The sequence below is a fragment of the Geotrypetes seraphini genome, chromosome 13 (assembly GCF_902459505.1).
Source record: "Geotrypetes seraphini chromosome 13, aGeoSer1.1, whole genome shotgun sequence".
Classification (NCBI taxonomy): domain Eukaryota; kingdom Metazoa; phylum Chordata; class Amphibia; order Gymnophiona; family Dermophiidae; genus Geotrypetes; species Geotrypetes seraphini.
In genome coordinates this window covers 20,766,214-21,002,929 of record NC_047096.1, presented here as the reverse complement: position 1 = coordinate 21,002,929, position 236,716 = coordinate 20,766,214, and the positions used below count along the sequence as shown (strand labels likewise).

General features: G+C 44.2%; 3 protein-coding genes across 12 annotated transcripts; all 3 read right to left on the bottom strand.

Moving 5' to 3' along the window:
- Nucleotides 1-6,627: 6,627 nt before the first annotated feature.
- Nucleotides 6,628-34,630, bottom strand: PDZD3 (PDZ domain containing 3). 6 transcript variants are annotated; one of them, XM_033918868.1, is made up of 11 exons: nucleotides 34,245-34,630; nucleotides 32,534-32,561; nucleotides 29,574-29,638; nucleotides 26,985-27,196; nucleotides 22,965-23,178; nucleotides 20,465-20,601; nucleotides 20,156-20,360; nucleotides 16,358-16,554; nucleotides 11,159-11,350; nucleotides 10,095-10,278; nucleotides 6,628-7,913 (listed from the first exon to the last, which is right to left on the bottom strand). In XM_033918868.1, the coding sequence occupies exons 1-11, from the start codon at nucleotides 34,276-34,278 to the stop codon at nucleotides 7,825-7,827; spliced, it is 1,557 nt and encodes a 518-aa protein (XP_033774759.1). In that variant the 5' UTR covers nucleotides 34,279-34,630; the 3' UTR covers nucleotides 6,628-7,824. The 6 variants fall into 6 exon arrangements, with proteins under 6 accessions (XP_033774759.1, XP_033774760.1, XP_033774761.1 ...); XM_033918869.1 differs by having other exon boundaries at nucleotides 34,263-34,300; XM_033918870.1 differs by lacking the exons at nucleotides 29,574-29,638; nucleotides 32,534-32,561 and having other exon boundaries at nucleotides 34,245-34,628.
- Nucleotides 34,631-36,433: 1,803 nt separating this feature from the next.
- NLRX1 (NLR family member X1) lies at nucleotides 36,434-61,523 on the bottom strand. Of its 4 annotated transcripts, none has more exons than XM_033919243.1 (9): nucleotides 61,270-61,523; nucleotides 56,252-56,386; nucleotides 53,491-53,551; nucleotides 50,942-51,036; nucleotides 49,720-50,339; nucleotides 45,395-46,782; nucleotides 41,755-41,841; nucleotides 40,897-41,148; nucleotides 36,434-36,990 (listed from the first exon to the last, which is right to left on the bottom strand). In XM_033919243.1, exons 2-9 carry the CDS (start codon nucleotides 56,364-56,366, stop codon nucleotides 36,672-36,674), a joined length of 2,937 nt encoding a protein of 978 aa, XP_033775134.1. In that variant the 5' UTR covers nucleotides 56,367-56,386; nucleotides 61,270-61,523; the 3' UTR covers nucleotides 36,434-36,671. The 4 variants fall into 4 exon arrangements, with proteins under 4 accessions (XP_033775134.1, XP_033775133.1, XP_033775136.1 ...); XM_033919242.1 differs by having other exon boundaries at nucleotides 56,252-56,379; XM_033919245.1 differs by lacking the exon at nucleotides 50,942-51,036 and having other exon boundaries at nucleotides 61,270-61,522.
- An 11,416-nt stretch (nucleotides 61,524-72,939) lies between these two features.
- Nucleotides 72,940-204,409, bottom strand: ABCG4 (ATP binding cassette subfamily G member 4). 2 transcript variants are annotated; one of them, XM_033918125.1, is made up of 16 exons: nucleotides 204,016-204,409; nucleotides 193,407-193,624; nucleotides 163,443-163,523; nucleotides 145,351-145,468; nucleotides 135,724-135,856; nucleotides 104,054-104,104; nucleotides 101,211-101,356; nucleotides 100,432-100,555; nucleotides 100,156-100,270; nucleotides 98,975-99,102; nucleotides 96,656-96,754; nucleotides 86,427-86,595; nucleotides 84,789-84,889; nucleotides 84,444-84,602; nucleotides 78,672-78,790; nucleotides 72,940-76,848 (listed from the first exon to the last, which is right to left on the bottom strand). In XM_033918125.1, exons 2-16 carry the CDS (start codon nucleotides 193,615-193,617, stop codon nucleotides 76,623-76,625), a joined length of 1,980 nt encoding a protein of 659 aa, XP_033774016.1. In that variant the 5' UTR covers nucleotides 193,618-193,624; nucleotides 204,016-204,409; the 3' UTR covers nucleotides 72,940-76,622. The 2 variants fall into 2 exon arrangements, with proteins under 2 accessions (XP_033774016.1, XP_033774017.1); XM_033918126.1 differs by lacking the exon at nucleotides 163,443-163,523 and having other exon boundaries at nucleotides 76,623-76,848.
- Nucleotides 204,410-236,716: the final 32,307 nt, after the last annotated feature.

The window sequence follows — 236,716 nt, the reverse complement described above, 5'->3', positions numbered from 1 at the left end:
AAATGATCAGAACTGAGCATGCATTTGGCAAGAAGCCATTCTATGCACCCTCAACTCCTCTTTGCGCATTAACAACTCTTTACACACAGAAGCTCCTCTGCTTGCTTTTCTTTGGATCCCTCCTCACACGTTGGAGCTCAGCTCTGGTGTTTTTCCAGAGCCCTCTCCTTTGGTCTATGTGGAATAATTACTACTGTAGAATATAACAGTATCATGTGAGAACTTTATTACATTTTTTTTATTAATTAGATTTCAAATAGATAAAGACTTATAAAGTGCAGCTTACAAATGTAAAGATAAAATAAATTTGTGTGGTGCAAAATGCAGATAATTAAGATCCATGTTTGTAAAGAGAGTATCTCTCTGCTCGTTATAGATTTTTACCAGACAGAACTCATGTCAAAAAAATCTGATCAAATGCTTTGCCTGGTAACCAGACCATTATGTTTATTAAGGCACTTACACATTTTCAAGTGATGTATAGGAATTAACTGATGTAACACTGTTCACTTGGTGTAAGATGAAAAAATGAAAAGAATTTGAAAAAAAAAAAAAAAGGTACTTACACATACGGCCCTTTGCAATACTATCAATGCTGTTTCTACATTCTGCTACTCTTAAAATATTTTCCCTCTCTGTCCCACTGGGCTCACAGTCTACCTACAGTACTTGTGGCAACGAAGGATTAAGTGACTTGGCCAGAGTCACAGTGAGCAACACAAGGATTGAACTTGAAACCTCAGGGTGCTGAGGCCACGCCTCCTACAGGTGTTGGAACGTTCTTGGATTTTAGCAAAACGTTTGATATTGTTACACTTAAGAGGCTCGGCAATAAAGCAAGTAGTTGGGAAGAGGGAGCTGGTTTACTGAAAAGGGGACATATCAGAGGGGAGTAATAAATCGTGTTTGCTCCACCGAACGAAGGACTGCTGATGTTCACCTAGAGCAGACATGGGCAACTCCGGTCCTCAAGGGCTGGAATCCAATTGGGTTTTCATAATTTCCCCAATGAATATGCATTGAAAGCAGTGTATGCAAATAGATCTCATGCATATTCATTAAGGAAATCCTGAAAACCCAATTGGATTGCGGCCCTCGATCAGAGTTGCCCATGTCTGACCTAGAGCCTGGGTCAATATATTTGTGAGTGATAGTGTAGAGCAGGGGTGTCCAATGTCAGTCCTCGAGGGCCGCAGTCCAGTCGGGTTTTCAGGATTTCCCCAGTGAATATGCATGAGATCTATTAGCATACAATGAAAGCAGTGCATGCAAATAGACCTCATGTATCACTTAGTAGCTGGATTTCACTGCAGAAGAGTGCAGAAGCTGAAGTATATAACACAGTGGAGAGGAGAGAAGGGAAGCAGGAAGCAGAGGAGACAGGCAGCGTTGGTGCCGGGCACCGAAGCAAGCAGGAGGAGGAAGACAGTAGGCTCGGGGTAGCGGCGAGAGTTCGCTCCGCCCCCCCCAAGCGTCACAGGCAGCGCCGGACTCCCTTGCAAGGGACGAGCGCTACTCTCAAGAACACCAGAGGAGAACAGACCGGTAAGGAACCGACAACCACAGAAGGTAAGGAAGAGACAGACACAAAAGAAACCAACCCGCACATACAATCAAGGTGAGGTAGAGCAGAGACAGCACACACGAGAGAGACAACAAGGCAAGCAACACAAGGAAGCAGCAGGCAAGGGATACAAGCACACAAAGGCACAGGCACTGTAACACAAACAGACTCACTCAAATAGGAAGCTTGCAGTCAGGAAGTCAGAAGGTAAGGGGGAGGTAGGATCAGTAGGAAAAAGAGCAGCAGTAGGTCACAACAAATCACTCAGACAACCCACGAGTGAAGCACGAAATGGAAGCCCAAGGAAGTCAGAAGATGAGCTTTCCTGTCTTCTGCATCGACTGCAATATGTATGACTACCTCCCTTCGGGGATCCAGGCATACATTTGCGATCGATGCATGGAGATGGATAGCTTGAAATGTCAGGTAAGACTATTGGAGGGAACAGTGATGGAACTCGAAGACAGAATCCGAGCACAAGGGAAGATTCTAGTGGAGTACAGCCCAAACGACGAGGTCAAGGATCTAGAAACGTTCATAGAGGAAGCCCATCAGCACCACGTAGAGTTCCCAGGGCTGGAAAACTGTACTCAGGAAACACATGTGAGGAGAGAAGACATCCATGCAAACACAGAAGAAAACGAAGACGAGATAGGAGACAACCGCACAACAGGAGGAATAGTGAGAGCACAGGAAGATGTCCCCCCACCCAAAGAACAGGAAACAATTTCAAGAGTATCATTGGAGGAAGATGACTGGCCCTACTCCAAGGACGTGGACCTACGCCCCCCAAGGAACTCCCGAATAAAGAAGATGGGGATCATCGTAGGCGACTCCATTATACGACACGTGGACAGCCACACCGCAGGAGGAAGAGAGGACAGAGTCGTCACCTGTCTGCCTGGTGCAAGAGTAAAGGATGTGACCAGCAGGATCTCCAGGATCATAGATGGCGCACGGGGAGTGGACACCGCTGTGCTTATCCACGTGGGAACAAATGATGTGAGCGGGCGGAAGTATGACAGGGAAGAGATGAAGGGCCAGCTCCGCTCACTCGGAAGACAATTGAAGATCAGGGAGGTGAAGGTGGCCTTCTCTGAAATCCTCCCTGTACCAAGAGCAGATGGAAAGAGACAAGGGGAATTGCAAGTGATCAACGCCTGGATGAGACGATGGTGCGAAGACGAAGGCTTCGACTTCGTGCGCAACTGGACGGCGTTCTGGGGAAAAAGCAAGTACTACAGAAGGGATGGACTACACCTCAACAAGGAAGGAGCAAGAGTTTTGGCAGGCAACATGAAGAAAGCAATAGAGAAGGCTTTAAACTGAAGGACAGGGGAAAGCCGACAGTCGACAACCGGTCGATGGCACGGACAACAGGATGCCCCGACGTAGGAACAAAGGACCACTACTCATACACAAGAGAGGTCGACCTCACAGCCAACAAAGGAGAACAAGCAGGAAAGGACAACTCAGACACAGGAGGGGATGACCACACAGCAAACATGGGAGATAACACAGGAGCAGTAAAGGATACCGTAAATGAAACTGTAAGGACAGCCAAGAGTAGAAGGTCCAAAAAGGTAACACGAAGGGAACTTAGATGTATGTATACAAATGCTAGAAGTCTAGGAAACAAAATGGGAGAACTAGAGACGATAGCAAGACATGAGAACATGGATATCATTGGCATAACAGAAACATGGTGGAATGAAGAAAACAAATGGGACACAGTACTACAGGGATACAAACTATATAGAAGAGATCGAGAAGGGCAGAAAGGTGGAGGTATTGCCCTATATGTTAAGGAAGAAATAGATTCTGTTGGAATGAGTACAACAGACAGGAAAGAGAAGCTGGAGTCCCTCTGGATCAAAATTCCTGGTCGCAATGGCGCAGATATAAAAATTGGCCTTTACTATCGTCCCCCAGGACAGGCGGAAGTCACTGACTCAGAAATGATGGAGGAAATCAAACAAGTATGCAAGACAGGCAATGTAGTTATATTGGGAGACTTCAATTTCCCAGGAATAGACTGGAAACTAGGAGCCTCCAACTGCGGCAAGGAGGCCAAGTTCCTGGAGGTGCTAGGGGATTGCTTCCTGGAGCAAATGGTAAAAGAGCCGACAAGAGGCGACGCCACCTTGGACTTGGTCCTAAATGGTCTCACTGGACCGATAACAGAAGTAGAAGTCATGGTTCCACTGGGAACGAGTGATCACAATGTAATCAACTTTAAACTTGACATCGGGAAAGGGAAACATGTCAAAACCTTAACCACCACCTTAAACTTTAAAAAGGGTAAATACGATTGCATGAGAGCCATGGTAACAAAACGACTCGAGAAGATGGTGGACAAACTTGAAACAGTAGATCAGGCATGGTGCCTATTGAAAAATACTATTGCAGAAGCACAAGATCTCTACATTCCGAGGATTTCCAAAGATCGGAGAACTAAAGGCAAAAGAGAACCGGCATGGCTTACCATACAGGTGAAGGAAGCCATAAAGGTAAAGAAGGACTCTTTCAAAAAATGGAAATGCACGAAGACAACCGAAGCCTGGAACAAACATAAAGATGAACAGAAGAAATGTCACAAGGCGGTGAGGGAAGCAAAACAGGACTATGAGGAAAAAATAGCCCGGGAGGCCAAAAACTTCAAGCCCTTCTTTAGATACGTGAAAGGGAAAAAACCTGCAAAAGAGGCAGTGGGACCCCTGGACGACAAGGGAAGAAAAGGGTACATCAAGGAAGATAAACAAATCGCAGACAAACTAAATTCCTTCTTTGCGTCCGTTTTTACGAAGGAGGACACCTCAACAATACCTGAAGCGGAGAAAGTGTTTGCAGGAGAAATAGAAGACAGCCTCACCACAGTTGAAGTGGACTTAGCCCAGATATACTATCAGATCGACAAACTTAAAAGTGACAAATCACCTGGACCGGATGAAATTCACCCGAGAGTCTTGAAGGAATTGAAGATTGAAATTGGAGAGTTATTGCAAAAACTTGCAAACCTGTCAATCAGAACTGGTCAGATACCAGACGACTGGAGGAAAGCGAACGTCACGCCAATTTTCAAAAAAGGATCGAGAGGAGAACCGGGCAACTATAGACCTGTGAGTCTTACGTCTGTCCCCGGCAAGATGATTGAATCACTGATCAAGGATAGCATAGTTCAGCACTTGGACACACACGACTTGATGAAACCCAGTCAACATGGATTCAGGAAAGGGAAATCGTGTCTGACGAATTTACTCCAATTCTTTGAGACCGTGAACGAGCAAATTGATAGTGGAAAGCCGGTGGACATAATATACTTGGACTTCCAGAAAGCATTTGACAAAGTTCCACACGAAAGACTTCTCAGGAAGCTACAAAGCCATGGCATAGAGGGAGATATACAAAGATGGATAGGCAAATGGCTGGAAAACCGAAAGCAGAGAGTGGGCATAAATGGGAAGTTCTCCGACTGGGAGAGAGTGACTAGTGGTGTGCCCCAGGGCTCGGTACTTGGGCCGATCCTTTTTAATATTTATATCAATGACCTGGAAAACGGAACATCCAGTGAGATCATCAAGTTTGCAGACGACACAAAACTCTGCCGGGCAATCAGATCGCAGGAGGACAGTGAGGAACTCCAGAGCGATTTGTGTCGGTTAGAAAAATGGGCGGAGAAATGGCAGATGAAGTTCAACGTGGAGAAATGCAAGGTAATGCATTTAGGCAGTAAAAATAAGGAATACGAGTACAGAATGTCAGGTGCAACTCTGGGGAAAAGTGAACAAGAAAGAGATCTGGGTGTACTGATAGATAGGACCCTGAAGCCGTCGGCACAATGCGTGGCAGCGGCAAATAAGGCAAATAGAATGTTGGGCATGATAAAGAAAGGAATCTCGAGTAGATCGGAGAAAGTTATAATGCCGCTTTATAGGGCAATGGTCAGACCCCACTTGGAATACTGCGTCCAACATTGGTCTCCCTACCTAAAGAAGGATATAAAACTGCTGGAGAGGGTGCAGAGACGAGCAACTAAACTAGTGAAGGGTATGGAGAAACTGGAATATGAGGATCGACTTAAAACACTGGGATTGTTCTCCCTTGAGAAAAGGAGACTGCGTGGGGATATGATCGAGACCTTCAAAATACTGAAAGGAATTGACAAAATAGAGCAGAGAAGATTATTTACAATGTCCAATTTGACACGGACAAGAGGACATGAAATGAAGCTAAGGGGGGGCAAGTTCAGGACTAATGTCAGGAAGTTCTGCTTCACACAGAGAGTGGTTGACATCTGGAATACTCTCCCAGGGGAGATTATTGCGGAATCGACAGTCCTAGGTTTCAAAAGCAAACTAGATGCATATCTCCTTGAGATAGGCATATAAAGATATGGTTGGCTATAAAATAAGCCAGGTGAATACCTAGCAGGGCCTCCGCGTGTGCGGATCGCCGGACTTGATGGACCGAAGGTCTGATCCGGAGATGGCGCTTCTTATGTTCTTATGTTCTTATGTTCTTATGTTCTTATGTTCAGTGCACTCAGGACAGAGTGAATGTGCATAAAGATAGCGATCCCAGCCAGAGGAATTAAAACTAGTAGAAAAAAAAGGAAGTTGATAAATCTCATAAAGATTCTTAGGTAGATGTCGTTTGGAATATTGTGTTCCAAAAGGCTAAAGTGGAGAGGATCCCAAACTTGTGCAGGTTCTGCACCAAAAATCTTATCAGAAAAGACTTAAGGCCCTATTTATGTATTCCCTAAAGCAGGGGTAGGGAACTCCGGTCCTCGAGAGCCGTATTCCAGTCAGGTTTTCAGGATTTCCCCAGTGAATATGCATGAGATCTATTTGCATGCACTGCTTTCAATGCATATTCATTGGGGAAATCCTGAAAACCCGACTGGATTGCGGCCCTCGAGGACCGACATTGGACAACCCTGCGATAGAGACATTCAGCTGCAAAGGGTACATCTAGATCAGGGCTGCCCAAGTCCGGTCCTTGAGATCTACTGGCAGGCCAGGTTTTCAGGATATCCACAATGAATATACAGGCGAGAAAGATTTGCATACCAAGAAGGCAGTAGTGCAGGCAAATCTCTCATGCATATTCATTGTGGATATCCTGAAAACCTGGCCTGCCAGAAGATCTCGAGGACCGGAATTAGGCAGCCCTGATCTAGATTCACAAGCAGCTCGAAGGCCTTTGTGGTCCATTTTATGTTCCTGAGAATGTATTTACATGTAGTCAGTTACATGTAGTCAATTCCTCGAATCATACCAACCAAAAAATATCCAGATCGCTAAATAAGCATCTACCACATGTATCCAATAAACTTATCCCTTCAATGTTAGGTTATCCTCCTCAGCAACCCAAATATATTGCTATTCTCCACTGTTTCCTGTAAGTACTTGAATCTTTACTATGTAATTCTATCGGATAAATACAGATATCCTCTAATTTGTAACTATCAACTGTATCATGTAATGTACATGAATCTTTGTTATACAATTCTCTCGGTAATGTCCAGATATCTTCTAATTTGTAATCCGCTTAGAACCGCAAGGCACAAGCGGAATAGAAATCACTAATGTAATGTATAATGCAGGAAGGTTGTTAGAGAGGAAGCATGTGCTCATATAGGGGTAAATTCAGCAAAGAGCACCTAAAGTTAGGCACTGGCATCCAAGACAGTACATCCAAATTCTATAAGTGCTGAACGGCTGCTGTAGAATACTAGCTCAAGGCTGAATTTATGGTTAGCCAAAAACGAGTAAATGTGCGTGCCTAACCACTAGAAGTCAGGAGCGTACTCTGTAAAACCATGCCTAAATGCTGGGTCCCTGATCCACCCTCGGCTGCCCCCCTTTTTGAGTTGCACACCAGAGGAATTAGGCACGCTGTTTATACAATAGGAGATGTGGATAACTACTAATTAATGCCAATTATTGATGCATTACATTATACAGAGCTTATAGGCCGCAGATACCAGTGAAGGTCATGCGGGTTATATAACCTTCGATAACTGAACCATTTAGTCACATAAACTTTACAAAAATGATATGATCAGCAAAACAATCAATGACAACTCATTTTCCACTCAGCTAATTAGCTTCTGTTCGTAAATGACCCTGTTTTGTCTTTGGGCACAATTTATAGAACGGGGCGATAGGGCAAAAGTGAGCAGGGATCCATGACAAAATGATGTTCTTCAATGATGCAGCAGTCTGTAAATATGTCCAAGTATGTATGAAAGTTGATCAGACCTTGACTCCTGAAGCATTTCCCTTGGGATATGCTAGTCCAATGTCGGGCTCAGAATAAAGGCCAGTCCTTCCTGCCTCTCCTCCTACATGCAAAACAGAGAAAAGTATGAAATAAAATCTACATACTTACATTACATACCTTGATCTTATATTCTGCCTTTACCGCAGCAGTTCAAGGTGGATCACATAATCAAGAAACCAGACCATAATGTCCAGGAGTTATAAAGAAGATTAAAGCTAAACATGAGCAAAGCTCTTTCAGGACTATGGCCTGTGTCTCTAGAGCCTCCTATGGCTCCCCCTTCAATCACTCCCATCGATAAGCACATAAGGGAAACAATCTAAATGAATGTGCACTGCACATCAATGTCCTGGAACTCAGGTTCAAGTCTCAATGTCATGATATCTTCAAAACTTATTTATTATTTCAATTTTCTATACTGTTCTCCCAGGAGAGCTCAGACCGGTTTATATGAGTTTATTCAGGTATTCAAGCATTTTTCCCTGTCTGTCCCGGCAGGCTCACAATCTATCTAATGTACCTGGGGCATTGAAGAGATTAAGTGACTTGCTCAGGGTCACAAGGTGCAGCATGAGTTTGAACCCACAATCCTAGGGTGCTGAGGCTGTAGATTTAACCACTGTGCTCTACTCTATTCAGCAAGATTTTACAGACCTGGCCAGAAAACTAGGTACCCATGTTTGGCATCAACAAGCAAGGTGATTTGGGATCTTTCGCTGTGGGACTCCGTGAATAAATATATTTGCATCTTCAGAAATGCAAAATTGTCCTGCTCTATTTGTTCAAGTCTATGCAGGCTCCTCCACGATACCTTTCCTTTTTCAGGGAACTATTTAATCCCAAGGGAATGACAGAAAACTTGCAAGAAGAAAACACAAGTCGTCTTCATCACCTCACAGTGGTCAAGGAGCATATGATTTCCTTGACTGCTTTCCCTATCAATGACTCAACTGATAGCCCTTGCATATAATCCATCACTTTTACTGTATCACCACAACTACCTACAGTATGAGGGGCCAAAGTTCTCAGACCACCCAACAAAGTTACTACTACTATTATTTCTATAGCGCTTAAAGGCATATGCAGCGTTGTACATTTTAACATACAAGAATAGACAGTCCCTGCTGTCTATTGTGGCAGTCTCCATCGAGGGCTACAGTTAGTCCAGTGATTTTCCACTTTTTTCTTTCTGTATTTTTCTGACAGAATGAAAAAAGTGGAAAATCACTGAAGTAAGTGTATAGCTCTCAATGCCCCGACTTTGTTGGTTGGGCTGAGAACTTTTCAGTGGCCCCTCATATTCCACCTTGCAAAGTGTATCACAAATAACTCACCTCCCAGTTCCAGAAGAAGTCATTCTTATAGGAGGTCTCCTAAAAGCTAGAAAGCCAAACCAGTTCAAATGGATCCAATTCACCTAATGGGCTGTCTCAAAATCACAATCCCTTTTTATGTCAAATATCACACCCTCAAACTATCAGAATCATGCTTAAAGATGTCCTCAGTTTGCCTCCATCTTTCAGCTATTGCAGTGTGCCATTATCAAATAGTATCTACATACCCACTGATCTCAAAATTCGCGACAGGCCTCATGAGCCCACCAACCAACGTTCCAACAAGGCTCTGGATTCACCATGAAGTGTACCTAAATCCCCGTGCTTGTCTACATAGAAACTAAAGTTACTTATCATAAAGGGAGGTTTCAATAGGCAGCAGGAGAATACAGCCACATGTAATCCTCTCTTCCTCTCATAATTCAAAACAAGACTTTAATAAAATTAATACAAAAACATGATAAGTGAAGAAAATCACAACTATCCAGATGCAGTGGCACTAGCCAGGGAACTCAAAGTCCCTCCTTGAGGGCCGCAATCCAGTCGGGTTTTCCCCAATGAATATGCATTGAAAGCAGTGCATGCACATAGATTTCATGCATATTCATGGGGGAAATCCTGAAAAACCCAACTGGATTGCGACCCTCAAGGAGGGACTTTGAGACCTCTGCACTAGACTGATCAGGGGGAGAGACTACTGGTATCATGGGAATCCCTAGAACTCCAGTACACTGGGTCTATCATGATGTCACCATGAAGTGTTGATCATTCCCATGTTGTCTACACAGAAACTCTGACAGGTAAGCAACGTTGATTTCTTTGTTGATGTATCTTCTGTCCCAGCTTTAATGGAGCTTCACTTTCTGCAGAGATGAAAAAGCGATCAATCTACTGGTGGCTTCACCTACCTTGGTGAGGTTCTGAAGAATCTACCTTCTCACGCTCCACCAGAAGCCTCATATCATCCCCAGCTTCCTGCATATAGAGTACCACCTTCTCATAACTTTCCTTCTTCACCATTCTCCCATTTACTTCAAGCAGCAAATCGCCCTCCTTCAGACCCCCCAGGTCTCCAGGTCCACCTGGGACAACCTAGAAAATATCAATTAAAAAAAAAAACCATTTAAGGCTTCTACTAGTAATCATTTCTTTAGTACTACTAGACATATGCAGCACAATAGTCTATACAGGTACTTTCTCTGTCCCTCGTGGGCTCACAATCTAAGTTTTTGTACATGGGGCAATGAAGGGTTAAGTGATTTGCCCAGGGTCACAATGAGCTGTAGTGGGAATTGAACCCAGTTTCCCAGGATATCAATCCACTGTTTTACACTTGGGAACAAGAAGTAACAGGAGATGATGTAACTTGTCCAAAGTTATGGCAAGCGCCACTGAGCCCAGCAGAATTTGTACCCTGGACTCCTTGTTCCAAATCCATTACTCTAATCGCTAGACTGTCCTCCTCTTTGTACAGAATGCAAAACTCATTTACCCTACAGTCCAGACTGACACACCTATTGCACTAGAAAATTAAGTTAGGCACCTAGATTGGCTAGGTGTGTTGATCTAAGCATCTAGCTTCAGGTGCTGTTCATAGAGTCAGGACCTAAGTGTAACATTTTTTTAAAAATTAGAAGGATAATCACTTTTGTTTAAAGCAGAAAAGATTCTGTCTGCCATTATATTTTGTTTCTGGGGATGAAAGGGAGAGTGTGATGCAGTGGTTAAAGCTATAGCATCAGCACCCTGCTGCTGCTTGTGACCCTGGGCAAGTCTCTTAAATTCCCCCCCCCCCCCCATTGCCCCAGGTACATTAGATAGATTGTGAGCTCACCGGGACAGACAGGGAAAAATGCTTGAGTACCTGAATAAATTCATGTAAACCATTCTGAGCTTCCCTGGGAGAACGGTCTAGAAAATTGAATAAATAAATAAATGGAATAGGAACTTAGATGCAGAAAGGTTAAGTGACCTGTGTGATATAAATCTCCTCTTCATCCTTGACATTTGAGAGCTGAAACCCAAACCCTAGGGGTCCTCGAGTGAGGTGACAGAGATGTGGTGCTGTGGGACTATGCTCCTGCATCTCAGACACGTTAGGAGCAGCTCCAGGCTGAGATTCTGCTGCTTCCTCTTCAAAGAAGGTCAATGGAGACAGCGCCATCTGTGGATACAGGAGAGACTTTCAGAGCTCGATGCAGCCCACGTCAACACTTTCACGTGGATATATTTCTGGAACCCATTGCTCTGGGGCTGTTCCTGAAATGATTAGCATATTTCATGAAATAGAATACATTTGATTTTTTTTTCCGTTTGTCTGTCTGTCCATCTGTCACACTGATGTCATAGACAGGAATTTGCAGGAACATAAGTGTGATGTTAGAGTGGTAGGACTGGCCGAGATCCTCACATTCTTCCAGCTGGTGACAGAGAGACACTGGCAGAAGCCCTATGCATTCATTAGAATGCATTTGGTTCATTAGCTATATATAAAAAAAGGTGCACTCAAAAGCAATTTAATGTACATTAGTAGGGTTACCATATTTTTCTTCAGGAAACCCCCGACACATGACCCCGCCCCATTCCACCTCCAGCTCTGCCCTGTTCCCACCCCAAACCCTGCCTCCTCAAAGTCTCCTATCTTCTTCCGAATGAGCTCCAGCTGCGTCTGGAGGGCCTGGAACATGCGCAGAAGTGCGTGACGTCATCTGTGCATGCTCAGAGGCCCTCAAGATGTGGCCAGATCTTGTTGAAGCTTACCAAAACCCGGACAAATGCCGTGTTTTGGAAAGTCCATCCTGGAGCCCATACAATCCTCTAAAAAGAGGACATATCAGGGTTTTCCTGGACATCTGGTAACCCTACACATTATGAATTAATGCATGTCAATTTCTGTGACTTAAAAGGTCTAATGATGTTAAACATTTATAGAAAACAGAGGTGTGTGACAACGTGAAACTCCTAAAATTGACCAAAAAGCACATTATTTTTTTTTCTATGCCCATTGCTAGTTGGCAGTCATGTTCAAGCTATCCTTTTTTGTTGCTACCACAGCTCCTAAATGCCACCTCCTCTGGTATCCATTATGCTCCAGCCTACTCTGCACTGCCAAGTGCCACACAAGACACTTGGGGGGAGGGGTAGAACAAGTGTGTGTGGACGAAGTATGCTGCAGGCAGAACATGAGGGAATGGGAGAACTAATGGGAGAGGGCTGGGTAATAATGTATTACATTACATTAGTTCAAGGCGGATTCAAGGCAGTTCAAGGCGGATTACAAAAGAGCTAACTGGACATTTCCAGTGAAGTTACAACAGTTTTGGGGTTTTGGGGGGGGGGGGGGTTTGTTACAAGGGAGGAGAGATAGCTGAATTAATTCCGGAAGAACTTGCAAATTGGATATTAAATTGACTGTACGTTACTGTGTGATATACCAAATAGATTACAGTTAGAGTACAAATAAGATTACGTTACATTTCAGGGATCTGAATACTTGGTTGGTGTTTTGGGGAGGAAGAGATTATTTAAGTGGAGGTTTTGGGAGAGAATTTATCTAGGAGGAAGGGGAAGGGTTGGGTTAAGATATCTGGATAAATTTTTGAAAAGTAGGGTTTTGATTTCTTTTCGAAAAGTTTTGAAGTCGCCCGTTGCCGTCAACAGGTTGGAGATGGAGTGGTTAAGTTTTGCTGCTTGCGTCGCCAGAAGGTCATCAAACATCTTTTTGCGCTGAGTGCCCTTGAGTGGAGGGAAGGCAAAAGGGTTCGGAGTTCTTCTTTGTCTTGAGGTGAGGATCTGGTTTAGGCGGTTGTTTAGATAGGGGGGGAGGCAAAGCCGTTTAATGCTTTGAATAATAGACAGTAGAATTTGAATTGAATTCGTGCTTGCATAAGTAGCCAGTGAGAGTCTAGGAAGGCAGTTGTAATATGATCATATTTTCTCAGGGAGTAGATCAGTCTGAGGGCAGTGTTTTGTATAGTCTGAAGTTGTTTTATCATGTTGGCAGGACAAGGTAGATAGAGGGAATTGCAATAGTCCAGTAGACCTAAGACTAGGGATTGGACAATTATCCTGAATTGTGCTGGGTTGAAGAATTTTCTTATTTTACGTAGATTTCTCATAATTAAAAAAGCTTTCTGGGATGTTTCAATGATTTGGGGCTGCATTGTGCAGCATCTGTCTATCGTTACTCCTAGGAGTTTGAGTTCGGGCTGTATTGGGTATTTGGTGTTTTTAATTTTCAGTTCTGTAATGGTGGGAGTTTTGGCCTTTTCGAGCAGAAGGAATTTTGTTTTATCTGAGTTTAGTTTCAGTTTGTGGTCTACCATCCATTTTTCGATTGCATCTAGGGTTATTTCCAGTTTTGCTGTAGTGGTGGGCTCTGATGGGTCGAAGGGGAGGAGTATGGTGATGTCGTCTGCGTAGCTGAAGGATGTATTGTAGTTATTAATTACTGTCTAATCTAATCTAATCTAAATCTTGGGTTTATATACCGCATCATCTCCACAGGTGGAGCTCGACACGGTTTACATGGATAGGAAGCAACGGAACTCCAGTGGGTTTATAAAAGTAAGTAAGAGAGAGGTTAGGTGTGATAATAATAGGGAGGGGACGGGTTACGTTTTGGAGAAGAGCCAAGTCTTCAGAAGCTTACGGAATGGTAGAAGGGGGCTCAAGTTACGGAGAGGGGAAGGGAGACTATTCTGAAGTGGAGGGAGGACCCGAGTTTACCGATGAGGGAGATACCCTTTGAGGAGGGGAAGGATAGTTTTAATTTTTGCGTGGGTCTGGTGGAGAATGGATTTAAGGAATTCCAGGATAGAGGAATAAGAGGTGGAAGGATGCCGTGGAGCATCTTGAAGGTTAGGCAGGCACATTTAAAATGGACCCTGGAGATGACAGGAAGCCAGTGTAGCTTGGACAGGAGTGGGGAGGCATGGTCAAATTTGCTTTTTGAGAAGATGAGTTTGGCCGCGGTGTTCTGGATTAGTTGGAGTCTGTGGAGGCTTTTCTTTGTTAAGCTGAGGTAGATGGAATTGCAATAGTCCAATCTGGAGAGGATGATGGACTGTACGAGTACGGCAAAGTGTTTTTGGTGGAAGCAGGACCTCACTTTCCTCAGCATGTGAAGGCTGTGAAAGCATGTTTTTATCAGGGAGTTGAGGTGGTCGTTGAAGGATAGCGAGGAATCTATGGTGATGCCCAGAACTTTGCTAGAGAACTCTAGTTGTAGAGAGGTGCCTGTGGGCAGTGGGATGGAGGTGGGTAAATGATCAAGTTTGGGGCCAAGCCAAAGTAGTTTGGTTTTGGATTCATTTAGTTTCATTTGTACAGCAAGAGCCCAGGATTGAAGTTTGGTTATGCATGAAGAGATGTTTGCTGCGAGATTGGAGAGGTTTGCGTCGGTCTCGAGGAGGATCAGGATATCGTCAGCGTAAGTGTAGAGTAATTCTAGGGGGGAGAGGTGGAGGAGGTTCAGGGAGGACATGTAAATGTTGAAGAGGATAGGGGATAGGGGGGAGCCTTGTGGAACTCCACATGTCGGTTTCCACGGGGAGGATGAGGTACCATTCTTGGTGACGGTGTAAGAACGAGAACGTAAGAAATTTGAGAACCAGTCAAGGACCGTGGAGCTGATGCCTATCTCGGAGAGTAGGAGGATTAGAATGTCATGATGGACAACGTCGAAGGCTGCAGAGAGGTCGAATTGGAGTAGAACGGCAAATTTTTTGTGAGAGTGGAGTTGTTGGATCTTCGAGGTTAGGGAGGCCAGGAGGGTTTCAGTACTGAAGTTGGGTCTGAAGCCGTATTGATACGGTAGGAGGATAGAGAATCTTTCCAAGTAGGCTGAGAGTTGGGAGGAGACAATGGACTCAAGCAATTTGGTTAGGAGAGGGATGTTTGCTATAGGGCGATAGTTGGATGGGATGGAGGGGTCTAGGTCAGTCTTCTTCAGTAGGGGGGTCAATGCAATGCGTCCCATTTCCGGTGAGAAGAGGCCTGAGAGTAGGGCAGAATTTATGAGTTTGGTGAGAGATGAGATGGCCTGTGCGGGTATTTTCTCAAATAGATAGGATGGAAATGGATCCAATGTGCAGTTACAGGATTTCAATTTCAGGCAGAGCTTGAGGACCTGCGATTCGGATACTTGCTCAAAGGCAGTCCAGGATCTATTGACTGGGACAGGGGTGATGAGATTTGCAGTGGGATTAGGGGTGGCGAGTACTAGGGAGTTGTAGGAAACTGCGGGAGGGAAGGAGCCTAAGGACCCTCAGACTGCAGCTCCTGGACTGAGTGCTGTAATAGAAACGGTTGTCCTGGAGTAAGAGAATGCAAAAAAGGAAAAAGAAGGTACCAGGCCTCGGGGTAATACAGGGCAGCAAAAGAAGAGGCACAGGAAATGTCAAAACCAACCTTCAGTTACATATACTTTATTGGTGGTATATACAAAATTCAAAAAACAAGTCCTTGACATACAATGTAAATATAGTCCTGATTAGGATCAAGTTTTGGCAACTGTGTCGCCTTCCTTAGGGGACTATAGGGAACTTGTAATGCTTGCAAATATCGTGTAGAAATGCTTATGTCTGAATTTTGTATATACCACCAATAAAGTATATGTAACTGAAGGTTGGTTTTGACATCTACTACTACTACTATTAATTATTTCTATAGCGCTACCAGACGCACACAGCGCTGCACAGAGTCACAAAGATTAAGAAAACAGTCCCTGCTCGAAAGAGCTTACAATCTAAACAGGCAAGACAAACAAACAGGGTGTCATGGGGAACAGTTAATCAGCTGGCTGGGTTGGAGGGCAGAGGGGAGTACAGAACAATGAAGCCATTGTGACATCACTGATGAGGCTGGCTCTTATTGGTGGAATGAGGCATTATGACATCACAATCACAGCTCAGCTTCCCAAAGTCTGAAACAGGATGTCATGAATACAGTTAAGGAGAGCAGTTAATCAGCGGGCTGGGTTGGAGGGCAGAGGAGTAGGGTTAAGGATTGAGGCCTATATCAAAAAGGTGGGTTTTCAGTTTGCTTTTAAACAAGGGAAGGGGCTTGACATACAAACTCGGGTAAATTATTCCAGGCATAGGGGGCAGCCTCTTTTCTTGCTGCCCTGGAGTAAGAGAACCAGGTTTTGCGCCTTCTCACCAGTGCTCACCGAGCTGTAGAAGCGGTCTCCATCAGCACCGATGACCAGAAATGTGACCTGGCTCCCACTGGAGCGGATTAGGTTCACAACCTCATTGTGTTCCAGCTCTTCAATGTTCTTTCCATTCACAGCCAACAGCCGATCTCCTTCTTTCATCCCGGCTTTCTCAGCTGGGAGCCCTGACTCCACTTCCCTGAGGAACTGACCTGTCAGAGAGGAAAGATGCAAGCAAAAACCAAAAAAATGACCCCAAAATATCCACAGAGAATAAAATCCAGAAGAAATTAAAAGAAACTCTATGGAATGACGATGTTCCTTAATGGACTTTATTTGAAAATGTCAAAGTTCCAAAGGTACACTAAAATCATCCACATAAAAGTAAAGTAATCCACATAAAAGCCTTAAAGGACCTAGTCCGCTAGGGATGCAGGACCCAACACGGTCCGCGTTTCGACAAAAAGTCTTCTTCAGGGGTCCCTGGGGTCCTATCATGGTGAATACATGGGAAAGCTAAAATGTGGTGATCCAGAAGTGAGATACTGCTTCTTTAGTCCACATATTTTGCAAGTGCAAAAGTACATGGGGGTGAAGCGTGTGTGTGTGATTTTAAACCCTGCATATGGCTAAGGTTACCATATTTAAGGATGAGAAAATCCAGATGCATGCCCCGCCCTGTTCCCCCCTACAGCCCCGCCCCATTCTGCCTCCAGCCCCGCTCTCAAAAAACCTTGTTTCTTTTTTGCTGACCTCCAGGCCACGTCTGTAGGGCCTCCAGCATACGTAGATGCGTGTGACATCATCTGAGCATGCATGTTGAAAGCCCTCTACATGCGGCCGGAGCTTGGGGCTTTCCATAACCCGGACAAACTGCTGGGTTTTGGAAAGTCTGTCTGGAAATCCAGACAGTTCTCTAAAAAGAGGACATGTCCGAGTTTTCTCGGACATATGATAACCCTACATATGGGGAAGGTGGCAATAGTTTTTCCCATACGTACACACCTTTATGTAAGCAAAAACTGAATATCGCCTCTTTGTCTCACAACTCAAAAAACGTAAGCTTTCCATAAGCGGCATATTTTAATATTTTTAAATTTTAACATTTTTAATATTATAGTATTTTGATATTTTAAAAAAAAACTTTGAAAATTTAAAACTTTAAAATTTCAAAATTTAAAATATAAAGTAAATTGTTAATTTTTACCCTAGCCTATCGTATTTTCCTTTCATGTTGCACCTTTTCTATAAAAATTGTAGTTCTTCCCCACTCTCCTATTGTTTGCAGTAGGTCCGTACGTCTTGTGCTTTTAATACTCGAATTGTCTTCCAGTATCCCCTGTTTTTATTTGTTTTTATAACAATATATGTCTTTATGTAACACTGCATTGTAAACCGCTTAGATATTTGATTAAGTGGTTTAAAAATTATTTTAATAAACTTGAAACTTGATAAGCCGCTGTCATATGCCATGGATTACGAAGCTATATATACAATACCCCCCAATTCTATAAATAATAATAATAATTTATTTCTTATATACCGCTATACCATAAGTTCAAAGAAATGTCACCTGAAGTTATCCGCATACACTGACTACATGCACCAATGTACCCGCACATCTTAATCCTAATTGGCACCGATAACTGGCAATAAACACCTCAAAATTGACATTAATTGGAAATTATGCATGCAGCATGCAAGTGTACAGAATATGCGCCGATTTTCGCATTAAGCACAGGAATTTCGGTCTAGTTTCAGCTGGCCTACATGGCTGTGCCTACTGTAAGTTATGCATTGCACAGTGTCGCATAGTGCTATTCACTAAATGGCACGTGTACCTTGTAGAATTACACTAGTTGGGGCTGACTTTTTAGGCTACAGTGGAAGAGAGCAGAACAAGCCTGGTCTTCTAAACCCACTTTAATGGCAACCAATAGTGCAGTACATATCCAACGACCGATCAATCACAAAAACATCTGGCTGGTCCTGGACTCGACACACAACATGTTTCGGCTAAACTGCCTGCATCATAATAGCAAACCAAATATACAAGCCAATTTGTAAGGACAAGAATGCAGAAGGAACGACAAACACCGTGATCCTTCTAGAAGGCTTGTTCTGCTCTCTTCCATTGTATCCTGCTGTTTCCGAGCAGAGGTGTTGGTCTCCATTGTTGTTGCCGTGGCTGACTTTTTAGGCATTAATGTAGTGGGTTGCTAAGAAAGCATTCATATCAGTACATCAAGAGAACGTAGCAACAGGAGTTCAGATCTTGACCTCAGAGTTTAAAATACTGAACTCCCGTTGCTACGTTCTCTTGATGTACTGATATGAATGCTTTCTTAGCAACCCACTACATTAATGTTTATATTGATGTTTAAAACTGAATGAAGATACTCTATACTCGAATTATACAAAGAGGATGACTTTTTAGGCGACAGAGAGAGAAAAAAAACAAAACAAAAACCAATACAACCCTGAATTCAAACAAGATGTCACAGATTACTGGATCCGGCTTCCCTCAACACTCTCATTCGTTCCTTAGTCATTTCTTGTTTTAGACTATCCCTTTTTAAGGGATCACCAAGAAAGAGATTAGACGTCAGCAAATTATCCAAAACACAGCTGTTAAAATTATTTACAACGCTAAAACATTCGATCATGTTACTCCCCTTTTGATTAGAGCTCACTGGCTTCCGATCGAACACCGCATTTCTTACAAAATCATGTTGTTGACGTTCAAAACTAGACAATCAAGGCTCGCAGAATTTATTAATAGATATGTTATATCCTACTCCATTAGCCGCACTCTAAGATCAACCAATCAAAACTTACTCGCAATCCCATCTTTAAGTCATGGCAACTTCATGAGAAATAACATCTTCTCGGTGACCGCCCCATCGCTTTGGAATTCAGCCACAAATTTTTTACGTGATATTACTACCTTAGATAACTTTAAATCTAGTTTGAAAACTATGCTATTCAAAGATGCATTTGCAATGTAATCGTCCTTTTAAGGATATTTCAATTTTTTAAAATCTTTTCAGTACCCAGTATCCTTTACCGGGTTTTAATTTTAATTTACTGTTTCCCCACCCTCTCGTATTCCCCTATTTTTGTTCCTTCCTATCAACGATTGTAGCTCTTTCCTTTCCTCATGTGCCCATTTCTTTAATTAGGGTTAGTCACATTAGTCTGGAAAGTTTGACTCTTGATGTTTCTATGATGTAATGTATCTGATGTTTATTTGTTCCCTGCACCCTACAGATTTTATTATGTAAAGCCGCTTTGATTACAGAAAAGGCGGGATAACAAATTTTAATAAACTTGAAACCTGATGTGTAACATCCTTAGAGCACCCCTTCCCTTTCCCTGCACCTCTTTAATTTTCCCGGCGTGAGCAGCATCGCAAACTTGCTGCCCGCATCAGTGTCAACTCTCTCTCTTTGATGTCACTTCCTAGTTGTGGGACCTGGAAGGGGAAGTCAGAAAGGAGCAGGGGGAGGGGGTTAGAGAAGAGGAGGGGTGATGGCGCCCCCCACCGAGAAGGCACCTGGGACAGACCACCCCCTCCTTACTATGCCACTCATACCAGCTACTGTCCTGAGCGAAAGCTTCCTGTGCTCCCTTGCAGGCCTCAGAATTATGATTTATTGAACCATTTTCTATGCCACTTAATTTGGAAAACCAAGTCAAAGAAGGGAAAGAACTACAATTAAAATCAACAAGAAAGTCACACTCAAGCAAGGTCTCAGACAGAAAAACCTAATGGTTACATTTTTGCAGAGTTATCACACATGGTCTTCTTACCCTCCAACTGCATGTCATTTTTCTCTTGACGCAGCAGAAATCCATAGCCATACAGCCCCTTCACCAGATGCATCTTCCTGGCCTGGTACGGTAGCATTCGGGGCTCAGCCATAGCAGCAGTGATTGGTATTCTCCTTTCCTCATAAAATGCCTCCGATTCGGGGTCCACCACGAGCATAGTCACCTTGTCGCCACTTCCCTGCAGCTAATACAAAACCCAGGAAAGTAAGAGCCCTGCGGGGCTTACGGAAGCCCTGAATCACGGTCTCCGCTGGAGCTCGGGCCCGACCCAACACACGGTATCGGTACCTTTCTCATTAGCTGAGGCATGCTGTATTTCCGCACGCTGGCACCATTCACCTCCAGAAGTCGGGCTCCTGAAGGCACCCCCACATTGTCCGCTGGGCCCTCGTTGATTAAAGAGAGATAAAAAGCACCCGTCCTACCTAGGAGAGAGAAAGAGGGGAACACGTGTGAGTGCCCAAAAATTCAGAAGGTGTGCCAGAAGAGAGGATTGGAGGCTGCGGAAAAGTTAGGAGAAAACAGGCGAGGCTAGCTGGAGCGGATGGAGGCAGAGCGATCCAGATATTGGGCAAATCCCAGTAGACGATGCTGTGAATAAGTACAGAGGGCCTGATTCTATAAATAGCACCTGAAACATAGGTGCTGAGGAATGCAGTGCATAGCACATGGCAATCTTCAGGGACGCCATTTATAGAATCGCGCCTAGCGGTATCTAAAGTAGATTTAGTTTAGTTATTCAATTTTCTATACTGTGCTCCCCAGGGAGATCAGAACGGTTTACATGAATTTATTCAAAATGTAGTAAAAGTGAGCCAAGTATAGGACAATCAAACCATTGTGACATCACTGCTGAGGTTGGCTCTTAGGCATTGGTGGAATGAGGCATTATGATGTCACAATGCCAGCTCTGGTTATCAGAAGCTGAACCTTTTCACACTATTTATTCATTCAATATTCTATACCATTGTCCCAGTGGGCTCACAATCTATCTAATGTACCTGAGGCAATGGGGGGGAGGGGGATTAAGTGACTTGCCCAAGGTCACAAGGAGAAGCATGGGTTTGAACCCACAAACTCAGGGTGCTGAGGCTGTAGCTTTAACCACTGTGCCACACACTCCCCAGTACCAGCTACCAGTTGGCACCTTAACCTTAGGTGAACCTTGTTTATGTCAAGGTTTTTTTGACCTAAATACTAGCATATAAGTCCACTTTAGGCACCTACATGCAAAACACCCCCACAATCCACGCCTACTTTGTAGTAGGCACCTTGGATTAGGTGCCTACCTGAAAGTGGAAGGCACCCACCAAGTTAGATACCTACCACCCAATTCATTTTAATTTAAGTCAGTTATGAGGTGCTAATCGCTTGTTATAGGCACCGATTAAGCTTTATACTCTGCATATGTTAATTTAGGATGAGCAATCTGTATTATATGTACATCAACTATATATTAAATTATTGTATTATATCTTGATCTTATATTGTGCCATTACCGCAGCAGTTCAAGATGGATCACATAATCAAGAAGCCAGACCATAACGTCCAGGAGTTATAAAAAAGATTAAAGCTAAACATGAGCAAAGCTCTTTCAGGACTATGGCCTGTGTCTCTAGAGCCTCCTATGGCTCCCCCTTCAATCACTCCCATTGATAAGCACATAAGGGAAACAGAATCTAAATGAATGTGCACCGCACATTATAAGTGCATCAACTTGTAACCCACCTTTACTATTTTTATGCAGTGGCGTAGTGAGGGTGAGAGGTGCCCCTTTCCCCCGCCCTCGTCTCTGCCCCCTCTCCTTCCCTAATCCCCTCCCCCGCTGCGCATGCGCTCCCTCCCCTTCCTTGCCACGAGTAACAACTTCAAGGTACTCCTCACAACCCCGGTGACTCTCCCTCCGACGCCACTTCCTATGCGCAGCAACCGGAAGCGACATCAACGGGAGAGCCGACGTGGTCGCGAGGAGCACGTTGAAGTTGTTGCTCGCCGCAGTGAACAACTAGAGGTCGGGGGAAGGGAAGAGGGGCGGCATGCGCATGGTGAGGGGAGGAGCGGGAAGGGGCAGAGAGGAGGAGGGATGCCAGCTCCCCCACCAACATGGTGCCCAGTGCAGAGAGCCCCCTCGTCCCCCCCCTACTATGCCACTCTTTTTATGCATGTTAACCTGTAACCCTTTCTGGGTTTGTTTGGGAGAACGGGATATGTTAGGGCTCTAGAGTGGCTTGGCACACCGACCTAGGTGCCAAACTTTAAGTGTCTTTTATAGAATCGGGTTCAGTCAGTGGTGTAATATGGTGGGTGGGGAGGGCATTCTGCCCCGGGCGCCATCTTGGTGAGGGTGCAGACACCCATCTGCCTCCCCCCCCCGCACCACTTCCCTTCCCCCGTACCTCTGTAACGTTCCTGGCGTGAGCAGCAACCCCCAAACTGCTGTCGCGCCAGCACTGGCTCGTCCTCTGATGTCACTTCCTGGACCCGAGCCTAGGAAATGATGGCAGAGGAAGAGCCGATGCTTGCGCGACGACAGGTTTGGGGTTGCCGATTGCGCTAGGAACGTTACAGAGGTACGGGGGAAGGGAAGCGGGGCATGTACGGCAGGAGGGGGCGGGGAAGGAGCATACGGACCATGCCACTGGTCAGAGTCTTTGAGTCTTGACTGGCAAACAGGGTATAGCTGTGTGAGGAAATTCACAGTGTAAAAGTCCTGGGTGGTAGGGCACTGCCATGAGGAAATTCATATTGTTGGGAAATAATAATTATTATTTTTTTAATCTTTACCAACCTTCAGGGGCGAAGACACTGAAGCCAAAGCCGAGTGCTGGGTGGAGCTTGTCCTTTTGGATGTGACAGAGTCTTGGCTTGGCAACAGGTGCACACCGCTGAGATGGCAGCAGCTCTGCTACGTTCTTGTTCAGGGCTGTAACACTCTCATAGGTAGCCTCATCTAGCACTGTAACCAAAACGCGATTCCCGCTCTCCTGAATCTTTTGCACCACCTATGGGGAAATGGCAGCAGGCAGGAGAAGTGGGGAATGAGCCAGTATCAAGGAAGGGGCAGTGGGCAATCACACGTATGGGAGGCAATTGCATCTGGAAAGGGAAGGTGAAGGCATAATGATCTGTCTCAAGAAGTTTGAATTTATTAATTAGCGCAACAGAGAGAAAAAAACCCAGCAATCCTAGACTTACAAAGAGCGTTCCGTAATTTATCTACCTGAGTAGGAAAGAAAATTTTTTTTAAAAAATATATATGGTTTTATTTTCCACTATAGTCCCCTGATAGCTCCATACACGTCATCCGCTTTTCTTGCAATGATTTTAACCCCTTTGAAAATAATTATTCTATTTGACCTTCAAACCAGGACATCACTGCTTCCTTGATGTCTTCATCGCTTGAAAACTGCTGTCGAAAAGGAGGAGGAGTCAAGATGGCGGACGGCTCTTGACGGCATTCTGAATGCTCTCAATACTTCTTCGGTGCCGGCTTACCTTTTTTATATTGGAATTACCAGATTATTAACTGTTTCACTGATGCCAAATTCCAAGAGGAAGGGAATGGTGAGAGCTGCGATGTCTCCGGCTCTTTTATCTTCCCCAATTCAATATATGCTTCTGCAGATCTTTGAGCGGCAGATGGCCATCAACCCTCGGCCGGAAAATCGGGGGCCAGATTCTGCTATAGTCGAGCTTGACTCTATGGAGCAGAACATCTCACTGTAGACTCTCTGGAGCAGAACATCTCACTGTCACTCCCAATGATCTCAGTGTCTCCTTGTCCAGCTGAGGTGTGGAGTTTTGAGACAAACTCTGGGAGAGAGGCGGAGGAGACCCTGGAGTTTGACCTAGGTAGAGCTTCACTCGTGAAAGCACTGCATGGCCAGAAGAACACTGAAGGGGCTAGAGAGCCGACAGCAGCACTTGCAGTTACTCCGGAGACACTTTTTGGGGGCCATAATGAAGCTAGATTTGATGGTGGGGAAAATAGCTCAGGACATGGTAGCCAAAGTTGATGCGACAAGACTGTATGGAAAAGATTCAATTAGAAATTAGTACTCTGACAGACTCAATTTCAGAAGTTATTAAAGACCAGAACTTTATCTCACGAAAGCTCGAGCAAATAGAGAACTTTAATAGATGATTAAATCTCAGTGTTAAATTGTCCAAAAATGAGGGCTATGTCTCCAGTTGAAGTTTTAAAGAAATTTCTACTAGAAAATTTGAATTTTCCTCAGGAAAGTATTCCACCTATAAATAAAGCCTATTATTTATCGGTTGCTAAAGATAAAAATTTAGGGACAGGGGATATACCTTTAACTGAAAATGGAACTATTGAGGAAAATTTAAAGGATCTTACAGCAATTCCTGAAGATTCCCTTTCTTAAGTTAAGGAGCGAGCTACTTTGATAGTGAATTTTGTATTTGAACAAGACCTCACTTCGGTTATGAGAATTTACTTCAAAAAGGGTGTAACTCCTTTTTGTGGACAGAATATGGATATATCCGGATGTGACAAAATGAACTCAGGAGAGACGGAGAGAAACTAAACTAAAGCTTAACTTTGTATACCGAGTCATCATTCTGAGAAGGCTCGACTCGGTTTACAGCAATTAAATAAACAGGGAATGATTTACAAATGATAAATAGAAGATAACAGCAAAATTTCAAAATAATTAATTTTCAAAATGTTTGGCAAATAGAGTAGTTTTTAAAGATTTATGGAAAAATTGAAACGAACTGGAACTCCTAAAAAAAAAAAAAGGGAGAGATCATTCCAGAGTTGAGAGAATTTAAAGACCAAAGATTGACTGAAGATCTTGACTCCTTTAATCCCTTTTTTAGAAGGGTTCAAATTATTGGATACTTCTTGCAAAGGAGAATCAGTAAGCGTTCCAAAATAAAGAGAATTTGTTATAATGAAAGAGGAAACAAGAAAATTAGGAGCCACCTTTTTGCTTGTGTATCCTTGTAAATGCGTAGTAAGATATTTGGGTTTGAGATATGTGTTTTTTCTCCCTGATCATCTAAGATCTTTTTTGGACCTTAAGAAGTTAACCAGTGGAGTGAGATGAAGCAAAAAATACTGAAGGCTGAGGTTTAGCCATTTTTTGAATTGTATAATGTGAAAAGTCTCCCTATAATTTCTATCTCCTTCCTCCTATTCAATATAGTGGTCTATGGAAGACACCAAATCCAATATTTTATTTGCTGAATTTTATATTTTCTGTTTTGAATTTTTCAAGTTTGGTATTGCCTCTGTATTTCTAGAATGAGTGTTGTAACTTGTAATGATTTGATAAATGAATTTTAAAAAAACAACAAAAAACTGCTGTCCAAGGAGAGAGTTCTTCAAAACTCAGAACAGGAAATAATCCAAGGGAGCCAGGTTGGGACTGTAGGGTGGATGGTTCAGTTGCTGAAACCCACCTTCTTGGATAGCAGCCTGTGATTGACATGACATGTGCACATTGTTGTGAGGAAGCAGTACGCCTGCTGTCAGTTTTCACCTTGATTAACTCCTGCAAAACAATCATTGTGTTGATGTGACTCTCCCCAGTTATGCTTGTCTTGTGTGGCATGAACTCCAGAAGCAAAAGTCCTTCAACATCTCAGAAAACAGGGGCAGTCTTTCTCACTAAGTTTTCATTAAGTTTATTTTGGATTTTTTTTTTTTTTTTTTTTTTATAGAGATTCACAATCCAAAATTTTACTCCTCCTCCTTCACTCCTTGACTTTAACAGATCCAATTAGTCTGAAAAAGGAAGTGGCAGGATGGGTAGGGTCAATGGAAAAGAGAATGGAGATGGGATAGTTGGTGGAAAGATAAGGAGAGGACCTAGAGCAGAGGAATACGCCATGACTTTGCCTGCAGATTTTTCTGTCTTGAACCTTTCGGGGGAGGGGGATAACTTGTGCTTCCACTGCATTGACTCCATTTTGGACTCAGGATTTCCATTTTGGATCAAGTCTCATTTCCAGTTACCAAACATTGAAAAAAATTCACTTTGTCTTCATGGAGTATCTCCAAGTTCTCCTGACAGCAGTGGAGCATCGTGGCCCTCTGACACGGCATGACATGTTCATTAATTATTTTCCAAACTCTACCTGCCCAAGATGCCCATTTCTTCAGCTATTCAGGAAACCTTACTTCATCTGTCTGACAAAATTAAATCCTCGACTTTCATGCACATTTCTGTGGAAGTTGCTTCCCTAGGCTGTCCAATGTGAGGGTCATCTTCAATAGACTCTCCACCCCAATTAAACTGTTTTCTCCAAAATTTTACTTTGTAGGATGATGGGGCAAACTTATCATAAACTGCAGTCACATGTTCATGGATCTCCTTTGGTTTTTTTCCCTTCTCTTGTGAGAAATTTTATCACTGAACGGTGCTCCAAATCTAGCAATATCTTACTTGATTCACAAAAGGACTCTCCTGACATCCTGTTTCTTGGAATGTTAGACTCACACTGAACTTCAGCTGTGCATGAGTAGTGTGACCCTATGGCTCCAGAAAAAAAGGGGACGGATTGAGACATCCGGGTTTTACTTCCATTGAACGCAATGGAAGTAAGGAGAACAGATTGAGACATCTTGGTTGCGGTCAATGGAAGTAAAACCCGGATGTCTCAATCCGTCCCCTTTTTTCTGGAGCCATAGGGTCACACTCCATGAGTAACCTTGAGATGTCATAACATGCACAGACTTGTTTCAACACACTTGCTACTTTCTTTCATACTCAGGTAAATTATGGAAAGCCCCTCTTAGCTCCGGTCCTGCACTTCCCCAGCTACATTCTGTGCTTACCCGGATATATTCCATGCTCTCCACACATTCCCCATTCACTTCCAACAGGCGGTCGCCATTCTTCAGCCTGCTCTGCTCAGCTGGGCTACCAATCTCCAAACGACGCAGAATGAGTCCCTTCTTTCCCAGTTCCTGCTGCAGTGTGAAACCAAATGTCCCACCGCCATTCTTTGTCAGCAAGCAGAAGCGGGCATTCAGCAGACTGCCCAGGTCTAGGAAGGAGAAAGGCAGTGTTGTCAGGATGGCCATAGCAGGGGAAGGGATATAGCGTGACCGTGTGCACTCATACTGGGTTATCAAACATAAGAACATAAGAATTGCCACTGCTGAGTCAGACCAGTGGTCCATCATGCCCAGCAGTCAGCTCACGCAGCAGCCCTCTGGTCTAAGACCAGCCCTACCAGCGCACGTTCTTATTCAGCAGAAACTTGTCTAACTTTGTCATGAATCCTTGGAGGGTGTTTTCCCTTATAACAGCCTCTGGAAGAGCGTTCCAGCTTTCTACCACTCTCTGGGTGAAGAAGAACTTCCTTACGTTTGTACGGAATCTATCCCCTTTCAACTTTAGAGAGTGCCCTCTTGTTCTCCCTACCTTGGAGAGGGTGAACAACCTGTCCTTATCTACTAAGTCTATCCCCTTCAGTACCTTGAATGTTTCGATCATGTCCCCTCTCAATCTCCTCTGTTCGAGAGAGAAGAGGCCCAGTTTCTCTAATCTTTCGCTGTACGGCAGCTCCTCCAGCCCCTTAACCATCTTAGTCGCTCTTCGCTGGACCCTTTCGAGTAGTACTATGTCCTTCTTCATGTACGGCGACCAGTGCTGGACGCAGTACTCCAGGTGAGGGCGTACCATGGCCCAGTACAGTGGCATGATAACCTTCTCTGATCTGTTCGTGATCCCCTTCTTTATCATTCCTAGCATTCTGTTTGCCATTTTTGTTGCTGCCGCTGCCGCACATTATGTGGACGGCTTCATCGACTTGTGGTGATGCAGAGGTTTTTGTACACCAAAATCCAATTCCAAAAGTAGTTATAGCTTCAAAACTCTTGCTCCCTGCTATTGCCCTATTGCACAAATACCGTACTCATCAGGCCTTCACACTTATATAAGGGAAAAGAGAAGGAAGGGAATGGGCTTTGCTATACTTAGGGTTACCAGACGTCTGGGGAAACCCAGAGAAGTCCTTTTTTTCCAAGTTTATTTAAAACTTGTTGATCCGCTTATCAGACTTCTAAGCAGAGTACATAAATTTAAAATTGTGGGATTATATAAAATCTTCTAACAAACATACTAAGACAAAAAAAAAAAATCAAACAAACATACGGAAGCAATTGTGGAGAAAGGGGAAGAACTACATGTGTTATAGAACAGCAAGACAATGAGGGTTAGCACCCTCCAGGGATTCAAGACCAAGCTCGACAAGTTCCTGCTGAACCGGAATGTACGCAGGTAGGGCTAGTCTCATGGCGCTGGTCTTTGACCAGAGGGCCGCCGTGTGAGCGGACCACTGGTCTGACCCAGCAGCGGCAATTCTTATGTTATGTTATGTTAAGAAAGGATTTCCCATCTGCAAAAAGGACTTTGAAAAGAAGAGATTTTTGATCAAAGGCGTCCTTGAGCAGGATGATTATAAATCAGAGGACTATCCGGGCTCCTGGACGGACTTTCCAAAACCCAGCAGTTTGTCTGGGTTTTGGAGGGCATCTGAGCCTGCGTGCCTGACTTCACACACATCTGCACATGCCCCAGGCCCTCCAGATGTGGATGGAGCTTCTCGGGGAAGAATAGAGGAGGTTTTGGGGGGCAGGGCTGGTGCAGAACGGGACAGATCCAAAGGTGAAACTGGGTGGGGGGTGAGGCAGAATGGGGTGGGCCAGAAGTAGAACCGGGCGGGGCCAGGTGTCCGGGTTTTTGTGGCCCAAAAAATGGTAACCCTAGCTATACTGCATTTCTGTGGTTACAATCAAAGCGATTTACATATTATATACTGGTATTTATTTTGTACCTTGGCAATGGAGGATTACTTGACTTGCCCAGAGTCACAAGGAGAAACAGTAGGAACTGAGTACGGTTCCCCTGGATCTCAGGCCTGCACTAGCCATTAGGCTACACCTTCCCTCCGCTCACATGACATAAGCTTGAACTGGCACAAATTTAACTCATGGGCAGTAGAAATGATGGACAAGTACAGTATTCACCTCCAAACATTTCTATCTGTTCAGGCTCCCCTCCTACCACTGTAACCTTGTCCTGTGGTTTCTTAACTCCTTCCTCCCCCTTTAAGCTCAGCTCTCAATCTATCCTTAAAGAGATTGGCCACTGGGCTAAGGTTAACCTAACTGGATGGGTCAATTAATCTTAACTGCTTTCATCTACTGTTATATTAATATGGCCCCTGTCCCCTTCCTTCCCTCTCTCCTCTGCCCACATCCTTTTGTCATGCTTCCCTCATCCTTGTGTGCGTTATCCTTCTGCTCATTCCTCTCATTTTCGTGACACCCCCTCCCCCACATGCCCCACTCTGTGACCCTTCAACTCCTTTCCACGTTCGTAAGAGTTACATGCATCACCACAGCAAGAAAGGCTACCGGCATCATCAGTCAGGGACAGTGCAGGGTTGTCAATTCCTTGCTTTGGATCAAACTCAAATTTCCTGAAACAAAGAGAGTTTAGTCTTAAGAATTACAGCATATAATCAGGCCCAGTACAAAAGCGACTCCCAATTCTGCTCCCTGGCCAGTGTAACATGCAGGACCAGAGAGTTTGCAAGTGGTACTTGAGTAACATACGTAATCCAGGCTATCAGATAAAGACAGTAGTTATTTTCTGCCTGCCAGTTTGAAAACCTAGAACCTTGCAGAACCCGCTTCCGTTTTCCCATTCCAGCTGCAGTAGTAGGTGAACTCCTCCTCCCATTAAAAAAAAATATATATATATATATATATAAAATTAGCACTGGATAAGGACCAATGCTTTCTCTTCTCCAAGGTTCCTGCTGGCATTAGATTAGCTCAGTTTATTACCCTTGTCTTCTCTCTATGAAAATCTTTCCTATTCTATGACCCAGAAGGAACTATGGCCAATTATTTTGTTAATTGCAGAAGAAGAGGGTTTGTGCTCCTATGGCTCTGCTATAGAGGGCTCAAAACTGCTGTTTATCCACATGGAATGTCCCTTTCTTTGCCTCCAATTGAAAAGCTGCTGCAGCTTCAAGGACACTGAATCCTATTCTGCTAAGTAGTAGGGTTGCCAGATTTTCAAATCAGAAAATCCGGACCCCTAGACAAGCCCCCAGGCCCGCCCAGTTCTGCCCATCCCCACTCTGTAATCTCCTAATCCCACCCCCATTCCCGCCCCTCCTCCCCCTGCTCCTGTCAGGTAAAAGAAGTCCGCGCACGCCCGCCTTCCTCCCTGCCTGACGTGATTTGAGGAGGCTTTTCAAAACTCAGACAAAATGCCGGGTTTTGAAAAGCTGTCCAGACCCCCCGGAAATGTCCTCAAATGTCCAGGGAAATCCAGACGTCTGGTAACCCCACTAAGTAGTCAATGCCATGAAGGGGGGAGGGTGTGGAAACAGCAACCTGTTCTCCTTTCCCTGGCTCCAGCAAGAGCTGCCACCACTGGGGTTGGGTCAAGGTGTATCTTGCACCTACCTTGCTAGGGGTACCAGATTTTGCCTAAAAAAAAAAAAAAAGAGGGTGGGTGGCCCCGCCTCATTCCACCTCCCAACTCCAGCCCCACAGAAACCTCGTCTTTTTGGGTCCACATCTGGAGGGCATCTGCGCAACCCTACATTCAATTCAGGTAAATCAGTATCACAGTTAGGTCATAGTTACAAATACATTGCTACAAGTTTAAATAGGTCATCGTTAGCTCATCATTATGTCCCAGGAGTTGCATTAGTTTAGAAATGGACTTTTTTACAATTACCATTTCAGTTATGTGCTGCCTTTAGTGAGAATAGGGGCTATAGGATCATTGAGAACAAGCTTGTCAGAATCCCTAAGCAAAATGGTGCCCTAGGCCCAGGGTTTTGGAAAGCCTCAGCTTGGGGCCATGTCTGGGAGGGGGGGGGGGGGCGCCTCCAAGCATGTGCGGATGTGATGCGATGACGTTGCATGCATACACCAACCTTATTGTGTTGCATCTGCGCATGCTCAGAGGCCCTCCAGACGCAGCCCTGAGCTCAGGGAAGACGATGAAGGTTTGTGTGAGAACGGGGTGACTGGTGGCGGGCCACCCATCTTTTTTTAACTAACCCTACCTAGTCCCACCTTCCCTTTCTAGGCTTAAAAACCGACTTAATTGTGTAATAGGTCACTCTTTGGCTCAATGCGGTCCCACATCTTGCTTACCTCAATCACCTCAATCTGTGTTATCAATATTCTAAAGCAGGCTAGTCCAACCTTTTTATATCAGGGACCATTTTGTAACATTTTGAAGAACGGGTGTTGAGCAATTTCATTGGGTAAATTGTATGATATATTGATGAAATTTACACATGTGTGTTTTATGGCCGTTTGTAATGCTTACTGTGAATGTGGTATTTTAACCCTCCTAGTAAAAGGGGGCATATAACTAAATAAACCAGGGATAAGGAACTCCGGTCCTCGAGAGCCGTATTCCAGTCGGGTTTTCAGGATTTCCCAAATGAATATGCATGAGATCTGTTTGTTTGCATATTCATTGGGGAAATCCTGAAAACCTGGCTGGAATATGGCTCTCGAGGACCGGAGTTCCCTACCCCTGAAATAAACCATCCGGAGGGCAAAGCAAGCACTATTGTATTTTGCTGCCTGTTTTGTCAAATAGTGATTAAAAAAACCAAAGGTATGTTGTCCCCTCCTCAGTTAGAACCCCCCAAGCCCCCCCACAACACCGGCGCGATCTGTATTCAGTAAAATGGGGGGGGTTCCCCCCCACACCCCCTGTCGGAGCCCCTTAAAACACTGTTTTTCTTCGGCGTGGGCTTTGGGCGCGCCTTTGTCGGCGCGCACTTTTGACATGTCACCCTCTATCACTGTTGATGGATTATTTGAAAACAGCCCCCCCCCCTTCCTGCAGGTGAATAGGTGTTAATGGTTCTTTGATTTTACATGCCTGTCAGCATCTGTTGCTTCACCCGAGGTGACAATTTGTTTGCCTAATGGTTAAGGTGTCCCTTATAGCAGTCCATCAGCCCAAGGCCCCCTTTCTTAAAGAACTGACCCCCCCCCTCCCCAAGACATTAAAACCATCCATAGTAGATGAATGGTTAAAGAAGCAGTTTGCAAATCAGGGAAGCAAAGGTTCAAATCCTCATGTCTCCCACTAACACTCTTTGTAACCTTTTGGTAAGTTACTTTATTCAGCATCACCTTGGTACTTTGGCAGGAAAATAACCTGTGTCTGTACTATGCTTTCAGCTCAGATTTGGAAAAGGCAGATAGTACATATGAAATCCAAATTCAAAGGCAGTGGAGCTCTTTCTGACTCCTCCCTTGAGACATTAAAGCTGCCTTTGATTTAAGAATTTCCTCAAGATTACCGTCAGCAGCCCTGGACTTACTGTGCTAACTCCTTGGCATCTTCAGACCCTGGAAAGGAAGGAGAAAGGCCTTAAACCAGAGTAAGCCCTGCCTCCCCTACACCCCTCAGAACACAGTTTCCTTACTACAACAGAGTCCATTTCACCTGAGAGGACTGACAATTTAAGACCTCCTCTTTTAGGCTCCCCCATCCACCTTAGTGTTAAATCATATCCCTCCATATACCTGAAGAAAGCCAACAAGATTCTTCAGTATTAAACCCTGTAACTAGACAGAGACCTTTCAGTGTTAAATTCCCCCAAACTCCATCGCAGGTGCCAGCTCTGTGAATGCAATGGGTTCTTTCGTTCCCCGCCCTCACCCCCTCCAGTATTCAGCAAACTCCTGTTCAGGAAGGAGTAACAGTCACAATAGAGAATTTTCCCATCCCCGCAGGAACTCATTTTCCCGTCCTGGCGAGTTCTTTTCCTGTCCCTGCCCCATTCCTGCAAGCTCGATCGTCATCTGCACAAGCCTCAAAAACTTTAAACTCATAAGTAGCAACATTCTAGAGCTCAGATTGTGATGTCATAATGCCTCATTCCACCAATGCCTAAGCTCTGTTCTCATCTGCTCAAGCCTTAAACACTTTAAAATCATAAGTAGCAACATTCTAGAGCTCGGATTGTGATGTCATAATGCCTCATTCCACCAATGCCTAAGCTCCGTCCTCATCTGCACAAGCCTCAAACACTTTAAAATCATAAGTAGCAACATTCTAGAGCTCAGATTGTGATGTCATAATGCCTCATTCCACCAATGCCTAAGCTCTGTCCTCATCTGCACAAGCCTCAAAAACTTTAAACTCATAAGTAGCAACATTCTAGAGCTCAGATTGTGATGTCATAATGCCTCATTCCACCAATGCCTAAGCTCTGTTCTCATCTGCTCAAGCCTTAAACACTTTAAAATCACAAGTAGCAAGAAACATTCTAGAGCTCATATTGTGACATCATAATGCCTCATTCCACCAATGCCTAAGCTCCATCACCATCTGCACAAGCCTCAAACACTTTAAAATCATAAGTAGCAACATTCTAGAGCTCAGATTGTGATGTCATAATGCCTCATTCCACCAATGCCTAAGCTCTGTTCTCATCTGCTCAAGCCTTAAACACTTTAAAATCACAAGTAGCAAGAAACATTCTAGAGCTCATATTGTGATATCATAATGCCTCATTCCACCAATGCCTAAGCTCCGTCACCATCTGCACAAGCCTCAAACACTTTAAAATCATAAGTGTCCGAGGCTTGTGCCATTAAGGCAGAGCTTACAGGAATGGAGCAGGAACAGCGAGAGCGAGAAAACTCACAGGGGACGGGGAAATTGCGTTCCTGTGGGGACAGGGTCAAAATTGTCCCCATGTCATTCTCTAAATCACAATCACTTTTAGAAGCTGGCTCCCATGTACACCAGTAAAATAGAAATCCCTGTGTTTAAAGCCCCCCTCCCCTTGACCAGAAAAGAGAGTGCTATACCCACCATGTCTCTCCCCACACTACTTAGAGGAATCCTTTCCTACCAATCCCTAAATACCAAAGAAAGAGGAGCACCTCCATGTTAACTCCCCCATATGCAAACAAGAGGGACCTTACTGCTCATTTCTATGCACCAGAGAGAGGCTCTGGGGTCCATGTTAATTCCTCCATACCCTGGTGAGAGATTCCTTACTTATCTACTATTTGATCTACCTGTCTCTGGCTTTGTACCTTCATTTTTCTTCATTGCAGCTCTTTTCTGTCTTGCGTCTTAGTTGGGAGCAAAGTGCAAGGTGATATTATATTAAGAATCCTTTGGTCTATAAGGCTGGGAGAGAGTTTAATGTTTAAACAGTGCTGGAGCCTCTCTCATTATCTTTTCAGCAGCTCAAACTGCAAATTAAATCAGCTCCCTGGAAAGGGGGAAGCACCCATCTCTCACCTGCCGTCCAATACCAGACTTGCAGCCATTTATCTGTAGGGAGGTAACAGCAGGAGTCAGGAATCCCAGAGGAGCCTCACACATCACAGCCGGAAATCATTTTCTTCCTTCTCACTGTAGCCCTGGCCTAGTCCAAAAAGAAGGTGCCCAATAAGCCCTCACTGTCTGTGGCCTGAACTTGCAATGACTGCCCTGAGGTAAAGGTCATCACAGTTAGGGAGCCAGATCAAGGTCTTTTTAACTCTGTCGGATAGCTAAGTTTAATGAAACGGGGCTATTAAACTGATCTGCTCATAATCTGGGTGATCCTAAGGGCGGTATGGGGAAGGCAGTTGGCTAAGGTTAATTTTCAACATTAGTTGGTGAAATGTGGGCATAGGGACCAGTTAGCTTAAAAAATAACCATGCTCTCCCTGCGTCCAGAGTCAGCAATCCTGCTGCTTCCTCTCAACCAAAGTTAAAAAGAAAACCCCCCACAACTTTACTCTATATCAGTCCAGTATCCTCTGGTTAGAGTTACCACATGGCTCCAGAAAAAGGATGACGGTTTGAGACATCCAGGTTTTATTTCCAATGAAAGCAACGGAAGTAAAACCCGAATGTCTCAATCCATCCTCCTTTTTCTGGAGCCATATGGTAACCCTACCTCTGGTACTAGGCCAGGGGTGCTCTTCCTCTTGCCCTTAGCAGCCCCACCCATCCCATCTCACAGTAACTCTAACCAAAGCATTGTGGTTCTTGTAGTTCCCAATTCTACCCATTGAAAGCAGAGCTGCAGATTCCATAATGAGGAGGAAAAGATGAAGGTGTTTACTGGGGGAAGAGGGAGTTGTAAGCTTTTCTCCAACAGTTTATTTTCAAAAACCCCTAACCACCCAATTTAGACCCAGATGCTCAAAATCTAACACCATATCACATTCAATCCTCTACAAATATATAAGCCAATGGCCTTAGATATTCGACTTCAGCGGTTATCCTCAGACCTGCTGTTTACGTTGATGAATCAATATAGCCAGCCTCATCTCAAATAATTGTAAATAGTTTCTTTAGAACCCAGACCAATGCTTAAGATGAGCGCTATTTTATAATTTTGATACTAGACTGAAATTCTAGAGAAACTAAAATTATATGAGAAAAATCAATTCTGAGATAACAAGAGACCGATGATGAGGCTAACTATGCTGACTCATGAACGTAAGCAGCAGTTCTGAGGATAGTGGCTGCGGTTGAATATCTAAGGCCGTTGACATATATTTGTGGGGGATTGAATGTGATACTGTATTATATTAACTTTGCTGTGCCTGTTTGCATTTGATATTCAAAATCTAACACCAGCATTAGGAGCAATTAGCACTAGAACTGCACGCATGTTAATGCGCGCAGAATGCACAAAACCCGCCCGTTAATGTGTGTGGAATCTCATAATAGTGCAAACAGTTAACTATCCCTCAGGCTATGCCACCTGGAGCTTTGATTCCTGGAAAGGGTCACCCATGCTAGCTAGGCCTTTCTGGAGGGGCTGTTGCTGTCTCCCTCTAGTGGAGATAAAGTTGTGCTGCAGCTCAGCTTTTCTGGGCACAGTCTGCAAATCACCTTGGACTCCTTGTTTCTAGATTCAGGCCATACTCTGATTATATACTGTTTGGTAACTGGTACACAACAACTTCCTCATCTGTTTATGCACAGGAGCCCCCAAAAACTCAGATGGCTGCAGAAGCCCCCAGAACTTCTATTTGTATATATAAAAACACAAAATCCTAAATTCAAATATTTACATGGAAAACACTCCCCTAAGTATGTACTGTTGGAACCTTCCTGTTCTTTCTCCCATCCCTCCCTCAGGGAGAAATTCACAATAAAGTTTTATTACAGCAGTAAAGTTTGTCCATAAATGTAGCCCTGAATGACGTGAGGGAAAAAGGAAGCAGGGCTGCTGCCTGGGAGATCTGACGTCACAGACTTTAGGGAAACAATGGCAAATGTGCATATTTATTCACAGATTAGGCCACTTACAGCCTTAAAACAAAGAAATACAAGAGGCTTGACACATGCTGTTACCTCTATAAAAACAGCGACCTTGATCATACATATCCAGCGAGCACCAGTGAATCTGGAGGATGCCATAATAAGTATCCAGTACAGGCCCATGACCGTTGATCCCCTCCCCTTTGACCTATGACTTCAAACTTCTTTATCACCTACAAGTTCCCTGGCTGGACTGTGCTCAGCACTTTTTGAACCTGGTTTTCAACACGCAGGAATCTGGCTTTTTTCCAGGGGTTAACAGTCTGCCGGCGACCACACTGAAGATCATCCAGGAGGAGCTGGAGGTGTCGCTGGATCCGCTCCCGGTCCCATCCCTTCACATTGGAGGTCACCACATTTAGGATGAGTGAAGAGTACTCCGATACATCGCTGCCTTCTGCCAGGGATAACAGGACCTTTACCCCATCCTGCTCTTTTCGAAGCCCATGTAGCTTTTGCCTGCCTTCTTCGCTGATCTCATTAAAGTACAGGCTGAGAAAAAACAAAATAAAATAGAGAGGGAGATCAAATGTTCACAGACATCCAGGGGAAGGAGAATAAGAGGAATCACAGGTTTCAGGTAGGGAAACAGGGTGACCATTGTTGTGGTTATGAATGGCTGCTGTGCTGTGCTAATTATGGTTCAGAGTGGAACTAGAACATTTCCCTCTTCTATTGACCACACAAGAGAAAATATTCAAAAACTGTGGTATCATTCAGCAATATTGACATAGGCTTCCTCCACTACCAGGTACTTTGAAGCAAGAAACCCTTCAAAAACCAGGACTGGCAGCTGTAAACCTTCCATACCATTACAGCAAGTCCTCCCAACCTGGGCCAATCACAGCCTTAGGCCTCTCTCCAGCACATATCAGGATGCACCGAGGAGGAGAGGCCCACCATTTTGAAGAGACAGGCCTGCTGGCTGGAGGGAATAGGCATCCCTACGGCTAACTTTTGCGAATAAGCTGGAGGTGGGGAATGGAGGAGGGTCGCCAGGAGCACGACAGTGGTGGGGGAGGGAGTGGGCTACTCTCCTGCAGCTGGGAGGGGGTACATGTGTGTCCGGGGGGGGGGGGTTGCTTGACGGTGGCAGGGGGAGGGAGTGGGCATCCCTCCCGCTGCTGGGGGGTGGGGGGTTGCTTGGTGGCGGGAGGGAGTGGGCACATAAAACACGCCTATAATACACATGCTCAAGAATTATTATTTTGTCCCCTCCCCCTCACAAAAAAGACCCCCAACTACTATAATTTATGTGAATATTGTAATTAAAATTTTTTTTTCATGAGCCACAGTCAAAACACAAGCCAGAGATGCACTTTTCATAGTGCTGGCAAAGTACCGGCACCCCTGAACCAGTCACAGATTTTTGGTCCGCAAAAGCTGGCGCCGCGCTTGGAAAAATCACGCGGCGATAATGAAGAATCGCCCGGAGTGCTCGGCAAAATTGTAGACTACTAGGAAGCTTGGAAAAGACCGTGGCAGGCTGTTTTGATAATCCGTTGCTAAAATACATGCACGCTAAACCGGCTGGAGCAGGTTTAGCAACCGCATTAAAGGCAACAATAAGTTTTGAGAATCTTCCCCTCTATGACCACAAATTAGAAATAGAAATAGAAAAAGAAAAAATTTTAAAAATTTTAATTGAATCAGGTTGGGCAGACTGGATGGACCATTCGGGTCTTTATCTGCCGTCATCTACTATGTTACTATGTGCAAGGCAAAAGAGAAGTGAAAACCCCATAAAGCCAGATTCTGCATGTAGTTCAACACTGGAGAAAGAGAAAAAGAAATACATTTTTTCCCATATATTCAAATAAGGATCAACCATGGAAAAATGTTATATAATCCTGTGAGTAGCAAGATATGCCATATCTTGTGACCAGGCTAAAAATGCAATATCAGCAGCAGCTGAAAATTGAAGTTAAGAGGCTTAAGAGCAATTAAGGAAATACTTTTTTACAGAAAGGGTGGTAGGTGTGTGGAATAGTCTCTTGGTAGAGGTAGTGGAGACAAAAGACTGTCTGAATTCAAGGAAGTGTGGGACAGGCATGTGGGATCTCCTAGGGTAAGGAGGAGATAGTGGATGCTGCAGATGGGCAGACTGGATGGGTCATTTGGCCTTCATCTGCCATCAGGTTACAATGTTTCTATAACCATAATGTTCTATGACATCACAATGCAGATGTAAAGAGCCTTAGCCTATAGGAAGAGGGGATGCAAATGTTAACAGCCTTAGCCAATAGGGAGAGGAGAAGATAGTGGATGCTGCAGATGGGTAGACTGGTTTATCTGCCATCATGTTTCTATGTTTCTGTGCTTTGTAATGTCTCTTTTTACTACTTTAATATGTACAGTCAGGCCATGGAATCTCCTTTAATCTTGATTCTCTTATGACCCCAGTTTGTGTGACTTTGTAGGTCTGACTGGGGATACTTGATAACTGTGGTAGAGAAGCGTTTTCAATTTGTATGTGAGATATACATATATGGTCATGGATTAGTGTGTGTGTGGTAATATGCCACACAGATTTTCAGGTGTGTCAGGTAAGTATGGCATAGGTTTCTATAGCTGCAGGCAGAGGCCCTCCAGAAATGGCCCAGAGCTCAGGGAAGGAGACACGAGGTTTGTGTTGGGGTGGGGCTGGGGGCAGAACAGGGCGGGACCAGTTGTCCTCTTTTTTTTTTTTTTTAAGAGGAAATCTGACAACCCTGTGCACTACCTCCACTGTATGCTAATCTAGTTCATGCATATTCATTGTGGATAGCCTGAAAAATAGACTGGCTTGGTGTGTCCCATGGATTGGGTTGAGAAGCCCTGCTTCTAGAGTGTTAACTATTATGATTAGTTTGTCCCGAAGGGCAGTACAGGAAGTCCCCGGGTTAAGAACGAGTTAGGTTTTTAAAGCTGTTCTTAAGTCGGATTTGTAAGTAACTCAGAGCTTGTAGATTTTAAGATTCTTGCTGCTGACCTCTGCTCCCAGCTGACAAAAGGGCCAACTGTCCCTACTAGTGTTCCCTCTAAGGTACAGCATGCACAACCACACACTATTCTTAATGTGGCCATGGAGTAAAAGTCCATAGTCTGTTAATGAGAACGACATGGGGGGAAGCCACTGCTTGCCCTGTATTGGTAGAATGGAATATTGCTACACCTTGGGTTTTGGCCAGATACTAGTGACCTGGATTGGCCATCATGAGGACGGGCTACTGGTTCATAGACAAAACCGCGGAAGACAAAGGCGTGTGCTGACAACTGAGCACAAGACGGAGGCGCGCACCGAAGAAAATGACAGTTTTTAGGGGCTCCCTACGGGGGGTTTTGTTGCTTAATACAGATCGCGGCGGCATTGTGGGTGGTTTGGGGGGTTGTAACCCCCCTCATTATACTGTAAACTTAACTTTTTCCCTGTTTTTAGGGAAAAAGTGAAGTTTTCAGTAAAATGTGGGGGGTTACAACCCCCCCAACCCCCCACAACGCCCCCACAACACGGCGCGATCTGTATAAAGTGGGGGGGTTTCCCCCCACACACCCCCGTTGGAGCCCCTAAAAACAGTTATTTTCTTCGGCGCGCGCCTCCGCGCTGCGCTCAGTTGTCGGCGTGCGCCTTTGTCTTCCGCGGTTTTGACCTGACACCCGGGCTACTGGGCTTGATGGACCATTGGTCTGACCCAGTAAGGCTATTCTTATGTTCTTATCATTCCTGAATATGCTACAGAAGAAGTGTAGGAGTCTATACCTCTGGAAACACTGCTTGGTGAAATCAAATGAAGCTGCAACCGTGTTCTTAAGTACGAGTCGGGTGTCTGTAACTTAGGGACTCCCTGTATATCAAATATTATAAATAAAATAGGGATTTGCGACTGTGCTGCCATATGCAGGATTCTTCTGATGAGTTTGGAACATAACTGCAATGCTGGTCTGGCACGGAGAGGTAGTATGGCGCCACCTCCATCCTCCCCCTCAGTGGCCATCCTAGGCAGGGGCCTATTTTGCTTGCCCCTTACAAAGGCCCTGATTGTATGAGTATGACTGCAGGTGTGTATGTATACTGGTGAACCAGGTACGCATATGCACTTTTACTGGTGGCTTGTGATTGTGTAGGTCAGTCACTCAGTCCTCAGGGCACACCTAGTCCCATTGGGTATTCAGGATATCCAGAATGAATATGCATGAGAGAGATTTAAATGCACTGCCTCATGCATAGCCATTGTGGATATCCTGAAAACCCAATGGAACTAGGCCCTGAGGACTGGATTGGGAATGGCTGGTGTAGGTGAGGCTTGGTCTTGGGTGCATGCGACTGGATGTGATCATTCAGGGGTGTGGGCTGTATATGATAGCGCAGACACATTATATGCATGCGAGACTGTGTAAGAGAATTAGGGAAATGCTCACTGCACTTTCTCCAACGTTGGGTGCCTCTTTGCCACCTCCACAAGGGCCAGTGCCGTCTGGTCAGTCACAGAATTGTAGGCCAGGTTCAGCTCACGTAGATGGCGGTTCTTTTCCAAGTATGTAGCAATCACCTCCACACCTTCATTCCCCAGAGAAGTGTGCAGGAGAGACAGGTGGGTTAAGGATTTGTTCCCTGCAATGGCCTCCCCCAGGATCACTGCCCCCTGCTCTGTAATGGGGTTATTGCCAAGCCTGTAAGAGAGAAAGGGACAGAGACAGGTTACAAGTGCTGGCACTGCTCCATGGGCACCTCCATTATCAGCTCTTCCTTGCACAGTACCTCTTCAGTCTCTCTACTCAGGCACTCGGAGGGATATTTTCAAAGCATTTAGACCAGGAGTATCAAAGACCCTCCTCGAGGGCCACAATCCAGTCGGGTTTTCAGGATTTCCCCAATGAATATGCATAAGATCTATTAGCATACAATGAAAGCAGTGCAGGCAAATAGATCTCGTGTATATTCATTGGGGAAATCCTAAAAACCCGACTGGATTGCGGCCCTTGAAGAGGGACTTTGACACCCCTGATTTAGACTATGGAACTTTGTAAGTCTAAGTGCTTTGAAAATGGGCCCCCCGAGGATCTGTGCGATTCAAAAATGATGTAGAAGACAGACAATACTGAAAACGCTCAAGCAGAGCTGGTGCATATATGATCAAGAGAGAGCACACCTGAGGCAGAAAGTCCTAAAACAGATCACAGGCCAGAGAGAGAGAGAAAAAAAACGAGAAACAGCACATCTGATGGAGATAAATTAGAAGGAAAAGCAAGAGAAAGAGACAAATGCCCCTCACTCACCGCAGGGTGTCCACCTCACATTTCTCATGCAGAAGAAAGTTCCGGATATCTTCACAAGCCTCAGGGCCCAGACTGTTCAACTGCAAACTAAAACAGAGTGAAAAGAAAGAACTCACAACATTTTATGTAGTTATTTATAGAATGGTGACATTCAGAAGGTAATCTAACTTGTCTAGACTGAGAGAACAAAAAAATCACTTGTTTGCAGCCTGTTTTATTAAGACACATACCGGTAGGTGCCTAGCACAAATCCTGCAGAAACTGTGGGCAAAACGCACCCAAGCACATCTCCATCTGCTTGGGTGCAAGTGTATACATGTGCAAAACATGTGATCACATGCATTTTGCAAAACATGTGCTTAAAATCATGCGTCTGCCCACTCTCTGCCCTAGAACAGGACTACACCAAATGTGCGTACAAGTACAGAAACTGTTGCTATTCCACGGAGAGGGTGGTTGATGTCTGGTATGCCCTCCAGATTAGGGTTACCATATGGCTCCAGAAAAAAAGAGGACAGATAGAGACATCCAGGTTTTACTTCCATTGAAAGCAATGTCTGTATATGGCCGTTTGGTGGAGGATGGGCTGGGGAGGGCTTCAATGGCTGGGAGGGTATAGATGGGCTGGAGTAAGTCTTAACAGAGATTTCGGCAGTTGGAACCCAAGCACAGTACAGGGTAAAGCTTTGGATTCTTGCCCAGAAATAGCTAAGAAGAAAAAATTTAAAAAAATTTAAATTGAATCAGGTTGGGCAGACTGGATGGACCATTCGGGTCTTTATCTGCCGTCACCTACTATGTTACTATGTTAAGTAAATAGGACTAATTGAGACATACAGAGCATAATTTTAAAAAAACCAAAACAAAACACGTCTAAGTCCATTTTGGGCCTTGGGCGCTAGTCACCCAAAGCCAGCAGCGTCTAAACTCTATTCTCGAAAAATACATCTTTTTTTTTTTTTTCCGAGAATCATCTGCTTTTACGTCCAGCCATTTGCCGCCAAGTCGTCTATGTTTATATCACATTCTCAACCAAAACTTTGTCCAAGTCCCAAAAGCCCAGAACAAGACCTGGGAGAGGCCAGCAAAGTGATGGAATGGACACCCAGATATGGCAACAGAGTAGTGGGGCACCTTACAGGGCACTGCTGTGAACTTCACAAAAAGGGTGCCACATAAACATCTCACAACTCTCTTACAGGTCATGGTGAGCCCCTAAAACCCACTATACCCACCTGTCTACAACCCCAATAGCCCTTATGGTTGCAGGTGGCACCTATATGGCAGTACAGTAAGGTTGGGGGGGGTTGGGGGGCTTATATTTTCCACCATGAATGCAGTAGTTAGAGTGGCTTATGGTTCACAAGCCCACACCCCAGACTACTTAAGCCACCTTTGTGCAGCTCTACTAGGCTTTCCTATGCCAGGTGCTGATGTTCTGGAGGCAGGTATGTACATTTTTATTCCGATTTTTATGGCGGTGTGAGGGGGTCAGTGATCACTGGGGGAGTGTGCGGGGGTCTGTACTTTGTCCCTGCAGTGGTTATCTGGTCACTTTGGATACCTTTTGGACACTTAGACATGATTTTAGATCACTAAGTCACAACGTATAAGTTCCATCTAGGCCAGTGGTCTCAAACACGCGGCCCTGGGGACACATGCAGCCCGCCAGGTACTATTTTGAGGCCCTCAGTAAGTTTATCATAATCACAAAAGTAAAATAAAACAGTTTCTTGATCAAATGTCTCTCTAGCTATAAATGACAATATTATTATTAAGACTTAGCCAAAAGGAAAGATTTATAAACTATAAAGAGATTTACCTCATGCAAAATTGTCATTTCTTTAATAAGACATGAACTCTTTTTTTCTGAGGCCCTCCAAGTACCTACAAATCCAAAATGTGGCCCTGCAAAGGGTTTGAGTTGGAGACCACTGATCTAGGCAGTCTCGTTTGACTTTCAATTATCCCTGCAGGACGACTAAGTTTAGGTCGGCCCACATCCTGCCCTAACCACTCTTCAAAAAACGCCCCTTTTCACTCTGGACGCACAGCGGCAGCCAGAAGCCTAAAATGCCTCTAGATACATCTAAAAACCCGTTTCGATTATCGGCACCTGTCTTTTAGGTCATCCAAGTGCCGATTTAGGTAGGTTTCTAGATGCAGTTCTGTTTCGATTAGGAACCTCTTAGGTCACAGGTGTCAAAGTCGGTCCTCGAGGGCCGGAATCCAGTCGGGTTTTCAGGATTTCCCCAATGAATCTGCATGAGATCTGTTTGCATGCATGCATGCATATTCATTGGGGAAATCCAGAAAACCCGACTGGATTCCGGCCCTCGAGGAGGGACTTTGACACCCCTGTCTTAGGTTTTACTTCCATTGAAAGCAATGGAAGTAAAACCCGGACGTCTCAATCCGTCCTCTTTTTTTTTTGCAGCCATATAGTAACCCTGCTCCTGAAGGAGGTGGTGGAGATGAAAATGGAAAATGGTGACGGAATTCAAAAAAGGAGATCTCCTATTAAAAAATGAATGGTATTAAAAAAAAAACCCCACAAAACTTAATTGGTTGCCTATGTGGTTGATGTGTTGAGTGGTGCTTAGATGGTAACTCCAGCCGTTTTAGATAGATTCAAAAGTTCCTTTTTATATAGGGGTGCATTTGAAAACTAAACCTGGAGCCAGGGTCCTGATAACGTTTATTTTGCCCCTCATGCATTCTTACCTATTCCAAATATGATTTGCAGCGCTTGTTTTTCCCCATCTTATTGTTGCAACCCTCGTTGTTCCCACTCTAATGCTATGTCTGAGCTTTGCTATAGCTTTTGAAAACAGTGACTGGAGTATAAGAAGTTTTCTCACACTATTTTACCATTTTTGTCTATATTCCAGTCTGATCGGTCGCGTTACACCCTGAGGCAGCAGATTTGTGAAACGCTGGCCACCATCGGTGTACCGATCAGCTGAAGATAAGTAAATTTACGTTCATCTATCTTTTCGAGTTTTCACAGTACAGCACAGAGCTTTTTCAACTAAAAGGAAGGTTTTTATGCCGATGAGGTGACTGCTCAACCACCTTTAATAGCCACCATTGTGGAGGTGGGAGGGCCCTGTTCTAAGGCTTTTCCTTCTGTTTAATCTGTTGTGGAGCTTGTGTTCTTTTATTTGACACTTTGACACCTTGCATCACTTATGTGAAAGAGTTATAATATATTATTATTGATTGTTCACTATATCTTTGTCACTTGAGACACACTATAGCACTTGCACATTCCTTTATAGAATAGTGCTTCGTGCGCTTCCACACATAAGTACCAATGTGCACAAGACATGGATAACTGCACGCACCCAGTTACAGAATTGGCCTTCACATCTGCTGATTTGTCATACCTGGGGCCTCCTCTCTTGGGGCTCAGGTTAATGCTTGCTATCGCATAACAGGACTATAGCCTCACTTTTCAAAAGAAGCTGGGCAGAGTTCCTGCAGAGACTCCTGCAGTTCCTACTTTTACATTTCTTCTTTTAGCATTTGAGACAACCTTTCCATATTCCTCCTCCTTCCTCCCACTACCATCACTCAAAACTCAGAGAATACCTCAAGAATCATGCTAGATTACTATAAGAGAAGAATTAAGACTCACTCAAGGGTCTTACACCTCCAGAAGAGTGAACTGAGGGTCCTTAGGTCATGGGGATCCATGTGGCAGGACGTGAGGTCCAGCTCCATCACCTGATGCCCACTGGTGCCCAACACTGTGGCCAGGACGTAGCACTTCAAAGGGGTCATCCTAACTGATGAAAGGTCGATCACCTTCAAGGAGCTCACCACCTCTGCAGTGAAGCGTTCATTTTGAAACTCGTAGAGGAAGAAGAGGAAGTCCATGAGCTCCGAGGGTGGCTGTTTCTTCAGACTACTCTTCAGCAAGTGCTTCTTCAATGCTTTTGTGATCTCGAAGGCAGCAAAGTTCTTAATGGAACAGCCTAGCTGATCGAGAGTGGTCCGGTTACGCCTTGATAATAGCCCACCCATAAAGATAGGAAAGAGCTCAAAGGCCTCCTCTTGCGCTTTCTGGTCAGAGGGGAGCAGAGGACCCTCCACCCCCAAGATGCTGGAATTAATTTGATCCAAGACATCATCATTGAAAGCATCTTCCTCTCGGAACATTTCCACTGCCAAGATCTGGGCAATATTGTCTCGGTTCTTGCCACTGATTTTTCCATATAAACGTGGGAACATCTTCAGCAGATTGAACAGTGCAAAGATGCGCAACGGCAAGAACTTGGCCAAGATATTCAAGACAGCTGTGATGTCCTCACCAGCCTTGCCAATGGCCTCAGACACTTCACTGCCAATGCGCTGCAGAACTGTGCGATTCTCACCCAATACAACATAGAGTGCAGCCAGGTACTCCTGCATGGCAGGAATAGTGAAGACAAACATTTGCTCCTTCCCTGGCTGCAGACAGGGCGTGAGAAAGAAGTTCAGGACATCACTGCGGAAGACCGTCAGTAGGTTCAGCTCTTCCTCAGTCTTCATTTCCACCTCAAAGAACCTATGTAGATCCTCCTCTGTGAAGTGAGTCTGGCGGGACTTGAAGCCTTCATATGCTAACTTGCCCAGAAGCTTGGCCACATATCGCATCATGGAGACTTGTGAATTTTCATGGTTGTCCAGGATCTCACCACTGAAATTAAGTCGCAGGAAGCTGGTGTAGATACCAGTTAGGGTCTGGTTGGGCGTGGTTGCTTTGGTGAAGTAGAGGAAGTGCAAGGTGGCACAGGTCAGCCAACAATAAGAGGGCAGAAAACAGGCAGCTGCCAGCTGTTGGTGGTGTTCCAGGTTGCGAGACAGCATCTCCATCAGGTTTGCAGTCTCGCTGGCATCCCCGTCCTGACGAGACAGGCGGATCTGAAAATACAGCTTCTGCAGGTCCATGTCCAAGAAGCCACAGATCTTCACATAGCGATCCACGTATTTGCTTGGAATTCGTCCAAGGGCAGAGGGTCTAGTGGTCACAATCACGCTAGCCTAAGTCCCAAGAGAACACAGGAAAGGTCAGTGGACATCATTCCACTTCTTTCATTGTCATCAAATTAAGATTTCACAGTGTTCAAAACCTGCATAGTTTAGAACATATATGAGTTGCCATACTGGGAGAGAGCAAAGGTCCATCAACCCTAGTATCCTAGTTCCAACAGTGTACAATCCAAGTCACAAGTACCTGACAAGATCGCAAAAAAAGTAAAGCAGATTTTATGCTGCTTATCCTAGCAGCAAGCAGTGGATTTTCCCCAAGTCCATCATAATACTGGCTTACCTACTTTTTTATTTTTTTTTTTAGAAAATTATCCAAACCTTTCTTAAATCCTGCTATGCTAACTGCTTTCACCACATTCTCTGAGAACGAATTCCAGAGTTTAACTACTCTGCGAGTGAAGAAATATTTTCTACGGTTTAATATCAGTTGACTATGGTACTTAATAGCTTGACTGCATGCCCTCTAGTCCTAGTACTTTTGGAAAGAGTAAACAAGCAATTCACGTTTACCCATTCCACTCCACTCAGTAATTTACAGACCTCATCACATCAACCCCTCCTAACATTCTATTTGCTTTCTTAGCCTCCACTGCACACTGAGCAGAGGGTTTCAACGATCCTTTTCGTGGGCGGTGCCTCTTAGTGGAACTGTGCATCATGTAGCTATAGTTTGGGTTCCTCTTTCCCACATGCATCACTTTGCACTGACTCACATTAAATGTCATCTACTATTTTGATACCCAGTCTTGCGAGGTCATCTTGCCATTTTTTACAATCCTCTTGTGACTTAACAATTTTGAATCAGTTGGTGTCATCAGCAACATTTAATTACCTCATTTATTCCCATTTCTAGATTGTTAAAAAAATATGTTAAAAGGCAGTAGTCCCACACCCTTGGGGAACCCCACTATGTACTCTTCTCCACTGAGAATACTGACCATTTAAACCAGGGGTGGACAACTCCGGTCCTCAAGGGCCGGAATCCAGTTGGGTTTTCAGGATGTCCCCAATGAATATGCATTGAAAGCAGTGCATGCAAATAGATCTCATGCATATTCATTGGGGACATCCTGAAAACCCAACTGGTTTCCGGCCCTCGAGAACTGGAGATGCCCACCCCTGCTTTAAACCCTACTCTCCGTTTTCTATCTTTTAACCAGTTCTGAATCCACATTATGACATTATCTCCTATCCCATGACTTTCTAATTTCCCCAGGAGTCGTTCATGAGGTACTTCTTTTCCCTTAACTTCAGTTTGTATTTTTCTCTTTTTTAGCCGTTGAGAAATGTCCATACACATAAGCAGATGTACTAACTCATTCGTGTATACATGCTATATGCACATACACAAATTGTGTGTATGTGGGGGGGGGGGGGGTAGGAGGAGATAGGCTAAAGGACTACCAGATCTGGAGTGGAGTGGAATTGGTAAATGTGAATCAATTGTTTACTAAAGGACGCCAGTAGTGTAGTAAGGAGGGGCCATCTTGCTGGCACCTGTCCTCATCTCTGCTCCCCCCTGCTCCTTCCTTGCTCCCCCCCCCACTACCGTATGCATTCACTCCTTCCCTCATACGTCTTTAACGTTCGCTGTGCGAGCAGCAACCCCAACCTGCTGCTCACACCAGCGTCGGCTCTTCCTTTGACATCACTTCCTGGATCTGTGCTTAGGAAGTGAAGTCAGAGGAAGAGCTGATGCTAGTGCGAGCAGCAGGTTTGGGTTGCTGCTCGTGCCGCGAACGTTACAGAGGTAAAGGGAAGAGGCACGCGTGCGTAGAAGGAGGGGGCGGGGAAGGAGCGGATGGGGTGGGTGGGAGGGCAGGAGAGGGGCACCTCCCACCCTCGCTTTAAAATACTGTTGAAATCCAATGCACTAACATCCTGCGCGTGATTGTTTGTGCGTGGTTTTGTCTATGAGCCGTTACCAAAGCAATTGGTAAAAGCAAGTGGTTTTTAAAAAGGTTCAGATGTTTCGGGAGTTAAAATCCATAAATGGTAATTAAGGCAGACCTGGGAAAAGTCACCGCTTATCTCTCAGGGTCAGTAGCTTGGAATCTTGATACATTTTAGGTTTCTGCCAGGTACTTGTGACCTGAATTGGTTACTGTTAGAAGCAAGATACTGGGCTAGATGGACCTTTGATCTGACCCAGTAAGGCATGTCTTATTTTCTTATACATATATTAGAGGGTGACTGAAACCAAATCTGCAGCTGAAAATCACTGATAGGTTTCGGCTGAACCTATCAAAATGGCTTCTGTGACCTCCATTTTGAGATTGGAGCCGACATGGACAAGAGTGACTGGGGATTGCTCTTGCCCATATCAACTCCAGTCTCAAAACAGCCGCCACAACCTCAAGTGGCAGTCTTGTGAGGTCACGGCAGCCATTTTGTTGGTGAAAATAGCATAGGCAGGAGCAATTGAAGATCTCTCCTGTCCCAACTACATCACTAGACCATCAGGCACTCTAAGGTAGGCCTAGGGTGGGGGAGGAGAGAAAGGGCATTGAGCTGATCCTGTTTGGTGGGCGGTTGAAAGGTAGGAAAGGAGTGGATGGAGCCCGCTCCCATTCAGGGAGATGGAGGGGAGGGAGGAAGTTGTGCCGGTCATGTTCAGTGGGTAGGAGGAAGCGGGTAGAGTGCTTTGGAGACACTGCACTAAATTCAGTTTCAGATGAAAATGTATTGGCATTTTTGGCCAAATCCAAAACATCACCAAATACCAATTTTGGGCTATTTTTGGTACTATAACTGATCTGAAATTCGGACAGCAGCTAACATGTATTACACATATGGAGACATTTGCACACAACTACATATACATAAAGTTCATACATATACACACGTGTGCACATATGCAGTAAAAGAGACATATGGGCATACACAAGACACACACATGCCCCCCCAAGCCAGAATGCTAGTGCTGACCTCAGGCAGAAGGTATTTCCTCATTAGGTTGACGATGATGGCTGCAGGGGGGACTGACTCTTCAGAGTCGCTGCACAGTTCAGTCTCAGCCAGGCGGAAATCAAGTTTAAGCCACTCCAGGCTATTGAGCACAAAGAGAGTGTGCAGCTGGGAAGAGCCCAGGCGGGGTAAAACTTCCCGCAGGTGTGGATACTTCTTGGTGATTAGGCGCTTGAGGGATATGGGGGTTCTGCTCTGGGACAGGTCCTCGCAGGAGAAGGGAATCACTAGATCATACTGTGGCAGCATCTCATGGCACCAGTCCAGCACCAGCTTCTTCACCAAGGTGCTCTTGCCTGTGCCAATGGTGCCATAGAGTACTACGTTCTTCACTACCCGCCCATTGGCATCAGCATTGAACACATCCTGAATGGCAATGGTCCGTGAACAGCCCGAAGTTTGGAGCTGATTCTGCAGGCTCAGCTCTGACAGGGGCTTCAAATTCTCCTCCAAGGAGCTCTCCATAATAACAGGGTCTACGTGGCTGTCGTCTAGTGTGAAAGAGGGCCCAAACTGCTTCTCCTCATTGGGCAGGTGGCTGAACCACTCGGCCAGGCGCTTCTTGTGTTGCTGAATAGCATCTGTTGGTGAGACAAAGGGGGATGCTCAGATTGCAAATAACAGACTTAATATCCAGGATCGTACCAAGCTAGAATCTCACTGTGTAATATGACTTTGCTCTACCCACTGCACTGCAGCTAAGCAGAAGAGACAATGGATGGGAAGCAATTTTGGTGCTCTCAACTCCCTTGTACCCTGTGTGGCCGTGGTTATACATCCCTTGGTACGGCCCTGCCAATATTCCACCCATATAAGAGCAAGATCCTCAGATCCCACCCAAAGAAAAATGAGAACTTTATAGTACCAAGAAAGAGAGAGAACCCTATACCCCAAAATGTGAGAGTTCAATACACATACATGTAAGCCGGGGGGTGGGGGGGGAGGCTGTCTATTCGGAACCAGAAACAAAGAATCTAATGTCAGAGTACCCTCTACCTCACCCATGATAGAGAGACATCACCCATTTCCATCGGGATCATGGAAAAGCAGAAAGACCTCATGCGTGAGGGAGAACAGAAGAAATTAATTCTGTCACCTTAACAGACATGAAGATGATTTTGTATAAAACTGACATGCCTACCAAGCATACACAGCCCAGCTCTATACAGCTTCCCCTTCTCACCTCCAGATGTCTGACTCATTAACATCTGTCCACCCCAGCTGGATCTTGGAAGCAAGAAGCCCTTCTGCTTCTCTTGGTGACATTGATGAAACAGACTAAAAAGAGGTCAAGAGGTCAGTGGGCAAGAAACTTGGAGAGGCAAAAAGGAGATGCTCATAGCTAATTAAAGAATCAAATGGTGAAAAAGGCCACAGTGAAAGAGTGAAGGAAGAGAAAGATGGCCTAGTACTGCCATGCAGGACACCTGGACTCAGTTCCAGAGCTTTGACCTCCACTCCTTGGGTCAGTCAGATCTAAGGAAGTTACAGATGCAGCACCCACAACCTCTGGGCAGGAAAGAATCCTTTTATTGCTCAACTGTACCACCAAATATCCATACTAGGATATATGTGCAGTGTCTCTCAAACTGTGTGCCACGGTCCCAAAGAAATTCAGGGTGTGCCATGAGAGATTCCAGAATTTTACTTTGTGTTAAAAAATTCCCTTTATACACTAGAATAGATAACATGTGCATCACGTACACAAGAGTCTGTCAATGTTATGAGCGTCTGGGTGCGTAAGGATACAACCGCCCGGACAAGCATCATTGTTTGACGTGATTGGTCCTTGAAAACTAATGGCAAGTAATTTTAGTTTTATTTTTTATGCAGTAGTTATGCTAACTTGAGCAATAAAGGCTTTGTTTTTTTTTTTTTCCAATTCTTTATTCATTTTTTCATCTTACATCAAGTACACAATATTACATCAATTGAATCATACACATCACTTGAAATTCTTTCTATTATCATTTTAAATACATAAATTATCTCCCTCCCCCACCCACCCTTCTCACAAATATTGTAATCAAAAAAAATCATTCATGTGTTATATTCATAAATATTGATAAAACCTTTGATATAACTATATACCACCACCCCTTCCCATAATTATAATTATGCTTTCAGTGTAAAAAGGTGTCTACTCATTACAATAAGTTATCAATGGCCCCCAATGGCTTTGTTACTGTTTGGATCTTCTTATCTTTGTGAACTTGGATGTTCAGCTCTGACAGAAATTAAATAAAAAAAAGAGAACGACTGCTGATGAAATGTGTATTTTCTTGTTGACTATCAAGTCACATTTTGAGTTAATTTGCACTCCAAAAAACAAGCACATTGATCGCATTGATTAGCAATTCTATTTACTTTAGTTTCAAAGTTGTTACAATTACCCATACATAGCTTAACCTTTTCCTATCGTAATAAATTTTACGTTACGCTGGTTCCAATCGTAATTATTTTAGCAAAATTTTGTATTTTCACCATTATCATTTACGGATATTGTAAACATAATGTAAATAAGTCATAAGTCTGTAAATTCAAATATTTTGTGTTCCTGGCTCTTTATTAGTCCATACAGACTGTTTATCCCACTGTCAATGTCATTTTTGGAATGTCCCGTCATCCGGGACCCACGATAGGAAAAGGTTAATGAACTTTAAATAAATAACTCTCAAATTTAATTTTTTGTTGGTTTTGTAATGTTATCATTTCAATTATAATGTGCAGTGAAAAACTTTTGCTCCATTTAGTGTGCCGAAGTTAAAAAGTTTTAGAGACACTGATGTAGCAGGATTCAGTGGTTTGTGGCCTCTGGACAGAGAATGTTGCTGCTTGTGGGGTGGGGTGGGAGGGTTAAAGTCTGAAGTAAAACCCCAGGTACTGGTGCTCATGGTGCTGCTCTGGATGAGTTGGAAGATCAAAGGATCAAGAGGAAATTGCAAGACTCAAAAAATAATGCCACAGATAGAAAGAAAAAGCACACAAGGCAGTGGGGTGCAAAAAGGGAGAAAGAACACAGAAGTGGGGTGGAGGGATGGCCATTTCCTCCTGCCATTCGCGCCCCCCCCCCCCCTCACGCTAGACAAAAATGGCAGGAAGGATGCCCACTCCCTTCTGCCATGCTGACCTCCACCCTGCAGCAGCAAAACGGCAGGAGGGATGCTATCCCACTCCCTCCTGCCACCAAAGGCCCCCGTGCCAGATGCCTCCCCCAAACATCCTCCCTTCCCCCCCAAAAAAAAAAAAAGCAGGAGGGATGCCCATTCCTTCCTGCCACTGAAGGCCCACTCTGCACCAGGCGCCCTCCCCCAAACATCCCCTACCCTCTGCTCCCCCCCTTGCCTTTTTAGAGAAGTTGGAGCAGGAGGGAAGCTCAGTCTTCTCTCCATCACAACTCTATAAACTTATGGTATCTCTAACTCACTACATAACCATTAATCCCCTCTCTGTCTCATCTCTTACATCTCCCTTCCTAACATTGTTCCAGCTCCCTCTCGATCTCATTTACCTTTCCCTCCCTCCTCGCTTCACCTTCCTCTTCCAGCCTCCCCTACTTACTTCTCACATCTTAAGACTCTTTGCTCCCCTCCAGCCTCACCGTCCCCTTCCTCTGCGCCTCGTTCAGGACCGAAAAGGTTTCAGGGACAGATGAAGCAGGCGGATACGAGACAGCCAGTATAACACATCTGCCCTCCACTACATCATAGGAGAGGGGTTCTCTCATCTCACCTGTGCGTGACAGTGGAAGGACTGTACAGGCTTCTCCGCAGAAAGTAATATTTGTCCACTCCTGAAACACAAATAAAACGTGTGCAGCTAAAGGTAGTCTAACCTACCACATCAGCACTCAGCCCTAATATACCATGACCCCACTATTCTAATCCCTTGCACAAACTAGTCCAGAGCTCTGTACATGGGGAAAAAAAAGTAAGCAAGTAGCATGCATGTCTCTTATACATCTACTGCTCCATTATTTTGAAATGTGAGGGTACCACAATGGCACACAAACACCCCAATATTCAAGCACATTGTATGTGCTACCATGTGTTTGAAAATCATCCTATTTCATGCAGGCTCAAAAGCCCAGCATCCTGTCTCCAACAGAACCAGTCCAGGTTACTTAGAACAGTGTTCTTCAACCACCGGTCCGTGGACCTGTGCCAGTCCACAGAAATTTCCTGACGGACCACAGGGCCAGCACGTGCATCCTGCCCAAAACAGTGCTCTTCAACCGCCGGTCCATGGTGCGATCGATGCAACATTATCTTCGAACCAGCTCCCTCTTCCTCACTGATTCAGTGCAGAAAGCCACGGGCAGTGGCTCCTACGCGTGTTCTGTGCCTGAACCGGAAGCCTTCTCTCTGACGTCGCAACATCAGAGGGAAGGCTTCCAGATGAGGCGCGGGACGCGAAAGGAGCCGCAGCCCGTGGCTTTGTGCACTTCATCAGTGAGGAAGAGGGAGCCAGCCTGAAGATAACACCGGGGGCAGCATAAAATGGCCAGGCGGGAGCAGGCCAGAAGGTAAGGCATAGCATGGAGGGAGGGGACAACAAAGGTAAGGGGGGGAATGATTTTATTTTTGAATTTAGTGATTGAATTATGTCAAGTTTGAGAATTTACATCTGCTGTCAGTGTGCTTTCTGTAGTTTAATTTTATGGTTAACCATTGTGTGTTATTAATAAGATTATATTGTGCATCTGTGAAAAATGAATGGAAAAAATAGTGTTACAATTAGTACTATTATGGGGGGCAGGGTCTGGGGTGGAGATTGGGCAGAGATGGGCGGGATCTGGCCCATGACTTAGCCCAGTGTTCTTCAACCGCCGGTCCACGGACTGATGCCGGTCTACAGAATAATTCTGTTTATTTCTGCCGGTCCATAGGTGTAAAAAGGTTGAAAAACACTGACTTAGAAGACACCCCTTTCCTGTGCATGTTAAAGGTAATTTTAAAGTATGAACTATTCAATATTTGTTATATATAAGTGCTTCTATGAGATTAGTTTATTGTATTTGATTGCACTTTCTGTATGTATGTTTTTCAAAATCAATAAAAATAAATAAAGTACTATTTTTTATACACATTAGTTGCAAATGCTCTTTCAAAGAAGAACACGGTTGAGAAAAGCAACCAAAGCTAGCAAAGCGCAAAATATGAGAGGCTATTTGTAAAATTCAACTGACTCTCCTCCCCCCCCACCACCCCCCCCTTTTACAAAACCGTAGTGTGATTTTTAGTGCCGGCCAAGGCGGCAACAGCTCCGATGCTCATAGGGGGGTATATTCCATTAAAATTATGAGGAGAATGAGCTATAATTCCTAATTAATACATTTCTTCTTGTAATTTTCTTTGCCCCCTTTTTACAAATCTGTGCGACAAAAGCCCCATAAACCCTTTAAATCTCAATGGGCTTCAGGGCAGTTACCACAGCGGCAGCCACTATCACGGCTTTGTAAAGGGGGGGAAGGGGTATTATTGCTCCTACTTAGCTTTTCTTTCATTTTTCTCAATTTATGTCACATTGTTACTGTCCTTACGTTAATATATATATATTTTTTCTTTTACTCCTTTAGGTCAGTTAAAATTTATTATTATTCAATTTTACTTTGACTGTAGAAGGCGGGAGAGGGGTATGAATGGTATCTGTAGTTCTTGACCTAATAGTGCGGGAAGTCATGACTACCTATGCTAGAGAAATTATAAAAGGAAAAAATGGAGGAAAATACAATAACCCGATGTTAAACATGCAGGGGCCTGGGGCAAAGCCAATGAGGAGACCCCAAAGCTTGTCTATAGGCTATTCTTCCTTCAGCTTGAGGCAGGCTTGAGGCCTAGGGCAATTGCCCTGTTTGCCTACCCCTAGCACCGCCCTGATAATACAGTGGGAATATGACAGCCCTATTAAACTACTCGGTTCATATACATCGGCACGAAAGACAAAAGCGCGCGCCAACAATTAAGCACAGCGCGGAGATGCGCGCCGCACAAAATTACAGTTTTTAGGGGCTCCGACGGGGGGTTTTGTTGGGGAACCCCCCCCAGTTTACTTAATAGACATCGCGCCGGCGTTATGAGGGGTTTGGGGGGTTGTAACCCTCCACATTTGACTGTAAACTGAACTTTTTACCTAAAAACAGGGAAAAAGTTAAGTTTTCAGTAAAATGTGGGGGGTTACAACCCCCCACACCCCCCACAACGCCCCCACAACGCGGCGCGATGTCTATTAAGTTAAGTGGGGGGGTTCCCCCACACACACCCCCGACAGAGCCATAAAAACAGTAATTTAGAGCGGCGCGCGTCTCCGTGCTGCGCTCAATTGTCTGGGCGCGCCTTTGTCCCGGCGCGCTTTTGACCTGACACCAAACTACTCACCCTGGTTTATGTCACAATGCTATTAATTCCCACCCACCCACTGTGTACCCCCCCCCCACTCCTGCCCCAGAATTCCTATCATTTTTTAAACTACAGTACCTTCATGATGTACTCACCCAGAACGGGAGCATATTGTGAGGATATATATAAGCCTGAGGGAGCCACGGCCCGCAGCACATTGAACTTCCTCCAGCTGGTCCCAGGCTGGGGAAGACATCTGCAGCACTGCATCCCCAGGAGTCGTCTTCCACCAAGAAAGAAAAGAGGAAAGGCCTGTTAGCAACTGCAACAACCCCCACGTCTGAGCCAGGGAGTAATGAGCACTCAGGACTTGGCAGAGTACGTAGCACTGACAAACCTTTAGAGTAATGATCTATCTGCAGTGAAAAGCTTTCACCGACATCATGGGTCAGAGACCCAGAACTATCTGTTCAGAAGTTACCTCAGAGAGGCACAAACGAACACCTTATCGACCCAATATTCATCAAGTGGCAGACAGCAATTTTTAAGGCACTGACACAAGCCGATTTGATCTCTGATATTTAGGGTTCCTTTTACAAAGTCGCGGGAGTGATTCCCGCATGACAAAGGTAACAAAAACCCATTCAATTCCTAGGGGCTTGGTCGCATTTGTTACGTCAGGAATCGCTACTGTGGCTTTGTAAAAGGGGCCCTTAGTGTTGGTCTAATCTGGGCACAACACTGAATATCTGGGTTTTGACTGGCTGCTGGAAGTTATCTATGAGTAGCTGCTGGCCAATAGTCAATGCAGGTACCCAGATAACTTATCTGGGAACACAGGACGGCTTTTCCTGCACTCCTGCTTGCCTGGATATTAGCCACTGAATATTGGTAGTACCAGATAACGTCCCCATCTGCCCGGACTAACCAGAGAGTGCCACAGCAGTCAGAGCAAATATTAACTGCCTTTAGATAAGAACATAAGCGCATACTGGGACAGGCCAAAAATCCATCAAACCCAGTATCCCGTTCCCAACCGTGGCCAATTCAGGTCACAAATACCTGGCAATATACTAAGGGCTCCTTTTACAAAGGTGCGCTTAGCGTTTTTAGCGCACCCACCGGATTAGCGCTCACTACCCGAAAAACTACCGCCTGCTCAAGAGGCGCGCGCTATTCCGCGCGTTAAGGCCCTAACGCACCTTTGTAAAAGGAGCCCTACGTGAGTAAAACAGATGTTAGGCTGCTTATCCCAGAAATCAGCAGTCCACCTTAATAATTGGCTTATGGATTTTTCTTTTAGGAAATTATCTAAAACTTTTTTTAAACCCACATTCTCTGGCAATGAATCCTAGAGTTTAATTACACATTGAATGAAGAAATATTTTCTCCAATTTGTTTTAAATGCACTACTTAATAGTGTACCCCCTAGTATTTTTAGAAATCTGCTTTCGGGCCGCTCAGCAGAATTTAACTGGGCAGGTCTGGTGCCTACTGCTGGCCTGCACATGCTCCTTAGTGCACTCCGTGTGCCTCCCCATTCTTGTTACCACACTTTCCTTGTACTTTTGTTTCCTTTCTCTATTCCTCTCCCTTTGGCTCCAATTCACTTTTTGCTTCTCATACTCACTCTTTCCAATCTTACTTCCATCCCTTCTACTTTACTCCACAAGCCCTCACTATTCCTCTCCACTCTCCAGCCATCTTCTCATCTACCTTATTCTCCGCTCTCAAGCTCAAACATTTTCTCCCTTCCATTCATCCATCTCTTTTTTTCTGTCTTCATCATCTCCACTTTGCTTCCATGCACTCTCCTACTCCTTCTGCTCACCGCAAGGGATATTAATCCCAAACCTAAACCTCCACGTCATCTGCTTCCCCAAATGCATAATCGCTCCAACCGTATTCCTATTCCTCTCCTTCCATCCTCCTCTTTGCCTTGCTCATGTGCCCTATGGAATGTGGAGGGGGGGGGCTTTATATTGAAAAATAAAACAAAATTTGAAAACTCTTTTCGTTCCTACCGAGGTAGATAAATTATCGGACGCCCCTCATAGCTATATAAAATACAAGCTTTTAACCTTCCCCTTAGCGCCCCTCTGCACATCCAACTTCTCTCCCTCTCTCCTTAATCCTCTGTTTGTGGACCAGTAGCCTCCCTTCCCTCCAGTGTACCTTAGAGGCATCCCTGGTGGCAGTGATTCATTTTTGCTGTCTGCACCAGCCCTGCAAGCCTCCAAGTTCCACTTTCACAAAACCAGTAGTTAGTCTTGATTTGGAGGAGCATGCAGTGCCAGCAGCCAGACCTGATCGAAGATAGGTAGAGCGACGGTGGCGGAGACAGCAGAGACACTCTTGTAACTCTGCAAATAATTTTAAAGTGGAGGGCAGGGACTGATACTAAGAATAGCATGGATACAAGTCTGACATTGAGAAATGAAGGTGAAAGGGGACAGACTCAAAAGTAATGGAAAGAAATATTTCTTTACAGAATGAGTAGTGGGAGCGTAGAATGTCCTTCCCGTGGTGGTGGTAGAGACATGGTGCAAGCGCAGAAGATCTCTAGGGTACCCTGGCTTAGGAGTGAGGTTCATTACTATCACAATACACAGGAAGGTCTGTGGCTCAACTGGTAGAGGTTGTGAGATCACATCCCAGTGCATCTACTTGTAACCCTGGGCAAGTCACGTAATCCTCCAGGCCCACAGCTTTGAATGCCAAAACCAATGAAAAAAGCAGTATACAAATTCCCTTTCATTTGGAGACACTGCCCCCCACAGGAAAGGATTGTAAAGCACACAAGCTTATAGGATTTCTAAGTGATGTACAATGCCTTAAAACTGGGGATAATACATACAGCAGATTTGAACACAACGTGGACAAACACACAGATCAAGATAAGGAGGGGAAAGACCAACAATAGTTACATGACAGGAGAACATGGAAGGTGACAACACTAGGGAGGATGTCCTTATAGGGGGCAAGAAAAGAATCTTAAGATAGGGCGAGAGATTGGGAAAAGATAAGATGCAAAGAGATCTTATAAGGGGGGCCTTATTCTTCAAAAGCATCTTTATATCAGAAACTTTTTAGGCTTCCTTTAAATCTATCTAAGGATGTCTCCTCTCTCGGATAAGCTGGTAGGGAGTTCCAGATTTGTGGGGCTGTGACGGATAAGATATTAGAGCGCTGTGTGCTAATAACTCTCAACGAAGGGACAGACAATAGGTGTTGCTTGGTCGATCTTAGCATTCGTGAAGGGGCGTAGGGGATGAGAAATCTATCTAAAAATATAGGTGCTTTAGAGAATCATATTTTGAAGGTTAGTACAGCTATCTTGTACGTAATCCTATGTGATACAGGAAGCCACAGGAAAGGACTGTACACTTCTCCCTCCGTATTCGCTGTGACAGGGGGATTAACAGAACCGCAAATACTGAAAAACCGTTAATAACTTTTTTATATGTTATTTGCTATTTTCTATTAAAAACCATTGTGAATATGGTGAAACCGCGAATAACATGGTGGGAGATCTGGCCTGTTTCTGAAGGAGAGGCAAAACACGGTGAACAAAGTGCTGGGAATCAGCGATTTCTCCATGTAAGCTGATGTAATTTGGGGGGGAGGAGCAAGCAAGCTAAAAACCGTGAATAATCGAAACCGCGAATACGGAGGGAGAAGTGTAGTTTATTAATATGGATGGGCAGACTGGATAAACTATAAAAGATTTCTATGTTTTCAGTTCAATGTATGTACATTTGTCTCATGCACAGAGCAACAAAAAAAAAAGGAGGGGTCCAACCTTGACTTCAGAACAAACCAACCAGGAACAAACAAAAACAAACTGCAGATGTGTACAAGATGCAGGCAAAATTTATTGTGACAAATATAAATATATAAAAACCTTTTTACCAAACAAGGGACCCGACACGGTCCGTGTTTCGGACAAACTTACTCAATAGGACCCCCGACGAAGGTTTGTCCGAAACACGGACCGTGTCGGGTCCCTTGTTTGGTAAAAAGGTTTTTATATATTTATATTTGTCACAATAAACTTTGCCTGCATCTTGTACACATCTGCAGTTTGATTTTGTTTGTTCCTCATTTGTCTCATGCAGCCATAATTATGGATCGCCAAGACAATAAGAGGTTCAGAATCGCAACTAGTTCACATCCCTCAGCAGAAACCAGGGATCCAAACAAATCAAGCTGGCCTGCAACACCACTGTGCAAGTGGTGCTTATTGTTTTGGGTAAGGTTGTTCCAGGGTGTAGCACTGGGCCCCATCCATCAGTCCTTTCCCTTCTCTGGTGGATTTTACTGTACACAGCAGCAAATACCATGAGGCATCTGCTCAGAGAAGGGTGGAGAAACCCCAACACTGGATTTTCCCACACCTTCCCTGCCTGCCATCTCATTAAAACAGAAAGCCTTTGTAGGATTAAAAGGAGGCCTGTCATCAGTGCCCGGGTGTTAGTTATGTCTTGTCCTGATTTGGGAATACTTAGGGAGTTGATCCGTGATCAGGTGTTAGGCAGAAACTGTTCTGATCGACGGATCCTTCATGAGAAGCTTTTATCACAGAATGGCCTAACCTGGGGGGTGTCCTCTAAAAAGGAGGGTTTAACACAGGGGTGTCAAAGTCGATCCTCGAGGGCCGCAATCCAGTCGGGTTTTCAAGATTTCCCCAATGAATATGCATGAGATCTATGTGCATGCACTGCTTTCAATGCATATTCATTGGGGAAATTCTGAAAACCCGACTGGATTGCGGCCCTCGAGGACCGACTTCGACACCTGTGGAACAGATAGTGCACGTCTTGATCAGGGGACACGAAAAACGCAACTTTATGGGCTCAGATTTCAGAAACTTCACTGCACAACACTTTAGCCGCCTAATTGACCCAAACGCACTTGACCAGTCCCTGCTTCCTCCTGTCTAGCTGGCACCCGTCCGTCTCCTCGGATCAAGCGTGCTGGGGGGGGGGGGGGGTGTCACTCAGTGCCCTGCCCTTCTCCCCCGGCTACGGGCCGCAATCCAGTCGGGTTTTCAGGATTTCCTCATGCACATAGATCTCATGCATATTCATTGGGGGGAAATCCTGAAAACCCGACTGGATTGCGGCCCTGGAAGGAAGGACTTTGAGACCCTAAAAAGCCTCTTCCCTGTTACCTTCAGCCCTTCTGGGATTCTCCGCGGACTCTGCAAACAACTTCCTGGGGCTGGAGGCTCCGCCTTTGCAGCGCTCAGGCTGTGGGTTTTGTGTGTCACAGACCCGGCAGGGAGCGAAAAGCGACGAGCGCGCGCGAGATCGGCTCCATCCGCTCGGGCTTTTTGGCTCTTCCGAACAAATGACACCTAGTCGCTGGCGTGGCCCAACCTAATAATTAATCGTAATTAATGCAGGGTCCGAAAGTAGGTTCACGGCTTGCTAAAGTTCTCAGTGGAGTTTGTGGTCCTCTTCCTGGAGCCTGGGGCAATGTTTGCATGCACGTAATCCCCCCCCTCCCCAATGTTTGGAGGGAAGTGGGAACACGTTTTGGGCCTCAGGGTGGACGGATCTTGCATACGGAAGAACGAGAAAAGAGAATCATGTAGGCTTTCAGAGCTTGACGGACTGGATTAGGCGTGATTGTAATAACAGTGTTCTAATTTTTGGGTTTAACCTTCAGTTGGAATCGGAAAGACGCTTCTTTGGTAAGAGAGTTTAGCAATGCACCAAGATGTATTTGCAAGCCAGGCACCAACATTGAAAAAAAGATTGGGGGTGCCAAATTATCCCTCTCTATACTGGGGATGCTCCCAGTGTTCCCACTAAGCCACACTGAAAAAAGATTGGGAGTACCAAATTATCCCTCTCTATACTGGGGATGCTCAGAACCAGTGTTCCCACTAAGCCACATTGAAAAAAGATTGGGGGTAGCAAATTATCCCTGTCTATACTGGGGATGCTCAGAACCAGTGTTCCCACTAAGCTACATTGAAAAAAGATTGGGGGTAGCAAATTATCCCTCTCTATACTGGGGATGCTCAGAACCAGTGTTCCCACTAAGCCACACTGAAAAAAGATTGGGGGTAGCAAATTATCCCTCTCTATACTGGGGATGCTCAGAACCAGTGTTCCCACTAAGCCACACTGAAAAAAGATTGGGAGTACCAAATTATCCCTCTCTATACTGGGGATGCTCAGAACCAGTGTTCCCACTAAGCCACACTGAAAAAAGATTGGGGGTAGCAAATTATCCCTCTCTATACTGAGCTCTCTCCAAGTTTTCCGCAAACATCTGAAAACCTGGCTTTCCTCAAAAAATGTAAGTCTCCCTCCAACTTAGGAATCAAGGAAACTCTTATATCTTGGCATCCCAAGTCCTCTAGATTTTCTTCACACTTCTACCTCTAACCCTCTGTTGTAGTTCCTTCCTATTTCTCCTACTGTAAACCGCGTCGAGCTCTACGAACGTGGAGATGATGCGGTATACAAACCTAAGGATTAGATTAGATTAATGCTATTTTCAGGTGTGAATAAAGCTGCATTAGGGATTTGCTATACAGCTGCCTCTCACCGGCTCCCCTTTTTCTTTATCCATAGTATGTAAAGCTACTCTTCCCCTTTTTAGGAACATTTTGCAAAATGAGAGTGCTTAATGCTATGGACGTGTCTGTCTCTCATCTGTACATATTTGATTGCACATGTGCTGCCCAAAGTCCCTGCTCCGCCACTTATTTCTGTCAAATGGGATGATCAGTGACACTCAGAAAAGCACACAGACAATATAAAGCATAAACAATAACACTTTATTATACATATATAAGAATTAAATAACTTCACCGTATCCCAGGCAAACACTCTTCCCTCACAATTGGAGAATCCTTGCAATTGATAGGTGAGTAGACACGGGAGACTGACCCTTTAGACATCATGGATTCTGTCCCTTGCGACGTCTTGGATTCTGTTTCTAGGAGCCGAATCCCGTCCTTATAAGCTGCTGAGTTCAAAAGCATAAACAGCTGGTCCTGCTACTTTGTTCTCTGTTTTGACAATACCCAGGTCAAAGAGGTCAAGATAGCAGATACTTGTTGCCGAAACCTTTGATGTTGTTTGGACAACATTCAGGTCAAGGAGGTGTGAAATCAGTTTACTGTCCTTTTGATATCAAGGAGGTCAGGATGTCATATAAGCAGTACTGTCCCTTTGATGCTATCCGGGCGACACGCAGGCAAAGGAAGTCAGATACGGTCCTTTTGATGTTGTCAAGGAGGTGTTAAGTTTCCCATCTGGTTCTTTTGATGTTGTCAAGGTAACACTCAGGACAAGGAGGTCAGATAAGCAGACTTGAGGAGACATGTCACGTAGTATGCTGATTTTCAGATACCCCCTGGCCATAGGTATAACAGTCCCATACACCACACATCAGTCAGAGAATACTGGGGAATCTCCAGGAATACTGAACTGTTGGACTTCAGTACACACCAGGATGGAAGAGGGGTAGCCTTTCTCCCCAGGTAGGTTGCTTTCCCTGCTTCTTACTAGCAAGAGGAAATCGGTGTCCTTACCTTTCACTACTTCCTTTTCTGACAGCCTCATTTTAAAGGCTGAACTGCAGAGGGCTCTGCAATCTTGGAGAACCCATGAAATCCACAGCAAAACCATTGCCTACATTTTTGTACAGTGCAGTTCCTTGTGACCCTGGGCAAAGCATCTAACCATCCATTGTCCCTACTATAGGAACACAGATTTTGAGCTCACTAGGGACAGAGAAAGGACTTGCCTATAACATATGTAAATGGCTCTGGTGTTACCACAAAAGGGCAATATATCAAATCCATGACCCTTTACCTTTAAAGCCAACATAGGAAGAGGTGGAGACATAGGCTTGGGGAAATCCACTGCTTATTCCTAAGGTAAGCAGCATAATATCTGTTTTACTACTTGGGATCTAGCTAGGTACTTGGGACCTGGGTTGACCACTGTTGGAAACAGGATACTGGGCTTGATGGACTTTCAGTCTGTCATAGGGGAACAATTTTTGGCTCTCCATAGGGTTTATCTGTGGAATTGGCCAACTCTTTATTTCCATTTGGAATTTTAAATTACTTCTTATTTGCCACTGCTTTTCTCTAAGCATCTGCTAATGTAGGGTTTGCCTATTCCCAAAACGTCATTCCTGCTCACCTGGGTGTTTCTGACACCTTTCCCTGAAGAATCTTCTCATCAGACTGGCCAGTTTATGAGCAGAGAGATTCTTTCCAGAAGGTATTCCTAGTTTTGGATTATCACATATACTTTAAAAAAAAAAAAAATCTAAGCTTTGTCGTTGACACCTTCGATGCATCCATTTGGTTATCTCCAGTGTTGGTCTCTCTTGCTGTTTTTTTTCCCTTGGCAGGAAGGATTAATAATAATAATAATAATAATTTTATTCTTCTATACCGCCACAATCTTGCGACTTCTAGGCGGTTTACAATCAAGAGTGCTGGACATTCAGCGAAATACAATATGCAGATATTCAGGGAAATAAAGAGAGCTGAGATCTTAAGAAGGCAATAGTATAGAAATACAATTTACTGAGCAAAAATATAAGATGTACATTTTCTAGGTATTGTCCGACAGGACCTGTTTGGAATAAGTAGCAACGTAAAATTACGATAAGATGAAGATAACAGATTATATATATCACAGTGCTGTAAATTCAGGGGGATAATGGAGGGAGGAGAGCGAGTCAATTAAGAACATAAGATTGTTTAGGTATTTCTGGAACAGGTATGTTTTTAGGCGTTTCCTAAATTCCCAGTAAGTAGTGGGCGAGAGCAGTTGGTCTAGGTCTTTGCCCCATATGGCTGCTTGGTGAGAGAGAAGGTATTCGTGGTGTTTTTTTTTCATTTTGCAGCCTCTAACTGGAGGGGAAATGAATTTTGAGTGTGTGTTTCTCTTGTGTTTGTTATTGTGTCTGGACTTCTACCCAAATTTTGATTGATACGATAGCGCTTTTTAACCAAGATCCTTCCCTCATCAAACTCCCCCCCCCCCTTGGTTCTCTCAAGAACTATCACTCATCCATCGCCAACTTCGTTCCTCAGAACAGCGATGGAGACGATAGCATTCTCTTTCCTCCTTAAATCAATATAAAGAAAAAGCTTCTCTCTATAAACTCCATCCAACAAGCGCTCAGCCTGTGCCCTGTCTTCTTCATAGTCCATGCTGGATCACTACTGATGCACATGAATAAATATAGTGTATACTTAGTAGTATACATGTAGGGGGGGGGGTCAGTTTTCAGCAGTCTGTAAAGCAGTACACTTCTCCCCCCGTATGCGCTGTGATAAGGGATTAATGGAACCGCAAATACTGAAAAACCGCAAATAACTTTTTTATATATTATTTGCTGTTTTCTATTAAAAACCATTGTGAATAGGGTGAAACCGCGAATAACATGGTGGGAGACCTGGCCTGTTCCGGAAGGAGAGGCAAAACACGGTGAACAAAATGCTGGGAATCAGCGATTTTTCTCTGTAAACGCTTGGAATCAGCGACTTCTCTATGCAAGCTGATGTAATTTGGGGGGAGGAGCCAGCAAGCTAAAAACCGCGAATAATCGAAGCCGCGAATGCTGAAATCGCAAATACGGAGGGAGAAGTGTATGTCGCAAACTCTTAAACTCATCTCTGCTGCAGCTGGAGGGCACCAGGGAAATGTGCGGACATTGATGTGATGACATCATGCAAATGCGTGATGTCATTACACTGCCATCCATGGCCCTAAGCCTTCTATTACTGCTAAAGGGGGGGGAGGGGGTTGTGGTGCTGCAGAAGAAGAGGTGAGGAGAAGGAGGAGAGGCGCCGGCTGACTTACAGGACATGTCTCTCACTGCAAGGGACGTCCTTTAAGCAGGCAGCTGGTGCCTCTCCTCGCTGGCATCTTGGGGCACACAGTTTGTGATACACTGGTTTAAAGTTATGTGGATTGTCTTTAGCACTATTTCTTAAAATGATGCCACTAAAAATCCACATATAGCCTTAAGGAGCAGATTTCATCAAAAGGCACTAAGGGACTGATTCTACAAATGGCATCCCAATTGTAGGCAGTGGTAGGTGTCCTACTGCCGTGTCACCAGCCAAACGGGACACACATTTAAAAAAAAAAAATAATAAATCTATGCAGCAAAGTACGTCTACAATATAGGTATCTGACTCACGCCTAAGGCAGTATCTTGGCACACCTACCGCTGCCAAAGGCCAGATTGCTTTCCACTGGAAGTGGCCTTGGGTGTCCATAAACATCCCTATGCATCTCTGTAGGCACGAGACAGCCACCTGTAAGCCTGTAAAATGCTAACCTGCATTTAAGGCGTGTTAGTAAAAAAAGACAATTCTCTAAAGGACACCGATGCATGATTGATACGTGATCAGTGTCCTTTAGAGAATCTGGCTCTAAGTTCATGAGCATAAGAACATAAGCAGTGCCTCTGCTGGTTCAGACCAGAGGTCCATCATGTCCAGCAGTCCGCTCATGTGGCGGTCCATCAGGTCCAGGACCTGCATATTAATCCTCTATCTATACCCTTCAATCCCGTTTTCCTTCAGGAAAACATCTAATCTTTTCTTGAAACCCAATACCGTACTTTGTTCTACCACGCCCTCTGGAAGCACATTCCAGGTGTCCACTACCCTCTGGGTGAAGAACTTCCTAGCATTGGTTCTGAATCTGTCTCCTCTTAATTTATCCGAATGTCCTCTCATTCATGTAGTCTTCAAAAGTTTGAAGAATCTGCCCCTCTCCACTTTCTCTATGCCCTTCATGATCTTGTAAGTCTCTATCATGTCCCCTCTAAGCCTCTGCTTTTCCAGGGAAAAAAGCCCTAGTTTCTCCAATCTTTCAGCATATGAAAGGTTTTCCATACCTTTTATCAATCTCATCGCTCTTTTCTGAACCCTCTCGAGTATTGCCATATCCTTAAGGTACGGCGACCAATATTGGACGCAGTACTCCAGATGCGGGTGCACCATCGCCCGATACAACGGCAGGATAATTTCTTTCATTCTGGCTGTAATACCTTTCTTGATAATACCTAGCATTCTGTTTGTCTTCTTAGAGGCTGCTACGCACTGTACCGATGGTTTCATTGTCTTGTCTACCAGTACCCCCAAGTCCTTCTCTAGGCTACTTTCTCCCATTACCAGCCCTCCCATCGTGTAGCTGTACCTCGGATTTCTGTTTCCTACATGCAAGACTTTACATTTCTCTACATTGAACTTCATCTGCCATCTCGTCGCCCACTCCCCTAGTTTTTTCAGGTCCCTTTGTAAATCTTCGCAGTCCTCTATAGTCCTAGCCCCATTAAATAGTTTGGTGTCGTCTTCAAATTTTATTACTTCACACTTCGTCCCTGTTTCTAGATTGTTTATAAATACATTGAATAGCAGCGGTCCGAGCACCGACCCCTGCGGAACACCACTCGTGACCCTCCTCCAGTCCGAGTAGTGGCCTTCACTCTACCCTCTGCTTCCTACCCGCCAAACAATTCCTGATCCATCTGTGTACGTCTCCTTCCACCCCATGGTTCTTCAGTTTCCGAAGTAGGCGTTCATGGGGTATCTTGTCAAAGGCTTTTTGGAAGTCTAAGTATATGATGTCTATGGGGTCCCCTTTGTCCATCCGTTTGTCATGTTTGTTTGTATGGATAAAGCACTTGCCCATTATATTCTTATAGGCATCTTAAGCAGTTAGCATGCACTAATGCGATTGTGCATTCTAACGAGCTTAGCGCTGAGGAAGGGCATTTGTTCCCCAAGGGCCCTCGGTCCCACATGAAATGGAACTCTTATTAACTGTCTGATGTCAAGATTATATGCAGGCCTGCCCTGCATTTCATTTTCAACCTGCTTAAGGTTCTGCAGGGATCTCCAAAAGAGTAAGGCTTTGCTGGAAGAATACAAGCCTGTCATGTATTTGAACGTGAATCATATGAGCAAGAAGATATATGGTCCCTGTTACAGAGAATGTACTGAACTTTTTACCTAGGCTGGAGACCTGGCACCAGCTAACACAAAAAAACAACAACTTGAGTTTGCCAAATAAGGAAAAGACAGAATGACAGAAATGACTGCGGAATTGTGTACGGATTGGTCATTTATGGATAAGCAAAGGCAAAGCTATGGTTACCAGGATATGATAGGACAGGGCATAGTAGCATTTTTTGCAAAACATTAAGACACATCTTGATTAGCATGCGTAAAGTGTGTACCCATGAGAGGTTATAAAAATCAGTGCATGCCTTTGTGTAAGCTAGGGATGATTACTTACAGCTAGATAATTTTTTGCCTTGGCCTCTACCTGTACCAATCCCTCCATTGTATACCAATTGAGACAATACATTTTTTAACCTGCTCTTGCTGTTACATTTTTATTCTTTGTTTAAATAAAATATTGTCTGCTTTTGGGTAATACATTGCACGCCTGCGTGATTTATGGAGTCAGTTTTTTTAAGGGCTTTGGCAGCAAACTCTTAGCGTCCTTTGATAAATCCCCCCCCCCCCTTAAAAAGCTGTTTTACCTGTTTATTCATGCATTCAAACATGAATGTGTAAGTTCTGTGGATAGTGGTTGTATTTCTCTGCCTTCTGTATAACTTTTTCCTCTGCCATTGACCCATCCCAAATACTGCTCAGGTTAAAATGTTCAATTTAAATTTCTATAGCCAACAACTAGGTATTGGCTGCGGTGATGTTTTGAGCAACAATTTATATGGTTGGCAGCGACTGTTAATTATGTAAGTCCTATTGAAAGCTGGTGCAGTGTAAACAATTTGCACACAGAAACATCACTTGAATGCATACAGGTCGGTGACACACATATATAGAAACCGAATGATGCACATGGACACTTGAAGCCTATACCTCCATACTGTAGAAAGGGGTTTTATTAGTCATGAATCTTCATCTAACAGGTAGCACCAGTACTTCAGGAACCAAAGACACTGCTAACATTCGTAAGTTGGTGACTTCTCAACATTTGAGACGTGGGGAAAGAGGACAGGAAAAATCAAAATCAGCTTGGGCAGATGGGAGTCTACCACATTTATAACAATGGATGAATAGAGAAGAGTTAATGGATGGATGATATCAAGTGAATGGACAAAGGGAAGTATAGCACCTCAATTAAAGGCTAAATATATATATATATATATACCGATGGATAGACATGTCCTTGGCATTCTTGTGAGACTTGTTTATTGATGGATGAATAAATGGGACTAGAACACATGCCTATGGGCACACAAAGATATCACAGTCTTTTCTATCCATCTGTCTACAAATGAATAGTCAAATAGGAGTGTAACCCTTGCAGTGTTCCTTCTAAGCTGCACGGAAGTCTGCTACTGCATTTCCAGTATTTAAACTGTGGCTCTTTTGGAGGTCCCTGCAGGAGACAGACCCCCGTGCAGCAAAGATGAACACTAAGCACATTTGTGGATCAATAGATACAATAACACAACTGAAGCTTGAGTATAAAAATAGCTTTGGGAATAGCATACTGAACAGTCATTTGCTTTGAGGATGGACTGTCTGCTTTTCTGTAAAGAAGCAACAGGATAGCCAGAAGTCTATGGTATTACAAAGGGATGAAGTCGATAGACTAGATGGGCTTTTTCTACCAACATTTTCTGTTGCTTTTACAGAAACTGCAGCTCCAGCATCCTGTGCCCCTAGTCCTGGGGTAAAACTTGACCCCTTATTGCATGGTGTGAGAGAACTGGCAGCAGAGGAGCACATCACTTCCTTCCTTAGACTTTCACGGCATCAGAAAAAGAGAGATGAGTAATCCTGTTGCATTATTATGAGTTTCACAGAGAAAAATTTGTAGACCTATTCATTCTCCTTACATTGTTGACCTAACACACTGCAATGAAGTCTGGTTTCTCAAGCCACATATCTCATTTTGCATATGTCTTGCAATGTGAAATCACTGGTGGCTGGACCAAATGATCTCACTTTACTTCAAATTGTTTTCTGTCCCATAAATCTTGACTAGATGTTCTCTCGAGATATACATGGACTTTGCTTATGGGATAGACCCAATGCAGAGCACCTCCATAACAATCCATTCCTTTATCAGTTATTTGCAGTACCCTCAAAACTCCCCCAGGAGAACAAGAGCCCTTCAGAACAAAACAAGGCTCTTCCAGCAATGTTTGAGCAGAAAAGACTGGGCCTTTTTTAAATTACATTTTTCCAGTCAGCTTTCTAATTTCAGCCCCAGAGACTAGTGACACTCAAACCAGTCCTTGGGCTCCATTACGCTCTGCCTCTAGAGCAGGGATGTCAAAATCCCTCCTCGGGGGCTGCAATCCAGTCAGGTTTTCAGGATTTCCCCAATGAATATGCATGAGATCTATTAGCATACAATGAAAGCTGTGCATGCAAATAGATCTCATGCATATTCATTGGGGAAATCCTGAAAACCCGAATGGATTGCAGCCCTCGAGGGGCTTTGACACCCTTGTTCTAAAGAGATGAACTTTGAGGCTATCCCTAATTAATATTCATGAGCTGTATATACATCATTGGAAACAGTGCAGGCAAATCTCATGCATACTATTTAGGAGACGTGCTGTAAACCTAACTTGCCAGTACCACCGCTGTAAAAATATGGGGTTTTTTTTCTGTAGGATGATACATGTTATTGGGCCAACAAATTATCTGTAGCTGGTATAGCATATGGGATTTTGAAAGTATATATCTCACATCATCTGAAGTAGAGTGATATATACGATACATCACTCCTTGATGATGTGAGATGGAAATCTCATAGCAACATATGGGGATAATTCTTATATTATTGTTAAGTGTCATCAAGTCAGTGCTCACTTATAGTGACCTTCTGGATAGTTACTGTGAACTGTTTTCCGTTCTTAGGCAGATTGCTTGGTCTTCTTTTGCACTGGTCTTCAGGCTTGCTAAGCATGATGTCACTTTTGATTGAGCTTTCTCTGTGCTTGATGTGTCTGAACTAAAAGTCAAAATCTTAGGTATGATTTCCTCCAATATTGATTAATTTGATCTTCAGGCATCATAATTCCAAGGCATTGATTTGCTTCCTGTCTTGTTTCAGCACCGTCCAACTTTCACATCCACTTGACATTATAGAAAATACCATGGCTTACACAAGTTGAATCTTTGTATGCAGAGATACAGCTATGCACTTGAAAATCTTGTCTAGATCCTTCAGAACCAATTCTGCTATGAACAATATATCGTTGGAGTTCTTAACTGCTGGTTGAGCTAAGCACACTAAAGTTTTCTATTTCTGTTACATCTCCATCAAGGATGAAATGATTGATTTTACCAGTTGTCAGGATCTTTCTCTTCTTCACATTAAGGTGTAATAAGCCCATTTTGAGACTATGGCCACTTACTTGGTTTAATTGGCGATTAATGACACGGCAATTGACCATATCATTTAAAAACCAATTAAAAAAAAATATAGGTATCTGCTGGTGCCTGCAGAATAAGCCACCAATGTCTCGTCCACAGAGGTGCCTACTAGCAACTACAGTCAACATGGGCATAGCTTGCACAATTCTTGTGTAAAGTAAGTGCCAGAAATGCAGCCCAGTGAAACCCTGGCCTACATTTCTGGTGTCTACTTTACACATGGCTGTGATTCTGCAACCGATGCCAGCACATGATTGACACATGACCAACACCAGTTTGGGAGGCATCAGCTGATACTGGCACTTTCAGCAGAATCCAACCCTTTGTTCTTTGATCTTCATAATCAGAGGTGTCAGATCTTCACTTTCAGTCATCAACATGTTATCACTAAAATAGCAAAGGCTGGTGACGAGTCTTCTACCAATTTTTCTTCATACGGTCCTGCTTCTCTGATAATTTATTCTGCACAGGGAATGAACTGGTAAGGGGAAATTATGCAGCCTTATTGTACATTTTTGCATATTTTGAACCATCCCGTTTCTCCTTGTTCCATTTGAATGGTTGCTTCTTGATCAATGCAAAGTTTGTGCATGAGAACTAGCAGGTGTTTTGGTATCCCCATGTTTTTTAATGCGGCCCAATATTTTTTTAATGATTTACACAATCAAAAGCCTTGCTTTAGGCAATGGCACACATATGGATATCCTTTTGGTATTCTTTCATCGTTTCAGGGATCCCTCTCGTTCCTCACTCTTTCCTGAATTCTGCTTGAATTTCAGGCAGTTCTTGTTCCACATATGGTTGTAGTCTCCACTGAATGATCTTGAGTAGAATCTTTCTGACGAGTATGTGATCAGAGCGAGTGTGGGATCATTTTCATAGTCAAATCTCCTTTCTTCAGATGTTTTCTGGTCAGTCATCCATTACATTATCTTCCAAGTTTCCCGACAGTCTTGTATTGTTTCAACTGCATCTGATTACCTTAATACTTCAGTGAGAATGCCATCAGTGCTGGATGCTTTGTTCTTTAATCAAGCTTTCAATGTTGTTTCGATATCTTTCATCACCAGTGGTTCTAAAGTTGAAACTATTCACTTGATCTTTATTGTATAATCACTCAGTGTACTCTTTCTACCTCTTCTTGTATCTTATATGCTTTTGTAACAGACTGCTAAAAGATTTATCACGCTACAAAGAAACCCAAACCAACAGATATAGAGTCTTGGTAGGAATCTGTTCAGTATTCAGTGGGAACAGAGCTTTCTGGAAATGCAATGCTTGTACAGGAACAGAGCATCAACCTTGCAAACCCATGTCAAGCTGCCTCCACCACAGCTATTCAGAATGAGGTCCTGAAGAGTGCAAATGCTACATATAGGAACCCCAAAATGTTTTAAAATATTTTGTTGATAATTGGAAAAAATAAAATTTTATTTTGTGAATGTGCAATTCAGATATGACTCAACTGCCACTGGCAGGAAAGTAGGTGCAATTTCTGAAATAGTAAAAGAGAACAGCTGGGTATGGCGAAAGAGAGAGAACATAGAAAGACAGATGGAGGGTGGAGAGGAAATGGTTGGACTAGGAAAAGAAAGAAGAGTACTTGGGGTGGGGGAGATCTTAGAAGGTAATGGGGGACAGAAGAAGTATAGGAGGTATAAATATAGAGCGTGATGTTCTGAAATTAACTTGTCTGAAGTCTGTCAGAATGGAGGCAGGGTGTGTGACACCTGGACCCTAGCTCCACAAAAATATTCCTGTCCCCCCCCTAGTCTGGTATGCCGTTCTTTCCCTTCCCTCAGGCTGGCCAACATCCCCTTCTTCACCAAACTGATGGAAGGCCTGATCAGCACTGCCCTAACAAACTATCTGGATAAATTCTCTACACTACATGAATGCCAATAACACCACAGCACTGAAACCGCACTAGCCTCCATCATGGATCACATTTCTCACATACTTAGTGCAGGGAGCCAAGTACTAATTCTCTAATTTGACCTGAGTAATGCCTTTGACATGGACTAAGAAATCCTACTTAACTGTCTGGATGCTATCGGAATTACGGGCAAGTTCTAAACTGGTTCGAGGGCTTCCTGAAAAACAGATCTTATCAAGTCATCAGTGACCAATCCTATTCACAATCATGGGTCAACCCCTGTGGTGTCCCGCAAGGTTTCCCTCTCTGCCCCACTCTCTTCAACATATATATAAGTCCTCTCCAGGCCAAGCACTGTCAAAGCTGAACATCAAATCTTACATTTACGCAGACGACATCACAATCATCATCCCCATCTCCACCCTATCAACCGAAACCAGATCCTTCATCTTCAATCATCAACCAGGTATCTCAATGGACAAAAAACTTCAAACAAACTAAACCCAGATAAAACCAAATTCTTTATGGCAACCCCGTCAAACAAAACCATCGACTCTTCAATCAACCTAAACAGCAGCATCTTCCCAATCCACCCTACCATAAAAATTCTTGGTGTCACCATCGACCAACAACTCACCCTTGACGCCCATACCAACATCCTGATCAATAAATGCTTTTGCCTACCATGGAAATTACGAACGCTAAAACCTTACTTTGAGTTTGCCGCATTTAGGCTACTAATCCAATCTCTAATCCTAAGATCACTGGACTACTGCAACATTATCTACTTAGGATCCCACAAAAAAACCATTAAGAGACTATGAGCGATCCAAAACACAGCAGTAATACTAATCTTCGGCCTAAAAAAATCAAACCACATCTCTCCATACTTCAGAAAACTGCACTGGCTACCATTCGAAGCCAGAATCATCTTCAAATTCGGCACCTCGCCCACCTACCTCATGAAGCACTTCGTTCTTCAGGACCATCCCCTCCCCTCCCGCAATACTCTTCTATTCTCATTCCCCACCCCTAAGGGATGTCGATACAAAAAAATTATTTGATAGGATACTATTATTCCAGGCAGGCATCTGGAACAACACATTAAGCGCCCTCCTCTTGAATTCTCCATCATACTAATCTTTCAGAAAATCTCTGAAATCCTACTTATTCAACAAGTTTATCTGATCCATCGAAACCCATCCATCCCACCTACATTCCCAACATGCAGCCCCTACTACCTGCGCACCCTCCCTCCTTTCTCCCCCCCCCCCCCCAAACCACAATCTTCATTTGCCACAATACCTTCGGTATCCATACTGTATTTTTACTTTACTGTATACTGTCTTGATCTGAATAGGTACGATGGGATATAAATAAAGCTACTATTATTATTATTCTCACTCTAAAGGCACTCTATTTTTGACTGGCCTAGAGCTTTCACTCTACTGTGTCCTGTCTTTTCTACTACAATTTTCTGTTTATAGTGGGGCAGGATGTGGTACAGGGAAAGCCTTAGGTCAGGCAGAAACAAAGTGGCTGCCAGAATAAAAGTTTAAAGGACCACCGGGGGGGTATTTAGTAGTGATGACAGAACCTCTGGGGAAAGGAGAACGAGGAAGAGAGGTCATATGCTGGGAAGTGAGCAGGAGGGAGGAAAGAGAGAGGAAGAGATACTGGCCTGGAGAGGGTGGAGTGGGACAGGAGGGAAGGAAGAGAGATATTGGCCCTGGAGGGTAAGGGGAGGCAGTGTGGTATGGGAGGAAGGGGAGAAGCTGGACATGAAGAGGACTAGGGACACAGAGAATTGATGCTAGACACCAAGGGGGAGATATGGACACAGGGTTATGCTGGACAGAGGGGAAGGGCTATGAGCACAGAGGGGAGATGCTGACAGATGGTGGAGTTGGCAGAAGGGGTCTAATGCTGAGGGAAGGTGTAAGAAGAGGCCTGGGTGCTAGGGATAGGAAATGGGGTTTCAGAGGTTAACCCAAGGACTAGGGATAGACAAGGAGTGGGGGACAGGGTTGAAGTGAAGCTGGAGGGTGGGGTTGAGGAGCAGAGCTTGGGCTCTTCAAACAAAACAGGTGTTATGAGAGATACAAACAGGGGCAGCATAATCAACTAACAAGCTCTAACACACCTAATTTAGGCTTACTGGATTTTGAAAGCAATTCACATCCTCACCCACCTCCCTACTTCTTTGTGCAATCTTAGCCAGAGTGCAAATAGGATGGCATATAGTCCCTGAAGATTGGAAAACATACCATATCTGTAAACTTCCCAGAACACTGTTCCACCTCCATTTAAGACTCGTGGTTCCCAAACTTGTCTTGGGAGACCCCCCCCATCCATTTATGTTTTCAGGACATCCACAATGAATATGCATGAAAGGCATTTGCATGGAATGGTGGCAGTGCATGTAAATCTCTCTGATCTACCGTCATTGCAGACAGTCACATAACCCAACTTGATTAGGGTCTTCGAGGATCGGTTTGAGAACCACTGTTCTAAAACACCGCCCCAGGCCTATAATCTCCTGAACCTGTACTGCTCATCGTCATTCTCAGCAAACACTTTTTGCCAAACTGGGTAATTAGAAGATGGCATTTTGGAGCTAGCCATACTACTGGCATCTAATGCCTGGTGTGAAAATTAAGCTTATTTTGTTGTTGGTTTTTTTTCACAATAAATCTACACATGCTAAAAAGTCATCAAGCAGGTGAACGGAGAACTGCAGGGCACCCAGCACAAATGGAGTAACTGTTCCTTCTGCAGTACCTGAGTGAGCTAGTACTATCTCCAAAAAGGGCAGAACCAAGGCAGTGCGAGGGATTCAGTGCAGCAGCAGTGACAGCAGGCATGACACCCTGCAGGTCCAGTCTGAAGGGTAACTTGGGCAGTAGTTGAGGGTAGAGCTGCTGAACACTTTCTCCCCCCCCCCTTCAAAAAAAAAAAAAAACCCTGAACATCCAATCTATGTGAAACAAACAGTTCTGGGAGAATATGCGACACATTAAAAACTGCTGACTGGCATAAATAGCAATTTATAAGGTTCTTTTAGAAGGGTCCGAGACAGGGAGGCTCTTTCTAAGTGAGCACAGAGCACGGACTCTCTCCCTCTTTGGTCCATGAGTCACTTCATGGAAAAGCAGATCCATGCAACCGTCTGTGGCACTCTGCACATCTGCTGCCTCCACAGGTCTGCAGGGAATGTCTATCTCTCCGCTTTCACCTTGTACTTGAGAACCAGGTATACCAGGAGCCTCAGAGCAACAAAAAAAATTCCCAGTACAATGAAGTCCAAGTACAGTTTGGCATCCTCCACGTCCAATTCTTGAAGGATTTGATGTGGATTCTGGAAATGACAGAAGTCTTCTTTACATTCCAAAAGCTTTCGATCCATGCCATAGATGGTAAGGATAACGCCTTCAAAGCCATACCTGCAACATCCAATACACAGCGTTACTGAAAGTAAAGCCTCAGCCATCCCTTTACCAATGGACCCAGAGTTCACGTCTTCTGTCATAAAACATGAGTCGTTGAAGATCAGTGCCTTTTGCTGGTGACAGAAACCAGATATGTCTGCAGAAGCAGCTTTTGGGATGATCTAATCTGGGCCCCTTTAACACAAGCTCATACATAAGGATGGTCTTACAGACAGGTGGGCTAACCCTCAATTTTGCAGATTTGTGGCTTTTTAGATCTAGTGCATCAAGCCACTGATATTTACTGGATATTTCAAAGGGTGGGGAAAAATGGGCTCAATTGGCCATGAGACCATCTATATCAGGGGTGTTAAAGTCCCTCCTCGAGGGCCGCAATCCAGTCGGGTTTTCAGGATTTCACCAATGACTATGCACGAGATCTATTTGCAAGCACTGCTTTCATTGTTTGCTAATAGATCTCATGCATATTCATTGGGGAAATTCTGAAAACCCGACTGGATTCTGGCCCTCGAGGAGGGACTTTGACACCCCTGATCTATATCAAGGAAACAGTGATGCAGTGAAGGTGAGAGGCGCCCCTCCCCTGCCCTTTATCTCCGCCCCTCCCTTCCCCGATCCCTCCCCTGCTGTGCGCCCTCTTCCCCTCGTACCTCGAGTTGTTCACTGCCGCGAGCAAAAATTTCAATGTGCTCCTCGCGATCCCATCGACTCTCCCACTGATGTCACTTCCTCTCCACGGCACCCGGAAGTGATGTCAGCGTGAGAGCTGATGCAATTGTGAGAAGCCCATTAAAGTTGTTGCTCGTGGCGGTGAACACGAGACATGAGAGAGGGGGAGGGGGGTCATGCGCGTGACGAGGGGAGGAGTGGGAAGAGACGGGGTGTGCAGAGAGGAGGAGTGATGCCCCTCCCCTCCCTCCCCCTTACTATGCCACTGCAAGTAAATATAGGCATACAAATCTCTCTCGTACATATGCATTATGGTCATTCTTATAAGCCCACTGGGAGTTCACAGGACAGGTTTGGGATTTACTGTCCTGGGTATTCAGTCAACCAATAGCTGCAGACTCACATCCAGGGGCTAGTGAGCTTGTTTCTCATCAACTGTTCTTTTAGTTTGGAAAGAATTTTGTTGCACCAGTTCTTTCATATAGAAAAAGAACTGAGGTTGAGCATGATCTTGAAGAAAGTCTCTGTTCTTGCAGGCTCTTGTTCCTTGTGGGAAAAGACATGGAAGTAATTTTGATTGTTTTGTGGCTGGAGTGTTTTTTTGGAAACTTCCAATTCACCCCTGTATTGCCCAGCTGGAAAGACTTGGTGCCAACCAGCAAAAATCTGGTTTTTAGAAAAGTGAATACCCAACAGGTACAAATTGGGAGAAGATGTTGACCAAGTTAACCATTCGGAGCTCACTTATGGACAATGAGAAGGTGTCAACAAGGTGCTTTGAGGAGGAGAGGAAAGAAGAAAACTAAAAGAGGTGCCGAGGGGATTAAGCCCCAAAGGAACATAAATTTAAAAATTTCTGTTTCAGTTTATATTATGGATATGAAAGAAATATGCATTGTGCCAGATTCTTTCTTAAGGGTTTTTTGCTGGAACAGCAACATAAAATTCTATGGGTTTATTGTAACATAATAATAATAAAAAGATATATCAACCTATGCATTGCACATGAAAATATATCCCTCCACACATCCCTCCCCTCCCTTCCTCCTCAGGGGGAAAAGGAAGAGCGAGTCAGGAATGCAGACCCAGTACCGAGTGTGAGTCCCTAATCCTTATGACTGACTGGGAAGGGTTAACACATTACTGACCTGACATATGAGACATAGGAACTCCACTGCAGATAAAAAGGGATGGTTTTGAAGCTGACAAAAAATCCCGAGAAAAGAAGAACAGGAATGGCAGTAACTGGCCCCACAAATGTTGCCACCTAGAACACAGAAGCAGTTCTGAAAGGTTGACAGAATAAAACATCTCTGCAGGCCCTCTGTTTCACTACAGCCTGGCATGACTTCATCCTGTTTTCTCCTAAGCTCTCCTCCATGGTCCTAACCTCAGTGATGTAACAAAGGATGGGACAAGTAGGACAGAAAGAGCACAGATCTCCCTCAAAGCAGACAAAACTGTCAGGGCCTGTGGGCTTGGGCTGGCTCAGAGTCTACATTTCCTGGGTTTACCAGATTTTACGGAACGAAAATCTGGACCCATGGCTGCACCCCCAGGCCTGCCTGAGTCATACCCCATTCTGCCCCCAGTCATGCCCCCACACCCTGTTCACTTGTCGGGAGGGCATCTGCACATGTGCTGGTGTAACGCGATGACATCACACGCATGCGCATGACATCACCGCATTGCATTCGTGCATGCGCAAATGCCGTCCCAACATCGCTGCTAGATGGAAGTTTTTCAAAACCCGGACAAAGTGATGAGTTTTGAAAAGCCATCCTGGACCTCCGGACATGTCCTCGAAAAGGAGGACAGGTCGTGGGAAATCCAGACGTCTGGTAACCCTATGACTGTCACAGCTACTACCAGGCCCAGGACCACCTTAATAGCTATAAAACACAAGGACAATGAAAGGACGAAAGAATGGGGAGAGGGGAAGAATGAGCAGAGCTTTAGGTGCAACTGCATCTAGTCTAGTCTAGTCTAGTCTGGTCTAATCTTCAGTTTATATACTGGGTCATCTCGTGGTAGAGCTCGACTCGGTTCGCAAATAATTAAAATCAGGTAACATATAAAATGTGAATATGAGAAGAAGGTATTAAAACACTATTAGTTCATCTAATATTTCGCCTGCATTCTTCAGAACTTTCTGGGAAAGTTCTAGGCTCCTCCCAGCTCTCTGCAGTCTTCTTTATTCCATTACTCTACACCATTTCACATTGTCTTATCCTGCCCTGCTCCACACACTCTTACACTGTCCTACTCTGCTCTGTTCTGCACCCTTCCATGCTGTCCTATCCCAACCTGCTCTACATAGGGTTACCATATTTGTAGTAGTAAACAAAGAGGATACGTAGCCCCACCCCAGCCCCAAACCTCTTCTTCTCTCCTTACCTGAGTTCGAGGCTGTATCTGGAGGGCCTCTGAGCATATGTGGATGCACTGCGATGACATTACACCCATGCATCCATGAGGGTGACATCATTGCATCATATCCACGCATGCTCGGAGACTGTCCAGGGTTTTGGCAGAGCTGGGGCCTTCCAAACCCTCGACATACTACTGGGTTTTCAAAATCCATCCAGACACCCGGACAGTGGTTCCCAACCCTTTCCTGGAGGACCACCAGGCTTATTGGGTTTTCAGGCTAGCCCTAATGAATAAGCATGAGAGAAATTTTCATATAGTGGAAGAGACAGGCATGCAAATCTGCTCCATGCATATTCATTAGGGCTAGCCTGAAAACCCGATTGGCCTGGTGGACCTCCAGGACAGGGTTGGGAACCACTGCTCTAAAAAGAGGGCATGTCCAGGTAAATCTGGCACCTGGTAACCCTACCTCTGCTCCCTGACACACTATCCTATCCTGCTTGCTCTATGCTCTCCCACACTGTCCTATCCTGACCAACTCCGATCCCTTCAGGTGATTTGGCATACTTGCAAGTAGAATTGTTCTTAACTCTGCATATGCTCTTGTGTTTAAAAAAAAAAAAAATCGGCATTGCAGGCGGCTTATTGAAGTTATTCCCTTAACCCAGTGGTTCCCAACCCAGTCCTGGAGGACCACCAGGCCAATCGGGTTTTCAGGCTAGCCCTAATGAATATGCATGAGAGAGATTTGCATATAATGGAAGTGACAGGCATGCAAATCTGCTCCATGCATATTCATTAGGCTAGCCTGAAAACCCGATTGGCCTGGTGGTCCTCCAGGACAGGGTTGGGAACCACTGCCTTAACCAATATAGTCTGTCTAGTTTGTTTGGTTCAAAGATCATATGATGTGTACACATTCATACCATATAGGAGAGCAGCCTATTAAGAAATCGCATACATTTTAAGTAGATATTTGAATTGTTCAATTGGTGATAGTAAATCATATGATAAATAAGTTTAATGGGAACTAGCTTCCAGCACATATTAATTGGCACAAGTGCGATTAACATTTTAATGTTATGCTTTTCAATTAACCTTCTGTTCCACTTCCCCACTTTCTTAGAGGCAGTTATTTCACAATCTTCTCAAAAACCCCTCTAAATATCTACCAATTGTGCAGCCAACTATAATAGCTAGCCTTTTATCTTTCTGTCTTTCTTCTTATTCTGAGCCTCAGCCCCACCACTCCACCATTTCAATTAACCTTGGCATGTGCAAACAAACCAAAGTTGATTAATGCTAAAGTATATCGTTTTTGGTTTTTATGTACGGTGCATCATCCACATAGTCTCTTGATTATTGGGATATAACTAGTGAACATAATTACCGCTGCTGGAGGAGTGGTGGGGCTGAGGCTCAGAATAAGAAGAAAGACAGAAAGATAAAAGGCTATTATAGATGGCTGTACAATTGGTAGATTTGCAGTCTGCTCATGGGGCGGCCCTTAGGTCAAAGACCAGTGCCCTGAGACTAGCCTTACCTGCATACATTCGGGTTCAGCAGGAACATGTCTAATTTTGTCTTGAATCCCTGGAGGGTGTTTTCCCCTATAACAGCCTCCGGAAGAGCGTTCTAGTTTTCTACCACTCTTTGGGTGAGGAAGAACTTCCTTACGTTTGTACGGAATCTATCCCCTTTTAACTTTAGAGAGTGCCCTTTCTTTCTCCCTACCTTGGAGAGGGTGAACAACCTGTCTTTATCTACTAAGTCTATTCTCTTCAGTACCTTTTTATGTTCTGTTCCAGTAGGAACTTATCCAACCTTGTCTTGAATCCCTGAAGGGTGTTTTCCCCTATAACAGACTCCGGAAGAGCGTTCCAGCTTTCCACCACTCTCTGGGTGAAGAAGAACTTCCTTATGTTTGTACGGAATCTATCCCCTTTTAACTTTAGAGAGTGCCCTTTCATTCTCCCTACCTTGGAGAGGGTGAACAACCTGTCTTTATCTACTAAGTCTATTCCCTTCAGTATCATGAATGTTTAATCATGTCCCCTCTCAGTCTCCACTTTTTCAAAGGAGAAGAGGCCCAGTTTCTCTAATCTTTCGCTGTATGGCAACTTATCCAGCCCCTTAACCATTTTAGTTGCTCTTCTCTGGACCCTTTCGAGTAGTACCGTGCCCTTCTTCATATACGGCGACCAGTGCTGGACGCAGTATTCCAGGTGAGGGCGTATCATGGCCCGATACAGCGGCATGATAACCTTCTCCGATCTGTTTGTGATCCCCTTCTTAACCATTCCTAGCATTCTGTTCGCCCTTTTCGCCGCCGCCACACAGTGCGAGGACGGCTTCATTGACTTGTTGACCAGTACTCCCAAGTCTCTTTCCTGGGGGGTCTCTCCGAGTACTGCACTGGACATCCTGTATTCGTGCATACGATTTTTGTTACCGACATACATCACCTTACACTTATCCACGTTAAACCTCTTTAGCCATGTCGTGGCCCATTTCTCGAGCATGTTTATGTCCCGTTGCAGGTCTTCGCAATCCTCCTGCGTCTTCGTTACTCTGAATAACTTAGCATCGTCTGAAACTTTAATCACCTCACTTGTCGTACCAATTTCCAGGTCCGAACACTGTATTAAATCGTTTTTTTACTATATGTGTTTTTACGACATTGTATGTTTTTTAGTTCAATTATGACTTATGCACTATGTGATGGGTTCAATTCATGTTTGATGTCTTTTTTCCACACATTGATTACATATTTCTTATGTATTTGTCTATTGATGAGGTTTTTTTTAATTAGTGCATATTATCAATTAGGCTCTTTTATATTTGAAGCACATACATAAATTCTGGGTTTTTAAAAAAAAATTCTTAATTGATCAATCTTATATGATTTATTAATTAAGAGTTTAATATATCTACTTAAGGTTTGTTTTCTAGTTATTTTTCAGAATATTATGTCAAGTGCTTAATATATAAATGTATTAATCACATCAGTTTAAGTTAATGTGTTAATTCATTGTGCATTTTTAAGCTTTTTAAGCGTTAATCGATTTAATAAACAACAGTATTAATTCATTGTCATTATTCCAAAATTGTCTTATTTATTATGTCTATTTTTATTGTCCATTGGTTATTCCTCTTTTTTATTAGTTAATTGTTTTCTTTGCTATACTTAATTGGAAAGCATTTATTACACAGAGCAGTCTATATTAATTGTAGCATATATCTTGTCCATTATGGGCTCCTTTTACGAAGGTGCGCTAGGGCCTTAACGTGCGGAATAGCGCACGCTAAAATACCGCACGCACTAGCCGCTACCGCCTCCTCTTGAGCAGGCGGTAGTTTTTTGGCTAGCACGCGCTAATCCGGTGTGTGCACTAAAAATGCTAGCGCACCTTCGTAAAAGGAGCCCTATATCATATGGTTGATCTGTTCCTGTTTTAATGCCTTTAATCAATTAAGTATACTCTTTAAATGCATTAAACAATTTATAGTTTATAATATATATTTGTCCAAATGTATATCTTTTTATGTATTTTTTTAGTTCGCTATTGTCCCCTGAGGAAGGCGACACTGTCGCCAAAACTTGGACTCCGTATGTTTTTAACATTTTTATGTGATTATCATTAATAAAAGACATCGGGACCATTAGTTGGATTCGACATCTCCAGGGCCTCTTTTTGTTGTTTGCTCTACTGTAGTTCGAGGCTTGGTATCTTCTTTTCCCTTTCCCCTACTTTATACTCTCTCCCACACTGTCCTAGCCTAGGGTTACCAAACATCCATGAAAATTTGGGCATGTCTTCTTTTTAGAGGACTGTCCGGGTACCCGGAGGGATTTCCAAAACCCAGCAGTTTGTCTGGAGACCCTCTGCGCATGCGTGGATGTCAACATCATATATGCACATGTTGATGTCCACGTTGATGACAGGAGGTTTGGCTGGGGGGCAGAATGGGGCAGGGACAGATGCCCTCTTTTTTTTAAAGAGGAAATCTGGCAACCCTATCCTAACTTGACCTGCTCTACAACTTCCCACACTGACCTACCCTGCTTGCTCTATACCAGTGGTTCCCAACCCTGTCCTGGAGAGCCACCAATAAGTCAGATTTTCTGGACAGCCCTAATGAATATGCATGGAGCAGATTTGCATGCCTGTAACCTCCATTATATGCAAATCTCTCTCATGCATATTCATTAGGGCTATCCCGAAAACCCAACTGGCTGGTGGTCCTCCAAGACAGGGTTGGGAGCCACTGCTCTATACCCTCTCACACACCGTCTTATTCTGAACTGCTCTACAGTCTCTCACACTGTCCCACGGTGAACTACTCTGCACTTTTTTGCACAGCAGTTCACTGACTTACACACTGTCCAATGCTCCCCTGTAGTGCTGCATAAATTGCCTGCATCCCTGTTCAGTCTTGCACCATCCTGCCATGAATTAATTTGTGCTCTCTCCTTAATGCTCCGTGCTAGTTCCTGGTTCCCATGTCCGGAGCAAAGGGCAGTGTTCCTTTGTCGCTTCACTCACCTGTACAGAGGTTGAAGCTGCTCCGATCAGCAGACCCAGGGACTGAGCTACAAGCGCTGTACAGATGGCAAGGGCAGAGAACAGCAGGAAGCGCATGGCCTCCGGAGGTTGTCCTGTCATCCAATAAACGATACTGCAGTAGGTCATGGGACAGATAACCTGCAAAGGAATGAAACGCACAGTAGCCGAAGGCAACAGCTAGTGCCCTGCAGTGAGAAGACTTAGCACAGGGTGAAGATTAATTATATGCTGTGGTGTCATGTTATTAACATGAGGAGGGGGTGTAAGGAAGCATCAATTTCCATCAGTCTGAAAACAGTCAGGACATTCCTCTTCTACACATACCTGGAAAGGTATATCAGCCGTAGTTTTAGCCAGGTAGTACGCTTTCAGACTGTACCAGTAGTTAAGGTGCTCCCTCAGGAATACAGGCATCTCCAAGGGAACTGTAAGCGCACAGCAATGAGACACATTTTAAGCCATTCTAAAACTGCCCATCTCTGCACTACTCCTTAGACCAGGGGTGGGCAACTCCGGTCCTCGAGGGCTGGAGTCCAGTCGGGTTTTCAGGATTTCCCCAATGAATATGCATGCGCTGCTTTCAACGCATATTCATTGGGAAAAATCCTGAAAACCCGACTGGATTCCGGCCCTCGAGGACCGGAGTTGCCCACCCCTGCCTCAGACCCTGCTCTGGGTCCGTTTATATATTATACAGAAGGGTTCCTAACACCAGTGAGTGTAGTTATCAGGGACCCTTTATACCAGTGGTTCCTAAACCTGTCCTGGGGGACCCCCAGCCGGTCAGGTTTTCAGGATATCCCTAATGAATATGCATGAGAGAGATTTGAATACCTGTCACTTCCATTATATGCAAATCTCTCTCATGCATATTCATTAGGGATATCTTGAAAACCTGACTGGCAGGGGGTCCCCCAGGACAGGTTTGGGAACCACTGCTTTATACATAGGGTTACCAGATGTCCGGATTCACTCAGACATGTCCTCTTTTTGGATGACTATCCAGGTGTCCGGATGGGTTTTCAAAACTGAGCAGTTTGTCCCGGTTTTGAAAAAGCGTTGAGCTAGGGGCCGTGCCTGGAGGGCCTCTGCGCCTGCGCCGATGTGACGCAATGTCATACATGTGCAGGTGATGTCATCGTTTCACACCATGCGGAGGCCCTCCAGACACAGCCCTGAAGAGACGAGGTTTGTGTGGTGCCAGGGTTGGGGAGGGGCCAAAACAGGGCGGGGCCACACATCTGCTTTTTTTAAATTAAAGAATAAATCTGGGAACCCTATTTATACATAATCTACAGAGGGCCTCCTGAAACCAGCGCAGGCTAAGGACTATTGCAAAAAAGAAAAAAATGGTAGTGACATAATTCTTCTGCTCGTTTTCAAAATTATACTTATCTGCTCCCCTGCTTTTCTAGACAAACATCTCATTCCCTATGCTTCATCCAGAGTCCTCAGATCAGCCGATCAGAACTTACTGACCGTTCCCCCGATTAAAGAACTCTACTACACCAGAACCACCATTTTCTCCGCCACAGCTTCTGCTATGCCATCACATCTACGCCATGAAAATTCTCTTGACAATTCAAAATCAAACTCAAAACCTTTCTATTTCAAGATGCCTACCAAAACACCAGATAAGATTCCTTTTCCAACCACCTCATTCAAACCATGAGAACCGCTTTTAAGAAGCGACTTCCCTTTCCTCTCTGTATTTTCCCTTCCCCTCGTACCTCCCTCCCTTTAATTTTATTTTTTGATGAAATTTCTAATCTTCCCCTCCCCAAGCACCTCTCGTATCTATTTTTGGCAATGTCTTTGGCATAGTCCTGTCCTCATTCCCCCACATTTTAATTTTTTATTACTTAAATTTTTAGCATTGTAAACCGACCAGATACAAGTTGATGGTCAGTATATCAAACTATAAATAAACTTGGAAACTTGGAGAAGTGAGAAGATTCTTACAGGTGAGGACAGTTGGCATGAGGGCTGCAAACATAAGGAAGAGCATGGAGAAGAACAGGAAGCCAGTGTTGTTGAAGACTTTGCCAGCGTCATTCCCAATGTTCAAGTAAAGAAAACCAATCAGCAACCCAATACAAACATGGGACATAAACCTCAGGTGAGTCAGTACCTGCAATGATAAAATGAATGGAAGCAGTAGACAGGAATACAGAGGTGCAAGTACCAGAAAATAACAGGGCACCCACCTGTCTGTTTATAGCAAGTGAGCAGCCTTATAATATGCAACTAAATCAAACTAGCCTGGATCAAATAATTAGGAAAGCAACAAAAAGTTTAATATTATAACAGACTTAATAAACCACCCTTCATACAATGTCAGAGTGGATACATCTCCAGTTAGCAATAAAATACATATCATAAATACATGCACATTTATAGAATAAAAAAATAATTAAGAAATAACATAAAAAACAGGTAATACACTGATATAACAGTACAAAAATATTAAATAATTAACATGCATGTAAACCATACATAAAATACAATATTGTATATATATGATATTGATATTTTTAATATTTACGTATTTATATGTATATTAATATTCATTTTGGAATATTTTTGTACCGTGATGTCATATCTGCTTTGTGTTGCTTTCCTGCTTATTTGTGCAGTAGTTCTGCCTCTGTTGGGCGTTGGAATAAATAACCAGTGACAAAGCTACGATTTCAGCTCATCAGTGTGACTGAATGCTGGAATCATTTTAGAGGCTCTCCCCCTCATTCTATGACATGTCACCTAATTTAAGGGCTTTTTGGGTGCTTAAATTTATAGAATACCAGCATTCACATGGGTAAGCAGTACTATAACAAACTGGCAATTCTGTAATTATGCACTTAGGGCCGGATTCTATAAACGGTGCTGTTGAATCGTGTGCCTAAAAAAAACGGCTGCTGATCACGTGTCAATCGTGCAATAGCATCGTTTCTAGAATTGTGGCTTCATGAAAGGGAGGTGCCAGAAATGTAGGCCAGGGTTTTAAAGGCCAACATTTCTGGCGCTTACTTTTCACATAAATCGCGGCTCCAGAGGCGCTTTACAGCACATAATGGCACTTCCTGTATTAGTCACGCCTACAGTGGTCTTAGGTGTTGTAAAGCACCGCCATAGCTGAGATTCAGGTGCCGTTTTTCTAGGCAGGGTCTAGGATGATTCAGCGCGGTTGGTTCAGCACGGCCAGTTCAGCGCTGAATCAGCCCATGATGAATCTTCTTACACCGGCTGTGTAAGTAGATTTCTGGGTGTAATAAAGTAGTGCTACATGAAAAAGTAACGTGTACATATCTCATATCTAGGACACACCATAAACACCTTTCCGGATTCAGCAATCTTTGCCTACTTACATGAAACAGAGACCAAGGCTATATGAAATACTTTATTAGAGAAATAGAAAAATATAATTCATAAGCCAGCTGTAAATAATAACTAATTATTGTTCACAAAATATCCAAATACATATATGAAACTCAGTACATAATTATCACACAACACTTGCTAGATAAATGAGTACAACTAATTATTACACATTAGATAATTCCTTATAATAATAATTCCTGATTAGCAGCAAACTAAGAATAGCTTATCACCCCAGGATCTTCACTTCCCTTGTCCCAAAGACAATAGAATTCTATCTAATCCCAGCTGAGATTATAGATAATTTCCTTATTCTCACCATCAGATTAGGCCTTGGCACAGAATCAGGGAGAAGGAAGTCGTCTTCTACTCGGGGCTGAAGATATGAATTCTCTTGATTAGGAACAAAAGTCCGTCGGTCACTGGAACAGCTGTAAATTAGGTTGTCAGCACAGTTTCCTTTATGCGATGGAATCCAGATCTGTATAAAAGTCCGGTTTCTCTCTCTCAGGCAGAGAGAGTCACAAGAGGTAACTTATCAGTTCTTAATTATTAGAAGGTACGCGTGTAGAGAACAACTATGTTAAGATGCAAGCTCCCTCACACCTCAGCATAGACTAATACTAATTAGGCACCTTTTCATAAGGTTTCATCAGATAACCTCTCAGGACCAATCCAGAAACAGAACTTGGATCAATAGCCTTTCTGTGTAAAGTCCGATACAGGCTGTGAAACAGATGCGCCTTCGTTAGATAAGAACAGCACAGGAGCAATGCCTCCCCCAAGATTCACACAAGCTGAGCATGTAGGCAGAGTTGGATGTCCTTGACTAGAATACAGTTCTGGTACATACCCAGACATAAACAGAAAGATGATTTCTTTTTTCTCTTCTTGCAGACATTGGTTCATGCTGGAAATATAGTTCAGGTTTAGTGACATCATAGAGGCCCAACCTTCAGGTGTAAAGAAGGAAACACCCCTACAGCTGTCTGCTTGGGAGCATCATAGCACCACTTGATCTCGTTTGGGAGGATGCATCCTTACATATTCCCACCAAACTAGGGATGCCCTTTACTCTTCCCCACTGCTCAAGTCCCCCTGCCGCCGCCGTCACTACTGCTGCTGCCACTTACCTGTTGAAAAGTTCACTGGCATGAGCAGCATTTTTTTTCCTCCTGCTTGCACCGGCCTCGGCTCCCCTCTGACATGACATCCTGGTTCTGTGACCAGGAAGTAACGTCAGAAGGGAGTCAAGGCCGGTTTAAGCAAGGGTGGAAGATGCTGCTTGCGCCAGTGAACTTTTCAAGAGGTATGGGAGAGGTGGAGAGGAGGAGAGGCACCGATTTCCCCAGCAAGACAGCACCTGGAGGGCAGTCCACAGCCCCCACTTTCTCTTACGACGTCACTGGGCCAGAGAGGAGAGGCAACAACAGTGATGTGAAGAGGATTCAGTGCAACCGCAATGAAACGGCCAAGATGAATTGTCCCATGCCATCTACATAGAAACATAGAAACATAGAAATAGACGGCAGATAAGGGCCAAGGCCCATCAAGTCTGCCCACCCCAGTGATCCTCACTATCTATCTTTGCGGATAGATCCCACATGTCTATCCCATCTGGCCTTAAAATCCGCCACACTGGTGGCCTCAATAACCCGAAGTGGAAGACTATTCCAGCGATCAACCACCCTTTCAGTGAAGAAGAACTTCCTAGTGTCACTGTGCAGTTTCCCGCCCCTGATTTTCCACGAATGCCCCCTTGTTGCCGCGGGACCCTTGAAGAAGAAGATGTCTTCTTCCACCTTGATGCGGCCCGTGAGATATTTGAATGTCTCGATCATGTCTCCCCTCTCTCGACGCTCCTCGAGTGAGTAGAGCTGCAAATTCCCCAACCGCTCCTCGTACGGGAGCTCCCTGAGTCCCGAGACCATCCTGGTGGCCATTCTCTGTACCGACTCCAGTCTCAGCACATCCTTGCGGTAATGCGGCCTCCAGAATTGCACACAGTACTCCAGGTGCGGTCTCACCATGGATCTATATAGTGGCATAATGACTTCAGGTTTACGGCTGATGAAACTCCTGCGTATGCAACCTATGATTTGCCTTGCTTTGGATGAAGCTTGCTCCACTTGGTTTGCCGACTTCATGTCTTCCCTGACAATCACTCCCAAGTCTCTTTCTGCTACAGTTCTTGTCAGGATCTCGCCATTTAGGGTGTAGATCTTGCATGGATTCTGGCTTCCCAGGTGCATGACTTTGCATTTTTTGGCATTGAAACTGAGTTGCCAGGACCTAGACCAGTGCTCCAGCAGAAGTAAGTCATGCACCATATCGTCTGTCATTGCTTTTTTGTCTGTTGTGCTTTTGCTCACTACATTGCACAGTTTGGCATCATCGGCAAACAATGTTATTTTACCTCGAAGCCCTTCTGTCAGGTCTCTTATATAGATGTTGAACAAGATCGGGCCTAGGACGGAGCCCTGTGGCACTCCACTTATCACCTCTGACATCTCGGAGGGAGTGCCATTCACCATCACCCTCTGAAGCCTACCTCCAAGCCAGTTCCCAACCCATTTTGTTAAAGTGTCGCCCAAACCTAAAGAACTCATCTTGTTCAGCAACCTGCGGTGTGGCACGCTATCAAATGCTTTGCTGAAATCCAGATAGACGATGTCCAGGGACTCACCAACATCCAGCTTCCTCGTCACCCAGTCAAAGAAGCCGATCAGGTTGGATTGGCACGATCTCCCCTTAGTAAATCCATGTTGGCGGGGATCCCGCAGATTCTCCTCGTCCATGATCCTATCCATTTGGTGTTTGATTAGGGTTTCCATTAGTTTGCTCACTATTGAAGTGAGACTCACTGGTCTGTAGTTTGCCATATCCACCCTGGAGCCTTTCTTGTGTAGTGGAATGACGTTAGCCGTCTTCCAGTCCATCGGGACGTTACCTGTACTAAGGGAGAGATTAAAGAGCGCGGATAGTGGTTCCGCCAAGACATCTCCCAACTCCCTGAGTACCCTAGGGTGTAGGTTGTCAGGCCCCATTGCCTTGTTGACCTTGATTTTTGATAGCTCGCAGTAGACGCTGCTGGGTGTAAATTTGAAATTACTAAACGGGTCTACTGATTTAATCCTTGTATGTGGTTGAGGGCCGATTCCCGGCACCTCGCGGGTGAAGACTGAACAGAAGTATTCATTTAACAGTTGGGCCTTTTCCGAGTCCGTCTCCACATGGTCTCCGTCTGGTTTTCTGAGTCGTACTATCCCGCCTGAGTTCTTTTTCCTGTCACTAATATACCTGAAGAAGGATTTATCTCCCTTCTGGATATTCTTTGCTAGAGACTCCTCCATGCGGAATTTGGCCTCTCTAACTGCCGCTTTGACGGCTCTTGATTTGGTCAGATAATCTACTCTGGAGTCCTGTGTCCCTGATTGTTTGTAAGAGATGAATGCTTTTTTCTTCTCTTTGATGAGGTCTGAGATCTCCATAGAGAACCACTGTGGCTTGTTGTTCCTACTTCGTTTGCTTACTGATTTAACATAGCGGTTTGTTGCTTCCTGTATGGTGGTTTTCAAAGTTGACCACATTTCTTCCACGCTGTCGGTATCTGCTTGGGTTTGTAGCGCCTGGTGAACGAAGTCTCCCATGTCCTGGAAATTTGTGTCCTTGAACTTGAGAACCTTGGTCAATGTGGTAGATTTCGTGAAACCTTTCCTGAGATTGAACCAAATCATATTGTGGTCACTGGAGGCCAAAGTTTCACCCACCGAGACCTCTGTGATACTTTCTCCGTTGGTAAGTACCAGGTCCAAAATTGCCTGATCCCTTGTTGGCTCAATTACCAGTTGCCTGAGTCCTGCTCCATTCAAAGAGTTTAATAGCTTCCTGCTGCTGCCGGAAGCAGAGGAAAGCGTGACCCAATCCACATCGGGCATGTTGAAGTCACCTACCAATACTGTGTCCCCCCGCAAGGTGATATTCTCTATATCTCCGATTAATTCCAAATCTAGGTCTTCTTGATGTTTTGGGGGTCTGTATACCACGCCAAGATATAGGCATTTGTCCTTCCCTCTGGCCAAATTTACCCAAAGGGATTCCCCAGTGTACTGTACATCTGTGATTCTGGTGACCTTAATGTCATCTTTAGTATATAATGCTACCCCACCTCCCATTTTGCCCTCCCTGTCCCGACGAAGCAAGTTGTAACCTGGTATGACCATGTCCCACGCGTGGGAGTCTGTGAGCCAGGTCTCAGATATCGCCACCACATCCAGGTCGGCATTCCTCATTTCTATCTCCAAATCTAGGATCTTGTTTCCCAGACTGTGGGCGTTGACGTACATAGCCCTCCATGTTGTGTGCTTGTTGTATCTCAGTGGGGACAATCCCTCAATATCAACTAGACCACCATTAGTATTTTTCGCTTGTCTCTTACTCTCCCTAGACCCAGAGCTACAGCTTGTACCTATCCCAGACTCCCCATAACTGCAGTGCGCTCCTATCAGAGACTTGGTAATGTGTGTACCCTGTGGGGGTATTCCCGTTTGGGCTACTTGAGCTCCTTTAGTGCAATTTGCAGCGTGTGCACTCTCGCTGGTCCCAGAATTACAGTGTGTACTCCCTCTAGACCTAGAATTGCTACGTGTACTCCCCTTAGACCCAGAATTGTAATGTGACCCAATGCAGTGTTTACTTAGTTCAGTTCCAAAATAGTATTGGTAGCCCGTACCCTCCCCCAACTCACCTAGGCATATTTAAATGGTGTTCTCCACTTAAGTTAGGTGCAAGCAGGGCACTGTTTATAGAATACAGGCCTAAATAGCTTAGTATGCGCTTGTCAGGATGTTATTCACAGGGGCAGGGCTTCGGCAGGGCACAGGTAGGCTTACATTTACGTATTTAACTTAGAGCATACTGTATGCAAATTATGCGCATAAATGTCACATTTAGGTGCCAACATTTGCCTGAATTTAGGCACACCCATGTATGTTGGTATTCTATAAGACTTAGGTGCATAAGTATTTTAATAGACTAGAATAGGCTCAATTCCTACAAAAATAGAGTGCTCTGTTATAGGACTACCTTCTACATGACCAATCATAAAGAGCCTTAGTAGAATAAGACAAAATCAAGTGTGCAAAGAGCAGCCATAGAGCTTTATCGAGCTGTCAAGAAGAGGCAGCAAGGTCAATCCAGATGAAACTTAGGGCTTTTTTTACTAAGGTGCGTTAGCGTTTTTAGCACACGCAGCAGATTAGCGCATGCTCAATGCTGGCATTAGTGTCTAGCGTGCGCTATTCCGCACATTAATGCCTTAACACAGCTTAATAAAAGGAGCTCTTAGACAAGTCTAACACATTATTTGAGACATTAGGCCAAATGGTCCGTATCTGTTGACATCTATCACATAATAAACATTTTCTGGTCTTGTATTTTGCTGTGATGATGGTTCTGTATATGTAGTTCTTTTATATGTAAATTTACCAATATTTATTTATATTTATATACACTACTTTTTAAGCCCGTTACATTAATGGGTGCTAGAATAGATGTCTGTCTGTATGTGTTTCTTTCTATCTGTCTCTCTCTCTCTCTCCTTGGCCGCTGTCTGGTTTTGTTTTGTTTTTTTCTCTCTCTTGGACGCTGTCTGTCTTTTTTTTCTCTCTCTGTCTCCTTGGACGCTGGCTGTCTGTCTGTCTCTTTCTGTCTGTCTCCTTGGCCCCCTGTCTATCTGTCATTATTTCTTTTTCTCTCTCTCCTTGGCCACTGGATGTTGTTTTGTTGGGGTTTTTTTTTTTGCCTCTCTCTCCTTGGCTGCTGGCTATGTGTCTTTTTTCTGTCTCTCTTGCTCCCTGACTGTCTTTTTTTTCAGTCTGTCTCTCTCCCTTGCCCCCTTCTATCTTCCTGGCCCCCTGTCTTTCTTTCTGTATGTCTCTTTCTGTTTATGAAAACCCCCACTCAAAACCCACATAGATATACAGTATATAAAAGAAATTAGGTTATTGTAAAGTCTCGTCCGGTTTCCTCGGGTCCGTAGGTGATGGGTACCCGCTGGCAGCTCCTTTCCCTTCCCACGCCTGACGGTGGCCGCACGAGAGACTACAGGAACTCACGGCAGCCATTTCCTATTGGCAATCTGCACGGGGCAGGAGCGAAGGAAGATCGCTCCTGCCCCGAAAGCTCACTAGACCACCAGGTAAGACCGAGATGCCGAGGGGAAGGCAAAAATATGGGGGGATTTTTTCCCCCCTCCCCCCAAAAAAATTGCGATTATGTGAAATCACGAGTGGTGAAACTGCAAATGGGGAGGGGGAAGTGTAAAATTTGCTTGAATCAGAAACATCTATAAAATTATTATTACATTCTGACCAAAATGCAGAAGCTTCAATGTAACCTCTACAGACAAAGCCTCTAAGCCTGCTTCCCCTCTCAATCCCACCTCTAAAACAGATGAGTCATCAGTCCCCTTAAAATACACTTACTCTGTACAACATATGGAACAGACTAAAATTGTACTTCTGCTTCCCCTCTCAAATGTACATGTAAACAAATGAGCCTTAAACCCATCTCAAAACTCCCCAGATCCATCTCATGGCTCAATACACTAGTCTATGGGTTCCGAGAGTGATAACTGCAAGTAGAATACACCTCCCTCCTCCCAGCCGGCTTGAACTTGTGTCATCGCCACTTTTTGCCTACGGGTTCCTGATGAAGGGACGCTAAGCTCCTGAAACCGGGCTTGGTTGAACCTGGCATTGGGGTATTGGATCACCACAGCCCCTGTGTTCTTATAGCAAGATTCATGAAGACTTTTTGAAGATAAAAGTCGGCTGTATTTATTTTTCTGGGGAGTTGGCTGGGGGGGGTGTTTCTCAGAGTGATCTCTATGATTGATTTACACCTGTGTGTTATTAGTTACTTCACTGTGGTTTATCAGATATTTTGATTTAAGCACACGTGAGATACCCGATGATGGTGTGCAGACGGGGGTATGTTTGCCTTTGCCTTGTTGTGTGAAGCGCTGGAGAAATTCTTACTTCGCTGACCCTCCACACTGAGGTTACCCACATCATTAATACTTAATATATGTATGGTGAAAACCTAACCAGAACTGCCGCAGAACGGGACTTAGGAGTAATCATCCGGGAAGATATGAAAGCTGCGAATCAGGTGGAGAAGGCAACAGCAAAAGCTAGACAGCATCAGAAGGAGCTTTATCAGTCGTAAGCCTGAAGTGCTACTGCCGTTGTACAGATCAATGGTGAGACCTCACCTGGAGTACTGTGTTCAGTTTTGGAGGCCACATTATCAAAAGGATGTGAAGAGAATGGAGTCGATTCAGCGAATGGCCACTAGGATGGTCTCAGGACTAAAAAATCTCCCATATGAAGAACGTTTGAGCAGGCTGCGCTTATATTCTCTCGAAGAGTGCAGGGAAAGGGGGGACATGATAGAAACATTCAAATACATCACGGGCCGTATTGATGTGGAGGAAGAAATATTTTGTCTTACGGGTCCCACGGCGACAAGAGGCCATCCGCTAAAACTCAGGGGGGGGGAGATTTCATGGGGACACCAGGAAGTATTTCTTCACCGAAAGGGTAATTGATCGATGGAATGGTCTTCCACGTCAGGTAGTCGAGGCCAGAACCACGTTCGACTTCAAGGGACGATGGGACAGACAGGTGGGGTAGCTCCAGAGGAATGCTTAAAAGATGGATTCCCGGAGGAGGGAGGGTTCTTGAGTGGGCAGACTTGTTGGGACGTCGGCCCTTTTCTGCCGTCATACTCTATGTTTCTAACTTTGCACAGGTGTATTCTAATTGCAGTTATCACTCTCAGAACCCATAGACTGGTTCTGCCTGTTAGTTGTGTCTTTCAAAGTATCCGTGGCAGTTTTTCTTTGGAGTTGTGTAGTCAATACACTAGGAAGCACATTCCACTATTGCACTATCATTGCAGCAATATACCAGAAAGGTTAGAGAATGGAGAGGGTTCTGGGCTGCTACTGGGAAACTTCTATATGGTCTTGCTTTTCAGTTCATCAAGCGTTTGCAAGTCTGTTGTCCTGACAGAGCAGAGAAGAGCTCATTCAAAGTATCTCTGTTGAGCTGGAATTAGTTGAGAAGGATGGGTCTTCATCACCTCAAGAGAGGAATGTTCTAGAATTACAAGGTTTCTCATGTGTGTTTTACAGTAAATCAGGGGTGTCCAACCTTTTGGCTTCCCTGGGCCGCATTGGCCAAAAAAATGTTTCTGGGGCTGCAGAAATGCGCAAACGCTGCAGCAAGACAGAGGAGGGAGCCAGCAAGATGGTAAACACCCAGGAGCAGCAGAGGAAAACACTGCATCACCCTCGACCGGGGCCGCACAAAATATTTCACGGGGCCGCAGGTTGGACACCCCTGCAGTAAATCAACATCCCAAAACGGAGAAAATGCTTTGGACCAGTGGTCTTCATTAATTTTTAAGCTGGGACCACTTTGAATTCTTATGAGCTAAAGGAGAGCTGTCAAATATCTTCCCATGTGGAGCCATGTCACTGCTGATCCATCCCCATCAGCCCACCTTCAACCTTCAGTGAGAGGGTTAGCCTCAAGATTTTGATCTTTCAAACATATTGCTTTTCCCCCCATCCATTTCCCCCTTTGTGTCATAAGCTTTGTTTACTTTTCTGCTACTCTGCCCAGAGGTCTCCATGGGCCGCCATTGAACTCCAGACCTTGCATTGAAGAACATTTACCTTGAGCGAGGAGAGGGATGTTCCAAACTCGTATGGTCTCTTGTGATGGAAAGGAATGCACTTGACTTACCGTATCTCTCAAGATGCAGATGAACGTTCTCTTGAACAGGATACAGAACTGGGTCAGGGCACTTGTAGCAAATGTATGACTCTCAATAGAAGAGATATCCTGAAGAAAGAGTGATAAAAAGACAAATAGAAAGGGAATTCTCACCCAGCAAGAGGAAATGACACCAAATAATGAAAAAGATATTAAATTCTCTACTAATGAAGACAATTCCATCCACCATATGGGGCAGACTAATCTAATCTAATCCTTAGGTTTGTATACCGCATCATCTCCACGTTTGTAGAGCTCAGTGCGGTTTACAGTAGATGAAATAGGAAGGAACTACAACAGAGGGTTAGAGGTAGAAGTGTGAAGAATATTTAGAGGACTTGGGATGCCAGATATAAGAGACTAGCCAATATTATCCAATAATGGTGGGAGAGATTAGGCCCATCGAAGACAAACTAAACCCACCTACAAGTGAGATAAAGCTAGATCACAAAGAAATCAATCTCAAATAACTATGGAGCAATGAAAGGGAAATCCCAGTGAACAATGGAGTAGAGAGATATGATGTTATAGCCAAACCTGCTACTTGGGTGGGCCTTTGTGACTTCCCCAATCCATAGCTAAGAATCTCCCTTACCCTTCCAACCTCTCTCCCCCCACAAAATATACAAGGGTCAGTAACTATTTTTTTCTCAAGTTTTCAAGTTTCAAGTTTTATTTTAGTTTGATGAATCGCTTATTTAGTTTTACTAAGCAAGATACAACATTATTATTTTTTTTTAAAGCATATATTTAAACATATCGTTTAAAATTTAAAATAATGGGTTAGACAGACAGACTTACAGACTGATCAATACACAAGGTAAAGAGGGACAGAATTACAATTCAATATTTTAAAGTACGAAGAGAACCATAAAAGGAAAGAACATTAGGGAGGGAAAAATGGAAAATGGAAACCTGAAAGAAACTAAATGTAAAATTTGAACATGTGCAAATACTGGAAAACTAATATACAGTATATGTGATTTTTTTGCTTCTCCCCTACCAGAGACTTCTGACTCATCTCTTATGTGGTGGCAACATTAAGAAGTACATGTCACACACTTCAAACATATATATTAGATTTCCAGTGTTGATGCATTTTTGAGAGAAAAAAAAATAGTTGCCATGACTTATGAATCAACCCTCTTATATAAAGTACAGGATTTTGGAATTTTTTTTAACCTTCCCCTCTGCTCCCACATCCAACATCCTCTTTCTTCCCTCCCATCCCCTCTGCCCTTGGTCCCAATATGTTTGCATCTCTCCCCCCTTCCCCCAGCCTGCATACCACTAACACTAGCTTTCCCAGCCACTGCTCAGGTACAAGGAGGAGGGATGAAGGTGCCCAATTCTACACAGTGGTGTAGTAAGGGGGGGCAGGATTGGACCGCCCTAGACACCGTCTTTGTGGGGGCGCCGACACCTCTCTGCCCCCCATGCCATGCTTACACCCCCCCTTCTCCCCATACCTCTTAAAATTTTCGCCAGCACGAGCAACTTCTCAAACTGGCCTGGTTCCCCTCTGAAGTCACTTCTGGGTTGTCGGACCAGGAAATGATGTCAGAGGGAAAGCAAACACCAGATTTAAAGAGGTATGGGGGAAGGGAGGCCACGAGTGTGGCATGGGGCAGGGAAGGAGCTGGGGGGGGCGCAGAGGAGAGCACGGGGGGGGGGGACGACACGACGCAACTATCACAGGCGCCTCCTACCCTTGCTTTGCCACTGATTCTACAGGCCATAATCATTTCACAGTTAAGTTTGATATGGATATTCATCTTGTTTTAAGGTTGTTGCTCCTAACCTCTGAAACCAACTTCTCTTGGATATCCAATTAGAAACAAACAAAAAAAATAAGTCAAACAAGCCCTGAAATATTTTATTTCATAAAGGCATTTCCCTCTCATAAGGCAACTCTCTCATATGAGGGGCAAAGTTCTCTCTATCTTAAGAACACCTGGATTGTCTGTTGTAATTTTTTGTTCTTTTTCTTTCCTATATCTGTTCCTTCCTTCTGTATCTTATTATATTTTATTTAGTTACTGCTTTTAACTTACTGATTTTATACTAAATTATAATCTAGGTTTCCTATTATCCCTTGATGCTTTGTATATTTCATCCATACAGTTTTACTGTAAACCATCTAGATATCCTATGATTGGCAATTCATCAAATAAAGGTGAACTATGAATTATGAAGGTTCTGTGTCCGGAACAGAGTGTTCCCTTGTTGGCCCATAGAATTATCATTCCTTCAGTTTCTCTCACAAGGGTTTGCCAGCACTTCTCTTACCGATATGGTCTCTGCTTGGCAGGACAGACTATCAGTCTTCTTCTCTGCACTGGCACACATTCCATCCTGCACGGCTCGGAACAGGACTGGGTTCAAGTCACCATACTCACCAGATGCCACCTCAATAACTGCAGAAAACATGGAGCATGAGAAGCTTGACTTCACTCTCTTTGCCACGACAAATGTCAAGTGTCAGGTTAAGTACGAGGTCAGTATTCAGAAGGCCAGGTCAAAGGCTATGAAAACTGACCAGATGAATAAGCTAAATGGAGCCCTCCTAAACGTAACTAGGCAGTTCACTTTAGCTGCTCAAAAGTCTGAGCACAATTAGGGAGTTAGGTAGGTAGGGTTACCAGATTTTGTCTGTAGGAAAAAAAAGAAGGCACATGGTCCAACTCCATTCCATCCCTAGCCCCATCCCCACACAAACTTCATCTCTTCTTCCCCAAGCTCAGGGCTGTGTTGGAGGGCCTCCGAGCATACGTGGATTTGATGTGATGATGTCACATTGCATCAGTGTGTGCTCAGAGACCCTCCAGATGCGGCCCTGAGTCAGGACCTTCCAAACCCTGGCCAAATAGCTGGGTTTTGAAAATCCCCCCGGGCACCCAGCCAGTCCTGTGTCTGGGTTTTTCTGGACATCTGGCAACCCTATAGGTAGGTAAGCGAGTGGTTGAGAACAGAAATTTAAATCTGGCTATCTTCCCAAACATCCAAATAAAATGTGTGTTCAGTATCCAAGACCCACCTCCTGATGCCCTCTGGGTACTAGTATAAATTAAACGGTGCTGGCATCCTAATCAGCCCCTCTCCCCGCATTCACTGTTAATCTTTTGAAAAGATACTGGCAACCCTGACCTCATTCTACTAACTCTCCACCAAGCACTTCCCACACTTTTTTTTTTAAAGACTGGATCCCTCATCCTACTTTCAAACAACACCCCAAGTGTCCATACTGCTACAGAATATATGGTAAACAAGTAATAAAACCTATGAATGACAGCTGGATCCACCTCCATCTTTTACAGCCAGCACTTTCAGAAGAACAGATCCCATCCAGACAGCTTATATGTCTCAGCCCATCTTTTCTTGTCTCCTGCATATATCCACTTCCAGGAAACAGGAAATAGAATGAAAAAAAAAGAGGTCACGTGGCCAGTTGGAGCTATGGGGGGACTTACTGAAATCAGCAGGGTTGTGGTAAGTGGGACACTGAAGGCCCAGCTGCTTCAGGTAAGGAATGAGATGAGTCACTGCTCCTTTAAAGATACACTGACCTTGACTCAGAATATAGAGCTGTGAAAGAGAGAAGACAGATGTAACTCAGTGAAAATGGAAGGGATAATTTGGCTCGTCAACACCCCTCCAACCATCTCCCCTTTCCATCAACATCCATCTTTCACTCCCCAATCCAGGTCCACGATCACATCTACCATCCATCTTCTGTCACTGCTCACCTTATCAAACATTTCAAAGAGTTTAGCACTGGGCTGATGTACGACGCAAATGATGGTTCGGCCGCCCTGAGCCAGAGACTTCAAAAGAGAGAGCACCTGAAAGCAGGAGGCGCTATCTAGACCACTGCAAGGGAGAAGGAGGGACAGCAAAGGACATGAATAAGTGAACAAAAGCCAAACCTATGAAACGATCTCCTCTTAAAACAAGGCCCAAGATTATGGGTCCTGCTACCATTAGCAGCCTGTATAATAAGTTACAGCTATATTCTGAAAGTATACTGACCACATATCTCTTTCCATTGCACAGTGAACAGCTGAGGAGAGATGCTGGTGGGTATTGCTGTCCCTTCATGCCATTGACAAGGCGTGTGGCTGTAAAGTAGGGGTTCTTACCTTTTTTTTGGGGTTCCCAAACCTCTTTAAGTGGTCAGTAAAACCCTTCTACTTCATTCCTAAACCACATGTCCACTAATGACTATCTACAGCTACATGTCACTTTTAGCCACTAACAGTGCTTTCATGTCACCAGAATTACAGTAGTCTACACTTATATTACCAATAACTGTCCTAATAACTGCTTTCACTCTGTCTAGAAAGTTCCAATAAAGACCCTTCTCCACACCCATTTGACCTCTTCACATAGACTTTGGGGGGTGTGGGACCCACTGATTATGAACCCTTGCTGTAGAGAGAAGTTGGTATGTCTGCTACTATTCCCTCGGGCCATGACACAGCAGTTGTACAGAGAACACAGGCGCTGTGTTCGATCCTGTTCTTACCTAGTTGGCTCATCAAAGAACATGACAGGTGGGTTATTAACCAGCTCCTGTGCAATAGCCAGACGCTTGCGCTGTCCACCAGACAACAACATGGTGCGAACGTATGCGCATTCCAAGAGTCCCAGAGCTGTAAGAATCTCATGCACCTGTTGGAAGGAGAGGAAGAAAGCATTGAATGGAGGTGGTGTAAAGCTGAAAACATGTTGTGAATGACTGCATGGCCTCTCACTGCCTGCATCACACTCAGGAGTGTAACCAGACACAGGGGGAATGTCTGCCCCAGGCGCCATCTTGGTGGGGGCACCAGCAACCGTCTTCTTCTCCGCCCCCTTCCCACTCCACATACCTCTTTAACGGTTCTGGCTCTTCCTTCAACTTCAGTTTGTAGACCCACACCTAGGAAGTGACATCAGAGGAAGAGCTCAAGCTGGCGTGAGCAGCAGGTTGGGGGTTGCTGCTCGCACCGGGAACGTTAAAGAGGTACTGGGGAAGGGAAGGGGCGTGCACGCATGGCAGGAGGGGGGTGGAGAAAGGTGTGCCACTGCTCCAGGCGTCTCTCACTGACCTGACAGCAGATTTTGGCTGGGCCTAAGGAGAAAATGGGTGGGCACTAAAAGTCCTATCTACCCCTACCCTGCCCCCCCCACCCTACACTTTTAAAAGAAACTAAGTACCTGAGGTGGCAGGGATCCCCAAGCTCCGCCAGATGAAGATCTCCCCAAAGGCACTCAAAAAGTCCTGTAAAGAGCGCGTCAGTCAACAGCTGTTTCTTGAGCTGCTGCTGCTGGCACTCAGTGCATGCGTGAAAACTGAGCATGTGCAGTGTACAGGCAATGGCAGCTCAGGCAGCAGCTGTTGACTGCTGAGCTGGGAATGGAAGTTTTTGGGTGCCCATGGGGAGATCTTTAGCTGGTGAGGCTTGGGGATCCTCACCAGGCACCATAGCAGTGTGCCGCCGTTGGTTGGCTTGAGCCCAAAGTGGGTGGGCCTGTGCCAACCTAGGGAATGTGACACCCAAGGCCCCCATATAAAATATTTTTAGCAATAATATTTTTAGTAATTCAAAAAAGAGTTTTTAAAAAAAGGTGTTTATTGAAAGCCTCACAATTTTATTTTTTTTTTAATCATTTATAGTCCGCTTTCCTGGTAGACTAGCAAGTTAGATCAGATTCACTAGCAACTTAGATCAGATTCACAAGTTTTGATGCAGTCCAGTGGACCCCGAGTTTCCTAGAATCATGTCCCAGTCTCTCAGAGGAAAATTCTCTAATAGCGCCAGAAAAATCTAACGGGTTGCTGTTGCGGCCATTATTGTAACTATTTAATAAAGAGAAGTCATTTGCACAAAAAAATGCGCCTGCACATGGAGGGTCACAGAGTTTTGAGAAGGGTCGCTACTCGCTACATTTACATGTGATGAGCTGTTGGTGATAGCGATTGGCACATGCACAGAACACACCGTGAAGAGAGGCTTAAATGTGTGCATGTGCTGGGAAAAGCAAGCGCAGTCGTCACCATCATCATCATCTTCAGGTAAAGCAACAATGCCGCCCTATAACTGCGCCCATGGATGGCATGGGAGAATATGAGGAGCGGTGTGTCAATCGTAGGCATGCCGGTGCTATTGGACGATGAGGAAGGGAAGAGAGATGCAAGCGTTGGCTGTCAACAAACTTGCTTGCTAAAAAGAGAGACGAGAAGGCACGCTTCTAAATTTTGTCAGGGCTGGAGCAAAGATGTTAAGGGAGCCTAGGAAAACCTCCAGCGTTGCACCCACTCCCAATAAATTGTCCCAGTCCCTAGCCCATCTTACCCCTAGGGATTTCATAATTAAATTCTACAGTCACAATTACTCCCAAACCCTTGCCAGAAAAATCCTGAAGAAAATGGACATCGTGTTTTGTTCACCTAACAGTTAGCCTTGCTTTCTCTTCCATAAGCTCAACTGTTCCTAAAGTATCTAGACAACTGACCCACTCATCTTCTTTCTCCTCCATAGTGATTCCTCTGTCCTATTAATCTCTTTCTCCTCAACAACGCATTTCCGGTCCTATTAACTCTCCTCTTCCCCCCTCTTAAATTCAATCAATTTGTACCTCGCTTAATCTATTGTAAACCACATAGAACTTAACGGTATTGCGGTATATAAACTGTTATTATTATTATTATAAGCTATACTCACTTGCCTCAATTTTGAGAGAAAAAATATTGCGTTTTATGAACATTCCCTACCTTTTTCTTTTGTTGTTTCAGTCCTGCTTGCCTGCAGACTTTGGGCCGCTGGCAGCATCCGTTAGTAGAAGATGCAGCTTTCAGTGGCCCTGGAAGTTTTCCCTCTCTGCTTCAGCTTCCTGTCCCCGCAAAGGCCTCATGAACAAACTTAAATTGTGAACTCTTTGGGGACAGGGAAATACCTAGTGTACTGGAATGTAACTCACGTTGAGCTACTACTGAATAAGGTGTACATCTAAATCCCCATAAATAAATAGGAACACCATACTCAGCCCTTCCCCCTTCCCCGGAGAGTGAACAGACCATCAGACATAGCCCTCGCCCTGATGTGATCAGATCACTACACTCGACTCTTCCCCCAGTAGTCTCCTTTCTGTTGCAAGAGGAACACCACATTCAGCCCTCCTTCCACTCTCCCATGCTGATCAGAGTACCTCCCTACTTTCACCTTTTCATTTCAACGGCAGTGAACACCAGAATAAACCCGTCTCACTATTCTGTGATGGGAACACGAGCTCTTCCCTCTAACCCCTATCTCCACAATACTGGGAACATCAGACTCGTATTTTCTCCCAACCCCCCATGTCTGCTGCGAGGAGAACAGGACTCACCAGCTCTTTCTTCACTTCCTTTTTTTCATTCAGTTTCAGATTTGCTGCAATCTGCAGAATCCAAGGAAAAAAAAAAAAGATTTATTTTAAGAACAACGCAAAGGGTAGCTGAAAAGATCTTAAAGAGGACAGAACATCTACTCAACAACTGTAACCCATTAAATGCCAGATGGAGCCATGACATCTGCATCAACTACCAAATACCAGCTGCACCAAAAACTTCCCTTATGCCTCAACAGGGAAATTCTGTAAACGGACCTAAAGTTGGCACACCTAGCTAGGGTTTCCAGACATCCGGATATCCCCGGGCATGTCCTTCTTTTGAGGCGCTGGGCAGCAATGAAAATCAGTCTTTGGAGGATGTGTCCGGGGCTCCGGACGACTTTTCAAAACCCGGCACTTTGTCCGGGTTTTGAAAAGCTTGGAAGAAAGCACTGTCGGGCAGGAGGCATCCGTGTAACGGGGCAGGGGGTGAATGGAACTGGGCCCGAGGGTGGGTCTAGGGGTCCAGATTTTCCAAATGGAAAATCTAGCAACCCTACACCTAGTTGATGTAGGCACCTTAATTGGCACCGATAACTGACAAACAGCACCTCGTGATTGACGTCAATCGCACTTAATTGGATATTAGGCGCCTACCATTTTGAAGTAGGCGCCTACCACAGAGTAGGTGTCATTAGGGTGCAGATCATGGGCCTGTTTTGTATGTAGGCACCTGTTTTAGACTTAGGCGTTGGTAGGCCTCTATAAGTTTGGTCTGTGTCATTCTTAGACACAGGTATTTAAGCCGAGTTCCAGTTGCATCAATGCTAACCATATCCTGCCAGTTACACCACAGCAGCTCCACAAAGCCTTCCTGCCCTCTACAGCTATGCCATCTGTACTCAGTTACCCCAAGCCATCTGGTTCTAGATGTTAGATTTACCGTACTTTTATCTTTGGAAGTTTTTCTATCATGTTATACTATACTATTTCTGTGAGGCCGAAATTCGTTATATGGTGCCAAAAAAATCAGCACCGATAACATTTCACGCTATGCACTGTTGGGGGCACTGTCGGTAGAATAGCATTTGGTGCCAGGATTCGCACCCAATATCCCTTTCCATTTCCATATCTGGCGCAAGGATTTACACCAAGTAAAACCTGGGGCAAATTCTTGCACCTAAATGAGATGCAGAATTCCCTTATTCTTTAGCATGGTGCAGAAATTCCAGGAACACCCCTGATCCGCCCACGACTTTCCCATGGCCGTGCTCCCCTTTAGGAATCACGCGAAAAAGTTATGCACAGATCCCAACACCTAAACATGCAAGTGGAAATTTCAATTAATGCATTAGCACCCAATTATCAGTGCTAACTGGCTTGTTAATTAACCACCTAAGTATTTAGGCGGGTATAAACCTGTTAGGTTACAAAAATTAGATAGTTCTTTGTCTAATAGATATTGGCATTGTCATCTGGAAGTAGGAACTTTAGATCATTTATTGTTTCATTGCCCATGTATTATGAATTTTTGGAAATCAATTTGGGACCAAATTAATAATTTATTAGATAACCCAGTGGCATTATCCTATGATACTGTGATATTTGGTATGGAAATGGGAGCAAAAAGTCAGATTTCTGCGAATAATAATAAATTACTACTCATAATGACTGGTGTTGCCATTCAGCAAATTACATATAATTGGAAGGATTGGAGGAGATTAAATTGCAACTTCTGGTGGAATTCTTTATGCCATATCTATAAAATGGAAAGGTTTATTGCATTACAACGGGGATATTTTAAGAAGTTTCAGGATGTGTGGAAACCATTAACAAAGTATTGTAAAAATTAATTTGAAATTGTTTCCCTTATATTTATCAACTTAAGGTGTAGGGAGGGGGGAATTTTATTATTATATGTTTTATATGGAATATATGGGTGGGAGGGATGGAAAAGGGGAAGGGATAAGAATTTATGAAATGTATCAATGATTGTTTGTAAGTGATGTATTTATTGTTAATGTGAGTGAATATATTTAACATTTAATGTAATTTTGGAAAATGAATAAAGAATTAAAAAAAATAAAAATAATTAATTAATTTTTGGAACAAATATTTGGCTGCATCTCTATTAACTCATCTTTAACTCACAATTCAATCCAAACAAAACATTAAATACCCCAAAGCGGTTTCAAAGTCCCAGAGAGCTATTCCGTGATGAAACTAGCTCCCTTTAATTTCGCACTTTTAAAACATACAAGCATGACCCACAGTAACTTCAGGCCAGGCCCCCTCCCCCCTCATAGCGGTGTCACCTATGAGTGCTATATTTAATTATTTATGAACTTCCCATTTCCCAGCTACATCTGAGACCAGTGCCCCCCATTTTTTGCCATCACTCCGCAGCTGTGGATTCTCCACCCTACCCCAAATCCCTGGTAACCCTCCACCCCAAAGCCCAAACATCACCCCAAGAACAACCAAATGCACCACAACACAAAACAAAAAGGAGGAGAGTGGGTGGGAAAATTACACATCAGGTGCCACCTAACTCTATCTCTTCCTCAGGAGACTAATCCCTCAAACCCACCGAAAGTTTCCACCAATCCCAAACACAGCTCCTCCCAACATTTGTTTATTTAGCTCCACCAATCCAGAATACATCTATACTTCCACTCTTGCTATCTTGGTTCATAGACAAAACCGCCGAAGACAAAGGCACGCGCCGACAACTGAGCGCAAGACGGAAGTACATGCCGAAGAAAAAGAGAGTGTTTTTAGGGGCTCCGACGGGGGTTTTTGTTGGGGAACCCCCCTCCAGTTTACTTAATACAGATCGCGGCAGCGTTGTGGGGGGTTGTAAACTCCCTCATTATATTGGAAACTTAACTGTTTCCCTGTTTTTTTAGGGAAAAAGTGAAGTTTTCAGTAAAATGGGGGGGTTACAACCCCCCACAATGCGGCGCGATCTGTATAAAGTAAAGTGGGGGGGGTTCCCCCACACACACACCCCCGTTGGAGCTTTAAAACAGTCATTTTCTTCGGCGCGCGCCTCCACGCTGCGCTCAGTTGTCTGCGCGCGCCTTTGTCCAGGCGCGCTTTTGACCTGACACCTGCTATCTCTTCCATACACACTGTCCTACATAGCCTTCACTGCTCACGTCACTTCTCCTTAACCCTCCCCCCACCCCAACCCATTTATACAAATCCCACCTGCAGGTGCTCAGCTCAGCTAATGTTATTAACAGACCAGATAAGTCTGGTGTATCTCCTAGCCAGTTAAATTTTAGCCACTAACTGTGAATATTCAGCAAAGATAACTGGTTATCTCATGCTGAAGATTTGGATTTAGCTGGCTAAGCAATATAACTGGTCAGCACCATTCAGTCTGCCCAACAAAAGCATAGCTGTACCCTCCACCCTAGCAGATTACACTTCCCCCTCCAAATCTGTGGGTTTTTGATTGAAGGCCCCGCCCCCAAATTTACATCACAGGAAATCGCTGTTCCCGGCGTTGTACAGAGAAAAATCGATCCTCCCAGCTGCACTTTCTTCACTGGAACAGGTCAGGTTATTCGCAGTTTTGTCTTTTTTTTTTTTTTTCCACAGAAAAACCGCAAATAACATACGTAAAGTTATTTGCGGTTTTTCTCCATTCGCTGCCTTGCCGTTTCCCCATCACCGCGAATGCGGAGTGGGAAGTGTATACTGTAGCCATTCATTTTTTTGTGCATAAATGTATAGACTGAGCATTTATGGCCCCTATTTAGTGTCCAGTACAGAAAAGATAAAAGACTTTGATAGGCTTCCATTATTATTATTATTATTTTTGTATATGGTTCACCCATTTATATGCTTTTAATAAATTGATTGTCCTTGTGGCTGATGTGCTGTGTCCCTTCCCCACTCTCTTTTGTGTCTTACATAAATTTGGGCACCATTTATAAAATCCTTTTATAGAATCCATAAATGTTGGAAGGGGGATAAGGGCATATGCATGGAGCGAGCAGGGGAAGGACATGAGTGGGGCTCTTACTTACATGCATAACTTGCTGAATATTGTCTATCACGCTCATCCCTGCCACATTCGTGAGACCACAGTCATACCAGGTCTTTGGCTGGTGTGACTGAGTGCAGAAATGTATGGTGGCCAATATTGGGTTGCACTAGTATTCTATATTGAATTTGGGCCCCAAGATGCCATTAGAGAATAGGCTCTCAGGGCCCGATTCAGTACCTAAATCAGTAGGAACCTAGGGAAATGGCACCTAGCCTACCACACATCAAAGTTAAGTGCTATTTGTAGAACCACATCTATCGGCACCTGAACTTAGTTACCGGTAAGCACCGGTGTTGGTATACTAGGGCGGAGTTTTCCTGGCCTAAAATACCGACATCTAAATGTAGATGCCTACTGGTGCCCAATGCTTTCCATGCCCAAACTCCCCCCTAACCACGCCTACTTTTTCTGTAGGCGCTGGCAGGCGTCGTGCTGAATTCCAAGCAGAACTTAAAAATTTAATTGTTTTTTTTAAATTGCATTTTCAATTATCACACCTATTAAAAAAATTTTAATTCTGCACAGAAATTGGCTGGGCGCCACCGAGGTAGATGCCGTTTATAGAATCAGGGTCTCACTGTGTGGCATCGAGGCGCCTAAATGGAGACCCCACTTGCACAATGGAAGAGGCGCGTTCCAAAACCCGTTAAAGACTATTTCTTTCAAAAATGAGTTCACCTCATACTGCCTTTATAAATGGCCAATAAATGTAGAAGGCATTCATTCATAACGTATGTGATAGTCTTTTTTTTTTTTTTTAATATTCTTTATTCATTTTGAAAACTTACAGCAAGCGTACAGGAATATATCATTAACAACAACAATAACACTTGTAATTCTCATATAATTCTACAAACATAAAAATTATATCCCATCCCACCCACCTTCTTTCAAATATTATAATTAATTATATCATAAATATAATATAAACACATAATATAATGAAATTTCCAGAAAAACTCCCTCTCACCCCCCAATGTACATATATTCATCCAAGGAAAATGATGTTTACTCCTTACACTATCGTTCCAATGGCCCCCAGATCTTTATAAAATTATTATAGTTCCCTTTCTGTATTGCAATTGCTCTTTCCATCTTAAAAATATGGCATACCGAATTCCACCAAAATGTATATGATAGTCAATGAAAACAGTTTTCCTGTGTTGGATAGAATCCTTGAAAATGAAAACATGCATTTACCTAGAAGATGAGAAGTTTTGGATCTCATCTCTTCAGTTGCTCCCCATGCACTTAACTTAGATTAATGTATTCGTAAATGAGGGCCTAAGTTTGTTTCCAAGGCAATAGAGGGTGAAGTGACTTGCCTGGTATTGCCTGCAGCAGTAAGAGAAACCTGTGCACTGCTCTAATCGTTCGGCTATTCCTCCACGCCACTGGTAGAGGCCAGGCATGTTGAATTAAGCTTGCTTAGAACAGGATTGAAAGGTGCTGTTAGTGACATGGAAGGGGAAGGGTGGAGACATGGAGGTGGTGTCAGTTTCAATATATGAGGTCTTATAGGGGTAATTCTGAAATGATCCACAATAGGACAAAGGCCTAGATTCACGAACCTGCCCGATGTGGGCAGGTCCGATGAATTCATGAAATATGCAGATGGGGGTGATGGGAGGAACGCCCCCATCTGCCTGCCCGGATTGCTCTACAGCGATCCCAGCCCTTGCGCAGACAATCTGCTTTCCTTGACCAAACATTTGTTGAGATCGCGAAGATCTAGAATTGGTCTGAGATCTCCTGTTTTTTTGGGGACTAGAAAGTAACGGGAGTAAAATCCCTGCCCCTGCTGATCTAGAGGAACCTCCTCTATGGCGTTCAGAAGAAGGAGGGATTGAACTTCCTGAATAAGGAGTGCAGACTGAGGAGTGTTCAAAGCAGACTCTTTTGGTGGGCTTAGGGCCGGAAGAGTTTGAAAGTTGAGAGAGTAGCCGTGGCGGATGATGTTGAGGACCCATTGGTCCGAAGTGATAACTTCCCACCGGCTGAGGAATAGAGAGAGACGACCACCTATAGGCTGAGGTAGGTGGGTGGAGATATGAACACTGGTTATGCTTTGGAGAATTAAGTCAAAAGGGCTGTGACTTTGGCTGTGGAGGTGGCTTCACAGGCTGCTGCTGTTGCTGTGATCGAGGAGCTTGACGTTGTTGTTGACGTTGACGTCTGGGTGGCTGGGAAGTTGTCTGCAATGGTCGAGCAGCATAGCGGCGCTGATAAGCTGACTGCTGTCTGAAAGGCCGTGTGGTAGGAGGCTTCTTTTTATTTTTGAGCAGAGTATCCCAGCGTGTTTCATGAGCCGAGAGCTTTTGAGTGGTCGAGTCCATGGATTCCCCAAAGAGCTCATCCCCCAGGCATGGTGCACTGGCTAACCGATCTTGATGATTAACATCAAGCTCGGATACCCGAAGCCAGGCAAGGCGACGCATGGCCACAGACATAGTTGTTGCTCTGGAGGTGAGTTCGAAGGTATCATAGATGGATCGAACCATGAATTTTCGAAGTTGGAACAGAGAAGAGGAGCATTGATGAAAAGCCTGTTGTTTTCGTTGAGGAAGGTACTTTTCAAATGCAGCCATGGTGGTAAGGAGATGTTTCAAATAAAATGAAAAGCATAGTTGCCAGATCTGTTGGCCAACATTGCATTTTGGTAGAGTCGCTTACCAAATTTATCCATGGCTTTGCCCTCTCTGCCAGGAGGTACAGAAGCATACACACTAGCTCCTGAAGATTTTTTGAGGGTAGATTCCACCAATAATGACTCGTGGGGTAGCTGAGGCTTATCAAATCCAGGGATAGGAATCACCTTGTACAAAGAATCTAGCTTACGTGGAGCTCCAGGAATTGTTAAGGGAGTCTCTAGATTTTTGTAGAAAGTCTCCCTCAAGATGTCATGTAGAGGGAGTTTCAAGAATTCCTTGGGAGGCTGGTCAAAGTCAAGTGCATCTAAAAAGGCTTTAGACTTTTTAGACTCAGCCTCCAAGGGAATGGACATGGAATCACACATCTTTTAAAAAAGATGTGAAAGATGTGGATTCGGTTTTAGATGAAGGGTCAGGTACCGCAGAGTCATCTTCTTCAGAAGGAGAGCCGACGCCGGCCCGGCAGCAAGTTGGAGATTCTGCTCGTGCCGGGGAAGATAAACAGGTACGGGGGAAGGGAAGAGACATGCGTGCAGAAGAGAGCAAGGGGGGGATAACCCCCTTCCTGGGTGCCTCCCACCCTCGCTACGCCTGTGCCTGAGTTATCTGGGTAGCTAGTCATGTAGTGGACTGAAAACACCACTAGCCAGATAACAATGACCTCCACCCTAACTCTTGGGTCCTTTATCCAGAGAGATTAGGGGTATAAATGGCACTGGAGGGGGGGGGGGGAGATCCTTGATAAAGCAAGTTGCGAAACATGATGGACATACAGTAGTCCCGGCTAATGGAACAGACAACAAACAATCGAGCCTTAAGCTAAGTTTCTGTCTTTTAGTCTATAAAAAATATTTAAAGAAATTATTTAAGAAAAAAAAAAAAAAAAGGAATTATAGCTATAAGAAGTAAAACACATTAGGCTTGGAGGCAGCAAAAGTTTTTTGGAGTCTCTAGTGGTGTCGCTGATGTCATTGGGGTCATACAGTAAGCGAGAAAGTTTGATGGCAACCGTCCAGTGAGTTTTGATGAACCGTGTTGCGATAGATTTATATGAATGGCTGTCTTCATTTTATGCAAATTTATCCCATGCATACTGGGCCAGCCTTAAATAGGCCCCACCCTTAACCGAGTCAGCTTTGCAACTGGTGGTTGAACAAAAGTTAAAGCTTCTTTTCCATCTCCATCTCCTTCTTGGTAATTATGCTCCTTCTGACTAAGATTACAAGAGTAGTCAGCGATTTGAAAATTATGTTTAAATAAATCAATATCTGGCATATCATTTGAATCTTTAGTCCCGAACGGAGGGGGCAGGCCACCAATTTGGCCAGCACAGAGCCCTATAATTGCTAAGACTTGACTTCCATGCACATTCATTAGCGATAGCCTGAAAACCTGACCATTTTTAACAGCCCTTGAGGACTGGGCAGGAATACAACTGGCATTAGTGCTTTGCTATTTGTCACTGAGATTCTGTACGTCTCGCCGTGGTGCCGGATCATTTAGCTGATCAATTCATTCTAGGAACACTTGTCTCTTGCACTTAGTCCCTTTGCACCGTTAGCTGCTAAACGCTGAAGCCGGCATCGCACACAGAATCCCAGCTGCACAGAAGAGGTTCAGAGACAAGTGTGAAGGCATGACCTCTAGGAGGTGATGGTTCAGGTGATGGATGCAGAGATACAGAGCCTGTCATCTCTAAGACTGGATGACTCGGGGGGATTGGTACAGGGATACAGAGCCTGCCACCTCCGTGGTACAGTTCATATCTGGCTCAAACTTGAAATGACTAAAAGTCACTATCATGTCTACGATGTTTTGTAGCCTTTAGGAAATGAGTTGGTATCAGTCTTGTTCCTGGTAGACAAGTGTCAACATCACTAGAAACTTCTCCTGACAGTTAGGCACCAATTGACAGCCTTAGAAAATAATCCAAAGATTATACAGGGACAGCAGAAGAAATACCCTGTCACCTTTAAAGGTGATCTTTTCAGAAGTGCTGCAGACTAAATCAGTCCAGCATTGCTGTAAAATTGTTCACTGCACGTACATGTGCACACACACACACACACACACACACAAACACACACACACACACTCTGTGTAATCATCCATAAGGTTCAGGAACTTTGCTAAGTTCTTTCTGATTTGCGACTGGTTCAGCAAAGCACTGCGGCACATAACTCCGTGTTCCCTAGCTATTTGTAAAATTTCTGCCTGTGTTTCTTTGTCCCTTCCTGCCCCAGGTTCATACTCTCACTGTGCTATCTGTGACCCAGATTTCTCTCTGCCTTCACTTTAAAGGCTCCCATCTAACTCCTTCTATGCCATTTGCGCTTTGAAGTCAATTAATGTGACATGCAATGGAAAGTACCTGTGGGGAAAAGGCCTGGCAAAGAGTAAGTAATGTAAAAATGTCTTTTCACTCGTTCCCCGCACGTCAAGAAAGTACAAGTGAAATTCCAGCAAGGCGATTCGTCCGCTGTGACAGGCTTCAGCAAAGAGCATGAGTCCAGCCCCAGAATAATGCCAACACTTTGCAAGACCAACAAGAACACCTGGCTGCCTTTCCCAGTCCTACATATCAACTCTGTGTCTGTAAAGCACAATTCTATCATCTAGACTAAGCCTTCAGGGCACACCAAATCCCATTGGGTTTTCTGGATACCCACAATGAATATGTATCAGATAGATTTGCACACCAAGGAGGAAATGCATGTTATTGTCATTGTGGCTATCCAGAAAACCCAATGGGATTTGGAGTGCCCCAAGATCTGAGTTAAGAAGACTTGATCTAGACACCTACATTGATGCACCCATTGTATGCATTAATGTTTAGAATCAAAGCACTTAAGTGGGTATGTGTGCTTTTATTGACTTAAGTGTTATTCTGCAAATACTCCCATAACTGTAAAAGACAGAGCAGACCAGTGTAGTAAAACTGTAAAAATTATTCACTATAAACAAGTAAGAGTATAAAATACTCTTTACCAGATCATCATGGCCATGTGGTCTAGTGGCCTAACCAGGGCAGAAGCAGTCTCCAGTTGCTCCTGCCCCTACTGTCTCCAATGTCAAAATGGCTGCTGAGAATGCCATTGAAGGATATGGCACCACTTTGACATTGGAGCCTGCACAGGTAGGAGTGAATCTCAATATGGTTTCTGTGATCATCAACTGCTATCTCACGAGACTGCCGCTGAAGGTTTTGGCAGCCATTTTGATGGCAGAGATGGCAAGGGAAGGCGTGACTAGAAATCAATCCTGTCCCAGTTAGGCCTTTAAATCACCAGGGTTTAAGGTAGGCCCGGGGAGGGCTGATGGGTGGGTCTTGGAGGGGAGCTCTGTCTGGTCGCAGGAGGGAAGAGAGGTTCTGTTTGAGGGTATCACTAGCGATGGTGGGGGGAGGCTCTGTCTGGCCAGGTGGGGATGGAGTAGGTGTGGTTTGGGGGCAGAGCCTGGCCAGTTTCAGTTTCAGCCAAAAATAAGTAGTGTTTGGTCACAGATTCCATTTCAGTCAAAGCCAAAAAACTTGGTTTTGGTCAGCCTCTATCATGCATATTCACCTCATGGTAAAAACACGCTTCTCCTCAGCTCCACAGTATCTCCTATTTCTAAGTCCTCCCCTCACTTTACAGTGCTTCACATTTCCTATCATCTCTCATCCCACCTTTCTCCCAGTGTCTCCCACTGTCTAGCTCTTTTCCCATACTTAAAGAGTCTCACACTTCCCCTCCCCACCTACCTCACAATGGCTCACATTTATGGTTTATTAATTTGATTAATTGCTTTAAAATGATGTTGGCTTTTCTTTGGAATCTCTGAAAGAATACAATGTGGGGAGCAATTTGGGTAAATTTGAGCTGAAATTTTTTTTTTTAAAATACCTTTATTCATTGTGAAGCCAAAAATAAGTGCATCAATATTATACAATCATATTACACTATAATAGCACCTACATTCAATCAAAATTATAATCCATGACAAATATATATATCCCCCCATCTTCATATTCAAAAATCACACTCAAATTAAAAATATTTTCCAACCCACCCACCCTGGACGTGCATGATCAAGGGGCAAAATCAACAATCACTCTTTGCAAAATTTGGCCAATGGCTTCCAAATATCCTTATAATGTCCCTGTTGTAGAGCCATAATACGTTCCATTTTAAAGACGTGGCACAGAGACTCCCACCAAAAGGTATAGTTTAAATCGATCCCAGTTTTTCAAATTCCTTAAAAGAAGCTGTATGGCAACCCCTGTCATAATAAAGAGAAGTTTGTTATTGTGAGATGATATTTGACTTTTAGCTCTCATTAAAGTGCCAAATAACACAGTGTCATAAGTTAGTGCCACTGGATTTTCCAGTACTTTGTTCACCTGATCCCAAATGGATCTCCAAAATTGAAGTATCAAGGGACAATAGTATAATAGATGATCTAATGTCCCAGGTTCAAGATGACAGTGCCAGCATCTATTAGAGCAATTTGGGTAAATTTGAGCTGAAAATTGTTTTCCACATGCCATCAGCAAATTAGTGCTACAGTTCAACAATTTTTTTTATAGACTACGTATGATTCGTTCACTTTCAACAATCTTGGAACCACCATCAATCAACACTTTAATACACTCATTAGTTATCTCAAAGCTGGATTACTCATTAGTTATCTCAAAGGAATTACACAAAAAAGAACTGAAAAGGCTTCAAATTATACAAAATACCGCAATAAAACTTATAATGAAGGCAAAAAAATACAACCATGTAACTCCACTACCGATTAAAGCACACTGGCTCTCCATTTCATACAAAATTACATACAAAATACTACTCCACACATTTAAGACCTTAAAAACAAACTCCCCTGACTTTATAAACCGAGTATAGATCCTCTACACACCATCCAGATCACTCAGATCGCAATCCCAACATCTACTTACAATACCTTTTCTTCGCCACATAAACTATGATACAACTCAATCCTCTATTTTTTCAGTAACAGCTCCCTCACTCTGGAATTCTATTCCAACTTATATAAGAGAAGAAAACCAATTAAACCATTTTTTTGTTTTTTTTTCTCTGAGCTTGCTGGGATTACTGAGATTGCTGGGGACCCCTCTGGGCATGTCCAGGTCCCCTTACTTCCTTCTTTCCCTCCCCCTCCTTTCCCAGTCTATAGTTTCTGTCTGTTCCAAATGGTCAGGTCTTCACAAGCTAGTCTCCATCCAATCATCTACTCACCTCGAGAATGCCAGAATCTTCAAGGAAAGAACCTTTTAAGGAATACCCATTCTGCAGAAAAAGGATGAACACGCCGGATCCTCATGAATTGTGCGTCTGTTGCTTGGACATGATTTACGAGGACCAGCCATGCTTGTACTGTGCCCGCATGTTTCCGCGCACACACATGCTCTGCTGGCGGGCCCTGAAAGATTTCCTGAAGAGAAGAGAGGTCTCTATTGCACAATGGGCTGAACTAGAGCCGGCAGCACTGGCACCCAAAGTTTTCTATCTCACTCCATATTCGATATTGCTCTTTCGTGTATCCTGTTGCTGTCTGTCAATACCTAGGCCCTATTTTCTCTGTTTCAGATCTATGATACTGTCAGCCCTAGCATTGCTAGCAATCAGCATTTTCGGTTAGGCTAACCGAAAACTCCAACCTTACATTTTGGGGGGGACCAACCTTACAGATACCTAATGTGACCATATGTCCCATTTTCAACGGGACCATCCTGTTTTTAGATCCCATGTCCCATTGTCCCCACGCACAGCTTCAGGATGCCAAAATGTCCCGTTTTCAGAGACAGCGCCCCGAAGCTGTTTGTGGGGACAACAAGACAGTGGATTGCGGAGTCTACAATCTCTCCCAACTTAACCGCCCGCCACCGCTGCAACTGCTGGAAGGGAAGGGCCAGGCGCCGGCCCAAAAGCCTTCTTCCTGACATCAATTCTGGGCTAGTCAGGCAGCGATTGGCTGGTCCGTACCTTCTCTCCAATATCAGAATTGACGTCGGGGAAAGGTTTGTGGGCCAGTGCCTGGCCCTTCCCTTCTGGCAGTTGCAGCGGCAGCGGGCAGGAAGCAGCAACAGGCAGCAGGCAGTGGCGGCAGACTGGGGGGGTTGTAAGCAGAAGGAGGTAGGCCAGGCTTCGGTGCTGGAGGGAGGCAGACAGGCTGGCTGGATTTGGTGTGGCAGGAAGGGAGGGAGGCAGGCTGGCTGGCTTCGGGGGAGGGGGTGGAACAAAGGCTGGAAGGCAGTGAGGGGGGACATAGGAAGGAAGGAGAGAAAGAGGCAGAGAAGGGGGGGTTGTAAGTAGAAGAAAGATAGGGCCAAAGGGGAAAGACAGCCGGCATATTCAGGACTATGGGAGGTTCAGGCAGAGGGGGAGAGACCCTGAGGAAGAACAGAGAGATGCAAGATCATAACAAGAGAGAGAGAGAGGGAGACTGGAACAAAGGTACAAACGAGAACTGACACTGGATCTGGAGATGGTAAAAGAGGAAAAATAGAGAGAGACCTGGACCCAAAGGGAATAGGCTGGATTGTGAAAGAAAGAAAGATTGGATGCACAGTAAGATGGAAGTGCAACCAGAGACTCATGAAATCACCAAACAACAAAGGTAGGAAAAATTATTTTATTTTCAATTTAGTGATCAAAATGTGTCAGTTTTGAGATTTTATATCTGCTGTCTATATTTTGCACTATATTTATCTATTTTTCTATAGTTACTGAGGTGATATTGCATATTTTAATGTCATCTGCCTTGACATCTTTGAAACCCCCCGAATATAAATGATAATTAACATTTACTCTGCATATAGTGTGCTTTTTTAAATTTTATGGTTACCATTATGAATTAAGATATTGTGTGTACATGAAAAATGAATGGAAGAAATTGGGGGCGGGGCTGAGGTGGGATTGGGGGCGGGACTGAAAATTAATAGATGTCCCGTTTTGATGGAAAAAAAAATAAATGGTCACTCTAATGATACCTGATGTAAAATGTTTTCTTGCATTTTATCTATGGCAAACCTTCCTGTGAGCCAGTAGCAGCTCTGATCTACCTCCTCCCCCCTTTCTTATTTGAATTCAACATTGCTCGTTCTGTACATCAAGGGTAGATATGACTGTCTCCATTCTGAAGCCCAGCATTACTTGTGTCTATGCACAGAAGCAACATGAGCAAGAAGAACTGAAGGGAGGGCAAGGAGGCTTCTTTGTACTGCCGGAGCATATGGCCAGTCCCTCATAGGCACAGCAGGACCATATTGTCAAACACTCCTTTTGATTCAGGGACAGCAATTGTTGAAGGGGATGATAATTGCCAAACACAGTGGGCTGACTGTGCGCACATTTCTAGAAGTAATATCAAAAGGTGCAATTATAGCTGATTACTTAGACAAAGCACAGAGTGATAATTACATCACCCACAGTCCGGTGGGTACGTCTTATAATCACTACACACATATACCTTCAGATAATTGTACATGTTGCATTCCTCAGATACAAAATGTTCTAATTATTAGAGTCCACTAGATAATATAAGCTGTGTATATAATTATTACGCAGAGTCCATTAAATAATACTAAGCTCTGTATGTAGCTATTACACAAAGTCCTTTCCTGTCTTGTGCATTGTAATTATTACACAGATAGGGGGAGAAAGTCTATAAATAGTACCAAAATCTAGACGCTAAAAAGACTGGTGATCAGCTGGTATTCTACAAAGGGTTCCCAAGATCTATAGAATACCAGCACAGTGCGCAGATTGGCAGCCGATTGCCTGTCAATCACGCAACAGCGTTATTTCTAGAATTGTAGGCCAGGGATTTTGAGGCCTACATTTCCGGTACCTACCTTTCACATGAATTGAGGCACTTTATGACAGCTAATGCCACTTCCAGCATTAGCCACGCCTATAGGGGCGTCTACGTGGACGTCTACGTGCGCGTCCTCTCCCCCCATGGTTTTCTTTCAGGTCTCTGCGACTTGCTTTGCATAATTCACTGTACGTTCCCTTACACTTCCCGTCCTGACCTAAGGAAGGGATAACCACCTCTGGAAAGCTGAAGGCAGAAAATGTTATCACCTTATATTAAAAAACTTTCTTTCCATACATTGATGGGAGCCGCACTGGGCGATTCTTTGCTGATCCCAAAAGCAGTAAACAAACTCCAAATTAAATGGAAATGCAGATGCTGCCACTTCAGGGAAGGGGGGGGATGAAATCTTATGGAGCAGAACCACTTGGGGCTGGGCCGCATCAAGTATATAAAAATTGGCCCGTGTCTGCAATGGTTTTATATGGAACAACCAGAGTGGTATTGTCCAAAAGAGAATGATGTGCACTAAAAAAAGTGTCCTTCAATCCGTCTGGTGAAATGACGATCTTTATTGTTCAAACATCAAATTGACTCGACATGGCCATGTTTCGGCCAACAGGCCTGCCTCAGGAGTCTTAAAAGTCCCTAATGATGATATATGAGGTATACTGACACTCGAATGAATCTGACCACAAATCAATCAAAGAAGAGTGTCATCTGAATTTGCAAAGAAATGCTAACAAGTCTTGAGATTGATTTGTGGTCCGATTCATTCGAGTGTCAGTATACCTCGTATATCATCTTTAGTGACTTTTAAGACTCCTGAGGCAGGCCTGTTGGCCGAAACATGGCCATGTCGAGTCAATTTGATGTTTGAACAATAAATATCGTCATTTCACCAGACGGATTGAAGGACACTTTTTTAGTGCACATCATTCTCTTTTGGACAATTCCACTCTGGTTGTTGCATATTTGTGTCTGTGGTGATGTTTTTTTCATGGTTTTATATGGACCACATCTTTCCTCAGGAAGATTCCAAGCTCAAGAGTCTCGGCTGCGTCCTTAGAACATTAGATTATTGCTTTGGTTTAAAAAAAAAAAGTACGATACAACTTAAGAGTAATAAGATCTGCATTGTCTTCAGATAGTTTTTGTATTATTGTTCAGGCCTTGCTTAGACTAATGTAATTCTCTTTATTAAGGAGTATTTGGAGAGTTAGAGCTACACCCTGAGGTTGTGGGTTCAAATCCCACACTTCTCCCTGTGACCCTGGGCAAGTCACTTAATTCCCCCCACCCCAATGCACCTGGTACATTAGATAAGAGTGTGAGCCCACCAGTACAGACAGGGAGAAATGCTCGAGTACCTGAATACATTCATGTAAGCCATATTATAGAAAATTAAAGGTTGACATCTGATAACCAGAGCTGGTATTATGACATCATAATGCCTCATTCCATCAATGCCCAAGAGCCAACTTAACCAGTGATGTCACAATGGCTCGATTGTCCTTTACTTGGCCCACTTTTATTTTGATTTCTAGAGTGGTGCAGTGGTTAAAGCTAACAGATTTAGGCCGTTGCAGAATGTAGATGCAAGGTTCATTTTTTGTGGAAATGGGTTTGACAGGATGACTCCATTATTGCAGACTCTTCACTGGCTTCCAGCGGTAAACAAAAAAGTATTATTTAAAAGGCATGTTTAATTCATAAGGCCAAATGTCATTACAGTTCATCTGGGTTAATTCATGTTGAATATTTCTAGCGGTAACATTGTGATTTGCGAGCATGAATGAAACGGGTTAAATTTCCCTTTAGGGGTGTCCAACCTTTTGGCTTCCCTGGGCCGCATCGGCCGAAAAAAATGGTTCTGGGGCCGCGCAAACGCTGCAGCAAGACCCAGGAGGGAGCCGGCAAGACGGTAAACACCCGGGAGCAGCAGAGGAAAACACTGCATCGCCCTCGACCGGGGCCGCACAAAATACTTCACGGGGCCGCAGGTTGGACACCCCTGGTGGTAAACGTTTAGTGTTGTCGCCTCTTTGAGTTATCTTTTGTCTATTTAGGGCCTAAGATTTGGAACGATCTGCCTTTTCATTTGAGGCAAACTAGTTCTCATTTTCAGTTTTACAAGGAACTGAAAACATATCTTTTTAATGGGATTTAGTAAATAACTGCGACATTTATATGACTAACTTTTCCAAACCATGGGATATTTGTCTGTTATCCGCAAAGAATCCTGGTCGATACTGTAGGCTATAAGAAAGAGAATATAGTCCCCACCCCATATCACCACAAAACTGAGATAGCAGTGGGAAAGGAACAGGTTAGAAGAAAGACTCCAGGCCAGCTCCGAGAGGCACAGCAGAGTGAAACCTTGGCCTAAGGGTAAAATCAAGCTGGAAACTAAATTAACCTAATCATCTTATGGACTCCTAACAGGCTAAGTGGCCGGCGTGTTAGAGGCTAGGCCTGGCATTGAGCGGGATTCCGTACGCTCGAGAGTCACAGGTCCTTGGGTATTAGAAACAATAAAACATTGATTCACAAAGAAGTCTTGTCCGTGGGTGCCCAGAGGGTTGAGAGGGTTCGTTTATTCCCCTCCACCTCGGTTTTAAATAGTTACAAAACAAGTTTCTTCTAACTAAAATAAAGAAGAGATGTATTTTTATGCCACTTCGTCCTCTCCCCCAAACAAATTTCTACAGAAAATTTACAGCCTCACCTATGACCGGCTTAGGAATATTTATATTTCACATAACCAAGCGGAGGAAACATCAAAGTCTCTACTAACCAAATGAAAGGGAAGGTGGGGTAAGATTTAGGGCAGAAGGCTTTTTCTGTGGACTGGGGCTAGAAAAGATTACGACATGGCCAGGAGAGCAGTAAGTGGTTCATACCCAGCTCTCAACGCATAGGACGCCGCCGGGCTCAGTCAGACTACTTTAGCTGGCGCACAGCCGAGTCTTGAAAACGCGGTCTATTCATTTGTGATGTCGTTTTTAATTATTAATTCTTTTAACTGAGCTTTAATTGATATGGTTTTTTTTACATTTTTTGCCCCAGTGTTATTTGAATATATCATTACCGCACCTCTCCTTCAGCTCCTGAAGAGGAGAAAGGGACAAGATTCTCGCTTTCTGTTTGACAGAGGCAAGAAGAGGGTGCCAGACACCGCACTCCAAAGAGAAAAGAAACCCGCTGAATTCAAATCCAGTGAACACCTGCAGCCTTTGCTCCCATCCCCAGTGGAGAGGAGTTCAAGTCTTCAGAAAGCTCACGTGCAAAAAAAAAAAACAAAACTATAGAGGGCTCCTGAACAGCCTCAAAAATACTTACAGAATTCAGGAAATCCTGGGCTCGGTGGGAAAGGGGAGGATGAGGCCTGGGAGCCTTAGCAGAGCAGGAGGCAGAAGCCATGTATGCAAGTGTACGCGTTAGGGCAGTTTTCTAATCTGGCCTGCCGAGTTTGCCTGCGTTTTCCCAGTTGGTGGCCAGGTTGAAGATCTCGACGGAGCCGTCCAGGCGGGCCTCAGTTAAGCGCTCCGAGCAACCGCAGTAATGTAGACAGCGGGCCTCCCCCAGAGAGCAAGAAGCGGAAGAAGCCCTGCAGGCTCACAATCTATCTAATGTACCTGGGGCAATGGGGGGATTAAGTGACTTGCCCAGGATCACAAGGAGCAGCGGGGGTTTGAACCCACAACCCCAGGGTGCCGAGGCTGTAGCTTTAACCACTGCGCCACTCTAGAAATCAAAAAAATGCAGTATAAGTGAGCCAAATAAAGGTCAATGAAGCCATTGTGACATCACTGATGAGGTTGGCTCTTACTGGTGGAATGAGGCATTATGATGTCACAATATCAGCTCTGGTTATCAGAGGCTGAAACTTGTCACGCTATTCATTCAGCTTTTTATAGCATTCTCCCAGGGGAGCTCAGAACAGTCTATATGAATTTATTCAGGTACTCAAGCATTTTTCCCTTTCTGTCCTGCTGGACTAACAATCTATCTAACGTACCTGGGGCAATGGGGGGATTAAGTGACTTGCTCAGGGTCACAAGGAGCAGCGGGGGTTTGAACCCACAACCCCAGGGTGCTGAGGCTGTAGCTTTAACCACTGTGCCACTCTAGAAATCAAAAAATGCAGTATAAGTGAGCCAAATAAAGGTCAATGAAGCCATTGTGACATCACTGATGAGGTTGGCTCTTACTGGTGGAATGAGGCATTATGATGTCACAATATCAGCTCTGGTTATCAAGGGCTGGAACTTGTCACGCTATTTAGTTATTCAATTTTCTATACTGGGGAACTCAGAATGGTTTCCATTCATTTATTCAGGTACTGGAGCATTTTGCCTTATCTGTCTTGGTGGGCTCACAATCTATCTAATTTACCTGGGGCAATGGAGGGCTTAAGTGACTTGCCCAGGGTCACGAGGACCAGTGTGGGTGTGAATCCATAACCCCAGGGTGTTGAGGCCCAAGCCTCCTCGGGCCCAAGCCTGGTCACAGCTTTCACAAACAGCGTTAGCGTCCTCAAATTTAAAGTGAGAAAGGGGAAGATGAGAGGCCCACAGTTCGCTGACAAGGAAGCTAAGTTCCTCTCAGGCTGCTCCTGTACAGGTAGGTGCGTGACTGACCATGCCCACTTAACTCCAGTACGGCTTCCTTGGCACGGCATCGGCACCGCTAATTCTTCACCAGTGAGTCACTGTATGCTCAGCTCCCAGAAGGCGTGGGGGGGTGGGGGAAGAGAATACGGGAAGTTCAGATAGATTCATTACATCAGCATCACCTTTCAGCCCTGCACCGCAGCATTTCACGTGTGTGTGTGGGGGGGGGGAACCTCACCTGGCAGGCAGCAAGGCTTCTTAACAGCACACACAAGAGAGCAGTAACTCGCACGTTCATGCTGGGAATTGTGCATGTATGCACTACTGATCACTTTTAATTGGAATTTCCGTGCGCACCTTGTATGGCGTGGGCAATAAGATGTTCAGCTTTTAGCAAGGGGGGCGGAAAAAAAACCTTATTAACTCAAAACAAGCCCCACACGGACAAACGATACACCCCCCCAACACTACAAGGCCTTAAAACATACAACCAACAGCATTCACACTCCCCAAAAGAAAACGGGAGTGTGAATGCTGTTGGTTGTATTGTCAGGTCAAAAGTGCGCCGGGACAAAGGCGCGCGCAGACAACTGAGTGCAGTGCAGAGGCGCGCGCTGAAGAAAATGACTGTTTTAAAGGGCTCCGACAGGGGGTGTGGGGGGGAACCCCCCCACTTTACTTTATATAGATTGTGCCGCGTTGTGGGGGGTTTGGGGGGTTGTAACCCCCCCATTTTACTGAAAACTTCACTTTTTCCCTAAAAAACAGGGAAACAGTTAAGTTTCCAGTATAGTGAGGGGGGTTATAACCCCCCAATCCCCCCACAACGCTGCTGCGATCTGTATTAAGTAAAGTGGGGGGGGGGGGGTTTCCCCAACAAAACCCCCCGTCAGAGCCCCTAAAAACGCTCAGTTGTTGGCGCGCCTTTGTCTTCGGCGGTTTTGTTTATGAACTGTATGTTTCAGGCCTTGTAGTGCGGTTGGGTGTGTGTATCGTTTGTCCGTGTGGGGCTTGTTTTGAGTTAATAAGGGATATATTTGGGCCCTAATCCTCGAGTACTATTTTCTGGGGGGGGGGGGAGAACCCCCATTTTGAAACACTTTCAGGGTCTCCGGATTTTAAGATATTTTGTTTTACTTATCAATAAGGAAAATCGGGGTAAATCAAAGGCCCAGAATGGTAGAAGATTAAGATAAATTTCAAGTACTTCTATAAAAGAGAAAAAAAAATGCACAGAGGAAGGTTTTTTTTCCACAGTGAAAGTTTAAAAATCTTCCAGCTCATAGAAAATCTGTAATTTATAAAAGTGAATCAAAAGATTTTTTTTTTTTTTTTGGGGGGGGTGGGAGTAGTAAGTTAAGTTTTGAAGTGTCCCTTGCATTCCCAGGTCTTTCCTGCAGATTACTTAGCATCTCCAGCAGACTAAACATGTTTTTTCCATCGTCGGAAGCTTGGGGGGAAAATATTTTGGTTTCGCTTCTTAGGAATAAATGAGAGACAGCCCGCGGTTTCAAAGGGCAAAAGCCCCCTCCCACTCCATCAGTGGAAACCTTTCATTGAAAGAAGTCGCCTCACCTTAGGTTTCTCTCTTTTGCGGCCGAAACTATGTTGGACTTGGGCTGCTCAATTTGTTGATTTTAAAACATCACCGAACTCCCAAACTAATAAATTCAGGACAGACTGAAAAATGGGGAAGGGGAAAGGGAAGGAGGGGCTTCAAAGCTTTTGCAATGCTTAAATGTTGAAGCTGGGGGGGGGACTTTAAAGCTTTTGCAATGCTTAAATGTTGAAGCTTGGAGGGGACTTTAAAGCTTTTGCAACACTTAAATTTAGAAGCTGGGGGGCTTCAAAACTTTTGCAACACTTAAATGTTGAAGCTGGGGGGGACTTTAAAGCTTTTGCAACACTTAAATTTTGAAGCTGGGGGGGCTTTAAAGCTTTTGCAACCCTTAAATTTTGAAGCTTGGGGGGGCTTTAAAACTTTTGCAACACTTAAATGTGGAAGCTGGGGGAGGCTTTAAAGCTTTTGCAACGCTTAAATGTTGAAGCTGGGGGGGGGCTTTAAAACTTTTGCAACACTTAAATGTTGAAGCTGGGGGGGGCTTTAAAACTTTTGCAACACTTAAATGTTGAAGCTGGGGGGGCTTTAAAACTTTTGCAACACTTAAATGTTGAAGCGGGGGGGCTTTAAAACTTTTGCAATGCTTAAATGTTGAAGTTTAACAGCGAATAAACTGGGGGGGAGCAGGTTTTCCGCCTGCAAAGCCTCTTACAAGAGTTTTTTTTTGGGGGGGGGTCCCTGTTCTCTTTCTGCCCCGGCACCCACGGAGCTCACCTGGGGTTGCTGGAGTTCCAGTACACGGCATGCCGCATGCTGCAGACCCTCCGGATCCCCTCCAAGACCAGGCTCAGCCACACCAGTTCCCACTGCATGACTCGCCCCGGCCTCGCGCTACGTCTCACTGCGCTCGTGCGGGCCGAGGAAGGCGGAGGGGAGGCCGGCCACGCCCCCCGGAGCCCAGCTCGCAGCCAATCGGAAGGCGGGAGCAGCACTCCCCCCAAATTCGGCCTCCTTTGCAAAGGAGAAGCCACAGCCCGAACTGGAAATGGTTAAAATCCAGCCCCTCAAGACATAATAAACATCTCACTGTAGCCATCAGAGCTGCCAAGTCACCCCCCCCAGGGCAAAAATGGAGGGGGGGGGACAACTCCTATGTCCTGATTTGCCACTTCTACTACACATCAAATCATTCAAAAATCATTCCACCCGTAGACGTCCGCACGTAGACGTTCACCGTAGACGTCCACCGTAGACGTCCACCCGTAGACGTCCACCGTAGACGTCCACCGTAGACGTCCACCCGTAGACATCCACCGTAGACGTCCACGGTAGACGTCCACTGTAGACGTCCACTTTAGACGTCCACCGTAGACGTCCACTTTAGACGTCCACCGTAGACGTCCACTTTAGACGTCCACCCGTAGACGTCCACTTTAGACGTCCACCGTAGGCGTCCACCGTAGACGTCCACTTTAGACGTCCACCATAGACGTCCACTGTAGACGTCCACTTTAGACGTCCACCCGTAGACGTCCACTGTAGACGTCCACTGTAGACGTCCACTGTAGACGTCCACCGTAGACGTCCACTGTAGACGTCCACCGTAGACGTCCACTGTAGACGTCCACCCGTAGACGTCCACCGTAGACGTCCACCCGTAGACGTCCACCCGTAGACGTCCACCGTAGACGTCCGCACGTGGACGTCCGCCCGTAGACGTCCACCCGTAGACGTCCACCGTAGACGTCCGCACGTGGACGTCCGCCCGTAGACGTCCGCACGTGGACATGGAGAAAGCCACAGTGAGTCCCGAGGAAACCTGTCCCTCTGAAGCAGAGTTGCAGAATCCAAGAACTTCAAATTCACAACCACTGCCAGAACCTGCTCCCTCCTTTTTGGATCCAAACTGCAGCTCGTAACCCAAATTCCACCCAAATGACTTCCGGCACGCACTCCGAGTTACATTCGCCCATAAAATGTTCAACAGCAGCCGAATCAGACAGCGTGCAGGGTCAGGGGGCAAGGCCAGCTTTGTTACAAAACCACTGAAAGGCAAGTGAAGGCAGCCAAAGCCAGAAAATGTGAACCAGTAACCTTTAGGACTGAAGAATACGTTTAAAAGTAGAGAAAAGGAAAGGGACTTACAGCACAGCCCCACCAATACACCTCACTCCTCCCTTGCAATAGGTACTCCAGTGCTAAGACACCCTCCTTCTCCTCCATCTACAGCTCTAACTATGTACCTCACTCCTGCTGGCCCTCTGTTATCCTAGTGCCCTCCATCACACACAGATCTACTAATATACCCCGTTCCTTCCTCGCAGTGCCTTCTGGTACCACAGTACTCACAAACACCCTCTCTCCCCATCTCACACACCCCCAGTTCTGCCAACCTTCTGTTACCCCAGTACTGAGAACTCCTCACTCTCCCCCCCCCACACACACACAACACAGCTCTGCCAATGCACCTCATTCCTGCCTTGCAAAAAGTAGTATAGATATGCGTGTTCCAAATCCTATGTAATTTTGATTCGAGCTAGGATGCTAAGTTTGATGGACCCAGCACAACCTGTCTTATGTCTTTACAATTAGCATATCTGTGAATCCAGGAGAAGACAGTAATGGGAATAATTGGAAGAGTGAACGAAGCAGAGAGATGAAACGTATGTAAAGGTAAGGGCAGGGCCGCCATCAGGGCAGGGCTCCCCCAGGATCCTAGGCAGTCTTCTAAGGCAGGGGCGCCAGTAGCTCGCCAAGGTAAAGTGAGTCGATCACCCAGGACTCACTTTGCTTTGGTGATCTATCGGGCCGATTAGTCTTCCTCTCCCTGACGTTAATTCTGCAGTCGGAGAGGAAGTTCGGGCCAGCCAATCGCTGCATGGCTGGGCGGAACTTCCTCTCCGACGGGAGAATTGACGTCGGGGAGAGGAAGCAGGGAGAGCATGCGTCTGCGTTGGCGTCGGCTTTGGGGCCTGTTATCCATTGGTAGGTCCTGTTCCCCGATGGCAGCGGCAGTGGCAGTGGCTTGGGAACGGCAGGGAGAAAGAAAGAAAGGGGGCAGGCAGGGAAACAGAAGGAAAGAAGAGAAACAGAAAAAAAGAAGGGGGCATGAAGAGAGGAAGAAAAAGTTGGGGGAGGGAATGAGGTGTGGAGGAGAGGAAGCATACAGGCTGAAAGAAGGGAAGAAAGATTGGATGCACAGTCAGAAGAAGAAAGTGCAACCAGAGACTCATGAAATCACCAGGCAAGGTAGGAAAATGATTTTATTTTAAATTTAGCAAAGTGGAGGCAGTATTACCACAGTTTTCAAAGGAATTGCCCAAATAACTTAATAGTTAACTGGGTAAATTCCCAGAGATGAAAACTTCCCTTCACTTACTCTGCACAGTTCTGAATTTATATCTGTTGTCTATATTTTACAATATGGTCCCCCTTTTACTAAACCGCAATAGTGGTTTTTAGCACAGGGAGCCTATGAGCGTCAAGAGCAACGCTGGGCATTCGGCGCAGCTCCCTGCGCTAAAAACTGCTATTGTGGTTTAATAAAAAGGATAGAGGGTATATTTGTCTATTTTTGTATGGTTGTTACTGAGGTGACAATGCATAGAGTCATCTGCCTTGACCTCTTTGAAAAAAACCCAGAATAGGAATGATAATTAACATTTGCTCAGCGTATAGTGTGCTTTGTGTTTTTTAATTTTATTGTTGGTAGATCATTTTGACTTGGTCATTTTAAAGTAGCTCACAAGCTCAAAAAGTTTGGGCACCTCTGAGCTAGAGCGTTGAAACTGTGTATTTTTATTTTATCCCCCCTTTTACAAAACTGTGGAGCGTTTTTTAGCGCCAGCCGTGGTGGTAGCAGCTCTGATGCTCAGAATTCTATGAGCGTCAGGGCTGTTACCACCGTGGCTAAAATCCACACTACAGTTTTGTAAAAGAGTGAGGGGTTAGTTTGTCAATATTCTATACTAGGCGAAGGTGTTTTCTGTGTTCTGTGTGTTCGAAAGACATGGTTTTCTGTTAGGATTGATCTGTGCTGGTCTGGCTTGTTTAGTTTTACAATGGGTGTATTGATGTACTGCTCATTGCAATATGTAAGATGCTGCCTTTTCCTAGGTACTCATGTGTGACGTGTGGTTTGTTACTAAAAATCATGTTTTTCTTACAGATGGGGGGGGTGCCAAAAAATGATGGGCCCCGGGTGTTACATATGCTACGTACGCCACTGTATGTAAAGATACCAGAAAGCTGGCGTAGCAAAAACTTTAAGTAAATTGTTATTCTTCTAAGTTTTGAGTATTTAACCCTCCCACAATCTCACAGGCACTCGTTTCAAGTTTCAAGTTTATTGAGATTTTGATTTAAACGCAATATCAAATATTTTCAATGCGTATAACAAAAATAAATTTTGGGAAATAAATAAAACCATTTGAACAATAAACATACAAACATATCCATAGATGATTAAAATTACATAAGGAGTACAAGGATAAACTACATTTGTTTAAAAATGCGTTCTCCGCGCCTGCTCATAAATTTGTTGACTGGAAGGATCCAGCAATGTGGCCAGATGTCATTCAGGACAAAGACAGAGAAAGAATTGTGCAATTTGGATTAATGATGGAAGATGATTTAAAGCAAATGGCACAGTCTATGAGTCTTGATGGACGTTCTTTTTATGAATATCTCCTCTATGCCAAATCACCCAATGGTCGTGAGAAGATTTTAAGGGACTGGCTTAGGTGGAGCATTAGCAGAAAAGTATGTGTGTAAAGAGCCTCTGTAGCTGCAACGCAGATGCTTTTTTTAAAAAAAAAACAACAATATTGTTTTAAACTGCATTTTCCTTTTAAGCTAGGCGCCTGTAGGGTGGTATCTGCCATCATGTTTCTATGTTATTTCAGATTTCTTCATTAATTTTCATGACGAAATTCACCAAAAACTCATTGAATAGTAATAGGTACTCTTAAGTATTTTCTCTATCTGTCCTGGCAGGCTCACAATTGGAGAATGACAACGGGGACTAATTTTTCCCAGTCCCCGCAGGAACTCAATTTCCCTGTCCTGTTCCCGCAAGTTTTGTCGCTGTTCATGCCCCATTCCTGTAAGCTCAGCCTTAACGGCACAAGCCTCGAACACTTATGATTTTAAAGTGTTTGAGGCTTGTGCAGATGAGGACGGAGCTTAGGCATTGGTGGAATGAGGCATTATGACATCATAATCGGAGCTCTAGAATGTTGCTACTTATGATTTTAAAGTGTTTGAGGATTGTGCAGATGAAGACGGAGCTTAGACATTGGTGGAATGAGGCATTATGACATCACAATCTGAGCTCTAGAATGTTGCTACTTATGATTTTAAAGTGTTTGAGGCTTGTGCAGATGAGGACGGAGCTTAGGCATTGGTGGAATGAGGCATTATGACATCACAATCTGAGCTCTAGAATGTTGCTACTTATGATTTTAAAGTGTTTGAGGCTTGTGCAGATGAGGACGGAGCTTGCAGAAACAGAGCAGGGACAGGAAAAGAACTCGCCGGGATGAGGCAGGAAAAAATCTGTCCCTGAGTCATTCTCTACTCACAATCTAACTGTAGTATCTGGGGCAATGAAGTGTTGTGACTTGGCCAGAATCACAAGGAGCAGGCTGGGATCGAACTTGCAACCTCATGGTGCTTAGGCAGCAGCTCTAACCACTAGTAACTTGGTGCCTAAATTTTAGGAATGCCCCATGCCTTGCCTATGCCCCTCCCTACAGGTGGTCTGCGCATGTGTTTTGTGTCCAGGAATTTTTTTTTTTTTTTTTAAATGCTGGCTATAGGTGGAAGTGAGTCTACTTAAAAACACAGCTTTATTTTTTGGAGAGTCAAATTTTGACTTCTGAAGTTATTAAAAGACAGGCAACTGGCTTGCCGCTCAGATTCAACACCCCAAGCCCTGCCTCAGATTCACTTTGCTCTTGCAGCCCAGTGCAAGCCGTGGGTTTAAACAAACCTGCTGCAGCCTTTCCTTCCACTTATTGTAGCAAAACAGAGCTTAGGCCCTGCCTGTCCCTCTCTTGCCGCCCGCACTCTCCTGCTTGCCGCCTTCCCTGCAGTGTGAGCCTGCGGGTTTAAAGCTGGGCTGCCCCGCTTTAAACCCGTGGGCTCGCACTGCAGGGAAGGCGGCCAGAGTCACACTTCCTGCCTTCGGCAAAGCAGAGCCCAGAGCAGAGCAGGGACAGGAGCCGCACGATTCCCCCGGTGCCCGAAACCTCTTCCTACACAGAGCAGGGCAGAGATCAGGGCAATGGAGCAGGAAAGTCGGCAGAGACCTGTGCAACTGGTCCCAAACAGTCGCTCCCTTGCTTGATTGGCCAGCACAATCGGTGTCCCAAATTTGTGTTGTGAATTGCTTCCCTGCCTACTTTGCATGCGTTGCTTCTCATTGGCCTGCACGGCTTCGAAGCGAATCGTTGGAGAGATTAGTGAACGGGGGCCCCGAGGGAAGTCTGGTCGCAAAGGGGTCTCAAACTGATCGGTACATGATCGGTTTGCTTTGTGAATCTAGCCCAAAGTCGGTGGGTCCCTTCCACTAACGGCCTCTTTTACAAAGCCGTGCTAGCGGCTGCGCAGCGCAGCGCTAACGGTCCCGAAGCCCATAGCGATTTAAAGGGCTTCGGGGCTGTTGCTGCACAGCTTTGTAAAAGAGGCCATAAGTTTTGGTCTGAAACTTGCCATATAGACATTTGCACCTGCTATTTTTGGTGGGTAGTTTTAATCATGGGAGATTTGTACATTGCATGGGGCTTTCCAGAAAGGTCCGATTCTGGCTCTCTGATAAAGCATTTAACTGAAGTTTAGCATTTTTTTTTTTGTTTGTTTTATATGTTTGTGCTATTATATATTGTTTTTATTTTTAATTATTTTATTTTATGTTCTATTTTAATTTTGATTATATATTTTAAGTTATATACTATTTCTTGCTGAGAGCATTTTCAATGTATTTGCGTGTTATAAATCAAACAGACTGATTCATAAATGTTATTAAGTTTTAAGTTTATTAGGATTTTTTATATACTGCCTATCAAGGTTTTCTAAGCGGTTTTACAATCAGATACTCAAGCATTTTCCCTGTCTGTCCCGGTGGGCTCACAATCTATCTAACGTACCTGGGGCTGTGGAGGATTAAGTGACTTGCCCAGGGTCACAAGGAGCAGCGCGGGGTTTGAACATAAGAACGCGGGGTTATAAGAACATAAGAACATAAGCAGTACCTCCGCTGGGTCAGACCAGAGGTCCATCGTGCCCAGCAGTCCGCACACGCGGTGGCCCAACAGGTCCAGGACCTGTGCAGTAATTCTCTATCTATATCCCTCTATCCCCTTTTCCAGCAGGAAATTGTCCAATCCTTTCTTGAACCCCAGTACTGTATTCTGCCCTATTACGCCCTCTGGAAGCGCATTCCAGGTGTCCACCACACGTTGGGTAAAGAAGAACTTCCTAGCATTCGTTTTGAATCTGTCCCCTTTCAACTTTTCCAAATGCCCTCTTGTTCTTTTATTTTTTGAAAGTTTGAAGAATCTGTCCCTCCCTACTCTCTCTATGCCCTTCATGATCTTGTAAGTCTCTATCATATCCCCTTTAACTCTCCTCTTCTCCAGGGAAAAGAGTCCCAGTTTCTCCAATCTTTCTCTATCAATCTCTCTCTATTTCTATTTCTGTCTCTCTCCCTTTCTCTCTCTCTCTCTATTTCTGTCTCTCTCCCTTTCTGTCTCTCTCTATTTCTCTCTGTCTCCCTTTCTCTCTCTCTTTCTGTCCCTCTCTACTCTATGCCCTTCATGATCTTGTAAGTCTCTATCATATCCCCTCTAAGTCTCCTCTTCTCCAGGGAAAAGAGTCCCAGTTTCTCCAATCTCTCTCTCTCTCTCTATTTCTGTCTCTCTTCCTTTCTCTCTCTCTTTCTTTCTCTCCCTCTCTCTATTTCTCTCTGTCTCCCTTTCTCTCTCTCTTTCTGTCCCTCTCTACTCTCTCTATGCCCTTCATGATCTTGCAAGTCTCTATCATATCCTCTCTAAGTCTCCTCTTCTCCAGGGAAAAGAGTCCCAGTTTCTCCAATCTCTCTCTCTCATTCTCTCTCTCTCTATTTCTGTCTCTCTTCCTTTCTCTCTCTCCCTCTCTCTATTTCTCTCTGTCTCCCTTTCTCTCTCTCTTTCTGTCCCTCTCTACTCTCTCTATGCCCTTCATGATCTTGTAAGTCTCTATCATATCCCCTCTAAGTCTCCTCTTCTCCAGGGAAAAGAGTCCCAGTTTCTCCAATCTCTCTCTCTCTCTATTTCTGTCTCTCTTCCTTTCTCTCTCTTTCTTTCTCTCCCTCTCTCTATTTCTCTCTGTCTCCCTTTCTCTCTCTCTTTCTGTCCCTCTCTACTCTCTCTATGCCCTTCATGATCTTGTAAGTCTCTATCATATCCCCTCTAAGTCTCCTCTTCTCCAGGGAAAAGAGTCCCAGTTTCTCCAATCTCTCTCTCTCTATTTCTGTCTCTCTTCCTTTCTCTCTCTCTTTCTTTCTCTCCCTCTCTCTATTTCTCTCTGTCTCCCTTTCTCTCTCTCTTTCTGTCCCTCTCTACTCTATGCCCTTCATGATCTTGTAAGTCTCTATCATATCCTCTCTAAGTCTCCTCTTCTCCAGGGAAAAGAGTCCCAGTTTTTCTAATCTCTCAGCGTATGAAAGGTTTTCTATCCCTTTTATCAGACGTGTCGCTCTTCTCTGAACCCTCTCTAGTAACGCCATATCTTTCTTAAGGTACGGCGACCAATATTGGACGCAGTACTCCAGATGCGGACGCACCATCGCCCGATACAACGGCAGGATAACTTCTTTCGTTCTGGTTGTAATACCCTTCTTGATTATACCTAGCATTCTATTTGCCTTCTTAGCAGCCGCTGCACACTGTGCTGTCGGCTTCATAGTCATGTTATGAAACAAAAATACAATTCTATGCGAGTGTGGTATTTTCATCCTGCTGCCCCCTTGAAAATGCCCACCTATTTTCAGAGAGCCAGTTTACACAGGGAATCGCTTTTTATCTATATCAGTACCTCTCAAACTGTGTGCCAAGGCACAGTGATGTGCCCCAAAGAGATTCCAGAATTTAACTTTTAATTTTAAAAATTCCCTTCCTAAGTATACACAAGTTTAGATGACATGTACATCGCGTTTGCAAGTCTGTCAATGGTATGAGTATCTGTGCGTAAAGATACAACCGCCCAGACAAGCATCATTCTTTGACGTGATAATTTTCAAGGACCAAATGGCAAGTAATTTTAGTTTTCGTTTTTATGCAGTAGTTATCCTAACTTGAGCAACAAAGCAATCAAGGCTTTGTTACTGTTTGGATCTTCTTATCTTTGCAAACTTGGACTTTCAGCTCTGACAAAAATTAACTCAAAATAAGAGAATGATTGCAGATGGTGGCTGATGAAATGCATGTTTGCCGGTCAACTATCGAGCCATGTTTTGAGTTAATTTGCAATCAGAAACGAGCACATCCATTGCATTGATTAGCAATTCTATCTACTTTAGTTTCACCGTTGTTACAATTATCCATACATAGCTTAAAGAACTTTAAATAACTTTCCAATTTAATTTATTGTTTTTGCAATTTTAAAATTTCAATTATAATGTGCTGTAAAAAACATTTGCTCCGTTTAGTGTGCCGGAGCTAAAAAAAGATTTGAGACACTGATCTATATAAATGGATTTGAACATTATCATCTATATACTTATCTATGCAAAGTTGTAGGAATCCAGAGGAAGAGTGGATGGCCAGTAGGTCTTTACCTGCCTTCATATTTATATATAAGCAGAGTGCTACCAAGGACCTTTGCACTCTGCATCCGTGTCTTCTCAATTCATTCCATTCATTTGCACCACAATCTATATCAACAACTGTGCACCAACTAGTGCTGCCCGATTCAGAGAAAAATATTTAGATTCGATTCACTGTTAATGACACAGCTTTTTAAGTTTAAACATTTTATTTAACCAAGGCAATATCATGTCAAAAATAGGAACATCCAAACTATAACATAGCTGTAAAATTAATTAGAAACATAGATTCACAGCTTCCCCAAAGCAAATCATCCCCAAAGCTTCCCTAGCCCCCCTGCCTGATTCTCAGTTTTTCCAGGCCCCTGCCAATTCTCAGCTTCCATCCCTAGCCCCCAAGACTCATCAGTCCCCCTGCCGATTTCAGCTTCCACCCCCAGCCCCCCTGCCAATTTCAGCTTCCATCCCCAGCCCCCAAGACTCACCAGTCCCCCTGTCGATTTCAGCTTCCATCCCCAGCCCCCCTGCTGATGTATTTACTTATTGCCTGGACTGGATATTAAATCGCGGGGAAGAGAGGAGAAATGCGGGGAAAGAGCCAGCCAAATCTAGTATTTGTTGCTGCCGAGTGCCAAGGTCTGCTGCACGAGGTCCACTCGCTCGCCACTAGACTCTCCCACTACTCCTTTCGTTTCTTCCGATGTAACTTCCGGTTTCGCAAAACCGGAAGTTACATTAGATGGGAAGAGTCTGGCGGCCGGCGGCATGAAATAGCCCGAAGTTCCCTGAACTCGTCTTGCGGCTGAATCGGTGAGTCCGTTTTTTAATAAAAAAATGAACCGATTCGAATTGATTCACCTGATTTGAATCGGTGAACCGATTCGAATCGTGAAATCGGGCAGCATTAGCACCAATTACTCATGCCACTCTTTCCCCCTCCCCAGCTTCTTGCACTTTATTTAGGGCTCCTTTTACTAAGGTGCACTAGCGTTTTTAGCGCACACAGGATATTACCGCACCCAACGCAGCTAGAACTAACACCAGCTCAATGCTGGCGTTAAGGTCTAGCGCGCACTATTCCGCGCGTTAATGCCCTAACGCAGCTTAGTAAAAAGAACCCTTAGTGTTTCTATGGCTTTTTGCCCCAAACAGCAACCTACAACTCTCCACTCACCATCATGGCCTCCAAAACAGTCAGTTGTGGCAGTAGCATGTCATCCTGCATAATGTAACACGACATCTTCCGGAACTTGCGGAGATCTCGCTGCTGCCCATTCACCAGAACTTGCCCCTTCATACCAGTCTCCCTGAAAATACACAAAAAGAGCGTCCCGCTCCGTCACTGTGACGTTATACCTTCATCCTTCCCGCCCTCACTGGGCCCCCATCTCTCACGGTGCCTCCTTTACGACTCTAAAGTTATGCATCGCTTATCTTAAAAGGAAGAGAAGACTTGGGGCTCCTTTTACAAAGGCGCGCTAGCGGTTTAACGCGGGTGATACCGTGCGCTAAACTGCCGGCTGCGCTAGCCGCTACCGCCTCCTCTTGAGCAGGCGGTAGTTTTTAGGCCAGCGCATAATGAAAAGTCGCGCACGGCTTAATAAAAGGAGCCCTTAAACTCTTTGATAGGCCGGTATCTTAATGCATTCTGCTTAATTTTTTCAATCAAGTTCCTTATATTCAACTTGATGTATTTTATCTGTTCTATGCATTACTTCTTTCCCTGCCATGCCGGTATTTTCTGCATTATATTGTAAATGCTTTCTGTCTTTAGCTGTTTTTAAGTCCATTATTCTAATTTGTATTTTATCTGTATCCCATGTATTAGCTCACCTTGTTGTGAACCGCCTAGAACTTTTCCGGCCCCATTCGTCGGAGGACTGCCTGCCTGCCGGACGGGTTTGGCACCCGTCTGTCCGGCCAACTTACCTAAAGGTACGGGGAAGGGGGGGTGGGGGGGTGGGCTGGGAGTGGGGCTGATCGGGGGGGGGGGCAGACTTACACGGTATGTGTCTGTAATGTATATGGCCATTTGGTGGAATGATAGGCTAGGGAGGGCTTCAATGGCTGGGAGGGTGTAGATGGGCTGGAGTAAGTCTTAACAGAGATTTCGGCAGTTGGAACCCAAGCACAGTACCGGGTAAAGCTTTGGATTCTTGCCCAGAAATAGCTAAGAAGAAAAAATTAAAAAAATTTAAATTGAATCAGGTGGGCAGACTGGATGGACCATTCAGGTCTTTATCTGCCGTCATCTACTATGTTACTATGTTATTATGTCATACCAAATTCATAACATCACCACCCCATGCTGTCCTGTCACATCGCATTAAGTTTTATTAGGTAGGTACACTTGTAACCCATTCTGAGCTCTTCTGGGAGAATGGGATATCGTAAATCCAAATAAAAATTCTATACATATAAACACACACACACAGATAATGATTCCACCCAGGGGCCATCTGACAGTGATTTAAGGGTCATGGGTCCCTAACCACCTATCAAAAATGATTAAATTAGATGGAGGCTAGGGGAGAGTGGGCACCCCAGTACTGTGGATCCTTGGGAACTGCCCTATTGTCCCAATGGTCAAGTCTGCTCCTGGTCCCACCATACTGAAATTTAAAAAAAAAAAATATTCATATGAATTATCATTATTATGAATCTATTTTGAATGGTATTTTTTGGGAATTATATGGCTGGAGTGTTTTAGAGGTTGTGTCCTTTATAACTCTGACACTGCATCCTTAATCTTGCCCTCCATTAGCACATCATTTTTCCTTTCCATCTCCTTGCTTGTCACTCTTTCTGTCAATGCATCCCCTGGTTTTTCCCATCACTGGATTTGCCATTTCCCACTGCATCAAGACAGCTACAAGATGCCTTGATGGCATGATAATTTCTGTACATGCTGCCAAAGTTATACACTAAGGGCCCGATTCCTCGCTGTCTTTTTTATAGAAAGAAAATGGAATAAAAGCCTTAGTGAATACAGCCTATATCCTTCTACCTCCCCCCCCCCTCCAATTGCCTGCTTTCCAATGCACTCTCTCTGTTACAGTACCTCTAACCCAGCTCAGATTGCTGTTCTTCTAGTGCAGATAGAACATTGGATGTTCAGATTTAAGCTCAAGCTCAATCCAGAAAAAACTAAAATTTTTCTCGCAATTCCAAATGATAGCATTGCAGAGAAAAAGCTTCAAATCAACAACCAGAATTTTGATATTGTCAGCCCAATTAAGATCTTAGGGGGTGACATTAGATTGCTACTTAACGTTAGAAGATCATACTGCCATAGACATTGTATACTTAGACTTCCAAAAAAGCCTTTGACAAGGTACCCCATGAACGCCTACTTCGGAAACTAAAGAACCATTGGGTGGAAGGAGACGTACACAGATGGATCAGGAATTGGTTGGCGGGTAGAAAGCAGAGGGTAGGAGTGAAGGGACTGGAGGAAGGTCATGAGTGGTATTCCGCAGGGGTCAGTGCTTGGACCACTGCTATTCAATGTATTTATAAATAATCTAGAAACGGGGACGAAGAGCGAAGTAATAAAATTCGCAGATGACACCAAGTTATTCAATGGGGCTAGGATTAAAGAGAACTGCGAAGACTTACAAAGGGACCTAAACAAAAGGGGAGTGGGCGACGAGATGGCAGATGAAGTTCAATGTAAAGAAATGCAAAGTCTTACACGTAGGAAACAGAAACCCGAGGTACAGCTACACAATGGGAGGGCTGTTATTGAGTGAGAGTTCCCAAGAAAGGGACTTGGGGGTAATAGTGGACATGACAATGAAGCCAAAGCCATCGGCACAATGCACAGCGGCTGCTAAGAAAGCAAATAGAATGCTAGGAATAATCAAGAAGGGTATTACAAACAGAACAAAAGAAGTTATCCTGCCGTTGTATCGGGTGATGGTGCGCCCGCATCTGGAGTACTGCATCCAATATTGGTTGCCATACCTAAAGAAGGATATGGCGATACTCGAGAGGGTTCAGAAGAGAGCGACGCATTTGATAAAAGGTATGGAAAACCTTTCATACGCTGAAAGATTAGAGAGACTGGGGCTTTTTTTGCTGGAGAAGCGGAGATTTAGAGGGGATATGATAGAGACTTATAAGATCACGGAGGGCATAGAGAAAGTGGAGAGGGATAGATTCTTCAAACTTTCGACAACTACAAGAACGAGAGGGCATTCCGAAAAATTAAAAGGGGACAGATTCAGAACCAATGCTAGGAAGTTCTTCTTCACCCAATGGGTGGTGGACACCTGGAACGCGCTTCCAGAGGGAGTGATAGGACAGGGTACGGTATTGGAGTTCAAGAAGGAATTGGCCAATTTTCTGAAGGAAAAGGGGATAGAAGGGTATAGATAGAGGGCTAGTATACAGGTCCTTGACCTGATGGGACGCCGCGTGAGTGGACTGCTGGGCATGATGGGCCTCAGGTCTGACCCAGCAGAGGCACGGCTTATGTTCTTATGTGAGAGATTAGAGAAACTGGGCCTCTTCTCCCTTGAAAAGAGGAGACTGAGAGGGGACATGATCGAAACATTCAAGCTACTGAAGGGAAAAGACTAAGTAGATAAAGACAGGTTGTTCACGCTCTCCAAGGTAGGGAGCACGAGGGGGCACTCTCTAAAGTTAAAAGGGGATAGATTCCGTACAAACGTAAGGAAGTTCTTCTTCACCCAGAGAGTGGTGGAAAATTGGAACGTTCTTCCAGAGGCTGTTATAGGGGATTCAAGACAAAGTTGGACAAGATGCTGCTAAACTGGAACGTACGCAGGTGAGGCTGGACTTATTTAGAGCACTGGTCTTTGACCTGGGGGCCACCGCGTGAGCGGATTGCTGGGCACAATGGACCACTGGTCTGACCCAGCAGCACCAATTCTTATGTTCTTACCGATCTTATGATAAAAAAATGCTTTGTGATCCTCTGGAAACTGCGTACTATTAAAAAAATATTTTGATTTTGTTTCTTATAGATTATTAGTCCAATCTCTAATTCTATCTGCTCTTGATTATTGCAACATTATCTACTTAGCATCCTATAAGAAAACCTTAAATCACATTTGAATAATACAGAATATGGCAGTGCGCTTGATCTTTGGATTAAAAAAATATGATCATGTGAGCCCCTTTTATCGGCAACTGCATTCGTTGCCATTCGAACCGCAAATTCTCTTTAAATTTAGCTGCACTTGCTTTAAAGCTCTTTTTGGTCTGGCTCCAGGATACCTATACTCCAAATTTTAATGTATATAAGTCGAATAAAAATACTCGCAATGTCTGTATGTTTATGTTTCCATCTACAAAAGCTTGTCGCTATAGAAGATTCTTAGATAAGACTTTCGCTTTCCAGTTAGGAAAAATGAATTCCTGGTTAAGTCCTCTGATTTCTAAAACGCAACCAATATCAGGCCTTTAGAAAGTTACTGAAACCCTATTTGTCATAGGTAGGTGCCAGAAATGTAGGCCAGGGTTTAAAGGCTTACATTTCAGGCGCCTACCTTTGATGAGAATCGTTTCTGGCGCTAACCACGCCCACTTCGACCTTAGGTGTTTTAAGGCAGTGTTTCTCAACTTGGTCCTGGAGTACTCCATTGTCAGTCAGGTTTTCAAGATATCCACAATGAATATGCATGAAAGAAATTTGCATATAATGGAGGCAGTGTATGCAAATCAAGTTTATGCAAATTCAATGTGGATATCCTGAAAAACCTGACTGGCTAGGGGGTACTCCAGGACCGAGTCGAGAAACACTGTTTTAAGGCACCTCCATAGATGCAATGAAGATATTGTTTTTCTAGGTGCCAGTAGGCGTCTACAAGGGTTTTTAAATTGGCTTTTAAATGACTTAACCTATTAAGTTAGGCGTCTAACTTAAGGTGCCATTAATAGAATATGGGCCTTACCAGCTAGTGGCTGTTTAATCATGTTTGCTATTACTCTTGTGATTTATTAGTTGACAACTGAAGCAAAGAAATTCTTTCTTTATGTAAATGATATGGTTTAGTTTTATGATATCTTTTATGATATGGTTTAGTTTTATCTTATGTATGTTTTAATTGATGTAAACTATTTAGTTTTTTTGTAAACAGTATAAAGTTAAAAAATATATATATATCTGTGGACTATAAGCACCGGCCAGCTAAGCTTAGTGGACAAATTGAGCCACTTAAACAGGTGGTCTGTCTTTGGCTGCTATGTATAAACTTAGTCAGCCAGCGCTTATAAACAACACAGCTGGCTAAGTTTAAGTCGGCCAAAAATAGACCAGATATTCAAAGACAATCACCAGAAATGGCCTGGCATGCAATATTCAGGCTCAACACCAAATGCGAGAGTCAGGCCAGCTAACCTTTGAGGTCTGAATATTGGGCCCTAAGACATATTTGCAGGTCGTGAAAAAAGAACACCACCGCCCCAAAAATTAATTGGCTTGTTATTCAAAACCACTTATCCAGGGACACAGGCTTTGCTACCCAGATAAGTGCTGCCAATCAGGGCCGGTCAGCGGCATTAGCTGGACAATACTTCTAAAAATGGTTACATGCTGCCCTGGCACTCTCTGGCTAACAGTGAGGTGGAGAGAAAGCAGTCTCAGGGAGTTGTCAGTTAGTAGTAATATTCAGTCCATTAACTAGATAATTATCCAGATAAAGTTAGGGAAGCATAAAGGCCTGAGCATATGAACCATGTGACCTGACATGACAGCAGATTAATCACGGGAAATTATAGGGAAGAAATTGCTATAGAAATGAAATAGTTACAGAGAGATTATCAACTGGAAATGCAAAAACCTGCAGTTAAAAACGTGTACACTTTTTTTTTTTTACAGGTTTGACAGTTCCATCAATTTTTTTAATCATCGTGTTTATTAACTGCAATGCAACCAAAATGTACAACAAATCATGTGGCATAAAAACCCAACTATTACATTGCAATAGAGCCCTATACATTCCCCAACATTCACATATAGGCATCCCATGTTTAACTCAGTTTATACAAAGAGATATGTATAACCTGTAGGATGTATGGAGTGTGCTTCAACATTAATCCCCCCCTTTTTATCAAGCTGCACTACAGATTTTTAGCGTGGGCTGGTGAGGTAAATGCTCAGACACTCAAAGGAATTCTATGTGCATTAGAGCATTTACCATGCTGGCTCGTGCTAAAAACGTCTTGCGCAGCTTGATAAAAAGGGCCCTAAGAAAACATAAGAATAGCCTTACTGGGTCAGACCAATGGTCCATTAAGCCCAGTAGCCTGTTCTCACGGTGGCCAATCCAGGTCATTAGTGACTGGCCAAAACCCAAAAAGTAGCAATATTCCATGCTACTGATCCAGGGCTTCCCACATGTCTTTCTCGATAACAGATTATGGACTTTTCCTCCAGGAACTTGTACAAACCTTTCTTAAAACCAGCTATGCTATCCACTCTTACCACATCCTTTGGCAACGCGTTCCAGAGCTTAACTATTCTCTGAGTGAAAAAAAATTTCCTCCTATTGGTTTTAAAAGTATTTCCCTGTAACTTCGAGTCTTTGTAATTTTTGACGGAGCGAAAAATCGATCCACTTGTACCCGTTTCTACTCCACTCAGGATTTTGTAGGCTTCAATCATATTTCCCCCTCAGCCATCTCTTTTCCAAGCTGAAGAGCCCTAACCATTTTAGTCTTTCTTCATACAAGAGGAATTCCATCCCCTTTACCATCTTGGTCGCTCTTCTTTGAACCTTTTCTAGCGCCACTATATTTTCTTGAGATAAGAGGACCAGAATTGAACGCAATACTCCAGATTTCCAAAATTAGAGCAATATTTGCTGATGGAATTAAATCAGAAAAATACACATATCTACAGCAGGTAGTTGAAATACAGAAAATACAAAATACAAAAGCAGAAGTAATAGGAAGATCTGGGAAAACAGAAAATTATTTGGAGACACTAAAGAGTTTTATAAACAACTTAGATTTACAGATAAAGAAAAGACTATTGAATGCAGAGGACTTCTCAGCTCAGTGACTGAATACAAAGGTGGAATTTATACTTGTAGTAATGAGATGATCAAGAAACACCAGATTATTATAGAAGAATTCTGGAGATTAGGATCTCATGAGAAAGTAGGAGGTGGAAGAAACCCTGGTAGAAGACTTGCACAGAAGAATAATAACATTTGCTAGTTTCATACTCAGGAGCAAATTAGTTACCTTATTTCCCCATATATAGGCCGCGGCCTATACATCGATTTTGCAAATTGGCCTAGTGGGCGTGGCTTGCTTAAATGGGGCAATACATCATCCCCCCCCTCCCTTAAATACCTCCCTCACCGGTAAATACCTCCTGGATAGCCACGCCTGCCTCCTCCACACACGCCGCCTCATTGTATAGGCCAATGTAGGTTTAAAACTCTTAGATAAGCCGTGGCTAGTAACATGGGGCGGCTTATTTAAATTTTGTTATCCCGCCTTTTCAAAATTTCAAAGCGGCTTACATTCATAATACATTTGAGTAGGGTAAAAACAATTAAGACAAAATAACAAAATGACATCAAGTATTAAAATAACATCAAAGTTTTAAAAAAACAACAACAAAAATACTAAACTTTAAAACAGACAAATTTACTGGCACAAAAAGGAAGGGGAAGAACTACAATATTTTTGAAAGGAAAGAACAAAAATGGAAAAAACAAAAGGTAGGGTGGACACTGCAGTTTATTTCTGAGCAGAAAGGCTAGTCAGAAGAAAATTCTACTATTTGATTACAAGAGAACATCCTTAAAAGGACAGTTTCACGGCAAAAGCATCTTCAAAAAGCATAGTTTTTAGGCTGGATTTAAATCTGTCTAATGAATTCCTCATATATAAGCTGGTGCTGAGTTCCATAGTGTGGGAGTGGTGACGGCATTTCCTGTGGCCTATACATGGGAGTGGCCTATATATGGGGAAATACGGTAATTTTGGGCTCCTTTTACAAAGCCAGGGTAGCAGCTCCTGCCTGCAGTAATAGCTTCGACGCCCATAGGGATTTAATGGGCGTCAGAGCGTTTGCTGTATGGCAGCCGCTACTGTGACTTTGTAAAAAGTGAGGGGGAGGGGCAGTGCTGAAGGACAGTGCTGAACTTCAAGAAAGGGAACTACGTTGCTATGAGGGAAATGGTGGGGAGGAAGCTCAGAAACATCTTTAGGATGGAGACTGTGGGAAGCGCCTGGACCCTATTCAGGAACACCCTGCAGGAAGCACAGAGAATGTACGTCCCCAATTTCAGGAAAGGCTGCAAGAACAAGCGATCAAAGGACCCGGTTTGGATGTCAATAGAAGTAAAGAGGGCGATAAAGGACAAAAAAGTATCTTTCCGGAGATGGAAAAAGGACCCAACAGAGGAAAATCACCAGGCGCACAGGAAATGCCAAAAGGAATGCCACCGGGAGGTTAGAAAAGCAAAAGGGAAATACGAAGAGGGGCTGGCCAAGGAGGCGAAAAACTTCAAGACATTCTTCAGTTACATTAAGGGGAAGCGACCAGCGAGAGAGGAGGTAGGGCCGTTGGACGATGGGGACAGGAAGGGAGTGATTAAGGAGGATAAAGAGGTAGCTGCGAGGTTGAACACGTTCTTCTCGTCGGTTTTCACAAGCGAAGACACATCTAATATACCAGACTCAGAGGAGCTCATGAGTGGGGAACAGGCTGAAAAATTAGAGCACATAGAGGTAAGTAGGGAGGATGTCCTCCAACAGATAGACAGGTTAAAATGCGGCAAATCACCGGGCCTGGACGGGATCCACCCAAGGGTTCTGAAGGAACTAAGACAGGAAATAGCGGGCACAATCCAACATGTTTGCAACCTATCCTTGAAAACTGGTGAGGTGCCAGAGGACTGGAAATTGGCAAATGTCACACCCATCTTCAAGAAGGGATCGAGGGGTGACCCCGGGAACTACAGGCCGGTGAGCCTGACTTCAATTATAGGGAAGATGGTGGAAGCTATGATCAAGGACGGCATTTGTGAGCACATCGAGAGGAATGGCCTACTGAGAACAAGCCAGCACGGATTCTGTAAGGGAAGGTCGTGCCTAACGAACCTTCTGTACTTCTTTGAGGGAATAAGCAGTCGGGTGGACAATGGGGAGCCCATAGACATCATTTACCTCGACTGGGCTTGATGGACCATTGGTCTGACCCAGTAAGGCTATTCTTAGTATTTCAATGCCATGTTGGACTTAACCCAGGGGAGAGGCAGCGTCTTGAATGGGTGGTGTTGGGGAAGCGAGATGTGTAATTGGGAAAGACTTTAGATGTAGGGAGAGGAAGATAGATAGATAGAGATATATAGAGAGAGATATAGAGAGATAGATTTTATTTCTGCTCAATAAAGATATTTTCAGATAAGAGAGGAAACTTGAGCATGCATAGAACAAACACATTGCCCCCATCTTTCTCCCACTTAGCCTCACAATATTGCACTTACTAACAGACACCAACGTGCTCCACATAACATGCATGGGGGGGCAGCTATGAACACCTAACTGCCTGGTGGTATTGAAGCCATCTCATGGGGCTTTGCATGGTTTAATCTTTGAAATGGCTAGAGCTGTGCCAGTCAGCAGTTCAAGGCATCCAAGCAGGTTAGTGGGAACACTGCCCACTGTTGTATCCCTTGTCTTTAGAACACTGGCCTCTCCCCTTCACAGCCCCTCTCCTACCCCTCAATATACCTCGCCCCCTCCCCCCTCCTTTAGCACCTGCTTCTGTTCAGGGTGAAGTTGAGAACCCTTTAGTGCAGCATCACCTCACCTGTACCCTGCCAGGATATTCATAAATGTTGATTTTCCAGCACCTGATGGTCCCATAATCCCAATAAGCTGCCGGCTGCAGAACTTCCCCGACAGACATTTCAGCAGGGTCTTGTATCCTGGAAAAAAAAGATGGGAGGTAAGTGGAAAACCCCCCCACTAAATAGCCCCTTTTGCTTAAGCCTTCGCAGTAATGCAATGCTCACCCTTAAATGTTAAACAAATTATTCAATTTTTACAGATTTATTAATTGTCTGTCTCCCTGTATTGCTCTCCAATGCCTTAAATTCCTCTTGTCTTCTGCTCCTTGTCTCATCACAAGCAGAAAATCACAGAAATTTAAAACCAAATTCTCTAGTAGGGCTCAGTGAAACACCAAAGGTCCTGGGGGAGATTCAACTAGCAAATACAGGGCCATTTTAAAAAAAGTTTTTGGTAATTATTATCTGGAGAGGGCACCCTCGTTCCCAGCATCTCCTTTGCTTCCCCTATCTCTGCACCCTATCCAGATTTTTGCTTCTCCCTCTTCATATCCCTACATCTCCCCTTCCCTTAGAAGAGCAGAGAGAGCTGAAATTATATTCTGTACCTAACAAGGCTTGTTACCCAGAGTAGCGATACGTCATTTCCACAAACTCCTTAGTCCCTCCGGTTTCTCCTCTGAAGCAAAGCACTCAGGGCACTGGACCAGGCCTCCCAGCGGCAGCTAGCACCTCCAGTTTAAACTCCTCTCTTTGGCATGGGCATTAATTATTAAAGAAAGATTTTGTCTTGCTGACTACATGGCCTGAGGCCAGGCTGTCTTTTTATTCCCCTGTCTGTTTTTGAGTTGTTCTCTTGTGCCAGCACGGTATTGCTTGTCTGACAAAAAGCCAAACGGATATGGAAATCTAAGGAAGGTGATAACAGTGTAGTAGGTGTGAGCTAAATCCAGTCAAATAAATAAATGCAGAAATACATATTTAGCAAGGCCTTTCAGCTTCGGGAGAGTGAATCTTTTGTCAGGGCAGCCACCAGATTGTGTCACCCATCCGTGTTACTTAAAACCATCTCTTTGGCACCTGGCAGAGGAAACAAGTATGACTTCTGTCACACAGTGGGAATGAAAAATGGAGAGGATTACTTTGTACAAACAGGTCAAACATCAATGGTCTTAAGAAGAATACGCTTCCAAAGCCTATGTGAGGAGTGTGTGGCGCAGTGGTTGGATCTACAGCCTCAGCACCCTGGGGTTGTGGGTTCAAACCCCGCGCTGCTCCTTGTGACCCTGGGCAAGTCACTTAATCCTCCGTAGCTCCAGGTACGTTAGATAGATTGTGAGCCCACCGGGACATAGAGGGAAGATGCTTGAGTACCTGATTGTAAAAACCGCTTAGATAACCTTGATAGGCGGTATATAAAATCCTAATAAACTTGAAACAGTGGGTATGCTCCCATCTCTGTCACTTTCCCCTCCAAAGTACAGAACATTTTATCCTCTTCCTAAGACTAGAGAGACCCCACAGTCATCTTTGGTCTCAAAAATGCAGCCTTTACTGATCAACCACAAGTAGGCCGAAGTCTAGGAGCTATTTCTCAGCTTGCACCGCTAGAACTGGCCCAGTACAGTATCAGTTCCCCAGACAATGCTCACAGAAAAAAAGCTGTTCAAACCGAAATGGTGTTTGCTAAATCATTCTGTCTCAACTTAGAGCTTTCAATATACACATCTCCCTCGTTATTCGCAGGGGATAGGGGCAGAGCCGGACCGCGAATAGGGAAATACCGTGAATATCCAGCTCTGACCCACCCTCGCCTCCCTCCCGCCTTCCCCCGGCATCCCGGCCTTACCTGGTGGTCTAGCGGGCTTTCGGAGCGTAGGAAGATCACTCCTGCCCCGAAATCCCGCTAGACCACCAGGTAAGGCTGGGATGCCAGGGGGAAGGCAAAAATATGGGTTTGTTTTTTTTCCCCCCTCCCCCCCCAAAAAAAAAATCACGATTAGGTGAAATCGCAAGTGCGGAAACCGCGAATGGGGAGGGGGAAGTGTATGCTTCCAGTTATTTCACTCTAAGGGCTCCTTTTACTAAGGTACGCTAGCGTTTTTAGCGCACGCAGTAGATTAGTGCGTGCTAACCCCGTGCTATGTGGCTAGAACTAATGCCGGCATTAGCGTCTAGCGCGCTTGGCACTTAAGCGCATGCTATTCTGCACGTTACTGCCCTAACGCAGCTTAGTAAAAGGAGCCCTAAGCAAAATCCTTTTACTACAATTCTTCAATTTTATATGTTGTCTTTCATATTATCTTTAACCAAAGGCCTCAGAAACAGCACTCCACCGCCCCATACACACAGTCTTTTTGCGCGGAGAATTATATGTTGAATCCTCATAGGCCAAGGTTAAGGGTGTATTCTAACTATTCCCAACCAAACTTTTTCAATGTGTTTCTTAAACTTTTATATTATTTTTTTGCTTATTCTTTTTACTTATCTTAGTAGTAGTTAAGGCTTTACTGCATGTTGATAGACTAAGCAACTGACCCCGACATGTTTCGCTATGCCTTTGTCAAGGGTCCGGCCGTAACCGCTGTCATCCGACTCTCGTAAATACTTTTGGTAAGTGTGCGTATGGGGCAGTGGAGTGGTGTTTCCGGGGTGAAAGCTTCCCCTCTGATTCTTCTTAGATCCTCAGCTTATTGCCGAACTGCTATAATGAATGTGTTTATGTAATGGGTAGGATTTCTGAATGGAAAAGGGAGAAACATGCCTCAAGATTTAGGGATTAACTAAGAAGAGTAATGTCCCTCCCACTGCCAGTACAGATTAAAAAAAAAACCAAAAATGAAAACAAAGTAACACTTCAGCCTCTTTCAGCAAAATAATACATGGCAATAAACTTTATAAAGGTTAATTTAAAAAGATAAGACCATAAGAACAGTCATACTGGAGGGGGGATAGAAGACAGGAAAGACAGATTATAAAATTTATTATGTGTATATGAAAAATGAATGGAAGAAATGACATTAAAATTAGTATTATTAGTATGGGAATGGGGGGGTCTGAGGCAGAGCGTGTGCAGAGTCTGAGGCGGAGCTTGGGCGGGTCTAGGGCAGAGGTTGGCAGAGCTTTTGGTCCCCCCCCAAACAAAAAAGTGTTCCATTGCCTATGGTTTCCCCCATGTCTGTCTCAATAGCAGACTGTGGACTTTTCCTCCAGGAACTTGCCCAAACCTTTTTTAAAACCAGCTACGTTAACTGCTCTTACAACATCCTCTGGCAATGCTTTCCAGAGATTAACTATTTGCTGAGTGAAAAAATATTTCCTTCTATTGGTTTTAAAAGTATTTCCCTGTAACTTCATCGAGTGTCCCCTTAGCCTTTGTAATTATGACTGGAGTAAAAAATTGATCCACTTATACCTGTTCTAAACCATTCAGGATTTTGTAGACTTCAATCATATCTCCCTTCAGCCATATTTTTCCAAGCTGAAGAGCCCTAATCTCTTTAGTCTTTCCTCATACAAGAGGAGTTCCATCTCCTTTATCATTCTGGTCGCTCTTATTTGAACCTTTTCTAGTTCTGCTATATATTTTTTGGAGATAAGGTGACCAGAATTGAATGCAATACTCCAAGTGAAGTCGTACCATGAAGCGATAAAAAGGCATTATAACATTGTTTACTATCCCTTTTCTAGTAATTCCTAGCATCTTGTTTGCTTATTTGGTCGCCGCAGCACACTGGGCAGAAGGTTTCAGGGTATTGTTTACAATGACCCCCAGAACTATTTCATGAGCGCCGACTCCCAAGGTGGACCCTAGCCTCTGGTAACTATGATTTAGGTTATTCTTCTTTGCATTTGTCCACATTAAATTTCATCTGCCATTTGGACATCCAGTCTTCCAATTTCTTAAGGTCTGCCTGCAATGTTTCACAGTCTGCATGCGTTTTAACAATTTTAAACAGTTGTAGTGTCATCTGCAAATTTAATCACCTCACTCGTCATTCCAATTTCCAGATCATTTATAAATAAGTTAAATAGCACCAGTCCCAGTACAGATCCCTGCAATCCTAATCTTTGCCACGATCCTTTTAGCTTCTTTTTAAACATTTTCCTCATTTTATCTTAGTTGCTTTTTCTCACGTGGTAGGACATGGTAGCACACCAGAGAAGATTATTAAGTTGATAGACTGGTATAAGAACATAAGAAGTTGCCTCTGCTGGGTCAGATCAGAGGTCCATCGCGCCCATCAGGCCCATGACCTGTACGGTGATCATTGTCTGAACCCTTAAATCCCCTTGGTCTCTATCTATACTCTCTCTATATCCCATCTCTACCTCTATCTGTACCCCTCAACCCCCCTATCTTTCAGGAATTTATCCAATCCTTCTTTAAAACCCTGTAGTGTACTCTGTCCTATCACAACCTCCGGCAGTGCGTTCCATGTGTCCACCACCCTCTGAATGAAAAAGAACTTCCTAGCATTGGTTCTAAACCTGTCCCCTTTCAGCTGTGCTATGAAGTTTGCAGTTAAGTGTCTCCCTATTGTTATATTTTGATCCTTGCTAGTATATATGAATTGGGAACTGAGCATTGTGTGTTGAATGGAACTGTATATGAATATCAGAGTGGAACTGTATTTTTCCTTGAAGGCTGATATCCTGAGACTTATAGTAGAACACTGGAGTTTTTTCATGAATTATTTGATGTGACAAAGTGGAGTTTTTTTTTAACCCAAGAAGATTAAGTGAGGTTTTTTTCTCCACTTTGCTTTTTGTTTGGAATTTGGCTTTCTGTCCCTGCTGGATGGGCTTGGGAGAGGAGCTCCAGTGAATATATAGAGTATGTAGTGGTTAATTAATTCATTGATTTATCGTACTCACTCCTATAAATTTTGGTAATTTAAATCACCAATTATTATACTGTTCCCAAATTTGCCAGCTTTCCTAATCTCTGAAAACATTTCTTCATATGTCTGTTCATTCTGACCTGGGGGATTTCTATCCATGTGGATTGCATACTGCTATCTAAGTCAGTGTTTCTCAACTCAGTCTTGGAGTACCCCCTTGCCAGTCAGGTTTTCAGGATATCCACATTGAATTTGCATACACTTGATTTGCATACACTGCTTCCATTATATGCAAATTTCTTTCATGCATATTCATTGTGGATATCTTGAAAACCTGACTGGCAAGGGGGTACCCCAGGACCGAGTTGAGAAACTATGTCATGCAAAATGTTTATTTTTATTGATTCAATTCCCTCTTTGACTCCTCCTCCAATTTGATCTACGCAATCATTGCAATATAATTTGTACCCTGTTAATACAGTGTCTAATTGATTGTCCTCCTTCCACCAGGTTTCTGAGATGCCTATTATATCTACCTCCTCATTCAGTGCTATATACTCTAACTCTCCTATTTTAATTTTTAGATTTCTAGCATTTGTATACAGATACATCAAATTGTGTTTTTCTCTTATATCTACAGGCTGCTGAGAAGATGACAGGGATAATTTGAGTCCTTTAATGTACCTTCCATTTAAACACTTCTGGCTTGTTTTCACCACTATTGATACCACCCTATTAGGACTCCCTAAATATCTTGTTTCAATAGTATCCTTCAAGGATACTCCACACTGAACCATCTGTTCCTGGGTGACTTGTCAGCTTCGCCCCCCCCCCCCCAACTTAGAGCAGCTTTTAAACCAGTGGTCTCAAACTCGCGGTCCAGGGGCCACATGCGGCCTGCCAGATACCATTTTGAGGCCCTCAGTATGTCTATCATAAGGTAATCAAAGGTAAAATAAAAAACAGTTTCTTGATCATATGTCTCTTTAGCTATAAATTGCAATATTATTATTAAAACTTAGCCAAAAGGAAAGATTTATAAACTATAAAGAGTTTTACCTCATGCAAAATTGTCATTTTTTTAATAAGACATTAACTATTTTTTTTCTGAGGCCCTCCAAGTACCTACAAATCCGAAATGTGGCCCTGTAAAAAGGGTCTGAGTTTGAGACCACTGTTTTAAACTATTTCATTTTTAAAAATTAGCACCAGCAGCCTGGTTCTATCCCGGTAAAGGTGGAATTCATCCTTTCACAATAGGCTCCCCCTTTCCCAGAATGTTGCCCAATTCTTAATAAATCTAAATCCCTCATCCCTGCACTACTGTTTTAATCACACATTGTGACTTCAGAGCTCTGCCTGTCTCTTGGGTCCTGTGTGTGGAACAGGGAGCACTTCTGAAAATGCTTCCCTGGAGGTTCTGGATTTTAACTTCCTACCCAAGAGTCTAAATTTGTCTTCCAGAACCTCCTTCCCACATTTTTCTAAGGAATATTGCTACTCCTTGGGTTTTGGCCAGGTACTAGTGATCTGGATTGGCCACCATGAGTATGGGCTACTTGGATTGATGCATAATACATGGATGCCAACAATTTTGAAAAGAGGTGTAGAAATCACGAATAAAATCGTCTCGAACCTGGAAACGGGCAATAGCGTCCATGTTTTATGCAGATATTCATTTGTTCTATGATTCTTAAGACTCCTGATGCAGGCCTGTTGGCCGAAACATGTACATGTCGAGTCATTGAATCATTGATTGTACCATGATTGCAAGAATAAAAGATTTATACATCTACAGACAAGTTTTGTGGACACTAATTCAGTGCACATCATTCTTTGTTGGACAATTCCATTCTCCTTTTCTTTGGTAATTTTTTGTGGTTTTGTTGTTCCCCTGTTTTTGTTTGCTGTCTCCAGAATTGTACACAATATTCTAGATGACATTTCATTGCTCACACTGAACTTCAGGGAAAACTCACAACAAAAACTCGAGAGTCTTAACACTGCCCTTATAAGCACCTCATCAACAATAATGAATTGGTATGGGAAATTTTTAACTTAGCCTCTGGTGGAAGATCTTGAGGCATGTACCCATGGTTCCCAGTTGGTGACCATCCAGCAGAATCTGTGAGTTGATCTGGAAAGAGGGCATGGAACATCTGTTTATATCAATGGGATATACAGACCTCCTTCGCTGGCAGGAGAAATGGAGGTTTAATTGAACATATTGACAAAATTTCTATGAAAGGGTTAGAGCTGATACTAGATGATTTCGGTCTATCCAGATGTAGACTAACATGTAGATAACATGAGGAGGGATCTAGCAAAACTTGAAGAATGGTCTAGAGTTTGACAGCTTAGATTTAATGCTAATGAAAATGCAGGATCATTTGTTTGTGCTGCAAAATCCCATGAGAATAGCACAATACAGGGGTGAAGTTCTTCGTTGCTTGAAAGAAGAGCTATGATCATAGGGTGGCCAGATAGGTTAAAGGAGCAATGGTGAGAGCCAGAGGGATGCTTGAATGCATAGGGAGAGAAGTGGCCAGTAGGCTAAAAAGAGATGTATAAGTCTCTGGTGAAATCTCATTTGGAGTACTGTGTGCAATTCTGAAGACCACACTTTTAAAAGGTTAGAAATAGGATGGAGTCCCTCCAGAGGGCAGCTACTAGAGAATGACACGGTGACAAAAATTTTCCCCGCCCCCCCCCCCCCACGGGAACTCATTTTCCCACCCTGTCTCAGCAAATTCTTTCCCTGTCCCTGCCCCATTCTTGCAAGCTCCGTCCTCATCTGCACAAGCCTCAAGCACATTAAAATCGCAGGTGTTCAAGGCTTGTGCAGTTAAGGCAGAGCTTACAGGAATGGGGCAGGGACAGCAACAAAACTTGCAGGGATGGGACAGGGAAATTGAGTTCCTGTGGGGACGGGGGCAAATTTGTCCCCCATGTCATTCTCTAGCAGCTACTAAAATGGTCAAAGGTCTTCATCAGAAAGCACATGGGGACAGACTTAAGATCTAACTATGTACGCTTTGGAAGAAATGAAGGAGAGGAGACACCTCCATGTTTTACATGCACAAGAGATAAGCCCCTTTGTGTAGAGGCTGTAGTAGAGTGTTAGCCTCCACTTCTTATAACCTTGTTGCAATGAGGAAAAGAAAAGAATGAGGATTTATAGGGAAGAGTTAAAAAGGACAGTATCAAAACTAAACTAAGGATGTATTTCTTGCCAGTGAATGCAAAGAGCATCCTCCCAGCAGAGGCAAGGGAGAAGAGAACAGAGAACATGAGACAAGAACAGAGGATCTGTGAGGGAGAGGAAGGGATTGTATAGCTTAGCAGTTGGTGTGGATAGAACGTATGATTTTTATTTGCTGTCATTTTCTCTGCTTTATAGCAAACAAGAGCCTCACTTAGCTCCGGGAAGGGGTAAAACGCAGACCTCACGGACCTGACGGACCTCGCGGATCTAAATTCGTACAGCCTTAAAAATCTGAGGTCCGTGTCGGTCCATGGCCCTGCCGCTTGTAGTTTCTGTCGCTGACAGACCTTGATTGAGATTTGAGCGCCGATGGATCCGTCTCAGCATAGGGAGGGAAAAGTGTTAAGATCCGTCAGCGCTAAAAAATCTCTTCGAGGTCTGTCAGAGCCAGAGACTAATGCTGGAGTTTGGAGACTTCTTTTCCGTAACGCACGTCCAAAACCTATGTCCCCGCTCTCTTGGCTTCTGCTCTGCCGCTCCAGCTCTGACAGACCTGGCTCTGACAGACCTCGAAGAGATTTTTAGCGCTGACAGATCCTAACACTTTTCCCTCCCTATGCTGAGACGGATCCGTCAGTGCTAAAATCTCAATCAAGGTCTGTCAGCGACAGAAACTACAAGCGGCAGGGACACGGACCGACACAGACCTCAGATTTTTAAGGCCGTATGGGTTTAGATCTGCGAGGTCCGTGTTTTACCCCTTCCCCTTAGCTCCTTCTATTACCTCACCTTTTGCACGCAGCAAACGCTGGAGCTGAGACAACCTATTCTACTAATACCGTGTTTCCCCGATGATAAGGCAGGGCCATCAAATAAGACATCCCCCCCTTTTTAGAAAAAAATGTAAAATAAGGCACCCCCCCCCCGCAAATAAGCCACCCACCGAAACCTGCGCTTACCCGAATCGGGTGGTACGGTGGGTGACTCCGTGTGGTCCCTCCGTCTACCTTATTTGCCTCCATGGCTGCGTGCCGCGCCTCGTCATGAAGTGAAGAGGAGGAAGTGACAGGACTGCAGCGCGCGCACGTGACTCCGCGCAAGGAAACACAGGCAGCTTCCCTCATCCCTCCCTAACGGAGACTGCAGGAGTTTGTTCACGGCCAGAACATCCAATACAGGTAATAAAATTCTGTTTTTTTTCAACAATAACTGTGTACTGTAGTCTTCTTCATGGGTAAATAAGGCATCCCCCCGAAAATAAGCCCTAGAGCATATTTTGGCCTTCCAAAAAAAATAAGACAGTGTCTTACCATCGGGGAAACAGGGTAAGTGGAAGTATGGATGCAGCTGTCTTAGCACTGATTTGCAATATGAATGAATTAAAATGAACATAGTCGAAGCAGTCAGGTGGAGAGAAGCTTTCAGCTAAACATTTAGCCAGTTAGGGTTAGCCAAAAATACTCCTACAGATGAATAACATGGCTAAAATGAGCTTGCTGTCTTGACCATTCAAGGACTACTTAGAAGTTGAGTCTATGTTTGTACCACTAGAGAACAAACATAAGAGCAATATGAATGACCCATATATCCAATGGTTTTTAAAGTATGGTTTGCTGCTTTTCAGCACCAGGGTCTGGACAGATCCTCTGATAGTCAGCCAACAAACTCAAAATTTAACAGCACATATTCGTGAATAAAAAACCAAAATCTAGTCTTAGACATTTGTAGCACTGAGATAAGGCAGTATATTTTCTGCGTCTCGATGGCCACAAATTTGAACTTGGAGGATGAGGTGTACAGGGTCAGCATCTATGAGACAAACATGTTGGGGTTTTTTTTTTTTTTTGTTGCATAGGATTTTTGGACCCCAGTTTGTTTGCAAAAGTTAAACAGTTCTAAATCTAATAGAAGCTGGCATTGTCATCTTGATATAGGGACTTTTGGATCATCTGTTATTCTATTGTCCTTTGATACTTCATTTTTGGAAGTCGATATGGGGTCAAATTAATGTTGTACTTGAGTCATCAATCCCATTGACTTACGAAGTCATAATATGTGGAACACTATTACATGTTAAACCCCCTATGGATTGTTATAAATGCCGGCTTTTCTTAATTATGATGGGAATAGCCATGCAGATGATAACACGTAATAGGAAGAACTATGATCACCTTAACTTCTCTTTTTGGTGAGCGAACTTATGCTCCAGCTACAAATATGAAAAAAATGAATGCTGAGATATTGGGGCATATTTAACTTGGTGTGAGGTCGATTGGCACCTTTTATGGCTTCTACATACCCTGTTTCCCCGATGGTAAGACACTGTCTTATTTTTTTTGGAAGGCCAAAATATGCTCTAGGGCTTATTTTCGGGGGGATGCCTTATTTACATTTTTTTCTAAAAAGGGGGGGCTGTCTTATTTGACAGCTGAAGAATCGGTCGGCCGAAAAATCGTACCGTGTATGGCCAGCTTTATCCATCATACCATATATTGTACCATTTAATGTCCCCATCAGGGAAACACAGTAAATAGATTATTCTGTAGTGCAGCATCAGAGGGGACTTGACAATGTGAAACCATTGTTTATATGCCGTATGCATTTTAAACAGACTTTATATACAGTAAGTGGTATTGCTCACAGCAAAAGAAACCTGTCTGCGTGTCTCACTTTTGGATGTTCTGGCCGTGAACAAACTCCTGCAGTCTCCGTTAGGGAGGGATGAGGGAAGCTGCCTGTGTTTCCTTGCGCGGAGTCACGTGCGCGCGCTGCAGTCCTGTCACTTCCTCCTCTTCACTTCATGATGAGGCACGGCACGCAGCCATGGAGGCAAATACGGTAGACGGAGGGACCACACGGAGTCACCCACCCGATTCGGGTAAGCGCAGGTATCGGTGGGTGGCTTATTTGCGGGGGGGTGCCTTATTTTACATTTTTTTCTAAAAAGGGGGGTCTGTCTTATTTGATGGCCCTGCCTTATCATCGGGGAAACAGGGTAGTTGTCGTTTCTCTTTAATTTTTGTCTGATTTCCTTACACATCCAGGGTGGGAATATATTACTACTTTAAATAAGAGTGGGTTATTGGAAGAATAATTGTATTATATTATTGATTAAATAAAGGGAGTGGGGGGAAAAGATTACTTTTAAATATGTGTGAGTTCAAAGTGCTTTTCTTGATTTGTTATATGTTCAGATTCATATGTATTGCACTGTTACTACTTGAAAATCAATAAAGATTTATTTTTTAAAAAATTAACAGCACATTTCAAGGATGAATAAAATTCTTGCTATATGCCATGTTGGCCTGCATTGTATGTTCACTTTATTTTCTGTCTAATAAAAATCATTTCAAACAAAAAAAAGGTAGCAAGCTTCAAGTCTTCTTAGTTCTAGAAATCTATTCCTTAACACATAGAATGATATGACTGTCCATCTCTGTGGGAATCTGTGTTTCAGTCCAGTGGTGTTCAACAATGGTCTCTGAGAACTAAGATACAATAAAGTTTTCATGATACATTTAATTAATATGCGATGGAGATATTTGCATGCATTGATGGTAGCATGCATGCAAATCTCTCACACACATATTCATCCTGAAAACCTATACTGTTTGCAATCCTCTGTGATCAGAAGTGAATTCTACTGCAGTAGGGAATATATATAAAATCCCAAAAGGAGTTCATACAATTTCCCTTAAAGACTGAACAGCTATTTGGAGTAAAGAAGCCGGAGGAATTAGGAAGGTATTAATAGATTTTGGAACCCCGTACTCTGCCTTTCCAGCAGGAACCTGAAAGGGGAACAGTAAGTATTGTAGGTGACATCTGAGCCTCAACATCCATCTGCCTGGAACAGAGTAGAACGCAAGAGATTCTTAACATATTAACAAGACCAGTGGTTCCCAACCCTGTCCTGGAAGACCCCCAGGCCAGTTGGGTTTTCAGGATAGTCCTAATGAATATGCATGAGAGAGATCTGCATATAATGGAGGTGTCAGGCATGCAAATCTGCTCCATGCATAGTCATTAGAGTGATCTTGAAAACCCGTTGAGAACCACTTAACCACTGAACTAGACAGTACCTCGGTGTCAGGTCAAAAGCGCGCCGGGACAAAGGCACGCCCAGACAATTGAGCGCAGTGCGTGCCGCTTTTGTCTTTCGCACCGTTGTCTATGACCAGTACCTCACTTCTGGATCTATTCATGTGGATTTGGCATGGCCAAAATCTTTTCTGCCTTAGAGAAAATGGATTTTCCCTATGATGCCGAATGTTCAATTCAAAATCTGCATTAAGAGGTTAGTACCTCATTTCTTAGGAATTAGGAAAGTGGTTGATCACAGATTGCATTTCTAATTGTATATACCGTCAACCATTCCACTTCACTGAATAAATGCAACTTCAGACTGGTGTCTGCAGCACTTTCTTGCAACAACTCTATTCATTGTCATTTAGAGTTCATTTCAACAGTAACATTGCCCCTTACAGAAGACTTGCATCCCCTCTGCCCCTGTTATAGGAGAAAAAGTGGATAATTATATATACAGGACATATGACTGATGCAGTGTGAATATTTCTTTGATGTGGTGCTGTCTGAAAGGATGTGTCCCATTAAGAAAGATGTGGCTCAAGGTTCACATTAGAGAAAATTGTCCCCGTCCCCACGGGAACTAATTTTCCCGTCCTGGCTAGTTCTTTTCCTATCCCTGCCCCATTCCTACAACCTCTGTCCTCGTCTGCACAAGCCTCAAACACTTTAAAATCATAAGTAGCAACATTCTAGAGCTTGGATTGTGATGTCATAATGCCTCATTCCACCAATGCCTAAGCTCTGCCCTCATCTGCACAAACCTCAAACACTTTAAAATCATAAGTGACAACATTCTAGAGCTCAGGTTGTGATGTCATAATGCCTCATTCCACCAATGCCTAAGCTCCGTCCTCATCTGCACAAGCCTCAAACACTTTAAAATCATAAGTGACAAGATTCTAGAGCTCAGGTTGTGATGTCATAATGCCTCATTCCACCAATGCCTAAGCTCCGTCCTCATCTGCACAAGCCTCAGACACTTTAAAATCATAAGTAGCAACATTCTAGAGCTTGGATTGTGGTGTCATAATGCCTCATTCCACCAATGCCTAAGCTCTGCCCTCATCTGCACAAGCCTCAGACACTTTAAAATCATAAATAGCAACATTCTAGAGCTCAGGTTGTGATGTCATAATGCCTCATTCCACCAATGCCTAAGCTCCGTCCTCATCTGCACAAGCCTCAGACACTTTAAAATCATAAGTAGCAACATTCTAGAGCTCAGGTTGTGATGTCATAATGCCTCATTCCACCAATGCCTAAGCTCCGTCCTCATCTGCACAAGCCTCAAACACTTTAAAATCATAAGTGACAACATTCTAGAGCTCAGGTTGTGATGTCATAATGCCTCATTCCACCAATGCCTAAGCTCCGTCCTCATCTGCACAAGCCTCAAACACTTTAAAATCATAAGTGTTTGAGGCTTGTGTGTTTAAGGCAGAGCTTAGGCAGGGGTAGTAACAAAACTCACAGGGAAGGGACAGGGAAATTGAGTTCCTGTGGGGACTAGTTCAGTGATTCCCAACCCTGTCCTGGAGGACCACCAGCCAGTCAGGTTTTCAGGATAGCCCAATGAATATGCATGGAGGAGATCTGCATGCCTTTCACCTCCATTATATGCAAATCTCTCATGCATATTCATTAGGGTTATCCCAAAAACCCGACTGGCTGGTGGTCCTCCAGGACAGGGTTGGGAAACACTGATATAGAAGAAATTTTTTTTTTCCTTTTTATTTGTGAAAATTATATCTGTACATAGACATATAAAATACACTTGTCTTTAGGGTTACACATGCTCCCCTCACTGGAAACATCTGGCAGACATAGACTGATGCAGGACCAGCAAATGGTACAGGGTCTGAAGCCAGAGGGCCCAGTGGGAGGAAGAGAGTGGGTGAAATTGTAAACCATTTTGATAGTTCTCTCCTAAGCTTTATATCAAGTCTTCAATGAACTTGGAAATGTGGAGGAAAACATGAGACTGGGTGGGTGGGGGGTGGAGCAGTGAGAATGCTGGCAAGGATAGGAGCCTGGAGACAGGGCAGGAATGCCTGCGACTGGTCCTCTGGGAGGTGGGGATTTAGAGCACTTTGGGGATCTCAGCTAGTCCAGTTGAAGGGGTCCTTTTATTGAGGCGCGCTAACCGATTTAGCGCATGGTTAAAGATTTGTGCACGCTCAATCCTAAGGCATCCATTATATTCTATGGGCGCCTTAGCCCGCCCTAAATTGGTTAGTGCGCCTTAATAAAAGGGCCCCTAAGTGTGTATTTATTAATTAGTTGATGCTTCAAAATAATCTTTGGAATGGAGGAGTAGCTTACTGGATAGAGCACTAGGCATGGGATCTAGGGGGTCCCGATTCAAATCTCATTGCTGCACTTTTTGATCTTAGGCACTTAACCCTGCTCAAGTAGAAAAGAGAGAGAGAGAGAGAGAGAGAAAGAAAGAGAGAGAAAGAAAGAAAGAGAGAGAGAAAGAGAGAAAGAAAAAGAGAAAGAGAGAGAGAGAGAAAGAAAAAGAGAGAGAAAGAGAGTGAGAAAGAGAGTGAAAGAAAGAGAGAGAGAAAGAGAGTGAAAGAGAAAGAGAGTGAAAGAAAGAGAGAGAGTGAAAGAAAGAGAGAAAGAGAGTGAAAGAAAGAGAGAAAGAGAGTGAAAGAAAGAGAGAAAGAGAGTGAAAGAAAGAGAGAGAGTGAAAGAAAGAAAAAGAGAAAAGAGAGTGAAAGAAAGAGAAAAAGTGAGAGTGAAAGAAAGAGAGAGAGAAAGAGAGTGAAAGAAAGAGAGAAAGAGAGTGAAAGAAAGAGAGAGAGTGAAAGAAAGAGAGAAAGAGAGTGAAACAAAGAGAGAAAGAGAATGAAAGAAAGAGAGAGAGTGAAAGAAAGAGAAAGAAAGAAAAAGAGAAAAGAGAGAGAAAGAAAGAGAAAAAGTGAGAGAGAAAGAAAGAGAAAAAGTGAGAGAGAAAGAGAGATTATACCTAGTGTACCTGAATGTGGAGTGTTGCATGAGAGAAGAGTGTGGTGCAGTGGTTAGAGCTATATCCTCAGCACCCTAAAGTTGTGGGTTCAAACCCCAAGCTGCTCCTTGTATCCAGGGCAAGTCACTTAATTCTCCACTGCCTCAGGTACATTGGATAGACTGTGAGCCCACTGGGAAAGATAGGGAAAATGCATGAGCACCTGATTTGTAACCTATTCTGAGCTCCTTTGGAAGGATGGGCTAAAAAAAAAATCTTGAACTACTGCTGAAAAAAGTGTGAGCTCTATATTTTGATGTGAATAATGGGGCAAGTGGAATTTGTGCCACAGTCAGCTGTTCAATATTTTTTTATTCTATGGTTTAGGTCAGGGGTAGGTAATTCCAGTCCTCGAGAACCAGGTCAGGTTTTCAGGATATCCACAATAAATATGCATGAGATAGATTTGCATCTCAAGGAGGCAGTGTATGCAAATCCATCTCATACCGATTCATTGTGGATATCCTGAAAACCTGATCTGGCTCTGGCTCTCGAGGACCGGAATTGCCTATCCCTGGTCTAGGTTGAGTTCTCATCTCCTTGCAAGCTGAAAACAAGTCGGACTTTCAGGCTAATCAATCTTTACTCCTTAAACTACAATGTTTATTTATAATTTTGTATTTATAAATCCACCATTCTGTGACGTGCTCTTGACTAATATGTAAATATATCTGCTACACATTCATTTTTGGATATCCTGAACGCACCATCTGTCTCCGAGGCTCTTGCTGAGAGCCCTTGATCTAGACTCAGGAATAAACATCGCTATGTGAGCAAAACACCCACCAAACTCTGACACATTACACTACCCTGCAGGATGCACCAAGGCCAGTACCAGGGAGCCTGTAAACAGATATGTTCCGTTAAATATTCAGATTATTTATATAGATCTGTGTACTAAATATAGTCGGATAAAGTTATGCACATCATTTTCAGCCAACCCGGTATACGTGCTGATGGGATAAAATTTGGCCATGCCTCAGGAATACCTCTTTTGAGGGGGGGAGTCCTTTTACTAAGCGTGTTAACCAATTTAGCACGCGCTAATCGATTTAGCACATACTAAATGCTAAGGCGCCCATAGAATATAATGGGAGCCTTAGTATTTAGCCCATAGAATATAATGGGTGCCATAACGCGCCTTAGTAAAAGGATCCCTTGGAAAGGTCTTCTGCCAGAAATTTTCTGCTTTCCTCCATCCGATGCAGTCTTTAGAGATCAAATTATTTTAAGATTTTAAAAATGTATTTTTTCTCACAGTTCTATACTATATCATCTCTGAGTATTTCACTTCTGTATCTTATTGCACAACATAGCCTTTTCTTTCATTTACCGTATTTTCACGCATAGAACGCGCGCGTTATACACGATTTTACAAACCGTGCATAACCTTGCGCGTTATACGCGTGAGCGCGTTGTATAAAATTTTTTTTTACATCGTTCCCCCCCCCGATGTCCGATTCACCCCGCAGGACCGCTCGCACCCCCACCCCGAAGGACCGCTCGCACGCACTCGCACCCCCACCCCGAAGGACCGCTCGCACTCCCACAGCCTCCCGACCCCCCCCCATCATGTAGAAGCTCCTACCGTTGTCCTGCTGCTTCCTCTTCCGGTGGTCCCGGCCCTTCTGTGAGCCCTGCGTCTGCATTGCTTCTTCTTCCGGCGGTCCCACCCATTCTCTGACATCCTGCGGGGGGATGAATCGGACATCGGGGGGGGGGGCATCAGGCTTTCAGGGTGGGGACAGGACTTCAAGGGGGAGAGGAGAGTCGGGGCGGCCGAAAGGAGTCGGGCGGTGACGGGAGTCGGGGCGGCATGCGCGGTATACGGGTGTGCGCGGTATATAAAAATTTATTTACATAAATTAGGTTCCCGCGCGCTATACCTGTGTGCACATTTTACACGGGTGCGCGGTATATGAGTGAAAATACGGTAAATCTAAGTTCCTTCTCAGAAACTTGATATAATCCAAAAAATCATCATTTAGTTTTCTGCTCTTTTAAAAAAAACTTTGGATTGACATTTGCCAGCTTCTGTGAACCAATTAGTGAGAGGATTTCTATTCTTTAATTTGCTGCATGTTTCTTCCAGCAGCTAATTATTTTTTTTTATTTTCTTTCTATTTATACTTGTTACATATAACAAAATTAGGTACATCAAAGAAATTCACAAGAAATAAATTTTAAAAATACAACTGTATCTCTGATCTAGTCCACATTAATAATTATTTCTGTAGCATGGATATTCCTTTTGCCGATTACTAGAAATTGTCATCACAATTTTTAAGCAAATTCCATATGACCTACATCGATTTTATTTATATAGATTTATACATGACCTACAAATTCCATGTGACCTACATTAGATTTATCATCTCACAGAGATCTTTCAAATATATTTGAAAATTGCAGCTGACATTAAGAAAAACACCAACCATAGCATTTAAATATGGACCCATCAGCTATTTATCAACATCAGACAACTATGGTATAAAATGATTGAAAATAGAACAGTATACATCCTTATTTCCATACTGTGTGCAATTTGCAAATGCTCTGATACTAACTAATTCCATTATAAACAAACATACAATTAATCTGACTTCATATTTAGGTATCTCACCTCTCTATATATCATTTTTACCTGTTCACGATGAAAGCACCAGTTTTCAGGATATCCACAATGAATATGTATGAAAAATCTGCATCTGAAGACTCTGAAGACAGTGGAAAATCTATCTCGTGTATATACTGTACATTGTGGATATCCTAAAAACCTGAATGGTTGCCCTCCCCCCCCAGAGTAGGTTTAAAAATCACTGGTTAGGTTTTATGTGCTATATTATAACATGCATATAATTGGATGATACTCTTAAAAAACACCTTAGCATAGTAAAGGAAGCAAAAATAGAGCTTTCTGCTTTCAAATTATTCTCTCTGCTGTTATCTGTAGTAAAGAAATACCATATCTTGATGTTCTTCTAAACTCTAGTTCTGTCTCATCTAGATGCTCTTGGACAACTGGTTTGATTCTTTTAGGTGCTTCTGAAAAAGAAAGAAAGAAAAAAAAAAAAAAGTACACTTCAAGTCCTGGTTGTGTATTTCCATCTGTCTGCCTGTGATCCTCTTTCCACAGTGCTCCACAATCAACTGTGTAGGGTCACTGTGAAGGGAAATGACTACCGCATATACTTGAATATAAGATGGGATTTTTGGGCCAAATAAATGGCCCAAAAATGGGAGTCTCGTCTTATATTCGGGTCACCCTTCATGGACTAGTTACAGGCCTCCTCCGGCCTGCCATATAACCTGGTGGGCCAGGACAGGAGGGATGCCTCCTGTCTCCTCTCCTGACTGACAATTTTGTTTTTCCTCCCTCCCGCCTATCTTTTTGTATCCCTGGTGGTCCAGCAGTGTACTGGGCAGGAGCAAGCTTTCTGTGCTCCTGCCCAGTGCTGATCCAGTCGCTGAATGACTGCCACTAGTTCTCGCGGAACTCATGATAACTGGCTGCAGCCATTCAGGGAAGGGCTTCGCGTGGGGCAGGAGCGCAGAAAGCTCGCTCCTGCCCACTAACTGTTGGACCACCAGAAATTCAAAAAGGTATATGGGGCAGCAGGAGGGTGGTAAAAAAACAGAAACTGTCAGAGTAGGCCGGGACAGGAGGGATCCCTCCTGTCCCAGCCTACGATTGGACCAGGCAGGCTTGGTTGAGGCCTGCAGGACATCGGGAGAGAGAGGGAACAGGGTTCAGAGCAGGGAGGTGAGGCAGGGTGCAGAGCCTGGAAGGGAGGAAGAGGGGACAGGGTGGAGAAACTGGCAAGGCAGGGAGTGAGAGGGGCTGGATACAGAGCTTGGCAGGGAAGGGATTGAGAGGGGCTGGGCGCAGATCCTGGCAGGACACATGAAAATGTAGCCCCTCCCCAGCTTATATTCAAGTCAACCTTAATAAGTTCCTGACCCAGCCCATCACTTTGGGACCCATCCCAAGGGCACTCAGTTTATTTATTAGACATCTGTGTGGAACACTGTCAAAGGCTTTGCTAAAATCTAAATACACCACATCTAGCGCAAATCCTCTATCCAATTCTCTGGTCACCCATTCAAAGAAATTGATCATATTTGTCTAACAAGACCTACCTCTAGTAAATCCATGTTGCCTCCAGTCCTGTAATCCACAGGATTCCAGAAACTTGACCATTCTCTGTTTTAAAAGCATTTCCACTAATTTGCTTACCACAGAAGTCAAACTTACCGGCCTGTAATTCTTTACTTCCACTTTTATGGAGAGGGACCATATCCGCCCTCTCCAGTCTTCTGGTACCACTCCCGACTCTAGAGACTCGTTGAAAAGGTCAGTCAGTGGAGCTACCAGAACTTCCATAAGTTTCCTCAGCACCCTCAGATGTACACCATCCGGCCCCATTGCTTTGTCTACCTTTATTTTAGCTAGCTCCTCACGAACAAAACCCTCTGAAAATCGATCCAAGTTCTATTACTCCTCCATCCCTATTGACGTTTGTCTTCTGCGGACCAGCTCCCAGCACTTCAGCCGTGAACACAGAAAAGAAATTTGTTATGCAATTTGGCCTTTTCTTTATCAGCTTCTATAAATTCCTCCCCTTCACCTCCGAGTCTCACAATGCCACTTTTGCATTTCTTCCTATCACTAATATATCTAAAAAATGTCTTGTCTCCCCGTTTTATCGTGTCAGCTATTTTTTTCTTCCATTTGCATCTTTGCTTTCCTGACTACATGACCAGCCTCTCAACTTTTCCAGATATTTCTGCCGGTCTTCCTTTTTCTGCGATCTTTTGTAGTTTATGAAAGCTAACCTCTTAGTCCTTACCTTCTCAGCTACTACTTTTGAGAACCAAAACGGCCTTCTTTTCCTCTTACTTTTACTTACTTGCCTCACAAAAAGGTTTGTCACTCTTACAATCGCTCCTTTCAGTTTTGCCCATCGCATTTCCACTCCTTCCAGATGTTCCCATCCAGACAATAATTCCTTGACGTAAACCCCCATCCGAACAAATACACATCTTAATATTAAACTGTACCATGCAGTGATCACTGGATGCCAGATGATCACCCACTGTAACATCAGAAACACTTTCCCCGTTTGTAAGCACTAAGTCCAGTATGACCCCATCCCGTGTGGGTTCCATTACCAATTGCTGGAACAGTTCTTGTATGTAGAGAATCCAGAATCTCCCTACTTCTAGAGGACTCCGCAATAGGGATACCCCAATCTACATCCGGCATGTTAAAATCACCTATTAGCAAGACTTCCCCTTTTTTATATACTGTATTCTGAATGTCTACTATTAAATCTCTATCTACTTCTTCCATCTGTGAAGGAGGCCTGTATATCATGCCAATCTAATATAATAAAGCCCTAAGCGTGCATGCGCACTCCCACCTGCGTGCTCCTGTTTTCCATGCGCTGTAGGGCACCGCAGGTAGGAGTGCGCATGCGCGAGAATCCCCCGAGGTGGATGTCGACCGTGGCGGCCGTCAGCGGCTGCAGACCACAGCGGCGCCTGTTGGCGGTTGAAGGCTGCGGCGCCTGTTGGCGGCTGGCCGCGGCTGCAGGCCGCGGCAGCAGATGGCTGAAGCCTGGCTGGAGGAGGAGCTGTGAGAGCTCCACAGAATCAGGAGGTGAGGAGAGAGAGAGAGAGACAGAGACAGATGGATGAGAAGGATAGAGGGACTACTAGGGGGACCAGGAGAGATGGTAGGGGTTATAGACTTCAGGGAGTGTGGAGGGGGCAGGAGAGAGAGATGATCTTGGGGAAGGACAGAGGGATACAGGAAAGGGAAAGATGGCCAAAGAGGTGAAACAGGGTCAGAGAGAGATGGTAGAGGGTGTGAAAGGGGGAAAGGAAGAGATGGAAATGGTAGGACCACTGCTGCTTTGGGGCACTGAGGGAGGAAAGGTTGTTACGTCAGGACTGCTGCTGCCGCCTCGGGTAAGTAAAGACCCTGTCAGGAGGGCCAAAAGGGTACAAAGGAAATGGTGAAAGGTGAGGTGGTGGGACTGGGATCAGTGGGAGGCAGGGTCTGGGCATGATAGAGGCGGGGCTATTCTAGCACCCGTTACTGTAACGAATGTAATGGGCTAAAACACTAGTGTAAATATATTCACCATTCCCTTTTTCCAAATTGATCTACATTGCCTCTTCCTTGCCCTGCAGATCCTGCAATTGTGTGGCTTTAATATGATCTTTAACATATAACACTACTCCTCCTCCTTTTCTTCCTACCCTGTCTTTCCTGAACAGATTATAGCCCGGTATAACTACATCCTAGTCATGGTTCTCCATGAACCATGTCTCTGTGATCGCCACTATATCCAACTCCACTTCTTCAATCACAGTTTCTAGATCAAGAATCTTGTTTCCCATACTTCGAGCATTAGTATATACTACTTTCCAGACAATGCCCCCTTTTTCCATCCATGTAGAGGTATTCAGTGAGGGCTTATACTCACCTGGGAGCTTTGATCACCATGCCCCATCACTTCTAGTTTAAAGCCATCTTCAGTAGATTAGCCAGCCTGCTAGTGAAGACACTTCTTCCCTTCTTTGATAAATGCACACCATCCCTGTTCAGCAGCCCTTGGAAGATCATCCCATGGTCCAGTAAGCCAAAAACCTTTCGACGACACCATCCATGTATCCATCCATCAAGCCCAGTAGCTTATTCTCATGGTGGCCAATCCAGATCCCTAGTACCTGGCCAAAACCCAAGGAGTAGCAATATTCCATGCTACCGATCCAGGCAAGCAGTGGCTTCCCCCATGTCTTTCTCAATAACAGACTATGGATTGTTCCTCCAGGAAATTGTCCAAACCTTTTTTAAAACCAGCTACAGTATCCGCTCTTACCACAACCTCTGGCAATGTGTTCCAGAGCAACTATTCTCTGAGTGAAAAAAAATGTCCTCCTATTGGTTTTAAAAGTATTTCCCTGTAACATCAAGGAGTGTCCCCTAGTCTTTGTAATTTCTGATAGAGTGAAAAATCGATCCACTTGTACCCCTTCTGCTCCACTCAGGATTTTCTAGAATTCAAACATCTCTCCTCAGCCATCTCTTTTCCGAGCTGAAGAGCCCTATCATGCCCCTGGCTCCACCTATCCAAGGGCATAGGCCAAGTGCCTTTTCCCCACTTACCCAGGGCGTAGACCGTATGTCCTAGCTAATCTAAGCTCAGACACTCAGAGCAGATTTGCGGGCTTACTGAGGGTTAGGCATTAGGTCATCATTCCTCCCCTCAAGAGTCATCCTGGAGCTCTTATTTCCAAGATATTTTCAACTTAAATGTTTCTGTGATCAAAAATGGGGAATAAGGTCGTAAGGTTGGATGTCCTGGCGGCCAAGATGTTCCAAGTAGACCCTTTTTGAAAACAAAATTTTGGACCTCCAGCAGTTTCAAAAATAGACGTTTCCCCACCCACGACTTTGGGCTTCTTGCAGGAAATGTTCAACCTGGACTTAGATGTCCTTTTTGAAGATGGCCCTCCATGTGTTTACTCCCAGAAGAGCTAAGTATAACTCTAGACTACCTCTACTTCAGGAAGCAGGTGAAAAGCCTGGCTCTTCACCCAAGCCTTTAATACATAGGGTGACCAATAATACGCTCATTCTGCACTAGAACTAGCTTGCCACACACAATAACTAAATCAGTTCCTTATACCTTGTTTAACTGTAAACAAATTGCCTCGAGTTTAACTTCCTAGCTGTTTATCCCAATACATGCTGTACCACCCATCTTGTCCCCATCTAATATCTGCATTTGACCTCTTGGCTATAGGATAAGTTGTATTATAGAAAAGCATTAGCATCATATCTATGTTACTGATATTTTTAAACTGTTTCATGGTAGTTCTATTGATACATTTCAGTTTACTGATTATCTAATCTAATCTTCCCTTTGTGTGTCGCTCACACCTATTCAGGCTCTAGGTGACTTACAGAGGGGTAAAAAGGGGCTCAGAGAGGGAAGCTTAAAAGGAAGGCCTTGAACGGGAGGGAGGAGAAGAAGGGGGTGAGAAAACTCAATTGCCTGGGAGGAGTTTATCAGCTTCGTCCAGAAAAAGATGTGGTTAGGTTCATTTCTGACTCGCTCATTCACTGTATTTGTTTATATTTGGAACTTTTACAACTGTTTTGCTGTTATGTTGAATTATACCTGTTGTACACCGCCTTAGGTGAATCTCTTCATAAAAGCAGTTAATAAATACCAAAAAATAAATATTACGTTTATATACAGGAGTTACCGTCTGATGGTCCAGCTAATTATCAAGTGATTAATGGAAACAGGTATATATTTTGGTATTTGTGTTGTCTTTCTTATAAAAGAGAAATGTGTGAACACTCGTACCACTAATTATAGCAGCAGTCTGCCAATTATCTTCTCATGTGGATCCACAAGCCCAACTGACCAGTGTGTGTCAAAGACATCCATCCCCACCAGCCCTTCTTCAAACTTCAGGGGGGGGGGGGTATCCTCAAAGTTGTGAGCATTTCCAAATGCCTTCTGTTTTGTCTATTGAGAAATGGCTTGTCCTTCACACATGCAGCTCTTCCCCTCATCTGCTTTCTTCTTTCTATCCTGAGCCTGGCTAAAGAGGCAGAATAGCAGAAGAAAACTCAGAATAACGTGGGGGCTCCCTCAGAAGTCTCCAGGGACCGCCATTGGCCCCTAAGCCTTGCACTGAAGAACATTGACTTACCACATTCTTTATCAATTTAGCATCAGCACTTACACCAGTTCTATGGCTAGGCACATTTTTGACCTGTCAGACTAGTACAGGGGTCGCCAAAGTCCATCATAGAGGGCCGAATCCAGTCGGGTTTTCAGGATTTCCCCAATGAATATGCATTGAAAGCAGTGCATGCACATAGATCTCATGCATATTCTTTGGGGAAATCCTGAAAACCCGACTGAATTGCGGCCCTCAAGGAGGGACTTTGGGGACCCCTGGACTAGTATTTTATAAAGAAAAGTACTTTTCTTGAAAGAATAGGCTCCAAATAGGTGCCCCTTTAGAGAATGACCTTGCACGTATTTTTATAAAATGGTCTGGTAATTGGCAGCTAAAGTTTAATGCTAAAAAAATGCAGGGTCATGCATTTGGGCTGCAAAAATCCAAGAGAACGGTATAGTAGAGGAGGCAATGTACACTTCTTCCTTATATTTGCAGGGGTTAGGGGCAGAGTCAGCCCGAGAATATGGAAAAATTGTAAATAACTGATCCACCCCCGTCTCTCTCCTGCCTCCCAGACCTGGTGGTCTAGTGGCAAAGTGGGGCAGGGCGATCTTCCTACACTCCTGCCCTGTGCAGAGCCATCAACAAAAATGGCTGCCTTGAGTTCCCGCTGTAGTCTCGTAAGACCACAGGAACACATTGGCAGCCAGTTTCGTTGATGGCTCTGCATGGGGCAGGAGCATAGGAAGATCACTCCTGCCCCGCTTCACTGCAAGTACAGTGTGGAGAGGTCCGGGAGGCGGGGATGGATCAGAGTTTAGAAACTCATGAATCCTAAACCCGTGAATATGGAAGGAGAAGTGTATTTCTGTGCATGGAAGAAGAACAAGACTTGGGGGTGATTGTGTCTATGATCTCAGGGTAGCAAAATAGGTAGAAAAGGTGATGTTCAAAGTCAGGAAGATGCTTGGGTACATAAGGAGAGGAATGGCCAGTAGGAAAAGGGAGGCAATAATGCCATTATATGTATAAGTCTCTGGTGAGGCCTCATTTGGAATATTGTATACAATATTTGAGAAGGCACCATCAAAAAGATATAAATAGGATGGAGTCAATCCAGAGGGCTGCTACAAAATTGGTTAGCGGTCTTTGTCATAAATCATACGGGGACAGACTTAGGATACCTTAATATGTATACTCTGGAGGAAAGACGAGAGGGAATATGATAGACGTTTAAATATCTCTGTGGCGTTAATATACAGGAGTTGAGCCTTTTCAAATGAAGGAAAACTCTGGAAGGAGAGGGCATAGGATGAAGTTAAGAGGTGATAGGCTCAGGAGTAACGTAAGAAAATCCTCTTTAGAGAAAGGGTGGTAGATGTGTGGAACAGTCTGCCGATGGAGGTGGTGGAAATGAAGACTATATCTGAATTTGAGATAGCAATGGACAGGCCTATGGGATCTCTTAGGAAGAAACAGCGGATGTTGGGGATGGGCAGACTGGATGGGCCATTTGGCCTTAATCTGCTGTCATGTTTCTATAATATGTGAATATACTAACTCGACTCCGACTCAACCCAAACCATACCATCAAGAATGCCTACATGCAGATGGTATTAAAAATAGGGGAAGCCTTGCAGTGTGCATACTTTCACATATTTCTACCTGTGTCTCATTTCATAACAGCCTTTTTTCTACGTGTTCCATATGCTTTAGAAAGCGATTCTCAAAATTCTAGAGGAGATCTTTCCAACAACTTGTAAGTTATGCGCTAAAGTGCCACATTTAAGAGTGCTCTTGGCATAGTGTAAGTGGGGGGGGGGGGAGGGTGCTCAAATGCCAATCTGTGCTAGTATTCTTTAAGGGAATCTGGGCGCCCAGATGCTGTTTAAACTCAGGCTCTGTGCATTTGGCACCCCAAGGTGACTTACTCAAGGTCACGAGTAGTGTCAGTCGGACAAACAGAATTTGAACTCTAGTTTGAAGTCCTTTGGATCGCTCCATCCCATGGGGCTCAATTTATTCATAAGCCTCCTATGCAAGACAATGTCAAAGGCTTTCATGAATCCAAGTAAACCACATCCAATGCCATGTCCCTGATCAGATTTTCTAGCCGTTAAACAAAGAAAATGATTGGATTTGTTTGGAACAATCTTCCACTGGTAAAATGTGCTGGATTCTAAATAGCTCACTATCCTGTCCCTCAGTGGAGTCTCCATCCATTTTCTTACTCCCAAGGTCAGACTTACTGATCTGTAGTATCCAACCACTTCTCTGTTACTATTTCCATGAAGAGGGACAACATGTGCCATTCTACAGTCCTACAGGATCATGCCAGAACCTCTCTTTTGTCCTTTAACACCAGAGCATATCTCCCATCTACCCCATAGTTTCATCTCTTTTCAGTTTCGTTATTCCCATACAACCTCTCTCTTCCATAAACTGCATCCTATCAACTCTTACTACACATATCTAGACCCGTAACCAGCAGCCCTTCTCCAGTGACTTTAGATCCCAAATACTTGGTTAGCATGTCTGCTTCTCCTCATCGCCCTCCACACAGTCTTACAATCCCGCCTCTGCATTTATTTATCTGAAAGAAGAAAGCTATTTCTTTGCTGTGCAAACTCCATTCAGCTCTTACCTTCACTGTCCTGGTCAGACTCTGCCGCCTCTTTCAGCCTTATCAGACAGACATTCTTCCCAGGGTTCCTCTAAGATCTCTTGCACCTTTTGAATGCTAATCGTTTTTCCTTTTACATTTTAGTCAGCACTTTAGAAAAAGTACACCAGTCTCTTTTTGACTCTTCGTGAATTGTATTGCTTCTAGTAATAGCTCCTTTGAGGTTAGCATTCCGCTGTCTCTCACAAAGCCTTTTCAATCTAACCACCTCCTTGTTGTCCTCCTCCATTGTAATAAAGCTGGTACTGCTCCCATCCAGGGCTTTGACTTTTTTTTTTTTTTTTAATCCCCTCCCCACCCATGCCACTTTCACTCATATTACACCATACCCATCTACTGATCACTGAAGTTCATGTGACCAGCAAGAAGACTATGTTCTATGTCTGTCCCTTGTGAGCGCCATTGCAATGTACCCGAGGAGAGTCCTCATTGCCACAGATGGGAAGACCCAATCAATATCCAGCAGTTAAAATCTGCTGCCAGCCCCTCACCCAAGCACACACCTTTTTCGCATTGTAATCAACACTTCTTTCTTTCCCCATACCACCAATATTTCTATTGCTTTCAATTTTTTTTTATTTTTTATTCAAGGTGCAACTCCTCTCCTTTTCCTGCCTATCCTGCCTTACTGAATGTTATTGTACAGTCCTCGTACTGGACCTGGTGAACTCAGTTCCTGTGAGTCCTAATTTCTAGTTTACCTCTGCCATTTCTGCTCAGACCCTTCCAGATAGTCGTCCTACATTTCTGCACTCCAGTGTTTTATCGATTTGAGGAATGACAAAGATATCAACAAGAAGTCCTTTGAAAACTCTCCAGGGATTTTTCCCGATATTCTACCCTTCCTAGCATAAGGCACAAGGAAAGAAGTGATAAATTCTCTCTCCCCATACTGTGCTCAATGTTAACTCCTTCCTCACCTGTATTACCATATTCAGAAATTCCATAGGTACATTCTCAGCTTTGCAAGTTCCTCCACACGCTCTGATTCTTCTCTACTGATACCACTTATACTGTGAACAGAACAAATTGTATCTGCTGCATGGGCATAGCCAGATGCACAGATTTGGGTGGGCATGGGAACCCTATCTCCTGGCATCTCCCTCCCTCCCTCCACTACCTTTTAAATCCTTCATACTAATAATACTGGCTGTTTGTGCCAGCCCCGAGCCTTCCCTACAAAGTAATCTTGGTCTCACAAACAGAAAATTGTGTCAGAGGGAAGGCTCAGGACTGGTGAATGCTGATGGTATAAGTTGCTGCTAGCCCAGCACTGTTTAAAAAGCAGACTGGATGGACCACTCGGGTCTTTAGCTGCCGTCATTTACTATGTTACTGGGGGAGTTGGGAGAGTGAAGTTAAGAGACACCAGATTGCTAGGAGTCTTCAGCTGGTGGGACTTGGGGACCCACACCAGTTTCAAACCAGCTGTGCCGCTGCTGGGTGGGCCTGAGCTAAAAGTAGGTGGGCCTGTGCCCACCCAGGTCCACCTGTGGCTATGCCACTGATCTGCCAGCCTTCCTTTACAACTCTTTTCCAATAACTTTGCCTCATCTATTATTACTTTTCCCCTCTGCTTGTGATAAAATTATCTTCTCTATCTTTTACTCCTAATTTCACTCTACCCCCCCTCCACCCCCTTATATTTCTGAATCTTGATTTTTTATTTTTTTTTTAATGGTAAAAGGCTATAATTTATAAAAATTTTACTACCCCGCACCTAGGGAAAAATCTTCAGGGCAACTTACAACCTAAGCACATAAAAATATACTAAAACAATAAAATAGAATTAAAAATTAAAATTAGAACAAAACACACAAGTTAAGGTCAGGGGAAGGAACAACATACTATAATAGAAAAGCAAGGGAGGGAAACATTACGGGATTTTCCATTTTCTATTTGGTCTATTTTTCCAACTCAATTACGATCTATACCACATTTCAATGCTTTCAGAAAAGCACAAAAATGGTTCTGTTTCAAAAGTAAATTTTTGCAGTTACAGTAAATCCTTGGTTTGCGAGCATAATTCGTTCCAAAAACATGCTTGTAATCCAAAAAACTCGTATATCAAAGTGAATTTCCCCATATGAAATACAGTAATGGAAACTCCACAACCCAAAAACTTTAATACAAAATACTGTATGTACTCGCATTGCAAGACTTTGCTCGTTTAGAACAGTCACTGCACTCCCGCAGCATCAGAGAGAGAAGAACAATCAGCTCAGTTGTGATGCGTGTATACTGTATGTACTTGTATAGCAAGACATTGCTTGTATATCAAGTTAAAATTTAATCAAATGTTTTGCTTGTCTTGCAAACCAAGTTACTTGCAATCCAAGGTTTTACTGTATTAGGATAATTCTCATCTATATTGTAATTTGCTATATCATATGTAGATTCTAGATTTATTATTCTAGCTTCTTTGTGATATTATCCACTATGAACGTATTACATACCTAGTGCTCAGAGTTCTCCATATTTTTGTTAAAGTATCTCTTAATTCTCTACAACCTTCTTGGGTATATTTTTGCCCAGACAATAACTGCTTATACTGTAGGAGATGCTCCGTCTGTCCATCAGTACAAATAGGCACAAAGATACAAACACTCACACACAAGCACTTAATACACCCCCCCCACACACACCGACACGCATCATTCCTAATATAGCCCCTCCCCCCCCCGGTCACCTCATCACACCACACTTTACTCCGTTTTTGTCACATTTTCAGTTCCAACAAACATGTATGCAGTTGGAGATGGAGAAAGGGGAAACCTGCCATTTTGTCACAGTATAAGTTAGCACTTTTCAACTTGTCAAAATTTAGTTATTCATCCAAACTAAGCTGTTTAAAATTCTTCCTCATTCAGATTTATTTTAGTATTTCAGTGGGTGTCAATGCCATTAACATTAGAATAAAAGACATTTAAAGAATGATCTGTTCTGTATTGTGGTTTATCTCACAGGTCATCTTCAACTACAAAAAAAAAACCAACCAAACAAACAAAAAAACCCCCAACAAAATCAGAAACGGAAAAAATAGAAACAAGATGGCAGATAAAGGCCAAATGGCCCATCTAGCCTGCCCATCCGCAGTAACCATTATCTCTTTCTCTCTCCGAGAGATCCCACGTGCCTATCCCAGACCCTTTTGAATTCGGACACAGTCTCTGTCTCCACCACCTCTTCTGGGAGACCGTTCCACGCATCTACCACCCTTTCCATAAAAAAGTATTTCCTCAGATTACTCCAGAGCCTATCACCTCTTAACTTCATCCTATGCCCTCTCATTGCAGAGCTTCCTTTCAAATGAAAGAGACTTAACTCGCATACATTTATATTACGTAGGTATTTAAACGTCTCTATCATATTTCGTCTCTCCCGCCTTTCCTCCAAAGTATACAGATTGAGATCTGAGATCTTTAAGTCTGTCCCCATATGCCTTATCACAAAGACCACACACCATTTTAGTAGCCTTCCTCTGGACCGACTCCATCCTTTTTATACCTTTTTGAAGGTGCTGCCTCCAGAATTGTACACAATATTCTAAATGAGGTCTCACCAGAGTCTTATACAGGGGCATCAATACCTCCTTTTTCCTATTAGCCATACATCTCCCTATGCACCCTAGCATCCTTCTAGCTTTTGCTGTCACTTTTTCAACCTGTTTGGCCACCTTAAGATCATCACATACAATCACACCCCAGTCCCACTCTTCTGATGTGCACATAAGTTCTTCACCCCCTAAACTGTACTGTTCCCCCTAGTTTTTGCAGCCCAAATCCATGACCTGGCAGAAAGATCCAGATACACTTCTCCCTACATATTTGCGACTTCAGCACTCATGAAGGATATTGAGGCATTCCAAGAGGTTCTGGTGGGTCTTCTTAAAGATTTGTTCAATAAATCTTTAGAGATGGGAGAGGTTCCGCAGGACTGGAGAAGAGCAGATATGGTCCCTCTTCACAAAAGTGGATGCAGAGATGAAGCGGGAAACTACAGGCCAACAAGATTCACTTCAATTATTGGAAAAATAATGGAAACGTTGCTGAAGGACAGGATAGTGAAATTCTTAGAATCTAATGGATTACAAGATCTGAGGCAACATGGGTTTACAAAAGGTAAATCATGCCAAACAAATCTGATTGAATTCTTTGACTGGTTTACCAATGAATCGGATCAAGGACATAAGCTAGATGTAATTTACTTAGATTTCAGCAAAGCCTTTGACACGGTTACTCATAGGAGGCTCTTAAATTCCATGGACTGAAGTTAGGGCCCAAAGTGGTGAACTGGAGTAGAAACTGGTTGATGTACAAACGCCAGAGGGTAGTGGTAAATGGAATTTGCTCAGAGGAGGGTCAGGTGAGTTGTGGAGTGCCTCAAGGATCGTTTCTAGGACCGATTCTGTTCAATATGTTTGTGAGTGACATTGGTGAAGGGTTAGAAGGTAAGGTTAGCCTATTTGCAGATACCACTAAGATTTGTAACAGAGTGGACACCCCGGAGGGAGCAGAAAACATGAAAAAGGATCCGCAAAAATTAGAAGAATGGTCTAGCGTCAGGCAACTAGAATTCAATGCAAAGAAGTGCAGAGTGATGTATCTGGGGAGTAGAAACCCGAGGGAATCGTATGTGCTGGGAGGTGAGAAGCTGATAAGCACAGATGGAGAGAGAGGCCTTGGGGTGATTGTGTCTGAGGATCTAAAGGCATCTAAGCCAGTGTGATAAGGCGGTGGCTGTAGCCAGAGGATAGAAAGAGGAGTAACCAGCAGAAGGTTGATGCCCCTGTATATGTAATTGGTGAGGCCGCACTTTGAGTATTGTGTTCAGTTTTGGAGGCCGTATTTAGTGAAGGATATAAAAAGACGAAATGGTCCAGAAGAAATGGTAAGAGGTTTGAACCAAAAGAAGTATGAGAAGAGACTGGAAGATCTAAATATGTATACTCTGGAGAAGAGGAGAGACAGGGGAGATATGATACAGACATTTAAATACTTGAAAGACATTAATATAGAACCAATCTTTTCCAGAGAAGAAAAAAATGGTGAAAACTAGAGGGCATAATTCGAGGTTACAGGGAGGAAGACTTGGGAGCAATGTTAGAAAATTCTTCTTCTTCACGGAGAGGGTGGTAGACGCCTGGAATGCCCTCCTGAAGAAGTGGTGGAGAGGAAAACTGATGGAATTCAAAAAAGCATGGGATAAAAATAGAGGATCTCTAATTAGAAAACGAAGGACGTAAATTAAAGAACTAAGGCCGGTATTGAACAGATCTGCATAGTCTGTGTCCCATATATGGTGATTTGGTGTAGGAATCAATGTGAGCTCCACTAATATGGAGCATGAAGATATTACTGGCCAGACTTTACGGTAGATATCCTGCAAACAATGGGATGGTTGGATAGGCTGGAGTGAGCTTGGACAGCAACTTTAGTATTTGGAACCTAGGACAATACCAGACTTTACAGTCTACAGCCCAGAAATATTAAAGAAGAGACAAGTTAATTGAATGTATTTTTTAAATGGGTATAACTTATGGGCAGACTGGATGGACCGTTCAGGTCTTTATCTGCCATTATTTACTATGATGGCTCTGTCCAATCAAATGACATCATCCTAAAGTGATGAAAAAGTTCAGTGTGGTTTTTTTTTCAGCATGATCGGGCAAATGGAAGCTTCGGAGAAAGGTATGCAGAGAAAATTTCAGCACTTGCCTCAGTGTGGTGGGGCAAATGGCAGTGTTGGAGAAAAGTTGTGCCGAGAGATTTCACGGTATTCATGGGGGCCATACTAAAAACCCACAAGTACGATAGGAAAAAGTTATTCACATTTTTTTGGTATTTACGGGGGCCGTCTTTGAATGTATCTTCCACAAATATGGAGGGAGAAATGTATTTCCTGGTTGCGATCGGACACCACCAACGTTATCAAAAAGAATTTACAAGCTCACCTTCTGGAGGCGTGGCCTAGTGGTTAGAGCACCTGCCTCAGCACCCTGAGGTTGCGAGTTCAGCTCCTTGTGACTTTGGGCAAGTCACAACACCTGTCTAAAATATGTAAACCACTTTGATTGTGTAAACCACATAGAAAAAAAGTGGTGCACAAGTCCCTTTACACCTTATGAATTCCTTCCAGAAGCAAGCACACTGACACAATGCAAATGCGAGACTGAAATTCGCTCACATACGCCCGAGACTCATTTCTGTGATGCTATATGCCAAATCAACAGGCCTGAGTGATCCCTTTATCACAGGAACAGTAAATGAATCAAGCAGGCAACATACAAGGCCAAAAGTTGAATCTCATCACCTTGTAAAGCAAAGGAGGATTTAGGCAGAGTTGGGGACTTTTAAGAACAATCTGTCAAATTACACTGGTCAAGTTTTGAGAAGAAAAAGTGAGAGTGGCAACATAGTAAATGATGAACAGTTTATTCGGTCTGCCCAACAGCTGGTTGGACAGGAGGAACTTTGCCTCTGCCTGTGTCTTTGTGCTGATGTCTCAGGTTTTTAGGTCCTAGGTCTTGTCCATCTTGAAAATTCTGCTCCCTTGGCGATGGCACTGCATCCGAGGGCTGCTGAGGTATACAGGCAGTCCCTGAGTTACAGACGTCTGACTTAAGTACGAATCGTACTTAAGAACGCAGTTGAAGCTTCAATTGATTTCACTGAGCAGTGTTTCCAGTGCATAGACTCCTACCCTTCTCCTGCAACAGATTCAGGAATGATGCCTGGCCGCATTAAAAACAGTGTGTGGTTGGGCATGCTGTACCTTAGAGGAAACACTGGTAGGGACAGATGGCCCTTTTGTCAGCTGGGAGCAGAGGTAAAGCAGCAAGAATCTTAAAATTTACATGAACTGAGTTACATACAAATTAAACTTAAGAACAGCTTTAAAAACGTAAATTGTTCTTAAACTGGGGACTGCCTGTATAGGAATAATCAAGCCATTGTGACATCATTGATGAAGTTGGCTCTTAGGCATTAGTGGAATGAGGCGTTATGACATCACGATATGAGCTCTGGAATGTTGCTACTTAAGAACGTGGTTGCGTTTCATTTGATTTCACTGAGCAGTATTTCCAGTGGCATAGACTCCTACACGTCTCCTGTAGCAGATTCAGAAATGATGCATGGCCGCATTAAGAACAATGCGTGGTTGCGCATGCTGTACCTTAGAGGGACCATTGGTAGGGGCAGTTGGCCCTTTTGACCGCTGGGCAAGAGGTAAGCAGCAAGAATTTTAAATTCTACAGGTTCTGAGTTACATACAAATCTGTCTTAAGAACAGCTTTAAAAATGTAACTCGTTCTTAACCCACGGACTGCCTGTAATGCCTATAGCGAGGACTGGGGTTACTAGAGTGTGTTGACTGCCAGTACCCTCAGCAGGAAGCTCTCAGTCTTGTTATCTTCCTGCAGCTTTAGCCCACAGCAGCTCGCACTGCATCCGAGCTCTGTTGACACGCACGATCCTACCTTCATGAATACTGAGACAGTTTTCTGTGACAGTTTGTCAGAAAGCCATCGACCAAGTATTACTGACCCATACATAACACAGTGGCTTTCAAACTTCAGGTCATCGTGCCAATGACTGACCAAAGCCCCTTCCCCAGGCCAGTTCCAGTTTACTGCATTGAATAAGGGAAATACAGCAACTGGCTGAATTTTGCTGCTGACTCAGAGCTCTGTAGGGCTCTCATAGCACTCGTATTCTTGTACTGGTTTACAGAAACCACTGGAAGTGCAGGAATGGAGGCATTTTGCAGCACCAAGTGACCGAGAACTAAAAAGAAATATAGGTTCTCAAGAGCACTGGAAACAAAGAGAGGGAGGGTTGTGAATAAGGAGGTGAGACAGAGAAATATAGGAGCAGTGGAAATTGGGAACGAGGAGTGAAAATGAGGGGCTGAGAGGGAGCAATAGCAATGGGGAGGGTGAAGAGATGAGAGGGAGCAATGGGGCATGAGAATGAGGGGCTTGAAAATGAAAAACCCAATGAGGAATGGAATGAGAGAAAAATGGGGATTTGGAAGAGTGTATTTTTCTTCCTCTAAGTCATAAGAAAACAATGTTTTCTTCCATCGAGTCTTGAGAAGAGTTTAAAAACCATTGGGATAGAAGATAAAGCCAATACTGGATGAAAATGTGCCTCTTCTCATAGGGCTCCTTTTACTAAGGTGCGTTGGTTAGGGCCTTAATGCGCGGAACAGCACACGCTAAATTGCCACGCGCGCTAGACCTTAACGCCAGCATTGAGCTGGCGTTATTCTAGAAGTGTACCACATGGTGTAGCGTGCAGTAATTTTGTGCGTGTGCTAAAAACGCTAGCGTACCTTAGTAAAAGGAGCCCATAGTGTGTTATGTCTCTCTGGCAATATAGTAATATAAGAAATAAGACGCCTCCAGATCATTTAGAATAACGCTGAAAAAATCATATTTAACGCAAAAAAATTTGACCATGTTTTTTCTCCCTTACTGTACAAAGCGCATTGGCTTCTAATGGAGCATAGAATTAGTTACAAAATCCCGCTATTAACATTCAAAACTCGTCAAAATAATCAACCCAAATTTATACACAGACTCCTTATTCCCCATAATCCCTCTAGAATTTGCTCCTTGACTCAGAATCTGCTCTCGGTTCCATCCCTCAAGCTTATAAACACAATGAGATAAAGTATTTTTACAGGGACTGCTCCTTCCCTTTGGAATTCCATTCCTAATTACTTATGTGTAGAATCATCTCTAAATCAATTTAAAATAAAGTTAAAAACATTCTTTATTTGTCGATGCCTTTGAAACCTAACTGTCCAACCTTTTTCCTTATGGCCCCGTTTGTCCTTGGTTAAAGCATTCCTTAAAGAGGTCTACCTATTTTAAATTTGTATTATAGTCATTATATTTTTATTAATATTGTACACCGCCTAGAAGTCTGATTAGGCGGTATATGAAATTTTTAATAAACTTGAAACTTATAATAATAATAGATGATGGCAGATAACTGCATGGCCCATCCAGTCTACCCACCAAGATAAACTCATACAATAATAGCATATGATAGGATGTGATATAACGTGCATACTTGATCTATCCTCACCATTTCTGGGGTCACTGTGAGGGGTCACTTCCTGCTCTTCTACTTCTTCCTCTGCTCTGCCTCTTCTGCCTGGGAAAGTGTGTGTCAAATTCAAGGAGTTTTAAGTAATAGGAGACAGCGGGAGTGGGCTTGGCCCATTACTCAATTACTCAATTACTGAAGCCAGTAGTGCAGCTTGTCATCATATTGATTCACCCAAAACAGCCTATTAGAAACCAAGGGAGTTTAATTGACAGGAGCCTGCACCAATCAAGATGATGCTATAGATAAGAAAAGAACGAATGGAATGGGGACCAATGAGCATGTGAAATGTCAACACTGTCAGTGGTGCGATAGTACTTTGGAAGGGCAAGAATAGAAAGATCCTCAAATGGGCTATGTCATCAAAGCAAGGGCATGAACTAATTGTAGATCATCTATGGTTGTTTATGTAATTGTATGCCCCTATAATATGGTATATGTGGGACACACATAACGATCGATACAAGTGCGATTAAATGAATACAAGTCATGGATAGTGATGGGAAACTTGCAAACCCCGATTGTGTCCCATTGGATGACTAAATATCAAACTGTGGAACAGTTACGACGGAGGGCAATTGATACGGTAGATTTAGAGAGAGAGGGTAACTGGGAAGAGAGATTAAATTATATAGAACAACGTTGGATTTATCGCTTGAATACTGTAACCCCTTATGGGTTGAATAATTAATTAGAATGGGCCACTCTTGTGTAGGGAGACTGTCCTGGGGACGGGTCCTGCTATATGTCATCTAAAAAGTGAAAGAATGAAATATAAAACACATTAATAAAAGTAGTAAATAATGTATGAGGCTCGTTCCTGACGTCAGACGCTGTCGTGGCTGAGTGTTTGGTCGCGTCAGCTGATGAGGCCAGAGCGGGCTTAAAACAGGAAATCAGAAGTTGATTCTCCATTCTTGCTGAACGTTAGTCTGTTAGAATGGTGTGTTACTTATGAGGTAAGATAGTATGGTGTAGAGTTTTTCTTTAAAAACCAGTTGATTAAGTTATTAAATGCTTTTATACAAGTTGGCTGGGTTAAGTGATTAAGTGCAGGTGATAGAGGCAAACAGCGAGGCAGGTGATCGAGGCAAACAACGTGCAAGAATTTAAGAGCAAATGGGATGCCCATGTGGGATCCCTTAGAGGGTTAAGCCAAGGGAACCTGTCACCGGGAGTGGGATCCCTAGGATAGTAGACTTGGGGGTGGGTCAGTAGAGTGGGCAGACCTGATGGGCTATGGCCCTTATCTGCCGTCATCTTCTATGTTTCTATGTTAAATATTTTCTTTTTATAATTATAGGAAGTGATAGCCTTGAAAAAACCGTTGGAAACATTTGGGTGAAACATGTCGGTGTATCTCCCCCGTCTGATTTAAGACCATACAGCTAAGTACTTGTAGTACAATGAATAAAATTTAGTAGAACATATGAATAAATGATAAGTTTGAAAAGAAGTTATAAAAAGCAAAGAAACTTTAAAAAACACAACGTGAAAATTAAAACGATCCAGTGACGATTTGAGGCATAAAGCCACCCACTATGAGTGAGGATCGGGGATAAGACAGTCTACAAAATTATGTAGGAATAAGGTGGTTATTGTAAGTGGTTTATATTCTAGCATACATAAGGTGCTTTTGCATACTGGTATTTCAGTCACACAACCCAAAGTTCAAATACCATAGAGAAATTCCTGTCGTAGTGGGACTAGGGAGAGCAGTTAGTAAATGACTTACCTACAGTACCCACAATCTGAGTTCACATCTTACCCTGGGATTTCTGTCAGATAGTCAGCCTTGGCCTCTGCCCAACTCGCAGGCTGATTCTCAAAACCTACCGCCAGACATAAGGCCAAATATATATGGGGCTGATTCTACAATTGGCATCCCAATTGTAGGCAGCGGTAGACGTCCCACAGCAGTCTCACCAGCCAATTGCGACATGTTTAAAAAAAAAATCTATGCGGTGAAGGAAGTCTACAATATAGGCACCTGACTCACGTCTATGGAGGTGTCTAGGCATTCTTACCAACGCCCAAGGCTGGCGTGGGCATGGTTTCCATCGGAAGTGGCCTTGGGCATCTGTAAGCATCCCAATGTGTCTCTTTAGGTACGAAACATACGACTTCAATGTAGGCCTGTACAATGCTGGTCTATATTTAAACAGCAATAGCAGATTATTTTGAGGTTAGCCACATATCAACTTATTCATAGATAAATAGCTCAAAAGACAGCTATCTTTTTTGAGACCTCGGTGGCGTTGCTACGTGTGGTATAGTTCAAATGCACTCAGACTATGCACACCACAAATCGTCATGGTCTTCAGATTTAAAGTGCTCAAAAGTGCTATTTTTATATAAATAAATACTTTTATAATATTTTTAAGGTTTTTAGAATTCCCAACAAAGAATACTTATCTTAGTTGATATACAGAATACGGCTTTAAGGGGTACATTTTCCAACATAGATCTATGTTTCGCCAGAAGGCCGTTTCAAGTAACTCCCCCTTTTTATGTCAGAAAATGTACCCCTTAAAGCCGTATTCTGTTTATCAACTAAGATAAGTATTCTTTGTTGGGAATTCTAAAAACCTTAAAAATATTATAAAAGTATTTATTTATATAAAAATAGCACTTTAAATCTGAAGACCATGACGATTTGTGGTGTGCATAGTCTGAGTGCATTTGAACTATACCACACGTAGCAACGCAACCGAGGTCTCAAAAAAGATAGCTGAACTTTGCCTTTTGAGGTATTTATGTATGAATAAATTGATATGGGCCTATATTTAAAGGCAAAAAAGAAAAACACAATTCTGACACCGATGCACGATCGATACGCAATCGGCAGCCGCATCTTAGATGGCCTCCGAGATCGGCGTTCTTTAGAGAATTAGGCCCAATGTGCACAGCAACGGCGACATATTAACTTATGTTTGATCACATTTACATATAATGACAATTTAAAATGCCTACCAAATGCTCAGAGAACAGCGCACAAACTCTGATCTTACCACTGGAAAAATAACACCGACTCGGAGCTTTTCGTTGCAAGCTTAGGTCAGCTCAGAGTTACCTGAATACTGGATCTCTTCATATATTATTCTACATGCTCATAAATTCTAGATACGACTACTATAATACCATCTATACAGGCCTGAAGGAATCCAACTTCAGATGATTTCAAACATTACAAAACACCGCCATAAGAATATTTTGTCATGCCAAATGTTTTGATCATGCCATCCCCTTTAGCAAAATACCTACACTGGTTGCCCAGAGACTACAGAATTCAATACAAAAATACTTTCATTAGTTCATAAAAGTTCTATATTCAGGTGTCCTCATATACACTATGGTCCTAAAAACACAACAGGCTCATTATCCCTTACTCAAAGGCTAAATGGGAATCTACCAGGATGTCAGCATTTTATTTTGTGACATCGGCTCTTTGGAACTCTTTACCACAACATATCCGATTAGAACAGTCTTACATTACATATCGAACCATACGGGAGACATCTCTTGTATTCTTGTAGTGTGGCTGCTACCTGTGAAAGGGCTTTTCATTTCTTTCTGGAAAGAATGACTGTCTTATAAACAACAGAGCTCCGCTTTTAATTCCCCTCAACATAAACCGCTTTGACTTGTGTGTCTGAAAATGGGTAGTGTATCAAAATTTTAATCAAACAATAAGGTGTGAAGAGAGGATTTCTTCCGATTTCCAGTTTCAAAAATCTGCCATTTTTGGTTTATTTTGCAAGCAGAAGAAAGCCTGTGCGAGCCTGTAAGACAATGTGTACGAGCCCAGGCAAATCCAAAAGTGAAAGCACACACTGGCGCCCATTTTCTGTACTTAAATAGAAGCCTTCCAAGTAAAAAATAAAAATAAAAAAAATTGAAAAGCTTATATTTAAAGGCATAGAAAAGTGGCATGAATGTGCGCTGCACGGTCTGGTTTATCTGGCACATGTGCACAAGAGCTGTGCTTCCTATCAGTGATGTAGCAAGGACGAGAGGCACCTGGGGTGGTGGCGCACCTCCCCCGCCTTCTTCCCCACCCCCATCTGCTCCTTCCCCTCTCCCTCCGGCTGCGCATGTCCCTTCCCTCGTACCTCTGTAACGTTCCCAGTGCAAGCAGCAACCCCACTGCATCGGCGTCGACTCTTCCTCTGATGTCACTCCCTAGGCGTGGGTCCAGGAAGTGATGTCGGAGAAAGAGCAGACGCTGGTGCGAACAGCAGGTTGGGGTTGCTGCTTGCTCTGGGAACATTAAAGAGGTACAGGGAAGGGGTGCATGCATGTTAGTTGGGGGGGGGGCGGAGAGGAGAAGGGATGCTGGTGTCCCCACCAAAAACGGCACCCGGGGCAGACTGCTCCTCCCCTCCCCCGCACTATGCCACTGCTTACTATGAAATTCTTCTGTGCAAGCACCAAGCACATTCTTCCCCCTTGCTTTTACAGTGCACATATAATTTGAATTTCATTTCTTTTGTGCATTGGAGAGTTATTCTTCTGCGCTGATCTGGCAGTATAGAGTGCGTAATCCAGACTCCCTCACCCCAGAATTGTTTAACCCGGTATATGCTCTGTTACTTCCCTGTGTGTAACCATACACCCCCACCTGCCTGTTTAATGCTTTGTACGTTTACTTGTAACCTGTTCTGCGCTTTCTGAAAGGACAAGATATAAAACTACAGTACTCCCCGGATATTTGCGTGAGTTCCATTCCAGGAACCCCTGCGAATGTTGAAAAAACACAAATATGGTTTTTAGCAGGGGAGACAGGAGAGCGCAGCCGGAGAGGCAGGAGAAGGCAGCCGGAGCACCGGCGAGTGAAGGAAATGACTCGTGGTATGCTCCGACCGCCTCTTCCTGTACTAAAGTCGGGTTTCACCAATCAGGAGCTGCTTTGACATGCAGCTTCAGACTGGTGAGGCCCGACTTTACAGGAAGAAGCAGTCGGAGAATACCACAAGTGATTTCCTTCACTCGCCGGCACTCCAGCTGCCCTCTCCTGCCCCGGTCATTCACGGTCGGAAAATACCGCAAATGACCGGGACCGCAAATTCACGGGGGAGCACTGTAAATAAATAAATGGCTCCCCGTCCATTGAATAGTAATCAGGTACTTTTAACCCTTTCAGGACCATAAGGATCGTAGGCCAATTTTTGTGGTTTTGACGACATTTTTATGGTAAAAAGGGCTTGCAGATGCCAAAAAATTGATTTTTTTTTTGTGAAATATCATTATTTTTATTTAAAAAATCACACTTCTGGCTTATGGACAGTGTGGCAAGTGAATCTTCTCGTCAATCTGGCAACGACGCTAATGAATGAATGTCGGAACCAGTTTGTTTACATAAAGGCAGTATCATATGGAATCCGTACATATCAAATTTAGAACTGTAGACTATCCCAATCAAAATTTATAGGATTTTAAAGTTATGGGACAAATATGTCCCTTGGTCCTGAAAGGGTTAATTGTGGTATCTGGAGCAATGGAGTGTTAACTCACTACCCCAGGTTTCTTGGGGCTTCCAGTTCAGCAGAAAGAGACAGAATGTGACTGCTGGAAACAGAGATAGACAAATTTTGAGGGGAGGGGTGACTGCTGGGATTTTGAGAGGAAGATAGATGTGAAGGGGAGCTAGGGAATGAATCATTTGTGTGGGGAGCTCTGGGTGCTATGTTAAAATTGGGTTCAGTTGGGTGGGACTCAACTGAAATAAATATTATTTGCAGGTTAATGTTTACATAGGAATTGCCGCTGCTGCGTCAGACCAGTGGTCTATCGTGCCCAGCAGTCCGCTCACGCGGCGGCCCTCTGGTCAAAGACCAGCGCCCTAACTGAGACCAGCCCTACCTGCGTACGTTCCGGTTCAGCAGGAACTTGTCTAACTTTGGCTTGAATCCCTGGAGGGTGTTTTCTCCTATGACAGACTCCGGAAGAGCATTCCAGTTTTCTACCACTTTCTGGGTGAGGAAGAACTTCCTTACGTTCGTACGGAATCTATCCCCTTTCAACTTTAGAGAGTGGCCTCTCGTTCTCTCTACTTTGGAGAGGGTGAACAACCTGTCTTTATCTACTTTGTCTTGAATCCCTGAAGGGTGTTTTCCCCTATAATAGCCTCTGGAAGAGCGTTCCAGATTTCTACCATTCTCTGGGTGAGGAAGAACTTCCTTACGTTTGTACGGAATCTATCCCCTTTTAACTTTAGAGAGTGCCCTCTCGTTCTCTCTACCTTGGAAAGGGTGAACAACTTGTCTTTATCTACTAAGTCTATTCCCTTCAGTGCCTTGAATGTTTCGATCATGTCCCCTCTCAATCTCCTCAACAAAACAGGAGATACAGCCTTCCCAAGATAGAAAGGCCAGAAAAGCAGTGAAGGCGCCCCAAGGTGCTCAATTTCTTTATTATATCAATTAAGACTCGACACGTACGTGTTTCAGGCCTATGGCCTGCTTCAAGAGTCATTAGGCCTCAGGTCGCCTTCACTGTTTCTCTTGCTTTACAAATATTGTGATCCAGTGGCATAACTAAGAATGAATGAGCCTTATGGAAAAATAAAGATGGGCCCCTATAACACTATGAGGGGCTTTTTCAAAAAGTTATCCAAAGTATGAAGTGGGACATTTTGGAAGAAAAAAATTCATTTGGGAGTTATTTTTGAACAGAAAAAATGTCTGAGTTTCTGTATCAAAAATGGCTCAAAGATGAACATTTAGATGATGTCTAAAAGAAAAGCCATTTTCCAAACTGACACATCCAACTTATAAATGCCAAAAAAACTGAGAACGTCTGTCTGGAATCATTTTGAGAGAAATGGTAACACAGATGTCTCTTGCAGATCAGAAGGTCAGCCTAGTGGTCAGTGGCACCCAGGTACAATTTCTACCTTAACTCCGTTATTTTACACTGTGAACCATTCAGGAACAGAACAAAACCTATTGTACACCATTATAATCATCTTCTGCCCACATTTAGGTATAGTGGATAATTTGGTGGTTTTGTAGGGCTCACAATTTTCACCACAAATGTACTAGGTATATTCCAGTTAGCTGATTAATTTGAGCACTTTTTTGTTATCTGGAGATAATTGAAACAGGTCTAAATACAAACACCCTTCTTTTTTGACTTAAATTTGTCTTTCTATTCCATTATCACTGAAAGACATCCTAATCCTGCCCAAAACATACCACCAACGCTATTTGATCAAACTCAGTGGAAAGTTTATGTGCATTAAAATTTGATATCCTGCCACATCTTACAACAATTCTCAGCGGTTTTACATAACAATAAAATTCAAAAAAAATGAAAGAAAATAATGCCATACAAATAATAGGAGAGTCCTAAAAGCAAATGCAATCGTACAAGAGAATAAAAATAGCATACAATCAATTGCAACCTGATGTGTAAAAGGGTGCCTGATAACCTCTCAATTAGTAAACATGGTCCATTGGGAAGGAGTCAGTCCCAAAAGATAGTTTAAAAAAAAAAAAAAAGTTTTTATTTTAATTTTAAGGTTTTATTTGGGTTAGCTCCTAAATATAACATGACCTTTTTTCTTTTTCAACCAATAGACATAAGAAAAGCTCCCACTTGAATTTTGTCTCTCCACCGGTTAGAGTATGTAAACTTAAAAATATCATCAATATCTCTTTTCATATAAGGCAGCATTATAGGGTAAAGACTTGGAAAAATTGCTCTAATACTTATGGGAAATTTAGGAGACACCTAAAAACATTTGTTCTTGAAGTATTTAGGTAGCCGATTTGTAAAATTTTACTTCACAATAACTGATCTTTAAGGTTTTTAGTTATTAGCTTTTAACTTTGTAAACCACATAGAACTTTACAGTCCTGCGGTATATAAACTTTTAATTATTATTATTTAACAAAGCCTTGAAGTTTGCTTCAGACCGAATATTATTTGGAAGTTGGTTCCAAATTCTGCCTTTTTTTTTTTTTAAATCAGACATGCACATTCCCTAAATTAATTTAAATCATTTAAAATATCATATAGGATCCTGTGATGAAGTGACATGTCAATCTCTAGGTAGATGATTGATTTGACCCTAGTGTGTTGTCTCTGAGGATCGGGAACCTAATATTAGAGATTGGATCCATAGGGATGGTGATTTAACCCCAAACCATTTTGACATTATTCTGTATTTTGGACCTATTCTAACAAAGTTGGTGCTTATAGTATTATACCCCAAGGCTGACATGTTATAATAAATTCGGAAAAATAACTTTTGTACCTTTGTTGTCTGAACATAACTTTGGATTTTTGTTTTTAATTAACTCTTTCCAGGATCTCCTGCCCTTTTGTTCTATATCCCTAGCTTATTCAGTCTAACATTTCCCTTCTGTGATCCTGTCCCCATGTTCCCTCCATCACAAGCATCTCTTCTCTGTATCACGGTCCTTCCCTCTTTATAGCTTCTTCCCTCTCACTTCCCCATGAATCCCCATCCCAGGACCAGCATTTCTCCCTCTCTCCCACTGACCTCCCTTCCCTGCATCCAGTTTCTCTCCCACACTCTGTTGATCTAGCATTTCTTCTTTTCTCTTTCCTCCAGTCTAGTCCGTTTCCCATTCTCTTCTCTGGAAGTCCAACATCTCTCCAACTCCACCTCCACTACCCCATACAGGTCTGCCACTCCTCCCTTTCTTACCCCCAGTAGCTCTGGCATCTCTCTCTAGTCCCTACTCCCACCGCTTTTCTCCAGCAGCAACAGTGATAACTACTCCATCTCACTATCCCAAGCACAGGAAGTTGCATCAGCCATAGGGCTGGCATAATTGCAGGCACCTACAGTAAATGTGGCAGGGATACGTGTACTTAGATTTTAGCAAAGCCTTTGACATGCCTCTGCATAGACAAGTATAGTAAGTGTCCTTGGTATGGGCTATAAAGTGACTGACTGAGTTGGGAACTGGTTGGGTGAAAAGTGACAGAGGGTAGTGATAAATGGAGCTCACTCTGAAGAAAAAGGATGGTACTAGTGGTGTACCACACAGCTTGGTTCTTTGTAAGCAATATTGCATAAGGGCTGTCTGGTAAGGTTTGCCTCTTTGCAGAATGTGCAATAGGGTAGGAACAGCATGAGTGGAGGTCTAGTGAAGCTTGAAGAACAGCCTAGAATTTAGCAGCCAAGATTAAGTGCTAAAAAAATTCAGCATTATATATTCTTGCTGCAAAAACCTGAGGAAGCAGTACAGTATAAAGGTGAAGTACTTCTGTGCATGAAAGATGAGTGGGACTTGGGTGTGATCATAAGTCATGATCTTAAAGTGGCCAAATACTGTAGATAGAAAATGTAATGGTGAAAAGCTAGGCGGCTGCATGGGTGTTTAGGATTACCGTATTTTCACGTAGATAACGCGCACCTGTGTAAAACGCGCACACGGGTATAGCGCGCGGGAAACCAAAATATATGTAAAAAAATTTTTTATATACCGCGCACACCCGTATACCACGCATGCTGCCCCGACTCTCCTGTCGCCGCCCGACTCTCCTTTCGCCCGCCCCGACTCTCCACTCCCCCTGGAAGTCCTGTCCCCACCCTGAAAGCCTGATGCCCCCCCCCCCCGATGTCCGATTCACCCCCCCCTGCAGGACCTCTTGCACCCCCACCCCGAAGGACCGCTCGCACCCCCACAGCCTCCCGACCCCCCCCCCATCATCATGTAGAAGCTCCTACCGGTGTCCTGCTGCTTCCTCTTGGCGGTTCCGGCTCTTCTGTGAGCACTGCGTCTGCGCTGCTTCGTCTTCCGGCGGTCCCGCCCTTTCTCTGATGTCAGAGAAAGGGCGACGAAGCAGCGCAGACGCAGGGCTCACAGAAGGGCCGGGACCGCCAAGAGGAAGCAGCAGGACACCGGTAGGAGCTTCTACATGATGATGGGGGGGGTCGGGAAACTGTGGGGGTGCGAGCGGTCCTTCAGGGTGGGGGTGCGGGTGGGAGTGCGTGCGAGCAGTCCTTCGGGGTGGGGGTGCGGGTGCATGCGAGTGGTCCTTCGGGGTGGGGGTGCGAGCGGTCCTGCGGGGGGGGGGGGAGTGAATCGGACGTCGGGGGGGGAACTATGTAAAAAAAAATTTGTAAAATGCACTCACACGTATAACGTGCAAGGTTATGCATGGTTTGTAAAAATCGTGTATAACGCATGCGTTATATGCGTGAAAATACGGTACTTTAAAAATACTACTTCTTGCGTTCAAAGTCCAGTCGGATCACATTCCCTCATTCCTAGACAGATTGCTGACCCCTTATGATTCACATAGGACACTGCGTTCTTCCTAACAATATCTCTTAGCAGCTCCTTCAGTCCGTCTGTTATTTTATGATATAACACGTAAATCAGTCTTTTCAGTAGCCGCACCCACACTGCGGAATGCCCTACCTCTGACCCTGCGAAAAGAACACAATCTCAACAACTTTAAATCTAATCTCAAAACATTTCAAAATCCTCAGACCTCAGGCCTTACATTAAAAATCCCCTTTACTCCTTTTGTATTTTGCCTCCCCTTTCTTTTATTTTAAGCAATGTATCCTCCACATCTGCCCATATGAATCAAGTTATATCTGGACTGTAATTATGAATTGTTTCCCTCTATTTTATATTTTTAGAAAAAGTTTTAATACTTTGTATAAATTAGAAACCGCTTTGTTTATAAAAGCGGTATATACAGCGGTATGGTACAGTAGGAATGTTAATATCTGATGACACTACATTTTACCTTCCCTTATTATCATGTGTCTTCTAACAGGCAGTGCTTGGAGTATTTCTGCTCTTCAGGATCAGCTGTCAGCAGAAGACTCACGAGATAAACTTAAAGTTAAAGCAGGGCTTCCCAAATCTGTTCTGGGGACTTAATATTACTACTACTTATTTCTATAGCACTGAAAAGCATACTCGGCGCTATACATTCAATATGTTAATAGATGGTCCCTGCTCAGAAGAGCTTACAATCTAATTAGGACAGACAGAACAAATGGGACAGATAGGATTTGGGGGGTTTTTTGCAGAAAGAATGATAGGTATCTTATGGTGAGTAGAAGTTAAGACTTGAAAGCAGCCTCAAAAAAGTGGGCTTTTAGTTTGGATTTGAATATTGCTAGAAACAAAGCTTGACATATTTATTGACTCAGGCAGTCTGTTCCAGGCATACGGTGCAGCAAGATAGAAGGGAAGGAGCCTGGAGTTGGCAGTGGAGGAGAAGGGTTCAGATAAGAGGGACTTACCCAATGAATAGGGTTCTTGGGGGGAGCATAAAAGGAGATAACTGAGGAGAGAAATTGAGGTGCTGCAAAGTGAATGCACTTGTAGGTCAGTAAGAGGAATTTGAACTGTATTCGGAAATGGATGGGAAGTCATTGAAGTGACTTGAGGAGAGGGGTAATGTGAATATGGCAGCTCTGGTGGAATATAGGTCATGCAGCAGAATTTTGAACGGCTTGAAGGGAAGAGAGATGGTCGAGTGTAAGACCTGAGAGAAGCAAGTTGCAGTAATAATAATAATAATAATTTTATTCTTATATACCGCCATACCCGGTGAGTTCTAGGCGGTTTACATCAATTAAAGTAGTATCTGCGTTGACATGCAGATTTACAACAATTTATCAGATATAAACAATTTATCAGATATACACAATTTATCAGATATAAACAAGTGTTAACCAAACTTGACAGAGGATGACGGGCGGTGGGAAGATAGGGAAGAGAGAAGCTATTAAGGGAGAGGAGAAGAGCGGGGGGGAGGGTGGGGGGGGCGAGTAGTAATGTAAGCGGGTGCAGGGGGTCGTTAGGGGTCTTGTTTGCCGAATTGGTAGGTTTTGAGTGATTTTCTGAAGCTGAGGTAAGTGGGGGCCTCGAGTATCATTTGTGCAAGCCATGGGTTGAGCTTAGCTGCTTGGAAGGCGAAGGTTTTGTCTAGGAATCTTTTAAGATGGCAAAGTAGTCTAAGCGAGAAGCGATGAGAGTGTGGATAAGGGTTTTGGTAAGCGTGCTCAGAAAAAAAAGTTGGATTTTGGTAACATGCAGAGGAAGAAGCGACAAGCTTTATCAGTTTGTTGGATATGAGGAGAGAGAGGAGTCAAAGATAACCCCAAGGTTGCGAGCTGACAAGACAGGGAAGAGGAGAGTGCTGTCTACAGAAATAGAAAGTGGGGGAGGTGATTTAGGTGGAATGATAAGGGGCTCAGTCTTAGCCATATTCAGTTTTAGATGGCAGTGGCTCCCCACAGAAGAACCACAAAATTCACGCGACCCATTTGCTTGCATTACAGACTCAGCATCTGCAAACTGATCATATGCGCATTCGTTGTGGATCTCCTGAAAACCTGACTGGCTGTGGTAACCCCAGGACAGATTTGGGAAGCCCCCAGTTGAAAGCTGCATTGGATCCTACCTTTTCTTTTCCAACATGTGCTCTCCCGGATGGAGTAGGATAATTCATTGAACTCAATGTCAACAGCAGAACGCTTGGGCAAATGAGAGAATCGCTGTGCCTCTGTGATTTGGTTCTCCACTTTCTTCAGGTGGGTGGTCTTTAGAGGTGCATCCTGAGGGGCTTCCAGAGGAATGGAGACCGTGGCAGAATCCAGGCACTTCTCAGCCATGGCTAATCTGAGAAAACAAAGATACCATTATGCCTAAAGGTGGTCATGAAACGTCACCCTGAGTTCTGTGGTCAGTTTTTGAAATAGTATCAATAGAAGGGCATTGAAAAGATACAGAGGACGAGGCCATCAAAATACTACAGACCATAGAGAGAGATAGACTGAAGAAGCTGATTAACCATTTCCTAAAACAAAGAAGGGAGAGGAGAGATGATACAATACACTCAAATTTTATCAAGGAGAGTGGAAGAGTGACTTAATGGTTAGAGCAGTTGTCTCAGCAATGAGGCTGTAGGTTCGATTCCTTGTGACGCTGGGAAAGTCATTGCCCAGGTACAAAATAAGTACCTGTCTAAAATATGTAAACCGCTTTGATTGTAACCACATAGAAAAAGCAGTATATGAAGGCTCATCCCATTTACTATAAAACTGGACTAAAGCCCTACAGAATGGAAAGCTCAAAGACAAGGAAACATGAGAAGAAGCTAAAAGATGTAGCAATGCTACAACAAAGTGAGAAAATACTGGAAAGAAATCCAAGGCAGAATTGAAGCATGCATGGGCTCATAGATGCAAAGAGATGGTATTAGCAGAGACAGAGACAGTTTTCGTGGATATGGATTGTATCATTCATTGCAAAAGTCTGTTAATGGTCCCCAAATCTTCTTAAACTTATCAATATAACCTATATTATATCTTATAATCATATATCTTGGCATCCCAAGTCCTCTAAATTTTCTTCACACTTCTACCTCTAACCCTCTGTTGTAGTTCCTTCCTATTTCTCCTACTGTAAACCGCGTCGAGCTCTACGAACGTGGAGATGATGCGGTATACAAACCTAAGGATTAGATTAGATGTTTTAGAAATGTTAATTTCTTTTCTATTTTCTAATGGAGCTCCTTTCTTAAATATGACTACGTTGTGATGTTAACCACTCTGATCCCTTTTGGCTTTATAGGCGGTATAGAAAGGTTTTAATAAACATAAGCATATCTTGTGTCTTTAATTATTTAAATTGGAAGAAGTTATGCAACTTCGTACACTAGCAGGGCACTTTGCATAGGTTTACCATATGACGCCAGAAAAAGGAGGACGGATCGAGACATCTGGGTTTTAGTTCCAGTGCTTTCAATGGAAGTAAAACCCAGATGTCTCAACCCGTCCTCCTTTTCCTGGAGCCGTGAAGTAACCCTAAGTTTGCAGCCTTCAGTCCTTACCATGGGAAACTCTGTTTTATGTAGCTTCAAACCTTCCGTCTCCTACTAACAATACTGTGGGTTTATCAAAGAGGGTGTTCTGTGTGGGGACAGTGAAATTAGTTGTAGAGAGCAAACTAAATTGATGGGGCATTAGGAAATCCAGTACTGCTTGTGAGAAAAATGTAGGGACTGGTGGAGGGATACAGTTGAGCAGCACCGACTGTAGAGGAACCACAAGGAATGGTGTAAGAGCACTGGACGTGAAGGAGAAACGTCAAAGGAGCAACAGACGCTGCGGGGATGAAGCGGTACTATTTTGCTGTGGATTTATCATGCCTCATTGAATGTGTCACTTCATAGACACACAGAAGAAGTGGCAGAAAAACATGCACAAATATGAAAATGCTGTTTATTGCTCCCAGTAAGAAGCTAACAGCACACAAACAGTGAAATCCTATATGGTATTTTTTTCTCCTTTGGTCCCCGTTTCATTTAATTCACAAGAAATCTCTAATTCTAGGAGCTCTCAGAAATATAAACTTGGCTTTCCTACTGTTAAAGGAATAATAACTATGGCCAATTTTTGTCGATCATTTTCTTTTTTTATTCGTAAAAGTTTGGAATGACCTTCCTTCTATAATCAGAGTTCTCTCCCATCTACCCACTTTTCGTAAAGCATTGAAGACACATTTATTTCAGAAATTTACTAATGATTCTTCTTTTTCAAACAATCAACCATAAAAGAAAAAAAAAAAAAGAAAAAATTTGACCTGAAAGATATAGGGCTCCTTTTACTAAGCTGCGGTAGTGTTTTTAGCACACGCTAACCCCCGCGCTACGTAGAAAATACTAATGCCAGCTCTATGGAGGCGTTAGCGTCTAGTGCACGCAGCACTGTAGTGCTCGCTAAGCATGCGTGTTAAAACCGCTAGCACAGCTTAATAAAATCTCTTGTACAATTTATTAATATCTTGTTAACCGAGTCGAGCCCTCCTATTGGAATGAGTCGGTATATAAAATCAAAGATTAGATTAGATTAGAAAGCCCTTGCACAATATGAGCCAAATTGAGGGCAATTTTTAGGCAGCCTTTGAACATGTCCTTCCCATGCAGGCAGAGGAACCACGACAAACACATTTGTCTAGGAAGGACTTTGGGATGGGAGTTGACCAACTGGAATAGACGACGTCCGATATCTTTATCGCGGGCTCTTTTAAATGGAAGTTTGAGTACGTGAATTTTCAGGGTCACACAGATTACATTTCAGATGTGGGATTCTGGATTTTGGGGATGACCAACAGATGCGAGATGACAAATTTCTGTAGTATTTGTTGGAACAAAACTCAACTCGTTGGAATTGGATACACCTTTCAACTGCTTTCTTGGAATGGGATGAGATTGGATGGTTTTGAGGTAGGATAGACTGAATTCAAAGGTGATTTGTTGGGGTTGGAAAACCTTGAAAATGTATTTCAGTGGCATTGGTAAGGATTATACTTGCTTAATTTAGATGAGACTGGGCTAGGCTGGCTTGCTTATTTATTCAACAAACTTATAATCTGCCTTATCACCAAACCATTCTAAGCAGAGAACATGTCAAACTCATTAAAAAAAATCACGCGCACATAAAAAGACATAAGGATATAAACAACATAAACTAAGATTAACTAATATAACCCGCTCTCAAAGATCTGAGGATTAATACTAGAATAAACGGGTTTTATAGCAATAAATTTTTAATTGTATTTAGCACAAACCTTCACAGTAGTAGTTCAAGGTGAGTAATATTCAAGGACTTCCCTGCCTCCAGGGGATCTAACAGCCCCTCCCTTTTACAAAACCGCACAACAGGTTTTAAGCGCCTGCTGGTATGCCGAATGCTCTGTGCTGCTCTAATGCTATGTCCGTCGGAGCAGCGCAAAGCATTCAGCATGCTGGCCGGCACTAAAAACCTCTTTTGTGGTTTTGTAAGGGGGGGGGGGTAATTTTGTACCCGAGGTAATAAAAGGTTAAGTTGCTTGCCCAAGGTCACAAGGAGAAGCAGTGGCATTTGAACAGGATTTATCAGCCTGGTGCTCTGACTACTAGGCTACCCCTTCTACTGATAGGATGGAGTAAGATTGGTTGATTTGGAATGGATTAAATGAGTCAGATAGAACAGACTGAATTCACCGGACTTGAATAGATTAGACAAGATTGACAACATTCATTTGGATCAGTTGTGTATTGATGAGTGAGTGATTGACAGGGTTTAAATAAGCATGGCTGCCAAGTTATCCAGTTCCAGAAGGGAGATATTGAGCCAGCACTGGATTTCTCACAACTCTGTCCTGGTGCATTATGAGACCTGCAGCACAGATTTCTGTGGGTAGAACTAGGTACGAGAAGTACCACATTGCTTTGAAATGTTAAGTTCAAACCCAGAACTGGTTTAAAAAAAAAAAAAAAGTCTTCCTCCTGGAACTGGATAACTTGCTAGTTTGGGGTAAGATGGATGGGACTATGAATGATTTGGGATGGGACTGCATCGATTGATGAGTTTGGACAGGACTAACTGACATTTTGGACGGAAATAACCATTTAAAAAAATCGAGGTGAAATAGGACTGTGTGTTCAAGTCACGACTGCAGCACTGTCAAGTTACCCCGTTTCAGGAGGAATACTTGTTGGCCAGTTACAATTTACACATAGTGGAGCAGCGGTTAGGGCTGCAGTCTCAGCACCCCGAGGTTGCAGGTTCAAGCCCAGTGGACAAGTCACTTAACACACATATTGCCCAAGATACATTAGTCAGATTGGGAGCCTAAATATGCTCCTACAATGTATGTGCACTGTTAAAGAATACACCTGATGTGCACACAAGTTAGCCTCAGGTACTTAGGCGTGGTTTACCCTGGCCTAAATGGACACGCCTAAAAGTTAAATGATGCACTGGTGGTGCTTACCATGATTCCATAAAAGGTTATGTACACCTTACAGAATCACGATAAGCACCATTCTAGTCGGTGCCAATTTTGGGGAGCACAAAATATAGAATATGGCCCGAACCTAAATATGCACTAACATTTACAACTGGCTCCTGAGCAACTTCCATCTAACCACAATTTCTGCTGGCTCACCCCTAGTATTTTATAAAGATATACGAGGGGCGATTGAAAAGTTCTCAGCCCAACCAAGAAGAGAATGATGTGGAGCCATGAAAACTACAAGTTATTCCACACTATTGACACTCTTTCATTTCATGTCATTGAAATGAAAAGCATCAAGAAAAGTATGGAATAACTCTCTTCTTGGTTGGGCTGAGAACTTTTCAGTGGCCCCCTCGTATTGTGATGTCATAATGCCTCATTCCACCATTGCCTTAGAGCAACTCTCATCGGTGATGTCACAACGGCTTCGTTCCCCTACACTTGTGCCCATTTGCTAGATGCATTTGCCTCGCTGAAATGAAAAGTATCAAGAAAAGTGTGAAATAACTTGTAGGTTTCGTGGCTCCACATCATTCTCTTCTTGGTTGAGCTAAGAACTTTTCAGCAGCCCCTCACATAGTCATCAGAAATAGACATCTGTAGGCCTTCTCAATCTAGGTGACCTGTTATAAAATTATCCTCTAAGTGCATCTGGGATCTTTAAGCTGATGATAAAGATATCACAAGTATATGTTCTAAGGGCCTTCTATGCAACACAGAAACCTCCGACCAGCTTCAACTCCTCTTACAATAAAACTATTATTAGCATAATTTAAGAGCACCATTCAAACAATTTTCCCACAGAAGCCTGAAATCCTATTAACCCATAACTGTACAGAATAGACAGGGCTCTGAAAGATATTCTGCACATCTATTTATATAGTAGATTCCCCACAGCCACTGAAACCCACCCCCCCCCCCACCCACACACACACTAATGGTTGAACTGCAGAATTAAGAACATAAGAATTGCCATACTGGGTCAGACCATCTAGTCCAAAATCCTGTTTCCAGTACTTGGCAGAAACTCAAATAGTAGCAACATGCCATGCTACCAATCTCATGGCAAGCAGTGGCTTCCTTCATGTTTGTCTCAATAGCATATATGGACTTTTCCTCCAGGAACTTGTGCAAATCTTTCATAAACCCAGCTACACTAGCCATCGTTACTACATCCTCTGACAATGAGTTCCAGAGTTTTACTACTGCCACTACTATTATTTCTATGGCGCTACCAGACATACACAGCACTGTACAGAGTCACGAAGGAGACAGTCCCTGCTGAAAGGAGCTTGCAATCTAAACAGCCAAGACAAACTATTCCTTGAGTAAAAACTATTTCCTCCTTGTTTGTTTTAAAAATATTTCCATGTAACTTCAATTCACTTTCACTCATTCAACACCACTCGGCCATCTCTTTTCCAAGCTGAAGAGCCCTAACCTCTTTAGGCTTTCCTCACATGAGGAGTTCCATTCCCTTAATCATTTTGGTTGCTTATCTTTCAACCTTTAATAATTCCACTATGAACTGAATGCGACACTCAAGGTGAGATTGCACCATTAAGCAATACAGAGGCATGATGATATGCTTGGTCTTATTTACCATAATTTGTACATCCTGCTTGCTTTTTTGGCTGCTGCCACACACTGGGTCGACGTTTTCAGCGAATTGTCTACAATGACACCTAGATCCATTTCTTGAGTGCCGACTCCTAAGGTGGGCCCTAGCTTCTGGTACCTATGAGTTAGGACTTTTCCCATTACTACTCGCCATTCAAACAGAATATTCAAATTCCATGTCTCACATCAGTAATAGCAACACAAAAACTCTCCCCTTTACCAAAACATTCCGATATACCACAAAACATATTTTCAGAATCTCTGTACCTAACCTGCCATACCATAACAGCACTAACTGCCAAGGTAAAAAGAGCGACAATCCTACCTAAGAAAGAGCAGAACTGAAAATATTACAAAAAGCCCTAGAACAGCAAGACGCCCCCTACTGGAAGATGAAGACTGAAAAATAAATATCGCAAGCAGACCTGCAACAGATCTCTGCACAGACTGCATAAATCCTTATACTAACTGCAGACAGATCCTCAAATAAAGGCTAGGGGGCCAAGTCATCACTCTGTGGGTACTGAATAGATGTAAAAGCATGTTTATGTCATTGTTAAGCAATGCAATGTTCAATAAAACCATTAAGTAGTCATTTTGCTCCACTATGGGTTGATGCTATGAACCTTAATACATTAATCAGTAAACTTCTGGATTTTCCTGCTCCCCAAATTTTACTCTACTTCAGAAGCTCGCCTGGGGGATTATAAGAGGGTGCTATTGCTGAAGTGACTCCCCTCCCCTAATGCTAATATGGCTTCCTTAATCCTTTGCTTCCCCCTCCCAAAGTAAGTAGAAAACAATACCTACGGGGAAGGCCTCTTTCCCCTGCTCAGCTCCAATGGGAAGCACTGATTGCTGTCAGCTGGGTTTGCACATCATAGATGTCTTCAGGGTGCAGGAAGATGTTGGCAGCTGACCCAGGAGATTGGGAGAGAGCCAAGGAGGAAGAGGAGTCTGGCAGCAGGATTGGACCAGTTGGTGAGAGAATAAAACACAAGCACATATCCAGGAAGGATGACTTGTCAGCATGTGATGCCTGTGGAGGGCCTCAGCTACCCACAAACATCAAAGAGGAACTTAACTCTCAGATAAGACCATATTTATTGGAAACGCTGAAAAGGCGCTAAGCTTGCATTGAAAAATCCCGAGAAGTCGTGATACACAGCAAAACAATGATACTCAACAAAAAAAGGATAAAATACAATTCACAAATTCAAAATCTGATGATTTTGGAGGAATCTTCTCACTCAGACCACAGGGGTGGCCAAATAGATATGTTGCACCAGCAGCCTTTTTTTGTCGTGTGCTGAAGCAATAAGAAACGTCTGCCAGAGATATCCTTGGACACTTTCTAGCTTAAGACTATTGTAAACCCTGGTGGAAGCTTTTGTAGGGTATGCTGCTGCTAGTCGTTGACTATTATGGTTGACCATGATTTTGAGCCTAAGGGTCTCAGTGCCTTGCTTCAAAGCATGGCTACACAGATGAGGAACCCAGGAATTATGTTTGTTTATTTTCTGTATTTACCCATCAGGCTATATGTTGGAAACGAAGACGGGAAACTGACAGGGTTGACGGTCAATCTAGAAGAGGTATGCAGGCAGATTGATACCGCTTAAGAGCGATAAATCTCCGGGACCGGATGGCATCCATCCGAGGGTCATCAAGGAACTGAAAGGGACTATAGCTGAACTGCTTCAACTAATAATAGCCAATCTGTCAATCAAATCGGGAAAGATTCCGGAAGACTGGAAGGTGGCGAATGTTACGCCGATCTTCAAAAAATGTTTGAGGGGAGATCCGGTAAACTACAGACTGGTGAGTCTGATCTCGGTACCGGGAAAGATGGTAGAGGCACTGATAAGGACCGCATCATTGATCACCTTGATGGACACGGTCTGAGGACCAGCCAGCAGGGTTTCAGCAAAGGCAGATCTTGTTTGACGAACTTGCTGCACTTCTTCAAGGGAGTAAACAGGCAGATAGACAAGGGCGACCCGGTCGACATTATTTATCTGGATTTTCAGAAGGCATTCGATAAGGTTCCACATGAACGACTACTTCGGAAAATTGCAAGCCATGGAATTGAGGGTGAAATACTCATGTGGATTAAAACCTGGCTGGAGCATAGGAAACAGAGAGTGGGAGTAAATGGACAATATTCAGACTAGAAGAGCGTCACCAGTGAGGTGCCAAAGGGCCCGTGCTCTTCAACATCTTTATAAACGATCTGGACATTGGTACGAGTAAGGCGATTAAATTTGCGGATGATACGAAGTTATTCAGAGTAGTGAAGACACAGGGGGGATCTGCAACGTGGCATAATCAAGCTCGAGAAATGGGCATCGACATGGCAAATGAGGTTCAATGTGGATAAGTGTAAACTGATGCATGTCGGTAACAAAAATATCATGCATGAATACAAGATGTCCAGGGCGGTACTTGGAGAGACCTCTCAGGAAAGAGACTTGGGAGTTCTGATTGACAAGTCGATTAAGCCGTCCGCGCAATACGTGACAGCGGCATAAAGGGTGAACAGAATGCTAGGAATGATTAAGAAGGGGATCACGAACAGATCGGAAAAGGTTATCATGCTGCTGCGGGCCATGGTGCGCCGTCATCTGGAGAACTGCGTCCAGCACTGGTCGCCATACATGAAGAAAGACACAGTACTACTCGAAAGGATCCAGAGAAGAGCGACTAAAATGGTTAAGGGGCTGGAGGAGTTGCCATACAGTGAAAGATTGGAGAAACTGGGCCTCTTCTCCCTTGAAAAGAGGAGACTGAGAGGGGACATGATTGAAACAGTCAAGATACTGAAGGGAATAGACTTAGTAGATAAAGACAGATTGTTTACTCTCTCCAAGATAGGAAGAACAAGAGGGCACTCTCTAAAGTTGAAAGGGGATAGATTCCGTACAAACGTAAGGAAGTTCTTCTTCACCCAGAGAGTGGTAGAAAACGGGAATGCTCTTCTGGAGGCTGTTATAGGGGAAAATACCCTCCAGGATTTCAAGACAAAATTAGACAAGTTCCTGCTGAACCAGAATGTACGCAAGTAAGGCTGGACTCATTTAGAGCACTGGTCTTTGATCTAGAGGCCACCGTGGGAGTGGACTGCTGGGCACGATGGACCATTGGTCTGACCCAGCAGCGGCCATTCTTATGTTTACTTTGATCCCTGGTCAAATTCATCACAGTCTTTTCACAGACTACCATTCTACTGTTTCATGATTTTGATACTCATATAGGGAGAGATACAAGCTACTCTAACCTCATCCTATTCAAGCTTAACCCACCTTCCAATTTTCACCCCAATCTTATCTTAATTAACCCATCTCATCTCTCTAGACCAGTGGTCTCAAACTTGCGGCCTGGGGGCCACATGTGGCCCGCCAGGTACTATTTTGAGGCCCTCGGTATGTTTATCATAATCACACAAGTAAAATAAAAGTTTCTTGATCATATGTCTCTTTAGCTATAAATGACAATATTATTAGTAAGACTTAGCCAAAAGGAAAGATTTAGAAACTATAAAGAGTTTTACCTCATGCAAAATTGTCATTTCTTTAATAAGACATGAACTATTTTTTTCTGCGGCCCTTCAAGTACCTACAAATCCAAAATGTGGCCCTGCAAAGGATTTGAGTTCGAGACCTCTGCTCTAGACCTACTTCCTTGCCATCTTAATCCATCACAATTTATTGCTTCCTACATCATCTCATCCAGCCCCAAATAATTGTTTTTATATAACTTCACCTCATTTGATCACTTCCCTTACCACCTCATCTTTTTATCCCTACCCATCAGGGACAATGTTACATATATTGGGGGGGGGGAGGAGGGGGAGAAAGAACCTAAGGAATGGGCCCATCTAGTGCCAAGCACTCTGAAGCTCTTCCTTGGTGATATTGCTCTAGCTTTGCCAATGGGGCTGTTTTGGTGCAGGGGTCCTAGATAATTTCCTGCTTACTGGTCCCTAAAACTAAACTCATCTCAACCCATCCCTGCCTACTGCATCACACTGAACCTCAGCCACACCATCCAATTCCTCTGGCTAAGGGAAGAAGTGATTCCCCCCCCCCCCCCCCCCAAAAAAAAACAAACAAAAAAAAAAAAACCAAGACGTATTGCAAGTCTTTTCATGAAACTGAAGTGCCCTTGAAGCTATCAGCATCCTCTTCCTCTCGCTTCATTCCCCAAGCGTACCTTTCATAAAGTGATTTCCTCAGCCGGCTACATCTGCCCTAGCCCTAGTCTTGGAAGGAGGATATTGGGGGGGGGGGGAGTAAGACCTGAACGTGGCCTCTTATTTCTTCCAGGATGTTAAAGAGCAATGAACCAGTCGGCCATCTCTGGCCCCCACTGCTGTCTTCTCTCCACACTTCATTTCATTTTGCTCCTTTCCTTTCCACCCCATCTCTTCAGACAGGTGGATGTGGGAAAGGAGGGGGGGGGGGGCAGTGCTAGGAATCCCCACCGCGAGAGAATGGGGCTTTCAGCCAGCTCCAAGCAGCTGCTGTCATTCAGCCTCCCAGGGGCAGAGAAAAAGCACATTCCGGACTGCAAGGTATCTCCTCCCGGAGTCCAATCACCGCACTCACCTCGAGCTCTCACTCAAGTTTTCTGGGGGGGGGGGAAAAATGCTGCAGGACCGCGGAGGTGCTGGCCTGGCTACCGCTCCCCTCAGGGACAGGTCAGCGGCAGCCGCGGGACCAGTCTCAAGCCGCCTCCCGTCATCCCCATTGTCTATGCCGCGCCTAGGCGGCCGGCTAGGCGCTGATGCGGCCAAAGCGCCTCTCCTGTTCGCTCCCCTCGGCGCAGGGCTCAGATCGGAGGGGGCGCATCGGCGGCTCCCGCTCGCCGGCTGCAGTCGCGCTCGAACGGCAGGTTCCCGGGGGCTTCTCCCATCCCTGCGGCCGGCGATGCCCGGGTGAGCTCCGGCTAGCAGCCAGGTTCGCAGCTTTGGTCCAAGCCCAGGGAGGGGGGGGGGAGTCGGAGTCGGGGGCAGAGCTTCAAAGCCACGGCGAAGGGAGCCGCTGCTTCTTAAAGGGCTAGCGCGCCACCGCCTCCCCCCCCCCCCCCGGCAGCCCAGTGGTCCACTCCAGACAACGTGCTGCACCTGAGAGAGCCGGTGGATCGTGATATTTCCGTCAACAAATAGGGGGGGAGGGGGGGAAAACGTGCACTCTTCCCACCTAGCTAACCCAGCTTGGAGCATAGGAAGCTTAAGTGAATTCGCTGAAGGTCACAGACTGAGGATGATTATGAGGATGGGGCTCTGCAGATCTTCCAGGGATTTGAATCCCTAAAGAAACTAGGATTGAGGGGGGAGGGGGGGGGAGGTGCACCTTGGCGATCCTTATAAATGGGGGCCATCTAGCCCAGCCTGCTTTCTAAAGGTCGCAAAACTAGTCTTTGAAAAGTCATAACTCTCTATAATGAAAATATTCTAGGACAGATCCCCTGCTAATAATAGCTGGCTCTTCCAATTTTACCGCTAAATCCTGAGATAAACTCTTTCTCTCTCCCTCCCCCCCCCCCAAAGCAAAACATGGACTGAAATTCCAGAACAGGAATCAGAGGAAAAGAGAAGGTGAGAGGGAATGCTCCTCCCTTGAACTTAACAAAGAAGCCAAAACGTCTTTTCTGTGCCTATAACGACTACAATATAAGAACATAGTGGTTTAGCGGGTGCAATACCTGGCTTTAGCCAATAACGGCATTTAGTGACTTCAGCATAAATTTCAGCCAATAATAATCTATAATGACTGTGACACATGACCTCATGTAACAATAGCATTTAGTTATTGTAATATAGAAGGCAAAAAGAGCAAAGCTAAAGGTGCAGCATGACTTGATTTTCTTGTAGCAGAGATGGCCAACCTCTGTATCGGCTCTTATCTTCCTTTGGATTCAAGTCAAATAGAGAAGGAACTCAGTCGTACCCAAGTTATTCAATCTAAAAGGAAATCCGAATATTTAACCGAGAGGAAGCTACTTTTACTGTTACAGGAGAAGTAATCTGGCCCTAAAACTATAGATCCCTGTTTGGTTTTTGCCATTTTAAGGTTCTCTTATGATCATAGGGGCCATTCAGATACATATTTACTCCTCGGGTCGGACCAGTGGTCCATCGTGCCCAGCAGACCGCTCACGAGGCGGCACTTAGGTCAAAGGAACTTGTTTAACTTTGTCTTGAAACCCTGGAGGGTGTTTTCCCCTATAACAGCCTCCGGAAGAGCGTTCCAGTTTTCTACCACTCTCTGGGTGAAGAAGAACTTCCTTACGTTTGTACGGAATCTATCCCCTTTCAACTTTAGAGAGTGCCCTCTCGTTCTCCCTACCTTGGAGAGGGTGAACAACTTGTCTTTATCTACTAAGTCTATTCCCTTCAGTATCTTGACTGTTTCAATCATGTCCCCTCTCAGTCTCCTCTTTTCAAGGGAGAAGAGGCCCAGTTTCTCTAATCTCTCGCTGTACAGCAACTCCTCCAGCCCCTTAACCATTTTAGTCACTCTTCTCTGGGCCCTTTCAAGTAGTACTGTGTCCTTCTTCATGTACGGTGACCAGTGCTGGACGCAATATTCCAGGTGAGGGCGTACCATGGCCCGGTACAGCGGCATGATAACCTTCTCTGATCTGTTCATGATCCCTTTCTTAATCATTCCTAGCATTCTGTTCGCCCTTTTCACCACCGCCACGCATTGCGCGGACGGCTTCATCGACTTGTCGACCAGTACTCCCAAGTCTCTTTTCTGAGGGGGGTCTCTCCAAGTACTGCACCAGACATCCTGTAATTGTGTATAAGATTTTTCTTACCGACATGCATCACCTTACACTTATCCACATTGAACCTCATTTGCCATGTTGCGGCCCATTTCTCGAGCGTGTTTATGCCACTTTGCAGATCTTTGCAATCCCCCCTGTGTCTTCACTACTCTGAATAACTTAGTATCATCTGCAAATTTAATTACCTCACTCGTCATGCCAGTTTTGAATCGCTCAGCACGATTCCAAAGCATTTCTTGTTTGCTCATAATTAGGGGACTTAAAACTTCTGGTCCCAGGTGAGTAGTAGCCTAAATTCCTTCCAGATTTTCTGGAGTGGACACTTAATTTGAATGTAGCCACTGCAAGCAATTCGACTAGCCAAAACACAGTAATTGATAATAAACTAGACCTACTATGTTCAAATTTATATAATAAACCCTCATACTGAAAACCAAACCCATTTGCGGTCCCTAAAAGGCTCCTAAAGTAATTACATGGTGTCAAACCCAATGTAAGAATGGCTCATTGACCGACACCACTGATAATTCTGCTTGTTACCTATGAAATAACAATCGGACTTCTTGTGACGTTATCATTTCCAGAGCAGCAGCCAGTGATACAGGCCGCGTTTGGTGAAAGCTACAAGAAGGGATGACTGCACAGCTCTAGTTTACGTATTCTTTGAAGATTGCAGTCTGTTCCTGAAGTATCTGCAGGCAGAAGCTCTGTATGTGTTTCTTTAAATGCAGCACCTGGTGGTGCTGCAGTGAGGTTACTATCGGTCATGTCTTGCCCGGGCACTGCTGCTGCTTCCTATCACAGATTAGGCAGAACTAGCCACGGTTTAGACGTGTTCCTCGGGAATGCTAGGAAGTTCGAGGCTTATTACTTGGCTACAAGCAGTGGTTCTTTAACTTTTGCAAATATTACCATCTGCAATTTACGATCATTGTGGACTTCCCACCTGTAATTCTGCCAGGATCTAGACATTTAAATCCCTTTTCAAAATGTGGGGTCGATAGCTTTCTGCTTTTTCAGCTCAACCAGAATTACCTTCTATTGCGTTTAGAGAATGACACGGTGACAAAATTCATCACCGTTCCCGTCCCCGCGGATAATCGCAGGAAACCATCTTCATGTCATTCTTTAAGGAAAGAGGGAAGAATCAGAGTATAATTGGGCACAACCACTGACCCACAAGCTTTGCTTTGAAGAATGCTGGTGTAGAAGGACTGAGGTTGAAATAGACACTACAGAATGACAGTCTCTGGTATCCAGAGCAGATATTGTGATGTCATAATGCCTCATTCCACCAGTGCCTAAGAGCCAATCACATCAGTGATGTCACAATGGCTTCATTATCCTTGGCTCACATAAGAATCAGAGTATGAATGGCCACAACCACTGACCCTCAAGCTTTGCTTTGAAGAATGCTGGTGTAGAAGGACTGAGGCTGAAATAGACACTAAAAAATGACATGGGATTATTTCCCGCGGTTATCCGCGGGGACGGGAACAGTGATGAATTTTGTCACCGTGTCATTCTCTAATTCCCTGATCCCAGGAATTGTAAACATGGCCTCCACAGAATCTCTAACTTCAGCCAGCCTGAGAAGCAGAAGCTGGACTCTGGTGTCCAAACCTGGTCTCTGTTACGGAAGTATGACCTGTACTGACGGGACAGTCATAGGGCTAGACAGTGCCACAGATGGGTGTCTTCCCCCCCTCCCCCCGATGATGCAGGGAGTTGGTCAATTCCCTCTAAATGCTGCAGCTGCGCTGGAGTTTATCTCCACTGTTATGCTGAAAAAGCAGCAGCATGGTTGGTGCCCTAGGGATATATCCATCTTGGCTTGCCTACTAACTGTTCTCTTGTTATGTAATCTTAAAGCAATGCAAGCATTTAATGGTGAAACACATTCATCCAAGATACTTTGGGCTTGATAATGGGTGAAGAAATCTCTGTAAAATTATTGCTTTGGGCCTTAGTGGATAGCAGCTATCTCATTACCGAAGCTTCTAGACCCACTTAATACACTGAAAACCTAATGTACCATATATGGCATTTTGACATAGATGAACTCTAACCTTGTGCAAGAGACATTATGACCTTTGGCTTCTGTCCCTCCTTCAATAGACTCACCATCACCTGTCATCCTAAGCACAATTATCTTAGAATCACTTTTACTTAAAGTCAGGATGGATCCACCCAGATTAAAAAGTCCGAGAGCCTGTCTCGATGGACGGCTCTAACGCGGAGCTGGAAGGCCTGCGGGGCCGTCCGTCGGGCAGGTTTTAGGAAAAAGGGGGGGGGGTTAGGTAAAGAAGAAGGGTAGGGGTAGAGGCTGTCCCGATGGGGGGAATTGTGATTGGTGGTCGTCGCGGCCGTCGGTGGGGGCGGGGGGTGGAGGGTGGTTTAAGAGGGTCTCGGAGGACCTTAACGGTTTCCGGTCCTCCGAGACAACTTTTGCACGGTGCATCGCGGCTTCTCGGGCTGCCACGTGGTTGCGGTTCGTGTCGGTCCCTCGGGCGGTTGCGGATTCGGATCGGCGGCGCGTGGCGGGGGTAGCTACGCCTACTACTATATCAAAAAAAAAAAACAAAAAAAAAAAACAAAACAAAATCTTAAACGAACTGCCATGGCGCGTGTGCCCACCTCGGTTGCAGCGGATCCGGCTGAGTTGTCCCTGGTCGCCGGCGACTCATTTGATGAGGACGAGCGGGACCCGGTGAGTGCCTCTGCGGGGGAGTGTCGATCCTTGCCTCCCAGACGCTCGCGTTCGGCTGCCCGAACTGCGATAGCGCTGGAGGTCGGAGGAGAGACATTGCTTAGGAGAGGTGGCGCGGGGTCGGCCCGCAGGGGCCGTGGGAGGCTGCAGGGAGGAAGGGGGAGGAGCCGCAGTGCTCTGCAGGCTGCTGATGGGCTGTCTGGGCTCTTCTCTGGTGCTGCTGCTCGGACAGTGAGGGAGTCGGCGGCGGGGGGCCTTTTAGTTGGTTTGCCTCAGGCGGGGGTGGCAAATGTGGGTGAGGGGTCCGGGAGTGGTGGCCGGGACAATGTAGCTCCTGCCTTGGAAGGGGGTGGAGTCCTAGAGGGCGGTCCGTCGGGGGCCGGTGCCTTGCCCCCTACATCGGGATTGGGTCACGGGATGCCAGGAAGCACGGCGAGCTGGTGGTCGTCGTGGCCACCGGGTCCTTGGGGGTCTCCCTGGGGTCCTAATCCCTGGGCCATGGTTCCTCCTCCTTACCACGGGGCTGTCCCGCCTCCTCCTTGGAGCTTGGGTTTTCCCGCGGGGAGTACCCCTCCCGGGGGTGACGGGTTGAGGGATCAGCGGGTGGGGGTCTGGCCCTCTGGGTTAACTTCTTCTTCTGCTGTGCAGGTTGCTGGCCCCTGTCTTGATTTTTTCCCCCAGGCTTCGGCTGCTGATCGGGAGTGCGTTGCTGGGACTTCTGCGTCAGGAGTGCCTGCCGAAGAATCGGATGCTGCACGGCGACTTGGTATCGTGGAGCCAGATCGGGCGACACGTCGGAGTCCTGCTATGGTGGTAGCTGCGGAGGGCGCCACTCCTGGAGCGGCAGGTGGTGAAGGAAGACCGACTGGTGAACAGAACACGGGTAACATGGCCTTAGCGGCTGGGGTTCTTGGTAAGGGTAGGCGAAAGAAGGGTAAGGGCAAGGGTAGAAAAGGTCGTAAGGGTAGGGATTCTTCTTCTTCATCTTCATCTACTGTATCATCCTCTTCTTCTTCGACGTCCTCTTCCTCGTCTGATTCACCTCGGAGGGGGACGGGTGCGAGCTCAGTGCGGGAGGGTGCTGATCGGGGGGCCCCGGCCCTTGTGGCGTTGTCGGAGCTGTGGGAGAAGGTTCCGCGGTCTCTTCGCCGCAAGATTAAGAAGCGTTCGTGTGTGGACGTTTTCCGGCTTTTGGAAGGCCGGGTACGAGGTCGGAAGAAAAAGAGTAAGAAGGAGGGGGGGAAGCCTAAAGGGAGTGTGGTGTCCCGGAATATTGTGAATTGGTCGCGCGCGTTTCTTCGGTTAGCCAGTGTTTGGGGCCGCGAGCGTCCTCAGGACTACGGCCTGTTGTTAGCTTACGCGGATTCAATTCTTGATGGTTATCAGAGGTTCGGGGGTTGGGCCTGGCTAAATTATGATGAGGCCTTCCGTGACAAGATGGAAGAGAACAGGCACATGTCTTGGGGTACTCAGGACATTAATCTCTGGCTCACCCATATGGCAAAACCTGGAGGGTCTGGCCTGAGCGTTGCTGGTAAGGCGGGGTTTCCGGTAGCGGGGGGAGGTCGTTCCTTTCGTCCCACGGGAGGCCCGGGGGCTGGTGGGGGGCCGGGCCTCTGCTGGCAGTTCAACAAATCCTCCTGTTCCTTTACAGACTGTCGCTTCCGGCATGCCTGCTCCATATGTGGCCAGGGACACTCGGCTCTTAAGTGCCCCAAAAAAGGAGCTGGGCCCCCCCTTGCTCCACCCAAGTGAGGTCAGGGTGCAGGGGCTGCCCACTCCGGTCCGGGTGGGAGCCATGAGACCTTGGTTGGACCTTTACGGGGATAAACAGGCGGCTGAGGTGTTGGCGGGGGGATTTAGCGACGGTTTCGTTATTCCCTGTTCTCTTCCCTTGTCTAATGTGCAGGCTTCCAATGCTTCGTCGATTTCTATGTTGCGGGGGGAGGTTCAGCGTAAGTTGAGTGAGGAACTTGCTCTTGCACGGGTTGCGGGTCCCTTTCAGGTCCGTCCATTCCCTGTGATGGTGTTGTCCCCTTTGGCAATTATTCCTAAGAAAGAACCTGGGAAATTTCGCCTGATACACAACTTGTCCAGGCCCGTGGGCCGTTCGGTGAATGACGGTATTCCTCGTGATCTCTGTTCGGTTCGCTACGCATCCTTCGACAGTGCTTTGCGTTTGGTGAGTATCGCGGGCAGCGGAGCTTTGCTGGCGAAGGTGGACATTGAGTCGGCCTTTCGGTTATTGCCGGTTCATCCATCCTCCTATCCGTTGCTGGGCTTTAGGTTTGAGGGTGCCTTTTATTTTGACCGCTGCCTGCCGATGGGTTGTTCCATCTCCTGCGCGTTTTTTGAGTTGTTCAGCTCCTTTCTACACTGGGTTACAGTTCGACGCGCGGGGAGAGACTCGGTGGTTCATTATCTAGATGATTTTCTGTTCGTTGGGGAAGCGAGCTCAGGCGATTGTGGTCTTTTGAAATTAACCTTCGAGTCGATGGCCGCCGAATTCGGAGTGCCGTTGTCTGCCGAAAAGTCGGAAGGGCCCACTACTTGCCTCACCTTCTTGGGGATCGAGATTGATACGGTTGCAATGGTGACTAGGCTGCCCCACGGTAAGGTGCAACAGTTGTTGACCTTGATTTCTTTGGTGCAGGGTACCCAAAAATCTACTCTGCGAGTCGTGCAGTCTTTGTTGGGGTCCCTTAACTTTGCCTGTCGGGTACTGCCTATGGGTAGGGCTTTTTCCCGTCGTTTAGCGGCGGCGACGTCAGGTGTTCGGGATCGTAGACACTTTGTTAGGATTTCAGCGGGGATTCGGGCGGATCTGCATATGTGGTCTCTCTTCTTGGCTCGTTTTAATGGATCGCTTCCCATTCAGTTCCCGGATATCTCCAGCGTGGATCTGGAGCTGCAGTCGGATGCGGCGGGGGGTGTAGGCTTCGGACTCTACTGTCAGGGGGACTGGTGCGCGGCTGCTTGGCCTGATAGTTGGCGGAAGGCTGGTTTAACACGTAATGTGACCCTGTTAGAGCTGTTCCCCTTGTTAGTCGCCTGTGAGTTGTGGCCGGAGAAGTTGCGGAATCGGAGAGTGGTTTTCTGGTGTGACAACATGGGGGTGGTCGAAGTAGTGAATAGGCAGGCTGCAAAATGCTTACAGGTGAATAGAGTAATGCGGGAGCTGGTCTTGCGTTGTTTGCGCCTTAATCTATTTGTCCGGGCTCGCCATGTGCCCGGGGTTCAGAACAGACTTGCTGATACACTTTCTCGATTTCAATTTTTGCAGTTCCGCCAGTTGGCGCCTTCAGCGAAGGAGGAGGGGTCGCCGATGCCGGAGCATTTATGGGGCTTGTTGGTGAACGGATCTGGAGCTTGTTGCAGCGATCGGTAGCGCCTGCCACTTGGATTCGATACAACCGGGGTTTTGTGACGGTTTGTCGATTTCTACGTACGCGGGGTTGGGTCCCCGGTCCTGTTTCGGAGGTCCTGCTAGCGGACTTCTTAGCGGAATCTCAACGGGAAGGTTGCTCCCGGAGTGCGGCAGCGGGTCACTTGGCGGGCTTTGCATACTTTTGCAGGGCCTTTGGGTGGTCCTGCCCATCTGCCGGGTTTTTGCCCCGTAGGATGTTGGCGGCCTGGGATCGCGTGGCTCCGCGGATGCCGGATACCCGGCTACCCATCACACACGCCTTATTGTCCCGTATCTTAGCAGTATTGCCGGTGGTTGCAAGTTCTAGTTTTGAGGCTTGTCTGTTTCGAGTGGCCTTCTCCTTGGCTTTCTTTGGGGCGCTGCGGGTGGGTGAGTTGCTGGTACACCCGGCGGATGTCCTTGGCTTGCGAGGTCTCTTGTTTAGTCAGGTTCGCTTGTCTGGAGATGCAGTGAGTTTGTTTATTGCCCGGTCTAAGTCGGATCAGCTGGGCAGGGGGCGCACTCTGGTCCTGCGCCGAGTGGTGGGCTGTGCTTCATGCCCGGTCCAGTCGCTAGAAGCCTACATGGCGATTCGACCTAGCTCCGACTTGGCTTTGTTACTGCACGCGGACGGTGCCCGTCTCACTCGATACCAGTTTCTGACGGTCTTGCGTCGGGTACTGGGACGGTGTGGTGTCGAACCGGCGCGCTTCGGCACCCACTCTTTTCGAATTGGAGCTGCCACTAGTGCTTTTGAGGCAGGTGTTCCCGATGGGGCCATTCAACGATTGGGCAGATGGGCTTCAGGGGCTTATCGTGGATACATCCGCCCGATTGCTGCCCAGCAAGTAAATGTTCAGTCCGGTAGATCAGGTTAACGGGGTCTCCTGGGCTTGGTCGGTTGGCAGGGGGTTTAGTTCTAGGGCAGGGGATAGAGTTCTGGGTATAGATGTTTGCTTCGTGATGTTTGGGCGGGTGCTCTGCTTGACTTCTTGTTACTGCCCTTTTAAGTCTTAGGACGTGGACTTGACTGTTGAGTTTTGCTTTTCAGGTGCGGCGCGGCGTGTCCTATCGGTGTGGATCGTTGGGCACTCCTTTGTCCATTGGGCCGGGGAGCGCGCCGTGATTCGGCCCGGTGGGCAGCACCTGGGGCTCCATCATCGTGGAGTCTACGTCTCCTGGTGGGGTCAGCGCGGGATGCGTTGGCACCAGCTGCTCCCCCTACTGGAGGACCTGCGGCATCGTGCTCGGTGTCCCGATCTGTTGCTCTTCCATCTCGGAGGCAACGATGTGGACGCGATTAGTGGGAAGCATTTGATAGATATGGTAATAGGTGATCTGGGGGTGGTTCAGGGTTGGTTCCCGAGTGCACGGCTTGTCTGGTCAGACATTATTCCGCGGCCGAAGCGGTTGGTGTCTAGACGGTGGACTCGGGGACTTACTAAAGTGAACAGGCAAATTGGTCGTTGGGTGGAAGCTCGGGGTGGGGTTCAGATTAGACACTCCTGGGTGGATGTGAGTTGTTCAGGTTTGTTCTTCCGGGATCAGGTACATCTTTCGGATATTGGGTGGGACCTCTTACTCGATGACTTTGCTACCTGCTGTGAGCGTGTGTTGGACTCTTGATTGCAGCTCTGTTTATTGGGGGGAGCCTGTAACGGGTTACAGGCTTGTGGCGGTATCCCGAGCTACTGGCGGCTGGTCTCATCATGGAGATGAGCGGTGGGCCGGTTGGGAGCCGTGCCTGGTTGGTTTGATGATCTTGGACAATGGGGCATGTGGGGACATGCCACCCCTCGGACCCTTGCTTAGATGGCAGGGTCGGGGGCCATTTACATCTGTGCAGTAGCTCGGGATCTGGGTCGCAATGGTGATACCATTGTGAAGGTTAATAGAAAATGGTTATTTAAAGTTGTTTTGTAATGTTATTTATATTTAAATGTTATTTAAATATGTTAATTTACAATAAACAGGGCTGCGGCCAGGTTTTCTCCACGCAAGTTTACGTGTCTTCTTTGGGGATGTGTTTAAGGGTTTGATGGGTAGATTGATGTTAACAAGAAAGCGGGCCTTTCCAGCTTCCGCTGTTATAAAAAGTCCGAGAGCCTGTCTCGATGGACGGCTCTAACGCGGAGCTGGAAGGCCTGCGGGGCCGTCCGTCGGGCAGGTTTTAGGAAAAAGGGGGGGGGGTTAGGTAAAGAAGAAGGGTAGGGGTAGAGGCTGTCCCGATGGGGGGAATTGTGATTGGTGGTCGTCGCGGCCGTCGGTGGGGGCGGGGGGTGGAGGGTGGTTTAAGAGGGTCTCGGAGGACCTTAACGGTTTCCGGTCCTCCGAGACAACTTTCCCGCCCTCCCGCCCGTTAGTTTCTGGGATGGGAGTTTACTCTGGTTAGCGGTATCCCGAGCTACTGGCGGCTGGTCTCATCATGGAGATGAGCGGTGGGCCGGTTGGGAGCCGTGCCTGGTTGGTTTGATGATCTTGGACAATGGGGCATGTGGGGACATGCCACCCCTCGGACCCTTGCTTAGATGGCAGGGTCGGGGGCCATTTACATCTGTGCAGTAGCTCGGGATCTGGGTCGCAATGGTGATACCATTGTGAAGGTTAATAGAAAATGGTTATTTAAAGTTGTTTTGTAATGTTATTTATATTTAAATGTTATTTAAATATGTTAATTTACAATAAACAGGGCTGCGGCCAGGTTTTCTCCACGCAAGTTTACGTGTCTTCTTTGGGGATGTGTTTAAGGGTTTGATGGGTAGATTGATGTTAACAAGAAAGCGGGCCTTTCCAGCTTCCGCTGTTAATATCAGGGACTCTCATCATCTTGAAGTCGGAGTAGAGGCACGAGTAATATTCAAATTTTCTTGTATTTGTTTTAAGTTGATTTGGGGACTGGCCCCTACCTATCTTTTGTCCTACTTTGTGCTATATAACCCCACGAGGAGAACCAGAAATTGTAATTTATTGGCCTATCCAAAGATCACTGGTTGTAGATACAGGTCATTTTTGGATAGGACTTTTATGTTTCAAGCAAGTAAACAGCAGTCCTGGTTTGGTAATTACATTAGTGTAGCTAAGATGACCAACGGGGCTTTTCGGAAAGAAATTAAAACTGTACTATTTGATAGATACATTTCCTAAATAGAATTAATCCAGGTACCTCTCCTCCCTTGTAACCAAAAAAAACCCCAAAAAAAACCCCAAAACTGTTGTAACTTCACTGGAAATGTCCAGTTAGCTCTTTTGTAATCCGCCTTGAACTGCAAGGTATAGGCGGAATAGAAGTCCCTAATGTAATGTAATGTAACATTAATTGTAATAATTCTTTAATAATTGCAATAATTCTATTCTGAATATCCTTTAGAAATATACTGTACTGTTACTATTTGTATTTTGTACTTCACTGATTGTCCAGTCTCTCTTTGATGTAAACCGCTGAGAAGTCGTTAGATGGCGGCGGTATAGAAGAATAAAGTTATTATTATCATCATTGGTGAGGAAAAGTGCAAGGAAATAAATGCTCTTGCATGTGGTTCAGTGGAAGCCATGTGTGTTAAAGCTAAGGGCAATGCAGTTTTCTTTGCTTGTCATGGGAACTCTGCACTCCTTAATAAGCCTGTGCTCCCCTATCCTTTACCTCCTTTCACTGAGGCTGATTGAACATCAAAGTGCCTCTCCCAGCTCATCTCCAAAACCCCCACTCCTGCCAAAAGAACATGCTTCCAACTCTTAGAGAGAATCATTTTTATTCACATTGCTTGGCAAAGAGGCCAAATATGTTTTCTCCAAATATTTTCTGCCATGAATGGGAACATTCAGACACTCAAAAATTATTCCGATAGGGGCCAAACCATAAGATATTTTGAGCATGTGGGAGGCTGAGCTAACCTCTAGGAGCTCCACTATTCAGTCACCAACATATTGGATAAGAGTTTACTTGACTGCCCCTTAAATAGATTTACTGCAGCTCAGAAGAAGACCGCTTGTTTCTCTTTTTGGCAATCTAGATTCATTGTTCACTATAGGAAGAAAAATAAGGGCTCTTTTTTGCTTTTGTATCCCCGTTCTAGAGAGCAAACACATTCCTCTTTGTGACCAGACATCTGAGGAGAGGTATCCCTACATTGAGTGAACTAACTGTACCCCATTGCTTTATCTATGAGCTACTTAGTAAAATAACGGGATCTTTTCCAGATAAGCCCCGCCACAGTTTTAGCTAACACCATGCTAAGTGAATACTTGGAGAAAGTGATATACAAGGAGGGGTTCTGCCCCCCCTTGAACCCGCCCCGAGTCATTATTCAAATCATGTGAATAATTTCCTCGGAGGGCTTCAATAGTTTAATAATTTATAAGGTGGCATGGCTTAAGTTTTCGCCCATGCACTTTTTGCATTAGTGGTGGCGGGGCTTAAGTTTTCACCCGTGCACTTTTTGCAGTAGTGGCGGGGCTTATCTGGAAAAGACCCAAATAACGGAACATTTCTTCTTTCAGAAACCAAACTGCAAGAGAGCTACATAGAAAAGGTTAACCACAGATAAGTCTAACCTTATCTAAACAGTGTAGACCATTTTCAGTAATACTATGTGATACAGTAAACTACACATAATGCATCTGTTTCAAACAAGTCTGGGGACTAGCACCTTCCTACCTGCAAACTCACTTCATCCTACACAACCCCATACCAACAACCAGAAACAAAAACATCTTTGCATACTCAAAGATCACGGGCTGTAGATACAAATCCTTCCTGGATAGAGCCTTTAAGTTCCAAGCGAACAGACAGCAAGTCTGGCTGAGAAACTACTACATAAATGAACCCAATCTGACAGTGCATTCCGAAAATCAATTAAAACCGCCCTATTCGACAAATTCATTGACTAAAACTGTCCTCTCCCTCTCACTAGGATTTCCCCTCTGTAAACGCCTTTTCTTTCTCTCAAGAAGCTCCTTTCATGTATTCTTTACCCATGGAACTCCAATTAGTATGTAAGCTTTCTATTTAGACTTATCGTTATTCGCTGACTGTCCAGCCTTCTTTCAATGTGAACCGCCTAGAAGTCGCCTGACTATGGCGGTATAGAAAAATAAAGTTATTATTATTATTATTAATATGCCTGTGAGCTCATATAACCTGGGCACTACCTAAATAATAATAATAATAATTTTATTTTTGTATACCGCCATACCACATAGTTCTAGGCAGTTCACTTTCAGTAAATAATTATACAATCAGTAAATAAAATACAATTGACTAAAAATGCATTAAAATCAAACTAAAATAAACAAACTATAAAAACAATGTACTATCTACCTACCAATCAAGATTCCAAAACATCAATTTACAAATTTATCAAACAACTCAGTTTTTAGCAGCTTCCTAAAGAACATATATGAATGAGCCTGAGAAAAGGAGTGTTGGTACTTAGGAAAATCAGGGGGGGGGGGGGACCAAAGCAAAATGACCAATATATAAAATAAAGGGTCCTGGTGGAATGGGGGAGGCAAAACCTTAAGACCTAAGTTGAAATCTTTAGAGAAATCACCTTTATTGATGATCCACAAAATTAAGGGCTCCTTTCACACAGCTGCGGTAGTAGATTCTCCTGTGGCAAGTGCACCGAAGCCTTTAAAAATTGGATGGGCTTTGGTGCATTCACCATGGGAGAATCGCTATTGTGATTCTGTTTATAGTACAACAGAGTAAAACAATAACTAAAGTCAAAAAGGCAATTCGGAATCTTAAAGAATCAGTCTTGTGAGCTAAAATTGCTTCTCTGGATTTCATCTTTTCACTCCTTCTAGGCACCTTCATTTCAAAGCTTCCTTTCCATTTAAAGAGATTTGCCTCTTGTGCATTTATTCCACAGAGATAATTAAGTGTCTCTCCTCTTTCTCACCTTTCTTCCACAGTATACATATTGAGATCTTTAAGTCTGTCCCCATATACTTTATGATGAAGAGACCATTGACCATGGTTCATAGACATAATCGCGGAAGACAAAGGCGCGCGCCGACAATTGAGTGCTAGACGGAGGCGTGCGCTGAAGAAAATTACTATTTTTAGGGGCTCCGACGGGGGGTTTTGTTGGGGAGCCCCCCCACTTTACTTAATACATATCGCGGCGGCGTTGTGGGGGGTTTGGGGGGTTGTAACCCCCCACATTTTACTGGAAACTTAACTTTTTCCCTAAAAACAGGGAAAAAGTGAAGTTTTCAGTAAAATGTGGGGGGTTACAACCCCCGAAACCCCCCACAACGCGGCGCGATCTGTATTAAGTAAAGTGTGGGGGGGGGTTTCCCCCCCAAGCCCCTTGTCAGAGCCCCTAAAAACAGTAATTTTCTTCGGCACGCGCCTCCACGCTGCGCTCAATTGTCTGCGCGCCTTTGTCCCAGCGCGCTTTTGACCTGACACCATTGACCATTCTAGTAGACGGCCTCTAGAGTGGACCAACTTCATCTGTTTTTATCAATCTGAAGGTGTGCTTTCTAAATGAGGGCTCACCAGAGACTTATACAGAGACACGATCACCTCCTTTTCCTGCTGGCTAATCCTCTCCTTATACACCCATGCAGAGGGAGAGGAATGTAAAACATGTAAAAAAAAATAAATATATATACACAGTTAATAATAATAACTTTATTTTGATATACTGCAATATCACAAACAGTTCAGAGTGGTTTACAGAGGAAGAGACTGTATACAGGCAGCGATATTACAGAAAACTTTCAAAATTACATTAGCATGTTAAGGTTAATCAAATTTGCCTTGAAGTGTTTTAGAAATACATCAAGGCAGAAGTGGGGTCAGAGAAATTTATCAAAGAGATAAGTTTTGATTGACACATTATTATGACCACCACCTACCACCTGAGGTCAGCTGCAGGACTCTGCCCCTGGATATATTGCACAGATTTTGGATACAATTTTTGCTGTTAACCTGTGTACTCCTCCTGATGAAGACATTGTCGAAACTCGAGTAGGGGGTAGATGGAATTCAAAAGAGTCATGGTTACAGCCCTATAGCACTTTTTGCACAAGCTCACTTTCACTATTCATCCGGTGGTTATGACAGAGATCCAACCCAAGGAGAGACTTCAGATAAGTAGAATATATATATTTTTTACTATCTGGTAGGAGGTTGGTAAAGGGGCAGTTAAGTCTATGATGGCCCCAGCATAATCACTGTAGCATGTTATCATTGCACTAATGGTTACACGGACTGAGCACTTTACCAATTTATTATAATAAATTTATTGTTTTTAACAAAGAAAAACTAATAAAGCTGTGATTTTAGATAATATAAGCATATACTATCCAGCAGTACAAGTGATAACTCCCAAAGTTAGTGATACACCACCTACCACTGACATCAGGGATGCACAGCCAATGAACAAATGCATGTGTTGCATGCAGACTTCATGGGTTTAAAAGGTGCAATGTCAACAAGTTGCCCATATACCAACCGTGGCTGTCATGGGGAAAAAAATCACGATTTATCAGACATTGAAAAAGGCATGATCATCGGCTACTGGGTCAAGGACAGCAGCATTTCAGAAACAGAAGAGTTTGTGAACTGTTCACAGGCAGCTGGCGGGGCTTTGGGATCCCCACCGGCCAAGGTAAGGGGATGGCTAATTTTGGTGGGGCCTTGACCAAGAACCCTCTATGGCTATGCCACTGATTATGTTCCGTACAAAAAGAAATGCACTTCTATTTTTGGAGGCTCGTGTTTTGTTTAAACTGGGTTGCTTCTGCTATATGGTTACGTATGGTACTGCTCCATTTTAGATGGTTAACAGATTTTCTTTAGCATCATATAAATATAGTAGAAAATCTCATGCCCTGTTTACTTTTCTATCAGTACAGGGCTGTAAAAGCAAGAAATTTCATGACCATACTTTAGCATTCCAAGCGGCTTTCCATGATAGAGAATTTCGATTGTTATTGCTTGGAGCCTGTTCTTATAAACATTTCAGAACTCAACTGAAAATTCATCTCTTTTCAAAATATTTGGTCAAATAATTTCTCTTGTCATCCTTAAATTGTTCTTAGTTTATAATCTTTTGTAAACTGCGTAGAACTTATGGTTTCGCGGTTAAGAAGCACGATGTTATGTTATGTTTCTCTTTTTGCAGTACTTGCATAGTTTAATTTCTTGGGATTCTCAGTTCAATTTTGATCTTCATATTTCTATTTGCAGTCCCTTGTTCTGTATTTAGTGAAGGACTGTCCATGTTGTGTGTGAAGTCATCTAATTTAATGTTGTTTTATGTGTGGTAATAATGGCAGGTGGGGAAATGGGGGCGGGGGGTGAGAGGCAGGGTATAAAAATAAATTTGATAGAATCATCCCTATAGGATCTAGTTTAAAGCTCTAATTTTAACTCTTTGAGCTTTTTTCTCTCCACAATCAAATTATCTGTATATATTGTTGATTATGGAATCAACTCCCACAGAAATTGAGGCTTGAGGCAAACATCAAGGCCTTTAAGACCATGTTAAAACTTTTTTTTAGAGAAGTATTTGGGGAAAACTCCATTTTGACCGAAATAATTCATATATATAAAATGTATGGAAAACATGTTTTTTTTTTCTTCTTCTTCAACTGCAATCCTGTAGATATCGTGTTTCCCCCTTCAACTGCAATCCTGTAGATATCGTGCTTCCCCAAAAATAAGACAGAGTCATATTAATTTTAGGCCCCCAAAAAATGCACTAGGTCTTATTTTCAGGGTATGTACATGATCATCTCTCCTTTCCTCTCCTTCACCCCAATTCTTCCTCTTTCCTTTTTCCCCCCCACATGTGCAGCATCTTTCCTCTCCGCCCTCATGCATCAGGACCTTTGCCCAGCTTCCCTTCCCAGCCCTATGCTGCTTAGGAAGGTATGTAGTAGAGTTCACTCGTGGTCGGTGGAGTTCGGATGGGGGTTTGGCTGCATGGCGGGTGCTTAGGAGGGGGGGGGGGGGGCGGTGCTCGCTCAAGGGATGGGAGGGAGGGAAGGGGAACTACCAGCAAATCCTGGGGCTTATTTTGGGCTTATATTAAGACCTACCCTGAAAATCCTGCTGTGGCTTATTTTCAGGGTAGGTCTTATTTTCGGGGAAACACGGTATTAGACATCAGATATTAAAATAAGATATTCTTTTTTTTTTTTTAATTTTAAAGAGAGTAGGGATAATAATAGAAGGTATGAGTGAGTATGATTGAATTTGTTTAGGTCTGTCCTATTTTTTAAATGGAGTTCTTTTCTCCCTGTATTATATTTCACTTGTATATTTGTAAACTGTTTGGTCCTGTCATAAGAACAAGCAGTATAACAAGTTTTAATAAAACATAACACACTTAGGGACAGGGCTGATGAAGGTTCATTTAGAACATTAATATCCAGTGGTTTAGTAAAGAGTGGGTGGGTGTGGGTGTGTGTGTGTGGAGGGGGGGGCAGTTCTATCCCCTTTCCTTTTGTTTAATGTATGTGTTTTTAGGTGTTTAGTAATATGTTTTTCATATTTGAATGTACTTTTTGTTTTTAAATTTGTCCTTCCCTTTATTCTTATTTTCTTGTAAAATGCCTAGTATTTGGATAGGTGTTTTATCAAATTTTAAATAAACTTGGAAGAGCACATCTGGATACAAGTAGTTTACAATTATACGTATATATGTATTAGAATTATGTGGCCTGTTTGGATTTCAGAAGGGTCTGCGACAAATTTGTTCCCATCCCAACAGGAACTCAATTTTCCCATCCTGTTCCTATGAGTTTTGTCGCTTTCACTGTCCCTGCCTCAGTCCTGTAAGCTCTGCCTTAACCACACAAGCCTCGAACATTTATGATTTTAAAGTGTTTGAGGCCTGTGCAGATGACAACAGAGCTTGCAGGAATGGGGCAGGAAAACAACTTGTGGGGATGGGGAAAAAATTTTCTCCGTATCATTCTCTACTGTGACATTCTTCCACACAAAGGATGGATGAGCAAATGAATCAGGCTGGGAGCTGGAACTAAAATTACAAACTGGTTGTAAAGTTGGTTTTATTCTATTGAAGGAAGAGTAACTAATAGGATGCCCCAAGGATCACCGCTTAATCCAGTCCATTTCAGTACTTGTACAGAAGACACAGGAGAAGGGTTAAATAGGACAATTGCCTGGTTGTACATAGATAAAAAATTTGCAATGTTTGTTAGCCATCACACAATAATGACACCTAGTGGCTGGATTTAAGACTTGTAATTGCAGAGTACTGCAAAATAGAGAATGATACGGTGACAAAATTCATCACCATTCCCGTCCCCACGGATAACCGCGGGAAACCATCTTCATGTCATTCTTTAAGGAAAGAATCAGAGTATGAACGGCCACAACCACTTGCTTTGAAGAACGCTGGTGTAGAAGGATTGAGATTGAAATAGACACTACAGAATGACAGTCTCTGGTATCCAGAGCAGATATTGTGATATCATAATGCCTCATTCCACCAGTGCCTAAGAACCAATCACATCAGTGATGTCACAATGGCTTCATTATCCTTGGCTCACATAAGAATCAGAGTATGAATGGCCACAACCACTAACCCTCAAGCTTTGCTTTGAAGAATGCTGGTGTAGAAGGACTGAGGTTGAAATAGACACTAGAAAATTACATGGGTTTATTTCCCGCGGTTATCTGCGGGGACGGGAACGGTGATGAATTTTGTCTTCATGTCATTCTCTACTGCAAAGGATCCCTGTTTATAGGAATTAAGGCAATCTGGGACGTGATATAAAACATGGAATATATCCCAGGGTAGTTGCATATGAAAGTGTACCGCACCATATCCAAGCCTGGTTCTAAATGAATTGGAAGTATGAAGGAGTAGAAGTCGGAGAAAACTTCCAAATCAAAGAAAAAATGACATCTTAACATACCAGAGATGCAGGTAGATAAGAAAACCAAAAGATGACATTATTTAAAAAATGTGAGATGCTGAAATCAAAGGATCAAATAGTTTTTCAGAGTTACGCCTCCAGAAAGCTGTCACCCAGTGAAAGCTTGTTCCTTATAGGTTGCTGCTTAAAATCTTACAAAGTCCCCCAAGCCTATCTGAAAACCAGTGGAGGAGGCATCATTATACCACTCAACATAACTTATTAGCAATTTCTAATGTTTGAGTCTATTTCAGAACTTTTCTGCTTAAAAACAAATTCTAGAGTTTCGCTTGTTACTTCCTTTTCATTCTCCCATTATGATAATCTGCCTTCCTTATTGAGGACTTAAATATTGTTAGCAGGAATTTATATACTTGCCATATTTTTTCCTTATTCTATTTAGATATGGTAATTACCTTACCATTGCCGCTTGTTCAACTGTTTCACTTGTTTAAATGGTTATAATTTCAATAAAAATAAACATTAAAAAAGGTGAAGGCATCAGTACAGAGTGGACTTTTTATTTTTTTTTTAATTTCATGGCATATAAAGCCAAATTTTCTACAACCCATACCCTCTATTAACAAAAGAGAGCAGCGCTTTCTACATTATCGATGTGTGCCTCATTCGTCTACCATCAATCTGATATTTGAATATGTAGTAACCATAGGCCGTGCAAGAATATTTTATTTATATTAAAATATGTAGATCTCCTACACCCCCTCTTTTACAAAGCTGTGCGGCTCTGTAAAAAGGGGGGAATGAGCAATGGAGGAATGAGTGTCTTGTCCAGCGTCACAAGGAGCAGTACGGGGTTTGAACCGACAACCTCAGGGTGCTGAGGTACAATGCCTGATTGTAAACTGCTTAGTTAATCTTGCTAGGCTGTATATAAATATCTTAAATAAAGATTGTGAACCACTGAGATGGCTGTGTCAATAGGCAATATTTCAAATGAATAAACTTGCATGAAATACTGTCCCGAGATGAAAAAGCTGCAACAGGAAGCCCGTTGCAAAGCAGGAAGGACGAGGGAATTCCCTCTCCTTCAATTTTACCAGTTCCAGCCACTCATTCTTCCAGATTGGAGTGGTGGTGATCTTATTGCAGGGCTCAGTAAAACCATGTGCACACTGCTGTTGAAGGTAGAATCCTCCAACGTGGCTGAAGAAAGTTTGAAACCTCTCCAAAGTTGCCTGCCATAGGCAGGGTCATTGCCAAAGGGGGCATACACCGAGTACTTCCCTTCCTGTCCCCCTTGTCTCAACACCGGTTCTGAAGCACTACGGAAACAAAATCAAGGAGGCAAGATCAAGAGCTTCCACCAGAGCATCTGATCAGACCGTCTTCCTGATTCAGCTTTCAGTAATGAATATTCTGGGTCATCAGGCAACTGCCAATATGTGCCTACCTTGCCAGGCTCAATATGGGCAGATTGTAAAGGAAGTTAGTTTTAAAAAATAACGAGGCCACAGTCAGCCTAGGAGCCAGCTCTGTGGGTGCTTGTGCAACCCCCAATATTGAACAAACTCATTGACTATGTCCAGGACGAGGTAATTTCCATTTGGTTTTGCACCCCCCAATAAAAAGTTGGCTTCTATGGTCATTAGCATAAAGAATATTCATGACAACTGCAGTGCACTAATGACTAGTCTGATGGACAGATTGAAGCTATCTGTGCAAAGGCCCAGACTGCCAGATACTCCTTAGAGCAGATGCATCCAAGAGAGGCTAGGGAAGCCATCCGAGGATCATGCTATGCCAGGCCTACAGAGCCTGGAGGAACAAAGTTCTTCATTTGTTAGAATTCAGAGCGATTTACAATGCAATCAACGTATACAGCAGATGGGGCCTGTGCAGTTGGTTCTTATTCAGAGCAATGATCAAGTTCTGATGTAGAGCACAGACAAGCAGGAAAGAATAGAATCATATCAGTTGTGGATAGAAATGCTAATAATCCAGACATAGGCAATTTCTCAGGACATGCTGCTCCATGGCCCCAACCTCTATGGAGCCCAGGATACCCTACTGGACAACTATTTCCTTACCCACCCAAGTGGTCCCTGGCCAAGGAGATACTGGAGCATATCTTTAGAGAACGGGGAAGGAATATCACACACAGATTTATTAGCATCAGAAGTAGAACAGTACCCTAACAGCTAGAGAGCATTGAGCTAAGAACCAGGAAAGCCCAGTGCAAATCCCACAGTGGCTTCTCGTAATCTGGAGCAAATCACTTAATCCACTGTTATCTCAGGAACAAATTTTAGAATAAATCATACAACTTTGCAACAACCCCAGTACATCAAGGGTATATCCATTGAACAATCACAAAGCAACAAAAAGAAGGCAACCCCAGTTTTTACCCCCCCTGAAATCCTTCTCCTATTATAAACCTGTCTCCCACCCCAAACCCACCATTTCAATCTTAAAGCATTTCTTCATCAATAATCCAACTGTTTTAACAGAAATTCTTTCCACACGTAAAACCTCAGTTGATTGTATCAAAGCATTACAGTCAAAGGCTGATTTTTTTATACATTGCAACACAATCAATGCTTAGCTATAAGGCATAAAAGTAGAGACTTGCATCTCCTCAACCACATCATCCATCATAGCTAACAAACTTCTCAAGGATCAGTGCAAAAGTCTGACCACCCGTGCCCATACAGTCTTCAATATTTTAGGGCAATCCCATGCACGATGTTTAAAGGTGACCTCTGCAGTACCACACTTAGGACAAGTTCAAGAAAGCGTGGGACAGGCATGTGGGATCTCTTAGGGAGAGAAGGAGATAGTGGATGGGCAGACTGGATGGGCCATTTGGCTTTTATCTGCCATCATGTCTCTTTGTCTAATTAATTTCTATCTATGGGCAACCTCATTTTCTATGCTCGAGCCAGATGAATATAAAGGTTGTTGTAAGCCCTGCAAAATATCTCCTAAACTTAAATGTAACTTGCCTTGAACTACAACTGAAAAAGATACAAACTAAATCCAAATCCCTGCTTTTGTTCCAGGAAGACCAGCAAATGCTGTGTAGCAGAAGATGCCTTTCTGATATCCTGGTGAATCTTATATCAACCCCCTTCTTAGCTAGAACACTAGAAAGCCATGCATGGCAAACAAGCAATTCTAAAAGCTTGAGTCATTTCTTTGCACTGTGCTCACCTTCCTAATTGTATCATCTGTTGTTTTTGTGCATGCTAATAAATTAACATTACAAACAGAGGAGCTAAACTTGGATATTGCTTAAAAAAAAAAAAAATTCCTTCAGGTCTGGGAAACAATCCCTCACAAAACTCAGAGTTTGGTTCCTTGTTCTCTCAGTGCTTGGTTTTATCTGCTGCATTTAATGTTTTGGCTGTTGTGAATATGCATTCTGCATGAGTGATACGAAAGGGCCATCTTTCCAAAAGTGGAGAGGCTCTTCCTAAATGTGACCCAAAACACTATAATCAGCTTAGGTTAGTTTTGTATATGTTCTTATTGGAACCACCTTTTAGACTAGACAGTGTAGCAGAGCTGTTTACAACACTGTATGATGCTCTATGCACCCCTGCCCTCCATGGATGCCTTTGCGATTTGCTTAGCAGGCATGGGAATATAAATGGTGACATATCATTCCCCTCACTGATCCCTCTCAAGCAGTAAGATGTTCAAACCCTAACATCGGTGCTAGAGCCAATTAGCACTGGAATTAGGCTACACACATATTCAGAAGGCATCAGCGCAGGGAATTTATTTATTTTAGGCATTTATATACCGCTTAGCAAAGTTATCTAAGCGGTTTACAATCAGGTACTCGAGCATTTTCCCAATCTGTCCTGGTGGGTTCACAAGCTAACGCACCTGGGTCAATGGAGGATTGAGGGACTTGCCCAGGGTCACAAGGAGCAGCGTGGGATTTGAACCCACAACCTCAATACTAATCACCAGTAGCGCACATAGGGTTTGCATGCTATTAGTGGTGAATATTAGGAAGTTTATTTTTCAGTGCTGTTCCCTGTGCTATTCAAACGGCGCTGTAGAGAACAGCACAGGAGTTCTGAGCAGCAGTAACAACGCTGAAGAGGCTGAGAATTGTTTTGAGATGAAAGCCTATCTTACACCAATGGCAGAGAGAAGACTGGACTGGGGCAGGAATGATCTTCTAGTTTATATGAGTTTCCATTCTATTATCTCTTTATCTGCTATCAGATCTGGTTTAGGGCTCCAGATAGTGACTCCTGACACATAGCATCTCAAGGAACTATCCTGTTCAAACGATCCCATAACAGTTTTAAATCTCCTGGGTGCCACAAAATTGATCAAAAAGATCGTGAACGCGAGGAGGCATGTATGTAAACACCCTCCAGGGAGAAGCTCACTGTAACACAATGCTAGTATTAAGAAGTTCACCCTGTCTCACAAGTGGGGTTCATTCCTGTCAAGAGACATACAAAATGAACCCAGATGGAGAACTACCCCCAGAAACCAACTGTGTGGATGTCTAACCCCACTCTCCCTCCCCACACCTAATGGTTTACAACTTCTGAGAAAGTACAACATAGAAGCTGTGATAGAACACAGCTGTGATAGAAGAACAAAAGATTAAGGGCTCCTTTTACTAAGCCACGCTAGCGGTTTTAACACACGCACCGGATTAGCACGCGCTAGTCGAAAATCTACCGCCTGCTCAAAAGGAGGCGGTAGCGGCTAGTGCACGTTAACGGCCCTAGCGCGGCTTTGTAAAAGGAGCCCTAAATGTGCCGAAAAACTGCTCTGCAGTAGCAGATCGGGAAACAAAAATAAACTCCCATTTCTGAAAGAAGCACATTGGCTGTTAAACATCAAATTATTTACAAACTACTTTTAATAACTTTCAAGGTATTAACCGCTGAGGAGCCACTTTATCTCGTACGTTTGTTAAGCCTGTATACATTTATTCATTCAATTTTCTATACCGTTCTTCCAGAAGAGCTCAGAACAGTTTACATGAGCTTAGTCAGGTACTCAAGCATTTTCCCTCTCACTCCCTGGTGGGCTCACAATCTATCTAAAGTACCTGGGGCAATGGATGGATTAAGTGACTTGCCCCGGGTAACAAGGCGAATAAACAACTCCTCTTAGTTCCATCTTAGCAGGATATAGTCGATGAGCACGTCCGAGGTGCTCTTTTTTCTGTTAATGATCTGAAGTATTGGAATTCTTTACCATACCTAACCATGAAAGACCAAGTAGATTCCTTAATCAGAAAGGGATTTTTCACTCTCTGAAAACTCAGATCCCTTAAAGCTTATTTTGTTACATCGGTTTTTAGAATCCTAGTCCAATCCCTCGTACTAAGCCTGCTTGACTACTGTAACATCGCCTATTTGGCAATTTCCCCAAAAAATATGCGACGCCTACAACTGTTGCAGAATGCGGCAGTCAGACTAATCTTTGGACTAAAAAAATTTGACCACGTGACACCCTACTACCGGCAGCTACATTGGCTGCCGATGAAGGCACGCGTAAAGTTCAAATGTGCCTGTTTCTGCTTTAAAGCATTACACGGGCTTGCCCCCAAATACATTACTGACCTTTTCTCCTTCTCAACCAACAGACACAAGAGAAGTTCACATTCCAACTTCATTTCCCCCCCAGTGAGAGGTTGCAAACTGAAAAAACACCATGAATTCCTTCTCTCACACCAAGCAGCATCATGGGGTAAAGGCCTAGAACAATTACTTTCGCCCTCTACTTATGAGGAATTTAGGAAACGTCTAAAAACACACCTGTTCCTAAAACATCTTGACAACTGATCCACTTATCTCTTTCCTCTCAATAGCGACCTACTGTCCTTTTGATCACTTTTCTCCTCAACAATGAATTTCCTGTCTAATTACTTCTCTTTCTTCTTCCCCTCTTGAAGTCAGTCAATTTGTACCTTTGCTTAATCTTGTAAACCGCATAGAACTTCACGGTATTGCGGTATATAAGCTGTTATTATTATTATTATTGCTTCGACTAATAACCTCTATTGATAGGTTTAAAACAGACCTGAAAATGTTTCTCTTTTCTGATGCATATTAATTGTGGTATTACCAGTTGCTGCTGTACTATGCAAAACAAGAAAAAATCCTAATGTGTTTTCCTACTAACTTTCCTATTACAGGGTGTAGTTCTCTCCCTTTTCTCCTTTATCTCATGTGGATTTGAATTTTGATTTTATTATATATGGTTTTTAGATTGTAAGTCGCCCTGAATGCAACCCCTTAAGAGCGGGATAGTAAACTTAAACCTGGAAAATAAATAACTGACTCACAGCAGGGTGGATTTGATTTAACACACGGTTAAGTCATGGTTTTCTACAGAAAGGTTTCACCTTCATTTTTACTGCCTACCCCTCCCCTCTTCACACTTAGCTCCTTATGCAGATATATAAACTTTGCAAATTGATGTATACAGAATCAACCTCTTAAGTGCTAAGGAACAATGGTGCTAAAGTTTTTTATTTCTCAACTCTGTATATAACATTTTTTCTGTGATGCATGTAATCTCTGCAGACACAATGAGAAATGCAAAACCAAGCATCTGTGATAATATTTTCTAGATTGAATTCTGTTAGGCAATTTTTCTTTACCAAAAACTTTAAACATCGCATGAATATACAACCTCATGCTACATAATTGAAAATGAATCCTTATTTCATGATGAATAACTTTTGGAATATAATGAATATTAAATAGAAAACTCTTTAGATAATACTTTTTTTTAAGGAAAAATCTATTTAAAAATCCAATTTAGATTAAAAAACTCTTATTTTTATTTAAAAAAAACAAACCAACCGAAAAAACATTGATTTTTATCCACCCTGACTCACACCCAAGCCCATAGCAGCCAAAATAAATTCAACTTCATCAGTAAGTTAAAAGAACAATAGTTTTCTTACAGGTAAAAACACACAATCTTAATATCTTTCTTCTCCTTCCCTTAGCGTGGAGAAAAAAAGGGTAAGAATGGGGATTTCATTTTTCCATCACCACCCATAGTTTGTAGCCATGCAAGACACCTCTGTGTTCAAAATGGACCCTGAATGGAATGTTAGAAGGAAACTGAGAATTGCCTTCCATCTATAGCATTGGGGGGGGGGGAGGGGGCAGGACATTCCCTAGTGTCACTCATACCTACACAAAGCAACAGGCAGACTGTCTGGCAACTCTTTCACATAAAATCAGACTGCACGCCCCCTCAAAACAACCATGGGCACAGTCTTCTTGTATTACATATGGTCATGGACAGAGATTTTATTTGGCATACCCTACACAGACGCCACCATAATGCATGTAGAGCTGCGATACAGATTTAATTGAACCTGTCTCTCAGACACAACCATATTCAGTGAAGCTCCAAATATCTCACAGGCCCAGCCATCCCTCAGCCTCTCTCTTGTATACACAGCCGCCACCTGGTATGGCTGTCAGATGCAGGCTAAGGCACAGATGACTACCAGCATCTCACCCATACTGCCATGGACACTGACCGCCCCTGGCAGCAGTCTTGTATGCAAACACCTACTACTTGTCATGGGCATGGATTTTCACAGAGTGATTATCAGGAAGCACTGACAATGAATTCCAAATGGCAAATGGAAAGCAAGAGAAAGGCTGGCCCCTCAGCAGTTTAGTAAGGATTTCTGGCTCTCGCTCTATTGCAGGCTGCAGTCCCTCCTTTAACAAAGAACAATCCTGGGGATGGAAGAAGGCAAAGCCACTTAGAATGCCTTCTCCAACTAAATTACCTACATGTGCCGGAACCATCACCAAACAGCTCATATTAACTGGGTCGTGCCAGCTTTTAAATTTAAATGCTCTGCTGGGAACACCACCATGACAACCATAGTATATTACAGACAGCATTTTTTCCTAGTCATCTTTTCCCACAAAAGAATTTGCAACAAAGAAGACTGTGGAAGGATTTGGATTTCATCATTCAACTTTTCAAGTCCGAGTTCAAGGTGAACCTTTAAAGCACAGTAAGTTAACACTATCTATCCATTTATTTTACATTCCTTAGATAGCATCTGGTTTTCACAGCATTTGCCCTATGCGCTGCTGTGTTTCAATGGTCTCCTCGTGCTCCTGTCAGGCACAGCGTCTAACAGCCTCTAGCAAGCTGTGGCAGTTCTATTATTTGGAATCTGTAATGCTGCACAAGAAAGCAATGTTACTTACCGTAACAGTTGTTATCCAGGGACAGCAGGCAGCTATTCTCACTAGTGGGTGATGTCATCAGACAGAGCCCCGGTACGGACGTCTCACAAGCACGTGTTGCTTGTAGAAACTTAAAGTTTCTAGATGCCCGCACCGCGCATGCGCCGGTGCCTTCCTACCCGGAGATCCGGGCGTGTCTCCTCAGTTCAGGTAGCTAGCCTGAGAAGCCAACCCAGGGGAGGTGGGTGGGACGTGAGAATAGCTGCCTGCTGTCCCTGGATAACAACTGTTACGGTAAGTAACATTGCTTTATCCCAGGACAAGCAGGCAGGTATTCTCACTAGTGGGTGACCTCCAAGCTAACCTCAGTGGGATGGAGGGGGAGTTGGCGACTTAAGAGAATAAATTTTTCAATACTGTTTGGCCAAACTGTCCATCCCGTCTGGATAGGGTATCCAGACAATAATGTGAGGTGAATGTGTGAACCGAGGACCAGGTGGCAGCCTTGCAAATTTCCTCGATTGGTGTTGATCTGAGGAATGCTACTGAGGCTGCCATTGCTCTGACCTTATGGGCTGTGACCTTACAAGGGAGTGATAATCCAGCCTGGGCATAGCAGAAAGAGATACAAGCCGCCATCCAGTTAGAGATGGTGCGCTTTGATACGGGTCTTCCCAACTTGTTAGGGTCGAAGGAGACAAAAAGTTGAGGAGTGGTTCTGTGTGGCTTGGTGCGATCCAGGTAGAAAGCCAAGGCACGTTTACAGTCTAGAGTGTGAAGGGCCGATTCTCCGTGGTGAGAATGAGGCTTAGGGAAGAATACTGGAAGTACAATGGATTGGTTGAGATGAAATTCGGAGACCACCTTAGGCAGGAATTTCGGGTGAGTGCGGAGGACCACCTTGTCATGGTGGAATACTGTGAATGGTGGGTCCGCCATCAATGCCTGGAGTTCGCTGACTCTGCGAGCGGACGTAAGGGCTACAAGGAAAAGAACTTTCCAGGTGAGATACTTCAGAGGGGCCCTGTTGAGTGGTTCAAACGGGGGCTTCATGAGGTGGGAAAGGACTACATTGAGGTCCCAAACCACTGGGGGTGGTTTGAGAGGAGGGTTAACATGGAAGAGTCCTTTCATAAATCTGGCGACCACCGGATGGGCCGAGAGGGGTTTCCCTTGTAGAGGTTGGTGGAACGCCGCAATAGCGCTCAGGTGGACTCGTATGGATGTGGACTTGAGCCCAGATTGAGATAGGTGCAGGAGATAGTCCAGCACGGAGGATAAGGAAGCTCGCTGGGGTTCCTTTGACTTAGAAACGCACCATGAGGAGAATCTGGTCCATTTCTGGGAGTAGCATTGACGAGTGGCGGGCTTCCTGGAAGCTTCCAAGACTTCCCTCACTTCTTGTGAGAATTGGTGAGGGGTTACGTTGAGAGGAACCAAGCTGTCAGGTGGAGAGACTGCAGGTTGGGATGAAGTAGTGATCCTTGATGTTGAGTAAGTAGTGAAGGAAACACTGGAAGTGGTACTGGTTCCCTGCTGCTGAGTTGAAGTAGGAGGGAGAACCAAGGTTGTCTGGGCCACCGAGGGGCTATTAGAATCATGGTGGCCCGTTCGAGTTTCAGCTTGACCAGAGTCTTCTGGATCAGCGGGAATGGTGGGAACGCATATAGAAATCGTTTCCCCCAGTTCAGTAGAAAAGCATCTGCCTCGAGGCGATGAGGAGTGTAGATCCTGGAGCAAAACTGAGGCAGTTTGGCGTTGTGGGGAGCCGCAAAGAGGTCTATCTGAGGCGTCCCCCATTGCGTGAAGATTTGGTGAAGGGGGTTGGAATGGAGAGTCCATTCGTGCGGTTGTAGCAGACGGCTTAGTTTGTCTGCTAGGACGTTGTTCTCCCCCTGGATGTATACTGCTCTGAGTAAGGCGTTGTGGCGCACCGCCCAGTCCCAGACTCGTAGAGCTTCCTGGCAAAGGAGGGACGAGCCCGTGCCCCCTTGCTTGTTGATGTAATACATGGCAGCCTGATTGTCTGTGCGAATGAGGATTACCGTGTCGTGAAGTAGGTGTTGGAAAGCTTGGAGCGCATTGAAGATGGCTCTGAGTTCCAATAGATTGATTTGGTGTAGTCTTTCCGCACTGGTCCAGAATCCTTGGGTGCGGAGACCCTCCAGGTGGGCCCCCCATGCGTAATTCGACGAGTCGGTTGTGAGAACTTTCTGATGGGGGGGAGAGTGCATCAGCAAACCTCTGGATAGATTCGAAGAGGTCATCCACCAAAGTAGAGACTGCCGAAGAGCAGGTGTGACTACGATGCGTTTGGATAGTGGATCGGATGTCTGATTCCACTGTGATGCCAGGGTCCACTGGGGGATCCTGAGGTGGAGTCTGGCAAAGGGTGTCACGTGTACTGTGGAGGCCATATGGCCCAGGAGCACCATCAGTTGTCTCGCCGGTATGGTTTGGTGAGTGATCACCGACTGGCAGAGGTGAAGAAGAGACTCCATGCGTTGCCGGGGCAGGAATGCTCGGAGTCGGGTGGTGTCCAGGACCGCTCCGATGAAGGGGAGGGACTGGGTAGGTTGTAGATGGGACTTGGAGAAGTTGATCTCGAAGCCCAAATTCTGGAGGAAGTAGGTTGTAGCCAAGGCCGCCGAAGTGACCTCTGGGGCTGACGGGGCCTTGATGAGCCAGTCGTCGAGGTATGGAAAGACCTGTAGACCCCTGTCCCTGAGTGCTGCGGCCACTACCACCAGGCACTTTGTGAAGACTCTGGGGGACGAAGATAGGCCGAATGGTAGCACTCGATACTGTAGGTGCAGATTTCCCACCCGAAATCTGAGGAACTTTCGGGAGGCCGGGTGAATGGGGATGTGAGTGTAGGCCTCTTTGAGATCCAGGGAGCATAACCAGTCGTTCTGCTCGAGGAGGGGGTATAGAGAAGCCAAAGTCAACATGCGAAACTTCTCTTTGACCAGGAACTTGTTGAGGGCCCGAAGGTCTAAAATGGGTCGCAGGTCGCCCGTTTTCTTCGGGACGAGGAAGTACCGGGAGTAAAACCCTCGGTTCAATTGGTCTGACGGGACCGTCTCGACCGCCCGAAGCTGAAGTAAGTTTTGGACTTCCTGAAGAAGAAGGGAGGTCTGCGTCGAGCTTGAAGGATACTCTCTTGAAGGATGGTCCGGGGGGACCCGGTGGAATTGAAGGGAGTATCCTTCTCTTATGATGGAGAGGACCCATAGGTCCGTGGTTATGGCCTCCCATCTGTGGTAAAAAAGATGGAGGCGGCCCCCTATGGGAGAGGCCGAGGTTATGCTCCCGGGAGGGGCGTCAAAAGGGCTGGGGAGCCTTAGGTACAGCGGGTGGCTGGACTTTTTGCTGAGACTTCTGGGGGGGTTGTCTCTTCGCAGGCTGTCTCGCCGCGGGCGTTTGTCTGGGCATGTAACGCCGCTGGTAAATCAGGGGTGGCCTGGAAGGTCGAGACTGTTGAGGTTTGGGTTTGGGCCGTAGGATGGATTGAAAGGATTTTTCATGATCCGACAGCTTCTTGGTAACAGTTTCGATAGACTCATCGAACAGGTCGGCTCCAGCACATGGTACGTTGGCGAGTCTGTCCTGTAGGTTGGGATCCATATCGATAGTACGGAGCCATGCCAGGCGACGCATAGCTACCGCGCTTGCGGCGGCGCGTGCCGAGAGTTCGAATGCATCGAAGGAGGATTGCATCAGCTGGAGGCGTAATTGGGAGAGGGAGGCTACCACTTCCTCGAACTCGAATCGAGCTTGGTTGTCTATGAACGGAGTGAACTTGCGGAGTACCGGCAAGAAGAACTCCAGATAGGAAGAGAAAAAGAAGTTGTAGTTTAGCACCCGTGACGCCATCATGGAGTTTTGGTAGAATTTTCTACCAAATTTGTCCATCGTTCTTCCCTCTCGGCCCGGCGGTACAGAAGCGTAGACCTGGGAGGGATGAGAGCGTTTGAGGGAGGACTCGACCAATAGGGATTGGTGGGAGAGTTGGGGGCCCTCGAACCCTTTATGGTGCACGATGCGGTATCGAGCATCGAGTTTGCTGGGGATCGCCGGTATGGAATACGGCGTTTCGAAGCACTGCATGAAGGTCTGGTCCAGTAATTTATGCAAGGGGAGCCGGAGCGACTCCGTTGGAGGGTTAGGTAAGTGCATGGTGTCCAGATACTCTTTGGAGTATCTGGAGCCCGTGTCAAGGGTCACATCCAGATCATCCGCCATTTGTCGGAGGAATGATGAGAAGGACAATTGTTCCGCCAGCGTCGGTCTGTGGGACGGGCTGGAGGAGGATGAGGCCTCCAGGTCTGTGGACATCGGGGAGTGACAAGGAGAATCGGGTACCGGTGTCTCCTCGTACTCCGGGCCCCTCGGAGGGGACGCCTCTGTTGAGGAGTATCCCCTACGTTGCAGTTTTTTCTGCGGTGACACCTCCGAATGGCGTGAGGAGTGCCAGGATGAGTGTCTCGATCGGTGCCCGTCTCGGTGGCGGGACGGGGATCGGGATCGTATGTGCATCGCATGGTCTCCCGAGGCCCCCAAGTGGATAGGGCTGGAAGCGGTGGATCGCAACTGGGTTTGCGATGCGGATTCTTGCGATGCTACCCAAGTCTGGTAAGGAGTGCGGAAGAACTCTTCCTGACTATGCCCAGGGCTTCGAGTATCGAGCGGGGGTCTGGTCCCATGTTGGCGCGGAGGCGTAATGGGTTCTAATGGCGGCATATCGGTAAGCGAGGTTTGCCGCGTGGGCATCGCCGCCCTCCCCCGTTCGTCCTCGTCGGTTGTCAGGAAAGGCATTTCAGGAAAGGCGGCAGCAGTAGCACTGAGGAACCTTTTCAACTTTGCTGCTGTTTCCTTTCATGGCAGAAGTTCAGCCAATCACCTGCGAGGGTTCATGCCTTCCCCACATCACCTAAAAGAAAAGGAGGCCCCCTTTGGGATCTACAGCCTGACACATGGAGTATATTACAGGAATTGAGGTTCCTGGAAACTAATATTCACCTCTTCTCTGCCTTTCAGCAATCTTTTACTTGTTTCTTTCCTGTAAATTTTTTTTGCACCTATCTGGTACAGTAAACAAAGACAAATTTAAAGGATTTAAAGTTGCCTGGTTTTCAGTTTGTGCAGCCTTTCATTTGTCAGAAGAACAGATTCCTGGTCTCTCGTGATATGTAATAAGTTGCTGCTCTGCCTCCATCTGGTTTGCTACTGCTTTTCTTAGCACTAGCCCCACCCCCACCCTATGTTCCTTCAAGCGGATGAGCAACTCTCATACATTCTAGGAGCGTCGC

What these genes read in the sequence shown, in the direction of transcription:
- PDZD3 (XM_033918867.1), bottom strand. Translation starts at nt 27,335, where the DNA reads ATGATGGACCACTGGTCTGACTCAGCAGTGGCAATTCTTATGTTCTTA. An exon ending in AGAGCATGGAATATATCCGG is followed by an intron (nt 23,179 to 26,984) that starts GTAAGCACAGAA and finishes ATTTCCCCATAG; the next exon opens with GTGGTGCAAAAGATTCAGGA. An exon ending in AGGAGATTTATATCACACAG is followed by an intron (nt 10,279 to 11,158) that starts GTCACTTAACCT and finishes GATATTTTCTAG; the next exon opens with GTTGTCCCAGGTGGACCTGG.
- NLRX1 (XM_033919243.1), bottom strand. Translation starts at nt 56,366, where the DNA reads ATGCAGTGCTGCAGATGTCTTCCCCAGCCTGGGACCAGCTGGAGGAAG. An exon ending in TGTGAGGTGGACACCCTGCG is followed by an intron (nt 41,149 to 41,754) that starts GTGAGTGAGGGG and finishes TCTCTCTTACAG; the next exon opens with GCTTGGCAATAACCCCATTA. An exon ending in CCAACGTTGGAGAAAGTGCA is followed by an intron (nt 36,991 to 40,896) that starts GTGAGCATTTCC and finishes GTTTTTTCTCAG; the next exon opens with CCTGTACTTTAATGAGATCA.
- ABCG4 (XM_033918125.1), bottom strand. Translation starts at nt 193,617, where the DNA reads ATGGCTGAGAAGTGCCTGGATTCTGCCACGGTCTCCATTCCTCTGGAA. An exon ending in TAGAAGAACATCAAGATATG is followed by an intron (nt 145,469 to 163,442) that starts GTATTTCTTTAC and finishes TTTTTTTTCCAG; the next exon opens with GATACAAGACCCTGCTGAAA. An exon ending in CATGCCAACTGTCCTCACCT is followed by an intron (nt 84,890 to 86,426) that starts GTAAGAATCTTC and finishes GTGCGCTTACAG; the next exon opens with TTCCCTTGGAGATGCCTGTA.